Here is a 288,358-nt window from a genome sequence, read left to right as displayed (position 1 = left end):
GGTGACCCCATTTCCTCTTTCTAGTAAGTGGATTGGGAATGTGAGGGTGAACTGGGAGTAGCCAATGATACATAAGTGAAAGTCTACTAGGGGGTTTCTGGAAATAATTTTACTCCCTCTCCAAAAGGGGGGGGGGGGGAGGGTATAGCTCAGTGGTAGAGCACATGCTTAGCATGCACAGAGTCCTGGGTTCAATCCCCAGGACCACCATTAAAATAAATAAATAAATAAAATAAACCTAATTACCTCTTGTCAAATTAATTAATTAAGTAAGTAAATAAAATAAAATAAAATAAAATAGAGAGAGACACCAAGATTAAATAAAAAACATATGTGGAAAAAAAAACCATATGTGTGCACAGAGACTTGTACCTAGGTGTTCACAGGAACTTTATCCATAAAAGCCAAAAACTTGAAACAACCCAAATGTCAACCAGGAGGTGAATGGATAAACAGATTGTGGTATATTCAGACAATGGAATATTACTCATCAACAAAAAGGAGTGAACTACTGATACCTGCAACAACATGGATGAATCTCAAAATCCTTATACAGAACCAAGAATCCATACTGTGTATTTCATTTCCATGAAGATCTAGAAAAGATCATTCAATCTATAGTGATAGAAAGCAGAGAATAGATGCTGGGGGTTGGTGGGGGGATTGACTTGGAAGAGACTCAAAGGAACTTTTCAAGGTAATGAAAATGTTTTGTATCTTGATTGTGGTAATGGTTATACAGATGTACATATTGGTCAAAACTCATCTGACCCTACACTCAGAACAGGTGCAATTTATAGCATCAAATTATATCTCAATAAACTTAAAATTAAAAAAAAGAAGTGCTCACTTGGGCAGCACGTATACTAAAATTGGAGCAATGCAGAGAAGATTAACGTGGCCGCTGCCCAAGGATGACGTACAAATTCATTAAGTGTTTTACATTTTGATGCAACATCAAATTCTCTATATAGTTACGTTTAGAAATTTACTAAAACCTTTTAAAACCTGTTTTATTTCTCGATGTGTGACATAAATAAATTTAATTCAAATGTCTAAAAAAAAAAATGAAGTAATGAGAAAGCCTATACCTGTCTTCTTCCATGAACATTGTCATGTAGAAATGTATGCTTGGAGCTACAAAATGGCAACCGTCTTCCAATCACAGGACGCTAAACCCACAGTTCCCAAACTGTGTGCTGAGGCACCCTGGAGTGCTACAGTGAACTCACAGAGCACTCACTTGGGGTAAACTTCTTGAAACAGAAGCTTTCAAGGGAAACTTCTACAAACAATTCTACCCAACATCTATCTACTATTGTGGGAACAGCTAGAGCATGATAGTTCACGGTTTTAATATTAGATTACAATAGATTTTTTATGACATCATGTCTATGAAGCTAGGTTTTTGGCAGTTGCTATGACTTAAAAAAAAAAAACACTGTGTGAAAATCAATATGCAGTAGGGATTGAGGGTAATGGTAAAATCTGGGAGGTTTTCAGTGCCCATCAAGGGCACACACCCAATTAATAAGTAGTTGTAGCTATTTGCCAATGAAATCATTTTTTTTTCAATGTATTGTATTTTTTTTTCCAAATCACTACTAAGTTGTTAGGACATAAAGACTTTTTAAATTATTTGGGCTTAACTATCTAATAAACAGAAATCTGAGGTATTTCTTTTGGCCTAGTGGCATCGTGAAAAAAATTTTGAAACACTAAGGGTACCATGAACTGAGTAAGTTTGGAAACATCTGCAATAAACTTGAGAACAAAAAGCCAACAAGCTTAGGAATGCCTGAGCAGAGAGAGAGCGCGAGCTGATGCCCTTGGTGTTGTCACTGACCTGCTGCCCATATCGAGTCTGGAAAACCTACCTTCAGAATTTTTAAGCAGGTGAGATATATAAATGTCTTTATTGTCTCAGCCATTCTTGCAAGGAAAAATAAATCAAACAAAAAAGAGAAAGAATAATCTACATACTCCAGATGCTGACTCTCCTTAGAAGTAAGGCACTCTCCTTTATGTTCCGTTTTTCTGCATTTATATGCAAATAGTTGTAGGTGGTGTGAGTGTTTGTAATTTAAACGTACCAGTTTTATAACTTGATTTTTTTCCACTTATGCTCCCTTTGAGAACAAGGACTGACTGAAGGAAGCAGACAGGCCTACAAAAGGGCAGGTCAGCACACAGTAGCCACAATAAAAACATTTTCAAAATTTTTAAACAATTTTGCTCTCTTTTTCTGCTCTCATTTTTGCTCTCTTACGTCTTAGAGAATTTTGAAACTCTTGCTATATATTGCATTGTGTGACTATACTCTTCCACTATTGATGGATATTCAGAGGGTATCCAATTTTTAAGATAAGCATCACTTCAGTAAATACCCTCATAAATGTCTCTCGTACAACCTACCGGTATTTCTGTAGCATGGACTCCACAGAGTGATAATTCAAAAGATGTATTTGAAAACTACCAATAGGCTGTATCAATTCATTTTCCCACCGATGTGAAAATACTGGTTTCCCACACCCTCATTTGAGAGGACGACATGGTGGTTGACCTCTCAGGTGATAAGGATAAACCCTAGCGAGCCCCTTCCAGAAATGGGTTTAGGAATGGGCATGGGACCCAGTTCTGGACTAATAAAACCCAAAGAAGAATTTGCCTGAGGAAACTTCTGGAAAGATTTCTTCGATCCTAAAAAAGTCACAAGAAAATTTAGATTCCCTCTTCCTTTGGAACTTACCAGGACTGGACGTGGTACCTGGAATTGCCTCAACCTTTTTGCCACCATAGAAGAACAACCCTAGGAAAAGTTTGGCAGAACAAAAAGAAAGAACCTGGGTTCCTGGTGCAGTTACAAACCACTGAAGTTACCATACCTGGAGCTGGCTGTACTTCTGGAGTCTGGGCTATGTCAGATAACAAATTCACTAACACCTCAAAGCCGTCTGTTACGTTTTTGTGTTACTTGCAGCCAAAAGCTTTTATGTGCCATTCATTAGTCTATGTGAATGGTTTCCTTTTTAAAAAACTTTTGCCAATCTTATGGGTAAAAATTGACTTTGCATCTTATTTTAATTTGTATTCTCTTTTTATTGATAATGTTGAGTATTTTTCACATGCATAGTGACTTTTTATAGTTCTTCTATTGTGAATTGCGTATTCATATCCCTTCTCCATTTTTCTATTGCGTTTTCTGTTGATTTATGAGTTAAGTATTAGGTACATTAATCTTTTGTGTATTTATATCTTGCAAACATTTCCTTCCTTAGAGAAGCATTTTATTTTAATGCTTCGGATCCACCAGTGTTTTAATGCTTATTCCAATCCACCAGTGTTTTCTTTTCTGATTTGTTGGTCTGTGTATTTTATAGGTTGGCCTTCTCCATTTCAACATAACAAAGAAATTATTCTATATTTTCTTTCAGTATTTTATATTTAGATTTTATGATTGGCCTTTTAATACATCACTAATTTACTTCTGTGATGGTGTAAGACTGAAATCTAACTTTATTTTCCAAAAGGAACAGGTAATTTTCACAACACTTTTGAACATCATTTCCACCCCCACTAACTGAAATATTATCTTTATCATAAACTAAAGTCCCATAAATTGATTCATCTGTTCCCAGATCCCATATTCTGTATTACTAATGTATTTGTCAGTTTTTGCACCAAAATCACATTGTTTTAAATACTGAACATTGAGAGCATGTTTTCACATCTAGCAGGGCAACTTGTATCCTTTTCATTTTCTAATTGGATGTTATCGCTAGTACATAAAAACGCTATTAATTTGTGCAGGTTCATTCTGTATCTGGTCAAAATTGTATCTGTATTGTTACTGGCTTACCGACTTCCCATATGAGTTCAGTTGACTTCCCTGTGCTTCTTAGCTAGGTCGTATAAAATATTGCTCTCAATTCACTTTAATTCATTTGACCTTGAGTTTTTTCACCTGACACTAATGTTACCATACTTCCCTGTGAGTCAGCCTTTTCCTGGGAAATACTTTCGCATCCCTTTACTTTCATCCATAGTGTGTGTGGATTGCTGGTTCGATTTAGATCTAGTTTTTAAACAGGATTTTAAAAACAAATCTTAGAATAGGGATCCATTCATTCATTCAACAAATATTTATTGAGGGACTCAGCAGTGAACCAAACCAGCAATGAGCCCTGACCTCACAGTGTTCACGTTCCAGCCTTTAACCTTCTCACACACGCATTGTGGTTTCTCTTCTGTTTGGATTTAGTCCTGTCAGCCTGTTTTATGTGTTCTCTTTCCATGTGTCTTGTTAATTTTTCCCCCACACTTGCCTTTTATCAGATTGAGATTTTTTTTCTTTTTAGTGATCTAGAAATTACACATTTCTTTCTTTTTTTTTTTTCCTATGTCTGTGAATCTGTCTCTGTTTTGTAAAAGAAGGAAGGAAGGAAAAAAGAAGGAAGGAAAGAAAGAAAGAAAGAGAGAGAGAAAGAAAAGGGAGGGAAGGAAGGAAGTTGCTCTTACTGGGAGAAAGGAAAAGCAAGTAAGAAAGGTGAAACCATTCCTACCATTGTCCATAAGTAGATAAAGTTTCCTTTCTCTCTGGAAGCTTTTCAGATTTTCTTTTATCCTCGGAATCTGTTCATTTCGCCAGGATTTTCAGGTGTGTGTTCTTTTTTTTACGTTAGTTCTACTGGATTTCAGAGGTTCCTTTAAAAAAAGATGGGTTGTTTGTTTTCAGATAAAAAGCTCACTAGGACCTTGGCTGAAGTCATCCATCCCTATTTAAAGATGCAGGTGAAAAGTCATGAATGACACGTGTAATGACTTTCTATGTCCTTTTTTTTTTTTCAACCGGGTATGTCTGTGTGTTATTTATATTCTAATTTAAGAGATAGATATATTTTTTAATAAAAATAGATATTTATTGTTGGAGTTTGGGGAAATCTGAATAAGGAATAAAATGGAGTAAGATCACCCACAATTCTATTACTAGAGATTATTGCTTTTAATGTTTTGTGTGCAAAAAAAATAGATGATTCTTGTGTCTCTGTAGCCCAAAGAAACAGATCCTCCATCATTTCCTTCTTTCCTATGTCTCTGCTCTCTGACTCTAGAATTCCTGATCCAGTTGGTGTTTGGGGACTTCCTGGATGGATTCTTTTTGTTCCTTAACTTATCCCTGTATTTCCATCTCTGTGTGTCTTTGTTTGAAATTCTGATAGACTTCCTGAGCCTTATCTTCACTAATTTGGCCTGTTCTATTGCTCAGTCCCTTCACTAAATTTTCCATTTCACATTTAAAAAAATTTTTTTTATTGAGACATAGTTGATTTTCTATTTCACATTTTTAACTTGGTAGAATTATTTCTTGCTCTCCGGATCTGGTTTTCCAAAGCAGCCTATTTTTGCTAATGTTTTGAGTGCACTTCCCTCACAGTTTTTTTAAATGTCTCCTCTGTATTCTGAATTGTCCCTTTTGCCTCCAAGATCAGCAGCTCTTGTTAATCTTGGTACTTCTCTTTCACGCTGTTGGTTTTCCTCAAATACCTAATATGGGTCGGCTGCCCCATCACACTTTGATTGCGAGTAGCTGGCAAGTTTCTTCTATAACAGTGTTTGGTCTCCCCAAAACGTCTTTCCTCCAGAAGGGTTCTTTGTAAAGAGGACACCCCAAAGGAGACCCCAGCAAGGAAGCTTGGGTATGGGGCAGCAGGCAGGGTGGGGACCCCTCCCTGACTGCCAAAGGGAAGAGGACTTTACTCTCCCAATGAAGAACTTCAGTGTTTGCCTCCCGGGAAGTTTATCTTTCCTTCTTCTCTCTGCTTTGTATTTCATGGATTCTGGACCTCCCTTGAGATCACCTTGGCTGTTTCACTCCCAGAGCGTCCAATCACTTTCCTCCCCTGTGTTTTCTTTTTCTTTTCTTTTAAATGGCGGTACTGGGAATTGAACCCAGGACCTCCTGCATGCTAGGCACACACTCTACCACTGAGCTATACCCCCAGCCACCACTGCTCTCTTCCCCCGGGGTTTCTTAGTGAACCTTGCTGTTTGGCAAGAGATTAGTGAGAATTGTAACTAGCCCTTCTAGAGTGAAGGCAGTTCTCAATTCATTTTCTAACAGTAGCGCCAGGACCCTCTCCCTGCTCATTGTATTTGTTGAAGCTGAGCTCAGAATTTCCCACATTCTACTCTTATTCAACAGTCGTTTTCTACAAGGTGGGTTTGGACTGTGGTTTTGAGGAATTTCTCTCAATTTCTGGTGTTCATCTCCTTTCACTGCATTGAGGGAATTGGAGAGAAAGAAAAGTAGCCTCCTGTATTCTGACCCACACCTACATGCGTTCCAGAGGATTCATTGCATGATTCTTTTATGTCCTGAACTCCCCAAGGAGCTCTGAAAAGGAGCCAGTTTGCTAGAATTTGATTTGTATACACAGGAGATGTGAACAAAATTTTTTTATTGCTTTTAATATGTAGTGAATACCAAATGCTATACTAGTCACTTTAGATACATTTCCTCACTTAATATAATTCTTACTAAAAAAAATCTATGTGAGCCAGAGATGAAGGCTGAGGTGAGGACTATGAAAAAACCAATGATACACAGAGCAATTGTGTAACTTGGCCACAAGTTAGACAACTAGTAAGTCACAAAGACAAGCCCCAAACCCAGGTCTCCCCAATTCAAGACCCAAGAATACCAAACGCTATATGTACTATCTCCATGCAAATGGCCATACTATTATATGGTAATGTAGTTCCACCACCTGGACTGTTGAACTCAATGAATTACTCATTGAATTAAGTGTGCTAACATATATCTGCTACAGTATAATTTAATTTTTTGTGAGAGAGTTTAATAAAGTCTGCAAAAGAAGACCTTCCATTTCTCAATTATCTGACATGTAGGAAAAGCTGGAACATGCAGAGTATTGGGAACTGAAAGCAAATTAAGTTCTTTGCCTCCTCAAGGATTTCGCATCTTTGTGTGAGTGCTGTCCTCTCCCTGCTTAAAATATTTTTTAGTGCATCCTTCCCACATCTTTGTTCATGATTGGTTGCTTCCAGCTCCACTAAGAAGTCAAGTCAACTCCCAGGAGCAGTCCTCCTACAACTGCATCTGAGACACAACCCTTCCTCCCAGCCCTGCGTTTCTAACCCAGCACTCTCTTTCCTCTCTTACACAACTTGTAATTATTTTGTTTACTTGTTTTAGTTTTTTGTTTTTTATGTGTGTGTGGTTTTTTTCTTAATCTGTCTTTCCCATGAAATTGTAGGCTCTAGGAGAGAAACCTACATTTCTTACATCAGCCCCTAAGTGTTAAACTATTAGTTAAACCATGGTTGTTATTAAGAAGTGAAAGAATTCTTCCTGAGCCAAAAGGCAGTCCTATGGTTAAGGTTAGGAAAAGAAGGGAGATGTAAAAGCAAAGAACCTGGAAAATCGGAAAAATCATTTCATAAATGATCAAGAGTTAATGTCCTACCAGAGATGCCCATTTCTCTACCCTCTGGATATACTCTTCCAGAGACTTTGCCTCCCCAGCTCCCTCCAAGACCCCAGGCAAAGATGAGTAGTTGAAAAGTGGTCACCTGATCCAACCATACTGATTGGACTAATTGGGTCAAATGACCATCTTTAGGCCAAGCTATTGGTCAATTGCAGTAATTTATTTTGGGAATTTGGCACTGGGACCTTAGGATTCTTGTTAGATCAGGGAAGAGGCAGATATGCTTGGCATACATGTGAGCTAAGAAAACCAGTCAGCAGAGGAGAGAAAAGTGAATCAGGTGGACAAAGGGATGCAGAGAGGCCCCACAGGGTGGCTGACAGGGCTCCCGGTGACTTCAGTTCCTGGACTCAGCCCCCTTGGGAGCCCCACTGCTGTCTCTGCTCCGGGACTCAGTGAGACAAATTTTCCTTTTTGCCTAAGCCAGCTTGAGCAAATTGCCACCAAATGGTTCCTAATGAAGACAAATGTAAAGTCATTGTTATTCCTCACCTCCTTCATGTGTATATGTGTATGTGTGTGTGTGTGTGTGTGTGTGTGTGTATTGAGGGAAGAGCCATTTAACCTCATCCCAAAGGCCTCCCTTTTTGCCATATGGACATGATAAAATTCCTTCTTACAGTCAGGCTCTGTCTTCCACACAAGCAACATAAACTATAGGTAGGATTTCTGAGACACCTTGAAGGTCCTTTGCCCTCCCCCAGACTCTTTCCACTACTAAAACTGCACCATTGGGGTGGAAGGGAGTGTATAGCTCAGTGGTAGAGCACATGCTTAGCATACATGAGATCCTGGATTCAATCCCCAGTACCTCCACTTAAAAAATAATAAAAAATTAATTAATTAAACCTAATTACCTCCCCCCAAATGTTTTTTATTAAAAAAATGCATCGTTGCAGATAATTCTGAGACGTAAGCCTTGTCTCCCCGAAAAACTGCAGCGCATCCACAATACAGCGGATTCCTTATAAGTAGAGTCTGGCCCTGTTCTCATTTCCGTCTTCACTGTGTGTAGGATTACATGGGAGTAGCACCTGGCACGATTCCTGTGGGAATAAATGAATCCAGGGGGAAAACGTGGGCAGGAGGGGTAGCGCTCAGGGGTTTTCGGCTTCGGCACTTTGAGCTGGGTTACTTCCAATCATTGGTGAGCTGTCCAATGACAGTTACAAAGAATTGAAATATCCTGAACTACATGGCAGGGTCCACATCCATCTGTGCAGTTTCCATTACTTTTACAAGCATTAATGCCACCTAGCTAGATGCGTTTAAACAAAGAGGAGCAGAAAGGTTTACATGTTCCAGAGGGACTGACGGGCAGAGAGGGGGAATAAAGGAAAAAGAGAACTGCCGGGCAGAAAGGCGGAGCTGTCTGGATCTTCCCCTCCTGCATTCTCTCTTCCCACCCTTGTTCTATTTCGTAAGTTTTATTGCCACCCTGACATTATCTAAATTATGATTTGAAATGCACTCAAGCAGGCTAACTCATGGTTGCATTTGTAAAATCTGAAAAAGCAAATTTAATTTCTTCCTACAGAGAAAAACTGCAGTGTTATAAATACAACTAAGGGACTGTTCGTGCGCACCCAGTGACTGGAATGAGCAGATGCGTGGTTTTCATATCTATTTTCATAAGCCTGGAGGTTAGCCTCCCAACGGTACCCAGCAGGATTCCATCCCATCTTCTCAAAGCGCTTCCATAATGAGCTGCCATCATCCGTGCAAACAGCCCTGTGAGAAGGGGCAAGTCGTAGTGGTTCCGTTTACAAACGAGAAGAGTGAGGTCTGGGGTTTGCACAGCAAACCCATGGCAGGCAGGGCTCAGAGCTCTGAGGTCCCTACACTCCATCCCCAGAGCCAGGTTCCTACTTGAAAGGAAACTCCCTCAGGCAATTAATCTTTGATTCTAACAGGGCTGTGGGGTAGAACGGATGTAGAAATTCCAAAAAAGGAGATAGATTTAAAGCAGATGCTATACAACAAATGCACATACACAAGTTTAAAATTTCTTTTTGCATGGTTCCTGGACAAAGGTTTTAAGAAAAACCATGGCGGTCTCAGAAAGAGTGCTCTTGCTAATCAACATGGGTGGAGCACTATTCCACATGGATGAGAAGCCCAAGGAGTATTTCTGTATGCTATTCTTGGTGTAGCACAGGATATGAATCTAACTGGAACTGTTTTGATCCACATCTAGAAGTTTCCAATGAATAAGCCATTGCCTAATTGGCCCCCTGAGTTAGCAAATGGTTGCTATTTTGATGACTGAGTTTTCCTTTCGGTAACAAATTTTTACTCCATCCAGTTCAACATACATTTATGGGCAAAGAAGAGTGCTGGCTTTGGGTCAAGGCTCAGGAGGAGAGAGGGGTTTGAGGAAGAAAAATAAATAGTATGCAGTCTGTTGCCTCCAGGACCACAAAGCCCATTTGTATAAATAACTAACTTAATTATAAGGCAAATGGAATTAGAGGCTATAGAAGAAGTAAAGGTACCAGAAGGCAGAGGATGAAACAATGGCTGTTAGAACAGGAGGGTAAGGAGCAGGGGAGGCAGATTCTAAGGCATCATAAAGGCAGCATCTGAACTGAGGGGACAGAACAGCAAAGATGGAGATGGAAGCAGAAGGACAAAGAGTAGGTAAATCAGAAGGTGGGTTGGGATAAAGTTGTAAATGGCCTTGAATTTACTTCTGCAGGCAGTGGGAAGCCCCAGGCGTTTTTAAGTAAGGAGTCAAGAACTTCCCTGCCAGCCTTAAACAATTGGGTTACTTCTTTTTTTTTTTTACATAATCATATACATATATTTTATTTTAATAAAACTACCATCATATCATTATATCTATATTTTTAAAATTTTTCTAGCAGTTGCTTTTACTTTATTTTTTAACACTTTTATTGTGGTATGGATCCTCTATAATCAACTACACACATTTCAGATGCTACGATCTGATGAATTTTGATAGCTGTATACTGGGTTACTTCTAATGAAGAAAAAACTATCTTATTTGGGGGCCTCGTTGTTACAGCAGCTTAGCCTTCCTCTAACTAATAAAAATGCCCTCATTTTACAAATGAGGAAACTGGAGATTTGAGAAAACAAGCATCGTGTTACCAATCTGTGGCAGAACAAGGACTAGACCAGAAAATTTAAGCCAGAATATTTCACTGCTTCAAAACATGTGCTGATGATGATGGTGAACATAATTATTGTGATGGTGTCAGCGGTGATGATGGTGGTGTTGGTTGTGGTGATGGAGATTCTTTATTTTTGACAAGCTGGTCTTAAGAGGATTTGTTTTGTATCTTCTATTCTTTACATTTTTCTATTTTTTAATGCAAAGTCACACAACAGATGATCCACATAACCAGTTAATCAATTATCCATGGGTGATTACTTCCTCGAAACTAAATTAGCAAAGTTGTTTCTCAGACTAACACTATCTTACAGCATCATCTAAAAGTAACCTCAGGAAGACAGAACAATTTATTATAAATCACGAATGTCTGTGGGGTTTAAAGATGCAACCTGTTCATTTGGGGAATGGCTCTTGCTGTCTGAGTTTGTCATGCGCCATGTACGTGGCATGACTCAGGTTGCTGAAGCCCAAGTTTAATTAACATGCTTATTCCGTGGTGGAACTTCCATTCTAACAAATTAAATGTTTAAACAGCCAGTGCAAACATTTAGATCTGAGTCAAAATTGTTTGCAGTCTGCCAGTTTAGGCATTTAATTTATTATAATCCTTTTTATAATACATGCCTTGAAAGTCATTTTTTTGCACCGCAAAATATCATTAGAATTTCAACTGATGCTACTGAATCTCAGACTATCAGAATGTGATGTGAGAACTAATTGGGACTGTAATCAAGGGCAATCAATGAAATAATAAACGAAGCTTCATCTGTCCTGACTTCCCCAATTGACCATGTGATAAGGATGACAGATGCCAACTCCGGGCCAGACTTTTGCCCCATAAATCTCTGCTCCTGTAGAGAGAAGCAACAAGAGGCAGAGTCTCTTGCAAGATACCTTGTAAGTCTCTCAAATATTTCATTTTGAGAGCCTTTCCTAGAGCTTGACCTCTTCCTCCCCTGCAGATATTTTTTCAGAATATCAGATTTTGCTAGCTTTCAACAACTTCCCCTTTCCTGGAGCTAAAGAGAGTAAAAACGCACTGGAGAGAAAAATGCTAACAAAGCTCCACTGAAGCAATGCTGACTGCACTGATAAAGACCTCAAGCAAGGTACCAAAGCAGCAAGACAGACGGCTACTCCAGAGCAATGACCCTCTGTGGCTCCAGGTGACCACAAGGTGGCAGTGAAGGTCTTCTTCGCCGTGCCCATTGGCACCGCCCCCGCAACCCCTGACCCCCGATACCCTGCCTCCTCCCCATGGTCTCCCAGGGAAACAGATATGTGCATCCAACTCGAAAGCCCTGAAACTTTTACATTTGTAATAAAGATACTTTAATGGTTTTGTTGTAAATAACATGGAAACTGGAAAGTGGTTGGAAATTCCCTCAATAGCTTTTGTTTGAAGAAAATGGGAGTGTTGCGTTGGAACTAAGAGGAAAGTATCAAAGGGTAACAAAGGCTTGTCAGGCAAACTCATTAAATCCAAGCTTCTGCATCTACAAGGTGAGGGGGTTGCATCCTCTCGTGCCTGAAGTTTCTTCCAGTGATCCTTCCAGATCCTTCCAGGAGTGTAGAATGGGCCAAACTCATGGAGTGAGGGAGAGGATGGATGCCACGAGACAGCCAACAATCACTGCTGTGTGCTTATCAAGGTCACCAGAAACTGAAAACCTGAATTTGTTCCCTCTCTGGCTCCTTCAGCCCTCCATTTCTTGCTGGGAAATATTTCAAGTTCTTCCACAAAATGTCCCAGATTGTTTAGACCTGGAGACTGAATCATCTAGAATCAAGCTCAGATTTCATAATAAGGCTCTATCTCCCCCAAAATTGGCTCGTGAAAGAAGGGTGGAAACTGTTGAATTCAGCCCATTTGTTATTTCTAAAAACAATCAATTCAGATCAGTCCAGCTTTGTTTATTTTTCCCAATAGTTTGGGCTGTTTAGACACACGAGAGTGTTTTCTCTCAGAGAATCTCCAGGAATTACCCATCCAAAAGGCTCTATAAAATGAGGACAGACGTCTGCCCCTTTTCACAGGTTTACTGTTTAAACACTGGGAGGGTTAACTGAGAAATAAAAGACAAAAATCCTTTCTCATTAAACATTTATGCTGAGGCATTTCAATGTCTAAGGGTTATAATTAAATGAGGCATTAGCTTTTTAAAACCACTTTTAAAAAATTAATCATCATTATAATTAGCATTAAATAAGTCCTTACTATGTGCCAGGTACTGTGCTAATCACGTTATGTGCCTTGCCTCATCAATTCCCATTACAACCTTGCAAAGAAGAAACTGACACTTCCCCCCATATTATAGATGCAGAAACTGAGGTTTAGGAGATGACGTGACCTGCCCAAGGTCATGGATGTGTATCTGAGTGCAAAGTCCCAGCTGTCTGAGCAATTTATCCAGCCCCAATTCTGTTTTCAGTTTTCTCATAATCCTCAGGGGTCAGCCCTCTTTTCTCCTGGGGCCTGGGGAGTAAATGCATTAAATATTTATAAAACTTTGAAGTGGAAAGCCTGGACTTCCTGTGGTGGAAAGGATACAAAGAGTCACTTATGGTAGCTCTCGGCCTCAGTGCCATTACGTGAGGTGGCTGCTGGTTTTGCTTCAAATTTGCCACTGAAGAAAATTCCACACTCTTGGAGTTCAGGAATCTACCTAGTCTTAGTCCATCTGGGCTGTTATAACCAAGGTCTGTGCTTACTAACAACAAACATTTATTTCTCACAATTCTGGAAGCTGGGAAGTCCAAGATCATGGTGCCAGCAGATTTGGTGTCTGGTGAAGTCCCTTTTCCAGGTGTGACTGCTGACTTCTCACTGTGTCCTCCTCACGTGGCAGAAAGTGGGAGAGAGATCTCTGGGGTCTCTTTTATAAAAGGCACTAATCCCACTCGTGAGGGCTCCACCCTTATGACCTAATCATTTCCCAGGGGCCCCAACTCCAAGTACCATCACACTGGGCATTAGGATTTCAACATATGAATTTGGGGGGAGAAACAAACATTCGAACCCAAAGCACACCTCAGTGGCCTTCGCTGCCATTGAAGTTCCTTTCTTCTTGTCTTAATATTCAATGGACACAGAGAACCACCAATTCTCTCTGATAATGAGCTTGAGGACTACCAAGAAAACACACAATTCCTGAGCCAGATATGATGTCAAGAGATCTCCAGTTCTGTCTTCTGGTTCCAGATAGAGATTGTCTAACTGGAAACAAACTTAGAAATCACAACATACTGACAATAACTGCTAGCTTTTCTGAATGCCTACTAGGGGGCAAAGAACTTTACCTGTATTAACTCATTATACAGAGGAAGAAACTGAGGTGTAGAGAAGTGACTTTCCTAAAGCCACACAAACAGAGAGTGGTGAAGTTGGACTCTGAATCCACTGTGCTCTGGACTTAATTTGTTAAATCTGTGTCCCTTTTCCCTGGGCTGGGCTGATGCGAGGAAGACAGGAAGGCAGCTGCAAGAGTAGAATTGTAGACAAAACACTGAAATGAGAGAGGGCACAGGTCCTGGGAAAACTGGCTGTTTCCTTGTCTGGACCTCAATTTCCTCATCCTTACAATTCCCTAAGGACCCTTTGGGGGGGGTGATTAGGTTTTTTAATTAATTAATTAATTAATTTTTAATGGAAGTACTGGGGATTGAACCCAGGACCTTGTCCATGCTAAGCATGTGCTCCATCACTGAGCTACACCCTCCCCCACCAAGGACCCTTTCCTAACTCTGAAATTCCAGGATTTGGGTCTAAGGAGGATAGCTGAATTGAAAAATGAGACAGGAAAATAATAAGCTGGGACACCAAGGTAGCAGCTGGGGGCCATGGCTTTTCTATTCCTCCTGCAGGGACTCTGTACCAGCTGGGAACTTTTCCTTCCGTTCTCTATATTATGCATTCAACATTAGACCTCTGTTTTATCTTCAGCATGTTAGTATTACACATTTATATTTTGCCAGTTATCTCTTCTATTAACCTGGGCACTCTGCAAAATGACTTGTCATTAATAACGTGAACTTGTCTTTTCAGTTTAGACAGAAAGGAAGATATGGAATTGAAGGAACCGTGTTATCTAATGCATTTTCAAAGAGATTTGTTTGGAGAGAGCGCTTGTTAGAAATACCTAAGCAAAAAGCATCAAATATTTGACAAAGTATCTATTAGAAATATCGCTTAGAACACTTTTCGGGCTTAAAGTCCACCAGTGTGCAGTGCTTCAAATTTTCTGACAGAATTTTAGTAGCAGCCATATTAGAATCTTACAACCATAAATGCCAATGCCCAAATCACAAATGGCATCTCTATTGGATGTGGATTTGAGGGTATATTTGTTTAGGGAGGTAATTTTGGCCTTACTGTTTAGTTTGCTTGCTTACTTTTATGAAGTCAGGCGCAGAATTTTGGAACTGGGCAGGACCAGCTAGATTACCCTTGTCTGTAGAAAGGAATCCGGCCCCGGGTACAGGACTGTCCCCGGCCACACAACACAATGCAAAGCCAGGACTCAGAGCAGCTGCTTGACTCCTGGTCCCTCACTTTCTCCATCCTGCCAACTGTCATGTTGCACAAAAGGACAGAACCAGAAAAAAAGGAGCATCAGAGGCCAATGTCATTAGTTGTCATCTCTGAGCGAAGAGACAGAGGTTCTGAGGTTCTACCATGCTTGTCGGAGCCCCAGAAAAGGGTAAGTAGATTTGATATAGGGAAGCTCTGCAGACCAGGGGCTGCAGCTGGGGAGGGCTGAGCTGTACTTGACACCCCATGGGCAGAGACCAAGTCTGGTGACCCACTTGGGAACAGAGATTTATACGAAACACATGTCTTATTGCAAAGCTCTCAGGCCCTGGACTGGCAATGCCGTGGGACAAGAATGGGATGTGGGGTCCTGGGAGCCTCATGTGTGAACCCCAGCTCTGCCTCTCACTGCCTGTGACCGTGGGCCATCATTTCGTCTCTCCCAGCCTCAGTGCCCCCATCTGCTAAGTAAGCCATCTTTGTGTGCTGTACAAGCCTGTGAATGTGTACATTTTAGTACGTGGCTTACATTTGTATGTTTTTATCATGCAGTCAGCAACTGGCCAACCAACCGTGACTTGCCTTCTTTCCAAGGACACGAGCCACAAATTCTGACTCACAGAAAGAAGGCTGGCCTTGGATTCCTACAAGCAGAGGTGGCCACAAATTAGATAGTGTTGGCCTGGAACCCCAGCCTAAGCTTTCCATCTCACCAACCAGCTGCTCTGCCTATGTTTGTTCACGTTAATTCAAACACCTTCCAAGCCAGGGGGAAACACTGCTGCTACTGTAAGCAGAGCCCAAGACTGGCAGAAAGAACGCATTAAACAGCCCTGACTGGTGACTACGCTCTGCTCTGCGTGTGAGGGGTGAGTCTGCAGAACCAGCTCTCCCCCGCAGACTGAATGGAGCCATGCCGCTGGGCTTGGGGGCAGACAAAAGACGGCTGGCTGCTCTTCCTGAAAGTTTAGCCCTCCAAGACCCTGCTGAAAGGTCAGATTTCCAGAAAGAACCCAAAAGAGAGCCAAGACCTTTTGGGGGACACATCCTCTGTCACTGTGACTGTGTAATGTATCAACTACGGGAACCAAGAGACCTCAGCTGCAGAGCAATGAGGAAGAAAAAAAGGCCAAAGAGCACACAAAACCCAGAAGAAAAGCCCAGAAACTTCACAGACTAGGTAACCCCACGGTCGCTGTGTTCAAAGATAAACTGAGGCATATTAAAAATGTTAAGTTTACTTGAGCAAAAATCAGTTCCAATCGAATCCAATCCAATCCAATCTGGCAGATAGAAAGGGGATCCGAGGAGCTGTTCCAAACGAAACTTTTATAAGCAGACGTGAGCAGGACGAGGAAATTATACCAGCAAAAAGTGGGTTGCTTGTGGCAAGGTCACTTCCATTTCGGGGATGCCGGGGGTCTGTCAGGCAGATGACCTCACTAGGGGTGACCAAGTGACTCCTGATTGACTGGTTTAAGATTTCCTTTCTGGGAGAGGCTGAAATTGTAATCAAGCTAAGTCTGGGTTTTGCTATATGGAGCTTAGCATAAGTGACTTCATTTTGGGACGTGTTGTCTTGTTCTCAACAGCTGTCATGGGAGAATCATTTCTCCCACACAGAAAATCATTTCTCCTGCAGTCCAGTCACTAAACAAATCGGCCCGCGCGGTGGTGTACCTCCTATTGCCTGGGAGACGGCTTCTCAGATAGCGCTGAGGAAGTGCTCTGAGGAGGTAGGGGAGAGGTCAGTGTATGTACGATTTTGGTGAACGGGGGATACGTTTAATCAAGCACACATTTAGGCAGAAGGTTGCCGCTAGTCACAAGGAGCAAGTGTCTCTGCTAATAATTTTAGTGCTTTTCCAGATATGAGAAGATGCAAGAATTTGGGCTCATAGAATCTTCTCCTGAAAATATCTGACTCTCTGGAGGCCTGTTCTGCCAGTTTTCCCCAAGCACAGAGCGCCTCCTTCCTGATCTCTGTCCTGAGCTCCTTTCAGGGTGTGTTGATGGTCAGTGACCGCAGCGGCTCAAGACTCAACCCTTGTAGAGGCAGATGGCAATTTTTAGTTGGCACCTCAAAGAACTCGCATCGAAGGAGAGAGACAGACACATGAGCCACTCCCCGTGTTGTAAGGAGGAACAAAGTAGGTGAAAAACAAATGGAAGAGATGTGCTGTGAAGGCCAAGGGGGGAGGGGCAGTTTACACCAGAAGCTGGGCTTTAGGAAAAAACATAGAATAGATGAGCAGCGAGCCGTCCAGGCAGAGCTGTGAGTGCAAAGGCCAGAAACACAATGTGAAGCATGACTCAAGCGAGGACTGATGGGAGGACAAGAAGCTGGAGCTGGGAGGGGGCTGGGGGGAGAAAGCAGCCCCCACGGGCCATCTCCCTGCCCCACGTCATCCTGACACACAACACCTGCCCCTGTGCTGTGCACTAGCTTTCCTCTGACTTCTAAGAACTGCAGTATGTTCACAAGCACTGACAAAAGCCTCACACAGCCAAAGATATTAAGAAAACATTGTCCGCTAGATCTAGTGAGATTCATAGTGCACTTCAGTGTGTAAACTCTGTACCATCCTGCAGTCATGAGATCTGTTGAAGTCAGTGTTTCCTAAATGTAGTTGAATCTTTTCCTTTTCTTTTTTTATTGGACATATTAATATGCCCCCATCATACCTAGCAAGTTTTTTAGGGTAATGCCAGCTGCTATAACAAAGAAACCCTAAAATTTTCAGTGGCTTTCTCCATAAGTGTTTACTCGTGACCCACACGATGCTGTTAGTTCAATGCAGATGTTAATGGTCAGTAGGTGCCCTTCCACATGGTGATTCGGGGTCCAGGTTACTTCCATTTTATGACTTTTCTCTTGCCTAGGGTGAAGAAGCTAAGTCAGCAGAACAGAGAAGCAGCCTCAGCCCTTGAATGAGGTAACTGAGAACTAGTCACATGGTCCCACTTAGATGCAAAGGGGCTTGGGAAACATGGTCTCTGGCTGGGCAGCTGGTCTGTGGTATTAAAGGGACAGCACAAATTTTGATGGGCTGTTTCTACCACATTCAACAACTAAATATATTCCTTGAGCCATCACTTCTTATCATCATGCCTTCAATCCTGCCAGTCCTCCCACTTAGAAAGCCCCCTTCCCCTCCCACAAATCCTCTTTCTCCAGTTAGCAAGTTCCTACCCACCTCTGGAGCCAGTTGAAAGGTCAGTTGCTCCAGGGGCTCTTCCTTGATCTTGACCCCATTTCTCTTCTCTCTGTGCTTATAGGACTCTGGATAGTGACCTTCAAAACCTTGTGTCTATTTCCAACCAGAAGGGGAGCCCCACATGGGCAGGGTCTGTATCCCAGCCACCTTTATATTACATATTACGAGTGCCAAGAGCTGTGTTTGATAAACAGTGAACCATCAAGGAAGGAAGGAGGGAGGGAGGGAGGGAAGGACAGGAGGAGGGGAAGAGGGAAAGAAGGAAGGAACTGTGACATATAGAGGAGTACAGTGGGAGGAAGCAGCCCCCTCCCGTCTGATACTCTGTAATTAACAAGGGCAAAGGGTTTTTTAAACCAGAGTTTTGCTCCGCTTAGGAGCCCAGGAGTTAAGCATATGCCACTGTAGGCAATTTATGCTCTCATCTTTTTTTCTGAGAGTTTTTTATAGATGGCCTTTAACAGCATGCAAATTAATGCTTCTTCCTTCTTTCAATCTTGTGACTGATACTAATATAGTAAACAATGATTGAAGTTCCATATCTGGAAGATGCCTGGGTTATTGTTTTGGTCTGAATGCAGTTAGCCTGAACTTGATGGTGTACATAATTTGAAAGAACATAATTAAAATAGGCTTAAAAAAATCTGGACAAGATTTACTGCTACAAAAAGAAACTTTCAAAATGCAGGCTCACAGTCTGAAAAGGCTACAAACTATACAATTCAACCAAATGACATTCTGGAAAAGGCACAGCTACAGAAACAATAAAAAGATCATGGTTTCCAGGGGTTTGGGGAGAGGGAGGGAGGGAGGGATGAATAGATGGAGCACAAGGGAATTTTAGGGCAATGAAATTATCCTGTATGATACTATAGTGGTGGCTACATGTAATTATGCATTTGTCAAAGCCCATAGAATGTACAACATCAAAAGTGAACCCTAATGTAAGCTATGGAATTTGGTTGATAATAATGAGCCCATGTTGGTTCATCGATTGAACCAAATATGCCACGCTGATGCGGGATGCTGAGGGTAGGGGAGTATATGTGTATGGATGGGGAGGGCTGTGTGCAAACTCTGTATTTTCTGCTCGATTCTGCTGTAAATCTGAAACTGCTCTAAAAAAATAAACTCTATTTAAAAAAATAGAAAATGCAGGCTCACAATCTCTTTATTGATATTCTTGAGATAAAATATCATGCCCAGAGAGGGATGTCAGTCTTTCCCACAAACCCCAGAGGCACCTGACCCAGGGGCAGGCACTAAGAGAAGCCTCGCCTGTCTCTGCCCAGGGTGATATGGGAGTTGGCTGTTCCCACCCAACCCCATCCTCCAGAAGCCTTGTTCCTGATTCCAAGTGTGCACAGATCAAGCAGGATTCAAACCCTGAACCACAGAGTGAGCCCTTGTCAGGGCTTGTTTGGAGTCAAAAAACAAAACAAAACAAAACAAAACATGCAGGTCCTGGATCAGGTAGGCGGGCAGTGGGATCCCTGACGGGTTCCACTCAGATGGGGGAAGGGAGGGGTGGGGACAAATCAAGTCCTGATCTTGATCCTGACTTTTCCTGGTCTTATTTTCTTATCATCTTGAAAAAAAGAGCTAACTATATCATTCCTTCTAAATCAGGCTGTGTATTTACATTAAGCCAGGAGAGATGAGAGGGGATGAGAAGCGCCCAGATCTTCTTCCAAACAGGGGAGCTGCGCCACCCTCACTCATCCTAGGGTGTCCGTTCTGGCACCTCCATTACTCCCCTCCACACAAAAACGACCCATCGGAAGAGCTGACTTGAATAAGAGCCTGACTTGATTAATGTCCCCCAGACTTGACAGTGGATATGTGTCTGGCCAGGGTGTCATGCGGGGTATTGATGACAACCATGTCCCTCATTTCACATCTTGACCCAATTTTGAACAGAGTCATCCCCCTAAAAGCCAGTTCAGTCTGAGGTTGATGCCTTGTTTTCGGCAGTTTTTCTTCCCAAGATATGCTGGCTTCATTGATAAGTGTTGCTGGCTCTTTATCTACATCATTTTAGAATAGGTTGCCAAGGCAACAGGATTCAGAAATGATTCTCATTACTCCACATTCCCCGACAAATGAGGGTCTGCGTTTACATGGTCTCAGCCAGTGTTAGCTCTCCCCTCTCTGAGATAGAACGCCAGCACTTACAGTTTGCAGCACACAATTCAACGTGTAATTATATACTGTCCCCTAATAATTATGCATTGTCTTAGTGAACAATACAGCTGTGGGCACCCATACCAGCCCACATTAACACCTCCTACATTAACACCCTCCCTCACCGATGGGCTCATAATACATTTTTAGATGCCAGAAAGAAAATCGAGATATTTGCAAGGGTGTATTTATAGACCAAACCTACACTCTGATTCCTGAACACTGACTCAGTTTCCATGATATGAAACCCAGTGATCACTGGCCCTGGAATGGGCCAACCTGTTCTTGATTTGTTTTACCCATTGGTTTCCCCAAAAGGAAGCATCACTGCTCTTGGCATAGCCAGGGTTTGACAAAGACCTAGTGTGCCAATTCAAACTGGGACAGATTCTTACATATTTCGTAAAATTATGGGATGGAGTGAAACCACAACGTCAAAACAGTCTCCAACCCCAACACGGATGCCTCATTTGGGTCGTGTGCTTGCTCTGTACTCCGGACTATGAAATCCACACCAGCATCTCAAAAACATCACACTACTTTTCCTTCCTCTAGACTCTGAGGGAAATCCATGGCGACAGTAGAGCTGAAGGGGAGAAATAAAAAATAATTTAAAATCCCTCTGTAGATAGCTCTTCCCCCCTCCGCTGTCCCCCTTCCTCCCTTCAAAATCAAGCTGTGTAGGAGATAGCTGGACCGCAGAAGGTCTGGGGTGGTGAGCACTGAGATACATTTTAAAAGAATTAGTGGCTCCGGGTCATTTTAATCAAGTTGCATGTCAGCTTGCAAATTTTCCAAATTAGCCATAGCTCGAGGAGAGCAAGATGCTGTTCTTCTTTCCTAAAGAATAAAAACAGATTGTTGTGACATGTTCTCAGTCATAATGACAGATTGGAGCCGCTGTTTGTGGTACAAATCAGAAAACAAAGCATTTTTTTTTTCAAAATGGTAACACTTGATTGATTCCTGTTGAGATTTGGGTATCTCCCAGTTTGTCACTGATGGTGATGAAGTTCAAAAAAAAATCTTGAAAGCCAAATGCAGACACAAAGGCTGCTTTAAAATGAGGTTGATTATCACTGGGAAAGGAAGCCTCTTGGTCTTGAGGACAAGACTTAGGGATGCTTAGTTCAGATGCTGTTCAAATGTTGCTCTTTTGAAAAGAAAGGAGGGGAGGGAAGAGGGGGTAGTTAGTCCCCTGTCCCAGCCACCTCTCTGGTTCTGAAGCAGGACAACTCCTGACAAACAAGTGATTTCAGCCATACTGAAAAAGGCTGGCTCTGCACATCGAACCAATGGGTCACTGCCCAGCCAGGGGTCTGAGTATTCCCCAACCAGGCCATTCAAAGGCCAATCCTATATCACATCGAGTCAGCATGGCTGCGCCACAGACGACTGGTTTTCACACACCAGACGGAAAAGGTTTAGAACTGTCATTCATCACTAAGTCAACCAATAAACAACAGAGCTTAAGACTAGGGTTCCAGAAGCCAATAAAATGGAATGTTTAATTAATACTTGCATAATTTAAGACAAGAAACAGGAAACCAGGGAATGAATAATTGTGGGATACACTGGAGAAATCCCTTAAAATGCTAAGAAACCCAAAAGTAAAGCAGCTCTTCCCATATTATCAACTTCTCAGTTTCCCTTACCAACAAAGTCCCCCTAAGCCCACTCTTCGCCCTGGTCTAGCCCTCTTACACACATGCATGCCTTTCCTGGATGTAGTAAGCAAAGGCCAAATCTTATGGGGAATTCAAGGATTCTCCTCCTTACCTTTTTATGTACGTTCACAGTGAAGGATGAATCTGATGTTTTACCATTTGGCCAAATCGCCAACAAATCTTTATCGATATTGTACTGGGAGCAAGACTTTATGTTAGATGCTCTGGGGGTAAAAAGAATGCAAGACACAGTCCTTACTCTTAAGGACTCCCAGTCTTTGGGGAAAGTTATGGCTTCCACTGGCCAGACAGTTGTATATGACTAAGTTCATTAACAGAGTCTTGGAATGTGAGTGTTGGAGGCATTTGAGCATTGGTGAATTACCAAGGACTTAAAGAGACAGGACATGAGGAAGGTCTGATGGGTGAAGGTGAAAATGATCTATAGAACATGTAATCCATCTGGAGCAGAGTGAGTAGGTGAGAGATGGGAGACCAGTTGGAAAAAATAGGTTGGATTTAGACTATGGAAAACTTTCTCCTAGAAACAATGGTGACTATATGATGGGCACATAAAAGTGAGGCTTAAAGAGCATTACTCTTGCAATAATGTGCAGGCTGGATTGAGTGGAAGAGCCTAGAAATAAGGAGGCCAGTTCAAAGCCAAGTGCACATGCCAGCCTGGAGCACTGGGTGAAGGTGAAGGGAAATGTGAGATGGAGATACAAGATGGGAGGAAAGAGAACTGTGTCCAAGGGAACCCAAAAGTTTTCAGAATGAGGAGGGGAGGAAATAGCTCAGTGGTAGAGCCTGCGCTTAGCATGCATGAGGTCCTGGGTTCAATCCCCAGTACCTCCATTTCAATCAATCAATCAACCTAACTACCTCCTCCCCCTCAAAAAAAATAATAATAACAGAAGTTTTCAGAATATATGGTTAGTAACATTTACCAGGCACACTTCAAAGAACATTATGTGTATTTTTTTCAATTAATCTTCACACCAACCATATGGGGTCAGTTTTGTTATTATTCTCATTTTACAGTTAGGAACACTGAGGCAGAGAGAGGCTCAATCATCTGTCTTCTGTCACACAGCCAGTAGGGTGAGGGGAGGCAGAGATAGGCTTTGAATATAAACAGTCTGGCTTCAGTATTTGCACACTCAACCACTCATTATCCAGCCTCTATGTGGTAACTGTGCTTTGGATAAAGACACAGAACACAGCTCAGCTTTGCCCACCCAATCCTTGTGAGGTGTCGGAGGCCAGCCCAGCTGGAAAGACCCTGGGAGTTGTTTGGGATAGAAGTCCAGAACTTGGAAAAGAAGTCAAAACCAGAGATACAGCTTTGGGCCACCCTCCTACGGAGTTTGGAGACATGAGTTTTGAATGAGAGACAAAAGCAGTCAGAAGTGTGGAGAGAACTCAGAGTTGGGTGTCATGGTGGTCCATGGGGGAAAGAGTTCCTAGGAACGTGGGTTGTTCGAAGTGCTCACAGTTACAGAGCTCTCAGTGATGGCTGGGGGTCAGCTCGACCAGTGGAGGGACACCTCTGACCTTTGAGGGTGCCATTTGAGTAGACTCTAGGGGAGGTAGTCATTGAGAGTGAGAAAGCAGTGGGAACAGATGTGGATGACTGGTTAGGAAGGGACCAGCAGGGAAAAAGAGATAATTTAGGGGGAATGTATAGCTCAAAGTGGTAGAGCTCATGTTTAGCATGCATGAGGTCCTGAGTTCAATCCCCAGTACCTCCTCTAAAAAGTAAATAAATAAATAAACCTAATTACCTACCCCCCTCCCAAAAAAAACTTAAAAAAAAAAAAGAGACAGAGAGAGAGAGAGAGACAGTTCAGCCTACTGGAGAAAAACCCAGGGTCAGGCCAAAAGGATGGCATCAGAGACTGGCTCTGTGGAAGAGAAGGCTCACTCCCTCTTTTGAAACTAGAAACATGGAGAGGAGGTGACAAACCAGAGATACATTGGAGTGGGAGGGAGGTGACGAGAGATCACTCCAATGAGTCACAAGGCCAAGGCCATCTGCTGAGTTGGGACTGAGTGTGGAGTACCTAGAGAGAAGGGAGCATGTCTTCAAGCACCCTGGATGGAAGAGAACAGAAGGTGCCAGAAGAAAGCTTTAGCATCAGATGATGAGAATCGGATGAAGAATCAAAGTGAGCTGGGCAGGAGAAAAAATGCATTGAAAAATCAGCAGTGGAAAATACTCCCAGGGGCTCCTCCCTTCTCACACTGACCTCAAATGAGACCACCTTCCAATCCCGCCTCCTAATGCCCAATCAGATCAGTCATGCACCGGCTGCTCCTCGGGGCTCCCGTCCTGGACTCCAGCCTTAATGAGTCACCTGCCCGATATTTTCCACTTCAGGCCTTTGGCTTTCTGGGACCTCAGTCCACTCAGCTGCAAAATTGACTTCCGGGATCATGTCCATGAGGCTGCAGAGCAGAGCAGAAAGAGTCGGAGTTTTGTAGGTGAACGAACTGCCTGAAAGGAAATGAGCAATGATTTCCCAGGGAGCCTCTCCTGCCATGTTGTTCTAATGTCAGCTTCTGACAGCAGAACGATTTCAGTAGAGACGCTGGAGTACCCGTGCAAGTGCCTGAGCCCTATTAAAAGGATGTCGGTGCACGCTATGTTTCACGTCTCCCACATATCATCACCCTACAGCAGGAGGACTCAGCCGCGCCAGCAAACACTGTGATGCTCAGACCCTTGCGTGCATTTGACCTGCAGTGTTCCCCATGACCCCTACAGGGATTTCAGATGAAAGATGATTAGTCCTGCGTTCAGAGAGTCCGCCGGCCCAGACGGGGGCGCTCTCAGCTTTAGCGCCAAATGCCAGCGTTTGTGTATCTGTGAAGCTCTTCCATTTCCCGCATGTTCTTCCCAGACAATAGACCATGGAACTTGGTGCTTGGGGCCTGGTACTTTCAATTGAGGGCCTTCTCTGTGGTCTCTACTACCCGCTTTGCACACATTATCATGTGTTACCCTGGTGACCATCCCATAAGGTTGGTATTCTCATCCCCATTTTACAGATGGGAAAACTGAAGTTCAAGGAGACAGCTGGTTGTGAAGGTTTGAACCTATGTTTGTATGACTCCAAAGTGCCTACTCTTAAAATAAATACCATATGATATCACTTACATGTAGAAATCTTTTTTAAAAAATGGCTCAGGTGAATTTATTTGCAACAGAAACAGACTCACAGACATAGAAAACAAATTTATGGTTACCAGGGAGGACAGAGGTGGGGTGGAGAGATAAATTGGGAGTTCAAGATTTGTTGATATTAACTACTATATATAAAATAGATAAACAACAAGGTCTTACTGCATAGCACAGGGAACTGTATTCAATACCTTGTAATAGCTTATCATGAAAAAGAATATGAAAAGGAATATATATATATGTATATATATATATATATATACATATATATATATATATATATCTGAATCACTATGCTGTACACAAGAAATTAACACAACATTGTAAACCGACTGTCGGCACCTTTAGGGGGATCTCTGTCCCCCAACCCAGGCCCTGCTGGGCAAGGCTGGCACTCTGGTTACTCTGGAGAACTAACAGGTGCCCCTAAAAAGTCTGGACACCAAAACTATGGAATACTCTTTGGCCAGCATGAGGAGCAGAGGAGTTTGAGTAAGGGCTGAATCCCACTGACCCCTTCTCCCCTGGCAGAGGCACTAAGGATGGAAGTCCTGAGGGCCTTAGGTGCCCCTCACCTGTCCCCCAACAACCCAGAAAATTGGAAAATCTCAGGTACAGAAGGGAAACGGGCGTGTGGAGGAAACAGCCTCCGCTGTTCACTTTCATTTCTCCGTGGTCTTCTCTGCATCGCATCTCTTAGGCATTTAGGATGAGATTAAGATGCTGAAAGGTGTTCACATCCCAAAGTTCTCCGGTTGGTGGCCTCCTTTTCTTCTGGGAAAAACTCGTGACCACAAAAAGCTATTTCCTCCATCAGGAATTCCTTCTCCCGGGAGTTCTGGGGGGAATGCCACCTGGGCCACAGATAGAAAGGTGAGGAATGAACAGTTTCACTTACCTGACATAACTCAAAACTTTATTAGCATTATTCCTCTATTCATTAGGTTTAGGGTAAACCTTCAGATCAGCCTAAAATGCAAGATGTAAAAGTGTAAGTTTTTGATCTGAAACTTTCCTAAATTTTAATATACACTTCGTGGCCAAAAATGAAGCAGGCGGTGGGGTGGGTGCTGTTCTTCAGGAGGAAGGGGCATTTGTAGTTCTCTCCTTGTCTCCACCAGCAAGTGTACATGTTGAAACCTCTCTGCTTGGGGAGATCTTTGTGTTGGATAATTAGCATGGCCTGGGATCACTGACCACTTGGAATCCATGCTGGACCTGACAACGATATGGCCCAACCAAGACATTGTGACCAGCATTAGCCCTGGCTGAATCTTGTTCACACACGTACACACACAGACACACACATACACATACACACACACACAGCACTCACACCAGGAAGCTCTACCCTAGCTTGCTCATTGCAGAAGGACACAGCATTGAATACCACACGCATTTCTTCCAGTTTCATTGAATGGGGCCTAAGGAGTAGCTAAAATTAGTGGCTCAAATGAAGGTTCTTAAGCCTTCTGCCGCATCTTTTTAGACGCAACTCCCCTGACCTTTTCAGATTCTTGCTCAAATAATTTGCAATTACCAGAAATCAACTGGTTGTTGATAAAGGCTAAATGTAAAGTACCAACAGTGTCCAATTTCCAAGGGGGGCTTAAGATCGGAGTGGTTCCTAACGATAACTGCCGAGATCAAGGAGATAGAAGAAAAAGCCCTGAGTCTAATTATGTAGTAGATGGTGCTGGCACTGCTCTAAGACAATGCTCCAGCTCCCAGCAAGAGAATCCAGTACCACCTGCTCTCAGGATGGAAACTCAAACCCACAGGGATGGATACACAATACTAGTTCTCCTTTAGAGCTCTATTGGCAATTAGCTATTAGACTAGTTGGAAAGAACAGAAACTAGGTTCTAATCTGTAATCTCTTCCTTCCTCTCCTCCCCTCCCCCAACCTTCCTCCCCCTCCTTCTTCTTCTCTCTCCTTCTCAGTATTTTTCGCCCATGTTGACAACGGGCTGGGCACTGTACCTGACACTGGGGACGTAAATGGAGAAGGTTGTTCCTGCCCTTGAGGAACTTACAGCCACTGGGAAAAGAAGACACACAAGAAATTCAAATACAGTGATGGGAAGCACAGAGCACCCCAGAAAAATCCAAGAGAGATGCCCTAGTCAGACAATGAGGTGCAGCACGAGAGAAGGCCCCCAGGGAAGGTGCCAGCCTGAGAGGGCTCTGGAAGGACTAGCCTGCACTCAGTGCTCTGAGCACAGGGCTCCGAGGCTCCGAAGCAGAGGTGCAACCAGGAAGATGCTCGGTGCCCTCAGCCCAACCTCCAAGGTGAGACAGGAGCCAAGCTCAGTCAAAAGCAGCAGTGCCAGACGCCCTCATCAGCCTGGCTGAAAAGTTCTAGAAGCAAAGCTCCGAAGCATCTGAAATGGCAGCCTCACCCCGCAGGAAGGCAAGAGCAGGGGAGGCAGCAGAATCAACCTCCAGGCAACTCCTCTTCCACCTGGAAGGGGTACCTGAAATCTCACCACTGGAATTTCATTCTTGGGACTCTAGAATCCTTGCCTCCATGTTAAAGGGCAAAGTTGCCTGGAAAGCCCTGGCCTCACGTTAAGTAAGAGAAGGTGCAACCTGAAGAGGTGAGCAGCTGATAGCAGCTTCCTGTGAGGCCCCAGGAAGGTCAAAGATGCCTGGGAAGGTCCTTGGAGGAGAATAGGAAGCAGGGCAGAGTGGATGGAAGCAGGAGTATACCTTTGTGGGGGGGACAGGTAATAGTTCAGTGGGAGACTGTGTGCTTAGCATCACAAGGTCCTGGGTTCAATCTCCAGAACCTCCACTTTAAACAATAAAAAAGAAATATATCTTTGGAAGCTGAATGAAGCCAAGATGGAAAAGAGGCATTTTGTTTTTCTTCTATAATTTCAGGAGGTGTGGCTGGCATTTGTAGTTCTCTCCTTCTCTCCATCTGAAGTGAATGCAGACACTTAGGGCTCACTGCTTCGGCGCACTTCATCCTGCAGACTTTATGCAGTGCCCACAGTGTGCCGGGCTCTGAGCCAGGGGCTGGGGGCTGGGGCAGGAGTAGCGTGTCAGAAGGGCTCCTTCCTGCCCTCTTATCACTTGGTGGGGTTGAAGAGCCCTCACTGGGACCCGGATCAAAGGTCCACAGCCGTGGAGGATGCCCCGCAGACAGGGTCCCTCCAGATGACCTCTCCCCAGAGACTGTGCCGAGACTGCCCACCAGAGAGGGCTGGACAGCCAGGGGTCCGTCAGCACTCAGCACTTTGTCAAAAGCCTCACCTGAAGCCCAGTGCCTACCGGTTAGACAAATAAACCACAGATGAAATGAACATTATAGCAGCAACCTGCCGAGCCTCTTAATCCGTCACTTAAATGTAGAGCTTTCAGCTATAATTGAACATCCTACTGAGACTATTATGAAGAGGAGGAGGAGGAGGTGTCGAAGTTGTGGCTTAGGAGGGCGGAGGAAAATAAATTTCCCTTCAAAACTAGTCAATAACAATGCCTTTGTGTTAAAAGGATGGAGTGCTGGACCGGTCTCTGCCAAGGGAAACAATACATCCAGGGCACTTAGGAGGTAGCTGAGTCACTACCCCGGCTGCCGTTATGCTGTGCGAGTCCAGAGGAGAGCTGAGAGCCCCAGAGTCTGGAAAAGTACCACTGCATCTGGAAAAACTTGAAAAGAAGCTGCCTGGGAGATGTTTGTAAGCATATTACTACAAGAAAGAAAGGAAGAAAAAGAGGGAAGGGAGGAACAGAGGAAGGGAAGAAGGAAAGACGGAAGGAAGGATGCTCCACATCATAAGTCGTCAGGGAAATGCAAATTAAAACAACAGTGAGATATCACTACACACCTACCGGAATGGCAAAAATTCAGGTCACTGACAACACAAAAAACTGGTGAGGACATGGAGCAATGGGAACTCTCACTCATCACTGGTGGGAGTGCAAAATGGTGCAGCCATTCTGGAAGGCATCTTGGTGGTTTCTTACAAAACTGAACATATTCTTCCCATATAATCTGGCAATTGTGCTCCTTGGTGTTTACCCAGAGGAGATGAAAACTTATGTCTACACAGAACCTGCACATGGATCTTTATAGCAGCTTTATTCATGATTCCCAGAACTTGGAAGCAACAAGATGCCTTTCCATAGGTGAATGGACCATGTGGCCCATGCAGACAATGGAATATTATCCAGCACTAAACAGGAATGAGCTGTCAAGCCATGAAAAGGAACAATAAAGACATATGACTAAGTGAAAGAAGCCAATCTGAAAAGGCTACATACTGTATGATTCCAACTATATGACTTTCTGGAAAAGGCAAGCCTATGGAGACAGTAAAAAGAGTAGGAACTGGATGGGAGGGGAGCAATGAAGAGGTGGAACAGAGACGATTTTTAAGGCAGTGAAAATACTCTGCCTGGTACCGTAATGATGTCATTATAGATTTGTCCAAATCTCTAGAGTGTACAACACCAAGAGTGAGCCCTAGGGCAAACCAATGACGTTGGGGGATTATGACGTGTCAATCGAGATGTATCAGTGGTAACAGATGTCCCACCCCGACAGGGGATGTTGATAATGAGGGAGGCTATGCATGTGTGGAAGCAGGAGGGAGATGGAAATCTGTATACCTTCCTCTTAGTTTAGCTATGAACCTAAAACTGCTCTAAAAATAAAGCCTTTTTTGAAAAAAATGGAAGGAAGGGAGGAGAAGAGAGAAACTCTCAATAGAATGGAGCATCAAAAACTCCACTTACAAGCCCTGAGAAGATCACGGTGTAAGGGAATGATTTTGTGAAGATCAAATCCTTTTAGGTTAATCACACCCGGCCTCCGGGGAGTTCAGGGGGAGCAGGGATGCCTTGCCTTCTAGAATGAGAGAGGCTCGTCAAAGCAGCCCATCCCCCGGGAAAGGCAGTTCAACGTAAAGACAGGAGGCGGCTATGGTGCCTGGATTACTATTATCAGTGGACTGAATTGTCTTTGAGAGATTGTTCTCCTGACTAAGACAAATTACACTGAGAGAGTGAATTGTTTCTCCAAATTCCTTCTTTAGAGAAACGGGGCTCCTTAGATTTGAAGAGACCCAGTGAGGGGGTCTGGTAGATACCTCAGCAGGCAGGCTCACTGCATCCTAATCTTCACAGAGAACCAATGTGTGCATTAGACGTCTGACCTTGTGAGAAGTCTGACTTTGTGGGAAATTTGTGGTGACTGTCTTCAGAGAGGATCAAACAACATTGTACATTTCACATCAACTTTTCTCCTGGGAGCACCAGGCAAGGGCCACTTTTGTGCCCATCCAGAGTCACTACCTTTCAAGGGATGAGATCAGACCCTGAAACCCTTCAAGAATCATGGTCCAGGGGGTGGGAAGGGATAAATTGGGAGTTCGAGATTTGCAGATACTAACTCATGTGTGTAAAATAGGTAAACAACAAGTTCATACTGTATAGCACAGGGAACTATATTCAATATCTTGTAGTGACCTACAGTGAAAATGAATAGAAAAACAAATATATGTATGTTCCTGTATGACTGAAGCATTATATTGTACACCAGAAATTGACACAACATTGTAAACTGACTAGACTTCAATCAAAATATATATATTTTTTTAAAAAAAGGATCACGGTCCAACCCAAGTCAAGAGGAGTGGTGGCCACCTTCAACCCTCCTGCGAGGAAATGTGAGCGGCTCAGAACACTGCCTCCAGCCATCATGACAGAAATACAACTGTTTGTAGCTTGCACACAACTCAAGTCTTAATTCTCACTTACTATTAGACCTCATTGATCCCCTAAGTTGTCAGGGGATGAGGCGTTCCGGAGGCGTGAATGTGTCTTGTCATTTCAGTTTACCCCCCTTAAAGCACTGAATCATAAAAGATAAACAGGGAGACTGGCTGCCACGCATACTTTCCTGCTGAAATACACAGAGTCCACTTCATACTTGAAATTTTATGATTCAGGCCATCATCTTGAATGAGCATCACATTGTGTGGTTGTAATTCATACGTGGTAGCTAATAAAAAGTTAAAAGTGGTGGTGATGTTTGCCTGTCTGGCTGATGCTTTCATGTAAATAACTTGATTTCTGAGGCATTACGTGTGATTAAACTCTTTGCTGTCTGTCTGCTTCCAGTTTATCAGGGTTCATGAAGGAAGCGTTAAAAAGCCCTGGTTTACATAAGAAGCTCCATGACAGAGATTAGGGACAGTGTTGGTTACTAGTTTCCAGCATAGTTCTGACTAAGGAGACCTGAATAAATGCTCTTTTATATAGTGATGAAGGTGGCCATGGTAGGGAGGGACAGTAAGTATATATAGGTATATTTCAGTTAAGATTCTTTGATGTCAGCAACAGAAACCAACTCTGAGTAACTTAAGCCAGAAAAGGGATGTATGGAAAGAATTCCTAGTGGGTCCCAGTGTTGAAGTTGGTGCTGAAAAGCCCAGCCCATGAAGGACTGAACCAGGACTGGTCCAGCAAACTCTACATCACAGACATTCCCTGACTCCCTCTAGTCACCTCCAGTGCCTGTGTGTCACCACTCAGGAGCCAGTTCTTGGGAAGAGATGATCTAACTGGCCCATCTGAGGTCATGGATCTATCCCTGTGGCCAAGTGGGTAGAATCCTGTCATTGGCAGCTCCATAAAAACCACAGAGAACGAAGAAGGGGCATTTCCTCCAAAGAAAGGAATGTTGGGTGGACAAAAAGAGACATCCACTAGAGACAGCTTCACCAACCCGATCACAAAGTTGCACTGTCTAGTGTCTAGTTGCTCCTGGTTTCATATGAGTGTGGCTTCCTGTCCCAAGAGTTTGCCTCTGCCTGTTCTTCCCTGAGAGAGAATGCACCCACTCTGTGCCCTAATCTTGAGTCTGTGAATGGAAGATTTTGCAGATGTGATTAAGGTAACAAACTGTAAAAGGCAGAAATTAGCCCAGATTATCCAGGTGTGCTTAATGTAATCACATGAATCAGATGCAGCAGGAGAAGTTGGAGAAATTCTAAACATGACTGGGACTCTGTCCCCTGTGGTTGAAGGGGAGAACCACATGGAAAATGTGAGAAGGAATTTAAGCAGCCTCTAGCAAGTTTCTCTTGTAAAGAACAGCCTCTGGCTGACAGCTGGCAAGGACACAGGGACCTCAGTCCTACAACCACAAGGAACTTAACTTAGCCAACAATCTGAATGAGCCTAGAAGTGTGTTCATACCCAGAGCTTCCAAAAAAGGAGCTTGCTGATCCCATGTTTCATCACTATTGTACCCGAACTTCTGAGCTACAGAACTGCACAATAATAAATTTGTGTTGTTTTAAGCCACTAAATTTGTGGTAATTTATTCTGGCAGCAATTGAAAATCAATATAAAAGTCATGCAGATGTTTCACCTACTGCAGCATTCATACCTACAACGTATGACTTTTTTGCTGACTATCTGGGGGTTTAAGCTCTCTGGGTTTATAAAGCTGGCCGTAGTTTTCCGTGTTCAGCAATAACAACAGCAAAAAAGAAAAAAAAAAGCAAAGTATTTATTGAGTACCTATCATGTGTTAGGTAATTTATAGCCATTACAGCATTTAATCTGTGCTATATATATACACACACACATATACATATATATATACATACATACATATATATACACACATATATACATATACATACATACATATGTATATATACATTTGTTTACAGATTTAAAAAACTCTCCATATCATCGCATCCTAGAACATGGGAAGAGTAATAAGATGCCTACTTTACTGGAATTTTCTAAGGATTGAATAAGATACAATGAGGTTGTATAACTCACCCAAATTTACACAAATAGTAAGAGATAGAGCCCGTTCTGCCTGACCCAAACCCGTGCTCTTTCTACCTCAACAGCACCACTGTGAAACCACCCAAGACAACAGGTAGCTAAACTGACAGCCAGTATCACTTCATGGCCTCAAGATTCTCCAGTGTCTCAGATGCATGGGGCAGTGGGCTGAGAGCCAGACCAGGAGTCCCCTGGCCAGGTCTCCATCCATCTACTGATCTGTGTGGGGCTGAGGAACACATTGAAAGTTGCAGCCAGGTCTCAATTCTCTTTGGTTGTCAGTGTTCCCTCTTTTGGGTCTCCCCATGCACACGTAATTTCCAGGAACATGTGGAGAATTTCTCTCAGCCTCTCTGTAGCACTCTTTCTTTTCCTGGATATTCCCCCATTAAATTTCTAGCAGGCCCACCGCTCACTCCAACCAAAAATGAAATCTCAGGCTAGCAAAATTGATTTTCTTCTTTCGTTCCCAGTGGAGTCCTCCACTTTTGGCCAGCAAAAACACAGGTTCACACACACACACACCCGCCAAATGGAGTCTGTCCTTTCTGGAAGCAAAGTTGCACATTTTCATGGGCAGCCCTCCACTTTTACAAGGGCAGTTCTGGCCAGTCTAGCCGGCGGAAGGGCAAGGAAGCAGCTCCAGGCCAGGTGGCCACAGACTCCTGCTGTGCTTCCCCTAAACTCCAGCACTTTTTCAAGAATAAAAGCTTCTCAGTTTGTTGTCTGCCTTTGGTCAATTTACAGTGCTTCGAAATGGTTGTTCTGGACAATTTTTCCAGTTTTATGCTTGTTTAGTGGAGAGGAATCACCTGGCACCCGGGCTCCTATTGCCAAAAGTCCCTCCAGCAATCTTCTCTCAAGACGTTGCCATGGAGACCCCTGGGGAGAGCAGCGGTGGGGGCCCCGCCTCTATCGCTCCCCTTTTTGCTCCGACCCAGAGCAGCCCCAAAACTGCTCTGAAAAGGCAAAGGTCTCTGCCCTTCAGAACGACCTCCCAGAAACTCTCTTCCCACATTTCCCAGCTCCGCCCTGGGGTAGGCAAAACCGAGTCAGAATTTTACCTCTTGAATCTCTTTCTGTCATATGCATGTTTTCTAATCTCAGAAAACCTACGAGTCTGGCCGCTGAAGCTTCGGCTCTGACTGTCACTCCGTTTTTCATCGCAGTTAATGAACCATAGCTGCCCCCAAATACTTAGGCTTTCAGACTGTTCGGGCCAACGTTCCCACTTGGATATCAATTTACCATCGCATTTATATGAAAGAACAAGAAAGAGCTTTGTGTGGGCTTTTTTTTTTTCTTTTCTCTTTTTTTTTCTTATTCAAACCTCATTCCTTGTAGCTGAGAGCTTAGCTTTGGACCATTTGAGAGAGGGGACCAGGATGTTTTAGCCTGCTGCTTTTTATTTTTGTTATGTTATCCCTATATTACTATCTTCCTTTTGGAGCTCTCAGAAAATAAAGGAAAACAGCAGCCCCCCAACGCAAAGACTTGAAAGTCATCTAGTAAGGTGGTGGCGCTATTGCAAAGTGTACACGAATCTAAATGCGATCCAATCATTATTTGTGGGTGAATAAATAGTATAAGTCCAACCACTTTTCAAATGCATGAACACTTCCTTTGCAAAGTGCCAGTATGTTTACAGGAGCTACTAAGACTGTCTATTTTCTCTAACTTTGGATTATCTATGTATATATATATATATATATATATACATATAGTCTACAGCTTCTATGTCATACTGGAAGTAGGGGAGGTCTCTGAGATTTATTGATGTTAGAAAGTATTCCTTTCTCTCTCAAAAAGACTGGGAATCACTGCTCCAGAGAAACTGGATCTCAAGCAAAACAGCATCTCTTCCCCCTTTTGGCCTAAAGGGACAATACCAGGGGCCGGGCCATGGGTCCCTCCACCACCCCCACTGGCGGATCCTCATGACGTTGGCCCGCTGTTGGGTGTGGTGCCCTGGTGGAACAGGCAAGATGCTGTCAGTGTCTACTCTGAGGTCGGCCACTGACTGGCTAAAATATCTGGGGTCTTTCACTTCCTTTTCGTGGGTCTCCATCTCCTCATCTATAAAATGATTATCATAAAATACGGCAAAAACCTTTGCGAGCCCAGCCTTTATTTATTTATTTATTGTTGGCTTTTGGGGGGGGTAGTTGGGTTTGTTTGTTTATTTATTTATTTATTTTAATTTAACAGAGATACTGGGGATCGAACCCAGGCCCTCATGCATGTTAAGCATGTGCTCTACCTTCCCCCAACTTAGCCATTCTTTGACTTAATACATCATAATTCTAGGCACCTTGCACATGTCCTCCTGCTCACAAACCCCAACACGGCCTTTTACAGATAATTGTATTTCCCAGCTATGTGCCAACAACCTCTTCAGTTGGCTACTGATCATTAAAAATTAAAAAAGGGTGCAAGTGGCTGACAGCATCAGGCTTAGGTTAAGGAACACACATGGATACTTACCTGTCCCAATAACAGCCACCATTTACCAAGCGCTTGCTATGTGTCAGACACACTGATAAGCACATCCTGTGCATTAAATTATTAGATCCACACAACAACCCTCTGATGTATCCTGTTACTTATCTCCCTTTACAGGTTAAAAAAAAAAAAACCCAGACCCTTCTCTGGTCTGATTCTGCATCATCTTTGTATCTTTTAGATCATCTTCCCCTTGCAGAGAAATAAGAGTGTATTTGTTTTTAGAATATAATTCATAACACATAAGCCATTACCATGTGGGTCTCCATCATGAAGCCCAGCAAGATTCAGGGGAGAAAATGAAAGGCTCATTTAGCTAGTACCATTTAATATTTCCTTCTCTGAGACAAACATTAAATGTCTGTGTAATTATCCTTAACTCTCACTGGGAGCAGGGAAGAATTCAGTGATTCAAAGTTTGCCACCCCTTTTCATTATTTTCTGAAAAGGAGAACACATGAAACAGTGGGGAAGGCTTAAACTGGACAAAGTCTTGGCAGCTAGAGGCCTTCAATGATAAGAGACATTGTGACTCTGCTTCTGAGTCAATCAACCCCATCTGTAACCCTTTTGTTAACTGTCTCACCAGTTCTCAAGCCAAAGAAAACTGGGCTCACCCTATGTACCCTAAATTAGAGCAAATATAAGCAAACAATGATAATGCACAGGGTGGGTGACATCGCCATGAAAAGCCATCCTCTATATAGAAGTCTTGTATATATAATATTTGTATGACTATAGATTGGTGCAACTTTTGGAAAGCAACATGACGAATCTAAACATCAGTTCTCAGCAAAGCCGCTCCTAAATGTCTAACCCTAGAAAATACATCAATTAAAACAGGAAGAGTCATACAGGCAAACGTCCATTGCAGCATTATCTACAATAGGAAAATGCTTGAACCAGCGTAAGTGTACACACACACAAATAGTTTTTCCAATATTCATTGAACACTTCTTGTGTGCCAGGCACTATGCTAGACTTCAAGGTGAATATGAGTCTCCTAGAGGATTGTGCCAAACGTAAGGGTATTTTGTTTTGTTTTGGTTTGGTTTGGTCTGTTTATTTTGAACAATGTATACATCTCTTTCTGTTTCTCCTGTATATCATGGTGTTGGAAGTTTGGGCACTCCATGGCATCCAGGATCCTGGATGTGATTTGCATTCTGCCAACAAGGAGTGTGTGCATGAGATTTGGGAGGCAGAAGGGAGGCAAAAGAGGACCTCTTATTCTTCCTCCAGCACCAGTAGTGGACACAATGGGCTTTGTCAGATGTAAGTATTTGCAGAAATCAGTTAAACTCTTACTGCTGTGGGAGAATAGGTTCTTGCCTCGCGCAGGAAAGAATTCAAGAGCAAGGCATGGTAAAGTGAAAGCAAGGATATTTAGGGAGATGCACACTCTAGAGATAGAGTGCGGGCCATCTCAGAAGGTGAGAGAGAGAGAGTCTTCAAGGTGCAGAGTTGTTAGGTTATGTGCTTGGTAATTTCATATGTTAATGAGTAGGATTATTCCAACTACTCTGGAAAAGGGGCAGGGATTTCCAGGAATCAAACCCTGTTCACTTTTTGGCCTTTTATGGTCAGCCTAGGTACTGTCATGGCAACTGTGGGTGTGCTGTGAAGCTCAAGGTCTACTGGAAGTCAAATCTTCTGCCATCTTGGTTCTAATCAGTTTGTTCTGTCCTCAATTACTGTGTCATTCCTTCAGTTGTTGTGCCCTGCCCCCTTTCTTCCTATTTCATCACCAATCATCTAGCTAGGTGTTGTGGAGCAGCTGGAACTGAAAGGGAGCAGGACCCTGTACCCCCTCCCCTGCCTCGTTTATAGAAAAGCTGAAGTCTCCCAGGCCTCCATGAGTCACAGAAGAGCAGTTGATAAAGACAAGCCTGTAGCCATTGGGGGATGGCAACGACTCTGACCAGCAACCTCAACAGTTAACTGAGATTACTCCCCCATTTCCCTTTAAAACTTTCATGGCTGAGCAGAATCTTTAGAGATGGTTTTTTGAGGGGGATGCTGGGTCCACCAGATTGCAGGCATTCTGGTTAAAAGCAGCTTTCCTTTTTGTTACCAAGGCTGTTGCCCCCAGGATCATACCCCTGCCCCTCCCTCAAATAGAAACCAATTACTCTTATCCAAGTCTGAGGAGGCAACTGCAGAGAAGAAACCAGAACTGGTTAAAACCTACCCAGTCCAAGATGGTGGAGGGTTTGACTTTTAGTGGACTTGAGCCTCATTATATGCTCACTGTAATACATTAACATGCTAAATGACACACTACCAGCACCATGACAGTTGCCAGTTGCCATGACAACCACCGGAAAAGCCCACACCAGGACTGAAAAACTTGAACAAGGACTGACCAGCTCCACCACACCCTGAATGAGGACATGATGGTGGAAGCCTCTCATAAAAGTCTACGTGGCCTGACCTGGGCCGGAGCTGTCCCTACCACCCATCCTGGCTGACGGCTCCCCACTAGACGCACCTCTTCCTCACTCTAGTGCTTTTCTTCCCTTCTCCCTTCTTGAGCACTTCCCTTCCATTTCCCCTTCTGAGCAATAAAGCAGCCATTCACTTTGCCCCTCTACCTCTGCTGTGTGAATTCTTTCACAGCTGGCGGCAAGAACCCACACTTTGGTGGGCTTCCTAATTCAGGGGTCCCTCCATCTGCTAACCATTAGGACCATTAGCAGCATTTTCTTGCATTTTTCTGACCTCTGCCCTGAGCAGTTCTTCCTGATTCTCTGAAAGCCAGCAGTGAATCTGAAAGTCAAGAAAACCCATCCCCCATACCCGCACCCCTGCTGGTTATTAGCTCCTCCAGACTTGGCTTTGTAAGCCTCTAATCCCCTGTGTTTAAATCCCTTTCTGATTAAAATACCTAGAGTAATATATATTTTCCTTGATCCTTAACTTATTGCAGGGAAACTACACTCTAGAACGGCACGCCCCAGTAGAAAAACAGTATTACATGCGAGACACGCGTAATTTGAATTTTTCTAGTAACCATATTTTTTAAAAAGCAAAAATAAACAGGTAAAATTCATTTCATAATATATTTTATTTAACCCAATATATCCAAAATATTATCATCTCAATGTGCAATCGATATAAAATATGAATTAGATCATCTACTTTTTGCATGAAGCCTTCAAGATACAGTGTGTTTTTTATATGGAAAGCACTTCTCAGTCGAGACTAGCCACATTTCAAGCATTTAATAGCTACAAGTGTCCCCTATTTATAACATAGGTCAATGTAAGATACTAGGACCCAAATGAGAGCAGATTATTGTGCTGCTGTTTGAATGAAGCTTGGGGCTTGACAGAGGACTGTGTTTCTGCTACCAGGACTGGCTCATCTCCCCACCTGGTCCATCAGGTGTCTGTCAAATGAGATTGGGTTCTCACCCAGGTTGAATCCAAGGCAGCCTTTTGGATGAGGAAGAAGGGGAGCTCTGTAAGTGCATCCAAAACAACACAGGAAATTTCACCAGGAAATGAGGGGCCAGGACCAGGGTGCTGGGAGGGCTCTGCCTTGGGCTGGGGGAGGCTGTTCTTGAGCTCTCTGCTGAGACAGCAGACACGCTGGCGTGAGCACCTCCAACCTGCCCACTGGGAACGGGTGACATGACAGAGAGAGTCAGCAAGACTTGTTTGAAGAGATGCTGAGCTGGCCATATAAGCCCAGAACAAGAACCTTATTTATAGGCACGTCCAACAGCATGAGCAATAGAAGCTCAGCTGTGGAGGCCGGATCTTGCCAACAGTGAATCTGAATCAGGGAGGGAAAAAAAAAAAAAAAAGATGTCAGGATGGATTCTGGAAAGAGCCACAGTTACCAACGTCAGGCTAAGCCACCATAGATGCATGTAAACTGTGGACCACAAGAACAGATGGAGAGCAACGGATGACCCAGCCCCCAGAAACAGGTTAGAAACCAGGGCGAGTGTGGACGGAGCTGGGTGTGCGTGCCTACCCTAAGGTTGGGTCGGGCTGTGCCCTGTGGCTGCAGAGATCTCTTTCTGCCAGTTGCCTTTGTACTGTTTCATCCCAAGAGACCCATGCACAACTTCTGACACATCACAATAATAACTAATAGCTTACTTGTGAGTTCTTACTAAGTGCCAGGCACTGTGCGAAGAACTTTGCACACAAGGTCCCGATTTATCCTCCCTAAAGCCCTATGAGGAAAGTACTGTTATTATCCGATTTTACAGATAAGAAGACTGAGGGTCTCAGACCTTTACCTGAGGACATATACTTGTTGAATGCTGACGCTGCAATTCAAGCTTTAAAATATGAACACGGAGCCTTGAGCCAAATCGCTACACTCTGGCGCTTTAGTCGGAGTTTGCTGACTTGACTTTAACTGGAAAAGGAAAGATGTGAAGATGGGGTACGGGGTGGTGGTAAACAGCCAAAGCCCAACTTTGCCCAACTCACAAATACTGTGTTCGGGTTGGACCTGGGCAGGGGACAACGAGACGCAGCAAGAGTGACACTGACAACGGGAACTGTGGCAGGCCACCCACGGCAGCACGTTCCAGAAATGACCGTCCGTGCCCACAGCGACCTGGGCTGGGGGGCAGGGCTGGCAGGCGCCGCGCCACTTGGGAGGAAAAGGAGCCCTTCTCAGGTAAGAGAAGGGGCTGTTGCCATGGCGACCACGAAACCTTGGCCCAATCCCCAGGCAGTAGCTGGCGTTTTCAGAAAAAGAAAATAAAAAAGAACCAGAGTCTCTCTGGGCCACTGCAGCCGTCCACAAAGGGACAGTGTCTCTGTCGGACTCGAAGTCTCAACAGATGAACCGCAAAGGCCCGGAGGCTGAGGGGGCGCCCGGGCGGAGGAGAAGCGTCCTTTCATACCTGACAGGACCGAGGCCTCGGCTCAGCACGGATTTGCCAGGGAGCCGCCAGAATAAACACAGCACGCCTCTCCCGGGGTCCGCATTCCAGTCGTGGGCCTCCCGCAGCCGCAGTCAGCCTGCACAATGCTGGCTTTTTCCCTACCAGTCAACCCTCGTTTCCCCAACCAAGTGCAGCCCTGGCCTCTTCTCTACACAGCCCCGCTCAGTTCTGCCTGCAGCTCAGAATATCCCTAAAAGCCTCCAGTTGAAACGGAAGCCAGTTGTAATTCCTCCCCAGTGATGCTTCCCACTTTCTATAAGAATTCCAGCCAGCATGGGGAGTCAGGATGCTACCACCCTGTTCCCCAGTGGTACCTGTCACCCCCACCACACAGGCATATACGTGCACTGTAGACACACGGAGAAGGGTATTCTCAAGTCCTACCCACCACGGCCACCATGCTATTCCAGGACACGGCCACCACCCAGCTAGTGTATAAACCAGGCCCTGTGGTGAGGGGCCTGCAAAAGTACTTAATGCCCAGAATGGAAAACAAAACAAAACAAAAATAAACCAAAAGAAAAAACCAAAACCCAATTAAAAATCCTACCCAAATCCTAAATCTTCCTGTACCTAAGAAGGGGTCTAAAAGCGTTCACTAGTCATCTAGTTAGAACATGTTGACAGTAGGTTTCATAATCCTTTATTTTTACATTTATATTTTAAGTTCATGCAGACATTATTGAAGCATTAAACAGAATTTTAAATAGATGATTTATCTCATTTTTGGATCCCAGTGGGGTAAACTGTTTTCATTTGTCTGCACTCAACTGCTGTTGCCTTTTAATCTTTCCAGAGAACACTGACTATGGTATCTCACCTGAAGTTTAATTAAGCACACAAGAAGAGGAGGCATTCTTAGCCCCGTTCCATAAAAGAAGCCCAGATGACATCACCAAGGTCAGGAGCTCAGCTGTTCTCTCAAGGTCAAGACCTGAGCACAATCTTAGCAAGTCTAGGGCTCTGTCCAACTTTCCAGAGTATCGTTTGTATCAGCAGGGCTCCTGTCCTGGACTGAACCGAGGCCTGAATGGATTAGAAAGATAGGTTTCCTTTCATAACCAGTAACAGTGATTGCCTCGAGGAAGGGGAACTTGGTGGCTGGAGCCTGAGGTAAGAGAGACTTCATTTTCACTGCCTTTGATTTGTGTACCATATGCATGAACCAACTCTTCAGAAAATAACTAACATTTAACTTGAAATGTTAGCTTAAATGTAATTTAAATTTTAAATGTAATTTTAAACTTCCTTTTATAAATCGATTTTATCCTGTCCCCAAATTAATGGAATTGAAACATATGTTGTGAATATTGTGATCCTTAAGTCTGGTTAGAGCCGTGCCTGGAAGGACCCACAGCCAAGCTCAAACAGAAGAGACTGGAACAAGAGAAACTGGACTCATAGTGACCCTTCTACACCTGTTAATGAGTCCAAACTCACTCTGTTCGGCCACAGGCCAACAAATTGGGAGACGAGGTGTTGGGGCAAGGCATAATGACTTTATTCGGAAAGCCAGCAGAGCGAGATGATGGGGCACTAATGCCCTAGAAAACTATTTTTTCCAAGTCAAAATTTAGGTTCCTTTTATACTAAAAATGGGAGGGGGTGTGGTTGTTTGTTGTAAACTTCTTGGGGTCAGAATCTTTTGTTCTTGCAGCTGTCCATGTGGGTCAGGTCATGGTGTCCCTGTAAACCTTCAACAAGACAAATGTTATTTTCTATTCTGCAACACTTATCTCTATATGAATGGGAAAATGTTATATACCCTTAAAGGTCAGAGCCTTGAGAATGGTCTATATTGTATATTTCAGGCTATAGGCAACGTTCTTTTACAAAAGGTGCAGGACAGGAGTGGCTAAGCACAGACAACAGAGCACAGGGTTAGATCAGAGAAACAGATGTAATATGGAGCTAGATTTGTTCTTCCCTATTACATACCTAAAGGGTGCATAGTTCAGTGGAAATTAAATAGCCAGCTCCTGATTATCTGTGTTAGTGAAGGAAAGAAAGTCCTCGGGTAGGTAGTTTAAATGTAAGTGCAGATTAAAAGTTATTTTTAATTTATATTCAGCACTGGAATGTGTTTGTACAGTTTGGAATAGGAATCTGTTTCATTCCATGAGTCCACAACACTGCAAAGTAAAAAACCCCAAAACTCTGAAATATTGGCTCACTGTCCATATTGCCCCCTCCATATCCATCAGAATGCGTTTGGCTGCAGGAAACAGAAGTCTTGACTGAAGCTGACTAAAACAATGAGGAAATTTACTGTCTCACAAAACAGAGACCACAGGTCAGAGTCTCATGGTTTGCTGATCTAGAAGCCCCGCAAGGTCATCAAGGTCCCGCCCCTCTGCTCTGCTTTTCTCCGTCCCATCTTCCTCCTCAGGCTCATAGCAATATGGTGGCAGGACTTCCAGCCATCTTCTCCAGACACGACAAGGTCAAGGGGAGAAAGTGGAACCAGCTTTCCATAGAACAAGGAAACCTCTCCTTGAATATTCTCACCCCAGACATCACCGCAGGCCTCACTTCATCACATGCCATTCCAGAACCAATCACTAGCAGGGGAATAGGATCAATGTAATGGGCTTAGACTAATCAGGGGGAGGAGTGGATGCCGGCCTGTCAAACACAGCATCCAGTGCATATACCATCATTCTCCTGAGAAAACCCTTCCTGCAGCCACTTTGTGAGAGGCATGATAAGGGAATGGACTGGGGTTTTGACTCACATTGAGTATCAGTTTACATAGAGACCCCTCCCTCCCACCTCCTTCCTTTTGGATTGGATTTACTCCTGCTGAGGAATAGTGAGGAGCTAGCTGCGTATTTTAGTTTCAAGGTCTTACCACCTGTGTGCTATATGTGATAGCAGTAAGTATAAACAAAGATAATGCTCACATCACTAAAAGACAACTTAAACTGAGTAAGTGGGAGTTCAGTAAGCCATTGAAAACAAGATTCACCACGAGGAAACACAAGAAGCAGCCAGCTCATGTTCAAGGTGAATGTGTCTCTTAAGATGGATATCGTGTTCATTACTGTCATTTCCAGAAATCTACCTGAGCCAAACGTATTTTTCAAGGCTAATGAAATGTGTCAGGTGAAGTGTGTAGGATACAGGTGTTAGGGAAGAGTTTCACTGACTCAAAAGTTCCTTGTGCAGAGGTCTCACCCTTGGCTACTGCCCTCTCCCCAGCAGCTCAGAAGTGGACACTCAGGGAGCGTTCTCATTAAAGGCATACAATCCCACGGGAGAGGGATGGATTGATGTCACTAACTTGCTGTGATAATAACCACCTCTGTTGCACAAAGCCCCAGTTGGAGGTTGAGAAGAGAATTGCCAACAAGCAATTTATACGGAGCAGCTAAGAAGTAAAATACAGTGTCAGATGGGCCTCTGAAAACCAGTGTGGGATCTGTTTCTTTCTTTTTTTTTTTTTTTCTGGAAAGAAACAGAAGGTACAGCCACTGGCTACATTTATTTTTGGAGCAGGGAGAAGGGGAAAGAAGAAGAATATATAGAGAAAGATGTAGACATATGGATTGATCTGATTCAACCCTGAAGAAAAACATGCATCTCAGCGTGTCAGGGTTAAGAAGGGCCACATACTTGTGACCTTACCATCGGTACCATATGGTTTAGTCTCGGTTTTTCATAGCAGAAAGAGCAAGAATGCTGGGATGGGATCATTCTGGAATCAAAAACTGAACAATATAAATACCTGATTTCGTCTTACACAGCTGCACTGCATTCTAGAGCAGCACTTCTCAAGATTTACTGTTGTATGAATCCCCTGGGGACCCCAAATGCAGATCCTGACTCAGAAGATCTAGAATGAGGCCAGAGATTCTGCATTTTTAACAAGTTCCCAGGTGATGCTGATGCTGCCAGCCTGGGACCCCGTTTTGAGCAGCCAGTTTCTAAGGTATCGATGATAGGACGTCAGGTTTATTGAGTTAACAGTAGGTGTGGTTTTGATGTGGTTTTAAGACATATAAATGTTAAGACAGGAAGGAACCTTTAAAAAAGTCAGAGAAGACTTATTAATATCCAGAGTATATAAATAACTCCTGCAACTCAACAACAACAAATTTTAAAATGGGCAAAACTTGAACAGACATTTCTCTGAAAATGACATATAGATGGCCAATAAGCCATGAAAATATATTGAACATGACTAATCATTCAGAAAATGCAAATCAAAACCACAACGAGACACCACTTCACATGTATTAGGATGTGTGTTATCAAAAAAGGAGAAAATATCAAATATCAGCAAGGATGTGGGGAATTGGAACTCTCGAGCTTTGCTCTCAGGAATGTAAAATGGTGCAGCCTCTGTGGAAAACATATGGCAGTTCCTCAAAAAATGAAACACAGAGAGAGGATGCTAGGAAAATGGCGAGGTAAGAGTCACCAGGAATTTGTCTCTTCACCTGGACAGCAACTGCACTGGCAGTATCTACCTGATATAACTGTTTTGGAACTCTGGCATCTATTGAAGGCTTGCAGCTTCCAAGGGCGGACTTGGATGGTAAATCGCAGTTCATTTCAGTCCATTTCAGCTTTTAACATAGTAGCAGCTACCTATCCTTCAACCTCCTGCTGCAGACAGCTGTGCTTGTGTTTCTGGAGCAGCCTGGGCACAGCTTGCTGGTGTCAGAGTGCACAAATAGGACCCTGTCCTCCAAATATCAGAGATCTGTGCTCTGCTCACTGCTGCTTCTGATCACAGAGGTGCAGATAAAGAGACAGGCAGCCTTTGTTGTTGCACCTCCTTCCACTGTTGTAAGCCCCTCCCCATCCAACGAAAGAGAACAGGGAATTTAAAGGGCCAACACTCTACCCCCACCTCCCTCATTTCTCTCTTTTTCCCTTTTGGGAGCAGGTCATTGAACACTAGATTGTTCAAAAACAACTCACATATGGGGAAAATTAGAAAGTAACTACAGAGAACAGTCAGAAAAGACCTGAAAAGGCCTTTACTTTACACTTCAGGCTGATTCTTCACACAGAGACAGCCTGCAATAACACAAAAAAACAGTAACAAAGAACAACAAACTCCGGGGAAAGGGGAGAATTTGATTTCTAGAATTACCACATTATTAGGGTCAAATGTCCAGTTTTCAGAAAAAAAAATCACAATAAGTGCAAAGAAACACAAATATATGGCTCATTGAGAGAGAAAAAAATCAACAGAAATTTTCCTGAAACAGACTTGATGACAGATCTGCTAAACAAAGATGTTAAATGTTGCCTTTAAAATGCTCAAAAAACTAATGGCAGATTGTGAAGAAAGTAAAAAAAAAAAAATAAAAATAAAAAAAGATGTATGAATAAACTAGAAATATCAGAAAATAAATAAAAACCTAAAAAGAAACCAAAAAGAAATTCTGAAGCTGAACAACTCAATAATTAAAGTGAAAAATTAACTAGAGCTATTCAAAGGCAGATCTAAGGGGGCAGAAAAACTAGCAAACTTAAGGTTGGACACGAGGCTGAGGAACATAAAGAAAAAAGATTGAAGAAAAGTGAACAGAGCCTAAGGGACCAGTTGAATATCAGCAAGCAGATATACACAGTTTGTACAATATACACATTGTAGAAGTTCCAGACAGAGAAAAGAGAAAGGGGCAGAGAAAATAAGTGAAGAAATAACAACAGAAAATTTCCTAAATTTGATGAAAGACTTGAATATAAACCAACAAGCTCAATGAACTCCCAGTAAGATGAACTCAAAGGAACCCACATTGAAACACAAAATCAAACTTTCAAAAACAATGAGAGAATCTTGAAAGCAGCAAGTGAAAAGCAAATCATTACAAACAAAGGCTCCTCTGTAGAATTATCAGCAGATTTCTTATCAGAAACTTTGCAACTGAGAAGACTGTAGGCTGATATAGTCAAAGTGCAAAAAGAAATTTTAAAATTGTCAATCAAGAATCCTGTATCAAGCAAAACTGTTCTTCAAAAGTGAAGGAGAAATTAAGACATTCTCAGATAAACAAAAGCTGAGAGAGTGCATTTACCACTAAAACTATCCTGCAAGAAATGTTCAAGGGAGTCTTGCAAGGTGAAATGAAAGGACACTAGAGAGTAATTCAAACTCTGTAAGAAAGGTTTGTAACTACACTTTTTGTTTTCTACATAATTTAATAGGCTGATACATTTAAAGAAATGTATCAACCAATGACTAATAATTACTTTAACTAACAATTGTTTTAACATTTTTGTTTAGTAGATCTGTCATCAAGTCAGTTTCAGGAACAATTTCTGTTGATTTTTTTCCCTCTGAATGAGCCATATATATATGATTTTTTTTGTTGAAAACTAGACATTGGGGGTCCATTTGGAGAGTCAACTGTATCCCATGGGTTCACTGAAAAAGTCTAGCAAATATTTAAACAAGAATAAACATGAATTCTTCTCAAATTTTTCCCCAAATAATTGAAGAAAGGAATATACTTCTTAACTCGTTCTATGAGGCCAGCATTAACCTGATACCAAAAAGCAAAGACCCTACAGAAAAAAATAGAAAACTATAGGCCAATATCCCTTGTGAACATTGATGCAATAATCCTCACAAAATACAGGCAAATCAAATTCAGCAGCGTATTATTCAGCCTCAAAAAGGAAGGAAAGCCTGCAATATGCTATGACATGGGTGAACCTTGAGGACATTATGCTAAGTGAAATAAACCAGTCACAAAAAAAACAAAAAAAAAAGTATGATTCCACTTATATGAGGTACACAGAGTAGTCAAATGCATAGAGACAAAAAAGTAAGATGGTAGTTTCCAAGGGCTAGAGACATGGGGGAGTGTGGAGTTAGTATTTCATGGGTACAGAGTTTCAGATTGGAAAGATGGAAAACTTGTGGAAATGGATGATGATGACAGTTACACACCAATGTGAATGTACTTAGTGCCACTGAACTGTACAACTAAAAGTGGTTAAAATAGTAAATTTTATGTTATATGTATTTTTACCACAGGGGGAAAAAAGTCAGCCAGCTTAACTCCCTGGTTTCATATATGAAGAAAGTAAGACGAAAGATTACTGTAAATGATGAAGCAGAGAGACGCAGCTTGCTGGTGATGGAACCAGATGGAATCCTGCGACCTAACTCCCAACTCCACGGTCTTAACCTCAGAGCTCTGGTGCTGTGCCATTGGGGAATGATGCACAGATGCAAAATTGGGTAGTGAAGAGAGAAGAGGAAACCTAGATTCTACACATAATTCTGCCATTGCTGGCTGTGATGCTTGAGACGAATCCTTGTCTTTCCTGGGATTAGTCCTCTTATCGGTAAAATGTAGAGGTTGAAGACATTCTCATCAGTAAAATGCAGAGATGGTCTTCCAAAATATTTTGCTTGAAATACTGGTCTCAAGAGATATCTGTAGGGGGAAAATATGGTTTTGTAGTCAAATATTTGGGAAATGCTGCAGACTGAATCTTCCTCTTGGAGAGTCACAAAAAAAAATTAGCATGTTAAAGGCTCTGGAAAGTACTGTAGTAAAGAAATCTGTTCATTTTTCCTTTACCCAGCTATTTTACTTTGGGCTACTTTGGGCTCCCGAAGCAGATGCTGAGATAAGGATTTGAGTGCAAGTAGTTGGTTTGGGAAGTGAAGGGAAACAAACTAAGGAAATTGAGAAGTAAGACAGGGAAGGGATGGCAGGCTTGAAGGATGCATTATTAAGCTAGCTGCTACTGGGGGCAACTGGACCTCAGTCCCGCTGGGGAAATTGCAAGAGCCAATGTAGAGCACACGTTGTAATAGGGAAGAACAAATCTGGCTCCATATGACATCTGTTCCTTTAGCTCTCACCCTGTGCTGTTTCCTGTGCTTAGTCATGCTGGTTCTACGTCTTCTGTAAAAGAATGGTGCTTATAGCCTGAAATATACAGGCTAGACCATTCTCAAGTCTCTGACCTTGAAAGGTATAATACTTTCCCATTCATATAAAGATAAAAAGTTGCAGAACAGAGAATAACATTTGTCTTGTTGGAGATTTACCTGAACATTGTGATCTGACCTATGTGAACAGCTGCAAGAACAAAGGATTCTGATCCCAAGATGTTTGCAACAACCAACCACACCCTCTCCCCTTTATAGTGTAAAAGAAGTCTGAATTCTGACTTGGGGAAGATGGTTCTCCAGGACATTAGTCCCCCATCTTCTCGGTCTGCCAGCTTTCCGAATAAAGTCATTATTCCTTACCCCAACACCTCGTCTCCTAATTTATTGGCCTGTCGTGCTACAAGCAGAATCAGCTTGGACTTTATGTAACGTCTCAGTTACCCTACCTGAGGGGCGAGATTGCTGAGATGTTTATACACCAACTCTCACCAGTTACAGTTTCAGGACTGCTGGGGGTCGTTGTCAAGCCCCTGGCACCCTAGACCTCCGTGTAAGGACAAATTAGCCCTCCACGGCTTCTGGAAGGACCTTATACATCAAGATAACAGACACGGACTGCTGGGAGTCAGTCTGTTGTGCTGAAACCAGCCGGGCACCAGCAGACTCTGTGACATCCAGCATTTCCCAAATTTACTTTGCCTAGTACACCTCCTTGCTTATTTCTGAGCACCTAAAATTATCCTACAGAACTTTGGGCAACTGGACAACTTCTCTGATCCCATCTGATTCTAATGTTCTAATGTATTCTGATTTTTAAGTTACTTAAAAATAACTTATGATGCCTGTTCAGAGCTGAGTTATCATCTGGTCCTAAGAGTTGACCCTCTTCTCACATGCTAGGCAAGCCTGGCCTCCTGCGAGGGCCAGTGGAGAGACGGACTCCGTCCAGGCTGAACAGCTGGGAAATCTCAGAGATGGGCTCTGCGCTCCTGGTCCCCATTGTCCCTCCGATGCATGGATGTCTGTTTCTCAGGCTTTCCTCCCAAAGGTGCCTGGAGAAAGCAAGCAATCTCATCCTTTGAAACAGAGTTCTCACCTAGGTTCCCAAGTTTGCATTATTTGATTTTTTTTTCCAGTAGCAACCTGTCCACCTGAACTATTTACTTGTGTTCAAAAAAAGAATTCTTATCTGAGACTGTGGAAAATCTGAGGTCAGAGATCAGTCCCTCAGGTCTAATATCATAACTGTTTGTATCAAAGAAAAGAAAGAAGAAGGACAGATTCTTAACCAAGAAACTTGGCCAATCCCTCCAGACAAATGGGCTGTCTTTAAAGAAACACACTTATAAACAGTCAGCCCATCCAACACCACTGTCAACGTTCAACTTCACAGTCAGGCAGCCTGAAGGCTTGCTCTGGGTGGAAAAAATTACACTGGCCTTGGTTCAAGCCTCCTCACTCTCTTTAGCTGACAAGTCTTAAAAAGAAATCAAGAACCAGAAAGAACTAGAGGTTTGCCTATTTTTTCTTCACATTCAGAGGCTTTACTGCTTCTAGGATTCATCCTAAGTTCTGTTTCCTCCCTGCACAGATATATCAATAATTGTCCGATTATACACACACCTGAACTGTATTTACAGAATGTGAGTGTAAATTACCTGGCAAGTCAATTCACTCAGTTCATCCAAGAGCCTGGGGTCAAGCTGAGGGGTGAGGAAAGAACAGAGCAGAAGCTGCGGATCTGCTGTTTCTGTGGGCAAAAAAGGTCAGATGTCGGTTATTTAATGTGTTTCAACCTCATACAAAAATGAATGACACAATGATACAAATGAACTTATTTACAGACCCGAAAAAGACTTTCAGACAGAAAAAAAACAAACTATAGTTACCAAAGGGAAAAGGGTTGGGTAGGGATAAATTAGGAGTTTGGGATTAACATACACATACTATTATATATAAAATGGGTAAACAACAAGGACCTACTGTATAGCACAGGGAGCTATATTCAATGTCTTGTAATAACCTACAATGGAAAATAATCTGAAAAAGAATATATATATATATATATATGTATATATATAAATATATGTGTGTGTGTGTGTGTGTGTAGGCATATTACAGGATCACCTAAACTAACACAACATTGTAAATCAACTATACTTCAATAAAAATCTTTTTTAAAAATCTAAAAAACAATGGCACAAATGCTGGATTCAAGGAGTTGATGGTTCAGGAGGAAAGATCAATATGTTAAACAACCAAAATGTAAACAACAGCTTAAAAAGGTACAAGCAGTGTGCTGAGGGACTGGGGGGCTGATGGGAGTAACTGGGGAGATGCCCTAAGGGAGCAGAGTTTTTGCCTTTTATTAAAAAAAAATTAAACATTACAGAAATATTGAAAAACCATAATGTTCCCCATTAGTCCTCCCCTCCAAAGGTAATTCATGTTACCAATAGTTTCGTGCACTTTAAGCTTTGCTTTTATTTGTTTTTATCCTTTAAGAAAATTTGTTGTTATAACCCATATTGATTTACAACGTGTTTTTCTTTTGCATAACCATACATGGTAAACACCTTCCTGTTCTATTTCAATCCCGTTCTTTTTCAAACTGTGCCCGATACTTCATTGTGAGGAGGTATCACAATTTAGTTCAGTCTCCCCTGTGAATGAACATTTAGGTTGTTCTCACTTGTGTTGGTGTTGAGAGAGAAGGGAACGTCCTCACATGCAGAGAATTTCAGAGGCGAAGTGTACGGAGAGCACCAATCCTTACTGTAGAACCCGAGCCCTGGATGTGCAAAGGCTTCTTCGTGGTATGTGGGCGCAGGTGGCTCAAAGGGAATTAAGTTTTCCGTGTCCTCCATTTCCATGCAAACTCTTTCCTAGAATTAATCCTGGCAGTTTTCCTTCCCTACCTCCCCTTTCACAAGCACCTATCTCCCATTTTTGGCTATTACCTTCTTCTTCTTCTTGTTACCCATTCCCTAAGTGCGTATATTTTCCATGCTGGGGCATGGTTTTGCCCAGAGGGGTTTCTTGCCAGACTGCCGTAGTGAGAGCGAGAAAAGGATAGGCTTGTAAATGTCGAGACACCAGGAGAAGCTTTCTGACATCTGGGTGTGGTGGAAAATAGCCAGATGAGGCTTTTATTCCACTCCATCTGATTGGTGTATCAGAAGGGATCCCAACACACCGTGCGCTATATTCTGTGATCCATGGGAGGTTATCAAAAATGATTTTTTTTAATGAATTGTTTAGGCTACATTGTGCCTTGAGAAAAATGGCTCCGTATTCAAAAAAATGTTTTTCTCATTTTTTAAAAAAGGCAATTTCAGTAGCTAAATATTTGAATGTAGTTAAATATTTATAGATTCACAGCGTTAAATATTCAGGTTACCTCTAGTAGGCAGATGTCTCCCATCCTCCAACATAGCCTCAGAGATTCATGTATCTCTCATTACCTGCTTCTTTAGTTATTCTTCTTAGCCCTTTCAAGCCATCAAATTGCTCCAGCAACCAGGACATTTTTATCAACTCCTGTTAATTAAAAGGCTTGGCTTCCAGTGCTCCGTGCCTAGGTCCAGAATTAGTCTAGAACTATAACCTTCCCTTTAGCTTAGTCCTTCCCCCACCCCATCCCTGCTTCCACCCTCACCAGCAGCACCAGCCAGCCCTAGCTCCCGCCCTCTGCTACCTTTTCCTTCTGAAACTCTCCTCTCCTCTCCATCTGGAAAAGGCAGAGGCAGCTGCCCTTGTGAGTCTGCTTTGTTCACAGAAACCAGAAGACAGAATGAGGGACTCTCTGAGGGCTGTCCTATAAACCTTGTGGTTTGGGTCCAAAGTAATAGGATTGAGATTTGGCATCTGCTTAATTACTTTGTATGATCATGTGTGACCCAGATCAGGCCCCTCCCACTCCTTCATCCTTCCTGTTACTCATCTCTCATCCTTTTTTAAAGTTGTCTCTCAGAGAGAAACAAGATGCCATGCCACAATGTGCTGCCCAACACCCAGAGCTGTTGACTCCAAGCCCTGAGGTCCCGGAAACTACCCTGGTTCCTTCCAAATCTCTTCAATTCTGCAAACCTGTGTCCTTCCTATAAGTCCCTTTTTAAAAACTAAGCTGATTTGAGCTCAATTTCGATTCACACACGGCATGCTGTGATTATCATGAACATGGGTACAAACAGAAACTTCTATTTCTTTATCATCACACTGCTAGGTGATCTCAGGAATCTCAGTTTTAGCTTCCCACAAAATAAGGCTCCTCCAAGATGCACTACATGCCAGGAATGCACAAATGGGCCAGGTGCTCACCCACCAGAATCCATGGACATTTTCTGAGTGCCTGATGGAACTCGCCGCCCTCAGGAGCTTGCTCTCCAAAGAGGGCACCCACCACTGGCTCTGGCATCTGTCATAAGAGAGGAACAGGAGACTTGCCATGCTGGTTCAAAATGGGAGCAATGAAAGGCTTTTGTGACGGGGCAGGAAAGGCTTTGTGACGGAGGAGCCATTGTAGCCGGGTCCTGACGGATGGCTAGAAGTTTCCAGCAGGTGAAGACCATGAGAAAAGCGTTCCAGCCAGAGGACTTCAGAAGCAACCAAGGCCAGGGCAAGCTTCCAGAACAGTGAGTACCCCATCTGGCTGAAATACTGGGCGTGTGAGAGTGAACTGAGAAAGAAAAGGCAGGAGGGGAAGGTGGGGCTGCACGATGTCTGAGGTCTGCCCCGCAGAAAGCCAAGGCTGTCCCCTGAATTTAATAGACAATGGGAAGACATCACAAAATGTTTCTGAGCCAGGGAATGACGTGGTCTGAGCACCCTTTCAGAAGATTAATCTGGTAGCATTACGTGGGGTGATTTCAGAGGCAGAGAGAACGGGGGCAGAGAAACTAGAAACTAGTAAGAAGGCAGATGCAATCACCTCAGGCAGGAGGTAAAGGGGAACTGAACGAGGACGTGGAGACGAGAAGGGAGGAACTGATGGATGGGCGAGACACTGCAGAGGTAGAAAGCTGACAGGACTTGACAACTCAGAGTTTGAAATCCTTCACAAGTGTGTGTATCGTTTTTATCTGGTGTTGCTCAAGGTCGTCAAGATTTGCGGGCCATCTGTCATTGATGCTGAAAGAAAGTCGGATTTTCTCCCCATGAGAAGGAGGTTGTTGGAATCCGGAGACCCCAAGCTCACAGAACTGTGTAGCAGGGGAACGTGACAGGCGGGCGTTACCAGGACCAGTCGCCTACTTAGTACAAGGTATGGACCACATCGGGCTCCTGTACCCCCAGCTCCTCCCTAAATGGAGTACCTGACTAGGTACCAGAGTGATCAAGACGTTCCTGAGTCGTCCGGGGGTCCAGTGGGGCTGCCTTGAACCCGGAGACAAACCTGCTTCAGAGCTCCATCTGAACCAGGCTCAGGGCTCAGGGCAGAGACAGAGCATGAGCCCTAGGGAACAGGAAGGAGGTCTGTCTGTTTGTCACCCTCATCCCCAGCACCCAGACCCAGCACAGAGGATGGTAGGTGGTAGAAGCAGAGTAAATAGATGGAGTGATTAATAACTGAATGAATTAAGCTACACAAACAATAGAAAGATCATAGCTTCCAGGGGTTTGGGGAGACAGAGGGAGGGAGGAATGAATAGATGGAGCACAAGGGACTTTTAGGGCAATGAAATTATTCTGTAGGATACTGTAGTGGTGGCTACATGTCATTATGCATTTGTCAAAGCCCATAGAATGTACAACACCAATAGTGAACCCTAATGTAAACTATGCACTTTGGCTGATAATAATGAGCTCATGTTAGTTCATCAATTGTACCAAATACGCCACACTGATGAGGGATGTTGAGAGTAGGGGAGTATATGTGTGTGGGTGGGGAAGGCTACGTGTGGACTCTCTATTTTCTGCTCAATTCTGTTGTGAACCTGGAACTGCTCTAAGAGAATAAAGTCTATTTAAAAAATAAATAAAAATTAAAATAAAACAAATTAAGGATTTCTAGAATGTCCACGCATTCTCCAGAGGCCCCAGCAGCTGCCACTCCTCTCCGCCCACCAGCATTGTAGCAGCCCCCTGCTCCTCTCTGAAGCGCCCCAGAAGAACTGAGCTCCCCCTGCTCTGGCCGCAGACTGAGAAGTGGCACCATGTGACCCCAGGTCCAGGGGATAGGAGAGGCAGGTGGCAGGTGATGGGGAGGGAGACGGGGACCCAACAGACACACACATCCAACACTCCACCAACCAGGAAGGTTGTTAACAGTGGTTCTCTCGAGAGTAGACAGAGGAACAGAATACATTAAATAATCATTTTTTAATTTAAGTCGGTAAAGCATTTGGGAATATCAACAGCGTGAACCACTCTCGCAGCCAAATAACATCCGAGGCGCCCACCCCAGTGACTGCCTGTGTCTCAACACTTGTTTCCTTCCTTACCGTCTCTCTGTTGCTTCAAGCCATGATTTGATGAATCTCTGCGCCGAAAAAAAAAAACTTATTAAAATGATGCTGTCAAACTGTTGTAATTTTACTTCGTCTTGCTTTCAGCTATTTTTTTTTTAAAAAGTTCCCTCCCCAACCCCAGAGCTTTAAGCTCAGAAACAATGTCTGGCGTGGGTCCTTCTGCTTCTTTCTTGCACAAACAAGTGTCTCCTAAATATTGGGGTCTATAAAGGTCCAGAGGGCAAAATTTCTTGTTGTGCCCTGGTCCTCTGACTATGTGAGGGTGATCACTAGCCGTTTTGAGATTGAGAAATTACAGCGATAAGAATTCTGCCACAAACACCTCAGGTCTATACATGATTTTATATATTTTTCTATTGTTTTTCTAAATATATATTTTAATATATATTAAATATATTTATATATTTAATATATATTATTATAATATATACTATATATTTATACACATATTTAAGCAAAAGGCCTTGACCTCTATTGGGTTGTGGTCATGCCAATGACCTTGGTCCAGCCGATGAGCTGAATAGAAGAAATTCAGGATCCTACTCGATCCTGGACAGTGGAAGGAATAGGGCCTGCCAATCCCTTGCAGGTAGGAGGGGGCCATTATCAAGGGGTGGTGATGTCCTCCCTGGAGAGTACGTGGTCCTTGGTGAGCCTCAGCCCTTGTCACTGATGAAACTAAAACTACCCAAAGGTGAGACCAGCCTCAAAAATGAGCTGGTGAAAGCCCCTCTGGGAAATCATGCCAGTGGGTGCTGGGGTAAGAAACAAAAGTTTTGGGAGCCCGGCAAGCAGTCCCGGCCAAACTAATTGGTGGCAGAGTTTAGTGGAATTAAGATAAGGAATCCACAGTCTGCAGTCACATCCATCTCCTCAAGTCTTGTGTTTCTGTGTTGTTTAGTTGGGATTTATTTCTCCATGCATTTCCTAATACGATTCCTTGGGGTGAAGTCCAACCTCACTTCAACTGAATGAAGGGAGGAAAGGATGCAGACAAAGCTGGACCAAGTCACCAACAGGGATCAGGCCACTCCCTAGCGACCCAGAGGATGGCGACCATGAAAGCAGCTCAGATGGAAGCAGGGTGGGGAGAAAAGTGAACCATAAAAGCTGGAGGTTAGAGCCCTGTGCCCCTGCTCTCTCTCACCCAGTCAGTTCCTTGAGTCTCTAGCCTTCATTACCTGCACTGAAGATTACATGAGCTGGGGACTGGGGAGGGAGGAGTGTTCTGAGCAGGATTTTGCATCCAGACAGATTGAGCTCAAGGACTCAGCTCTGCCATACTTGGCTGAGTGACCTTGGACATGACAGTGAATTTCTCCAAGCTTCAATTCTTTTCATTTGATAAAAATGAATAACAGTAGTTGCTGGAATTGAATGAGACAATATATGTAAAAGCTGAATGGGATTTTATTGCTCAGTCAACCCGTCACCCCACCTCCTCTGGGAAGAGTACCCGTTCTCTTTCAGGGAACTACCTTCCCCATACACCTTCCCCATGGCATCCACATGGGGGCTGCTATCTTTTTACATGACCTTGTCATCAGTGACTGACCAAGAGGTAATCACTCCTCCCAAGTTATGCCAGGCACAGTAGACACCCTGTAACTACAGTCATTGGTCCAGGGATGGGCATGTGTCCTAAGCAAGTCATTGGGATGCTCTCAAAGGAACAGGGGGTGCAGATGTTCGAGTCCCTGGCTCCAGTCACCCTGCCCTTCTGTGGTCTGGCTATATGCTAATTTGAATTGTGCTTGTGTCATGTGCAACCAAAAGAATCCCGTATAAGTCAGAAGTGGGGTGTTTAAAGTGACAGACTCTAAAATGTGGACCGGGTTAAGGTCAGCACGGTAGTTTTAACACACGTCTGCACATTCTCAACTGTCTTCCATCAAGAGATGAAATCTGTTGCCTCCCCTTGACACCAGGCCGGCCTTGATGACTGCCTCAATGAAGAGAATGTGGTGGAAAGAACCACAGAGCTTCTGCCAGTTTCTCTTGGGACACCGGCCCTGGGAGTCTTTCGCTGCCATGTGAGAGGTTCAGACCCCAAGGCTGCCATATGTAAGACCGCGAGGAGATTTGTCCGCGGAGCCCTACAGGTTCCAGCCCCTGCGGCGGGAGCCATCCCAGCCCAGGAAACCACTGGTGGGATGGCGATGCCTTTGAGGGGATCCCAGCCCCAGCCACTGTCTGAGACCATGGGTCAGGATCGCCTCACTGAGCCCAGTCAGCCCCAGATTCGTGAGTTAAATAAGTGGTTGTTATTGTTTTAACCACTGTTTGGGGGTGGTTTGTTGCCTGGCAACAGATAACGAGAACAGCAAATGGAAGGCGGGCAGGATCCTCTCGTTTTGTCGCTGGTGGGAAGCAGTGCAGCTGTTTGTTCATCGATTACCTGCCGTGTCTAGGGATTCGGCCCACTGAGACTGCAGCCCTGGGGACTTGGGTAAGCTGAGAAAGAGTAAATGTTCATATTCCCTGTAAATTACAGGATTATACGAAGCTACATCTGGAACTGATGAAAAGGAGTAGACATCACCAAAGATGTGCAATTGTGGAAGGGTGTATAGTAGTTGGACATGACATTGGAAACTTTCAAACAGCTGAGGAAATAAGCATGTTTGCAGTTTTGCACAAGGTAATTGCATTATATTGTACAAAGCATTTTTGGAAACGTCTCAGAAGGAGTGTGTGTGTGTGCATGCACACGTGCACGTGTGTACACACACACCCAGGTACTGAACTGCCGGAGCTGTGGACTGTAATGGATCTGTTTTTCTCTTTACCTAGCACTCCTCCTTTCTTCTGAGAACACCCCCCTCTCCCTCCTCCCTTAGAAGGATCAACCCTCCCCCTCCTCCTTCACTGTAGGATCTGAAGCTGCATCACCATCTTCTTAGAATACCCACCTCACTATCATGATTGATCACGAGGTAAAAACTTGGCCCAAGCCGTTCACCCCCAGACCTTTCCCAGCATTGTTCATCCTTGAGCCAGGATGGAAATAGTAGGGTTGAGGGAGAGACCCCTCCTTTCTAGACTTGAATCTGTAAAGGTGTAAGACCAAACCCAACAATGGAAATGATTCTAGCCTCATGGCGAATTATGTCAACACAGAGAAAAGAATTAACGACAGACTGGGGAGCCCTGTAGGGTGCTGGAATCCTTGCCTTTTCCATCATTTATTTGTATCAGCCAAAAAGTCACAGCAAGGCTGTTTGATTCAGTCATCTGCGACCAACAGATCTTCAGTGCCGTTCCAGGAATGTAGAAAGCAGTCAATAAATGCTTTTCACACTTAGCTATTTCCCACTGCTGTGCTTCTAGCAAGAAGGAGAGAAGTCAACTGTGCATGAGAAAATTGTTCAAGGCCACGCTCCACTGGGGCTCAGTGAGCCACCAAGTCGGCTCACCTCATCACCCTCCTGGGAGCCCTTAAAAGGTAGGAAGGCCCAGATCCCACCCCAGGGCCCTGCATGAGCATCTTTAGAGATGAGGCCTCAATGCCTGGACATTGTTAAAATTCCATGGGTAGATTTCTGATCACATTAAACACAGGTGTTTGTCTCCGCATCCTCCTAAAATCTGATGAAATGACAGCAAAAGAATTAAAGAGCTAAAAATATACAAAAGACAAAAACAAAACAAAAGAAGAGCCAACAGCAGATGAGAACTGTCAGTGACATTCTGCAACATGGAAACTACATGGAGAGTCAAAAACAAAAGCTGAGTCTAAGTGCCGGCTGGGGAAGGCAACCAGAGGCAAGCCTGTTGGACCCCGGGACCTCAGAAAGGCTCAGGAGTTAATAATACTAGGTAGCCCTGAAGGCAGAGGCGCAAAGTAGGGCTGCAAAGAGGAGGATGACGGGTTGGGAAGTCCATGTAAGAAGCAGTTTGTGCCCCAGGTGCCTGCCGGGTCCATGCACCCAAGTAACGGCTCTTTCCCCTGCCAGGCAGAAGATGAGGTTCGCTCTGGGAGGATTAACAAGCCAGAGGTAGGAGTCTGGGGCTTAGGCACAGGTAAGGACAAGGTAAGGTGCACCTAAGAAAAGGAGAACTTTTAAAGGATACTGCAGGCTTCAGGGACAGAACTTCCTGCCCCCTTCCCTTCTTGCTCCCCGAATGCTGGAACTAAATTTAAACTCTCAAAACAAGAGTATAGAGAGGATATAGAGAGGATTCCTCCCCAAGAAAACTGATGGACCCAAAGGAAAGAGCCCCAGATAAAAACATTTGAGCATCCCCAACAAAAAGCCAAGTCCCCATCCATTGATGGCAGCAGCTCATAGCCCTGCCCACGTGCATGGAACTTTTATTTATCTTCTCAGGGCCTCACACTTAAGTCTCAGTGACAGCCAAGGATCCCAGACAAGTGGGGAAAAACAGGAAAAGAGACACCAAAACCAACATATGGGACAAAAGAACTTGGAAGAAATTAAGATGATGCAAGGAACAGAAGATGACTTCTTTAAAAACTGTAATTCATATCTTCACAGATGTAAGAGAAGGTGTGACATCAGTGAAACTAGAATACAATGCTAGTTTTAAGCATCATTTGAGAACAAGAATAAAAGAAGTGGAAGATATACTTGTGAAAATTTCACAGAAATTGGAATTTTTTAATGGGAAATAAAAAAAAGACGAATGATCATTCAAAGGATATTCTGAAAAGTGAAAACATAGGGAAAGAAACTGACCCCAAAAAAGTAAAAGAAAAGTTCTTAGAACTAAAGTGTACACATATCGCTTTTATGATGCTGTACAAGGTGGAAAACTCAATCTCAAAACCCAAAAAATCACTGGGTGACTGCTCATCTTATCTTGTAAGATTGTAAGTATCTACAATACTTACATTCACAGGAAGTGCATGCGAATAATGAAACAGCAGTACTTACTGAGGGCTTGTGTATGCCAGGCACTTGCTGTGTTTTCTGTATCTCATTTAATTTTCATGGCAACCCTATGAAGTAAACAGTATTCTTTTTTCCACTTGCAGACGAAAAAACCGACTCAAATAAGTTAAGAGACTTTGAAAGCTATGATTCAACCCAAGACTGCCTGTCCTTCCGAACATTATGTTCTTCTGCCTCTTGTCTGTTAATGCCAGTTGTGTATATGTGCACATGCACATGCACACGCGCACACACAGACACACACAGATCTTTACCTATACCATCTCTTGCTCTCATTACTTGGGTAGCTGCTAACAAGTCTTATTATTTGCTTTGAGGGGGTTGTTATCTTACTTTTCAAAAAGACTCAGTCTTTTGTGCCAATGTGCATTCTCAATTTTTAACTGAAAATTGGCCACGTTCTGTGTTTCATTGGGGAGAAATGTGAAAAATAGAGCAGTCCTTGGGTTTGGCATATCAGTTCAGATGGCCTTTTAACCTCCCAGTCATTCTTCGGAAGTCAAAATCCTCTAGAAAGGAAACATCTTTTTTGCCCTGTTTGCTGAGGAAGGACTTTGCAGGGACGGAGGAGATTGCCAGTGCTGGTGCCTCGCATTCCCTGTGAAATGCAAAGGCCAGCTTGGGAGCCAATAATGATAGATCTTGGCTTAGGCATAAGACCGCCTTTACCAGGGAAATGTTTTATTTGAAATTGCAAAGATAATGGCAACAGGGTCTGTCTTTGGATTTTTTTTCTAAAGAAAGAATATATATTCAGCTGGGCTGAGCCAACCCTCTCCGAATACAGGCAATGACAAACTTTCAAGATGTGTTGGCTCTTATGTGAACACTATCCTACATTGGCACTGAAAAGCATGGAAAAGCTCATAAAACGCCTCAAAGACTACATGCTTGCACAGCAAGAAGAGGACGTTCTTCAAAAGATGCACTTTTATGCAATTTCATATGTTGCATCTGTCCATTAAGGTGTGCCTGTTTCCTCCTGCTCTGCAAAGATTCTGCACAACCAATGTCAGCTTCTAGCAGAGATCACCTCTTCTGATTCTTTATATATATATATATATACACACACACACATACATACATATACATATATATGTGCGTGTATATATATATATACTTTTTAAAAAATGGAAGTAATGGAGATTGAACCCAAGACCTCATGCATGCCAAGCACGTGCTCTACCACTGAGCTACACTCAACCCCCATCTCTTCTGAGTCTTAAAGGATGAAAAGAGCAGTGAGGAAATTAGGGTTGGCTCTGGGCCAATATGTGCCTGCTGTATACTGCTGAAGCAGACAATTAGATTAGAAAACAGGGAACAGAACTACCAAAAGGAGAAAAGGTGGATACAATGGATGGGCCAACTTTCAAGAGTGGGTTGTCCTGTGAAGTACAGAAAACAACTCCTTGGTAACACAAGAACTTTACTTTCTTAAGCCACCAAATTATGATTATGCTATTGACTACTTAAGGGATTATTAGAATCTTGGAAGTCACCCATAGGTCAAATTAAACAAATGGCAACATTCAACAAGGAATAGAAATCATTCAATCACTCCTCAGTAGACAACATCCAAGGCATTTCACTCAGATATCTTTAAATTAAGTTTTCTAAGTTGCTAAACCAGTATTTTGCCACTTACCCAGGTTTTTCACATTATTTCATTTTGAACTTTAAGATAACTTTATGGAGTGGGTAGGCCTGAAATTACTCTCCCCATTTACAAAGAAGGAAACTAAGGCTCGGGAAAGCTAAGAGATTTGCCCAAGTTTCCACCATTAGCAAGAGTAATAGCTAAAGTAGTACAATCCTTTACAAGACCCCCAAACATTTGCAAATACATCATATTCCGTGGAATCCTCTTAACACTCCTGTGAGAATAATGTTACCAGTAGGCTCATTTCTCAGAGGTAAACTGAGGCTCTAAGGGGTGAGAAGGTTTTCACAGTTGCTCACATTGGTCCATATAAGACCCACATCTCAAATTCCAAATCTCATCCTCTTTCCACTTGAGTTCAAACCCAGTTCTATTGACTACAAATCCACTGCACTTTCTGTTAAGCCATATGCCCTTGAAGAAGATGAAGAAATAAATCCACTTTCTCCTTGACTAGCAATTGTGGATCCAGGTATTTTGAGAGCCTTAGCATCCTTGGGCTCTATGTTGACTCTTGCAGCTCAGGGCATATTGGAGCAATAGTCTACTCAGCTGTCAATTTAAACTGATTTACAAATGGAAGATGCCTAGGATTGTAGAAGTCTTAATACGCCTTCGTATAACACAGTATTTGGCATTTTAGATTCAGCTAAGGAAGTCCATGGCTGTAGAATAGCTAAGTGTGTCTTGGGACGCCATCACTAAGCCCTGGACCAGACCAATGTACTTGAAATGAAAAGGGGTAAGTAACGTAATTTCAAAAACATCATACTCCGGTGGTCATCTACAAAATACTCAGTTGTCCTGTGTACCCTAGACACCTCTTCTTCAGACTAATCTAAATCGGGGTCCAGTATGGGAAACAAGAGTGCATCTATGAACAAAGCCCAAAGGTTATTAGTCTTAACTTGGCATTCTGTCACTTCCCTTAGTTTCTCATTCAGAGTTAACTTTATTTTAGCATCAATTTGGGTGTCTTATCTAATTTCATTTTTCAAGCAAAATTTAAAGACTGCCATTCCCACACACTTGCACCCCAGGAGAAACAGCTTTGGTGACAACATTTTTCATTAAAGTTCCTCATGACCGAACAATAGCACTTCATTCATCTGAATTGCAAGACAAGGTTGTCAGAAAATCTGTAAGCCGTCTCCACCCAAATCCCCCAAGTGCTGTGAATAGCGCCTCTGTCCTACTTCTTTGCACAAAACTGGGCTCAGTGGGTTTCATAAAACCAATCCTGAGATGCCATAAATGCCCAGTGGGTTTTGTGTTGACTCGGAAAATACCATATGCCATATTTAATCTTTTCGTGCAATGTGGTCCTTTGTTCTATTTTCACTTTCCTGAAATATTAGAAGTTTCTTGTGTGCTCAGGGTCCATGTTGAGGAATCAAATTGACTGACTGCTTTTATAAGTTTTATACAAAATAATAAGTACTACTTTCCTTTCAACATTTTTACTTTCCTAAACAAAGTGAAGGCAAGGTGGGAAAAGAAAAACTTAATATCGGGTTGCAAAGTCCCCAGTTTTTCTGTTTTAACTTATCGAGGACTTGTGTAACTATGAAAAGAGTCTTTGAATTAAAGCTGAATCTCGGTGTCAATGGAAATCTTGGTCCCAAGAGAACTGCTAGGGATTCAACACAGAAAGTAGTTCACATGACATAGGTAGTTGGCACAAGTCTGAGAAGCCTTAGTGACTAGGAAAGCTCCTCTTTGAACTGCAGCGTGAAAGGCTGATCCAGGCTGCAGACAGGATCTTGACTTAAGAAAGGTAGGGCAGGCACCCACAGCGAGTCTCAGATTATGCATTTGATTTTTCTGCAATTGAGAAAAAAGTTTGGAGCCTCTTGACTACGCACATTTGATTTTTGGTACAGGTGCTTCCAGGAGAGGCCGGATTGTCGCCATCTGTAAATTGGCAGCAACTCCCAGCTTTGTGTTGTAGTCTGTGTTAGTAGCAGTTTTCTGTTGCTCATGCACTTGGTATGGTCCTTTAAATCCGTACTGAAAATTCACTTCTCCTGTGCTTCCGGGTGCGTAAGCCCACCAGCTTGCTACTGTGTCTCTGTCGTGTGTCTGCATTTAATTAAGCACCTACTACATGCCTGCTCCCCTCCGTGTGCACAGCCACCTTCAGGGATAGTTTTTGTGTGTGTGTGTGTTTTTTAATGCTTATTTTTTATTGAAGTGGGATCAATTTACTTTGTTAGTTTCAAGTGTACAGCAAAGCGATTCAGTTAAACATATACGTATGTACATATATATTCAGATTCTTTTCCATTACAGCTCATTGTAATGGAATGAGCTCATTGTAATGGAACTGTATTCAATTACAAGAAATTGAATATAGATCCCCGTGCTAGACAGTAGGTCTCTGTTGTTTATCTATTATACATATAGTAATGTGTATCTATTAATCTCAAGCTCCTCAGGGATAGGTTCTGATGTCCCAGTTTTACAATGAGCAAAGAGAGGTTCAGACAGATCAGAAGGAACTCAGACACAGTCACAAAGCTTGTCAGTGGGAGAACGGGGATTTGCCCCCAGGGCTCCCTGACTGCCGAGCCTGGTCTGTCCATTCCAGTGCACTGTTTCCTTAAGGATGTGACAGGTCTGCTTGGAGCAACTGCAGGCCTGTGAACAACCGAGGGCCTCGGCCACGTGCGTATAAAGATCACACGGATGATGAGTGAGGCTCTTGGCTTCAGCAAGTCTTCGAGATCATCTAGTTCAAACTTCCACCCCAATCAGCAATTCCCTGTAGAGCAGTCCAGGTAAACGGTTCCCCAGCTTGTACTTGAGTTGTTTTCAAATGGGGAAGAAAAAAAAGGTGGTAAATGGCTGTGGTTACGATCACATTGACGTATATAAATATTCACCCAGTGTCTGAGTTTCTGCAGCAACGTTCTATTTGGGAACAATTGTGCAAACAGTCGTGCTCAGGTGGGATCAGCGTATTCCCACCAGCAGAGCCAGGCCCCCGGGAGAGACCCAGCAGTGAGGTGTAACCAGGAACTGCTGTCTTGTTGCTGTTTATGTGCCTGCCTGGGACGGACGATCTTGAGAAAGTGGTCCCCCAAAGGGCAGAACAGCATCCTTTTGAAACTGCACAAACAACATGAAAAACAAGACAAGTTCAAAGAGCAGAGGAATCCCACACAATCCCACCGGCAGAATTAATCACCTGTTTTCATTCTCCTGGTTTTCTGCTAGTCTTTGCCACATGTTAGCATGATTTTTAGAGTCATAATGAGGTATACGTGCAATTTGCTATTCCACTTTGTCTGCTTCACATTATATCATGAGCATTTTCTGTTGCTACACAGCCTGCCTGAGTATAATTTTTAGTGACTGCATGGTAGTCCATCAAACTGACACACATAATCCACTTAACTACTCACTCTTCAATTGTTTCTAGTTTTTCTTTATCTAAATTACTCCACAATGATCATCTTCACTTTTACTGACTTTTCCTCCTTCTTTTGGATTCTCTCCTTAGAGTCAAAATTGATATGCTCGACTCACAGATATAGTGGTGACAAGGTTGGGGGGTGTGAGGCTGTAAAGGGGTGAAGGAGAGGGAGGTACAAACTGCTGGGGGTAAGACAGGCTCAGGGATGTATTGTACAACACGGGGAATATTGCCAATATTTTTTAATAACTGTAAATGGAAAGTAACCTTTAAAATTATATAAGAATTAAAAAATGTAATGAGAACAAATTGATCTGCTGTTTAAAAAATAAAGTCAGTGCAAAGGGATTCTGTGTTGAATTTTGTGACATACAACAGATCCCAGTCCTTAGCGGAATTTACATCAGGTGTGGTTCTTTTTCCACACAGTATTTAGGTGTCTAATCACTTTGTATTGTAGACAGATAAAATGCTGCTCTCATTGAGTTTACTTTTCTAAAAGAAAGTAAAAGGGTTTTTTTTTGAAAAAAAGAGTAAAACAATTTTTAACTCTTCCCCCTAAAGAAGGGTTTTTTAAAAAATCTTTTTTTATCTTTCTTTTTTAAGTCTGCTTTATGACGTTCTCCACAATGTGGTACTCAGGAAAGGGCTCTGGGCTAGCGAGTCAGAGGACAGAGTCCTGGTCATTGCTGGGTGGTCATGGGGAGTCACTTGATCCAGCCAAGCCTCAGTTTATCTGCCTGCAAAATGGGGGTGATGATGGCTGTCCTGCCTGTTCCTTCAAGAGTCACTAATTCTGTCATGGGGGGTCCCACTCTTCTGATCTCATCCAGACCTAATTACTTCCCAAAGATCCTACTTCTAAATACCATTATATGGGGGTGCTGAGCTTCAACATAGGAACCTGGTGGCAGGGAGGGGCACACAATATTCAATTCATAGCAGAGCATGGGAGAACAGAGCACTAAGAGAAATGGACCCAAATGGGAGGCTGATGGGACGCGGAGCACCAAGAACAAGGAGATGCCTGTAGACGGTGAGTGAGACTGGGGATCCTGGCTCTGCCACTTTCTCGAGCTGAACAGCTTGGACAGATCACTGACTTTGCTCCACCACAATTGCCTCCTCTAAAATGAAGACTCATCCGTTCATTCGCCAGATATTTTACTGTGTAGTTACCATGTGCAGGTGTTGGGGATAAAAAGGTGGACAAGACAGGCCCAGTCCCTGCCCTTGGGAAGCGTACATGTCCTCGGGAAGCACACCTCCCCATGGGAGGGTGACTGTCCCATGGGGTCGCTCTGAGTAGTGCATGGTGTAACCTACATGGCCTGGTGCTCTAGAACTGTTAGCAGCTGTCATCATCTGTCCCATCACTTTTCCCTGGGTTGGTCCTGTTAAGATGCTGTACGAATAGAACAAATGAATAGAAATTGGGGGCGTTAACCCAGAGGTCCATTCATCCGTCGCCTCTGTTTGTATTTGCTGCTGTGGATAGAACTTCCAGGGTCACCACCGCACTGTTCATGTCACTAGGTAGCCAATACCTGAGCCGCTTAACCATCCTCTGGGCTCCCTTCTCCAGTGAGTCCAGAAGGGCATTGCTTATTTAGGAAATGACATGTTCCGGGTTATTAATACATTCTAAATATTAAAATTTCAGTTGCAGCACTGGGAAAATCATGGCAGGATTATCATTTAGGGAGGCCAGGTGGCTAATGAATGCTCGGTGCCCGGGAGTATCTTGATTCCTCTGCCCCTCTCTCCCAATTAACAAAAGTGCTGATGATCTCGGGGCCGTTTCTGGCCAGCTGGGATAAATCAGCCCGCTGGCAGCTGCCCAAATGATGTATTTTAAGGGCACAGGCCATGTGGCTCTCTATTGCAAAGAAATTGGGGTCACTGTGTTTGCATATGGATTAACTTGCTGTGCAGGGAGCCTACCCACTTACAGTACCCGCTGTGGGTTGACACGCAGTCGCTCCTCGGCAATGACAAAGAAGGAGGCAGACCGAAAGACCCTTCAGGATGCCCCACCTTCATTTCTCTCCATCCCTGTGTTCATTCCTTTCAGCAAAGAGAATTCCATTGGCTTCGCCCATCTAGTTTCACAGCCCCTGTTCTTAGAAGGGATTTCCCACCATTGATGGAAAAATATCTCTGGATGAGAATGGATGGAGGACCGTAAAGAACCATATGGATGGGACCTGAAACTTATCAGCTCGGCTCATTTTCCTTAGTGATTCCAAGGCAAGGTACGTTAAAGTTATAGTCATTTTAAATAAACTGTTAATTGGATGAGCTGTTCCCCGGGGGAAAACCCAGGGCAAATCACAGTGAATGGGCTCAGGTGGTAATTGCTCTGTTGTAAGCAGGGTCTAAAAGCTCCTGAATATTCTGTCTCCGTTCCCCTGAGCAATTATATGCGACACAGAGGAGAGGACTAACTTACTCCCTATTCAACTGCTCAATAAACATTGTTACCAGTGACCTACCATGTTCGACACACAACGCTAAGCATTGGAAGGGTCCAAAGATGTACAGATAATTTCCGGCAGGCCAGGAGCTTGCTACCTTATAAGAAGGATGAGGAATTCACAAAATAACTGCAACCCAAGGTCGTATAGTTTAGATGCCAATTGCTCTGTGGTCCTTGTGATCTGTGATCATAGGTCCTGGATTTCCTGGGCTAGTCACACTTCATTTTCTACGTCAGTATCCTCATAAATCACTGAAGTACTCCAGTAGTCAGCATCCAAACCACATTTCTCAGACTATCTTTCTTATCTGGGAGCAAGGCAAAAATTATCTGTCAAGCCACAAGTTCTAGTTTTTCGCTAAAAATGATGGTCCCCGAACACAGGAGTAGCTCCTACCATAAGGTGAGTGACCAACCATTCATACTCCTGCAAAGGCAATTAACAAGGAGCAGGAGGCTTTCCAGCAAGGGTTTCTGAACTATGACTTGGCAAATGTTTTCCATGGTCTTCACACAGCTTCTCTTCTCATTAATTAATTAACTATGCATCTAGACAATGGATAGACAGGGAATAAGACCCAGTCCTGATCCTCCAGAAGCTTACACAACATTCTCTGTGTGTGTGCATGCGTGGTTTGGGAACAGACAGATAACTCAGCAAAGAGGCAACTGGAGAGATGGCCAGAGCCTCATTTGTGCTTTACAGGAGGTTGGAATGAGAGCTGTTGCTGGGTCCTAAGCAGAGGCGTGAGGGGATGTGGGTTGCACTTTAGAGAAGTTGATCTCACTGGGCATGTAAAGAGGTTGAAGGGGGCACGGTTGGAGGGAGGCAGGCAGACAGACACTGAGGGCCTTCTGACATCATCATCCCAGGGATTCCTGCCACATAAATCTCCGTCAAGGGGGAGTTTCAGTTTCAGAGAGTGGAAAGGTGAGACGGAGCCAACAAGCCAAGAAATAGCCACCTAGAGGGGTGCAGCAGCGGGCTTCAGCTCCAGTTACTCATACACGGTTCCATATCTGTACACTCTGAATGCTTTCTGTACACTCTGGCCTCCAGATGAGGAGAAGGAGGCAGCTTAGGGATGAGTAGTTAAAGGCAACTTGAAAATGAACCTATGTGCACCGAAAAAAATTAAATAGTCTCAGAACTGGTTAAACTAAAGGGAAGAAATTCTGCTTTGATAATCCCAAAAGGCAGATAATAAATTAACCTCTGGTAGTAAGCATTGGAATGCAACTTTCTTTTTATTCTTCGAGCATACCTGCCATCCATGCAATGTTTTTTTTTCAGTAGACTTTATTTTTCTAGAGCAGTTTCAGGTTTGCAGCAGAATTGAGCAGGAAATACATGCCATGTTTTTTTATTTTGCCAATATACAAAAATTCCCTGCACGAACTCCAAACTGGCTGGACAGCAGAAAGTAGGAAAGAAAAAGCAAACAGAACCCATGAGGCAGGTCACTAGCATGAGGGTAGAGGGACTCTGGAATAAGGCACAGAGAGTTAACTGCCTGTGACAGCCGTGCAAAGATGCCCCCTCTGCCCCCCTAATTGTGAACATCAGTGTCGCCATTAGAAAGTTCTAGAGAGGTGCCAGCTGCCTGAGGCAACTGTGTGTTAGTGACACCATGGAATCCCCTCTTTTTTCCCTCCATTTTCATTGGGAAATAATTAACATACATCAGTGTATAAGTTTACGGCAAATAGTCTACGGCCATACCACTCTGAAAGCGCCCGACCTTGTCTGATCTCGGAAGCTAAGCAGGGTCGGGCCTGGTTAGTTCTTGGATGGGAGTTTATGGTGAATAATACGATGGTTTGATTTACATGTATTGTGAAATGATTACCACCATAGGTTGAACCAACATCCATCTTCTGATACAGATGCAATATAAAAAAAACAGAAGAAAAGGAAAAGAGGAAAAAACCATTCCTCCTTGTGAAGAGAATTCTTAGGATTTACTCTCTTAGCTTTTCTATATACCATATACCAGTGTTAGCCATAGTCATCACATCACACCCCTGGTATTTATTTATCATGTCAGTGGAAGTTTGTACATTTTGACCACTTTCCTCCAATTCTCCCTCCTTCATCCTCTGCCTCTAGTAACCACGAATCTGATCTCTTTTTCTATTTTCGTTTTTTTTTGTTTTGTTTTCTTTTAGATTCTGCATATGACAGCATACAGTATTTGTCTTTCTCTGATGACTTATTTCACTTAGCATAATGCCTTCAAGGTTGATTCACATGGTCAGAAATGGTAGAATTTCCCCTTTTATGGCTGAATAATATTCCATTGTATATACATACCACATTTTCTTTATCCATTCATCCATTGATGAAACTTAGGTTGCTTCCATATCATGCCTATTGTAAATAAAGCTGCAATGAACATGGTGATGTAGATATTTTTTGAGTCAGTATTTTTGTTTCCTTTTAGAATCTCCTCTTTTATCTTTAACCACTTGCCCCTAAGCTGCCACCTTTTCCTCACCTAAATGCCAAAGTGTACAGAAAGTGGTAGTGATAGAAAACTTGTATAAAAGTCGCTACAACAATAGTGCTAATCTGGGATCTCTGCATAACTCCTCCATCCCTCTCCTGGAAGAGGGAGGCTCTGCATGCATTCCCTGGAGACAAGAAGCTGTTTCTGGTTCTCCACCATCCATGCCAGGACTTGGTCTCACCACCCTCTTGGAACAAAGTCTTTGCTTCTGATGTTTGTGCATCCATTCACACCATTTTTACTCCCTCACCCCTGGCTAGGGAGTTCCATGCAGAACATTCTCCCACTTTCCTTAACAATTTCTGCAACTCCCTCCTAGTTTTTCTTTCCATCACATCTCTACCATGCCTACTACAACTTTAAAATCACTCCAACCTCAGTATCCTTAACTGCTAGAACTGTCATCATCTCCAACCCTCTATGTTACGAACTCCACACTTTAGACCACATTTCTATGCAGAACCAATCCACCTCTAAGATCTCATCTTCTGTGTTCTCCCTCTCTGATTATCACCTCCATAGCTCTTCCCTCTCCTGCCCCATCCTTCTCTAATCTCCAAGTTCATCAGCCCCTCCCCCACTTCAAGGACCTCCCTTTCCAGCCCACACCCTAGAATCACTTAGCCCCTGACCACCTGCCTTTCCCAAGACCATCTTCAATACCCAATTATGATGGTTAATTTTCTTCAGTTTTATTGAAGTGTAATTGACATGTAAAATTGTAAGATATTTAAAGTGTACATTGTGGTGATTCAGTATATGTATACATTGGGAAAGGATTTCCCCCATCTAGTTGATTAACACCTTGAAATGGTTAATTTTATGCATCACCTGGACTGAGCTAAAGGATGCCCAGATGGCTAGTAAAACATTTCTAGGTAACTGGGAGCGTTTTAGGGGGAAGAGATTAGCATTTGACTTGGTAGACTAGGTCAAGAAGCTCTGCCCTTAACAATGTGGGTGGGCACTTTTCAGTCTATTGAGGATTTGAATAGAACAAAAAGGTGGAGGGAGGGTGAATTCACTCTCTCCACTTGAGCTGGGACACCCATCTTCTCCTGCCCTCAAATATCTGCACTCCTGATTCTCTGGTCTTCAGGACTTACATCACCTGCTCTCCTGAACTTCCAATTTTTGGATGGAAGATTGTGGGACTTCCCAGACTCCATAATCATGTGAATCAATCCTCTGTAATAAACCTCTTTCTCTATATCTACATATATCCTATTGGTTCTGTGTCTCAGGAGAACCCAGACTAATACACCCAGTCACTCCCAGCATCATCCAGTGCCCTCTATCCTGCTCTGAGCTTGTTCCCAGCTGATGATGGCGTCTTGCCATCTTCACATTCTCCAACTCCAAATGGTCACGACTTCTGGAAAGCCCATATTGTATTTCTCATACAACTGCTATCAACTTCTCCCACACACAGAAGCCCAGTTTGGCTTCATGCTTTTAAATGCCTTCTAAGATCCATCTGTGAAGATGTACTATAAATTCTCTGCTGTGGACACTAAAGATGTTTCTAGTCCTTTGTTCTAACAAACACGCTGCAATGAATATCCTTGCATATATAGGACTTTTTCAGCCTTGTGAGTGCATCTGTGGGATAAATCCACAGAAATGAAATTATGCTTTGCATTTTGGAATTAAATGGCCCTTCATAAAAGTTGTACTCATTCACCCACCCACAGCGATGTAGGGGAGGGCCTCGTTTGCCCTCACTCTCTCCAACAGATTGTTTGAATACGTGTTTTTATTTTTGCCAGACTGACAGGTGAAAAAGAATACTTTTAATCTGCACTTCTTTTTATGAATGTGGTCGAGCACTTTTCTGATGTTGAAGAGCCATATGAACTTCTCCTGTGGATTCTCTGTTCCTGTCCTTTGCCCATTTTTCTCTCTCTCAAAACTCTTCCTCCCAACTGCCTTGTCTCCCGGGGGCCCCTCCCACCCACCTCCAGCCCTCCTAGGTCTGAAACCTCAGTCTCCCTAGCCCAGCACCTGCCAGGTCCTACAGATTCTTCTGCACAAGTCTCTGTTAATCTTCCGCTCCTTCCCAGCCCCACTGTCATCATATTTGTCACCAAGTGCTCCTTCTCGTCAGCAACCCCTCCTAACCGAACACTTCCTTCTGCCGCAGCCCCACCCAGCCATCCAACCTCTGCTCAGGAGACCTCAGCCCTCCCCTGCGCCCCAGCCCTTACTCCTCAGCGGGGGACTCTGCACAAATCTAGAACCCAATATCAATTAATAAAGTCTGAATCCAAATGAGATACCATGCTGTCCGAGTGCTGGCTGATGACATTTCCAAAAGTAAAACAAAAACAAAAACAAAAACAAAACACAACTCTCTTTTATTCTGCTTTGCAAATATATATATATATATATAGTTTAATATATATATTAAACTATTCCTTTGGACATATCAGTGGCTTTGATGTATGTGTGTCAGTCAGCCAGAACGTACTCTTATTCTGGTCTCCCCAACTCCTCCTCTCCAGCCCCTCTGCTTAGCTTTCAGTTTTCCTGCAGCTCTACCTTTCTCCCAAGGCTTCTACTGTAACAGATGACAAGGGCCCATCTCTAAGACTCTTCCCATGCTCTCGTCCCGGGGCCATCCAGCAGTGCTGGACCGGTGTAAACCCTGGCAAATTTTGGCCAGTGTCCCCGTGTCCACCTGCACAAGCCTGCTCTCCTGTGTCTTGTTCTACCAGCCCCTAAAACACACATACAAGGACATTGCAGGAAATGAGCCTCCAGCCGGGCGTTGCAGCAGAGCCCTCTGACATCGTAAGAGATCCCTGGATGGTGGAAAGAGTCTGGCAATTTAGCATTTCTCAGGGTCGTAGGAGTCAGCATTCCTGTTCTACCCACCCTCTCCCACCCCCATCCCCACCATGACACACTCAGGTTTACCAGGATATTTGGGGGGGGGGACCAGTAGGCAGGAGAGAGCGAGAAGAGGGGGCATTCGGAATGCAGGGAGAGCTCACTGCGGCTCCAGGCAAGGAGAGGGAAGCGAGGAGAGAGGTGAGGCGCTGGAAGGGGTGGGGACCGCTGGGCTGGCCCTGGCGGGACGGGGCACGGTGTGAGTGTGCGCGCGCGTGTGCACCGCGTTGAAATGCCCAGCACGTCGGGGCAGCAGGACAGAGCCCAGGGCGTGCGCGGAGCCTCCCAGTGTCCCGCTCCTGCGGCTGCAGCCATGACAGAGAACTCGGACAAAGTGCCCATCGCCCTGGTGGGGCCCGACGACGTCGAGTTTTGCAGCCCCCCGGTGAGTGCCGCCCGGGAGCCCCAGACACGCGGGGCCTGGGCTTCCCGTGGGGGTCCGGATCCCCTGGGCCGTGTCCACAGTTTGTGCCACCGAACTTGGGAGCTGGGAGCAAATTTGGGCGCCCAAATGTGGTTGTGGGGTGGCGCCCCACTCGTGCGCGTGTGCAAGGGTGCGGCATCACCAGACAAGTGTGAACGAGGGGATGGAAAGGTAGTGCGGAGGGGACGTCGGGTGGCCGGCGGAGGAAAAAGATCCGCGGGGCGATGGTTCTGCACCGCGAAAAGTTTGCTCAGCGCACATCCAAGCCTGAGGCGGGAGAGCTGCGAGAAGGGGCGCCGGGAGTAGGTGGGCTAGCTCTACCTTCCCCCACCCCCACCCCCGATACCCCGGGGCGCTGCGCGCGGACGTGACCGTCCCTCTCCGGCCCGCCCGCAGGCGTACGCTACTGTGTCCGTGAAGCCCTCCAGCCCCGCGCGGCTGCTCAAGGTAGGAGCTGTGGTCCTCATTTCGGGGGCGGTGCTGCTGCTCTTCGGAGCCATCGGGGCCTTCTACTTCTGGAAGGGGAGCGACAATCACGTAAGTCCAGGGGGCGGCGTGCGGGGTGCGGGCCTGAGTCGGGGTGCGCAGGACAGGGAGGGGCGCGGGGCCTGGGGGCGCGCGGGGTGGCGGGGTCCTCGTGGTCACTCGCGTGTTCCTCCCTAGGTGGCGCCAGAGAGGCCCTCTCGCCCCAGTTAATTGCTTTCCCCTGGAGCCTCCCTGGGCACCTTCTCCCTTCTTCCAATCCAACTCCACGACGCCGCTTTCCACTCACAGGCAACTTTGTCAGAGCTTCGAGGGAGGATGTTAAAACAGAGTAGCGGGGAAATGCAGTGGACGGTTCCAGGAAGGCCCTTTTTGGCCCACTTCAGCCTGGTATCTCCACTAATCAGTTGTGTGTCCCTGGGTAAAGCGCGTCCCCTCTGGCCTCGCTTGACTTATCCCTAGGGAAGAAATGAAACTGCTGAGAAAGGCTGTGAATTTAAGAACCTGGGACCAAGATAGTGGAGGAATATTCAAATCTCGTAGTTGGGGGACGAATTTGATCTCTCGGGACTTTTTTCTCTCTCTCTTCCTCTCTCTTTCCTCACCCTTTAATGCACCCTTCTCTCTTGCTTTAAGGAGAGAAGAAGGTCTAATTAGTCTAACTTACTTAAAGATGGCAGATCTCTTTAAAAATCAGTTCTGGCCCGGTCACATGTGATTTAATGGTATATTTTTCACTAATGCTGTCCCATTTTCTTTGTATGCAGCTGTTTAGTTTAAAGCTAGGTTGGCTCTCAAGGAGTATAAAAAGTGCTGCAAACCTGACTGGGCAGAATTCCAGGGTGTTCACTAAATACTTTGAATTTTGTTCACCTCGGCAAAGGGGGCATTTTATCTTGATGCCCGTTGCCAGGCCTGGTATAAGCTTATTTCAACTAATGGCAAAGAATTCCATCTCTAGGGTGCACACAAAGGGCTGTTTCTTAATCACTACCCTGGGAAGATCTATGACTGCTGCCCCCGTCCCCCGCTCCCCACCTCCCCCAGGAAATTCAAAGCCTGAGCGAATTCCAGTACTTAGAGAAAATGGTGCTGAAAGCAATTCAGCCATTTTACACATCACATCTTCTGCAGTCACTGCATAATTTGTATTTTTAACTCAAATGCCTGATGTAGATAAGCGTGCCATTTAGCTCTGAGTCTGTTTCAGAGACTATATCAAATTTACAAAGATCAGAATTTTGTGTATATTTGAAAAGTGCCTTAATGTATTTGTATTTTAAATATAGAAGCTGCCAGATGCTCCTATTTGAATGCAGCATATCTGAACATGAGAAGGATTTCAATATCTCCATCTCCATTAATAGCAGGGTTTAGATTGTCATCCCTCGGGAAATTGTATGGTATTCGAATGTAAATGCTATCTTTTAGAGGACAAAACTTCAATGGTATGGGTCCTTTGGGGATAAAAATAGATTTTCTTTTTTTTTTTTTTTGATGGAGATTTTGGTCATGATATATATTAGAATGAATACGATTTGGCATTTAATTATTCAGGGCCAACACAGCTAACTGACAAGCTTCTAGAACAAGAGATTGAAAGATCATCCTGAATGAGCAGGGCCTCCTTTTCCCATAGCTTTTACTTTACTGCAAGATGGTTAGTTGTCTGGTTCAAGAGAGCAGTATTAAATTCTAAGAGTACAGAGGAATAGTGAATCACATTTTACTGCCAACAATGGAAGTTATCGCTATTTCCTATACAGACAGGAGAATGAAGAAAATCGTGTTTTTTTTTTAACTCCCCAAATATCCCATGCTGATTCATATTACTTGAGTCTGAAAAACAAATCACAAAATACTAAATATAGTAAATTTGGCACCAGCAATGCATAGCACATACACAGTCCTGCTCTCCCTGAATACAAATCTAAATAGTCCAAACAAAACATAATCAAGAAAGGTAAGTCTCTGTCAAACAGAAAGACATCCCCAACCAAATGGACTAACCAGTCTTTGGGGATTACCTCTGCCTCTGCTCCTCTATGTTGGTTTATGGAGGAGAACCAGCAGTAATTTACCTCCTGTTCCTTTCATATGGACAAATCCCCTTAGGACAGGTTTACTCAAAATCAGCTCAGGGACTGTGAGGCACTGGAGTGCTAATAATCAGGGGACAAGTGACTGGGCTCAAATATTGAGGCCATGTTTCATCCACATTATTGTAAATGGAACAAGGCATTGAAATATGGGAAATTCTCACCAACGTGAGGTAACTGACAAGCCTACCCTGTGGGATGAGGGGATGAGATCATTGCTTGGGGCCTTTATTCTCAGCTTGAGTTTTCTAGACGTTGTCCCAAACATGATGTAATTATCTTATGAACCTAGGCTTTATTAGAAACTCATTAGCAAGTATCCTTGGCTGTAAAAGGCACCATATTGAGCAGAATTTTGGCACATAATAAACTTTTTTGTGCTAGGATAGAAATAGCCTTAGGTGCTAACAGCTCCATCAGTTTAGAGCAGATAATGTGATTACTGCTCCACCAACCCAGCCTCCTTCTGAGCTCAGGGCCCAGTACTTTGGAAATAACTTCTGACTTTATACCACCACCACCACCATCACTACCACCACCATCACTACCACCACCACCCAGTCACTTCAGGAGGGCACAAACCTCTCACTGCTGCCCCATGCAGACTGGGTACCATTTATAAGAGACAGACGGAAGCTACATTACAAAGGATGCAATACCCATGCCTAGTTAGGGAGCTTTTGTTGGGAGGAAGGTGGCAGGGGGAGGGGACGGAGCGGAGGGAAGGAGAATGTGGAGCAAAGTGAAATTAAGATCACAAGCCATAATTCTAGTGTTACAGTCTTGTCTCCTTAAGATCTGCGAAGAGGGAGGGGAGCTCAGTGGTAGAGCGCATGCATGCTTAGCATGCATGAAGTCCTGGGTTCAGTCCCCAGTACCAACGTTAAAAAAAAAAACCTGCTAAGAATTTGGAAACAGTTAATTTCTTAAATTTGGGATTATTTTAGTATGTGCAATGCTTTAAAAAGCTTATGTGCAATGCTTTAAAAAAAAAAAGAGAGAGAGAGAGAGAGCGCCTCTTGTCTCATGAGTGAAGGAAGGACACTTGTGCCAGCAGAAACTCACACGGGCGCTGTCCGCTGTGCTCCCGCTGGCAGCCAGAATTAACTCAGGTGAATAGTGGCTGCTCAGAGAGCGCAGGGACAGACGGAACAGAGCACGCTTTCTAAGCCTGACCCGCAGAAAGAGCGGGCGCAGCCAAAAAAAACAGGTTTCCCCAGACTGGCTGATGGTTAGGACCCCCTGAGGTGCAAAGTGAAAGCAGATTGGCGGGGCTCTGCTCCTACTCCCCTAAATCAGGACCCCTAGCACCGGTTCTTGTGATCAGGTGAGCTGGGGAGACAGCACTGCAGGGATCGAAGTTCATCAGGAGGAGGGAGGGCTGGGCGCTGAGAGGTGGCTGCGCTGCACGCTGGGATTTTCTCTTCCGCTGAACGAAGGCTGTTGCCTGAAAGGGTCCTGGCTAGTAACCCCGTTTCTCCATCTCTGCTGCTAAAGTAAAGTAGTGCTCTGTGGGTCTTGTAATAATGAGTTTTCTGCAAGTAATGATCCAGTAAAAGCAGATACTTTCCCCAGTGTTTGTCTGTGCAGCAGTCAGCCATTCTTTATAATGAGGGGGAAAATCACACTGGAATTGAATCTAAGTTCTTTGCAGTTCTGACCTGCTGACCTGACACCAAGTAGCAAGGGTTTTTCATCAGTTCCCATTCCTTCCCTTTTAAAGATTGTATGTCTTATATATCACATTAGAGATATATATCATATATAAGATATCCACATACATATGCCGCTAAGTCAGAGAAAGAAAGGAGAAGAAAAGGGACCCGCTCACTACCCCACAACGCAGAGGAGGTTCCAGCAGAGAAGCAGCGCACTGAACAAGAGCAGTGTGTGAATTATTCTTTAAACTGATGTCCTAACAAGATGTCTAAACCAAGAGAGCCCCTGATCATGAAATTTAGCAGTAAACTTTAAAAAAACTTTTCTCATGGTGGAATTTTAAAAGAGACTTTTACTCAGAAATCCAACACATAAGTCAGGTAAGAAGCAGAGCTGCTCTGGTTAAATGGCAGGTGGGGGGGGGGCCGAGATGGGGAGAGGGGTGTGTAAAGGAGCCTTACTGTCCCCCACTGCTCTGCTCGCCTCACCTCTGGGCCACCTCTGTGAAGCCCCAGAGCTCTAAGGACAAATGAAAACCACCACTAAAGGTCCCACTTCATCATTTTACACTCAAGGCAGCTCCCAAGACCCAGGGGTGAGTGGTGTGGCCACTTGTTTTTCTGACTCCTTGACCAATGCTCTTGTAGGATGCCAAGCCTCCCTCCCTTCTCTGCACACGTCTGATAACAAAATGCCTTAAGATGCCATATGCCTGTCCCATAGGGTCGTTAAAATGAGTACCTCTTATTTTGAGCTGAAACAGATGTGTGCATTGACCGTGCTCTCTATAAATGCCATCGGGCATACCTTGGTCCCGTCTGCAGTCCTGAGTGTACACCACACTCCATGTTGAATCTTGACCAAAAGATTAAAAAAAAAAAAAAGCCTTCAGACTTGCTCAGTGAACAGCACGATTAACTGCCTCCTCAATTTCCATTTATCCATTAGTGGGTCTCAACTCGGGCTGCACCGCAGAATCAACCTTTAGAAAAAAGAAAGATCTACGCCCAGGCACCATCCCCACAGGTTCTGGCTGGATGGGTCCAGTCGGGGAAGCCCAGGTGTAGTAACTGGCGATTCTTCTCAGCCGCCTCTATACACAGCCGGGATTGCGAATCACTGAGCTATTTGAATTAGTTCAGAGACTATCAAAGCTTTTACTTCTAAGATATTTTTAAAGACATCACTGTGTTAAGTGATTGATGTATGAATGAAGTCCTTACAGATAAATGCCTCACTATTAAGGGTGATTCAGTGTATCTCTGATAAATATGAAAGCTCCCTTATATCCTGCAGGTCTAAAGATAAACCCTGAATTGCTCTAAAAGGGAAGCGCCGCTAACTCTTCTGTTCACTTCCAGATTTACAATGTCCATTACACCGTGAGTATCAATGGGAAATTACAAGATGGGTCAATGGAAATAGATGCGGGGAACAACTTGGAGACCTTTACAATGGGAAGCGGAGCTGAAGAAGCAGTTGAAGTTAATGATTTCCAGAACGTAAGTATATTTCATGCATTTAGGGAGTTTAACCAGGCAAGCCTGGGGGACTTCTAATCTGGGCAGAAGGAACACCTCTCACACACATCCGAATGGTAACTGTTCTTTGTGGTCTTTAAGGCGCTCAGAGTGCCCCCGAGCCCCATGCACCGTGCAGCATGTTCTCTCTGAGAAAGGACCACTCATTATCCCTTTACATTTGCAAACTGCAAAAACACCACCTTCGCACTGAACAGAACACGTACTTGGAACACGATCTTGGAACTCTGCAAAGTCTTGGCAGAAAGACTTGCAAGAGCTGTTTCTTCCCAAGCAGCTTTCTTAACACAGTGAATAAAACGCTCAAGCTACCCGAGAGTGTTGCAGGGTCTGAAATCGGCACTTGTCAGAGAGGAGGGAAACTTTGCTGCCCTAATGATCTCATCAACAACGGGTGGGATCTGCTTACACACTTTCCTCAATTCTTCTGATTTCCCATTTAGTCCAGAAAACGAGCATGGAGAAATTCCCCCACTGTATCGTATGCTTTCTAACCACGGTCTATTTACAGATGAAACATTCACGTCTCCTTTGAAAAGGGCAAACATGTTTGTTTTCAAAAATTCAATTTACAGGCAACTGGAGACATTAAGTCATGCATTCGTGCTTCAGTGTACATCTGCAAACCAAAGTGTCACTCCAGGCCTCCTTTCCTGATAGCCAACATAAAATATCTTCTTCTCTTTCGTGTTCTAGGATGAGACAGCAGCATCAGTATTTGTGTTCTCCGGTTAAATCTGTAGATGGAGTAGGTGAGACTTCATAATGAAAAAAGGCTCTTGAAAATCATGTCTCTTCTGATAGTTTATTGGCCTACAAACATCTCATCGACCCGTCTTCCTCTGATTGATGAGAAAAACTAGAGATGCTTTTCACTGGAATGAAAGAACTCCCCTTGTTGATACCCAAACACACTTCATAAGCCCTTCTGAATACCAAACAGATGCTAACCTTAGAGCCGAGCTGATGTTAGACATTATTTGATGATGCCGAGGACTGGCTGTGTTCAGCGTGGGCTCTGCCCTGGGGCCAGACTCGGCAGCCCTGTGTGTGCCCAGCTGCATTCTGCTTAGTCATAGCTTTGCAAATGATTCTGGTCAAGGCACAAGGATAATTTCTCTGGACCTATTAAAGGCTTTTACTGCAAGACCCGGGACAAGGTAAAAAGCATTTTTACTTTGCACTGCTCAATATAAAATGATAAAATATGACTCCCACACGCGCATCATTCAATCCAGAACAAAACTGAATACCTAAAAGTGCCACAGTATCAAGACATGCAAAGGCAGCTTCACGGATAAATTAGGAAAGTTCCGTCTCTCTCAAGATGTGCGTGTATCAGGCATCTCCTTCGAAAATATTTTAATCCCAAACCTATATTTCTGTTTTATAATCCTGTGGTTCTAATAAGGGTATTGATTGTGTTTTGTTCTCAGAGGCCAACGGGGCCGCAAATATTTTATAAACTGATCAATTCTCTTTGATAGCGTCCACATTTCTCTGAGTCAGAACTGGTGAGTAGAACATTTTTGTGATGGATAGAACCTGTTACGGGTTTAAATAAGCCTGGACTCTTGAAAACACATGAATCAGCCATTAGGGTACCTGCACTGCTTTCTCCTGTGTTGTAAACCGTCAGTCAAATTCAGGAAGCGTTTATTGGGGCAGGCTGTGTCCGAGGGAAGGTGCTAAGCTTGGAGGATGCGAAGATGACTGACACCTGCTCCCTCCTTCAGGGACCTTACAGTCCGGTCCAGGAGGCAGGCACCCGCACAGAAGTGCCTTCAGGCCAGGCTGGGAAATGCACTGCCACGGAGCTATGAATAGAGCCATGGAGCCATCGTGGAGGAGGCCGCTGCTGCCGATCAGAGGGTAGAACAGGTTTTACAGAGGTGGTGACAGCTGAATCAAGTGGAGAGTGATTAGGATTTTGACTGGCAGAGAAGCAGGGCCAGGGCTTTCCGGGCCCAGGGAAGACCTGTGCACAGGTGTGGCGGAAGTTCTAAATGGCCCTGAAGGTGGGGAGGGGAAGGGGAGAAGATGGGATGCAGGTAGGGCCAGAGCAGGAAAGGTTCTGAATTGTAAAGGAACGGCCTTCCCTGCCAGCCCCACCAAGACTGTGGTAGAGCTGATAGAAAAAGAAACTCCTGAGATGGAACTAGCACTGAACCAAGAGTCTACACAGTTAAAGGAAGAATGATTCAAGGGGGCAAGGCAGACTTTATTCAGGGGAGGCTTCCGCTGTGGGGTTTTGTATTAGGGGAGAGACACTGGGCTCAACTCTGAAGACACCAAGGGAAAGCGGGGACTTCTAGCCAAGGAGCAGAGTAGGGGTGTTGGTGGATGGAAAATGACTGAGAGGTACAGTAGCTCTTTGCTAAACTGACCCAACAGGATGTTCACAGGCAGGTAAGGTGGATCAGATATGGAGGATGGGCAGACCAAGACTGCCTCTTGCTCAAGCTGGAATAAACGGGCCCAGACAGAGCCCAAAGTTGGAGCCTAGTAAAAGGAAGACTTGGAAAAGCCTGACTAGAGTTAGGTCCAGGAGAGTCTTCATGCCCTGAGAAGTACAGAAACCAGGCCTGTTCATAACGTATGAGTTACATTCTAGAAAGCTGTATCCTCAGTAGCACCAGTGCTGTTGGTTTAAGCCAACCCTCTCAGGCCTAATGACCCATTTCTATAACCAAAATCTTGGCTAGAAATTAAGATGGAATAAACTGGTGGGTAGATGCCGATTTTCACTCTACAATTCTTTTGACTTTGGGTATATTTGAAGCATTTTAATTTAAAAAGTTGGAAGGGAAAAAACAAAAAGAACAGCACAGTGTACCTGGTAGGTAAGTAGTTTATTGATTTCAAGAATCAATATGGTCACCAAACTGTAACAAAGGAAAAATAAAGTGGAAGTACTTTATATAGTAAATTTGGACTTGGGCCTGATGCATGTGAAAATGTCACAAAGTCATATGTTTGCTCTGATAGTTGACTCACTGCCTGTGTCACTGGCTAAAATGCAGACTGACCTAAGTGCGTGTTGATAAATATCAGGTAATTTTCTCAAAGAGAGAACAAAAGTACCATTTCCTCTCCATTTTCACAGTAATTCCATTCCCTGGAAATGTGCTGTACATTAAGACTATGCTGAAACTCCCTTTGTGTTTATATGTGAAGCAGTGTGAGGTTCTAGGCATAGATGCTTCCGATCAGGTTTTCCACCCAGGACCCTTGGGTGGGTTCATTCCTCAGGGCTTCCCCACCGAGAGTGGGGACCCAGCATCCCTGGGCCGGGCCCAACAGAGGCCTGGAGAGCCCCCAATCTTTGTGATAATAAAAAAAACTCCCTCAAAGGTTCCTAAAGCGCCTCCCCTAGGGGAAGGACCCTTTGCCCTCCTTGGGAAGTTCTGGCTTAAGTCACAGAAATATATGAGATCCCCTAGAAGAAAAAAGAAATGTGCGGCTCAAATGAAATTATCTGACTCAATAATAGAATGTTAATCATTGGACTCCTCACCCATTACCTTTGTGAGCAAATTTCTTCATTATCACCAGCTGCTAAGCCTTCTTTGTTTGCAAAAACAGGAAGTTTGCTTAGCTTTCTTGAGCTTTTTCCTTCCCTTTGTTTAATCTCGTAATGTATCTGGCTGCTTGATAAGGGTTTGTAGCTAGACTTCGTGGTTAATACGTGTGAATTCCTTCCCGCAGGACCCATCCCTACCGGGTTTCAGTTCTCTTTGCATCAGAACTAACTCAGTACTAGACTCCCGTTCAGGGCTGTGAATCCTTCAATAACATCAACTCTCTCTCTGGGGGTATGGTAATGGCTGTATGGTGTTTCCTCCTGGCAGCTCACCTTCAGAGGATGTGAGGGCTTGAAGTTGAGAGCATATCACATGGAGGGGCAGTCATCCTCCCCTGCCTTTTGTTTTTCAAACCATGTGCCCTAGATTTACAAGTAAAAGAAGAATGGCAGACCTTTGGCAGATAACATGGTAGACAGCAGTGGTTCTCAAAGTGTGCTCCCTAGGCCACCAGCAGTAGCGTCACCTGTGGACTTGTTAGAGATGCACAGGATAGTCTCCACTCCAGACCTACTGAACCAGCAACTCTGTGGGGAGGGGCCCAGCACTGTTTTATTTAACAGTCCTCCAGGTGATTGTGATGCAAGGGAAAGTGTGTGAGCCACTGGTACCGAAGAAACTTGGGTCCAGAGGCTGTGTCTTAATCCCTTGGGGCTGCTGTAACAAATTACCATGGACTGGGTGACTGAGAAACCACAGAAATTTGTTTCTCATGGTTATGGAGGCTGGAAGATCCAAGACTAAGGTGCCAGCAAGTTGGGTGTCTAGTGAGGGCACTGCTTTCTGGCTCACAGACAGCTGCCTTCTCACTGTGTCCCCATGTGGCAGAAGAAGGAGGGAGTCTCTGGGGTCTCTTTTATAAGGGCACGAATCCTGCTGATGGGGGCTGCATCCTCCTGACCTCATCACTTCCCAAAGGCCCACCTCCAGGTACCATCACATGGGGGTTAGGTTTCAACCTATGAATCTTGGGGTGACACAAACATTTGGTCTATAGCAGGCTGTTTCAGCCATTTAAAACCTTTGTTAACCCTGAAGAAGTTTCTTTCTTGCTAAACTGGTGGCCTTCAACCCTGGCTTTAAACACATGAGGAGCTTTTAAGCATACCAGTGCCTTGGCACTGCCCCAGGCCAGTGAAATGGGAATCTCTGAGGAGAGGCCCAGGCAGCTGTGTTTTTAAAAATCTCTCCAGGTGAATGCGGTGCAGAGTCGAGACCCTCTGCAGTAAGCCTGGCGTTCTTCCTCTGTAAAGCAGGATCACACCCCAGCCTGTCTCCCAGCCTGTCTCCAGGTGAGAGGTGATGCTGGGAGAGAGAATTAAATGTGTTACATGCGTATGTGGCCAATCACACTGCACGGCAAGTAACGAGGAGCTTTAAGAAGGATCCTTTCCTTCTCTGATCTCCCGTCAGTCACCCACCCGCTTTCATAGGGCTCCTGGGCTCTGAGAGTATGTATGGTGTAACTTTCCATGAATGTCCTCAAGCGTGACTTATATTTAACTTCGTTCTTCATTTAGGAGGGTTGAATCCTCAGCCAGGGCCCCTAGATTTTTTTTGTAATTTAATTTTATTGGGGGGGGGGAGATAATTAGGTTTCTTTTCTTTAATGGAGGTACTAGGGATTGAACCCAGGACCTTATGCTTGCTAAGCATGCTCTCTACCACTGAGCTATACCCTCCTCCTTGAGATTGCTAAATGCTTTTCTTCCTCCCAGTCCTTGGTGTTGATGCTGGAACAAGTTCTATATCTTCCTGACATTTGTCTCAACTCAACAGACGATTGGTGAGTAGAGATGTTCAGATCTGTGCTGGTGTCTACATCATTATGGTATAAAATCTGTAGACCTTTAATAATTTTTTTGGCTACTCACTAGTCACGAAATTAACCAGCAGAGTGAAAGTAAACACGCCTGGGTCAGAATGTACTGTTAATGTCTGATGCGCTCGGCGGGCAGAATCAGTGCCGAGCTGTCAGCCAAAACTGGAGCCTGGTGGCTGAGACATCCCTTGAGGCTGGTCCCTAGGCAGATGAGGAGACACTGTTTATATCTCACAGGGGACAAAAACAAAACATCCAAGTCCCTGGATAAGCTCTAGGAGCAAAATTCAGCTCCCAGGGTTGTTGAAAGCTACAGTTTACTCTGGGCTTAGCAACTTAAGAAAAATATGAACTCAGGCAATTAATTAATTAGACCTGCATCTTTTGAGAACCTCTGTGAGATTGCCAAAGAAAAACAAAAAACAAAAGAGAAAAAATTCAGACCAATCTCAAGCTTATAATTGAGTAGAGAGGTGACATTCACAAGGAGCTACCATTCCGGCACTGAGAACTAAGTACCAAGTGAGGGGTGAAGTCAGGAGAGCTTTCAGGAAGTCAGAGAAAGGGGAGCCCACTTAGCCTGGGGTGGTCAGAGAAAGCTGCGTAGAAAAGATAGCATTTCATCTGAGCTTGTAGGATAGATGGAGCAGGTAACATAATTTGTCTCAGCTCAGTGCCAGCCCCTGGCAGAGACCTCCCCAGTCACACTGTCTAAATACCATCCCCTGTCATTCCTATCTCATACTCTGCTTTATTTTTCTCCATAGCACTCAACACCACCTGACTTTATCTCTGTTTTTTATTTTTGGTAAATAACGCTAAAAGGTAAGCAACGTGAGGGCAGAAACCCCGTCCGTTTTGTTCATCCCTGTGCTCAGTACCTGGAACAGTGCCTAACTCCCAGTAGATACTCAATACACCAACTCAGTGAATGGATGGATAGATGAATGGATAAACTTTTATTTCCTAGGGCATCACAGGAATCCGTTTTGCTGGAGGGGAGAAGTGCTACATCAAAGCGCAGGTGAAGGCTCGTGTTCCTGAGGTGGGCACCGTGGCCAAGCAGAGCATCTCCTCTGAGCTGGTGGGTACCGGCCTGCTCCCAACAGCAGGCATTGGGCAGACGTTGTGTGACGTCTCTGGCTCCTGGATAGGTTCATGACCAGAACCTAAGCTCTCTTTCTCCTTTGACAAAGGAACTCAACTATTTTGGTCCTGCTCGTTGGTTCCAGGTGATCATGCATACATGATGTAATTAGAGGTTTTGGAAAACCATGTCTTAAAGTGCATAGTGGGGCTTGGTTTTCACATGGCCCTTATTTGCCTGATGTTAGGGAACTCTTTGATCAATAATTAAGACAACCTAAAGAACTTCACATGTTAGAATCTTCATTAAAGGGGCTAGCCTCAGGACCATTCAGACTGGGAATTCCTCCTGAAAATTCCCAACGGCTGATCCCTCAGCCTCTGCAGCAACAGGCTTTCCTGTGTGTCCCACAACTTCGTGGGAGGGACTTCTAACTGTTTTGCCCTACATTGGGGTGAGGTGGCTCTGCCTACAATTTCTTCCTCTTGGTTCAAGTTCAGCCCAAAGAGGCTATTCAACATATACTGAATTCTTTTTCTGTGTGTCAGACTTGTGAGATTCCTTAAACATAACTCATTCATTTTTTAAATTGAAGTATAGTCAGTTTACAACATGTCAGTTTATGGTGTACAGCATGTTTCAGTCATACACATACATACATATATTCATTTTCATATTCTTTTCCATTATAAGTTACTATAAGATACTGAATATAGTTCCCTGTGCTATATAGAAGAAACTTGTTTATTGTTTATATATATATATATACATATGTGTATATATATATGTAGTTAATATTTGCAAATCTCAAACTCTCAATTTATCCCTTCCCATCCCCTTTCTGGCTGGTAACATAAGTTTATTTATTATGTCTGTGGGTCTGTTTGTTTTGTAGATAAGTTCATTAGTGTCTTCTTTTTTTCCTTTTTTAGAATCCATATTTGATATCAAATGGTATTTTTCTTTCTCTTTCTGGCTTAATTTACTTACAATAATAATCACTAGGTTCATCCATGTTGCTGCAAATGGCACTGTGTTATTATTTTTTATGGCTGAGTAGTATTCCATTGTATAAATATACCACAGCTTCTTTATCCAGTCATCTGTCAATGGACATTTAGGTTGCTTCCATGTCTTGGCTATTGTACATAGTGCTGCTATGAACATTGGGGTCCATGGATCTTTTCCTATGAAATCTCTGCCTCTGCCCTTGGTCCCAGCACATACGAGATACTGTGTGTACTTCCCAAGAAAGGGAAGTCTGCTCCTGCAATTAAGCCTCACTGGCCTTCAAAACCAGATGTCCTGTGGTCTCCTCCTCCCAATGCCACAACCGGGGGCTGGGGAGACTGATGTGGGGCTCAGAACTCTCATTCCTATGGGAGGGGCTCTACAATTCAATTATTTTCCAGCTTACGGGTCGCCCAACTAGGAATATGGGGCCCAATTACATCATGACCACGCCCCTCCTACTGTTCTGCTGTGGTTTTCTCTTCATGTTTTCATTTGAAGATGATCTTTCTTGGTAGGTTCCAGTCTTTTTTTTTTTTTTCCAGCGTTTGTTTAGCAGTCAGTTGTGCTTTTGTTGTAGTCGTGAGAGGAGGTGAACTCGTGGTCCTGCTACTCTGCCATTATTGACCAGAAATCCCTTTAAAAAAATTTTTTTTTAACAATGTTTTTCCCCCTGATTTGTAACAACAGTTTGGCATTGTAGAAAATTTGGGAATAGGGAAGGAAATCACCCACAATTGCATAATCCATGGAAAGCTAATTTTATTGTTTTGGTAAACTGTCTTCATGTTCAAGTGTGTGTGATTTTTTTTCATAATGGAACTTATACTGCTGCACATTCTTATTATTTTCATTTACCATTAGGTCTCCCAAAATGTAGATTATAATGGATGTGTTGTATGTTGCCATATGATTATGATTTTAAATTTATATGAATGAAAATTTTTAATTATAATCACCATGTGATTATAATTTTACAAGTCTTTTGTTCTTGAATGCAGGTATGTTCCATCAAAATAATTTTTTCTTGAATACAGAAGTAATTCACTGGGATGAATAGTTTTGTGTTTAAATCTTGGTCTGCCTCTGATTCTTTTCTTAGGCCATGGAGGTGAATTATTTTTCCTGTGTTTTAGTTGTTTATAGGAAGTTTGGTGGACAAAACCAAATTCAGACCATATGTGTGAATTAGGAATGTGTTTGGTTGTCAGTAGCAGAAAATTCCACTGAGAGTGACTAAAACAAATAAGGATTTGTTCTCCTCCCTGACACGGAATATGGGAGTAGGCAGCCACAGGTATTGGGTCAGTGGCCAGCATCTTTCATTTTTTTGGCCTCTCCTTCCAGCTCTAAACATCAACCATGCATTCAGGTAAGGAAGGCAGGAAGACGCTGAGCAGTGTCAGCTGTGGTTTACCTTTAGTGGGGAAAAGCAGAGGCTTCTCAGCCCCTCAGCACACCTCAGCGTGGACGGTGTTGTCTAGAACTGGTCACAGGGGCGCCCCCTAGCGGCCGGGGAGTCTGCGAAAGCTGGTGTCTCTTGGGGCTGGCACACTGCTGTCACAAACAAAAGCAGGATTGTGTTGCAAGGAAAGGAGGGGATGAAAGGGATGGGGTGGGCAGCCAAAAGTGTGTTCCTCATACTTTTTATTTAACACTCGTAGCTTGTAGGACACACGTATATGTATTCTGCCTCTCGCCCCACTCTGTCCCCGCACACTTCAGATTATGATGGGATAGATTTATGCACCACTAGGTTTCATACATTTTTCATCAGTTTTGTATAACTTTGAAAAGCTACTATACCCAGAGAGCATTCACTTCCTGGATGGAGCCATTTAATGTAAGGTAAATAACTGGGTTACGTCAACGTGAGCTGCCTCCAGTAACTTTAAGTTGTTTTAATGCAGCCAGAAGCCTGAGGGAGAAGGCATAAATGAAATGCTGCTTTTACCTAAAAATAAGGAGAAAACATTTTAATTTCTCCAGCCGATTGCAAACTAATAAATACATGAAAGGAACAAGCCGGCAAAATAAATTTGTCTCCTGGGTTATCAGACCATTCTCAGCATCTCGCCATAGAAGAGAATTCACGGTTTACCTTTGAAATCTCAGTGGCGTGCTTGATGCGAAGAACATCTGAAATGTGTTTTGTTATAGCTGGGAAATGTAGAAATGGTTTATGTTAAATAATGCTTTGAACTGAAGACATTAAAGAACCAATTGCTTTTTCCATTGTTGTTCAGAAGTGGCAGAACAAGCGCCCAGAGGACTTTTCCCTGCAGATGAAGGGTTCCTTGTCTAGCCTTTATCGGATTCCAGAGTCCATTCAATTGCTTTTCCTCAAAACCATCTTTGATCAAAGACATCAGATTAACCTAAATCTCAGAGTTGATATCAAGTAATTTTCACTTCCACTCAGGACACTCATATCCACACATCTGAGTTTTCCAAAGGTGGGGTGACGGGAGGGGTGTGGAATACTGTGAAGGGAGCTGCAAAGAAAAGAGATTAGAAGCTTAGAGTGTGTGTGTATGTGTGTGTGTGTGTGTGTGCTCGCACGCATGTGTGTGCATGCATGTGTGCGTACACATCCAGAATTCTCAGTAAGTCTTTCCCTCTAGTATCTGTTATTATCTTAAAAAAAGACAGCTGTATTGTAGTATAATTTCTGTACAGTAAACTACACATATTTCAGAGGTACAATTTGATGAATTTTGATGGATGAATATCATTAAGTTTTCATAGGGCAAAATAATGTTTTACCAACACATGAGTCTCAATATGCAGCCTGTTCCACTGTCCTCTTCGCTCACTGTGTTTCATTTTCACTTACTTACAGGAAGGCAAGATCATGCCAGTCAAATACGAAGAAAATTCTCTTATCTGGGTGGCTGTAGACCAGCCTGTGAAGGACAACAGCTTCTTGAGTTCTAAAGTCTTAGAACTCTGCGGTCACCTTCCTATTTTCTGGCTTAAACCAACCTATCCAAAAGGTAACATTTTCAATTCTCTTAGCACTGCTTGGAATTCTCCCTGGGGTTCCCGGGAGCCCCTGTGCAGGTCTGAGTACGTGACAAGGAGGAGAAATCCGGGTGCATGTCGCAGTGTCTCAGGAATTGGCCTGAGAGAGCAAAGAGAAGGAAGAATGTCACAGGGCAGGGCCTGAGCATCGGGGTGACAGGAAGCAGGTGGGGAGGCAGCTCACCTGGGCATCACCTGCGGGTTTTATTTATGACACGCCCACTTCTTTCCGCTCTGCCCCAATCTCAGTTGTTTGCACTTGGCAATTTTACAATTTTTTTTCATCCTAAGACAGAGAATCAAGGGACCAAGAAGCTGTCATACTGCCAAATCTTGATTCTGTTCAAACCTCGAATTATGTGACAGCCAGAGGCAGCTGTGGGCATAGACTGGGATTCCTCAAGGTCAAGGCTCAGTATCAGCTTGCATGTCTGGGGAAAGTCAATGAAAGACCTCTGGGGGTCAGAGCTAGGTCGGAGCCCACCTGTGAGCTGCTTCCAGGTGGGGAAGGGCAGGGGCCCTCTGCATGCCAGGCTCTTTCCCTGGATTTCGGATTCCGGCTGTCCCCAGGGCTACCCTCTTGATTTCCACCACAGTCACCCCACTGGCCTCCCAGAGGCCTACTTCGTTTCTCTGGCTCAAGCGCTAGTGGGTGGTAGGGAGGCCTCTCTCCTGGCACAGCTGAGACAGGCTATGGTTTCTGAAAGATTCTGTTGAACACCGAGCGAGAGCAGCAGGGAAATAAAGAAAATCCAGGGATTAACACCGCCAGACTCAGGAGCGGGGAACGGGCAGGTATTGTTTAAGGGCTGCAGAGTTTCAGTTTTGCAAGATGAAAAGCTGGAGACAGATGATGGTGATGGTTGCACAGTAATGTGAATGTACTTAATGCCGCTTAACTGTATGCTTAAAAAATGATTAAAATGGTAAGTTGCAGATATGTTTTCACCACAATTTGAAGAGGAAAAACAAAAACAAAAACACCAGGCTTAGAAAGTCCAGGCTTCTGATTCAACTGTGGCTAACTTATTCCTACAGTTCATAAGTTTTATTCAGCTCCAAAGCTTGAATAAGATGGATAAGGAGGGTATTTTTCAGCCCAGGGCCAAGTAAATATGATGCAGTTGATAAGCCTCTGGCAGTGGCTGCCTGGAAGAGTGGGTTGAGAGAATTCTGAGGTCACATGCAGGCTCAGTAAGAAAGAATCCTCTGTGCGGTGACTGTCATGACTCCAGGGGGTTAGAGCTGGGGCTGCCAAATGGACCATCACTTTTGCCATCCGGGGACTTGCCCGGTGGTTGGTCACAACTCAGTTCTCTGGCCATTTACCAAGTTCTGGCTTTCAGTTCTCCCCTCGCCCCCACATGGAATGGACCTGGCTTTCCACCACCAGGGACATCTTCTCCAATGCCTTGTCACCTTTCCCAGTCAAGGATAAAAGCCTCCAGGTGGATGGATCTAGCTGAGTGGGAAAGCGTGTGCTTAGCATGCATGAGGTCTTGGGTTCCATCCCCAATACTTCCATTAAAAAATTAAATAAAAATAAAAGCAGTTAATTTTTTTCTTAAAGGGTCAAAATCTTCCACTCTGTTAACAGGCAGAGCTCTCCCTAATCACTTTCTGTTTGAGGACAAGCCTCTTACCCAGAGTTTGTGTGTTCATACATTCATTCAGCAAACATTTATTGACACATTATTACCTGTCATTGACTTGTTCTAGGTGCCTGGAAGGCACTGATGAACAGAAGAGATGAGAATCCATGCCCCCAGGGAGCTTTACAGTGGAGCTGGAGAGATAGTACATATACACTCAACTAAAATAAGAAATTGTGTGGTGTGATCCAGGGTGCTATGGAAGAAGAGCAGAGCAGGGCAAGGGGCTTGGGGTGGGTTTGGGAAGACAGGGCTATTGGCCGTGCTAGGATGACTGAAAAAGTGAGTCCCTTCACCCTCTGGGAAAGAGCTTGTCTCCTACGTCTAAAATGTGGCTTGGTCCCTCACAGCCCAACAGCGTGACCACATCATAAGTATTCAGTGATGCATCATTAAGTATTAATTAGGGCATCTGAAGTATTCAGTCATCACACCATCCATCCACGAGTTACACATATTACATACAACATCAGAAAGGGGAAACCAGCTAAATGTCCCCAGATTAGAAAAGGCTTAAATAAATGTTGGCATAGTCATAGGATAGAATATCATAGACATTAAAAGTGAGGAACTTCTTTCCAATCTCTCATAAATGCAGTCACATTTTACAATAAAGTCAGCAAAATAAAACCTCTCTGAGGATGCCTGGCTCCCTGCCACCTAATTCTAATAAAAGCCTCCCAGCTCCAGGGTCCAGCAGCCCTTGGATTTTACAGTGGCAGGTGATCAGTGTCGCACAGCTGTATATTAGAGATGCTGGGAATGACAAGGTCAGAGGAAAGGGGGGCAGGGCGGGGGCAGCGGGAGCTCGTGTCTGCTGAGCTCAGGCTGCGTGCCAGGCACCACACTGTATTAGAGCTTTACATTTTGTCCTCGTTTAATCTTCACCAACAACCATCCAGGGAACTAGTAATATTCCCCTTTTATAGATGAGGAAACCAAGGTTCGCAGAGATTGAATCACTCTCCCAGGGTCATTGTTAGTGAAAAGGAGTGGAGTTGAGATTTGAATCCAGGGCTCCCTGATGCCTTTCCAGCCCCGCCTCAGAAACCAAGAAGCTCTCTGGGGAAGCAACCCATGGCTGGAAGGCACATCTCTGTTCTCACAGACGATATAGCATCGTCATCACCTAATTTGAGAGCCTGTTATATGCCAAACACTATCCTAAAACCCTAAGACTCAAATTCTTACTAACTCTGTCTCTACCCTGTGAATTAGAAACTATTAGCCCCATTTTACAGAAGAAGAAACTGAGACTCAGAGAGATGCTAAAGCCCACATGTGTGGTACTCTCTCCGCTCTTGTCACTGGGCAGCCCTAGGTCTCGCTGCAGGACCCATGAGGCAGCATGGTGACCTCGGGCACTGGGTGGGAAGCCAGGGATTCACATTCAGCCCTCATTTCGACCCCCATTCTGGGATCTTGGCCGAGTCCCTTGGTCTTCCTGAGCCTTGTGGCCCTTATGTACAAAAGTATCTGCTTATTCTATTGCATAGAAGTTTTAAAAGAATCAATCAAGATAATAATAAATCCTTTGAAAGCTGCAGGCTTTATATATGTAGAGTAAATCCATTAGGAATGCATAGGGCTCCAAGGAGCAGAATAGCTGATCAGCTGTGGTTTCCGCAACTACAGGTTGACTTTTTTCGTATAGAGAGAAATCTGGAGGTAGGTTTCCGGCACCATCAACTACTCGATGACATCATCAAGTCTCTTTCTAGCTTACCATTTGCTACCCGCGGCACGCTGGCTTGTCAACCTTGTGCCTTTCACTCCTGGTCACGTAAGCCAGAGATCACATCTACATTTCAGAAGGACAGAGCAGGCAGAGGAAGGTGTATCTGTCCCCTTTTACCAAGAAAGCAAAAGCTTTCCCAGAAACCTCACTGGCAAATCCTGTTTATGTCTCATCTGGCCACTCCTAATTGCAAGGGAGGCTAGGGAAATATGTGCTATTCTCCTTTCTCAGCCCCTAAGTAAAGGCAGGCAAAGGAAAAGGGAATTGAGAATGGACTTTGTCTGCCTCAAATCTTACAATGTCTGCCTCAGTTAGTGTTATAAACCAAATTCTTCTTATCTGTATGTTTAACTACTAACCCAAGACTCTGAAACGTGCTTTAATTTTACAAAACCTGTCAGTACGAATTTAAATAGGATCTAGTCATAGGTGTGTTTTAAAGCCTTTTCTTCTGTTTTTCACCCCGATAAACACAATTTCCTTGACTATTCAAAGAAAGGAGTTAATTTACAGCAATTTTTGGGGGGGTAGGAGGGACAGAAATCCAGAGAGGAAAAAGAGAATTGGAAAGAAAAATTGTTACGACGACCACAAGAAGACTGCGCAGTGGACCACGGGGCAACCCAGGCGCTGGAAGACCGAATAACGAAACCAGACCCGGAGTTCAGGAGGATTCAGGCCCCTTCAATCCGGACAACCCTTACCACGTGGGTACCGCGCTCTCATGACTGGCTCAGATGAGTGCATTAAACTCAGCCCTAAAGTGCTGGCGTTTCTGCTTGAGGTGTCAAACAGGCATGTAGTATTTAACTGAGACTTTTTACTCAATTATTTTAAAAAATACTTCTTAATTTATTGGTTGCAGGGTTTGTAACTGAGGGTCAGGACACTTAAGCATTGCTTCTGTAGTGTAAAATCCTGATTGGCTGTTTTCCCTACTTGAAGTTGTTTTCCGGGCTCTCCTTTATTTTAGAGTCCCAGGCAGATCCACACAGACACATTCCTATCAGGAATTTGATTATGTAAAAATGTTTCCAAGAGTGTGCCCTGCGGGCAAACACACAGAATGAAAGTACTGTCTTTCCCCGTTATATCCACTTTATTCATCCGTCCAACAGACGTTTTTGCTGAGGACCTGCCCTTTCCCAGGCCCTGTGCACACAGACAGACCGGAGGGGCCTCTGCCCTCGGGGTCACTCCGTCCAGTCGGGGACAGACTCATGCGCAGTCGAACACTTTAGATGGAAACCCTGAGAACTGGTGTTTGTAGGGATGACGCTAACATGCTAAAAGCTTCTCAAATCTTCAGCAACAGTTTACCGTTACTCTACTTTGCAGGGAGTGAGAATAGAAAAATAAGTATTTATGTGTAACTAGTGTTTTAGTTGAAAAAAATGACACAGGCATGTATTTTTCAAAAAACAATATAAAAGGGTATACAATGAAAAGTGAGGTTCCCTCCTACACAGACACCCTTCCCTGAGCAGCCTGGTAACAATGGCTGTTTGCCCAGTTTCTTTGCCCAAGTGTACACACACACACACACACAGATTTTTAACAGAAAAGAGCAGACGTAACTTCTATACTTTGCTTTCTTTCCAGTTACATTTTGGAAAATTTTCTGACTCTACATGGATCCACCTCATTCATTTTAATGGTGACACTGTATTCCATTGTGTGGATAAATGTACAGAAATTTAACCAGTTCTGCTTTGGTGGCCATGTAAATTATTTTCGTATCTTTGGCTGTTACAAATACCATTTATAGGCTACGCCTTGTACATGCCTAGGGTATGGGAAGGAGTAAAAGAGGTAATGCAGGTGAAGCTCGGAGCACAGTGCTCGGCACACAGCAGGCATCAGCTTACTCCAGTTGGCTGTCAGTCTGACCTGCACCTCCCTCCTGCACCCTGCGGGGCTTTAGTTCATCCTGACGCCCAGGTCTGCTGGGCTGAAGTAGATGAGAATTTTACGTCTCAGTGGAGGCCACCAAATTGTCTCCAAGGAATTACACCAGCTACATGTCTTCAAGTGGTAATGAAAGGCCTAATTTACTCTCAAACTTCTAAAAAGTCTTGGGTATAAAACTACCTCCTGGCTGTTTTATCTTGCAATCTTTAACTACATGTAACGTTCAGCATCTTTTCACACACAGAGAAGTCATCTGTACCTTTTCTTTCCTAGGTAGCCTATTCAGTCCTATATTGTTTCATGTATTGCACATAGATTTCCTAGTTTATCATTTGAAACTAGTATATTTTAGAAAGATTCAGAGAAAAAAGTATTTTTTTAAGTAACCCAAGGTTTATCAGGAAATTCAGGACACCACAGTACTTCATTCCCAAAAGCTCCAAGAGTGAGAAAGAAAATCTGAATAGGCAGACAGAAAATTTAATACCCTTTATTCCCCAGGTAGCTGGGTATCTGTGTCTGTTTCCAGGGACGAGGGCATCAGCCCCTTTACAGAAGGGCAGATGTGACTTTGCCCTGCTTCCGGACTTGAGTGGTCCATATTCTGGAAAAAATGCCACTTATGCCAGTTTTTTCCTTTGCTACGTGTTGATGTTTAAGCAAGAACACCTCCCTGTGATCTCAGACCTTCACACATCCCTTTAAGGAAATATCTCAGGGCGAGAACCTGAGATTTCTCCCGACTTCTTTATCCTAACAAACTTCTCTTGAACCCTCGAGGAAATGCCTCAGCCAACAGGCTTTTTGACTTTTCCTTCCTGGAGGAGCCAGCTCCAATTAATGAGGCGGTTTTTATTTTTACTGTCCCAGACACAGACACACCTACTTCGAGAGATAAGTGAAAAATGGAAAGTCTGAGGGTTTTTTTTTTTCTCTAATGGTGTAAGAGAGTAAGGCAAATATTTTGACAACAAAATCTGAACACAGGCTGTATCTGGAATTGTAGTTCTGTTGGGTGTGATAATGGCAGTGTGGTGTGGGAACATATCTTATCCTGGAGATATATTCTAATGTTTTTAATGGGTGAAATGTCACCATGCCTTCAAGTTTCTTTAAATTTACTTCAGAATTTAAAATACTTAAGCAAAAAAAAATCAAATTTGACACATTGTCAATTCCAGATGTTCAGTACACAATTTTCTCCACTTTTCAGTATGTTTGAAATTTTTCATAATAGAAGGCACCCCCCACCCCCAAAAAAAGTCGAATACTTTTTTTTATACACCAGAAAAGGTAGTGGGGTTGCTTAAGTTCACTTTGCTCAAGCCTAGCCTGTTTGGTACCACATCTCCCCAGGTTCAGTTCCTCCAGGAAAGAGGCTTAAATTGAATACAGAATTTACATGAATGATAAGGGCTGTTTGCCCATGTGATTCAATGCCATATTAAAGAGGATACAGAATCTATACCCCTAGCAATCCACGAAAAGGCAGAAATTATGTAAATTTGGCAGGGGTAACTGGAACTTTCTTCCAGTTCCGTGATCTCTCCAGCAGTGGAAACGGAGTTCTGCAGGTGACTTTTACTTCAATATAGTTTTGTACTTATGTAACTGTAATTATGACACACAGAAACTAGAAGGTCAAGTTGAAGGTCGTGAGTTTTTACACGTTATTTGGTGCCTTTTCCTGAGTGTTACAGACCCTTATGTTGAAATAAGGGCAGAAGGTAAATGACTTGACAATGTTCTCAGCCAGTGCAAGTGGAATAGCAGGCTGTCATTAGCCTGGACCGATGAGTTCCAAACTATGCTCCCCAGAGCCCTGGAAGCCATTACTACACGAAGGCACCAGGGTGCCTCGGCAGTGGCAAAAATGCTACTTTTGAATCATGCTTCCTTTTTGTTTTCCTATTGAAAACAAGCTGAGTCACTATTGAGTGGTAACCATGGCTCATTAAAGGTATGAAGAAACTTCACATTAGAAAAACAAACAACAAAAAACTCTTCTTGCCAGTGACAGCTTAGGTAGGTGGAAGTTCCTTGATACTCGGAGGATTTCTGAATTATAAGGTTTTAAGACTGAAAACTCCTTAAAGAAAATTATGCTGATTTCTTATAGCAGTGAAACATTTGGGATCCTATTTAAAAATAATGTGTATGCTATAAACCTCTCATTATGAAGGAGACACATGTAATTCTCTTTCATTTCACAGCAGCAGGAAGGGGAAAGCATGACATTCGACCCTAGGCTGGATCATGAAGGAATCTGCTGTATAGAATGTAGGCGGAGCTACACCCACTGCCAGAAGATCTGTGAGCCCCTGGGCGGTTACTATCCGTGGCCTTACAATTATCAAGGTTGCCGTTCCGCCTGCAGAGTTGTCATGCCTTGTAGCTGGTGGGTGGCCCGCATCTTGGGCATGGTGTGAAATCACTTCGTATACCAAGGGCTGTAAAGTAAGAATTAACTCCAGAGACAACCAAAGTTTGAGGCTTCTTGTTGCTGAAGGGACCACAAAGTATTTTTTACTCCATCTGAGGAATGTTATTCGAGACACTTAGAATATTTTTCAACGGCTTTACAGAACTTTATCCAGAACTGCAAATGGATTGAAAGGGTAGTTTAAGTCTAAAATATCATAATTCTTATTACTTGCTATTTTTTTATCTGCTTTTCTTTGCCAGTAAGTCCTGCTTATAAGACTTATTTACCAAGCTATTTTGAAATAACCATGAAAAATTACAATTTGTCAAAGGTCTCGGCTGTACACTTGAGTTCCTTTTAATCAAGTCACTGACTAAAACAATTAAGTTGTTTTCTGTTGTTCTTTGTACAGAATTCCTCAGTTGTTCTGAACCTTTATTGTTCTTTCCCTTTCTTGCAAATGTGCTCCCAGTTTCCAGATTAAAAACACAGACAAAAAAGGAAAACAAGACATATAATGGAATCTACCTGGGAGTAAACATTATAAACCTCAGTGTGGGAGCGCATGGGAAATTCATTACGTATAGGATGTGCCAGCATGTGATTAACAGGTGGCTGCCATGTTAAGAGTCACCCACAACCAAGAAAAAGAGCATTAGGATATATGAAGGAAAATGTAGTCGAAGATGAAATCAGACCTGTGGGGAAGGACTTGCACTGATACGCTGAAAACCAGGTCTTCACACCCTTTCAGTCTGGTCTTGGTAAGTGGTCACTGTCACTGGGCATGAAGCACATCATGATTTCTCCCTTTGTAGTACAAGTCAGGCTGTTGATGTGTGTCCAATTACCACTAGGTTACCTACCTAGTAATAGGGCTGACAGTGCTGCTTGACAGATGCAGCTGAGGAGGAATGGCTTATTTACTTATAATGACATAAAGTGTCTCAGGAACAAGGACTGTCTTTAGAAACTGAAATTTTAGATCAGGAAGATGAGCAGTATTTCATATTTTTGACATTCTAGTTTTGAATCTCATAGTTTAAGAGATTAAGAACTTTCCTCAGGAAAATAAGTTTCCCAAACAATACAAAGATTTGGAGACTAAAGGTCTTGATACCATGATACTCCCAGTCTAAATATATCTTACTACTGTGTATCTAGTGTTGCCAATTTTAAGTCTGTCAAGTCATACAGAATTTTAAAAATCTGGTTATTAGGCAAATACGCTTATGCCTGCATTTAATGGAATATACAACAATCTAGGTCTTTGGAGAAAAAAAGGGATAAAGGAAAGACACATTGAATTATATGTCATAGTCACACTGTTCTCAGGCAGCAGCAACAGTTACAAATGTTACATGTTTAGTCTTTAAAATGGTTGTCACTATAAGTAAGTGTCAATGGTTCTGCACACCATCTCCCCCTCATCGTCCAGGAACCTGTACTTGGTTCTGGAAAGAAATACAAAGCAAAAAAAAAAAAAAATTGAGTCAGTGATCCCACTGCAGAAGAGCTTGTGGTCTCATGAACAGACGGCAAATCAGGATTCAGTACACCAAAGGCCTTGACAAAGGAGCACTGGGCTTCTTGGAGAAAGAGAATGCCTTCAATGGGTCTTCCAAGGATAAGCAGGAGTTGGCCAGCTGGTGACAGAGGAAAGGCATTCCAGGCAGAGGGAACAGTTCACGTAGAGGTGTGAAGTTGTGTGGTACAAGCAGGCAAACAGAGCATTCAGGCTGAAGTAGGCAGTATCAAGATGGAGATGTAGGCAGAAGCTGTATCTTACTTATACTGCTTGTTAACTTTGAATTTATTTGGTGGATAAGGAATAGGAAACCAGTGAAAGGATTCAGGTAAGGATGGGGCAGGTTAATTTTCTATTTTAGATGGATTACCTGGGTGGTTTCCATGTGAGAACTGGGGAGGTGCCAGACTTAGCAAGGAGGTGGGGGTGTCGAAGGAAGGCTGCCTCTCAAAAAGGTACTCCCTTTTCAAAGCACCATAGCGCAATGAAATCTAGGAGATGGATAATTTATTTCATAATAGATAATGGAATTATGCTGTTATGAAAAGTCACTCAAACTAATCAATGAAAGTAAAAAAAAAAAAAGTCACTCAATACCCAAAAAAGTCAACTAACCAGGGGAAAAAAACTGATGTTTTAGGGGTAGAGGGGAAACAAGTTTGGATTAAATATAGAAATGAAAGAGAGGCTCAAACTGTGTTCAAGGATGAAAACTAAAGGTCTACTTTGAAAGAGAAGAATCAAGAGTACAAAGAACATTTGGTAAATGAAGAGAGGAGAAGGCAGAATACAAACTTTTCACAAACTAGCACTAATCCCTAGGGGACCGTTAACCAGGCCAGTCTGAAAGCTGCAAATGCTGCTGTTTGCTGTGCTGAATCGTGACTTGCCCTTTAATTCCTGGTGGTGTTACAAACCAGTCCTTCACAGGTTCGTTTTCACGGTTCTAGGGTCCCAGTGTGACTGAGCAGACTCAGATGTCAGCACACAGAGAAAATGAGGAAGTGATATTGCTGGGTTTTCATTTGTGTTAAGTGGTCTACGTTACACTAACATATCTCATTGAAATACGCCAACGAACTTCCATTGCAATTTTAAGCTTGTTTAACCTCATCCTTATACCTCCTTCCCACCATCACGTCAAATAACTGTTGACACTAAAAAAGTAAAGTTATTCAGAATAATCACTTAATCCACTCAATAGTTATTCTTACACCAGATTTTATTATACTTCGAAATACAAGCTACATTTTTACAAAATAGAAATTCCTCCTGTGAGTGGAATAATTTAATTTTTATTTCTGTATAAGCTGAATATGCTGACTTGTTTTATGAACATTTATTTTATAGAAATGGTCACAATTTTTTTTTAAGTTAGCTGATTTATTGAGGGGGAAGGAGGGAGCTGACGAAAATCTCCATGCATGATAGTCCTAGTAGCTATGCAAACAAGGGTGAAGGTGAGGGTCAATGATGCGAACTTGAGCAAAGGCATTTTACAGGAGGAGTGGGTTTTGGTGTTTATAAAAGAAAGCTGAACTCCCTTTGAAGGGCTTCTGTACATATATATGCATGCTCATATTTCATATGCATATAGAGGCTTCACTCTGAAAAAGCCCAATATATTAAAATCAAATTTACAAAACAGATTAAGTTAGTGTCGACTGACATTTAACAATAAAGGGACTCACCACAGGTTTTATTTAAACTGCTTACATTCAAAAGTAATCAACTTACATACAATGTGTAGGTACTTACTGCGTAAAGGCAAGCACACCTGGACACACACACACGCACGTACAACACAACCTGACAAACAGCTGATGCTGCTGTCCATGGTGTTTGGTTTACTGACCCTTTACCACATCTTAATAGTTTTAAAATCAAATATACAGGAGTCAGTCTTTATCAGGGTATATGTTGTTATCACAGAGTGATAAAAATCAGTTATGGGACTAGAAACAGTGTACCCACAAAGCTATAAAGAAGTCCTCGGGTTAAAACACCAAATTATTTTAAAACCACTTTTTTAAGAGGTATTCCCCACTAAGTTCTTTCTATGAGTTTACTAATAACCTTACAGATGGCGTAAGTCATATTCCTGTTCTCCAGCTCCTTTACAAAAATTCTCTTCACATCAAATATCTATAATTGAATCCTCATTTTTCTCACAATATGGCTAAAAAAATTTTAATAGCAATGAGATAATTTGGAAGAAATAACTTCTATACGCTTTTTCTTAAAACTAGCATTATATTTGCAATTTTAATTGCGATGACTTAAAAAAGACCTGGAATAAACTTATCAAGCATAAAATTCTCTCTATAATGCTTTTAAAGGCAAGTGGTTTCTTTTCAATTAAAACTATACTCCTGCCTATTAATTACTAAGGTAACTGTACAACTATGTAATGAAAAAGATCTCCACTCCATAAAGATCTCCCTAACACACACACATTCTACTCGACCTAATCAACCAGCACCGTAATTTTTAATATGCACTTAGCACCGATGGGTAGTCAGGCCAACACTGGAGAATATTCCAGCTGCTAAAGAAGAAAAGGGGGCCTCATTATAACCCAGTGCTACGACAGTCCATGTACTCTCCGTGAATGCTGAGTATCCTAGTATTCTCTGCTCAATTCTAGTCGCATCTCAGCAATGATAGACTAGTGGGTTGTCCAAATATTCTCAATTTGTTTCACTTTGAACGACCTTCTGTCATCATGTGCAGTACCATGTGGTCATATGGATTCAATGACTTGTATCATAATGACCCTAAGGTTCTGATGACAGAGGAAAAATCATCACTAAGTATCTCTCCTCTGCCCTTACATCTAGGTAAGAGGGAAACAAATTCTTCAAAAGAGCGAGACCCCAAGTAGTTTTTCACTTTTTTCTAAATTCTGGAAGTCAGACCTCAGAGATGCTTAGTGACCAAAATCTCACTTTTTAATTCTCGCTCTCCTGTACTCCTTGAAACCAATGTTTTTTTTAAGGGCAAGGCCCAGGTCTTTATGAACACAGATTTACTGGGTCCTATCCCAGACCTACTGATTCCACATCTCAGGAGGGAACCAGAGAAAGCCTACATTTAAAAAAACAAGCTTCCTGGGTGAGGGCCATTCACCATCAAGTTTGAGAATCACTATCTTACACAGTATTACGGAGTTTCTTCCTAATGCTGTCATTTTCAGTCATCTGATATTTGGGACAACTATCAGAAGATCAATACAACATTAGGTTAAGGTGAGTTAAATTCTCATTCTTTTATCAACTATCTATGTGAGTTATATTAAAGAGCTCTTATGAAGAAAAAGTATGAGTGCTCTGGAAAAACTGCACTTGTAAAACCAAAGGATTAGACTAGACAGTATTCAAGATTCATTCTAGTTCTAAAATTCTGATTTTATTCTTCTTTGTTTCATCTCATGTTGACAGGAGATGGAATGCAAATATATGTTCAAGGCAGTAGCAGGTACCAAGGCTACTTCTAGTCTTGGCAGACGGCCCACAAAGACATGCCTGCTGATCTGACTTAACAATTCTATTCTATGTGAAATCCTATTCCACACTTACTCTTAAGTCCCTGTTCACAACCAGTCATTCTAATTAATCCAATTTTGTCTCAGTATCTAGTCTGCTGTAACTGTACTTATATTCCAGAACAGGAAATAGCTTTGCTAAACAAAGATTACACTAAATTGTTAAATATTACCTGTAATTTAATGTGTAAAGAGGAAAGAATAAAAATGAAGTATACATTTAAATAAAATATTGAAACTAAGGGCTCTGCATATACCCACTAACTCATACACTGTAACACGAATTCACTTACGTCAGTAGTATCAGGTGTGCAGAGTCAAACTCCACTGCAACCTCTGCTAGATTTGTAAAGTAAAATTCAACTGCATGCACATTTGATAACATCTCGACAACACTGAAGACAACAGGATTTTATATTAAACTGGGGCAAGCCCTGGCCTCGGGTGCCATCATCTCCCCCCATTACCTGCAAGGCCCTAAAGATCTAGGTCCCTATTACCTCCACTCAGCCAGTCTGAACCCTTGGCTCGCTCTGCCCCAGGCCCCAGCCTTCCCAGCATCCTGCAAACACTCAGGCCCACTCCTGCACTGAGGCCTTCACATTGCTGTTCCTTCTGCCTGCGGTGCTCTTGCTCAGGTCTCTCCATGACTCCCTCCTTAGCTTCCTTCAAGTCTATACTCATGCTCACTGGGCTCTCAATTGATCTAGCTCAAATTTCAACCCACCTGCTGTCCCCCTTTGAACATTTAGTTTTCTTCCTTGGCACTTAACATCATCTAATACACGTTCTGCTTATTTCCCCCATAAACTAGGCTGCATAAATGCAGGCAGTCTGTTTACCAGTGTATCCCTAGTGCCTACAACAGTGTCTGGCAAACACCTGGCACTCAATGGTGATGAATGAATGGGTGTTTCATGAACTGTGTATTTTTCACTTATCTACATTATTCTGTCTATTATTCTATTACCTATACTAAAGTGAAAACCCATTCCCAGAAAAAAAAAAAAAGTGTATGGCTTTTGACAGAAAGACCTCAAGAGTATTAATATTGTTAAAAAATAAATAAATAAAAGTATGCAGCCATCACCAAAGAGGTTCATATAATATTCGATGTCTCAACATTGCTTTGGGGGTTTTCCAGAAAAAAAATGTACTAATAAGCAGTTCAAATTTTTGCCTCCAGAAGTTGGTATGCTTATAAATGAAACTGCGTGACTCACTCTTGGTTTGCAGAACTGTCCATTTGCACAAAACAATTCCTGGCTTTGTAAAACTTGCCTCCTTTATGCTACACCCAAGTTTCCTGGGCTCAAAATTTCTTCTCAAAGGATGACAAACCTAATTAGAAAATAAAATTTAGTCCCTTTTTTAAGGAAACACATACATTTTGATTTTAAAACAAGGAGAGGTGGGGAATCCGAAAATTAAACAGCAAAACAAAAAATACTTGATCACATGGGTTTTGATTAATTATATAATTGCCATTCCCTCTAGTAATGTAAATAACAAAGAACAAATCAGATTTAGCTCTCATGACCAGGGGCTAAAAATCTACTTAAAAATTACTATTCTATCTATACTGATGAATAAATGATCACTTTCCAAGGGCATGATATTAGAAACAAAGTACAGTTTTAGAAACTATTTAGTTTGATGTAAAATAAGTTCCAACACTTGAGTATCTACTATGTGAAAGGCACTGTGCTCTGCATCAAAGATGCAAAATGAAGTAAATAACGTAACAAAACAAAGTAGGACCCAGAGAGTAAAACAGAGACCATGCAACTAACCTTAAACCAGTGAAAGAGGCTCTGAGAGGGGCCTTAACAGAGGCATCAAGGAGGCACCTCCACACCACAGCTGGGGTGGCAGTGCATTCCTGTGGAGGGTATGGAATGGGGGATTTCACAAGAGTACTCTAGTTGGGGACACAAAGGATGAAGAGAGGAAAATAAGGACATTCTTCTCTAAGACCATCTACCAAATTCTGAGGGCTTATTCTCTGTGCACCAGGCACTACAGATACAAAATCGGAAGCCAGCCACTGCCACCCTCCCTAAAGAAACTCAGTCAAATGAGGGAAGAAATGAGTCAACTGCACAGACTCGATCAAGACTAAATCAAACCCTCAAACGTGCTCATGAGACACTGGTTTTAGTTGGTCTCTGTCAAAGCGATCTAATGAGTACCTCAACTATAAGCAAATAACCCAATCCAATTGCTTCAAAGTAAGCCATTGACAGAATAGCACAAGATTAAACAGCTTTCCTGGAGGTGGCATACAAGCTCAGTTTTAATACATCAGTAGGACACTGAAGCTTTCCAGGTGAGGTGGAAGAAGGAAAAATAAAATATGGGATATTCAGGCAGAGCAGAGGTCTGCAAACTAAAACCAAGAACATGCAATAGAGTCCTTATGTGGCACAGAAAGCCTGAAATATTCACTATATCGCCCACTACAGAAAAAGTATGCGAACCCCTAGCGAGATTATTCTTGTGTGGTTGGAGCTTAGGTACGCAGTGAAGCAGTGACAGACGAGGCTAAAAAAAAAATTGGTTGAGGCTGAATTATGAAAGCCCTTGAATAGCAGCCAGAAGTCAGATCTGTTACCCTCCTTTTAGGAATTCCACTACTCAGCAGCATTGAGAAAAAAAATTAAGGACTTCATACTAAGTGACATTTATGGTCACATACTTTGAGCCAGGACTTGGTTAGACCCTCACAGTCCTGACAGGTGGTTATCACCCAGTGTTAGAGATGAGAAAAAAGTTCAGAAGGGTTAAGTCATGTGCCCTCAAAACACGCCATTATTCAAAACTGGGATTCTAAGATTCCAGATTCACCTGTTAGTATTTTTTCTGCTATAAAACAGTTGCCTCTGTGGTACAGCCAAAAGAAATCTATCATTTTGCAACCAACAAACAGCAAAATAGTTAAGTAGTAATGCCAAGCGTTCAATTGCTTCGCATATTTCATGGCCACTAAGTTAAGCTAGCTAATTTATGTAAGTGTTCATTTGCTGTCAGTTAGGTCACAGAAAGGTCGATGCTAGAGCAGAAATGACTGACAAAAAGTGGTAGCTGGTGGAGAACCCCGAACTTGAGTCCACAGTATTAGTGTATACATGCAAAGGCCTGCACATACTTTTTGCTGCCTACTGTTTGGGGTGGGGGGCGAGGAACAGACTGATGAACTAATTCTTACAAAGAACTATCAGCTTCTCTACACTGTTGAAGTAACAGGACAGAATTTGTGGTGTATAAGCGCACCTTGTTTTTATAAACCCTAATAGTTCTACTCTGTTTTGAGACTTACATTAAAGTGGAATTAAAATCAAATTACTTCTGAAGGGGAGTCCCTTAACAATTCTACACGTTTGTATGTTGTCACCACTATACTTTATGGTTCTTTTTAAAGTACTGCTGACAAACTCACATATTTGAGTATGTTTAAAGTAAATTAAAATAACTACTCATTCAAAATAAAAACTTTCCTGTGAACTCATGCCCACTATAAATTTTAAAAATTATGCTAAAAAATATTTAACTAGTTGATATACTTTCTTCAGACAGAACCTTGAATCTTAAAAGGACTGAACATCGAACAAAAGGCTGACTATAGGATTTAAACCTCTCAGACTAAATGCACATAAACCTGATGCTATCAGTAACATTAAGCACTGTTCTTAGCACTTTACATTTACATATACAGGTACATATAACTCAAAAACCTTGGAGCCAGATGTGTTTCTAAATTCAGAATTTTAAATTTTACAATGCAATATAGACATACTATCTATTTTGTAACAGCCACAGCAGGATCTGTCATAGCATTCTGTTATTAAACAAATTAACATTTCTGCAACAAAATATATGACCTATTTGTACTACATGTTTAGGACAGTTTTGTTTTTCTTTTTTGTACCACTGAGTCATACACAAATTTAGTTTTTAGAGCCTTCCGGATTAGGCTTAATAATGGTAGAACTATATTAACTCATTCAACTCATAAAAGCCCATGAGATAAATAATATCATCCCAATTTCATAGACAGGAATACTGAGGCACAGGGACATTAAGTACCCGCCCACTGTCACAAAGCTAGTAAGCAGTGTAGCCAGGATTTGATCCCAAGCAGGTGATCTTCAGAGTCCGTGCACTTAACCACTATGTAATACTGCCTTTTAATGCACTTAGACATCCAGCAAATGGTATGTATAAGAGTTTACTATTATTTAGAGCTTTTGTAGTTGCCCTGAAGGCACTGAAGATTATTTTCCTAACTTGTTTTCGATAAACTAAAAATTGCTTGGGGCCAACAGTAGTTTTTGAAACATATTTTGTATAACTGAATCCTATAAACATAAGCAAAAATAGAATCAATGAGATATGTATGAGACGTCTCAATGCAAAATAAGAATTAAAAATTCAAATGTGAAGGCACAGCAATGGTAACATTTAGAAGACTCCAAACAAGCCAAAATTTAGAATATACATAAAATGCTAACATGATTGGAACAAAGGAACTAACCTGAATCACTCCAATCTCATTGAAGAAATCAGTGATACACTGATCCTGGTATCTAGGTAGGAAAAAATCTTGAGAAAATCTTAGCATTTGAACAATGAAAACTAGTTGAGAGCTTGCAAGTTTAAAGAACAAGAATTTGATCGGCATGATGTGCCAATCTTCTTCCACCTGTAACAATGTATCTTGTTCCTCCGCAATTATTTGGATTTGAGAAAAATAGAACCTTCAACACAAGTCAATACTACCTGCTTATATTACCTTCTGTAAGAGGCAAGAGATTTGGATTTTTAATAAGTTTTCCTACTTAAGAAACTAATAATAATATTCTGATCCTTAGAAATAGACTTCCCAGCTCACGTACAAGAAGAATTAAAAAATTCAACTTGCTCATTCTTTGCTTCATTGTCACAGGTGATTTATTAATAAAAAATCATTCAATGTCCACCCAATTCATTCACAGTTGTTAAAAGCATGGGAACTAAAGTCTGACAGACCTCAGTTCAAATCCCAGCTCCATCACTTTTCAGTGGAATGAATGGGGCAAAGAACTTAACCTGGGCCTCATTTTTCTGGTATGTAATGAATGACACAATACTATCACTACTTCACAAGGCTGTCATAAATGAGGAAGTCCATAGAAAGCACTAGTACAGAACAGCTACCACTGTTGTTGCCCATGTGGGTTAGCAATGCATATGATTTTAGCTGATTTGAGGGGTACATGTACTGAGGTAGGAAGAGAGACCAAGAGTTAAATTAATTTCAGAAGCAAATCACAGGAGTGGCTCTAAAAATAACACTTTTGAATAAATCAGTATCTCTAATTTACCCACAAGTGCCCAAACGTTTCCAAAATAAAAACTCTTGGTGTGTGTAAAATGATCTTACAATAGAATGTGCATAGCTGGAGACAGAGGAAACCAGAGCAATGTGGATGATCCCTCTTATTTAAAATTATGTATGACTCTCTTCCTGGCACAGAAACCATTATTTTGTCCTTTTAGCTTTTATTATTTCCTCTTCTTGGTTCTTCCAAGGCAGAGATAACCGATATCCATGTTCTTATGGGCTAAGATAGCAGGTAAGAGTGTAAAGGTAAACTGCTTTACAGCTAGCAGGTTAGAAAGAAAAGTAGTAGCTCTAAGAAAAAACAGTCGCAACACCCAGAAATATTCTACCTATTTTTTTGGAAATGTCAGTGATAGCGGCAAATCAAAGAGATGCACACAAATCTGGACAAGGAAGACTCAAAGTGCACCACGCAGATCAGATGTCAACTAACAGGCAGTAATACTGCTTTGGGTCAGTGACATCTCTCTCAAATCAGTGATCTAATCTGATATGTAGATAATTGGGGAAGGAGAAAAGGAAAGTAAAACAGGAAAAAATTGCCAAAAAATTTTAAGTATTGCACTAAATTAAAATTTCTATCAAAATTATTCATGATAGCATAGTGACATACTTTCACTTTAAATGTTTATTTGAAATTTATCCAGAAAATTTATCTAGGACAGATCAATTATTTTCTCCCCTGTCCTACATAGTTAGCCTGCTAAGAAAATACAAGTTTTTCCAGACTCAGGGAGACAACAGCAATGCTGATTCAATGTTATGTAGTTAGTGAACATCACAAACCAAAGGAATGAAATATTGGTGGGGAAAAGAAAAAAAAACTGCAGTTATAAGTGCAAACCATCCTTTCTCTTCCCTCCATATAAAGATAAAGAAAACAGATTTTTTTTTACAGTGGCCAGTAACTGCCTGTATGTTGAAGACTGAACTTGCTAGTTAGTAAGCAACTCTAAATGGGTTAGGACACATGACAGAAAATTATCAAAATTAACCCTGATGTTTCAAACCTGTGATAGAGCCATCTAAAGATATCACTTTACTTTATAGAATTCAAAGAAGATTATCCCATTCAAGATTCTTTGAAGACAGTAGAATTCTGGGAAGTTATCAAGGTGTAAATAATTATAGAAATCAGGAGAAAAGATAAAGAATCTAAGATTAAGAAAAAATGATATATAAAAATAGATTTTAAAAAAGTTTCTTCTGTATAGCACAGGAAACTGTTCAATATCTTGTAATAACCTTTAGTGAAAAAAATATGAAAACGAATATATATGTATGTATATGCATGAATGGGAAATTATGCTGTATACCAGAAATTGACCCATTGTAACTGACTGTACTTCATTAAAAAGGAAAAGAAAAATGAATTCAAAGACTAAACCTCAAAAAGGAAAATAAATACTAAGAGAAAAAAATGTACATTCTGAAAAACACAGAAAGGTATCTAGAGCACTAAGAAAACTGAAATTTGAAAAGTGAAAATGGGAGTTTAGAAAGAAAATGAAACAAATTAATAGCTATTATTAATTGAACTAGCAGAGAACAAGGATAAATTTAAGAGGCTTAAAATGAAGTTTTTTAACTTTCTGGAGGCTTATAAATTTTCATTACCTAGGGTGGTGAAGTGGTACTTGAGGGCAAGCAGCCTAACCTACTTCTCTAAAGAAGTTCCCTTCTTTACCCATAAATCTATTGCATTTAGACCAGGTAACGTTATATAACAGTCATGAATGTTAAGAACACCACTGACCCAGCAAAATCCTGAATCCCACATTCTTTATGCAAATCTAGCCAACTGGATAAACACACTTTAGATAATGTATCCTTTGATACAAAAACTAATACCAGAACTTTTTTAAAACTTCAGCTTCTATTATAGTAGTATCATTCTTAAAGGAAGAAAAAAGTTGCTTTTAAGTGGCAAAAATGTTTCCTTATTTAGAATCATGGACTTAAAGCTTTAAGACCCTATAGATTATTTATAGATAAAGGAACTAAGACCTAAGAAGGCTGTAAGCCTGTTGAAGATTATAAAGCTCATGGGTGGCAGAGAGAGAGACCTGACGGAGCCAGCAGTCTTGTCTGCTGTGGTGCCGTATGCCCACTGCATCATCTCTGTAGCAAGAGGCTCCTACCCCTAAGGATTCAATAGTACTGAGAAAATTTAACGTACAGAATCACTATCTTGATTCCTAAGGAGAAAATTTTAGAGATTCATACATGCAAGAACTTAATTTTGCCTTTTCCTTTCAGTGTCCAAGAACAAAAAGCAGCCTGTAGCGTAGCAGGCAGAAGGCCAAGTGAAAACGCCCACACGCCAGCAGCTCTGGCGTCACCCCACCTCTTTCTCCTTATGAACCCCCTTGATTTCACGTCAGATGACTAGAAGGAGCTGAATTCTCACTCTTTTTTTGGAGGCTGGTTTGCCTCCCATTTACCCTATCCTCAGGTAAATCTCTACATGAGGGTACAAAGTACTGCCTTGCCACAAAATGTTAGCGAGACCAATCTCTGGGGCATTATGGTTCAGAAATTATGATGAGAAAATGAAACAGACCCACAGGCCATCCATGGCCTATGCTTTGTAACAGCTTAGACTGCCAAGAATTTTAATCATAGAACACTTTTTTTTCCCCTACCTCAAAACTGTATTTATAATAAGTTCACCATTCAACCATTCCATAATTCCTTCATGAATGTTAATTTTCTCTCTCTGCTAGATAATAAACTCTCTGAAGTTAATGATCATATCTTTTAGTTTTTGTATTCCCATGGTATCTATTTATTCCAGAAAGAGAATAGATACTAAATATATACATATTAATTTAATTCCTCAGCAGCTGCCCTAAACCACTGAAACCAAAGTAATCATGTGGATGTGAGAAGAGAGGTTTTCTAATAAAGAAAAAAATAATACACAAAAACCAAAGCAAACCGCTAGTGCTGTCATTTCAGGAATCCTGCTGCGGCAAAAGCAGCAAGAAGTGGAGTCGGGCTTTCCTAAATTACCGTTTGCCCCAGCTTCACAAAATAGCCTTCAGTGTAAATCTGCAGCATGATGAACTCGGGTGTCAATGTTTTATACAGGAATTTGAAAGATAAGGACCAAAATTCTCAGTGCAATTACAAATACTTCCCATAAAAAGAATCAAATGGGAATTTCCTGTGATAAATAATTTTCAAAGAGTTCATTAAAAACTTAAGAAAAAGGTAAATAAACCAAACTTCTTATAGAAAAATTGTATTTACAACTCCATTCAAAAGCAGTTTTTAAAAGCAAACAATATAACACTGAAATTGAAAAATCTATGCTCACTCAAAGTTGCCAAGTCTAATAAATTATTAACAGAATACTGCATCAAAAATAAGGCAATAACCCAAGATATCCCATTAACAATTTCTCCACTCCCACAACTAGGTAGAATTAATCTATCTAGTAGCAAATGATACTTCATTCTATTTCAGCATGTCTGAAATCCTTAAGGACAGAAGTGATAAAATATGATCTTCATTCTTCATTAGACTCTTAGAACACTTGAAGGAAAATAATTTCTAAAGCACAAAGAGGTAAAGAGGTATAATCTCTCAAAAAGATGTCAGTGTTCAAAATTCAAGAATGCAATATTAATACACAATGGGCATTAGGTGAATATATGCAATATGTGATAGCAAATTAATTTATTTAGTACTTTTTCCATTCCATATCATCAGGAGGATTGATTTCAACTTTCCTTTTACCTACATCAGACCAGTTGGTACTCAAAACTGTACCACCAGACTCCATCTGCAATAAGAAAGAAAAATAGATTAATTCTTGGACCATAAAATTAAAACAATATTTTTCTTAAAATGTTCTAAGCATAGAGTCCCAAATATAAGCTCTGTTTGGCTCAATATACACAAGACAATATTCTGATTTAATCTTAGGCTTTCCAGATAAGTTACTATGTTTTGTAAAATCTGAAAAGGAAACTCTAGTTAGGTAGGGGCATCACGTCCCCATACACTGTCATATAAAGCACCATGTCTCCCTCTGCTAATCAGCATAAAGGTATACGTAGATGAAAATGAAACTGTCTCCCAAAGAAAATGGTAACGTAATCTCTTTTGCTGAGGATTGTAAAGACTAGGCAAAGAAACTTTCTAGTTGAACAGAACTTTTAAGAGCTCCTCTCCGTGTCAAATGCATGCAAGTGTATGGTGGAATTATTTTTAAATCAAGGTACACACACACAGATACACATAGTCAGTGTCTCAGTAAAGAACTGGTTATTTACTACCTACTGAATATAACACCTACCAACAGCCCTAGATGTTCATAAATACAGTAAAAAAATAAAGTTTGGGGTATTTATTATCTTAATGCAATAAATATTCACTGATTTGGATCACAGCAAAGATGATTAAAATCTAAGTATTTAAAAATAACCAGCTGTGTCATTGGCAAAATATACACCGGCACCTCAAAGTATCCCTGTTGCCCCACACTCTCTGCCAAGCGCCCTTTGCATGGGGTGCTCTTCTCCATCACCGTTCTTTTTATGTCTTTAGTTATCCTCCAAACATGACATGCCACCATCTCTCTGTGGCCTTCTTTGACCCTAGTCAGCAACCTATCTACTCTTGTAGGATTTGTCATCTGTGTGAGTGTTAATATAACATGTATCACAGTGCACTGTTAGAATTTTTAGGATCTGCCTCCTTATCCCTGCTTCCCACTCTTGGCTCCAAACTAAAGCTAGGAGCTCCTAAAACGCAAGGAGCGTATTTTACAAATACTTATATCCTAGATCTAAGTGCAGCAGCGTGGCACACAGTAGGCATCAAATAAAAAACTGAATACAATGAGACAAGTCTATATAATAAACTACTCCTAAGAGAACTGAAGGAAACAGATTTCATTTGTAATTTGATCATATTTGCTAATGACATTTATACTCTTGTCTCTTCTTACTGACTACAGTGCAACGGAGCATTTCCCTCTGATTATTTTGTACATGTTGGCTTTTGGTCTCAATAAGACTGAGAGATCACAGATGAGATAAGAGTCTTTTTTTTTTGTACAGGCATACCTTGTTTTATTGTGCTTCATTTTATTTCACTTTGCAGATACTGCGTATTTTACAAATTGAAGGTTTGTGGCAACCCTGCATCGAATGACAATACTGATGTCATTTTTCTAACATCATTTGCTCACTTTGTGTCTCTGTGTTGCATTTTGATAATTCTCACACTACTTCAAACTTTTTCATTGTTATTATACTTGTTATAGGGATCTGTGATCAGTGATTTTTGATATTACTACTGCAAAAAGACTACAACTTGTTAAAAACTCAGGTGATTAAGTTAGTATATTTTAGCAATGAAGGATTTTTAAATTAAGGTACAATCATTTTTTCTTAAGACAAAGTCACTGCAACGTAACAGACTAAAGTACAGTGTAAACGTAACTTTTATACGCACAGGGAAACTAGAAAAGTATGACTCAAGCGATACTGCAGTGTTCGCTTTATGATGGCGCTCTAGCGCCGAACCCGCAGCTCCCTGAAGTATGCCTGTATTTCCAGGAGGATAGCAGCCAGCCCTTGTTATGTTCTAGGTCGATGTTGCCAAACAGATGGCTTATTTTATGGGTGTACGTGGTTCAATTATAATTAGAAAAGTTTCTATATGAAAATGGATACAGACTCTATAATCTGTCTTTGAAATTTCATACACTATTTTGTTCAGCAAGCTCTTTAAGGTCAATACTGAAAGTGACTCCTCCTGCTGGAGGCATTAAGTAAATGCACTTCTTCCTATTATTCCCACTAAGTAAAACTAAAAATCTAAATGTTGTATAAATAACAAACATAAGGAGACTCTAAAAGGTGAAGAGAGGAAGACAAATCAGTGAGGGACCTTGGGACTCAAGGAACAACACTGGTGAATTTTTCAGGTTTTCTTTTTGCTTCATTTTTCCTTGAGTTGGAACTGAAGAAGCTGAAAATGCCAAAGGCAACAAAAAGAAAAAAACCAACAAAGGCCTGACTTCTCTATCCAAAGGACAAAGACAGACAGGAAGAGAGAAAACTTTCTGATAATAATCACTGTAGCTAAATACCACAGGAAAAACTGTGGCCCCATCCGCACCCAGGCCAGCGAAGGCTGAGTGAAGAGCCTAGACTTCCGCCCGTGCTAGGTTATCACAAGTCAGCCTCCTCTGTTGCCTGTGGCGTCAGTGGAAACCACACAGGGAACTGGAACTCCTCCCCGTTCCCAGCAGTTAATGAGAAGATATCCTGGCGTGTCTATGGAGGTGGAGTGGGGTACCTAGATTCCCACCTCCACCTGGCAATAATGAGGCAGTGACTGCTTCCTCTGCCGAAGTGATTGTCAGAGAAAGTGACCTAAGATGGAGAGTTTAAATAATATCTACAGTCTCACAGCATAACATGAAATTGTACAGGTTTCAACTCAATATCATTTGGCACTGATGAAAAACACAAAGATTATATTTTTAAAAAGAGAAGACAAACAACAGATGCTAATATAGAGAAGAGAGAGAAGCTAAAATTATATGACAAATTTTTAAAGCAGTCATGGTAAAAATGCTTTCATAAGAACCATGAACTATCTTGAAACAAATGAAAAATAGAAAACCTCAGCAAAGAAAGAGAAGACATAAACAAGAGTCAAAGAAAGTTTTATAACTGAAAAATACAACTGAAATAAAAAGGTGTCAGTGAATGGGCTCAAGAGCAAAAGACAGAACAGAGAAAAGAATCAGTGAATTGGGAAACAGAACAAGGCAAATCACCTACTCTGAATGATAGACAGAAAATAGAGATAAAATGAAGAGAGTCTCAGGGATGTGTCATGCTATAACAAAATACCTAACATTTGTGTCATCAGGTTCCAGGAAGAAGAAAACAAAGAAGGCAGGTCTGAAAAAAGCACTCAATGACATAATGAATGAAAATATCCCAAATTTGGCAAGAGACATAAACCTACAGATTCAAGAAACTGAGCAAATCCCAATCACTATAAACCCAAAAAGACCCCTGCCAAGACAGAATCTGTCATAGATCCACCCTGAAAGAATGCCCAAAGAAAGTTCTCTAAACAGAAAACAACAAAAAATGAAACCCTGAAAGTCAGAAAGAAAGGAAGGTAACAATATGGGTAAATACAATAGAGTCTGCTTTTCCCCTTAAGTTTTCTAAATTATGTTTGATGGTTGAGTGAAAATTATCACACTATGTTGTGTGATTTCTAAATGTATGTAGAGGAAATGTTTAAGAAAATTATATTATAAATGAGAAAGGGTAATGAGACATAAAGGGAGATAAGGTTTCCATACAGCACTCAAACTGTGAAAAAAAAAAATGACACCAGTAAGACCATCATAAACTATGTGTAATATAGCTAGTATAAAGTCTACAGCAACCACTAAAAATGCTATGCAGAGAAGATATACTAAAAAATACTATAGATAAATCAAGATGAAATTCTAAAAAATGTTCAAGGACCCATAGGAAGGCAGGAAAAACAAAAAGAGAAACAAAACACAGAACAAATAGCAAACAAAAAATTAAGTGATGGATTTAAGTCCTAACATACCAAAAATTACATTAAATTTAAGTAGTCCAAATACATCAATTAAAAGACAGAGACATGCAGAGCAGATTAAAAAAACACGACCCAACAACGTGCTGTCTTAAAGAAAGCCACTTTAAATACGACTTAGGCAGGTTGAAAGTAAACGGATGGAACATAATACATCATGCAAAAATTAACCAAAAGACACAGAATCATCTATATTAATATCAAAGCAAAGAAAATTACCAGAGCTAGACAATGACATTATATAGTGATACAAAGGCCAATCCACCATGAAAACATAGCAATCCTAAATGCATATGCACCAAACAACAAAGCAGTAAAATATGTGAAGCAAAAATTGACAGAACTTAAAGAAGAAATTGATAAACCCACAAATATAGCTGGAGACCTTCTCTCAAAAATCAATAGAACAGTATGGCAGAAAATCAGCATGAATATAAAAATTCAACTGAAATCAAAAAGATATACTGAACTGAATAAAAATGAAAATATAACATCAAAGTTTATGGCAGATAGCTAAAATTCTTCTGAGAGGATTTATAGCATAAGTGCATTTAACAGTAAAGAGAAAAAGGGTCAACAATAATCTAAGCTCACAACTGAAGAACATATTAAAAAAAGAATAGCAAAATTAACCAAAGCAAGCATAAGGAAGAAAATAATTAAAAGCAGAAATAAAGGAAATTTAGAACAAAAAATAGAAAAAAAGATTTTTAAAGATCAACAAAAGCTAACTCTTTGGGAAATAAAAAACTCAATAAAATTGACAAACTTCTAGCAAGACAGACAAAAAAGGAGAGAAGATACAAATTACCATATAGGAATGAAATGGGTTATAACCACAGACCTTGCAGACATCAAAGGGGCAGTTAAGAGAATCCTACCAACACAAAAACTTACACAAAATGGACCAATTCCTCAAAAACAAACCACCACAAGTCATTTACTATGAAACACATAATCTGAATAGTCCTATAAGCTATTAGGATAAAGAAATTCATAATTTAAAATCTCCCAAAAGAGAAATATCCAGGTCCATATGGCTTCAGTGGTTTAAAGAATCTTTAAAGACAAATTAACACCAATTCTACACAATCCCTTTCCCCACAAAAAAAAGAAGATGGAGCACTTTCCCAATTCATTCTACGAAGTATTACCTTGAAACCAAAACCAAAGACAGTATCAAAAAAGAATACTACAGACCCCTCATTAATAGAGACACAAAAATGCTTTTTAAAGTATCTGAAAATAGAATTGAGCAATATATAAAAAGAATTATACACTACAACCAGGTGGAGTTTATCCCAGGGATGCAAGGCTGGTTCAATAGTAGAAATCAATCATATTAATCACATAAAATCACCACTTTAATGGGTTAAAGGAAAAAAAAATCACCTAGTCATATTAATCAATGCAGAAAAAGCATTTGACAAGTTGAGTCATTCATCATAAAAATCTCAGAAAAACAAAAATTAGAGCAAAACTTTAACCCGATAAAGCATCTACAAAAAACTTACAGCTAACATTAAGACTAAATGGCTTTTCCCTTAAGAGGGGAACAAGGCATGGATGTTCACTCTCACTAATCTTACTCAACATAGAGCTGGAAGTTCTAGCCAAGGCAATATACCAAGAAAAGGAGATAAAAGGCATGCATAATGGAAAGGAAGAAATTAAATTGTCCCTATTTGAAGATATGATTGTCTACATAGAAAATCACAGGGAATCTACCAAAACATTTCCTGTAACTAGTAAGTGAGTTCAACAAGGTCACAGAATATAAAATAAACATTAAAAAAAAAATTGTATTTCTAGATACTAGCAACAAGTACATGGATACCAAAATTAAATACATAATACCATTTACAATCACTCAAAAAAAAGCACTAAATACTTATGTATATCTAGTAAAATATGTGCTAGATTTATATGTTGAAAACTACACAACACTGATGAAAGAAATCAAAGATCTAAGTAAGTGGAGCTGGAAGATACAACACAGTAAAGAGGTTTAATCTCTCCAAACTGATAACACAGTTTAATGCAATTCCTAACAGGATGTTTTCCCACGTTAGACAAAATACTCCAAAATTTATATGGAAAGGCAAAGAAACCAGAATATCTAAAACAACTTTGAAAATGAAGAATAAGCAGTTCCTCAAAGCTATCTGGAAGGCTGTCTCCCAAGCGACAGTCCTCAGTAAGGTCTTCAAATAAAACTTAACTCAGACACAGACACACACACAGAAAATGAAGAATAAAGGAGGAACGAATCTGCCCAACCTCAAGACTTAAAGAGCTACAGTCATTGAGAGAGGAATCAACATGCAGAACAATGGAAAAGGAAACCTAGAAATACACTGACACAAATATGCTCAACTGAATTTTTAGAAAGATGAAAGGCAATTCAATGGAGGAAAGATAGCCTCTCAACTGAACATACTTTGGCCAAAAAAAAGAACCTCAACCTACATCTCACCTTTTATATAAAAACTGACTCAAAATGGATCATACGTATTTAAATGTAATAAGTAAAACTATACAACTTTTATTAAAAGGAAAAACACAGATGAAAATCTGTGAGATCTAGGACTAGGCAAAGAGTTCTGAGACTTGACACCAAAAGCATAATCCATAAAAGGAAAAATTAATAAACTGGATTCCACCAGAATTAAATGCTTTGGCTTTGCAAGATTGTTAAGAAAAGGAAAAGAAAAGCTACGGACTGGGAGAAAATATTTGCAGACTACAAATCTGATAGGCTTGCCAGATTAGTGGTTGCCAGGCACTAAGGAAGGGCAGGAATGAAGGGTGTGGGTATGGCTATAAAATAACAACAATGAGGGAGTGTTGTAGGAACAGAAATGTTTCGTATCTTAACTGTCAATATCATTGTTGCGATATTGTACTATAATTCTGCAAGATCTTTCCACTGGGGAAAACTATACAGGATATAAGGGATCTCTCTGTATTACTTCTTCCAACTGCATGTTGAGTCTCCAATTATCTCAAAATACGAAGTTTAATTAAAAAAAATTTTAAGGCAACAGTAATAAGCAGTCATGATCAGTTACCACATGGTAACTTATGCAAACTATCTAAGCCTCAAACACACTCATTACCTATTTATTTATTTTAATTATTAAATATTAACTTGGCTTCTCTACTGTAAATGTAAATGCTTTAAAAGAAGACAGTGATGTTTCCAGGGCTACTGACAAAAATGGTTACATCTTCAAGCAAAATCTACATAGTTCTACAGTGCTGACTTGTCTTAAAATCTCAAAACTTAAGAATTCAGGTGGTATTCATGCCCTGGCAAAAAGCCTGAATTTTCTTAACCAACAGAGAAATTACTAACAAACCAATGAATAATTAATGTGCACCTTCGACTTGCCACACACTGCTCTGGAAGGTTCCCTTCCATATTCTTCATCTCTGACACTGAGATTGCACACGACTCTAGAAAGTATGCATTGGAAGCTCACCCAGCTACTGTGACAAGTCCAACTGGAATAATTCCGTGTCACCCACTGTGACCTTGGTTAAGTCTCCTAAGTTCTAACTCACTGATACAAAAATTTATTTGGAATATATTACTTGTTTCTCACCACAAGTTTCCAACTTCCTCAATAATCACTCTAAGTTTAGAGCAAGAAGAAATGTTCAGACAAGCCTATTCAAAAGGGTTTTCCAACTACAGCATTTGATCTCCAATTACATACTCATCACTCTTTCTTTTTCTAATTTCTGAAATTCACTATTACAGCAGATTTTCTTAAAGTTTATGTTCTTACAAATGATTTGTTCATGGCACGTTTCACTTCATCAGAACCATCTGAATAGATCTGCTGAAATAATTTGTTTAAAGCTGCATCTCCCTCCAACTTCTCATTCTTTTCTTCTTCTTTGATCTCACCAACCAGTTTATCCCAATTTCTTGTATAATGAGATGATGATGGATATAGATTCTTTACATCTATGGAGTAAAAAAAGACAGAAATGATTAATCAAGCATTGATTATGTCAAGAACATGGTAAACACTGTGACCATGAGTATACAACATCTTAGCAAATAGTTTTAAGTCAATGAATTTCATGTTTGTAATAAATGTCTTTCTGATTTATACATTGATAATTAAGAAAACTGAATCATTATGAAATTAGCATAATGTAAAATCTGGAAATTTGTAAATCTGTAAAATTTGAGCAAAATAACTCAAAGTGTAAACTTCTGGTACATTATGTAAAATTAGATTAAAAACCAGATCCTTCATGTTAATAGTGAAAGAAACTGAGTGAGAAGAATACAGGAACTTTTATGCTTACAGAAAAGTTGCAAAGATAGTACTAAAAATTCTAAAAATAGTAGCTTTTTAAAAAAAGATGCTTCATTCAGAAATTTCTCTAAACAATTTTTTTCTGGTCAGGATGACAGAATAGTAGCACCACGAGCTCACCTCCTCTCATGAACACATCAAAACCACAACTGACTGCTGAACAACCATCGACAAAAAAGATTGGAATCTGCCAAAAAAGATCTTCCAAACAAATTTTTAATAAATGCTAAATATCTGGCTTCTTCTGAGGTGCTTGTATTTTTCAGAGTAGAAATAAACTAAAAATAATGGCATGCCATTTGACAGTAAGTTAAGACTTCATCCTCTCCCCAAGATGAAAATACTAGATTACTTCAATAGGAGGTAACAATAAAGAATTCTTGAATGTTGAAAAATACTACTTGAGATGATCTAGAGTTCAATGTCCACGTCACGCCAATGTCCACATCACGCACACACAGAAAATAGTAACATTTGTAGGGCACACTAGGATAAATACAGGCTGCTTGCAGCCAGGAAGGCAACCAGCCCAGGGACTCAGGGCACTGCCAAAGCTGCCCCAAAGACCAAAGGAATCAAGATCTTGGCACACAAATAATTAAAAATTACTCAGGTTACCTGAGAACTAAGAGCAGTTTTGCTCACTATTTAATGGAAATATAATGTAAGCCACAAACGTGAGTTACATATATAATTTAAAATTTTCTAGTAGCCATATTACTAAAAGAATCAGGTGAAATGCATCCTAATATTTTATTTAGCCTAATATATCCAAAATAGTATTTCAACATGAAATCAAAATAATATTAAGATATTGTATATTCTTTTTTTATCCTAAATCTTCAAAATCTGGTGTGTATTTTACGTTTCGAGCACATCTCAATCCAGACTAGTTATATTCCACGTGGTCAGCAGGTATACGTGGCTAGCAGCTACTACACTGGACAGTAACAGCTATAGAGCTTTTTAAAAAAAAGATTCAAAATGTCCTTACAAATATATTAGGACACATTAATGCTAGTCTCAATGCTCCTCTTTCACCACTGCCTCTCCATATATCCCTTTTCTCAAAATAGTTGAGAAAGTACTGATTGCTCATTCTGTTCTTCCATCCTTTCTTCTCACCTGTAAACCAACTCTCTCCCTGCCCATCCCCCCTCCCCAACAAAACAAAACCACAACACACCACAGTTTTATTCAGGACAAGAATATTGTTTTCCAGATTTTATCTACCCTTCCTCTACCAGTAATCTCCTCTATCTTCTATACACTTTCACTAGTAGTCAAGAAAACAAAAAAACGCATGCTATGGTAAATTAAGAACCTAGAAAACGTAGGTTTAATTAATCCTAGTGCTGATCCCCAGATGAGAGCACGGTTTTAATCTCCATTTTACAGATAAGAGAGCTGGCCCACACAGGTTAAGCAACCTGCCCTTATCTGCAGTCTCCAGCTTGCAGTACACAAAAATCTGACAGGCACATTAACTCCTTACAAAAAACGTTACAGGTCAGAAGGAACAGCATCTTGAATACCCAAGGTACTGAGTTTAGGAAAAAAACTGTAACTATAACACTAAAAAATCTTTATATTTAATCTCAGAAAAACATTAACACCTGCAGACAGCAGATGAACTACTGAGGAATGAGTAACCTAACTTTCTTGCTCATTCACTGCAATACTGAGAAACTGCAAAGATACTCATGTTGGCAGAAACTTTCCACTGTTAGAAAATGCAGCAACAAGCAGTATCACACAGAAGGACCAGACCCGGACTCTGAAGACCTAGGTTTAGTCCTAGACAATGAAAACCGCTAGGTAAGCTTAAGTATGTTGCTTAACCTTTCTGTGCCTGTAATACAGGAAGAATAATACTACTATATAGGGCTGTACTCAGAATTAGGTGAGATATTACATTTAAAGTATTTGTTTCAAAAAACATTTTGAGCTATACAGTTTATATATATACATATATATACATACATACATATATATACACACACACGTATATATACATACATATATACATAAAATCTCTGGGAGTCAGCCGCAAGAGGAGCACATAACATCTTTACCCTATCTTTCACAAGTGGGAAGCATAAACTGAATAAGCTTATATACCAGCTTGAAATATTTCCATTCTTAAATATTATCTGCAGGTGTCAATTCCCTGGTCTTGCTAATTACACTGTATGTTAGTTACCATATTATCATGCAGGAAAGCTGGGTGAAGGGCACATGGGAAGTCTATTATTTCTGCAACCTCTGTGAGAATCTAAAATTATTTAAAAATAAAATTTAAAAATGAATGATCTGTTGGCTAACTTAGTGTTTTCAAAAAGGTGCCACAGGAAAATGTAGTTTTCTGTTATAGAAGAAAGTAGTGAAAAATCTGAAAGTAGCTGAAATGCAAATTTACCTCGTTTCAGTCATCAAATCAGAGCATTATCTCTAATCAAAAGGAATCTTCTCTCCATTCATTAATGAGACCACTGTTGTAAAATACAGTCTTAGATTATAGTTCTAAGATCATTCTACAGACTAATCATTCCGTTAGAAAAACACCTATCTGCCTATTGCCTATGCTTAGAACTGACCCCAACATAAAGCAGTCGGTCCCTTAAAGGGTTAAGCAGCCATCCTAGCTTTCTACTCTACTTCTAGGCTTGCCTTAGGCTTTCAATGAGCTGTCTGCCTCCACCTCTTAGTAATACAGTGAAATGGGCCAGATACTTTTCTCTGTGAAACCCCGAAATTCCAGGAAGTTAGAGGTGACAATACTAGAAGAAACAAAAAGGAATAAATAAAAGGGAAGAAGGGAAGAGGAGGAAAGTATCAGCAGAGTAAACTACTAATTCACTTAAAATACAAAAAGCAGCAATAGGAAAGGCCAACACACAAAAACAAACAATCCCAACTAATGTCATAAACTGACACAGTAAACAATACACCCCAATCCCCTCTGGGCTTGTGCTGCCATTCATTTGTATGCTTACAAGTTAGAACCTTCATAAGAAAGGCTACTTGGTATTCATTACAGAGAAACAGCATTACACCCAATGTATCTTATCTTGGGAACATAAATAATGAAAGTAGAAAGAATGCTCATGACTATTTAATTTCAACTATATAACACAGTATGAATGTAAAGCTCATCAAGGCCAGAAAACAAACCTGCTGTGAACTGTTTTGGGTGAGGCACATCTCCTTGCCCCTCTAGCTTTTCCCATCTCACAGCCTCTGGCTTTTTCATTTTAATTTCAATCTGGAAGAAACACCAAATAAAATCCATATTCAATGTAAAATACACAAAACAGTGGAAAAATGCAATTTCCTTAAGTCATCAACATTTTATAAGAATTAGTAGTGTCCTTGAGACAGTTTCCTCAAATTATCCAAAGTTTAATTTGAAGAACTTTGAAACATTCTGTTTCTACTTAAAAGCCACCCTTCAAAACAACATACAGGGAACTGTATTTAATATCTTACAGTAAACTATTATGAAAAAGAATATGAAATGGAATATATGTATATACATGTATGACTGAAACATTATGCAGTGCACCAGAAATTAACATAGCATTGTAAACTGACTCTATACTTCAATAAAAAAATATATATATACATACACACTATAAACTACAATCATGAGTAGTCTTGAAATCCATATGCTTTTTTCCGCCTAAAGCAGTGTTCTCAACCAGGGGTGATTCTGTCCTCCCTGGGGACATTTGGTAATGACTTGAGATACTGCTGGGTCATCACAACTGAGAGGTGAGGAGAGGCTTAGGGGTGCTGTTAGATATCCTACAACATGCAAGGTAACTTCCCCATGACAAAGAATTATCCAGCCCAAAATATTAACAGTACCCACTACTGAGAAACCCTGTTCTGAAGGAAATACTGTATTTGCATGTACACTGACCTGTTTTAGAGTAGAGAAATTCATTCCATTGTATAAAAATAATAAAGTGAAACTGAAGGCAGTCAACAGTTAGATCCCTTAAACTATAACTTGCTTAATAAATAGTATCCTGTCACCTGCTTTCACTGACTAAGCTTGCTTTAATTGTTCTTGCAAACTGCATACCTCCAAGTTTCACATAGCTTGGACAATATATCACAAGACTCCTCTAACTACTCCCTAGACATGAAACGTCTCTGACATGTGGGTCGTCATAGTGATGGTAACTGCTTTTCAGGAATATGGAGCTAGTTTTGCCAAGCTCAAACTGGTTAAGACCACTGACAACTCAACTGGGCCTCCTCGAGGGTCTCATGGATGACTTTTTGACATAAGAGGCCCCAAAACTCCACCCTTAGATCATGCTAATGTCGCCATTTTCTGAACATGCGAACCATGAAAAAGCTTGTAACTCAGATATGCCTGCGCAGAGCCCCAATTACTTCACTTTTCCTGCCTCCTACCATCATTCCCCACACCTCAGACCACCTTGCTTCCTCATCCCATAAATAACCCAAGCCCCTGGCCTCTGCAGAGGCAGATCTGAGATCTGTTGTCCTGCCTCCTCATTTGGTTGCCTCATGAATAAACCCTTTCTCTTTTGCAAACCTTGGTGCCTCATTGTTTGGCTTGCTGTGTGCTGGGTAAACGAACCTGGTTTGATAACAAAAGTAATGTTAACATTTTTACAATCATTCATTCTATAATTATTAAACACCTACTGTGCACAAGGTGTAGTCTTCAGGAATGCGAGGGATTTTTAAAATATTAAGTGTCCTTGACCATTCAGTAGTATGTGAGATACCTGGAGAAAGTTATTCAACAGGCAAAAAGCTCAGGAGAGATCTCACCTGGCTGTGAGCAGGAAAGGTTTCAGGCACCCTGAAGGGCAATAACTGGAAACCTTTCTACTACCTGCATTTAGGGAAAGAATCCTTAAAAATCTGCATTTAAAAATACTTAAGTGAAACACTAACAGAATCTGCCAATATTTTCAGTCAGATATGAAGTGACAGCATGGAAGGGTTGTGGTCTGAGTACTTCCTTCAGGTGCATAAAAATGTAACAAAAAAAGTCTTTATGAAAGCAAAACATGAAACAAATCTCACTGGAAAAGCGGCAAAAGATTAGTATTTTTAATATAATTTACATGCTTAAATTCTACATAAATAAAAACAGGATCTCCAGAATTCCCTAAAATGAACTATGATAAATTTTTATAAAGTAGAATACTACCAATATTTTCTCATACACAGTATTAACTGAGAGTACTCTGGTAATTTTAAGTTGTCACTGCCAGGATATTTATCAAAAAGAGACAGAAATGTAATAGCTGGCAATGACACAGCAACAGTTACTGAAAAGGACTATTAACTTCATGCTGAATTTAAAACTCCATCTTGCTCCTTTAACTTTCACCTCATCTAGAATGCAGACCTCACAAACAGTGTGTACATCAACACCATCCTTAACTAACCTCAGCCACAGGGCACCCTACTTCATACCTCACATCCCTGTGCTAAGCACCGCCTAAAAAAGTGCCTTGTTTCACCTGAAGAGCAGCACGCACTAGCTCTCACATCTACTGAAAACCACTATAACCTATGAACAAATAGATCTTTATAAAGCCAAAATCAAAGCTCTAAGTTAACAACCTGTTTCAACTGAGACACGCTGAAAATGATTGAAAAATGATTGAAAACTTGAAAATGATTCTGACAGATTCTTCTCGAATTATACCAGTCCAACTTCAGATATTTTTATTATGACCATTAATCAGCTATTCTATTTTCATTTTATTCAAAAATAACTTAAAATTTCACTTTGAATGCTTCTCTCATATGCACAGGGAAGGCTTTCAATGTGCCGTAATATTCCAAAGCAGTATTCACAGACTACTACTAAGAATCCCGGCTGTGCTGGATTGTCAGTTCTCAACATTATGTGTGCTACCATCCACTTCCAAGGTCTCCTGCGCACAGCAGGGAGTTTAACTTCTTCCAACGGAAGGAACTTCGGATTTAAAGAGAAGCCATTACTCCTACAGGGTCATGGCCCCCATATATCACCTTCTTAAAAGAGGTAAGCAAGTGCCCACTTACTATGACAGATCCATGGGGAAGGAATCTTTCCCAGAGACTAGAGAGCTATGCAGTTTACCAGTAAACATTTTTTCCTGGAAAACGTGAGACCCAACTGTTTCAAGGCTACAGTCATTAAATAAGTGTCCCCTCAGCTTTGGAATGTAGCTTTCCCAACATTCTCCCACTCAGCTCTCTGCACATCTAACTGCTGCATTGAAACCCTTTGTCCAATATTAGAATAGCTCATTCAGTCTTCTTGAGGCCAGATTGAACATCTATTATCTTTATTTTTTACAGTCAAATCGTTTCATAGTTTTTTAAATGCAGAAGATGGTCATAAATGAAGAGGAACTGTATAATCTTCTCCAAAGTTCTAATAGCTCAGTACAAGCATTTACTGAGTGCCTACTCTGAGCCAGGCACTGTGCCTGTGCATAAGGTCACCACCTCTATTCTTCTTGAAGAAATCAATCAGAAGAGACAGTCCCATAAACAAAAAAATTCCAGTATACATCATCTGTAGTGACAGACCTAAGTTTTGGGAAATCTAATTATCTGGAAGGAAGTATGCCAAAATGTCATTGGTAATGAGACTGAGTGATTACTTTCTCAGCTCCCTTATATGTTTCCAAATTTTCTATGATATACATTTATTACTTTCATAACCTGAATAAAAATCTAAATAATCAGGATTAAGAAATAACAGAGAGAAGCAAGATGGAGGAGTAGAAGGACGCCTGTAGTTCACCCTCTCCCACAAATACATCAAAACTCACATCTATGGACCTACTCAGCCAACCAGAGCACCTGCCGAACTCCGACAGAACATTGCCCTCTTCGAAAGACAAAGACGCCAAAAATCTGGTAGGAGTAAAGGAAAAATGAAAGAAGAAAAAGCAAAACAGTGAGGGACCAGTCCCGCGGGGAGGGAGCAGCAAAGGAGGACCGGCGCTCATTCGCTGGGTCTCCCCTCTCCAACGGAGAGGCCAGCAGAACGGAGAGGGAGCCTCCGAGGCTCAGATCTGCCCTGAGCACCCCTTGACCAACAGAACTGAATTAAAAGGGCACAAAGGGTCTCCGCGACACCCAGCCCAACATGCGAGCCAGCAGCTGGGGCCACCTGAGCCAGGCGGAGGACTGGGATGGCTGCACTGAGGCAGCCCCGGGGGACTGCAGGGTGCTGCGTGCCATGACTGGGAGGGGATACGGAGCAGAACCACCTCAGCCCCCCATAAATTGCGAAAAAAGCAAAGCAACATGGCTGGGTGTGCCCTGGGGGGAGGGGCGCCATAGCCTTTGTCTCCTCAGACCCACACCACCATTACTGGTGCTCTTCACGAGAAGAGAGACGGGGCACAGCCACAGCCACCACCTCCCCCTGTGTGCAGCGCCCAGGTGGGGGCGGGACTGAGACATGAATCCACACCCCAGGGCTCCGCAACCTCCTAGGCAGGACTGAGACTTGTTTACAGCTCCAGGCAGATAGGATCTTTCTGCCCTGGCACCTCAGAGAACTCATGCCGCCAAGACAAACAAGGAGCTGAGATTTGGCACGGAGTAGGGGCGGGGCTGTTCCACAGCATTCCCCAAGACCACCTTCGGAGCATCAACCCGAGGCAGAGTGAGCAGCGGCAGAGAGCAGCTGAGCAACCAGCGCTGCAAGAGGGCGGGTGGCCAACTGCCTTCCTGACAGGAAGGCAGCACCTGACCACAATGCTGGGAGAGGGCACAATCCGCCCACCTGCCTCACCAGAGCGCAGCATCTGACTGCAGCATTGGGAGGGGGAGTGATCCACCTGCCCACCGGGTGAGAGCTCAGCACCTGACCCAGTGTTGGGAGGGGGCGCGAATCTGCTAGCTGACAACCACTGGGAGCAACACAGACGAGGGCACCAACACGGGGCCTCTGGAAACAGCAAGCTGAGTTCCCGGAACAGGGCGAAGACAAAAAGAACTCTCGATAAAATCATTAAGCGCACACCGTCTCCAGGAGAACTAGATAACTGATACTCCTTAAGCAACAGTGCCAGAGAGATATGAGAAACATGAAGAAGCAGAGGAACCACTCCCAATTAAAAGATCAAGAGAAATCCCCTGAAAGCACAATCAAGGAAATAGACATTGATGGCCTACTAGATCAAGATTTCAAAAAAGGAGTGATCAAAGCACTGAAGGAACTAAAAGAAATAGTGTTTAGAGACATAAAATATGTCAAAAACGAAATAGAAGCTATAAAGAAGAACCAAGTAGAATTAGTAAACTCATTTGCTGAGATGAGATCTGACCTAAAGGCTGTACAAAGCAGGCTAGATAATGCAGAGGAACGAATAAGTGACCTAGAAGACAGGACAACAGAAAGCACCCAATCAGAACAGCTGAGAGAAAAACAAGTGAAAACAATGAAAACAATATAAGGGACCTATGGGATAATATAAAGAATGCCAATCTTCGCATAATAGGGGTTCCAGAAGGGGAAGAAAGAACAAAGGGGATTAAAAAGGTATTGGAAGAAATCATGACTGAAAACTTCCCAAACCTAAAGGAAATAGATATCCAAGTACAGGAAGCTCAGAGGGTCCCAAATAGGAAGAACCCAAACAGACCCACACCAAGACATATCATAATCAAGATGGCCAGAGTCAAGGATAAATAATCCTAAAGGCAACAAGAGAACAACAAAGAGTAAGTTACAAGGGAACCCCCATAAAGGCTCTCAGCTGATTTCTCTACACAAACACTACAGGCCAGAAGGGAGAAGTAAGATATATTCAAAGTCCTGAATGAAAAAAAGATGCAGCCTAGGATACTCTATCTAGCAAGGCTATCCTTTAGAATAGAAGGAGAGATAAAGATCTTCACAGACAAGCAAAAACTAAAAGAGTTTAGCAACACTAAACCCATGCTAAAAGAAATATTGACAGGTCTACTCTAAATTGAAAAGAAGCAGGATGCTACAAAAATGAGAAACTCGTAACTGGAAAGGAGATAACTGCCATGAATTACAAAAAGAATAAATACAAAATTGTAAAAGGAGACATCTAAATCATTAAGAGTGGGAGAGGGAAGCAAGGAAAGCCACTGTGGAAAACAGTATGGAGATTCATCAAAAGACTAGGAATAGACTTACCATATGACCCAGGAATCCAGCTCCTGGGCATAAATCCAGAAGGAACCCTACTTCAAAATGACACCTGCATCCCAATGTTCATAGCAGCACTATTTACAATAGCCAAGAGATGGAAACAGCCTAAATGTCCATCAACAAATGACTGAATAAAGAAGATGTGATATATTTATACAATGGAATACTATTCAGCCACAAAAACTGACAACATAATGTCATTTGCAGCAACATGGATGTTCCTGGAGAATGTCATTCTAAGTGAAGTAAGCCAGAAAGAGAAAGAAAAATACCATGAGATCGCTCATATGAGGAATCTAAAAAAACAAAACAGAAATACAAAACAGAAATACAAAACAGAAACAGACTCATAGACGTAGAATACAAACTTGTGGTTGCCAAGGGGGCGAAGGGTGGGAAGGGACAAACTGGGATTTTAAAATTGTAGAATAGATAAACAAGATTATACTGCATAGCACGGGGAAATATATACAAGATCTTGTGGTAGCTCATAATGAAAAAAAATGTGACAATGAATATATATATGTTCATGTATAACTGAAAAATTGTGCTCTACACTAGAATTTGACACAACATTGTAAAATGACTATTACTCGATAAAAAATGTAAAAAAAAAGAAATAGAAATGAAATGTATTGAGTACTTATTACATACCCTATGTACTAAGTGCTTCATATATATCCTCTCACTTAACAGAAAAACCCTTTAAGAGAAGAAAAGCATCCATATTTTAGAGATGACAGAACCAAGAAAGAATAACTTGCTGGAAGGGTCTTTTACTGCTAGAAGTTTTACTCATTTTATAACCTCAGAAATAAGTAGAGGCTGAGAACAAGTCAAAAACAATCAGTTGTGTAATTTCAGAAAGAAAAGAGTCACAAACGGGTGTCACTTGTTGGATGTATGACTAATCTCACTGAGCTTCAGTTTCTCCTGTGAAATGGGATTAAGAGGGAAGGGCTACCTCTCTTAGGGTTATGAGGATAAAATGAAACCATGCATGAAAAAAATACAGTATCTTCATCATTATTACAATTAGCTAAAAAATCTGAGCAAATTATTTCACATCTATGGGTTCAGTTTCCATATCTGTAAAAAGGTAATAACAATACCTACACCATGCTATAAACGTGAGGATTACATGGGATAACACACAGCAATCAAAACAGTTACTACAACTTTCCAAAGGTCAAACAATACGGCACTGGCTAAACAAGCTACAGTAAATGTATGTGATGAGATATTTGCTATAAAACATTTAAGGGCATGAAAAAATATCCATAATGCATGGCTAAGTCTAACAAGACAGGTACAGATAGCATGGACAGTAAAATCCTTTTCTTTCGAAAAATATGAATATACGTAACAGAAAAGGAGGCAAGAATACACTCCAAGACTTACAATCTGTGAATATCAGCAACTAGTCAGTTATTTAAAAAAAAACAAAAAACTATTACCACCACCCCATATCAAAAAAAATAACAAACCAATAATCCAAACCCCTCCCCAACATCTGTGTGTTTACAAAAGTCGAAGCATCCTGCCCAGACACCTCCAACCCCATTATGTTATAACTAGGATTCTTCTATGAATATTAAGAAAAGAAATTCTCTCTGAAATTCTTGAATTTTAGTGGGTTAAGAAGGGAGAAGGGAGCTATTTGTCTCTAAGACACATATTTTTATTTCCCACAATTCCAGTTAAAAGTCTTCACATTTTATATTGATGTAATACAGAAAAATTACTTCAACTTAAAACAGGAACATAGTATTTCCATAAGGGTAAATTTACTCCAAAGGATTTTGAGAATTCTAATTTTTTTCTTAGAGGGAGTGAATATTAATCTTTAAAATGAATATTCAACAACATAATTGTTACTGAAGTTATAATTCTGTGACTGTGATGAGAAAATATTGTCATGAAATTAACAACATGTAACAAAAGAAACATTACAGTTTCTTAATAAAGAAAATGGATTAATATGCAGATACGAAAGTTAGTATTCAGTAGAAGATAGAAGTATCACAGTTACTGGAAAAACATGAATTCTGACCAGTATAACTGAAAAAATTGCGCTCTACGCTGGAAATTGACACAACATTGTAAACCGACTATAACCCAATTAAAACAACAACAACAACAACAACAACATGAATTCTGACCAGGAAAAACAGGTATTACATTGTGAAATATTTAGTTAAGAAATGCTGTTTCTATAATTTAAGGGTCTTATCTCTATTTTCATTGGAAACTATATTTCACTTGAATTAGTAACATTTAACCAATGGTTATATGTAAATATGCAACATTCGTTCAACCTTGAAGGTGGGGAAGAAAACAGGATTCTCAAAAAGCAAAGAAACAGCCCTTTTAAACCACAGATTTTATAGACTCTCACATTTCAAGTAGATTTTCTAGCAAAAGGCACTCTTTTTTCAATCCACATAAATGATTCAAGACACCTGCATACATATGAAAAGCAAATTACTATTTCTCCCTTTTAGCGGCATTACTAAATAAGCCTCAGTGACTCAGAGAAAGATTTTATTTTCAGTATTCTAACACTGTCTCCCTCTGCTGTACCAAAAAAGGATTCAAAACTTTCACATTTCCCTTAAGATATAATTAAGTACAATTCTTTCCATTTGTTTCCTGTAAAACACAGCTTAAAAACTGGTAGTTTAACAAAGTAATATGTATTACTTTGGGTTAGGACAAGAAAAATAATCATTCTCCAGGAATACATCCTTCGAATCTAAATTCTTTAATCCAGAACTTAGAAAAACCCACACAAAGAATATTTAAGTAAAGTTCTGCTTTATGGAAGTAAATGTATTCCTTTTGGGCCAGGCTGAACAATTTAGTAACTTGTGAACTTGGGGAAACCACTTAAAAGTCCATAAGCCTCAGCTTCTTTTTACTTGTAAAACTAAGAATGAAAATATTAACACTCTACCAGCTTCAGAAGGCTGGTATCAGAATTCAATTTAAATCCATTCTCTGAACAATCACTCAGCACCAATTCACTACACACAGTGCACAGTGCTAGGGTTGACAAATTGAACAAATGGAAACTATTCATACTTGAAAATTATTCACCGCTTTTAAAGTTAACTGGGCATCCTGTACTTTATCCAGCAACCCTGCCTGGAGCACATAGAGAGACACAAATATGACATGCTTCCTATCCTCAAAAGACTTACTAAAAGCGAGGGAAATAAAACATATATAAACAAACTACTATACAGGGAAGGAAAGTGGTTATGTAGCATTTAAAAAAGGAGAAAGGGGCAAAAAAGGCAAATTGGGAATACAGTAAGAAGGGCTGGGGAATGGTCAGAATCAACAAGCACTCACAAAATTCAAAGGAGGATGAAGAGCAAGGTATGACAATGCTTAGTTTCATCCTCGATTCTAGCCACACAGAACTGTGTGTTCACCAAACACACTCTTCTTCCATTATACGAGGTGGCTCAGTAACACTGGTTTTAAAGTTATTCGCCACCTATTCACGCAAATCAGTTTACATTTAAATTACTTCCAAAAGACAGGCATTAACTAGAAAGATGCCAAACTCATAATTTTCTGACTTGATTCCCTCTAAAATCTGGCTATAGTTTTGTTCTTGATTACTTTACCCAGTATTATTTTATTAAACAAACTACACTGTGTGGATGGGGCCAGTAAGACTAAAATATTCCTAAAAATTATCCTTTTTCTCAATTCCTATTGTCCAAGCAACTGTTTCCTATCTCTGCCTCCTAAGTAAATAGTTTTGTACTCTGTACTCTTCAAATAGATAAATGGATGGACCATTTTTAGCTCGATGCAGAAGCTACTGCTTCTTTCCTTTGTACTTCCTGCTCTCCCCTCTGCAGATGTCCCCTTCTACCTGCGGGTCCAGCTACCACACTTCAGGACACAAGCCAACCCTGATTCTATGATAGGAAAATTCACACAATTAGACTCTATAGTTAAATAACATACTATGTCGTAGGGAATGCGTATAAAAAAGGTGTAGTATTGACACAACATTGTAAAATGATTATAAATCAATAAAAAATGTTAAAAAAAAAGGTGTAGTAATGGGGAAAAAAATCTATTTATATCATTCTTTTTTAAGATAACTCATTGTATTCATCATACATTCTTACAGATGAAAGGACTTCAGAGCTCACAGTCCATTTCATTTTTGACAATTTTGTCCTATAAATCATGTGTGACTAGTCTAAATTCACAGGGCAAGCAAAGAACCAGTCAGATTTTTCTGATTTTCAGTTCAGCATTTTTCCTACCAAATTACACTTCTACCTACTCCTACTACATCTTTTGATTGGTAGGTGATATATTCCCTGATTTTTAATTCTATTGCATGTTTTACTTCTTTTTGAAAATATAAAATCTAAAAGTTATAGTTACTCAAACTGTAATTTACATTATTCATTAACCCTCCCATAACAAAGTAATCTAAAATTCAGCTTAACTAAAAAACAGAAGAACAGATTCAGCAGTTCGTATTTTTACTGCATAAGGAAGTATAAGAGGAGTATTTGTACATCAACACAGGTCAAACTGACAAGTTCAAGTCATGAGACGCTGTCATCAAACGTTAAAAAAGACGCTGATCATTACATCTTCTGTGAAAATCTCTTTACTGAGAAGTATTACACCTATCTTAATAAGCATACAAACTCTGCTGAGGTTAAGCAGATTCTTATACTCCTTTGTCCTAGAATTTGAAGAGGTGGAAAAACTATTATCCAAAAATCACTGCTCTTATTTAAAGATATGTGGCTGAAAGGATCTATTAAGCTTATAATCACAGGGATAATTAGTTGACCAAGCTTTCTATATTTTGAAAAGATTACTACTGACAGTCCTTTTCCATTGTTTTACCTTTGTTGAAAGCACTTTAAATGTGCTCTGTTCCGGTATCACAGGATGAAGAAGTGTCAGCTTCAGATTGTAATCCTCTCCAGAAGGAAGTTTCACCACAGCAGACAACTAATGAACACAAAATTAGCAGCACTTCTTAAAAATTTATTTAACGAAGGGTAGAACACTTGAACTGAATCTTATTACAGAACTTCAATCTGCTGATTATTTTTAAAACATAACATGGAATATCAGACTTAAGAATCTCAAAATGATCCTTTTAAAAAAATTTGGTATCCTTCACATGAATTCTCATATACATAATTAAATAGCAGAACGGTGTATTTTTCATAACACATATTTAAGATTTAAATCTTAAGGAAACTCAAAAAAGTACAACAGCAAAATGATACAGTATGTAAAAAAAGAATTCATGTGTAAAGCATCTGGTTTTACCACAAACTCGCTTAAACATCTATCACCAGGCTTCCTACTACGTGCTAAGAAATCAAGTTACTAAAAGTCATACTCTTCTTATTTCACTGATTTCTGTTCTTACTTTTATAATTTCCTATCATATGTCTACTTTTGGTTTAAATCGCTATTCTTTCTTCTATCTTCCTCATATAAAGTACTAAAAAATTTGACTCCAAGCTTTCTTGAATGGTCATATATACGTTAAAATCTTAAAATTTCCTTCTAAACAACTGTATCAATCAAATTTTACTGAGCTGTATCATCATCATTATACTTTTAAAAATATTTCCCATTTCCATTTTTTCTTTGATGTTTGAGTTGAATGGTACTAATTAATTTACAGCCATATGACGTTCTTTTTATTTAAAGTTCTGTAGCTTATTTTTATCTTACATCTACTGATTTTTCATCTTTTAAATGTATCATCAGCAGTAAACTGAACAATAAACCAAATTTAAAGTCTAATGCCAGCATTTGTGATAGAATTTCAATATTTTTCTCCTCAAAGTGAAATTCACATGAATAAAATGTACTAAAGCCCTTAATCCAAAAAAAAAACATACTTATTTAATATGGTTAGCAAATTCTAAGATGTGTAAGTTACAACATGTAAGTAGACTTTTTTCATGAGGTTACCACACAAATGTAACCAAATCACATATCTTACTAATTATCTTTTATATCTATCAACCAAGTTCTGCTTTGAATTCCAAATTAAAAAAAAAAAGGACACAATGCATATTTAGCTATAGCCTGCAGGATACATATCCTTGTCTCAAAACTTAAAATGATTCAAATTAAAAAGCAATGCTTTAGATTTTCATCAGCATTTTCCACATTTTCTCAGGAAAACATGATATATAACTGATAGGCTGCTATAGATTATCTGCAACATATATTTATATTTACAAATAAAAGTATTTAATCTTAACAAAAAATAATTCAAAACTGTAATGACCTCTTTTTCTGAAAATTCCACATTTACATCATTCTTCTGAACATTCTTGATCATAAGTGTAATGATTACTTGAGATTCTGTTTGATACCAGTCATACCTATTAAAGAAAAAGAAAACTTAGAACTAATTTTCTTCAAGTTGTTGCTTCTTTGTTTTGTCAAGATAAAAACAATAATCTGATGAACAACAAGAGCTCCACCTTGAGGAACAAAATAGTAGAGCAGCTGCTGATTCTCAGAAACAATCTGATGTAACTAATTTCACGATCCGTACTAATGGAAGACAAAAGGCAAATGCCCCAAATCCCTCCAGTGGATTTAAATACTTACATGATTTTCTAGGTTCTGACATATCTCTAACACTGCTGTGCTTAAGCTGACATTAAAGATAAAATTTGAGGGAGGATATATATAGCTCAGTGGTAGAGTGTATGCTTAACATGCATGCTTAAGGTCCTAGTTTCAATTCCCAGCACCACCATTAGAAAAAAAAACCCCAACCAATCAATCAATAAACCTAGTTAACCCCCCCAAAAAAGATTTAAAAAAAAGAAAAAAATTTTTTAAAAGGTAAAATTTATTCTCAACAGGTTAACAGCTCCAATACACCATCAGTAGCTTTACACTCTCATTTCAACCTAATGCTGAGAAGTAAAACTTCTATCCCTATTTTACAAATGAAAACAGTGTAAGCTTAGAAGGGCGAAGCAATCGGCAAGTCAGGAGCAGGTGTTGTTACACTTCTCTGACCCCACACTCCAGGATCTCTTTACTGAAACTGGGGGGTAAACAGCCCTGCGCACAGGGAGCAGAAGTAAGTGAGCAAAAATTAAAATAACTGAACTCATTCTGCCAGACACAACATTGAATAGCGTCTTCTTTCAGTCTCAAAGTATGTGGAAAGATTAGTGTGGCTAGATATTCTAATTATGTGTATCTTTCCCTCTAAAAGCTCTAAAAATGTAGGAATCCTCACTTTCAAATTAGACCAGATTATAAACTCCATGACAGCAGATCTATGTATCTATACTGCAACTATTACATTGCCAGGACTAAGCACAGTGCCTGATACAGGGAATGCTTATTAAATCAATGTTGGATTATTTTATGCTCCAACACCCTAATTATTATTTAAGTTTATGTGTTCTATCCCTGCCACCAAACTAAAGTAGCTAGTTACTTGGAGAGTTATCCTGTATCTCCCCAGGAAGAACATGAATAAATTGTTTTAACATTTCCAAGCCACTTTAGGTAATTATGTCAAAAGCATCTCATCTTTAAGAGTCTCACAGTTTCCCTTTGAAATTCAGTGAGGATGCAAAGTTCAAGATCAATGCTTTTTCTTTCTGTTATAGTCCCAGGAATACAATGGCTAATGTACAACTATAAATAAAATCAAATACTTGCTAAATATTTATTCATGATTGTAAATGCTGCCCTCAGCAAGTGACTTTCAACTCATGCAGAATTATTCTATGAAAAATTTACTCCAACTATAAAAGGCAGGTAGACTTACAATTCTATCAAGTTTACTACTAATTTATTTACCTATGTACTAACAACAACTTAAATGGAAAAGGCTTTCCTTAATACATGGAAAGGTGACACAATATGGAAAAAGGTGAAACAAGTTTTAGATGGCAAGTGATTTATTTTAACCTTAATATGATCTCTAATCTAAATCAGTAAATGGCCTTATAATTAGTTTTTCAAGGCTATAACATTTTTTTAAAAGCTAAGAAATACTTAAATCACAAGTAAGGACCTGCTTACTATTAAATGACAAAGTTTTTTCCCTTGAGGCGTATTTACTAGGCATAATGAAAAAGAAACACTTACTTGACTTTTGACTGATGCGTCCTCTGGGAAGAAGACTGATTTTGACAAGTTGAAATAGAAAGATTTTTACAAGTTAGTTTAGTAACTATATGTTAAAAATGCATGCAGTATTAATTTACCCAGTGCTATGGTTACTTTGATATGAAATAACTACATGAAAACTTTCTACAAAGCATGTCATCCATAATTATTAAATAATACATATCTTCACAAAAATTAGAATAGTCAGCATTTAAAAATGTTTGAGTTTCAATTTCAAAAAGGTTTTTCTTTTAAAACAAAAGCATAAAAACACAGAAAATTTCCTGAAGATATGACTGGAAAAGGTTACACATAAAATGTTCTGTTTCAAGATTCTGTAACTCTCTAAACCGAAAATAACTAACATTTAAAAAACCATTTTTAAGAATGCAGTATAGCCGTTAACAATGGCATCAGACTGCTCTCGAACAACATACGAGGGAATATTTCCATGGTGTCTTCCTGATACAACTCTCTTACTCTGCTTATGGCCTTTCTGCAACAAACATTGCCCACTGCCCGATGAGAAAACGAAGTGACTCTCAACCAATCTATGCTTCTCTAAACTATAGGTGTGCCAGTTAAGACTATAAATCTAAAGAATTTGCCCTGGGTCACTGGTGGCCTCTAAGATACCCCTAAATGAAAGGAAAGAGATGGCATTTCGAGGAAAAATAGAAGTAAAACTGCCCTAGAGAGATAACGAACTGAGAAAAGGCTCATTCTGAGTCCTGTCTCAAATATATTCAGTAATAATATAATTAAGTTAAAACAAAGGATAAAAACTTCGGACTTACCACCTCGGACTGTGATCCTATTAAAAACATAAAAAGGAAACATTTTCAGATAACAGTATATGTACAGGCAAAGCTATATACATGACTTCTATGGCACAAACATACTGATTAAACAAACCAATTCTCCATATACACCTATTAAAAGAAAGTAGTTTAACTCTGCATCCTGGAGTCACTTTAGACACCTTAGTAATTTCTTACCGGTAATACCATTGTAAAACAAATCCACCCAAAACTCCCTTTCAACATACCAACTAGGCAAAAATCAAAACACCTTTGGAAATCTCAATCTAAGGGAACATGCATTACTTAAATTATAAGGTATAAAGTTCAAAACAAATTAGTTTAAATCAAAAAAAGTCAAATACTACTTCTTTTTAAATGGAAAGACCATGGGAAACTTGCATACTTACCATCCTGAGCTTCTTGACACCTTTTTATCCAGACAACGAAATCAGCATCTGCACCTAGAAAGAACAGACTGTAACGTCCCTCAACCGCACAACCCAACATATTCACTCAACAAATAATTACTGAATACCTACTATGTTCCAAACATTGTTTTAGGCACTGGGAATTCAGCAGTGAACTAGACAGACAAAAATACCTGTCCTAACAGATCTTATAGCAATCCTACTGTTACAGCTATTAATAATATTAGGTTTACTACTTAATCGTTCATCATGAAGCATTCTGATTTTTTAAAAATCAGTTTTAACCACAGTCAATCTTACTGGTTCCCAGATACAGACAGTCTACATTTTCCCTCACTCCTCTACTTTTAAAAGGGCTTCCTCTTGCACAACAAAATCAGACCTGAATCAGACTCCCAGTACACCATCAGCTAGGGTGGGGTCGAGGCCTGGTAATCAGCAACTGGGTTGAGGCCCAGAAGCTACCTGCCTGCTCTCCAATGAGCAACCCATCCTGCCTACTATTTTCCCAGCGGCTTTACTTGTTACCATGCCTTTCAATACCAATATCAAGAAGCATCTTTACACTTTGCAGAATTTTGTCGTATCTCCAAGTTTGACACTACAGATGGTGAACTATGTATTTACAGATAGCAATGTAAACATGTACATAAGCAAATTACTCATTTCTGAAGACTCAAAACATTGACAATTACCTACACAGTCGAAAGGTCTAATACAACGCTAAGAAAAATGATTAAAAGTGATCTAAATAAAAGTTTACTAATTCAAGCTAACTTCAGGTAACATTATTTTTTTAAAGATGTATAGAAATTTAGACTTTCTTAAAATGAAATTTTCTAATTCATTAATTTACAAACAAAACTCAACTATATAGGCCTTGATACACACATTCATTCTAATGGAGAACAATTATATCAAAATCTTAAACCAAGCTTCCTATTATACAAAGGGAAAAAAAAAAGTAATATTCTGAATTATAAATTTTTAACCCTGTCAAAATGGAAGCTGAAGAGTTTAATGTAAGTTTCTCTTGGAATTAAAAAACAAATCTGACTTTAAATTAAATATCCTCATCAGCAATTTTACCAAAGAGCAGACACCCCTCTTCTGAGGTTACCTCTGAAACAATTCTAGGATAAAAGTCAATGGCATTATAATAAAATATTACTCAAAGAAGGAATTTAGGCAGGGAACTTTCTGTTGCTCTAAAAAGATAGGAAAAAGGGCTCAGAAATCTAAGATAAAATGACTCATGTCTCATCAGGGTTTTTAAATATGTATCAAGGCTCTCGATAACTGGACTCTTCAGAATTTGCATGAAGTATAGACATGCTGGCTTAGAAACTGAATAGCCACATAACTTACATACCACACTTGGGATAACCAAGTCTGAGAATAACTCCTATGGCCTAGGTCTCTTCTTTCCTAATTTGCAGGTTCCATTTGCAAAGCTGGGTTTGTCACCCTTTCTCAAGTAAGCACACAGCAGAAAAGCAAATATTCAAAGCAGTATATATTTTAAAATACAGTCATACAATACTTTTGGTATGAGGGCTTCTCAACCTCAGCACTACTGACATTTTGGACCAGACACTTCCTTGTTGTAGGGGACGGTCCTGTGCACTGCAAGCATCCCTGGCCTCTACTCACTAGATGTCAGTAGTACATCCCCCCTCTCCCCACCAATCATGATCATCCAAAATCTCTGCAGACACTGCGAAATGTCCCCCATGGAGCAAAAGCATTCCCACTGCTTTAGGGAACTGTGGTAACATTCTATCATAAGATGAAGATAAAATGATTATATAGTCTATAATTACCAGAGATTACTTACAACCTTTTAGTATTTTGCAGATTTTTTGATACTCAGCTCTTACAATTTCTATATACTGCACAGAGACATCCATACTGCTGTGATAATTTTCATGTTTCTCTCAAAAAGATACTAGAAACTCACAATACTCTCAAAGCTCCATGTTTCTTCTATACCCTATCATACTTTACCCAGACTTACACTTCATGTCCCAATAAAAATCTGTGTTGTAAGCAATCTGAGTAATAACTTAAACAGACTTCTGAATGTAAGAGCAAGTTAAACTCTCACTTGTCCATTAGAAAAAAATAAAGCCACCCTAAGTACTTGGAGCACACTAAGTATTACACAGTTTTTTGCTTCTAATGATAAAGTTTAAATGCTAAGGAAAGGCCAATTTAATCAATTTTTAAGTAAACTCAAATTGTGCAATCAATACAAAATGTTATTAAGAGGAGGAAAAAAAGGTGTTGAGATTCTGTAATTAACTTGAGATTATGCTAACAAAATTCAGCTATGATACTTAAGACATACAAATATAACAGATTAGTTTACTAACAGATAACTCCAGTACTTACCATCTAATTTCTGTCCTTCTGTAAAAGTTTCTAGAGCAGCAGCATAGTTTTTTTCATGGTATTCACATATCCTGCATGAGCATATTAAAAACAAATACCACACACACATGAGATCATGAAAAACAACCTTCTTTCTAAATAAAAAAAAAAATCTAGTACTCTCTACTGTTACAAAAAAGAATTTAAGTATATGTTAATAAGCCAAGAGAGTCTCTACAGATGTTAAACTGTAACATCTAGTATAATTTCCATTAAAATCCCACTTTGGAACTCATTTCAGAAGGAATTTCTTGATTTTAATTGTATATATTTGCTTTTTTCAAAATAGTTATACTATGGAATTAAATTTCTGACTTAAAGGATAAACTCACACTTATCAACAGAAACAAGCTGGGATATAAAATACACAGATACAGAGTCTTCATGGCATTAAATGTAGCCTGCCCAGCTTGGCTGAGGAATACATGTTCTCTAGTCAGTTCAATACAGTAAATTCCAAACGATGAAACAAAAAAGGGACCTGAAATGCATCAGTTTCATCTATACCTTGCAGTCACTTTAATCATCACTGCTTTAAACATACTAAGTATATACCTCCTATCACACACTGTAGTTACTACAGAAGTATAAAATATATTAAAATGGAATTCTATCTCAGCTACAAAATGTACCAAAATAGAATTATTATTTATATAAAGCTGACAATTAATTCACTCAACAAACTAAACACCTACTATCCACAGTCCAGACCCCACAAGAGCAGTTACTGCATACCCCTTTCTCAGCATAGCAGTGGAACTATTTGGATTAAGCTCAAGAGATTTCTTTGCATCAGCAACAGCATCTGTATATGAAAAAAAAAAAGTGTTTTTTAGTCAGTTACTTATGGATTCCAACAAGTATTACACGCAAAATTTGAGTCAATCTTAGATTAAGCTTCCAAGCTGGTGAAATGGACAAATGATTTTAAATTAAGAAAATCTATACAACTGAAGTAAACATTACCTTCATACCTTCCTAATGACATAGTATTTAGCTTCCTTCTTAGAGCTCTTCAGACAACAAATAAAGCTCTGCATCATAAAGTTCATCTTTTCTCATTAACATCATTTATGTAATTTGACTCAAGGTATTTAATTTTTCCCTGTTCAGATTACCTATCCAGAATAATTTAAATTACAGAAGTAATATAGAAATACATTCTTTTTGTAAAAAAAAAAATACAAACAAGGGAATTTTCAATACTCTCTAAAACAGTAAATGTGATGCTATTCTTTGTCAACATATCCAACAACCATGAACTAAATCTGTATAAATTCTACACCCACTAAAAAAAGGACACCCATAAAATTTAAATGGGTGATGCTCAACATGATGTTTGTCACATTTCAGCTACTTTCCCTTGTATGAAAGACCAAGTTAAAAATCCTGGAAGATGATCTTTATTTTATTCAATTCATTGTATCTTGAGCAAAATTTGTAAATAACTTAGAAAGTAGGGACAATATACTTTGTAAGAAAAGTTACCAGGGTAATTCCCAAGAAGAATGTGACAATAAGCTCTTTGACAGTAATACTGTGCATCATCTGGTTTCTGTTCCAAAGCCTTAGTCAGCTCCTACAAATACAAACATGCCGAGTATCAATAAACACTACTCAAAAGCCATTGAATTCTAATTAAACATGATTTTAAATCAAATAACCTAGTATCATAAGCTATTTGGAAGATCTAACAGGGAAACAAGCTTGGAGCTTTTCTTTCCAAGATGATCAATATCCCCCCCTTCTCCTCCCTTTTCCCCTCAAAAGCCCACAATCTAATGTAATATTTATGTAAAGTACTTAGCAGTTCCTGGCCTACAGCAGGAACTCAATAAATGGTAATCATCATCACCTCATTTATTCTGAAGTTTAGTTGAAATATTATACACTAACCATCACTGATTTTTCTCCTTCTAATTTGGAGAAGGTTCAAAGATCATGCAGAATTTGAGGTGCCTAGAAAATGTGAAGCTGTCCAATTAAAAAGAAAAAACAACTGGAAGTTAAATTTAGAGCTCAGGGAGGTTAATGGAACCAATAAGTACATAATCAAGCTTACATGGCCCTCTCCTCTCCTTCGTCAATGGCCTAAGAAACTACAACATTCTGTCAAAAGCCAGATACAATACCTCAGAGTTAACAAGTGTCAACTGATCAAGAGTTAACAGAGAGATCAAAACTTCTGCCACTCTAGGCAGTCACAGTATGTAAGTGGTAGCTAGAAAAATAATGATGCAAGAAGAGAGAGCACGATTAGTGAGGCTAAGGACAAATGCAGGCAAGCAGGAAGGCTTTGATTCCCACCCACTGCCCACACACGCTAAGGATTTGGTAGTTTTCTTAACAGGTAAAATTACTTCAATAGTCACATGTGTGTCATTGACTTCACTTGAATCTCATAGTGTGGTTCTCACAAAGCAATACTATACACTTAGTAATCATATGCCTAAAATCCATTATACTTAAAATCCAAACCACTTTTTACCATCTTCTGCCCTGTCACCAAGATCTAATGAAAATCAGATGCCAGAGATGGATTCAAGTACAGGTCTGTCAGACTCCAAATCGAATTTTAACTGCTACACTGCCTCGTTGTAAAATTTCTTTACTCCAAGTTTCTTTCACACACCACCTAATATTTGTATTAATACAATGGTATCTAATATTTTGAAATTCCCAAGCTAAAAAAACCATCTTGCACTAAACTTTCAATTTTGAAAACATCTGATAGCTTCTTACGTATATTCACATATATCTTAAAACCAAATTTCCAGTATCTCCTCAGTAAAAACAGGTATATTATGGGTTTAAAAGGCTGTTATAGATTATAATACTATCTTGATCATCAATTCAAAAAGTATTTTTAAAAGCATATTATGGAACAAACATAGGCCAGACACTGGCGGTTCAAAGATGAATAAAATATTCCTTAAAGACTCAGGAATAAACTTCGGAATTTCAAACAACCAACTTGCAAATAACCTTTGAAAACACAAACCAACTGCTGATTAAGGAGAACCAGTTATGGTGATTCAGTTAAATAAACTAAGCAACTGACTTATTAGGCTGCTAATAAAAAGTTACCCAAAAACCACTCAAAACAAACTGACACATCAACGTGTAAGTCATGAATAGAACAAAATAATGAATTTATTTTGAATGAAGAATATACAACATAATAAAAAAAAAAGGGAAGTTAATTATTTGTGGCTGTCTTGACTACATCTGATTTGTGGTATGTTTTCAGCATTCTACTGTTTCTGGGACAACAGATGCTGGCTGCTAGAGGACAAAGGGACTAAAGGGAGGTATCTCAAAAGGCAAGGACTTCAGTGCCAACATTTGAATCATAGCAGCAAAAAAGCTATTTACTGCAAACTTACACAGAACATATCCAAAGATATAGTACTTCTCACATAAAATGAGTTGTGTTAGAGTCAAGCAATTTATAGTTCTCAGAAGTCAAGAAACCTGATGAACTGTAAAATATAATTGCACTGAAATCTTTACCAAGATAATGGTAAAGGAAGTACTCTGATAACAGAACAAAAGGGGGGAGACTCCTTTTTAAGGCATTAAAATCATCTAAGACTTGGATTTTAGAAAATTAATTTCCAAATTTTTTTAAGTTCTAGGCTCTTTTAAAATGCTTCCTAAAAATGGTAACTTGTTAAGATTAAAAGCAAAAGCAGACCGCTCAGGCTGACCTAATGTCTGAAGGCCTTTAGATCTGGGTATCTCAACCTGACTCCACTTTCCATTTTCCTCTAGCCACAGCTAATCCCCAGTCATGGGTAAGTAAGAATATCAAGCCATCTCCCTTCCTGAACTACCAAGCACTGCCAGAGAAAAACCACATAACCATGCAGAACTGGTACGTTTTATGCTAACCAGCTCCACTCTCAAGAAAGCTATCCATGGCCAACTACTTCAAAGTCAGCTCCCAAACCTTTAATTATATCCTACACTCCCAATCCTCCTCCAGAAGATGACTTTGATGCCTTGGACCCAGAGATTTGTCACTTCTAAACTCTAAACCTTGAGTAAGTTAATCTCTTTAGCTTCAGCCTCCCTGTTAGTAAAATACACCTCAGTTGTTCCAAGAATTATCGTAGGAGTGATTTAACACATCTGAGTGCCTGCCACATCCCAGGGACTACACTGAGAACACAGTGATAAACAGATACACAAAACCCCTGCTCTCTTGAAGCTTACACTGGGGCCCAATTCAGACAGGGTAGTCAGAGAAGACAGCTTCCTTGAAAAGGTGACAATTCAGATGAAATCTAAAATGATGAACACTTCCAAGCAAAACAAGAGATAGGTCAACAGAGAGTACATTTTAGGCAAAAGTCCAAAGGCCCTGCACCAGGATTGAGCTCGACATGTCTCAGTAACAGAAAGAGAGCCAGTATGGCTAGAATCTAGAAAGCAAAGAATCTACAAGATGCCTACCTCAGGGGCCTCACCTTTGTACCTTACATTACTTATCTGCATAATGACCCTTCAAGTGATCCTAGTTAGTCCCATTTTTCAGACAGGAAACCTGATCCAGAAGAATGATACTAGAAACTCTTACACAACTGTCCTGAAACCAGGACATGGACCCAAGCAGTCTGATTTCAGCGCCCATGCTCTTAACCACCACTCATACTGGGCCTCAAAAGACTCTCATAATCCACATGTATGTTTTCTCTGTCTACTACATTAAGACTTCCTCTCTAAAGTTTTTATGACTTCCCCCATTAGTCTCTACTCTGCTGTGTTCTTTAGTGTACTTTATACACCATTCCACTACAGTATTTGTATTTTAATGATCTGTTGACTTGTCTGTCTCTTCTCTAGACTGCAAACTCCCTCACTGCAATGTTTTACCTCTGGATCACTAGCTCCCAGTACAGATTTGCCATTAATGTACATTGTTTACTGAATGAAAGATGTAATCAACTTGATATCAACATTTTCTCTTTATTCCTAGATGGAATATAGAGACTTATATAAAAGACATATAAAAATGTGACATTTTAACTGATGTAATACCAAGTGACCTCAATTTCAAAACAGCTACTATAAAACCAGACCCTGGGAAAACCTAGGGAGAAACAGACACTTCTCAAGATTCTGCACTACTCATTATTACCAATTATTTAGTAATTAACATTTACCTGTTTACCTCTGTGAGAAAGTCATCTCAAATTTTAAAAAGAACATTTCCTCTTAATACAGGCTGGTCCTTATCATGATCATTCTCCTCACTCCCAGTCTTTGATTCAGGTCTACAGCAGGTCCCAAGAATCTGCATTTCTAACAAATTTCCAGGTGCTGCTGCTACAGCTGGTCTGGGCATCACACTTCTGAAAACCACTGTCCTAAAGCACTAGACTAAGAGTCAGGAAACACATGTCCTGAGGCCCCTATTCTGCCTCTAACAGCTGTATACATCTCTATGACAAATCATTTGGATTTCTTTGGGTCTGTTTTTCTATTCTGTAAAATAGAAGGGTAAAAGTACTGGTCTGGTGGGGAAGGGTATAGCTCAAGTGGTAGAGTGCATGCTTGGCATGCACGAGGTCCTGGGTTCAATCACCAGTACCTCCTCTAAAAATAAATAATAAACCTAATCACCCCACTCTCCCTCCTCCGCCAAAAGAAGTACTGGTCTACAGGAGTCATATGTACTATTAGAAAATCCAGGGTGGGGCCTAAGAACTCACATTTTTAATGAGTTCTGAAGTGATGCTGATGCTGCTGGTCCAAGAGCCACACTTAAAGGACGAGTATACTAAAACTAACCACACGCCTACACTGTGCAATTCCACACCTAGAAAGAAAAACAAATGCACTCCCAAAGGAAAGAAAATGCACATGTTCACCAATATACATATACGAGAAAATTCACAGTGATTTTATTGATACTAGCTAACAGTTGGAAATATCCCAAATGTCCACTGTTAGAACAGATACATTGTGCTATATTTACACAGTGGAATACTACACAGCAATGAAAAAGAATTATCACTTCACACAATTTATGGATGTATCTCACATAATGTTTAAAGCACGACAGTCTATGTGAGTACCTAGTGTATGATACTGTTTATATAAAGTCCAAGAACAAACAAAACTAACTGATGTACTGATGGAGTTCAGAACAGGATTATCTGGTGGGTAAGGGGAATACTGACTAGGAAGAAGCCTGAGAAAGCCTTGAGGATGGAAGTATTCCATATTTTAATGGGTGTTATATATACATGTAAAGCTTAAAGTTCATCAGCTGCGGAATTGTGTTACATATCACACTTCAATAAATAATTATAAAAGTAAAATGAGATGTAAAGTGAAAACAAATGCATTACATTAACATCCTTTAAAAGCAATTATTATGTAAACTGGATTTCCAAAGGAGGCATAGGGCTTAAGAGAACCATGACTAACATACATTCTGAAAATTAACAGCTATCTAGCTGACACAAGGAATTGTGGAGAAAAATTCTCAGCGCATCCTGTAACATTATTCTAATACTGATTCCCAAAAGCATCACTAGGAGACACTACAGCACAACTGAGTAATCAACCACTTAATCTGAAGGCCTTCATATCCAGACCCAAAAAACATACTCCATCCTGAAAGGCCCTAAGGGACCTAGGCCCTGGTCTCCCCCCATCTCATCTTTTACTCTTTTACCCTACTCTAGCCAAATGGGCTTTCTTGCTGCTCCTCGTGTAGGTCGACTTCATTTCTACCTCAGATCTTGATCCTAGCTCCTCTTCCTGCATGAAATCAACTTTCCTCAGAGCTTCCGAGCTCATTCCCTCATGCCTCTGCTCAAATGTCACCTCCTCCAAGAGACTCTACTGACCATGTGGCAGATTTCTTTCAGAAGTCACAGCTAGGAAAAAGGTTCTCTTGCTCCGAGTTGCTAACCTTACCTGTGTTAGATTATAACAATGAAACAAGGTTCCTCTTTTTTATGCTTCAAAGCAAGAAACCCCTGGCTAAATTTTTTGATCCGCTGCATCATGGATTCTTAGTTTGGGCTCTTTTTATTACTTAATTATTTTTGCTTTCCTTTATAGCTTTACAGCCTTTCCTTGCACACAAAGTAACTTGTAAGTAAGGTGAATAGAAAAATAAGACTTTAAACCATAGCAATCAATGCCTTGCACACAGCAACTCCCAGGAAATTGTTTTGAGCCATAAACAAATGAATAATGAATGGTGACAGGACATCTGGAAATTTTCAGGCATACACGGGAAAAGGTTTTTGTCCCAATAGTGTGAGTTCACACTGGCACTCAGCACAGAGCCTGGCACATAAAAATGGCAAGGATGACTGTCAAAAGAAAAACCAAATTAACAAACATCAAGCCTAGATTTCACTTTTTGTTCTAGCCACAAATGCCATTTAAAACAAACAAAACCAACCAACCCTTTCAGGCCAACTATGAATGTCATCTATATCCTCGAGAGAGGTTTTACTACGGAGTTGCAAAGATGCAGGAACGGTCTAAGAGTGGGAGGGGGCAAGAACAGGGGTCTGGCCTAACGGGGCCGCCGTGGGACAGAGCAAAGGAGAGGCGGAAGCTGTCAATATTAGGGCTGAGACACAGGAAAAGCAGCAGCCCGGGTCCTAAGACAGCCTAGGAAGAGGCGGGGTCGGCCTGAAGCCGCGGCGGCCGCGTTCCCCAAAGGAGAGTGAAGGAGGCTGGACGGGCTTGCTCACCTCTAACGCCGCCTGGGGGTCCTCGTCGATCAGAGCATCTGAGAAGCTCCAGAAAAACCTGCCGGGGAAACAACGACTTCAGCAGAGCTCACTAACCCAGGAAAGTGGGGGGCGGGGGCAGATACAAATAAATACCAAAGAGAAAGGGAAAACACGCACCTCTGGGCTGTCGCAGGCCCCGCTGCAGCCGCCGCCATCCCTAATAGTCACTGCTACCGCTGCTGGAGCTGCTCCTTCCGAGGTTACCAGCTCTGCCGCCGCCCAAGAGGGAAACTTCTGGAGAAACACCAACCGAGCTTTCGTCCTAAGTAGCCAACGAGCAGCTACGCAGCGTGCAGCGGGGGGAGGGGAAGCGAAGCGCGGGCGCGGGGCGGGCTGGGACCGTGGAGGACACAGTCTCCCGGCCCGCCCCCTGGCCCTTGACCGGCGCTCGCAGGCCCCGCCCCCCGCAGCCATGGTTACGGAGGCCGCGGTGGTTCATGCTCGCCCTCCCCCTGTGCGCGCCCGCGCTTCAGGAGTGATAGCTCGAAAGGACCTTGGTACCGTCCTGTTACCCTCAGGAACGTGTGGCGTTTGGGGACATTTGTATGTCTGTTAATGACACAAGGCACATCGAGCTCCAGTTTCCCTACGGCTGTCATCATGGCTCCCGGAGGCAGCCAAGCCTTTCGTGGCCCGTGCCGTCATTCGCGGCTACATGTTCTTTTCCGGAAGCCATTTCCGGATGGCGCGTCGATGCCGGGATCTTGGTGCTGGGAAACCTAAGGGTCTCAGACTCACCGGAAGTCGTTCTGTCTTTGCAGAGACTACACTGGAGGAACACTTTTGGTTCCGGTGCGGCTATTCTGTTCCGTTCCCCAGAACTCCCCAGGCCCAGGCTTTCTTCCTAGTTGGCTTCACAGACTGAGAGGAAAGACGTGCTCCATCAGACGGCACTGAAGGGTGGAAGGTGGCCTGAAGCTGTCTGAGTGCTGCTTTACTTTACCTGGGCGGTGGAAAGTAAAGCACCCTTTGATCTGTGCAATTCAGATAGCAGAAGCTTCCAGCAAGTTCCACGGGATGGAGAGTGGGGGAAACAGGAAGGACAGGGAGTGAGCAGCTGTCAGTAGAGATAAACAAGTAACAGAACTTGAGTGTCTGCTACATCCAAAATCTAAACTTGAGTCCTGGGATTCAGTGGTGTTAATGCCCTCCAGAAATTCAAGCCAATTTTGTTGAAAGTGCTAAAATGAAAATAGGACTAGTCAAGAAGGGACACTTAGCTGAATGTAGGTTACAGGGATGGAATTCTCAAATGTGTTGTACCTGCTTCTCAGTCTCGAAGATGGATTAGAACCAGTGAAGGAAATGGAAAAGACAATTCAGGCATAAAATAGGACTAATGTTAGTGATAATGTGAACTCTAGAATTGGTAGAGCCAAAATTCAAGCTAGAAGCAGACTGAGTGGAGAGATAGATAAATACCAGGTCATAAAGGGCTAGGTGAGGTCAGCTGAGAAGTTTGGATGTGATACTCTAAATGATGCTAACCCGTTAATAGGATTTTTACTCAAAAAAAGGCAATAACGGTCAAATTTATAATTTTAAATGTTACTCTCTCTGTGCTATGGAAGAATGATTAAAGGGAAAAGAACAGTTTTTAGGAGACAACTGCTGTATTACAGGCCAAAGTGACTCTTAAATAGGTCAGTGATTGTAGCGATGGAGAGGGAGGTAAGAATTACAGAAATAATAGAGATAAAACTGAGTTTGCTGATCTTTTATGATCAGTGATTTTGTATCATAAATAAGACTTTGCCTACTCCAAAGCCGTGGAGATAGTCCCCTGTGTTTTCTTCTAGATGCTTTACTATTTTACCTTTCACATTCAGGCCTATGAGTTATCTCAAATTAATTTTTATGAAATGTATGAAATTGGGATCAAGGTTCATTCCACCCTCCCCATATTAATATCCAATTGACCCAGCCCTACTTACTGAAAAGACTCATTAGCCATTTCTCTCACTAAATTCTTATGGCACCTTTGATGTACCCACATATATGAGTGTGGTCTTTCCAGGTTTTCCATTGGTCTGTCTAATCTTGTAGCACACTATCTTAATTAATGTAGCCTTATAATGAGTCTTTTTTTTAAATTGAAGTATAGTTGATTTACAATGTTATGTTAGTTTCAGGTGTACAGCAAAGTGATTCAGATATATATCTATATCTATATTACATATACACACACACACATTTACATGTATATTCTTTTTCAGATTTTTGTCCTTTATAGGTTACTACAAGATATTGAATGTAGTTCCCTGTTCTATACAGTAGCTCCTTATTGTTTATCTATTTTATGTAAAGTAGTTTGTATCTGTTAATCCCAAATCCTAATTTATCCCTCCCCTGCTTTCCACTTTGGTAACCATTAGTTTGTTTTTAGTGTCTGTGGGTCTATTTCTGTTTGTAAATAAATTCATTTGTATCATTTTAGATTTCACATGTAAGTGATATCATATGCTATTTGACTTAACTTCACTTAGTATGATAATTTCTGGGTCCATCCATGTTTCTGCAAATGGCATCATTTCATTTTTTTGTGGCTGAGTAGTAGTATTCCATTGTGTGTATATATGTGTGTGTATGTATGTATATTTAATATATATCACATAATCTTTATCCATTCATCTGTCAGTGGTCATTTAGGTTGCTTCACTTCCATGTCCTGGCTATTGTAAATAGTGGTGCTATGAACATTGGGGTGTATGTATCTTTTCAACAGAGTTTTCATTTTTTCCATGTTTATGCCCTGGAGTGGGATTGCTGGGTCATATAGTAAGTCTATTTTTAGATTTTTAAGGAATCTCCGTACTGTTCTCCATAGTGGCTGCACTTACAGTCCCACCAATAATGTAGGAGGGTTTCTTTTTCTCCACACCCTCTCCAGCATTTATTATTTGTAGACTTTTTGTTGAAGGCCATTCTGATTGCTGTGAGATGATACCTCACTGTAGTTTTGATTTGCATTTCTCTAATAATTAGCAATGTTGAACATCTTTTCATGTACTTGTTAGCCATCTGTATGTCTTCTTTGAAGGAATGTGTGTTTAGGTCTTCTGCCCATTTTTTGATTGAGTTTTCTTATTTTTGATATTGAGCTATGTGAGCTGTTTGTGTATTTTGGAAGTTAAGCCCTTGTTAAGCTGTCAAAAGACCGTAAGCTGTCTTTTTGTTTTGTTTATGATTTCCTTTGCTGTGCAAAACCTTGTAGATTTAATTAGGTTCCAGTTTTTAATTTTTGCCTCTATTTCCATTACTCAAGAAGATAAATCCAAAAAAAAATTCTGTGATTTATGTCAAAGAGTATTCTGCCTATGTTTCCCTATAGGAATTTTAGTGTCCGGTCTTACATTTAGGGCTTTAGTCCATTTTCAGTTTATTTTTGCAAATGATATTAGAGAATGTTCTAATTTCATTGTTTTACATGTAGCTGTCTGGTTTTCCCAGCACCACTTATTGACAAGATTAGCTTTTCTCCATCATCTGTTCTTACCTCTTTTGTCGTAGAGTAATTGATCATATGTGCATGTGCATAGGTTTGTTTCTGGGCTTTCTGTACTGTTGCACTGATCTGTGTGTCTGTTTTTGTGCCAGTACCTATAATAAGTCTTGAAATCTATAGCTTTTTCTTTAAGATTGCCTTGGCTAGTAAAAGTCCTTTGTATTTGCTTTACTTTGTAAAATTTATTTCCATTTATTTATAAATTTTAGAATGAGCATGTCAATTTCAAAACAAAACAAAACAAAACACCCTGCAGGGATTTTCACTAGGCTTACATTGGATCCATTATAGGTCAATCTGTTTGGAGAAAACTGACACAGTAATAGTGATTCCTCCAATCCATGAATATAATACACTGCTCCATTTACTTAAGTGGTCTTTAATTTCTCTCAGCCATGTTTTGTAGGTTACAGTGTAGAGGTCTTACATATCTTTCATTAGATTTATTCTTGAGTATTTTTTATGCTATTTTGTATCATTGAAAAGTTGTAATATTCTACTTAGCTGTTGCTAGTATATCGAAACCCTACTGATTTTTACATGCTGACCTTTTATCTAATCATCTTGCTAAGTTCCCTTATTATTTCTAATACTTGGTAAATTCTTTTAGAATTTCTATGATCACAGTCTTGGCATCTGTTAATAAAGATGGTTTAATGTCTTCCTATGCAATCATTATACCTTTTGTTTTTCTTACTGTTGTCACTGGCTAGGATGTCTACTGTAGTGTTGAATAGAAGTAGTGATGTCTTGGTTTTAACATCAACAGTAAAGCATTCAATATTAAATGCTTTCCTGCCTTTATTGAAATGTCCATTTGTTTTTTTCTCTACTATGTTAATGTGAATTACATTGATTGATTTTCAGATGTTCTCTGAAAGGGCAGTATGCATATGAAAAAAGCTCTACATCAATAGCTCTATTGAGGACCATAAAATGTACTTTGGTACTAAGCACTCCCACCAAAATAGTTAAAATTAAAAGGACTTCCAGTGCCAAGCATTGGCAAGGATATGGAGCACCAGTGATTGCTAGTGAGAATATAAACTGTTATAGCTACCAGTATAGCTCATTTATCTTCTTGAGTAATAGAAAAATTTAATACTATCTACTAAAGCTAGTCATACATGTACTCTGTTGACTAGCAATTCTACCACTGGGCATATGCCCAAGAGAAAAGAATACTTATGTTCGTGTACAAGAATATTGATTATTCATAGTAGCAAAAACTGGAAATAACCTAAATGTCCTTTCATAGGAGAAAAAAATTACAGAGTAATGATTAAGAATGAACTACTAGTACATACAACAATATGGATGAATCTTGCATATATAATGTTGAGTTAGAGAAGCCAGACAGAGTACATCTTGATTGATTCCATTTATATGAAGATAAAATCTATTGTGAGGGACGTCAGAGGGTAATCTGGCTGGGAAGAGCAGTGAGGAAACCTTCTTGATGTGGGAAATATTATATATCTTAATTTGGATGATAATTTCACATGTAAAATTTTTTCAAGTTATCCACTCAAGATTTGTGCAGTTTATGCTTCAATAAAATAGAGGAACAAGATTTCAAATAAGCAATGGAACATCAGAATTTGAAATTTCCAAAAAAAAGTAAGTTACAATAGCATCCAAAATATTAAATACTGAAAAATAAATCTAGGATGTGCGAAAACATGTATGTTGAGAATTACAAAACATTGCTGAGAGAAATTAAAGAACACTTAAACAAGTGGAGAGACCTTCTCTGTTCATGAATCAGACTCAAGATGTCAGTTTTTCGCAGATTGATCTACTGATTCAATCTGATCTCAATCAAAATCCCAAAGGCTTTTTCCATTTTGCAAAGTTGACAAACTGATTCTGAAATTCAATGGAAATGCAAAAGACTTAGAATAGCCGAATGAACTTTGAAAAATAAAGTTGAAGAACTAAAACTACCTAATTTCAACACATCAACCTTGTGTATTCACACAAAGATAGACAAATCAATAGCACAGAAGAGAGTCCATAAATAGACTCGTGTATATGAACAACTGATTTTCAGCAAAGGTCCAGAGGTAAGTCAGAGCAGAAAGGAGACTTGAAAAAGACAGGCTTCTCAGACGTTTTAATTGAAAAAGCGTAGTCTTTTCAAGAAACTGGATATACAAAAGCAAAAAAGTGAACTTCAATACCTACCTTGCACCATCTACAAAAATTCACTCAAAATGGAGCATGGACCCAAATGTAAAACTTAAAACTGTGAAACTTCTATAAGAAAGATCTTTGTGACCTTGGGTTAGACAAAGATTTCTCAGATAGGACACCAAAAGTGTGATACATTAAAAGAAGTTTTAGACTTTACCAAAATTGAAGTTTCTGCACTTTGAAGATACTTGCAAATCATATTCAGAATAAAGGTGAAGAGCTTGTATTCAGAATAGATGAAGAGTTCTCAAAAATCGGTAATAAAATATCAGGATTTATAAATGGGCAAAAAAGTTGAATGATCATTTCATCAAAGATACATGGGTTATAGTCATTTTACAATGTTGTGTCAAATTCCAGTAAAAAGAAAGATACATGGGTATCAAATAAGCTCATGAAAATTGCTCTAAATCATATAATGCAGTGGTGGAATCACAGATACTAGCAGTCAATTATTATGTCATCTCTGCCCAAATGAGAGAAATTAAAGGGCTCTCTAAGAGCGGTGGGGAAATTACAAGAACGCAGAGAAAGCCCTGAGGAAGTTATGCCTAAGATGAGGCCTGGCAAACAGGTAAGAGTTGGTCAAATAGAATGAGATAGACTGTGCCAAGCAGAGTGACAGCAAACGCAGAGGTATGGGAAGTAGAGGGAGAATGAAAAGTTGGGAAGTATAACTTTAGGGCTGTTCATTTGCATAAGCCTCTTCAAACCTTCTAATTTGGTATTCTAATTTTGTTTTTCCTAAATTAGTCCCCCTCATCCTCCCAACCACCAAACTGTGTAAGTTTAAGCCCCACAAAATCTGGATTTGCCCTAATAGAAGACATTGGTCATTCTTTTGGCAGCTCAGAATCTAAGCCCCCTTCTCATGTTTGGGGGATTCCCTGAGTCCCAGTTCCCACTGATGCAACCTCTCCAGAAACTGAAAATACTAAACTAGTTGAGAAGCTGAAAATTGCTTTCTCAACTTCACCTTTGAACTAAAGGCCTGGACTTGACCTAGGCTCTGCCAATCACGTAAATTGGTAGCTTGTTAACACAAGGAATCAAGGAAGGACGTTGGTTAATTCTCTTTGGATGCAGCAGTGCCTGTTTCAAGGTCAAATTTCGGAAGCAGAGACAGTGGTACAGAGCTCAGTGTTTAGTGCTTGGCAACAGTGGCTAAAGTGGACAAGTTGTGCAGTATAATTTTGTGATTTGTTTCTAGCTGTGTGACCCAGATTGACCCTGATTCTCTAGTCCTTTTGTCTATTCTGTGAACTGCACAATATTCTAATACAATTCCTTTTATGCTGAAAACCAGAATCCATCTCTGCTGCTAATGACCAAGAACCCAAACTGACAATTTGATATTTGGAAGTGAAATGCTACAAAACAGACCCTAGTATGTAAAACTACTAGGGTCAGATGGAAGAAGCAGGATGGAAGGCACTGAAGACAATTCCAGGCTGGGGAAATGGTGACCCTGAGATGGGACATCAAACTTACACCCTCAGGAAATGCATTCTAAAGCTGAGAAGCCTTGGGAAGAGATTTCTTCCCAGTCTCATGCTAGGTGTGACTGTGGAGGACAAGAAACCAGGGAGTCATAGCTGATCTGAAAAAGAGGACAGCACATCACCTCAAAGATCCTAGTCATGAAACCGGAACAAGTAATTGGATGAGACTTTGGCTGATCTCATCAACTAAAATGTGTATAGATGATAGTAGGCTGTTATCACTCCTTCCTGTTTCTTGGTATGGAGCCCAATTTTGCCTGACTGTCCATCTCCCCAACACATGACTAATTACCTGCGGTAATCCTGCCTCCTTGGCCAGCACTTGGTTTAGGAAGGGGCATGTTATCATTCAGGTCAATGAGCTCTGAAAAAGTCTCTGGAGCAACCCAAGAGGAACACTACGAAATTCTTATAAAGGCAGAAGTAGGTCAGGAAAGAGTAGAGGCATTAAGAGTTTAAACAAAGAGTAAGTTATAAAAGGTTATCACATACTGGAGTGGTCAAGAAAGAGATGGAAGGAATCTGGCAATATGGAAATTACTATTTACTGACCTTTGCAACAGGAATTCCAGGGTAATAATGAGGGCAAATGCAATACTATAGATGGTTAAAGAATGAATGGGAAGTGAGGAAAGCAGCAGGTTTTTAAGTTAAGGACAGTGACAGTAGCATCACAGGTCCTTCCTTTATACATGTTGACTCAGTGATTTGATGATGTACAAAGGCCACGTACTGGGTGAGAGCTATGCCCCTGTTCGGGAGTTCAGTATGATGAGATCATATCACAGGAGACATGGCTAGAGAGTTCTAGGGGAGGAAAACTTTTCCTTGATCTTAGGGTTCCTGGCTGGCTTAAAAATCAAACTGACAAAGACAGATTAAAGGAGGAAAGCATACAGATTTACTTACCGTAAGTTTTCCATGACACGGGAACCTTTATAAGAAAATAAAGACTCAAATAAATGGTTAAGCCTGAGCATTTTTATACTAGGTTTGAAGAAGAGCAGAAAGTCACAGAAAAATGAAAGAGAAGGGTATGAGCCAAGGGTAGTAAACTGGAGAAAACTTACGTGGCCTGTTACTTCAGAGGATGAGGAAACGAGTAAGTGGAAGTTACTACTGGGTATAGGGGTATTGGATTAAGATTTTAATTTTCTTATATTTTTCCATTTCTATGTTTTCCAGGCTTAACAATTTTAACTGATCTAATTCCAAATTAGAAAACTCTTTTTTTAATGTGTTTAATATTATTGCTGGGAATGTTTTATTGTTTTCTAACTTTTGGAGCTTGGTAATCCATTGTGTGATATCTAGAAACTGCCATCTGGCACAGTAGAAAGGAAAAATGAGAGGATGAGATTTTGCAATTCTAATCTAATGGATGCTGTTATATAAACTTTTAAGAACACTGTAATACTAGCAACATCTTCTGTATACTTGTTCTTAAGAAACATTTGCTGGGCAACAAAAACACTTGAGAATTTTTACATGATTTATTTAATAATAAACCAATTAAAGATACAAAAACGTTTAGAGGATTCCAAAATTTCAATTTTTGTTTAAATACAAATTCACTTTGTAATATGAAAACATATAACATTAGACCTCTAAACATAATGATTTTTTTCATCTACAAAAATTTTGCTATACTAGAAAATTTGCAGAAAACAATTTTTCTTGTGAAATTAAATGTACATTATTTACAGCTGAAAAGGTAATCTAAAAACTATTTCATTTCAGAAACTTGGATATATATGTATATTATCTTTGTATGCAATTCCCCCTCCCCCCACTCCCAATAAAAAAAATGATCCAAAATATAAAGCAATTACGCTTTTATAGCAACTGACTAGGTCAGGTTAGCCCAAGGCTTGGTTGCTTTCTGGGACCTTAAAGAGCCCTGACTCTTTCAGAATAGCAGTTTATCATTTAGCACTCAGCAGCATAAGACTACTAGGGGACCACAATGCACAGTGGCCTAGAAAGTTAATGAACAAAGTATTTAGGAAGAATTCAGTTCATAGCAGATCTTACAAATAACAGATAAATGAATTTTGTAGGGCCATTAATTTTTCTGCAATATTTTAGCTATATTTACATTAGGAGATAAGCTGATAATGTTTTAATTGATATAACTTTAAAACTTAGGGGTTAGAATCATAAAATTTAGAACTAGATAGGAAATGAGAGATCATCTAGTCTAATCCAATACATCCCTCCTCTGATGAGAACCGAGGCCCAGAAAGACCAAGTGGCTTGCCCACGGTTACACACTAAGGGGAGAGCCACTCGTAGGCTGATGCTTTTACACTATCCTGCTTTGGAAACAGGTTCAGCCATATCGTGGGCACATTTCAATTTTTAATGTTATATTTTACATAGTCATAGTTCAATATACAGTGCAACAAACTAAAGTCAATCCAAGTGAAATCATAATTTTAAGAAAGCATAAAATAGGTGTCTTGCATTTGAAACAGTCAAGACTTAACCTATACAAGTGGAATGAAAATAGCTCATCTATAAATTTCCTGATGCCTTATATTTAAGTACTGTATTTACAAAAGAATCAGAAAAGCTAATATGGTATAAAATTTTAAAAGAAACTTTAAAAATGTTTATGATATAGCCGTTGGAAAAAAAAATCTCTAAAGAATGTCTTCATAGTATAAAATGCCTGTTCCTTCACAAATGAATTCTGAAACATCTGGAGAACAAAGAGAAACACTTGGGTTTTCCTCTCTCATCTAACAAAGTCAAAATTAGCTCTAAGTTACTGTTTTTAACAAGTAACTACAAAATTAGGAACATTTGTAGAATTTGTCTTAGAAATCAATCAGTTTACGTACAATTGAAAATGCTCAGTTAAAAAACAACCACCCATAATTCCTTTGGTGTGTTAATCAGAAAGCGCTGGGTTCCAGTAGTTCACTTTTCACAGCTACGGGAGAGGTAAATCCATTGGAACTGGACACCACCATCACATAAGGCTGCGGCTGTGGCTCAGTTTCTTCAGTGCCTTCTTTCAAGTTATCTTCGACCTCTTTTTTCTCTACTTCCTGCACAGGAGTTTTTGTTTCTTGAGCTTTGATAACTGAAGTGATCACAGTGCCAGGTGGGTGAGCCACCAGCTGTGAGCTGCGAGGAGAAAAGGTCACCACGGGTGTGGTAGCACTGAAGGATGGAGATGAAGCCACGCTGACGGTTCCGTTGCAAACGGACTGAACGCTGCTGGTGAGGACCTGCTGTACGTGGGCAGGACTCAGGACGATGGAAGGGGGCGAGCCCTGCTTCTGCGACTGCAGCACGACGTTCTCCTTCAGTACTGTCATGGGCTGCGATGATGGAATGGCTTGTAAGATAAACTTCTGAGACCCCGCACCTGATGAGGGGTCTGTGCTGGCTATCACTGTCGTGATTGGCACTGTCTGGAGTGTTACTGTGTGCAAATGCTGGTTCCCAGGAGATACAACCACTGGAACCTGGGCTGGAGCCGGTATGGTCCTGTGGAGATTATGAAATAAAAGGGAGGAAATTAGCATAATCTACATCGTTGAAAACTTTAACGTGTGACAAGTCATTGTGACAAAACATGAGTTACTCACTTCAAATGAGACTTCCCATATTTTCAAAACAACATAAACACTGTGCCTGACCCTGTATTAAACGCTGTACATACAGTGACGCCCAACACAAAACTCTCAGTCCATTAACTATGATACCATCTGGTGAAAAAAAAAAGTCTGTACAATGTGCTTTATTGACACAAATGGGGAAGCAATTATGTTGGAGGAGGAAGACATCAAAATGTTTCACCAAGACTTTATGTAGAAGATGCCTGAAAGAAAATTAGGAATTTTAAAACAAATGTATTGGATTCACTATCATCATTTTAATACCTGATGGATAATATCATTAATATGCTCAGTCAAATGACCAAACATCACATGATTATAATTGTTTCCAACTTGTTTTCCTATCGAGAGGGAAAACACTCAATTAACTAAAATAAAAAACACTTCAATCTGAAATGTGTATGTGACAGAATTATTAGAAGAATTTTAATAGTTCATGATTCATATCATATTACATAAGACAAGTCATGATATAATTAACTCATGAGGTTTCTTCAGGCTGGCAGAGAGAGCAAAAAATAAGGCCAAGCCGTGGCAAAAATAAATAGAGGCATGTTTTAGCAGTTTTCTCAGCTCAAATAATTTTCACAAAGTTTAGTCATAAAGCTACAATTTAACAGAAAACCCTTTAACATAAAATCCAGTTTGTATAAGGTTGTTAATCCCATTTATTGAAGAAAAGAGATACATAAATGGTTATGAGTCGATTTAATTTTAAAAGTCCGGAGCTGTGAAATTTATAGTAATGGCCATTGTTACTATAAAACAAATGCAGTTGAAAAAATTCAGCACCTGGATCTCAACTGTGTTTCCCCCGAATTCTGTAAAGCTATTTTACAAAAGAGGGATAACTGCTACTCCAAATGGCTAAGAGCTGGATTAGTCCCCATAAACCAAATGTTAATTATTGCCAGGAAATCACTGCAGGTAAATTTTAGTCAGTTGTAGTTATGCGGCCTGTCATATGTGAGAAATGAAATTCTGGAGGAGAAAATAGATGGGCTAGGTGAGATGAAGACTCAGCACGACTCATGAGAAGCTCAACGAAGCAGACACAACGCAGGACAACTAGGGCCCACCCATTCGTGTAGGGTACCGACTCCCAAGTTCCGTTTGTCACCACGGTCACCACTGTGAGGGTCAGCCTACTGCAGGATATCGGCAGCTCTTTGGAAGGACACTGCTAGAAGAGAATATGAGTCAGGTGATGAAGATTTAATAGGTTGGCAGGGTATGACTAGGAATAAAGGCCAGATGTACTAACATTATTGAGTGAGCAGGAAGGATACAGAATAACTTTGGGAATTAGGACATCCTTCCAAAATACACTGTGCCTCCCTTCTTCTCCCCTGCCTGCCTGAATCAGGATATCCTGGGTGGAATCTAAACCTGAGCGTGGGTACCTGACCCTACAGACAGATACCATTTTTTAAATAAAAAGGACCCAAGGGCTTCCCATGCAAGAGTTCATGCACACGTAGTGTACATACAGATCAACGGTACTTGACTTACCGTAAGCATACAGATTGTCTCTATAAACATGGATAGCCTTGCCCCTCTATCAGTACTATGATCCCCATTTTACATGTGACAGGAAACTGCACAAAGAAGTTGAACAGCTTGCCTAAGGTGACCAGTTAGATAGGAAGTCATCCAACTGCAGAGCCTCTGTGCTTAACCATGACAACATCCTGCCACTTCTTGAGTCCTAAATAACTTCAGCTAAAGGTGAACATTTACTTTCACATCTTTAAACTGTGGGGAGTTACAACTCTTTAATACACACCTTCCCTCTCTCAGGTGTGGCATGAGCAATAATGTACTTGGAAAATTTCCATACTGCTTATCAGGGCTACCACTAGATGGTCAATGTTTTTTTCAAACAGAAAAAGGATAACCCTTTCTTGAAACACCTGACTGCCATCTGCCAGAAAATATATACTGATGTACAAAATCTACAACATAAATATATTGGCTTATTTGAACAAATTCCAAAACAATTTAATTTTCACAAAAAATTCAGAGATTAAAGAATAAAGTATTACACAGCCTTTTCTCAACCACAGGAAATTTAAATTATCTTTTTCTGTTAATGCATGAACTGTCAGTTGTGCCTGGTTACATTATATGGTATAACAAAGGTCATATTACAGTTTACTACTTAAAAAAATTCTCCTAAGCTGCTTGTAAACAACTAGTACAATACTGGTAATTTAAAATTCCTCAAACTTTCTGAAGCTAAGAAAGCTATACAATATAACATTTAGCTTTTGTTGAATACTTACTTAGCTGTCAGGAAGTGTCTTTTAATTGTTATAACTACCTGTAAGGTTAAGTAATACTAATCTTTATTTTATAGTTAGAATAGTTAATTTGATCCAATGTCACATCTAATCATTGGCTGGAAGGCTGGAAGGCTAGAAGGTTATGCCCACATTCTTCCTACTCCATCACATTACTTTTAAGGTAACCTACACATTATATATTTTCAGAGGCTAATTTATTAAAAAAGGCCTAAGACAAACTATCAGTGCTTGAATAACACTATAGAGAAATAAATTATACCAGGTAGGTATATGGACTTCCAAGTTTACCAAGAGACAATTTGAGGAAAATATTTTACCAGAGGTTTATTTTTGTGAAGTCAGAGTCAAAATTAAGATTTGTAAAACTGAGTACAAATACCATAAATCAATTAAGAAGAATTTAATCAATGTCAATATAGATATAGCTGGCCCTCCATATCCATCGATGGTCTCCATGTCTGCAAATTCAACCAACTGCCAATGGAAAATATCTGCCTCCCCCCAAAAAATTCCAGAAAGTTTCAAGATGCAAAGCTTGAATTTGCCACATGCTAGCAACTATTTACACAGCATTTACACTGTGTTACGTATTATAAGTTATCTAGAGATGACTTAAAGTATATGGGAGGATGTATGTAGGTTATATGAAAATACTATGTATGCCATTTTACATAAGGGGCTTGAGCATCCTCGTATTTTGTTATCTGAAGGGGGTTCTGGAACCAATCACTTGAGGACACTGAGGGACAACTGTATGTGCCATTATGTGAGACAAAAATAAATGAGCAAAGAAAAAAATTGAGAAAAAACATGTTGCTACCTCATTGTAAGTAAGTGATAATTCATGTGATTACATGAATCAACTGGCAGGACAGCAAATCATTAAGCTACTGCTTTAGGGGTATTTGAAATACTCAGGGGTGAAAAGTCATGGTGATGTCAGCTGACTTGACAAATAGTGAAACAAATAAGGGTATAAATAAAAACAGAAGAGGAATAAGGCAAAATGCTATAAATTCTGAATTTCGATGGATAGTAAGTAGGTGTTCAATGTACTATTTCAACCTTTCCATTTTTTGAAATTTCTTGTAACAAAAAGTTGGCATAATTACAGTGAAAATAAGTAGGATTTTGGGGGGGGGAATAAAATGTAACCAAATGAGAGAAGAATTTTTTTTAGGTCAAAGGAATTTAGAATGTGTGTGGATACATACATACATATAAATATAGAATAATTTCTACAAGAATAAATTGTTTTAAAGTTTGAAAAGTTTAACTTTGTATCTTCATTTTATAGGTAGTTTACATAGAGAACTCATTACTCTAAGAAGAGATAAAGAATGATAATTTACACTACTTCAAATAAATTCTATAAATATGAAGGGGTGTTATATATCAGACTATGTTAGGTGCTGGGAACAGGACGATGAATAAAATCTAGCTCCCAAAGATTTAAATACATAGCAGGAGACAGGTGTTAAGTCAACTAAAACACCTGGCTCAGGTACAGAATGTGGTTCAGGCAAGTAAGGAGCTTCAGCTGGAGAACAAGGAAGGCACCATGAACAGACTGAGCGCTGGCGTGGGGGCTGTGGAAACTGGCCTGCACTCTGTGGGCAACATAGATCTAACAAAAGCTGCAATATCACAAATGCTGACTTTTGACCCACTTAACAAGGAATGGCTCTGGTCAGAAACATGACATAATGAAATGCATCAGTAACATTTAGATTACCAGAGGCAGGAAGCAGGCAGAATCTAGAGAACTCTCAGAGAATTTGGAAATGAAGATTTTGAAAAATATATAGCAAAGACAGCTTGAAAATCACAGGCAGGGAGTATTATTAGAATGTTTTAATATCTGGCACTGAGTTTTTTCCTGAAATTGACATTCACAGTAATAAAGTACCCAATACAATATCATAATTTAATATCTTTCATTGCTAGAGGTGTGTGTTTTTGTTGTTGTTTTTCTTCTGGTTTATTTTTATTCTTAAGGCCTAAAAAAGAAAATTTTGATTAGACGTGCTTAAAAAAACAACTGAATCAACCCAAGAAGGGAGTCCCAGTGATCAGCTGTGGCCATTGTATGCTTCTTATCAACACAAATACACACGATGATAACACGGCAGAGCTCAGAAACCAATGGGAGGAACCACATGTTTCCTATTAACCAGTAGTCATAAGTAACCAACAGAACTTAGAGGAAAACAAAACCTTATAAGGAAAATAAAGTTCAATAGGTACTTTTTTAATTAAAATGGAAAAAATGTGGTCTTTATACTCACAAGTCAACAATTTAACAGAACTCCATCTGAGAAAATTGCATCTTCCCAAGAAATAATGTGTATTTCCTTTAACTCAGTGCAATTCCAAAAGGTCATGATATGTCCATTTACGGAAAATTTTTATAGCTTCTAACTTTGAAAAATAGTATCACAGTTTAAAAATAAAGAACCACCGATACAATCTGAGGACTGATGTACTGCTGCTGAAACAATCTGCTGACCAAGAGCTCTAGCTTGAAATCTATATAATTTTTATTCTCACTTTTGAATCCCAGCACATTTAACAAAAGATGACTCTGGTCAGAAACCTGGCACGATGATGTGCATCGGTAACTTTAATTTTCTCACCTAATACTCTGAACGGAGGAATTTAATGCTTCATCCTGCACGCTGCTGGTTGTCTCTCCCTCCGGAACAGCCTGTACCGGCTGCACCACGTGAATAGTCCGGAAGAGCTGCGTAGGGTACGGCGTCTGCGTGGGCGGCACTGTCCTCAGAACCTCTGACGGCTGTGCCACTTCCACGGGCTCTTTGGGTTTTGCGGCTTTAGAATTCCCTGCTTTCAGCACTGTAGTGGCTCCTCCTTTTATCCCTGGACTGCAAGATGAAGATACTCTCGACCGGCTTGCTTGGTTCCTGCTCGAGGTGGTGGTTGAAGACAGTGATGGGTCTGAAGAGTCCATGCTGGAACTTGGATCCTCATCATCTATATAAATCAGATCTTTTGGCATATCCTTAAACTGATACACCAAACGCTGACCTTCTACTTTTGCCAGAATACCCCTTTGGTAATAGTACCTAGTCAAAGCAGACAATATTATCAATATTTTGTTCAGTTAAACAAACTAAAATAATATTCAACACAATAAAAATTTCTGAATCATATACAGAAGTTAAAAGTTGGAGACCAACAAAGGAGAAAAGAATTTCTAAATGAGGGGTGGCTATTTTATTTCCCTTCCATAGCTTACTGTAATGTCCCTATTGGTTTAAATTTGATTCAGTAAATGTGATACAGTTTTCTGTGTAAAACTTAATGATGTACAAATAGAAGTGATTCAGATTTGGGCAGTGATTTTAGTTAAATCAAGAACCTAAAAACTGTAAGTTTAAAAATAAAACACAAACTGTAACTAAATAATTCTGGTTTAAGAAGGTTATCAAATTATCAGATCACTGCTATTTCTAATCTTTCTCAAATATACACAGATCTTGCAGACTAAATGACATGATCACAGAATAACAAACTAAAAGAGGGTTTAAGGGTAAATAGGTACCTTCGTTCAACATTTTTACGATGTCTAATACTATTCTCGAAGCATTAATTTATTCCAAAATAACATACTACATACACATCATATCTGAGATTCACATTTTAAAATGGACCCTCTTATTAAGTACATGCATTACCACTGTTTGTTACTTTGTGCTGAATTTAAGTGTAATGGCTCAGAACATATGAGCCTTGTGGTCGATTTACAATCCCCGATGACAGCTTAACATTTTCTGATCCCTTTATAAATAAAATATCTGTTGTTTGCATGAAGACTTTGGGGGAAAAGAGAACATCTTCCCCGACTGGAATAAGATTTCAATTTAAATACATACTCATTTCTATAAGTAGCGTGGGCTCAGTACTTCAGTAGTAACACTCACCATTTCTTTAATCCTCTGACTTTTGAGTATTTAGGAAACGATACGCTTAACACAATGAACTACAGAAACTTCACGCACCTGAGAGCTCTTCCCATGGTCTCATAATTCATGTCAGGTTTGTTTTTGTGCTTCCCCCACAACCTGGATACTGCTTTAGAATCTACCAATTTAAAAATGCCTTTTTCTCGCTGGGTCCATTTGATATATTTAGGACAAGTAGCTTTGTCCTGGAGCAATGCCAGTAAAAACTCCCAAAGATAAATTGTGTTTCCTGAAACAAAAGCAATTTCTTTTTAACTGACCAAAAACTCATTTGAAAGAGCACAAAATAAAACACAACTGAAAGTCTTATTAAGTTCCATCTATAATTATACAAACTTATTACACAATTCAGTTAGTACTGGTGATACAATGCTCATAATTTTTAGGGTCTAATACACATCTTTTTATTAGTCCCATAAAAGACACCTGAACAGAGCAATCCTGCCAATTAGATTTGTGATGACTTAGGGAGAAAGCACTTCAAGACAATTTTTTCCAGCCTTTTTAAGAACCATTATTACATAGAAGAAACTGAATAGGAGTTGTACAAAAACTTTCAATAGTTGTTCTTTTTATATTAAGAGCCAGCAGATTAGTCTCAACAATCTTCTTCAACTTGGGCAGCAGTTATGAAAATACTAGAACTCCAAGACAATGTAATATGTAACTGAACTGAATGTAAATGAACTGAAAACCGAATGTGGCTAAATTCTTCCAAGAGACTTAGCATTAAACGAAAGGATAGATGATTTTGACAGGTACGTGAAAACCTCCTGAACAGATTTCTTGGCTTGCATTATTACCAGTCCCCTCACAAAAAGTGGCGACCGTATCTTATAAGCATTTCAGTAGAAGCTTGTGGTTTCTACTTACAACATGCAGACATTTTAAAGCAATCCGAATGTTACCTGACCTGTAAGTATTATAGGGAAATTACAGTAGTACTTACCCTTCCCATCTTTATTTTTCTTCTTCACAGATATGTTGGGTGTAGTGGTGGGGGAATCTGGTCGTGGTGGTTTCGTTTTTCTCCCTGAAATCAGAACAGCTCTTATGTAAGTATGTGCCTCCCAAAGTGAGAGAGAATGGACAGTTTAGCTGTTTATAAATGCTATTTTGTCATTTATCCTAAATTTCAAGTACCAAACATTTTGCCCTTTATATATTGAACACATATACTGGCTTCCTAAATGCTATTTATTAAAAGGAAAGTAACTTCAGTAAAAATTTAACATTAATACAGGTTAGATCACAAACACTTTTATGCAGAAAACAATACTTTGGCTCATTTGCAAACATGAGGTTAAGTTTAAACTTTACATTTTGTCTCTGAGGTGATGATAGTGACAGTGCTTTCTTAAAATCTGGGGGAATATTCTTGATGCTGATAAAACCTGAGCTCAAAAAATAAGCCAGATATGTTTGTCTGCCTCTTGATTACATAAGTTTTTTTAAGGCAGGAGAAGTGGGTTTTTAGCTTCTCTCTCTTCTAAATATATCTGTCTATAGTTAGTTCTCAAATATTGAAAACTGCCCAAAACTTCTAGATACAAAAAATAAGTGAGGCAAAATTTTGGTAAACCACAAGGTCAATTTTTATTTTCTTGTGTATTTTTAAACATCTCATTGTTCTATATTTCTTTCAATTTACAGCAAGCAAACTTTACAGTTATCCATCATCCAGTCTCTAGACAAGTTCATTGCAACAGCGTTAACTGTATTTTGTGCAGCCTTAGTCTGGGTCAATCAACTATTCCAAAGCCGTGTTTGTGCTCTTCTTGTGCCACTTATCTAGAACCACAACTTGGCAGCAGTGTTGCCTAAGATTTACATTGAGGTGAGAACGCTGTCTGAACAGATTATCGCTCTGTATATGAGACAATGAAGATTAAGCATAAAATGGACACCTTAGTTAGTATCTCTTACCCCAACATCCTTGAGGCTGACTCTCACTGGTCTAGATCACAGGGGTGAAAGCTGGGGTAATATAATATAGGGTAGTAACTTAGAAAAGCAGAATTTGAGAACTAAAGTCACAAGGTTAGTAACAAAACATCTGCAGACAAACTGAATAGGAAAACACCTCTGAAGTGAAGGTGAGTAAGCATCAAGGAGAAGAGGTTCAAAAAAGTCACTCTGCAGGCCAGGTCCCTCCTAAGACTACCAGATGTATAAATGTGGAACCTGGTGGTATCCATCACTGTTCATGAGACAGATACTTGTAGCTAACTGTGCTAACAAAAATAACACTAGAAGCCACACTTCAGTTAGCTCCTGTCCCTCCTACCAACTTATTTTCTGCTTTCTATTTACCAGCTTTCTCTGACAGATAATGTTTTCGCTACCCCACTGTATTCCTCCACTAGTTTACCCATTCACCTATGGATGGAGACTTAGAGCTGTTTCCAAATCTTGGCTACTGTGAATAATGCTGCAGTGAATACAGCAGTGCAGGTATCTCTTTGACAACTTGCTTTCAGTTCCTTTGGCTACACACCTAGAAGTAGGATTGCTGGATCATACAGAATTTGTAGCTTTAGGTTTTTGAGGAACCTCCATACTGTTTAGTGTAGTGGCTGTATCAATTTAAATTTCCACCAACAGTGTAGAAAGATTCTCTTTTCTCCACATCCTTGGCAACATTTTCTCGTCTTTTTCTATGGCTACCTCTAGCCATTCTAACAGGCGTGAGGTGATATCTTACTGTGGTTTTCATTTGCACTTTCCTGATGATTAGTGATATTGAGCATCTTTGCATATACCTGTTGGCCATTTGTATGTCTTCTTTAGGAAAATGTCTACTCAGGTCGTCTGCCTATTCTTTAATTGGATTGTTTGGGGTTTCTTTGCTCTTGAGTTATGAGTTCCTTACATGGTTTGGAACATTAACCCCTTGTCAGATAAATGGTTTGCATATATATTTCTCCCATTCTGTAGTTGCCTTTTCATCTTATTGATTATTTCTTTTGCTGTGCAGAAGCCTTTTAGTTTAATGTAGTCTCACTTATTGACTTTTGCTTCTGTTGCTTGTACTTTTGGTGTCATATCCAAAAAATCTTTGCGAAGTCAGGTTCTGTTACTCCACCTTGATTCGAAGAGGGAGTTTCGCCTGGTATTTTTTTAGCAGTCGCATTCTTTGATGATGTGTTTTATTCTTTTGCTTTAATAATTACAATCATATTCATTGAAAGTTTCTATTTGACAATTCTGTTGTCTGAGGTTCTCAGAGATCTAACCCTAGGACTTTCGGCGCCTGCTACTTCTCATTCAGGAAGTAATCTTCCTTAAGTTATTTTGTGATAATGAAATGTGAGTTCACCTTCAGCAGGGTTTTATTTGTAGAAACTCTGTGCAGCCTAGATCAAGTATATGACTTGCGAAAGCAAATTTTACAAGAGTTTTCCCTGGTACCCAAAGTTATTGCCTGCTGGGAGGCCATTCTTATGTTAATTACTTGGCTGGAAAATTCTGACATCAGTGGTAGTTGGAAATCTAATCATACACCTAGGTTAACGCCAACCTAGGACTATGAATTCTCAAAGGAAAAATTTCTCCACCCAGCTGAGAAGTATAAGCTTCCTTAATATGTCTGTGCCAATGCGTGGACTGTTTTTCCCCTTAGGGTATGGTCTTTCAAAGGATCTCAATCACATGCTGAGGTCTCTGTCTAATACCCCTATTTGCATTGGACCAAGACTGAAGCATCTGCCTCTACTTGGGTAATAAAACCGAAGCCCCTCAGACATCCAGACTGATGTGTCCTCCTCAGCCCTGCAGAGGTCCTGCAGTGTCAGCTCATTCTTACTATTGTTATTTTTCTCTTCATTTTTGGCCCCTGAAATTTCCCTTACTTTCATGTGCAGTTAGGTTACGCGGTGGCTGCTGCTGATGCCATTAACTAAGATATCAAACTCAAAAACACTGAACAAGCTGGAGTAGAATCAAAAGGCAATGAAACGGAAATAGTGTTGGACTTCAGAATGTAAGTATGGTCCTAAGCTGTGAAAAGTTAAAAATTCCCTTTAACACATTCTAACATGTTCCTGTTCAGTTACTTACCTGCTGAATTCTAACCTGTATTTTTCTCATTGAAACCTTATATTGGAACCTATACCTGTGGTTTTCAAACTATGTTCTGCAGGAGGAAACTGACTTGCCCTTACCCCTGAGCTCTTTCTGAACTTAGATAAAAGGGTTTAGAAAAAAGAGTCAGGCTTTAAAAAGTTGGAAAATCCCTTTTCTATGAGATAGACCAAATATTTTAAAAGTATAAAATGATTTTTCTAAAAAATGAATCTAATACAAAGAAATACCTCTTACTTTATGTTTTTGTACCTTCAATTTTATTCTTATATAAGTTTTTACTGGTGTAGAAATACCCTTGAATAAAAATTGTATTTAGCTTCCAATCAAGAGTTGACTGCCCTAAACAAATTAACCACTCACCTTTCTTTCTCTTAGGTTGTTCTGGTGATGAGGGTCCTGGTGAGTGTGCGTATGTCTCTTGAACCGGCTGAGTTTCCATCACTTCGGGAATCCCATCTAATGTGACGGATACATGGGTGATTGGGGCAACAACAATGTCATCTTCAGATGAACTAAACATATTATTATCTAATGGAAATAAAATCAACTAATTATAATCAACTTTGTATTATAAATCAAAATCATTTCAGAAAATATTTCCTGTTTCTTTGAAGATTAAAGTAGAAATAAAATCCTGAAATCAACTCCTTGCTTTTTATTTCCTCTGTATTAAGTCAAGTACCCTGAATCAATCAGGCTTGATTGGACTATTTCAGTGTCTTCCTTACTTGACTTCCTGTCCCCAGTCTATCTTGTCTCTCTGCTCCATTCTTCACATTGCTAAGGTTTTTCTCTGAAATCCGAGCCTGATCTGATCACACTCTTCTTCGCTATAAAAACTTTACACCATGGAAATTAGAAAGAAAAATAAAATTGACATATCTTCCCATAGTTTACAGGAGAAAAAAGGTAAGAACAACCCAAACTCCATAATATGTCATTTGAAGCTTCCAGAGTCTACCAGCCACCATGAAGCTTACACTTCACATTTTTATCGCAAACATTTCTTTTTTCTTTTTTAAACAGGTATGTGTCTTTGGTTCAGTCCATTCATTCCCTCTATCTTGAATGTCCTTTCCTGTATTCTCTACCCATGAAAAGCTTATTTGCCATTTACAGCCCAGGTCAACACACTCCGTGTATAGAGCCTGTCCCTGACGTTCTCAGCCAGAGTACTCTCTCCTTCCAGAACACTTTGCTATCCCTCTCATGGCCTTTATTTTTGGCTTTTACAGTTGTTTACATAAACATTTGTCCTCAAAATCAAACTGTAAGCTTGAAGAAAGAAACAATATCTGTTCATTTCCATATCATGTCATCGTCTAATGCATTGCTGAGCATATAGAAAATATTCTATAAACATCTTGAATTGATTTAATAATAATTAATTATATGGGTTTGACTACTTTCTTGTCAGAAAATCCCAAAGGAGAACATGGATTTAAAAGCAGATCAATAAATGTGGCAGTCAATTTTATGCCATGAAGCTTTAGAAAACTTTTCAATGGATTTTTGCCTATTCGCTGATGAGTATCTATGGAGATCACTACATTTTAATAGTTTGGGTCCCTAAACATCCTAACAGTTCACCAATGAGGTTAAAGCAATTCTGCATTATCTGCTATTTGACAACTACATTACTTTTTATCCCTAAAGTTCTCACTCTTCAAATTAAAAAAAAAGTCTTGTTTAACTGAACACTTTAGCAAAGGTGCCTCGACTAGTACTATACCTGAAAATGCACTTGAGATCCCCAAAATACAAAACACGTACTCTGGTCTCTTGATATTCACCATCTAATACAGAGAAGTGGCAAGAGCTTTTCAAAGGATACAGACATGCAGTCATTAACACACAACCACTCACTGATGCGTTTTTCATCCAGCATGGGGCCAGGAGAGTCCATGTTAAGGAGTGCCTCAGCAGCCTCGATAGTTTCAATCGTTTCATCCCCATTGTGACAGGAAGCTTCGACTACGAGACGTGTAAAGAGAGAGAATTAGCTACAAGACATCTGTTGTTCTAAAATGCATAAATTCCTATCTCTTGAACCAGGATACATCACTTAATACTTTGGTTTACACCCTTACTTTGTATCAACATATAAAATCTATACTGAAAATGACCAGGGCAGGGAGTGTATAGCGCAAGTGGTAGAGCACGTGCTTAGCATGCACGAGGTCCTGGGTTCAATCCCCAGTACCTCCATTAAAAAAAAAATAACAACAAATAAAAAAATAGACCTAATGACCTCCCCACCTAAATAAATAAATAAAAATAAATAAAAATAAAAATAAATAAAATGACTACATTTCTCACTGAATTCTGCAAGATGTGGGGTTTTCGTCAAAAACAACAACAACAAAAAACCTCTGCAAGATGCTGGGAGGTAAAAGAGTAAGCAAAATAGAACTCATACTCTAAAAGCCCTATCATTTCTCTGATAATCCTTGTATTTTCAAGATAAACTAAGATGTCACTGGGCAGGTCATGCTGTTGACTCCACAGTATAAAATGACTGGGTTGATAAGACTAGGTCCCCTTCAGCTCTAATGCTGATTCCAATACTCTTAGTTCACTCATAGGAATGGACACAGGTCTCTGTTAACTTCTGACTCCTCTTCTGCTCCTCTATAATTAGTAAATTGCCACCATTTCCAAAAGTTTTACTTGTAGTCACATTATTAGCATCTAAACACTTCTTGATAATTACTGTATTCTGGTACCTTTCTTCTCCAGTGTGGACAACAGAACACCAATTCCCCTACTCTGAACTGTGCCTAGTCCAACTTCTTTTAATGTTCTTTAAAAATACTGAAATATAAATGAAGTACATGCTAGACACTCAACACTTCCCAGCATTTCAGACAGATGTCCAAAATATCTGTACAGTGAATTCCTTGGATGGCTTTTAGCCCTTCACCTCTACGATCAGCACCAAGAAACCAAATAAAGAGCTACCAACACTCTCTCTTCATGGATAAGTTTGAGTTTCCTGAATGTGGTATTTATCATCCATAATCCTTATACTAACTTTCTGTATCTTCCTCTCAGTATTTGTGACAAAATTAAACATGTTTATTTTAAAAGTTTGAATATATATATATATATAAACATGATTTTCAGATTCAGGGTTGGACTGACAACGAACAAAACTGACTGTTAGTCAATGAATGTAAGCCTTTTAATTTTATACAGGGTTAAAAAGTAAACATAAACATAGTACTTGAAGCAAAAGTTCTTTCTTCTCAATCAAGTGGATGAAAGTTATCATTTACACATTGTCCTCTCCCTATTTCTAGTCAATCCAGAGAAGGAACAAAATCATTTTCCTTCACATTTTTAGGACTATAACCAGATTTCTAAGAAATTATAGCTCTTTGAAATTTACCTTAACTTTCCATTAGAATATTATAACATTTATTTTCCTAAATATTTCCTAAACAATTCACACTCTCTTTAGACTGAAGATTTCCAAGAACCTAAAAACTCTTCCACTGACTCCGAATTTCTAATCAGCAAAAATACTGAACATCCCTCCTAAATAAGTGTACGAGGAAATATGGAAGATACAATAGCGTAAGACACGACCTTTCTCCTTATTTATTGGTAACCGATACTCAGATACTGTCTAAGAAATAACAAAGTGATCTGTTTTATGGTCCAGAAGAGACTGACTACAGGTACTGTATATCACTGTAAGTTAAGAAGGCTTTCTGAAGAGATGGGCTAAGGCTAAATCATTTCAAACAGCTAGGATTTAAATACTTTAAGAGGAAGAGAGAAAAATTAAAGCAAGAATAATAGGAGAAGCAAGGGCATGAGAGTAAGCATTATGCATTTAAAGAAAATGAGATAATCAGTCTATGCAGTTAGAAAACAAAAATGTGTAACTGCTAAAGATTATTATAATAATAGCAGATTAGTTAATTCACTTTATAAATTGATTAATTTGGCTGACTGCCTTCCCAAGGGAGGAATCCCACAATGGGAATGGAAGGAAGGCATGGACTACCGAAGGAGCAGAGAGCTGGGACAACTCCTGAATGATGCATACAAAGAAGTCGGGGACCTCAGGTCATACGCTAGTCAGCTCCTCTCAATTAAGAACGAAGAACACTTTCTCCCATAGAACAGTGGTCACCACTGGGAGTCCCCACAACCTGCCCAGCCAGAAGAGAAGCTCCTTCTTTCAGATACGAAAGATGTATCTGCAGAATTCCAAACTTCTGGGCTCAATTCTCTCAGCAAGCATCTTTGAACCCAAACATCTACAGGTCACAGGGAGGTCAAGGAACAGGAAGACAGTCAATATGAAGAGGCAAGGATTTTGATCTAGCTGGGCTTCTTCTAGATCAAACAAGGGTTGAACAGCAATTCAACACTTATGAAGTCTTCCTTTTTCAAAGACTTTAAACTTTTCCTCTTAAAGCCAGCACTCATATTTCTGGGTTACTATAAAAGGTACTTTAGAGAGCTTGAATAGATTTTTGACTAGTGCCTCACTTCTAAAAATATGTGTCCTTTTCATTTCCATATCAAGATGCACAAAACCTCACTAGAAGACTTTTAATAGTCTTCCTAATAAGGAAACTGTTTCCCTTAATTATAATGAAAATAAGTCAATTACATTTTAATTATATATTCTATTAAAAACAAATGCTTAAAAGTCCAATTCCTCCACAGTAGTTAAAACCAGAAAGGATAAATACCTCAAAAAGTCTAGCAAAATGATTAAAACAGGGCATGGCATTGTAACACTTCCTATTAAAAACTTAAGCTTCCTATTGAAAATCTTGTAGATTTAAGGCAAAGTTAAAAAAAAAAAAAAAGCATATTGCTCCTGTGTCAAGGCTTTCAAATTCTAAGAATTGAAGAAAATATCCTTCTTAAATTTAATTTAAAAAAAATAAGGCAAACATGGCACAGATAACTAAATAATTTCTATAATTCCAGATATTCATTTACATGAATAAGTTTTATAAAATATTTTAAAGTCTTCTGGATAGATGAAAATGATAAAATTAGTATGTGTAATAATTTAGCTGCCTATCAATTTAGCAAAAACAAGGAGAATTTCAAATCACTTCTTTGTTGAGCTTTTTATAATGAAAATTTCAAACATGTATAGAAGTAGAGAAAGTAATATAATGAACTGAATGTACCCAAGGGCCCAGCTTCTATACTTAAAAACAGCCACTCTTCCTTAATCTATACTCCCCAGCCCAACATACGCAGGGTTATTTTACATTGAATCCCAGACAGCCTATCATTCAATTTTAAAAGTTCATTAGTCTTTAAATCAGATATCCATTTAATACTGAAACTTCTCTGTCTCAGGTGTTTTAAAAATTTCGTTTGTTCAAATCAGATTTCAAAGTTCATGCATTATGTTTGGTGGTATGTACCTTTCTTCCTATGTTTTTTTTCTTTTTGTTGTTTATCTTGGGAGAAGTACGGTCATCTCTGTAGTTTCCCACATTTTAGACTTTGCTGATTACATCTCTGTGGTGTCACTTACCATATGCCTCCCCCTCATGTATTTCCTGTAAACCCGTAGTTGTATCTAGAAGATTGATTTGATTCACATTCAATTTTTTGGCACGAATACTTCAAAGGTAATGTTATGTAACTCTGTATTCTCTGCGTACTATACTGGAGACCCTATGTGATCCTATGTATTCTGTGTATTCTTGTGTATTCTTTTCTCTCGAAGGTAACTGGTCTTCTTTTAGTACTGTCAGGACTGAGAACCACATATGATGTGTGATTAGTTTAAGTTGTTGATCTGTTAAGTTTATACACATTTTATCAAGCCTGCATTTTTACTCCCCATTGAGATAAGTCAATGAAAAAAATAAAAGTGTTTTGATGAACACGAAAATTTGAAATCAGGGTTACAGATGACAGCTGCCATCTAATAGAAGCCTCAATTCCAGAAAAATAGTTCAATCTTTTCATTATTGAAAATTTCAAACAGAATCAAAATTATGGGAAACAGTGTAATGAATTCTCACATATCCATTTTCATCATCACTCTTTATCAACATATGATCAATCTTCTTTCATTCATACTCCACTTACTGCCCAAGGCCCCCCTCACACATGCCTTGTCGCCCAGGATTATTTTGAATGAATCCATGACATCATATTTTATCTGTAAATATTTGAGCATAGGCATCTAAAAGATAAGAATCTAACATAATGCTATTATCATGTCTAAACATATTAACAATATTCCTTAACATCATCTGAAGTCTTACCTATGTCTCATAATTACAGTTTATAAACTGTTCTATCCCCATCACCATCTTCCTTGTAGTTTCTCAAAAATGCAGTACTCTCCCCTCCCCTCCTCTGGACTAAGGAAGGCTACAAGGTCCTTTCATTTCTCAAGATGTGACTCAAACAAGTATGGAAGAGTTAAACAACAGCTCGAATTGCAAGAGAGAAGAAACATGCAAATAGTAAATCTGACTTTCAACATACGGCTTATTTTCTGGACCCATTCCATATCAGTTCTCTTTTCCAGGAAGGAAGGAGCTTGTCTGTATCTTGTCATCGGCTACCTTTAAGTCTAAGCCCAAGAGAGTGCAGTACTGAAAGGAAGAAGTAATTTCTTCTACTAAAGATCCAGGATCTGCTTTCCTAGTCACTATTTCTTCTCTGAGAACCAGTATCTTCCTTGATTACTAAAACAGGAATAAACACCCCTTCAGGGAGACCCTGGTTCCCAACCCACAGAGAGTGTAGCCTTACCCTAAGGCATCAAGAAGGTAGATCAGAATACACTGCAAAAACCCCATTAGGAACACAACACTTATGTGCATAGTGGTGGTCATTCTGTTATACAAAACACAAAGATCACAGTCAGCAATGAGTAGAAACTTCTAATCTGATTAATCTAATTCCCTTACTGATAAAGGAGACACAAGTCTAGATTTATCAAAAACTTTCACTGGGTTGTTCTGACCAAATAATGTCAATATATAAGAACACGCTTTGTAAAAAATAAGAGGACAATACAAAAACTAAGTGTTCTTGGTCAATGTTATTGATGGGGGCTCAGTCAGTTGGTGTGTGACCTTAGGCAAGTCATTTAATTTAACTTCTCTAATTTCAGTCTTCTTTTTCTGAGAATTAAATGAGATAATGTACTTTAAAAAATCAACTATGCTAATATGACATCAGGAAGGAGACAATGCCATTCTGGTGTTATTTTTGCTCAAATGCATTATCTCATTCCAATCATGAGAAAACATCACAGAAATAAAATTGAGGGTAAGCCAGAAAGAGAAAGAAAAATACCATATGAGATCGCTCATATGTGGAATCTGAAAAAAAAAAAAAAGAACATAAAGACAAAACAGAAACAGATTCATAGACACAGAATACAAACTTGTGGTTGCCAAGGGAGCAGGGGGTGGAAAGGGACAGACTGGGATTTCAAAATTTGTAGATACTGACAGGTATATGCAGAATAGATAAACAAGATTATACTGTATAGCACAAGGAAATATATACAAGATCTTGTGGTAGCTCAGAGCAAAAAAGAAATGTGACAATGAATATATGTATGTTCATGTATAAGTGAAAAGTTGTGCTCTACACTGGAATTTGACATAACATTGTAAAATGACTATAACTCAATAAAAAAGTTACAAAATAACAAAACTTGAAAAAAATAAAATTAAATAAAAAAATAAAAGTTCCTTGTACAAAATAATGTTCATTGTATATTGTGGGAAAAAAAGGAAATAAAATTGAGGGACATTCTATAATATCTGGCTGGTACTCCTCAAAAATGTTAACGTTATGAGAGATAAGGGAAGACAGAGGAACTGTCACAAACTGGAAGAGACTAGGAAAAAAAACCAACTCACTGCAATGTGAGAGTCTGAATAGGATCCTGGAGCAGAAGACGGATATTAGTGTAAAAATGGGTGGAACACAAATAAAGTCTAGGCTTAGTTGATGGTAATGTGACTAATGTTAATTTCCGGTTTTTAGCGTAAGAATAAATATTCAAATAACCTTTGCTTCCCAAATAATTTTCTCAAGTACCTCCAACATCTCTGGCCAAGATATATGGATGTAAATGTATAAAAATAAAAATAAATGCATGTACCAGGTTCTAAAACGAATGAAAAAGTACTACTGCTGCCTCAACACTTACATAGAGAAATCTTCAGTATGAGATATTCTCCTAGTTCCAACTGAACAAATCTCGAACTCCAGCACCTTACCCTACATTTGGAGCCCAGCCTCCTATTTTGCTCCCTGCAGTAGCAGTAACAAAAGAACATTCCTACCATCTGCCCTACGAACAACTTCTCATTGTTATCACGAATTCAGAGCTGGGCCTACAAACAGTGCTCAGTGAAGACTCGATGAGTTGAGTTGGTTTGGTTCCTCTTACTCGCCTCCTAGTCTGTCACACTCACCTCCACATGTTCAGGGGAGAAGAAGGGGGAGGCGAGAGCACTCAGAAGCACAGGCAGATGAGAAGGACAATGTCATTTCCTTCCCCCTGCAGGACTCCAGCCCCTGCTGGTGATGGAGTTACTCAAGACCACATCAGGGACTTTGTACACCCCCCAAATCACAGCGCCACGCCTATGCTGAAGGAAGGTGCTGCTGGAGGCACACACACCTGTGAGGGTGATGTCATCGTCATCTTCATCTATGATTTCCTCTTCGGCGACATCCAGGGAGCTCTCGGTAATCATGTCATTGGGCTCCTCCACACAGGCGAGACCCGCATAGCTATTGAGAATATCAGCACCAGGAACGTGTTCCACAATTACGGCAGGAAACACAGCTGGGTCACCAAGCTGGAAGGTGGGAAGAGGGGAAAGATTAACAACGTTTTGCTTTTGTGAAATACAACCCAAATTATTTTATACTGGGCATCAATTCAGTTTTCACATCATCAGCTACTTGCACCTTGACAATCCTTCTAGGCTACAGAGAATATAAACCTACTAAAACCAAATAAACTCTCATTATCAACTTGGGTCTCAACAACTAAGTTTTTACTGGGAAGTTCTACAAAAGTAGATTTTTAAAGCACATTAAGCTTAAAAAAACTAATATAATCAATGCATAAGAAGCGGCATACAAGTGAAACACACAATTAAATAAAACTTCAACAAAAGTTTCTTTGACAGAAAAAAAATCTGTGAGCTTTATAAATACTTCTGTCACTTGGCACACAGGCCGTGTGAAAATCAACTTTCATTTTCTATCTAGTTATAAGATCATGGACCTTTACTACTAGAAAGACCCTTAAAACTTAATCTAGTCCAGCCATCTCATTTTACACATGAGGAAACTGACCCAGAAAGGGTTTTTAACAGCCTATTCAAAAATCAGCTGATTAGTCATGAAAAAATTCAATGTTAAAAGTGAAAAACAAAAAGTTCTTTGAATGTGTCTGATATAAGAATACATGAATTGTAATACTATGTAATAATAAGGGCTATTTATAAAATACTTTTCAAATATAGTAAAAATGCTATTACTTACCAACTTGGTTTATATTGCTTTACTTGTATTATAAAGGTATTATTCATTTGCTACACTTTCTTATTAACATTTCTCTGCAAATCATCCCCTAAACCACTGATATGCACTAAACAGTCCATTGATGCAAAAAAAAAAATCCACTAGTGACAGATGTCATTAAGTTACTATCGCTTTTACTTTAAAATTTTAAAAAGTCTTATTTGAAGAAGTTGGAAAAGTAGTACAAAGAATTCTCCTACAACCTTTATCCATATTCCCCAAATTTGGACACTTAATCATGTCTATCATCCTCTTTCTATATTATTATTTCTATATCTAGTTTTTCTGACTTATTTGAAAGTGGCAGACACACTGCTCCTTTAATCCTAAATACTTAAGTCTTTGCTTTCTAAATATATGAATATTATCTTACATAAAGATAGTACAATTATCAAAACCAGTAAAGTAACATTGCTATAGTACTATTATTTAACCTAGACTTTATTCAAATTTCTCCAACTGTCTCATTAATGTCTTTTTTTTTAATGAAAAAAAATATTTTTTGAGGTCCAGATCCAACCTAGGACCATAAGTTTCACTTAATAAATATCATGTTTCTTCATGACAATTCTTTTAATTTGTAATAACTTCTTCTCCTTTAATCTGGACTTTTTCAGTTTTTGTTTATCTTTCATGATCTTGGCACTTTTGCACAGTACAGGCCATTTGTTTTAAAATGTCCCCCAATTTTGGTTTGTGTGTTACTAACTTGTGATTGGATTCAGTCTGCATTTTTGGCAAGAATACAAAAAAAGTAATGTTATGTCCTTTCAAATACATCTTATCAGGAGGTCCAAAATACCAACTTGTCCCATTACTAGTGGCATTAACTCTGATCACTTAGGGTGGTGTCTACCAGGTTTCTCCACTAAGAAGTTACTATTTTTCCTTTTGTAATTAATAAGTATCTTGTGGGAAGACAGCTCATGTAAAGATTCTGTTTCTTAAAATACATATATTGAAAACATTATTTATGATTTCATTATAATTAAGTGACCTCAATCTTTTAAAATTAATGTTTGTAGCAGTATACACTGAGGTTAACTACTACTTCTATTACAAGAATTAATTTATCTAAATTGAATATATGATATCATAGTTACTAAACAGATACTACCTGTGCCTTCAAGAATGCTATATTCTGAATTTATAAGTAATAATATTAAAACATATTCGGATTGTTTTATTTCAAAATGTTTCTCCCTATTTAAGAAAAGAGGAAGTCAGAAGTAACTGGCCCTCCAAATTTTAAGACAGAAAGTAAGAGGCTCAAACATTACACAGTAAAACATGTACACACACAGAGGCAATAAAGAAAGTATCATATAAAGCGTCCAAAGTATAGTCGTTAGCCATGCCTTTCTCTTTTTTGAATGAATGCTGGCCAAGCGACCCAACCCAGCGTGAACATGTGCTTGTTAAAGTATGTCTCCTTCCCCTCTCTCTCAAGAGCTAAAGTTAAGCTCCTGTCTTCTAGGACAAGGCCGAGCCCAGACTGAGTTAATTCTCACCATCTCCTTTTTTGCCTGGTCCGCCCTATGTACCAGGTAAGAACAGGGCTTATCATCTCCATTGGCAGATGAAGAATTAGGTTAAGAAATTTATCTGAATTTATATAGTCCCCAAGCTTCCGAGAATGACACATACTTTTTGCTACTTTCTCCCTTATCCTCTTCTCTTACCCTCTAAGTGGACTGGACATGATAACTCTATTCTCCAGATGTACAGGTCTTAGGAACACCTTGTCATATACCACTATTATCAATGCTGCTTCTGCCTCAGTGCCCCTCTCCAGAAGCAACCATTGCCGCCAATTTCTTTGTTCCCTAGCAGAGACAGTCTATGTATAAACAAGCATATTCTAATTTGCTTTAAACAATCGTTTTTGATTTCGTTCACATTTTTAAATAATGTAAAAACTATTAAGAAAAATTTCAAACACAAAAGTAGAGAGAAAAAAATAGTTTCCACTGAAGCAAAAGTTTACTTCAGAATGAAAAGGGACACGTGGTTCTGTGATTTAGAGGCAACGTGTTGTAAAAACGAAAACCGAGAACCGAGGTCTTCCCCAATCCTACTGTCGTGATCTTATTTTCCTCACTTTAAATGAAAGAACACCAGCTGATCCTAAGGGCACTTCCAGATATTTTGTTTTGTTATGATATATTTTAAAGTCACAGATTTAAAAACTGCCATTTATAACATTACAGAAGAGATTATTCATTCTTACGGACTAAACGGGGGGTGGGGAGTCACATGCACTGTGCTCATGTACCTGCTGGCTTTGCTACTGTTATTAGCTAGTGTTTATTAGCACTTAATACACACCAGGCATTCTGCTCATTGTTTTACATGGGTTTCCACCTTATTTAATCATTACAACGTCCAATATGAGAGAAACATTAGATTACCTATTTTACACATGGGAAAATGGAGTCTCAAGGGGAAGGAAGAAAATTTACTCTAAGTGGTAGAATCTTAACTTAAACTGACTCCAGAGTCCATGTTCCTCACGCGCCCACTTACAGTCAGCCTTAAACACGGAAAGCCTTAAACATTTTGTTTTGTTTGCATATTTACTTAGCTCTGTTTAGAAAAACAACAGAGGGGGAGCTGTGTTCGCTGTATGACTTTCAATATTATTTATTGCAGGGCTTCTTCAATCCGAATCTATTATAAACTATCTTGTGGGCACAGTCAGTTCCTCTTGGTCCCCAAGGACTTCCCAAGATCACACCCAATTTAGTCATATTATCTTCTCCTTCTAAGATACTTGCTTCTCTTATGAAACACATGGGCCATTCTTTTCAAGTCCATTGAGACGTATAATCAAAATTGTTCATCTCTAATTTCTCCAGGGTGCTATTTCATATATAATAAACAGACCAACTTTGAATCTTAGGTAACAAGCCTAAATCTATATATACAAAATACATCTAGGAAACCCCTCTCAGGAGACTAGAAAGATTCCCCCACTATTACCATTAACAGAAGGAAAATACATACTTCAGAAACTCTAGTTGCTGATAGAGGTGTATGATAAACTCCAGCTGTATAAATTGATGGACTAGCAACTAAGTCATCAAGAACCTAAAAACCTCATAACCACTTATCCTAAAATTCCTTATAGAGAAAATGGTTCCCAGTCTCTTAACTGAAGAAATGACAAAATTTCAAATGCTGAACTTCCCTCGGTTTAAAATTTTTAAATAAATAAACTATTGGGACTTGTTTGCTAGGATTGCTATAGTACAGTGCCACAGGCTAGTGGCTCAAACAACAGAAATGTATTGTGTCTCCATTCTAGAGGCTATGTATCTGAATTAAGGTGTTGGCAGGGCTGGTGCCTTCTGGAGGCTGTAAGGGAAAGACCTGTTTCAGGCTTCTCTCCCTGGCTTGTGGATGGCCGTCTTCATGCTCACATGCTGTTCTCTCTGTATGTGTCTGTGTCCAAGTTTTCTCTTCTTAAAAGGACACTAATCGTATTGGATCAGGGGCCTACTCTATTCCAGTACAACCTCACATTAACTAATTATATCTACAACGACCCTATTTCCAAGTAAGGTCACATTCTGAGATACCAGGGGTTGGGACTTTAACATACAAATTTGGGGAGGTGAAGAAGCAATTCAGTCTTTAATAGGACTCAATTTAATTTAGCTTTAAGAGTCTCATTTGACAACTAGGTCCTTCTACTTTAAATAACTTCCACAACTTTTGGCTATATATATATATATATATATATATATATATATATATATATATATTCTTGTTACTATTCCTCAATTAAGATTAGATATCATTCCTCAAGTCTCTTTGCTGAAGACCATCAAACTTTTTTTTAAACATTTTTTTATTGATTTATAATCATTATTTGACACAACATTGTAAAATGATTATAAGACCATCAAACTTTATCCATCAAAGTTTTTTTTTTAAACATCATTTCAACCAGACTTCTCCCCAAGATTAATTTAAAACAAGAGCTTCAGGAAGGTCAGAGGTTTTCATAAAATGACCATATTTCTAATAGCAATAAGATCTGTTACCTTCTTTTAAGAAATAAAGAAGTCAATACTTTGTTGATGGCCTAACAAAAATACTACATTTCATTTGACTAAATTTCCATATCATTTTTCTAAAATGAAATCTCTCCTCATTTAATTTATTTATTTGTTTGTTTGGATGGTTTTATTTTTTAACTTTCTAAAAATCAAAGTATAGTTGATTTACAACATTGTGTTAGTTTCTGGTGTACAGCAAAGTGATTCAGTTACATGTATATATTCTTATGAAACACATGGGCCATTTTTCATATTCTTTTCCACTATAGGTTATTATTGACACCTACAATTAATCTTCAACAAAGGAAGCAAGAATATACAATGGAGAAGACAGTCTCTTTGCAAGTGGTGTTGGGAAAACTGGGCAGCCACATGTCAATCAAACAAGTTAGAACACTCTCTCACACCATACACAAAAATAAACTCAGAATGGCTTAAAGACTTAAATGACAGGACACCACAAAACTCCTAGAAGGGAACATAGGCAAAACATTCTCTTACGTAAATCATAGCAACATTCTTAGGTCAGTTTCCCAAAGAAATAGAAATAAAAGCAAAAATAAACAAATGGGACCTAATGAAACTTAAAAGCTTTTGCACAGCAAAGGAAAACCATAAACAAATAAAAAAGACAATCTACTAAATGGGAGAAAATATTTGCAAACTATACAATGAACAAGGGCTTAATTTCAAAAAAAACTTCTCATTTAAATAATTTAACATCTTCTCTTCAGTACCTTTTACTTCAATTAGGGAATCTCAGTAAACTCTACCAGTGGTTATCAACCTTGATTATACAGTGGGAAGCATCTAAAAATATTAGTATCTGGTCCTACATGGGATCAAATAAACCAGAATATCTAAGGATGTGACCAGCACATATTACTAAAGCTCCTCAGGGGATTCCAATGAGTACATAAGGTTCAGAACCACTGCTCTAAAGAATTACAAGATTCTAAACTGCATTCCCTAAATTGAATCCACTCTATTTATGCCAATTTCCCAGATACCAGTTAGTAATCCAAAGAGACAAACAGTTACATTATCATATTATGAGATCTTTTGCTGTTTGGCACTTGCAGATTATTTTACCATTTGCTTTTGGAATAGAACCAAAATAAATCACAAATTATGGGTGGGGAGAGAGAGGGAGGGCTTCTTAGAATTAAATGTTAAAGATCAGTGTTATTGAAGCCTCTACTTCTATAAGCAAATTAAATGCAGTGATAACCTGATGTTTGACTGTTCTGCAATGTTACTGAAAGTATTAACAGCTCCAGAGAGAAAAATACATATACAAGTTTCCCTTTCTATTAATTGCAGGTAAATTTTTGATGTGTTGAAAGCAAATTTTTAACAATTTTTTTAGTAGGAATAATAAAATTCAAACCAAATGTTAGCAGGAAAAAGAGACAATTCCCCAAATTTCAACACTGTCCCCTATATAGTTGCCATTCGTTGTGGTTAATGATATATGTGGCAATGCCACCAAGTTAAAAAGAGAAGGAAAGTGACCAATCTGTAAACAGTACAATATGTTACAACCCTGACTGAGGCTTGCTTGTTTCCTCAATATACCATAATCCAAGGCCCTGGGCAAATATTTAAGAAACTACGGATCATTATCCCAACTACGTTAACCAAGTTTAGTCAATAAGATTTTGTATATAAAAAAGCAAAAGAACTTTCAAATAACTTGTTTGCCAAGCTTCTCTAACAGCAGAGCTCAATCTGGTATGTGGCTGTTGTGAAACATCCTGCCAAGATCCCCTACGAAATAGCGTAAAATGAAATATGTACCCAATGTTTTCCTAAACGAAAAGCTGGTTAAAAACAGTCTTTAAAAATTTCCCCAATGTAGATATTCCTTTTTAAAGATAAGATGCTAAATGAGCACACTTTTAAGTAGTTAATACCATCTCTTTGCCAAGAGTCAAGGTGATACCGAGAGCCGGTAAGGGCCCTACTCCTCCCATAATCTTCAATAGCTCCTCCTACTCCAAGGCCATTCCAAAAAACATACAAATTAAACACGGTGCACTTGCCTTGAAAATATATCTTTAAGACAAATTCCTGTGCTCTCCCTTCCAATCAGAATGCTGCCTCGGAGCCTCATCCTATGAAGGCGCTGCTTTGAAATGACTTCCTTTATCTTAGATTTAAAAAACAAAAACCCAATCCCTTACTCTATCAGGACACAATCTGACAATATTTACCAAGCTGCAAGTGCACTAGAAATACACATGGTGAAAACAGGATGTAACAGTAAGTGCTCAGGCTCTAGAATCAGAATGACCCATTTAAGGCCAGATTGCACACCATGCTTGGGTGCCTGAACTCAGGCAAATCACTCAGTTTCTTGAGGTTTTATTTTCTGTGTCCATCTAAAACAAGAATAGTATCTTCTAGAGGTGTTGTAAAAATTCAGTAACAGGAAATATATCACATATACTGCATGGCATACAGTAAGCATTCAATAGCATCAACTTTTTTGATGATCAAAATCCCTCAATATTTGCTTTAGATAGAAATAAACACTCTTAAAACTCAGCTTACTACTTACATACATATATCAAATCATCACACTGCACCCCTTAAACAATGTTATATATAAATTATATCTCAATAAAGCTGTGGGGAGGGGGACTTGGCTTACTACAATCTTATACTGACGGGGATGGTTTTTGGAGTTGTTTTTTAAGTAAGAATAGTCCTTTCAGAAAACTGGTGAACAAAACTTATCCATATTTTCCCAGCAACAACCATTTAGCTTCAACTGAAAAGTAAAAGCTGGATACGTATGTATATTCACTGTGAAAATTTATCAAACTGCACACTTAACAATCTGTGCATCTTTTTGTGTTTATGCCATACTTCTTAGTTGAAAGCTTCAAAAGCAAAGGTCCATACGATGGGAGAAACAGAACTTGAAAATATTTTCAACTCACTGTTCTTGAGTTCTCTCAGCTCTGAGCAGAGGTAAATGCAGAGCAGTTAGGAGGACGTAACTGGGACCAGATCAAATACTATAATGGTCTTCCTTCATTCTCTCATATAAATCATAATAAAATTAAAGAAAATCTCTAGACATAGCACATCTAGGTGGAAATACACACACAAAATTAGGATGACTGGTGAACAAAAGGAATAAAAGTTAAAATCCTTTACTTATTTTTTTAACGGGGGTACTGGGGATTGAACCCAGGACCTTGTGCATGCTAAGCATGTGCTCTACCACTGAGCCATATATACCCCACTCCCCTAAAATCCTTTAAACAAGTTCCCATGGTATATTTTTAAAAATTATTTTTGGGAATACATTAATATATGAACATATTTGTATCCTAAGAGTATAAAACATTATCATCTCCTTTCCTTATCGTTTTCCTCCCCAATAACTACCACTGTTATCAATTTCCAAAGTGCACTTTAAAAGATTTCAGGAATCGATGTGTTACATAAAACAAGCCAGGACTGTGCAATAGGTCTCTGAGACTCAGCACTAAGCTTTTTCACAGCTGGATTCTCGGCATAGTTTGAAAATCTGTCATTAAAACAGCTTCATTTGCTGCAAATGAGGATACTTACGTTGACTGACTCAAGCTCTCTTTACAGGAGTTCATCCCTGCTTTATTTTAAAAGAAAATGAAAAGTAGTTTTAGCAGTCAGGTAGAAAAGTCTTTAGTAGCTGCAGTGCACACTGCCCAACACATTGGTCTAACTTATAGTTCTCCTGACTGAAAGTGTAGTACATGAATCTAGATTTTTAAACATTGTAATACATAAATGTATTGGGGAGAAAGTAAAAATCCTACTTATTACAATTATAATTACTGTTAAATGCTATTATTTATTCTTCCAGATTCTCTTTTTCCTTCAAGGTTCCTCTTTTCTCTGATATCTTTCCTAGCATAATGATTAAGATTTTGGACTTTCTCAAGTCAAAGACTCAATTTCAGCGTAGGTGCTGTCACTTTACAGTTGTGTTTCTGGGCAATATTCACTCCTTCTTTCAACCTCTCTTGAGTTCCTCTTTACAAAGACTTTCCTTATTTGTAAAAACAGAGTACCAGTTGCCGTATTGTACAAGCTTATCCTGAGGCTCAAAAGAGAAAATGCAAGTCACCTACAGGACCCCACAAAGCTAAGAGACAATAAATATTACCTCTTGTAGCTAAACAAAATACCTATCCTGAAATTAGCCTACTGTTCAACGTGTGCACCCACACATTTTGCCAGGTTTCGGTATCAGTGTTATACTGGCTCCGTCAAAATGAATTAGGGAACTTCTCTCTCTGAACTGGAACTGTTTAAATGATTCACTAAATTTTAAAATACTTCACCCATGAAACTCTTTGGATCTACCAGTTTTATGCATGCGGAGGTTGCTCCTTGGCAATTTCCTCAGGTTTTGTTGTTGCTGTTGTTACTAGTTCATTTTCATTTTAAACAAAATGTCAAATATTGATTCCAGTCATTCCAAAAACTTAAAAACACTTCAGTGCACTAGCTTAAGTGATACATCAAATCCCTACACAGTTCTACATTATCTCCTAATAGGAAGGTAACAAACAAATCAAGTACTATCAAGAAAATTAATGAGAAAATAAATGAACAGCTAATAAGGCAAACTCTCCACTAACAGATATTCTAAAAGAATGCTATTAAATCAGAACTGGAATCCAGGTATCTTTAGTAAATAAACTAGATTATTCTCACCAATACTCTCAGTGCCTCTGTAACCCTGCCCTAAAAATCTCTTATAGGATTCTACTATAGTTCTCCCAGTTATCCAGTAATAAATTCAAGATAATAGTCTACTACAGAAAGCAGGAAGAATACCATCTCTAGCACAGGGTGATTTGTGAGAACTAAAGCGTATGTGGAGAAGGGCTCTACAAAATTGCCTAACAGGCAGTGCTATTTTTCACACTTTATTCAAGACTAGAGCAGGTAATGTTTTCTTGGCACAGAGATTAACTTCCAAAGCAGCATCAGGGCACAAAATGTACATACGTTCTTCTATCAGTCCCCTCATTTCTCGACAGCTCTCTGTCTCCAATATCCTAGGTTTTCATGGATTATGTACCTTCTATAAATATCATGATACAAACACACATCACAGCTAGTGGCTTTGTATAAGGGAAAAATGATTCAAATTTCTGGTAATTAACATAGTCAAAGTACTTCCTTAATCTGATTAAAAAGAAACTCACTACAGTGCTGGATAACGCGTCCTCCAGTCTTTGAGAGTTCTTCAATAAACAATAAAATGGTATTCCTAATGTGGTGGAGGTGATGATGGTGATGATGATGATGAAACTAGTTACTATGTTTAAGTACTTCACGTGGCTTATCCCAGTTGACACAACACAGCGCTGTTTTGTTGACACTGGCCAGCCAGCTAGGAAGAGGCAGAGTTGAAATCTGAACCCAGGCAATCTGACTCCAGCGTCCACAAGCTCAACCATTTAAAGGATCCTACAGATAAATTATAGTCATAATACAAGTTTTATCTCAGTTAAATCTTGGGTTTAAAATATATATACGTGTTTTTTCTTAATGTACACTGTTAGAGCTACAGCTGAAAGTTTTATTTCTGTTGGTTCCAGTAGAAATGAGTGTTTTTGAAGGCGCCCGGCTTTTCTCCTGCACAGCACCCTGAAAAATAGAAAGGTCTCACTAAAATGGTCCTTTCTCTGGTCTTCTCCAAGATAATGTCTGAAATTTCTATTGTAAATTCCTGCGGAGCTGATTTAGCTAAATCTAATCACATTCTAGGTCTTCCGTGACAACTGGCCTTCTTTAGTCTTTGCTCAGATTTTTCTTTTTTCAATCAGGATAAATTACAACTTGGCCATGCATCTCAAAAAAGTAAAATAATCACTGAAAACAATCTTAGTTTTTTTTTTTTTAGAGTGCCCACTTGAAAAGCTTAATATATTGGGGGGGGGGTGTGTTGCTAGCTAAGTGTGAATAGAATCAATTATGAGATTTAAAAAAAAAGGTAGATTTTGGGACGTGTAGTAAATCAGACTGACAAATGTTTTAGACATGCAGATCTTCTATAACTCAAAAAATTTAAGTAAAATCATAATTAAAAAGGTAACTCCTGCTTCTAAAAGATGAACTTTGGCAAGAATCTTATACAAGTACAAATCATAGAATTAGTTTAGCTACAACAAAAGCCTTTTCCAAAATGAAAAAGTCACACTAGCTGATCACAGGAAATGACAGAAATTAGAGTGGCTTCAAAAAAAACTGAACAACTCCAGATCAAACTGTCAAAACAAACTTAACATATTATATTAAAGGTGAAACAATCTCCCAAATTTTTAAAATACTGAATGACAAGTTTATTGGCTTATTTTAGAACCAAGTCAGCCATTCTCAAGTATCGAAGAAAAACTAAGAAAATATAGTTTTTTAAAGCTGAATGAATTTGACTAACTGGTATCCAAGTCATAAGAACTACCTTAATTACCTCACTTATTCAAAACAACTGAGTAACACAGAGTACACAGTGCAACACAACAAACTTTAACTTTTTCTTGATTTAACCTCAGGTCATTAATACAGCAACTAGCACCTTTATTGCCCACTTCCTTTGTGCTAGGCTCTTACTAAATGCTTTATATAAACATTTAATGCTCATAAACCTTGGGAGGGAATTCTTTCACTTTTGGTGGAGGAAATCAAAGCTCAGTGAAATTTAAAATTTGGTCTGAAGTCACACAGCTAGTAAGCGGCTGGGCTAGTTCCCAAGCTCATACTCTGCTTTGATGGCCACATCACACAGGCTCTTCATTGACAAGTGGCAGGAAAAGATGAAACAGATAAGCTCACAAATGTATCACCAGTCTTTACCTTGTAACGTAACTCTTCTTTCCAAAAAAAGAATTACCCTAATATTGAGAATTTTGATTACTGTGTTAAAAAAAATCCTGCCTATATTCTAACATATTTAATATGAGTTATATTAGATTTATGAACATTATGGGCATCACTCTGCTATATTCACACTCTAACCATTAGCAGTTTTCTTTTTACTCCACTAATTCAAAGGCCATTATCTTCATCAATATTCCCTAAATGGTGTTGAAGGTGACCCTGGCTTTAAAAAAAGGGAAAGGCCAGTAACACAGTAACACGATGTTTATATAATGGCTTATCCTTTCTGTGTTGTGTGTTAAGTGAAATGGAAAGGAGGTAAAAAATTTTAAGACACTATGTTTATATAACGGCTTATCCTTTCTGTGTTGCGTGTTAAGTGAAATGGAAAGGAGGTAAAAAATTTCAAGATCACATAGCTAAACTGAGATACATCAAAGAGGTACTGATTTCCTTATTTATCCAGTAAGACTGCTCTAGGTGACTCAGTACTTTCTGGGAAAATAGAGATTGCTTAATTCTATCCTCAACAAAAATTGACTAACACAAACCTTATTGGAAAAAAAAACAGTATTCTTTTGAAAGGTACACAGAATGGATAAATACAATGTGGTATTATCTATATAATGGAATATTTTTCAGTAGCAAGAAGAATGAGGTATTGATTCATGCTACAACAGGGATGAACCTTGGAAACACCATGCTAAGTGAAAGCAGTCAGTCATAAGAGATCACATATTGTATGCCACTTATACAAAATATCCAGAGTAGTCAAATCCACACAGAGAGAGTAGATTAGTGGTTACCAGGAACTGGGAGTTGGGGAGGAACAGGACCTTACTGCTAATGGGTACAGGTTTTTTTGGGGGATGATAAAAATGTTCCAAAGCTGATTATGGTGATGGATGTACAATTCTGTTTATATCCTAAAAACCACTGACTCATATGCTTTAAACAAGCGAATTATATGATATGTAAAATGTATCTCAATAAAACTGTTTTAAAAAAAGAAATATACAGGTATATCAGTGACAAAGACTGTCAACTTGTAACTACACTAACAAATTAACTACAATGAACATTTTCTTTTTGCTAAAGTCATAAATGTAAAGCATAATAATTCTTCTACCGTTTAAATTACTTTTTTTACCACTGACATGTATCAGTGGCTGGCATTATCCAAATACAGTGGTTGAAGGCACGAGCTGGGTTGCAATCCCCAGCTTTAGCATTTATAGGCAAGTTGCCCCCTTCTCTGAGCTCACTTTATTCTTCTATAGAGTGAGAATTAGAATATCTCCTTTGTAAGTTTGCTGTAACAATTAACGAGGATAATCCCTGTAAAGCACAGAGCATAATACACAGGACAAAACGCTAAGTAAATATTAGTTACTAAAATTCACCACTGAATGTTTCTGGAGCCCAACTAGTCCCTGTCCTACACTATGCGATGATCTCATCCATATTCATTTTTAAGACGTTGTCACGGGGCCTCTGTGTGATAGTTGGGGGACACTTAGAAAAAGACTCTGCAACAGGGAGTAACAGTTAAATTCTACTCCCCCACCAAAACTCCTGCCTCATAACAACCGTCAGCTTCCTCGCTGCTAATAGTTGGCAGGAAGATAAGCCAGGCCAACCTGGAGGCCACAGGCAGGGTTGTCCCTTCACATAACCTGGAGAGCGCCTCAGGCCTTATGCAAAGTCAGACTTTCCCCCAAGATAATAAGGCTTGTACTGCGGGCATCACGGCTTAATGCCTTTGATGAAGGCCTTTCTAAATGTACAGAAAAGAAACAAGAGTTCTCTGTATGTGAGTTTTACAGATGGCCAAACTTTTAATGGATCTGATAAGTCTGCTCTGCCAAGGTTAAGAATGAGGATAACAGAAACAGAGAGATCAGTCAACAGAACCTGGAACTGTATGTAAATAACCAGATCCCTTGTGTCCATGCACAGGTTAGATCATTCCAGCTTCCTGTCCTCCACAAAACTGGTCCTGAACAAGTTACACACAGCACACTATCAGCACAGTCCTTGTACCTCTAACTTTAAGGTACACTTAACCCCTGGCCTAACAGAATTTTACCATTCCAGCTAAAAAAATGGCAGGTTGGTGTGATCTGTATTTATCTCGGTCTACAAAATACAATCTCATTCTCAAGATAACAACCGCGTCAAAAACTCCCTCTGCAACTTGAACGAGCCTCCCAAGAAATAGGAAAACTTTAAATTAATACTTATAATTTATAATTTCAATAACAATTTTTAAAAGGTATTTGAGGTGGTTTTCACTAAACACATACAACATAATAGTTCTAAATAAATCAGAAAAAAAGACTCCATGAGTATTTGTTTCTGGTCTTGGAATTGTGGCGACATGCCACATTGCCCATGCACTAAGGGAGAATGAGGACAAACAGGTCTCAGAAAAAAAAAACCAAAAACACCATAATAAAGAGCTGTGGGGCAGGATATCACCTTTCATTCAAAGGCCTTCCGATGTAATGAGGATCATAACTGAGCACATATATATCCCACATCATTTTACCAACAGGATTAAGAGAAGGAAGAAAAGTCTTTAAGAGCACTCAACCAATAAATGTATTATACATTATATTAAAAATGCATGGGGAATACAAAGACGGAAGGAAGAAATCCCTTTCATTTCAAGTAGTTTAGCACTTATCTGGAAAATTAATCATGCATACGTAAGAATTCAACATGGCAAATGTGTGACACTGGCAATAAGTCATTTAGGAAAAACAGGATAAAGCTGTTAATTCCTAGAAGGATGATTTTAGGATAAGTTCCTAGAATAAGTAGGCTATATCCTAAGATCTTGAAAGATGATTAGAATTTAAACAGGTAACAGGTATGAATGTGGGAAATCAAACAGCGAGGAAGCAAGAAAGCCTTTGGGAAAATCATACAGTTGGCTGACAAAATTAATGTAGTACAAGAAAGAAAGCGCATGAAACAGTCACACTATGAAGAGCTTCTAATGATAAGTCAAGGTGCTTAGATCAATTATTCAGTTCAGAGAAATTCATCAGAAGTTTTGGTATGTTCTGTTGTTCTGAAACACTTCCTCTTCTTCATCTGTCAGATAAACTGGATCTTCCTTCAAGATCCAGTTCAAATGTAACTCCCATGTGACGTTGGGTGACACTCTCTCAAAGTCACAGTGCAGTCAAAGGCTCCTTTCTCTGAATACGCAGCACTCTGTGCAGACCTCTGTTACACTGAGTGGTGATTTCCCAGACACCGCACGAGAATTTCGAAAAGACAGCAAGGCACTGTTTACCCTTTAGCCTCTCAGAATCTGCAGTGTGAGTGAGCCAATTTACACCCTAGGAAGGAAAGTCATAAGACCACCTTTTTATACTGGGAAGGGATTTATAAAAATACTGTTTCACTCTCCCTAGCATGTCACCAAGCTTCTCCCTCGTGAGCTAAGTTTGTTAAGCATAAGTAACTATGATTTGTAAGTAAAAGTTAAGTTCTACTTTTAGAACCAACAACTGAAAAAACACACAGTGTAATAATATACCAAAATTATTAAAAGCATTAAGCTACCAGCTGTTTTTCACTAAATTAACTTCTGGAGTATTTGAGCATATAGTTAAATTTCCTTCTCTAGCTTTCTTCTTATTCTCATACATTCACCAGGCAAACACACTTGTTTAATAAGGTCAACCAAGGCACTTTCAAACAAAGTATACTGTAATTCAATACTCCCACAGAAGTACCTTGTTCTCAGCTACAAATAGTCCCACTTTGGAACTAACAGCAAGAAGAGACTACTAGATGGTTTGTTAGCATATATATATATATGTATGTATACACACACACACACACACACACACACACACACACGTATGAGCATCAACCTGCAGCCGCTCCTTTTAGGAACAGCCCCAGGACTGGCTGTGTTCTTCTTTTTTATCCCCCTAAATGCAAGTACTAGGGATTAACCCAGGAATGTGCTCTATCACTGAACTATACCCACCCTCAGCACCAACAATATTCATATTTCCTTTCCAATACCCCCTTCCTCATCCCTGCCTGAAGGAGTTCTATGCAATTCTGAAAAGAGGACTAATTGATATAAGGGAAAATGATCAAGGTGGTGGCAACCACACATTAATGGTGTCAGTTTCCTTCAATGACTACATTAATAACCACAGACCATAACTGAAAACAGGAAATACATTCTAATCTGGTGCCTTCAAACAGTGATTTTATAAAGAACCAATCAATTAAACCAATACAGGATCATAAAGCAGTGCAAATTATTTTAAAGACACAAATACTTTGAAAAGTCAAAATCCCAGTAACATGCCAATTCTAAAATTCATTCAAAATTCTACCACAGTTTTTGGGGGGGAAGAATGTCTTTTCAGATATCAAATCTATGAAGTGACACCCATGAAAGCAATGTGATAGTGACACAATATGAAACAGGAAAATGTAATAAAATACGCCAGCAAGTTCAAAACTTTAGTCTGTACGTACAGTAATTTAGAATATAACAAAAACAGCAGTCAGTATGGAAATCATAAAACATTCAATAAATGGTGAAAGGCCAATATCCATTTGTGGGAAAGTCATGAGATTCCCATACCTCTATCCCACAAAAATAGATTTCATATGGACTGAGGAGTTAAACTTATAAAACATACTAGAAGAAAATATAAAGAGAATGTTTAAGGGTAAGAAAAGCTTTCCTAAAGAAAAATCACAAAAAAATGGTCAATTTTATGATATAAATATTTAAATTTCAATAGGTCACAAGATATGTAGTTAAAAGACAGTACCAGATTGAGACAAAATATCTGCATCACATGTTACAAAAAGAGAGTTAACCACTAACTGTACAATGAATTAATTAGAAGGTAACGATACCGTTTTAATACCCATAATATATAAAGAACTCCTGCTAGGCAAAAGGATATTTGTAAGTAGTTTAAAGGAAATTCAAATGAATAAATAAAGTTAATGGAACAATCACGCAGCCTCATTACTAGTAGTCAAAAAAACGCAAAATTAAATAGTAAAAAAAGTAATTTTCACCCAGAAGACTGACCAAAAGGATTTCTGTTAGTGATGGTTTGGGAAATAGACTGCTAGTGGTAGTAGAAACTGACACAGTTTTTTGAAGAATGATTTGGTAGTATGTTCTGTTTATGCTTTTAGTAAACTCAGTAATTCTACTTTAAAAAATATACTACAGAAATAATCATACAAGTATAAAAAGATACACACACACAGATGTAATAATGAAATGACAATGCTCAGTTAATATTAGTCTGTGCCAGGTATAGTTTGAAGAACTTTATATACATCAACTCATTTAATTTTTACAACAACTTTACTTATAATATCAAGTCTATTATTATCACCCTCATTTTGCAGGTAAGGAAACTAAGGCACAGAGAGGTTAAGGAACTTGCCCAAGGTCACAGAGGTAATAAGCAGTGGAGCAAGGATTCAAATCCAGGTGCTCTGACTCCATTATCTGAGCTCTCAGCCACTAAAGGTCTATTGCCTCCCACATGAGGATATTCATTTATAATAGCAAAATACTGAGAATAGCCAGGTGTCCATGATCAAAATAAATTATGATCCATCCATCATGTGGAAAAATAAATGATGTAGAGCCAGCAGACATACATTCAAATATTTAAAATACATTAAGTAAAAATAAGTCATGAAGTAGGTTTAACATTCTTTCACTTGTATCTTAAAAACAACCTCTGTACATAGGTTTGTAGATATTTATACTGTTCTTCTGTTTAGGCCTTTACCCAAAAAATTATACGTCAAATAGTCAATACTTGTATCTTCTGGGGAGAACAGGATTAGGCAGAGTAGGTGAAAAGAGACCTTCACTGTTTACTGTATGTATTTTTCTATTAGGTGACTTCTTTTATAATTGGCATGCTATTACATTTATATTTAAAACAAATTTAACAAGCAGGTAACAAACAGGAGAATAGACCCACATCTACTCAATACGTAAGATAAGATGTTAGTAAGACTGACATTACTAGATCTAACCCCGTGTAAATCAGTTTAGTTTGCTATGCTCCTGGCCACAGATTGAAAAACCCTAAACCTGGCCAGCTGACTATTATACAGTACGATCAGCATACATCCCTGCAAGAGCTACATCATTAGTGAGAGTCAAACTGATCAGGTTCAGCTGCAGCTCCACTATTTACTAGCTGTAGGACTTCTGGTAAGTCACGTAACCTATCTATTCTCTCTCAGTTTCCTCACAGTAAAATGGAGATGATGGTATTTGCCCCTTATGTTTAACATGTGTAAAGTCCTTATGATAATATCTGCACAAAACTAGTATTCATTCATTTAGTTAGATAAAAATAAATAGGAAAATACGTACACATGCATTCTGATGTTAAGCAATGAGTAAATCTCCCTATACAAAGACATTCTGCGAGTTAAACTAAGTGCATCATACATAGTAAGGGTAGGCACTGTCTTGTGAAACTTTTTCTAAGGCTATACAGACACATGTCTGAATACTGCACCAAAACGTAAAATATATTTCTCATGGTCAAAGAGGGTCAAAGCCAGTGCACTGGAGCACACAGGTGAGCGGCTTAGAGCTCCGTCCTCTGCGGCCACAGGCCGAGAACAAACCTCACCACATCAAGTCTGGGATCTTTCATCTCCCAGGGCTGAAGAGTAAACACACTGTTCTCAATTCTTAACATTCCCAGAAACATCCTATTTTAAAATGATTCAAAACACTTTCTCCTAAAATTTTTATCTTTTCTATTCTCCCTAGATTAAATCTATAAGCTATTAATACATTTTTAATTGGGAACATGCAATCCTCTCCCTGATACTTTTTTCCTCCCTAGCCAAAGCTCATCTTGATTTTAAGGCACCTTATTCCAAATTCTCATCTTTTGTAGGTTTATTTGTAAAAATTTGATTCTGTCACTTTACTCAACAATACAAAGAGCTAAGAAATGACAATGCCCTGCCAAAAAGTAAGAATCACCTAGAATAAAAGCATGATACATTCTAATTGGCCTATTAAAAGTTAGGCATTTGAAATTAGGCTTATTTCAATATATAAATCAGCTTTATTAGACATATTTTAAATCTTTTAAACCAGACTTCAAAATATTTTTCCCAGTACACTGAATCTAACACACGATTTCTCTCACATCGTGTCTTGTATTTCCAAATAACCCGCTTAAAATGAAGCAAATATAAAGTCCCAGGAATGCCTAGGGAGGAGGGGGGAAGACCAGAATTAACTCAGTTCTTTTCTCAGTATCTCTTGGATCTTTTTTACATTCTAGAAACAGTAATTTGCATATCTTGTATAAATTCAATAAAAGAAAGCCAATTTACAAATTCTGCAGTTCAAGTCCCTCATTCAACAGATGATGAAATCGAGATCTAGAGAAGTTAAGTAACTTCCTCAGAGTCACATGCTTTGGGCTGAAATGTTGTATGATTATGGGACTGCTAAGATCTTTCCATTCTCATGAAGAAACAGCCCAGGATTATGAACTTTAATTAACCACATCCATTAAAACTGTGTAATTGCAAGCAACTATTAAAATCAGCAGTCCTACACTATATATAAAAAAAGTACGTCATGTTATTATGTCATCTAGAACTTTTCAAAGTACCCTGAAATAATTACTTAAGGTATTTACTGCTAAGTCTCATTTTACAGAAAAACAAGCTAACTCCAAAAGTATTACATCCTTGTTAACCACATCAAAGCTCAGGATAAGATTCTCTCTTAATGAATTAACTAGCACTTAACATGTAAAATCTCATTACCTCCATATTTTAAATATTTAAATGTTTACATTAATGAAGTTTGTTCTACTCCCTTTTAAAGGAAATAATTTTCTGACACAAAGGGAAATATCATCATCGTAAATCTGTTAGAATCTAATTCTCTCTGGGTCTCAGTCATACCTGTTGTTCATCCTCCATGACGTTACTAGCAAATTCAAACACCAGGTCGTTCTGTTGGACAACAGCAGCCATAATAAAGCATTCCCCTTAGATCCACATGAGAAAAATCCCAAGCAGGTTCAAGTATCAGGCAGCAGAATCCAGTGACTAATTCGGGTAAAAAAAACCAAGCTAAGTCTGTGAAGTTACTGTATACCCAGGTTTTCTTTAGAGAAGGTGCTTCAAAATTTTCTTGGTTCACTGAGATTTTACTAAAATAGAGGCAATTTTTCTGCAATTTTTCTTCTCTAGAACTTCTTGGCCTGAAAAATATAAAGCTTAAGTTAGTTTTGAGAAAGCAATTCATGCCACTTAGAATGTAACATTCACACAGATGGCAGTATCTCCAAAGTACTTTTTCGTTAATGTTTTTAAATAAAAATCGACATGACTAGTGAATAGAGAAGTTTTTTTTAATTTAGATATGTATTTTCTTTTAAGATTTCAGTCTTGCTAAGTACATCTCTCATTACTGAAAACGAAGCCATTCTCCCCTTCCCCCGAGGTAAGTTACAAAGTACTGTTTACTAAAAAAAAAAAAAAAAAAAAAAAAAAAATCCACCCAACCATAACTAGCTTTTATAATTACAATAAAGGACATATAAACAATCCCCTTCTTTCTACTAACCCAGCAAGCCATACACATAGGAATTGTTACTCCGTGAGTAATTTCATAATGTATATTTTTGCCTTAATAGAAACATTCAGACACTACTCCTGTTAGGCCTAGTATATATAAAGATTTAAAACCTAATACTTTTAAAGTTTAATAAGTACTATTTTAAGAGCTCTTAAAAATAAGCAGAAACTAAAGCCCCCTCGTTCTGTTCTTTAAAAAGTTTTCTGATAAGTAGAACGCTTTACCATGCTTAAGCCTGTCTTCGGTGGCTTCTTTTTTAATGCACTGAAATGTATCCTTATCTCTAGCACAGGCTTGCAAGCAACAGGAAGGAAACAGCACTTGACCACGTCATGGCAAATTAGAACATGCAAAGAACTGCACTTTACAATAGAAAAACAGAAACGCAACTTAAGAGTAAAAACAATTTCCCAGTGGAGGGAGAAAAGCTTTAAAATGTGCCTGCCAAAGACGTTTGCCTATTTAATTTAAAAGAAAAAAAAAAGTTACTACTATGATAAAAGTAAAAGGAAATTTTAATTCAAAAGTTTATCACAATTTTATTAATTTTTTTCATCATACAGTTACAGCCATAAAGATGACATGAAAAGACAAAGATACAAAAATAATCACATTAAATAATATTTAGCTCTTTGAAACAGCATGTATAAATTTAAAGAGACAAGTTCAGGAATGAAGCTCAACTGATGAATCAGTTTCCCTGAAAACTTCAATCCAGCCAGTAGGTGCTTGCTAAATCACACACTCATTTTCCTACTTTCGGTAAAGCCAGTTCCCTGTATTTTCCAGACACTAGGGGTCATCGTGGATGACTGATTTCCTTAACTGGAAATCAAAATAATAATAATAGTTAAGAATTCAACTCAGGCGATACTGCTACTCACTAAACTAAATTCTAACCCAGTAGTTTCCCACAGCCACCCACTCTACCTCTTTTAATAATGAGTCCAACTCCAACATTGGTAAAGTATTTTTAGCACTACTATTCAGGTAGTTTTTTTTAACAATGCAACATATCTAGAATGGGGGAAAGGTACTTTGACCTAAATTGATCACAGGCAGACATATAAACATCAGACATCAGGCATACATACAATATCTTCCTTTACACTCACCCAATTCTTCTATAACAAGGCCGCCTTCTTGGTCCTCCACATATTCTACATTCATTCTTGCCTCCCTTCTCAACTTCTAATATTCCCCATTCCCTGCACACCTCTCCCACTTCTCAGCAGCCATTCACATCTTTTCCATCATCAAGGCTCAAGTCCCATTTCTTTCACAGAGCCACCCAACCTCTATGCTTCGACCTACATGGACCTTCAAAATACAGCACATACTGCCTTTACCCCTAAATTAGCACTAACTGTACACTGTCTCACATTTGAAAATTATGCCCCCCTAGTTCAAATGAATACATGTTTCAGTGACTATTTGCAAAGCAGTGTGCCAAGCACCACAATAATTAGAGCAAAACTTCTCCTGATAAGTAACTGTTGTCTAAAATTTCTTCTCTACCTATCATACCAGTACACCAATAATAATAATAAAAAGAATCATATTAATGACAGACATTGTTTTGAAAATGTGTCATTAGATATTTAAGCTCTTCTTATATATATTCTTTATAAAAAATGGCTAATACTTTTAATGACGAGGAAACCATTATTCTAAACTTGAAGAACCACAGTAAGTTAACAGGAATCAAGGGATGTTTCCTGTTACAAAAGTTTCTCTGTAAAAGGTTAGATTCCAAGAGTCTATTCCAAATCCCTTTATTCATAAATACAAAGGTGACACGGTACAAATGACCTACGTGAACATATCAATGTAAAGTTTCACTTTCTTTTCCATTGCAATCACATGCTTTTTCTTAGTAACACTTCCACAGTGCTATTGTTTTTTAATAGATGTTTTTAACACAAAAACTCTAATTTTAAAAGATACATGAACTCCAATGTTCACAGCAGCATTATTCACAATTGCCAAGCTATAGGAGTAACCTAAGTGTCCATCAACAGATGAATGGGTACAGGTATGATACACACACACACACACACACACACACACACACACACACACACACAGGAATATTACTCAGCCACAAAAAAGAATGTTGCAATGCCATTTGCAGCAACATAGATGGACTTCGACAGCATTATGCTAAGTGAAATGAGTCAGAGAAAAACAAATACTGTATCATATCACTTATATGTAGAATCTAAAAAATACAACAAACTAGTGAATATAACAAAAAAGAAACAGACTCACAGATAAAGAGAACAAACCAGTGGTGGGGGGCAGGGGAGGGACAACATAGGGGTGGGAGAGTGGGAGGTACAAATATTGGGTGTAAGATAGGCTATTGGGATGTATTATACAATTCAGCAAATACAGCCAACATTTTGTAATAACTGTAAATGGAATGTAACCTTTAAAAACTGTATAAAAATAAAAAATAAGTATTTTTTAAACCTCCAAAATAAAGACAAGCAATCAACATACCCAAATGTTACAGTACACACTAACCACAGTAATTAATCAATACTGAAATGACAGCCCATGATCACTAAGCCACTTGCTAGGACAGAAAAAGACCCCTTTACTCTGGTGGGTAGCTTTTGTTCATTTCCATACAGAAGTTCATAAACTGAAAACGTATAAGTAAAGGAAAGCTCCAGCATTATTTTATTGGCTTAATTAGGCCTCTGACCCTCTGCCTTCTTTCACTCTGTCCCACTGCTCTTCCTCTTCTCTGAATAGGTACATAGCCTATGGTGCCAAGGTGGTTCTTAGGAAGAACTTTTCTAATTCCTGATCCAGAGGTACCACCCATGCATATTACAGGTACTTAAATAACAAAGCCTCAGAGTATTAAATTTTTTTCAGTAAAAGATGACACTGAACACTTAGATCAATGATTCAATTTTTCATGAGTAAACTGAGCCCCTGTGTCCTAAGTCTCACAGTCTGAAAATATAACAATTACAATTAGAATCCTCATCTACTAAATCAGGACTCTGTCTATGACTACAATACACATATAGCCTCTAAATCTACCCAAACTCTTTATGCTGTAATAGTTCAGAACACAGGTTTCTAAGTAAATAAATGTCAAATGGAGAAAAACAATTTTCCATCTCTAATTCAGCCCCTGATGTCCAAATCTGCTCACTAAACTGTCTGCTAGGTAAGTCCATGTCTGTGCCCCTCAGAGTCAGTGTGTCTAAAACATGTCCAAAACAGAACTTATTTTATCCCTCAAATTTGCTCTACTATGGGAAAAAAATGGGTACTCAGGGTAAAGCAGAGGTCTTTTTTTTTTCTAACAAAATTACACGTTCTTCAGTAAATTTAAAACTTGTTTGAATTTACTAACCATATATATGCATTACATTCAGGAACATTCTGCTGCATTAATAGTTCCCAAACATCTTTCATTTTCCAAGTGTCATTTAGTCTTTATAAAATAATGAGAAAAAAGTGAAAACTGTTCATTCAAAACAAAGACACAAATAGTTAACTTATTTGCCCAGTTTTGAGAGGTCAGTTAGTTGAGAATCCACCAAATAATAAAAACTCCAAGCTGGCTCTCCTATCTTTCAACTGGGTAAGGACCATATTCTTATTCTTCAGGGAGCCTTGTCAGAGGAATGTCTCATCCATAAGGTTCCTAACCTCTCGTCATCAAACTAAGCTTCAGATTTAGGGTAAAACAGCAGCACAGGCAAAACAGTTAAGACCACAGGCACTGCAGTCAGACCTCTTGGGTTTGAATCTTCTGCACTGTGACTCTGGACAAGTTACTTACTTGGTGTCAATCTCTTCCTTCTGCAAAGTAGGTATAAGTTACAGTTTCCTCATTCTGTAAAATGGGTATAAAAAATAACACCAAACTCTAGAGTTTTTGTGAAGATGAGATGCATATGGTATGTGCAGAATGCCTGGCATATAAATTTTATTCAGTAAACATTATCTTCATTATAGTCTAAGTATAGTGCAAGAGATACATAACAGGTGCATGCCAGGCAACTAATTATTCCTGAAGTCTCATTTCCATATTCCCTGGGAATCTTCTTCACCACAGCTGTTTGCTAGACTCCAACAAAGAACACTGTAGCCCCATTAACAGCAAAAGTATAATTCTATTTCAGTGCTCCCAAATTTGGCACCTATTTGGTAAGTCCAGTTGCTTTAAGGTTAGGACCACACCCTGTCTGGCAAGCTTCCCTTAACACAGAGTTCTATTATAACCCTGTTCCAAACAAAATGAATTTACTGATTGTAAACACAAAACCTACAGCTTCATTACTGGCTACTACAACCAACTCAAACTGTTAATTTTTGTTTAATTTATTATAAAAGACTTCAGGTATTATAAACATATGATAGTCAAAATCAGCTTTTAATACTTTTCACTCTTGCTTTCTTAATCCTTATTGAATGCAAATTTAAATCTCCCTCAAAGGGGCTTTAAACACACAGGTCTATAAACCCATTAATTCATAATGACACTAAAAAAATCTTGCTACCCTTTGGAAGTTACTAGGCCACCAACTCATTATACTCAATATGAAAGTTGATAAAGAGAACCAATCAAAAAAAAGCAAAAAGCTTTTAGATTGGACAGTTCTGGACCAAAGAAGGTAAAATACACCAGCCTAGAGCAATGAGTGGTTGAATGACTACCTTTAATTTGAATAACTATAATAAAGGATTCAGGCTGTGTGTGTGTTTTTATTAGTAAGGTTGGGAGTATCTAAAGAACAGAATTCTGAGTAACCCCAGATGCCAAGGACCTGAATGCAATGTATTTTTATGTGAAGTGGTAACCAAATAAATAGCCCTTTTCAACTTCTAGACATACCCATCATAACAATACCAAGTATATCTGGAAGAACATGATGCTAGAAGAAATGTAACAGTAATTAAATAAAATAAAATAAGAAAAATGAAAGAGAAGCTATTCAAATTAGAAATGAGAAGCAAGCAATAATCCTACAGACTATAATGACTGGAATTCTTAGGTAATAGACCATAGTTAGGCCTTTTCATTTGTTTTCTAGTATGGCAGAATGTGTTATATTAGCATTCTTATATTAAGATAAACTCTATACAATCTTCCAAGGATCTGCCCATTCTCAATCTAAAAAGTGTGGAATCACACAATTTTAAAATTTTTTTAAAAATTAAAAAAAAAAATCGAAGGATTACTATGCATTCACTGAAGAGCTAGAGAATTTGGGCCTAGAGCAGTCTGACTTGTCCAAGTTCACACTTGGCAAAAAAAGCAACAATTCTGTGCCTTTCCCCAATTCCCAGCCCAATTTTCTATTCATGCCCCAACATCTACATTAACAGAACTTTCTTAGTATTTTTCATTAGCAGAATATCTGGACAAATAAGAAATCCCTTATATAGTATCTGTAGCAAAGGTTTCTACACTACTCCATGCAACTTCTGATACCTGGTAAATCATTTTTAATAACATTTTATGTGAAACAACTGAAGCAGAGGAAATTCTAGATTTTTCTATAACCTGCTTTAAATCTCAAAGTTTAACTATTGTTGTTCTTTCTTAAACTCTGTTATACTATCCTACTTTACCTTCACTCAGCCTAAAAAGGGAAAAGGAAAGATTAAGCCTTTCTATATAGCTTCTACAACTTAGTGACTCTTTAAAATACTTTAAAATAAATAAATTTTTACTGACATTTTTCTTGCTAGTTCTTTGCACACAGTGTTACTATCACTTACATTTAAAAATTGTGGATATGATAAAAATAAACACATCAAATGAAGTTATAGTTAAGCAACCAGATTTAAGCCTCCCCAAACAAAGGCTGTCTCCCAGTTTGTACTGAATAAGGAAACAAACAAAAAAAGACACCAATTCAAAAATAAATCTCACCGCATAGCTCTCCCTAAATCATGTACTCTATACACAAAATTGAAGGGGAAAAATATACAGGTTAATGCCACAAGAGGAACAAACCATTCCCCACTGCATTTAAGGTTTTCACAACTTAATTCAAAAAGAGAATGATGCTATACTCCAACCTTTATATTATTTCAAATACTCAAGGAATTTATGAAAATGTAGGAAAAGTATAAAAATATGTCCTTGAATCATACAAGTACTATATACATTACATCACCCGTATCTTTTAAGTAGCTACAGTGCTTTAGGCGTCTTTCACTGCAATTGAGGGGTAGGCAGGGGAGGGGAAATACCTAGATCTTTTTCAAAAGTACAGTTTTACTTCCATGTGAATGAAGCACAAATTGATTTTTTTGTATTCTGTTGATAATAGGGCAAAGCTGAAGCAGGCCTTGGAAACCTGAATAAGCTCACCTTAGCTTCAACCATGTTAAAGTTAAAAAAAAAAAAAAAAAAAAAAAAAAAAAAACCACAGAGCTGATATGAGCAAGGGAACAGACTGACTTCTCAGTGCTCCGCCTCTTTGCTGACACCCCGTGAACAGTTCTAGGACTTGGAGGGCAGGCTGCAATTACTCACTACCCAGACCTGAAAGGCCGGTTCTTTCACATTGCTCTCCAATTTCCATCATTGGCCACTTGGGTCTACCCAGTGTCAGATTACACGCAGGCAGCATTTGTAGCACCTTGCAAAACAGCCAACCAGATCACATACCTATCCTGTCCATAACTGTGGTCTCAAGATTAACCCTTTTTCTGAGCATGTTCTGAAAACAAGAGAATATAAAATCAAAGAGAAATAGTCAAAAGTAATCAGATACTGTTTTACCTCTGGTCATGAAAAAAGTTTTACTTCTTTCCTTTCTCAAAAAGGCTGAAAGTGACAACTGTCAAAATGTGTTGATTGGTGCTTTTAATTATGCAAATAAACTGTCTGAAGGCACTTTCTTCCCTCCAGCACCCAAAATCTGAACTCTGAAAAAAACACACCTATCCAGGGAACACAAACACTTAAGTGTGCTTATCAGCAAGACCTGTTTGGGCAGTTAAAATTTTTCTTTCTATAGCAAACAAGAATCAGCTTGCAAGGAAACTGTTTCATTTCTGAGGTTGTTTATTCCCGTTTCATATTTTCATCTTCTTAGAAAAGGTATGCTCCAGTGCAAAGTTTTCCCCGTCTGAGAATATAGCAGATTCCCATCCTGGTCCAAAGGAAAGGAAAAAAGCCAAGAATGTTGTTGAAAAATCCCACAGGAGATTTTACTACAGGACACACCTCCCCTCACCTCCAGCTCCCACAACGCATAATTTTCTTCTAGAAGAGACTGCTGTTCTCTTAAGACCATAAGACGTTCCACTCACATAAAGAGACATGCCATCAACTGAAAGCAAAATTTAAAGGTCATATAAACAGCTTAATGGCCACAGACTGCATTATTAGGTGATAGCTGCTCCATGTGCTCAACGGATGGGTCCTGACTACCTTTCCTCCAGCTCCCTTGTGGTTTCTCAGCCTGCAGTAGGAGTAATTTACCAAAAATGAAAATAGGTTCAAACTTACTCCTCTATTTAAAACTAACCAGTGGCTTCCACTGCCTATAAAAAAAACTTCAAATCCACTGGCAGGGCTGTGGCTCTTCATGATGCCACAAGAGGTATGTGAAAAATTGAGCCAGATTTCTAAAACTGGGTATCTGAACACCTGGACTGGAAGAGTGAATGGGAATAGTACACGGACCCAGCTTAAAAGGACGTCTCTGTCACAACTCTAGTACTCTTCACTCTCATCTCAAAAACAGGTATTCCAGCATTTCTGCATTTTATAGATCCCCATGGCCCACCCTGTATTAAAGAAGCCAAAGCGGGCCCTGCCCCCATTTCCTTGTAGGTACTACCCTTCCCCCGGCTTTATCTGAGCTTGCTGATATGCTCAGTCCAGATCTCTCCATATACTCCTGGGTGAGCACAACCTTTTATACCTGTGGCATTTTAGGGGCCTCTTCCAAGTCACAGTGGGACCAGACTTAAGGATATAAACTCTAGAGAAGCAGAACATTTTCACCTTTTCCCAAATCACCAACAAGTCTGATGGGCTCTAAGATCCCTGTGCACAAAACTTCCTGCTCCCCACGTGTGAGAAGACCCTCAATTTCACAGCATACCCCTCTCTTTGTCTTTAAATAATCAAACTCTGTTTTAAATATGTTTGGACGTAAACAGTTCCGGCGCTCCATGTCAAGACCCTTAAAATGGGGTTCTTCCTACAGTCATCCTCAGAACTGTCTGGCACTTACCTAAGATGCTAAATTCAATGACACCAAAAAAAAACCTAGAAGCAGCAAAACTACAAGATGGAAGATGAAAAGTGAAAGGGCATCGGCTTAGCATAAATTGCACATGTAACTTTATACTTTCCTACTGTACAAGTCTTAGATAGAAGCAAATCTTAAATACCATTTGTAAGTAATCTAAAAGTTCACAATACAGAATAGTCAAAATTTTAGGCCGTTCATCTTTTATAATTTCTCGATTTTTAAATCATTTGCCTCTATTTCAGTCACGGTTAACTAAAGTGCACCAAGGGCCCCTGCGTTAGGTTTTCTCCTATTGAAAACAGCTTTGTTATGCTTATTTGACGAATATCCAGAGCTAATCAAAAGATCCCACGACATCCATTTTCAGAAGAAACTCTGCTGCTACAGACTGACTTGGTGGCAAAAAGTTGATGAATATTTACTGAACTTCCCTTATGCTCAGCACTGTGAAAAATAGAGGTAATACATAGCCTTGTTTCTATGAAGCTTACAATCTAGTTCAGGAACTAAGAGCAAGACAGATTACAACTGAACACCAAAAGTTAGTATTTAATTAAATGCTAATAAAGTTGGTCAATACTGCAGCATTTTAGAAGAGGGGATGGTCAAACGGGTCAAGGAAACACTCAGACAACGGAGGACCTAAACTCAACCTTAAAGTAAGGCAGGACGAAGAGAGACCAAAGGGAAAGGAAAAGATAGTATAGGGTGTATGTGTCTGTGTTTGCTCATCTGTGCAAACGTGTGTACGTTTGAGAGAGAGAGAGAGAGAGAAGACTGAGGCACAGAAGAATGAAGAGAATCAAAACTGACCAAAGTAAGTATGGAGATAGATAATAGCTTGACAAAAGCTAAGAGTTGACAATGGGAAACAGAAAATGTGGTTTAAAATAAGCGAAGCAAAACCAAGTTGTGGAGAGTCTTGAAAGTCAGGCAGTAGAATTTAGGCTTGATTTGGAAAGAAGAAGTGGAAAGTTCCTGAAGGTTTTCAAATCCGGTTGCAACAAGAGAGTGTGGTCCCCATGATTACAAAGGCCAATGCAAGTCACACAAGTGGGATCTGGTAACTACCATTCAAAAATGATGAGGACAGCTTAAACAAACATTCCATAGCTTCACTGCTACACTGATAACTTGTAGCCACTGATGTGCATACTGTCCTCCTTAAATTCTTCATTAACTACTTATAATAGAGATTCTCAACAATGGTTTTTAAACCACCCAGAGTGTGGGAAAATTATGTAAAACAAACAAAAATTACTTAACTGGTTTACTTCAAGTTTTTGTTCTTTGCCTAAGGATTGGAAGACAGGAGAAATAAGAAAATAAGATTTTCGAAAAGATATGCCTCATTACCATATAACATTTCTTACAAGTTATTCAACTGAACATCAAAACTGTCCTACATCCATTTGGATACCAGTGAAATTTTGAAATATATGAAGTAGCTGTATCCATGGATGATTGTATCCTGTCATTTAGTATTAGGTATTTTGAATAGAGGATGCTGATTTAGTTATTCAGTGAAGAAAGATGTGATATCCATGACAGATGCAAGTTTCTTGGTCAACAGAGACTTTTATCACCAACTCTCAAGGAATCTTTACTTTCTTCCAGGATGATGCTTAGAAGACAGACACTCCTGTGAAAATGTCCAGTTGTCTATGTGAGGCTGCATTAAACCTGGCTCTTTATTAGACGTATTTTCTGCTTTACAGCTTTGCCTTACTTTTTGAAAGTTCAAGAATTCCAAGTTGCCTTACTAGAAGTAATAGGCAGTTTTTAGATTTTTGAAAATACTTTAGCATGAAGACACATCCAGAAATTGTACAGCAGTACAATAAGGCCTGTTTACGTTATCATTTGTTGGTAATATCTAATATCTAATAAGGGCTTTACAACTTATAAAGTAAAACATACATACTACTTTACTTAATTCTTAAGCATCTCTAACGACCACTGATGTTTTTGCATAGATACACAAAACCAAGACACTTATCCTCAGGGAATTTAAGAAAGAGATGATAATAACAAATCAGAAAAATAAGTAGAAAAAAATAATAGGTACTATTTATGTGTGCCAGGCCCTCTGCTAGAGCACTTTGCTGTGTCTGTCATTTAATCTTCATATCAGTAAATCCATGGATGGAGAGAGCCAACAAATAAGGGCAAGAACTTTGTCAAGGTCACCACCATACTCCACTCCCACAGCTTACACAGATGGTCCATGAAAAATATTTGTCAAAGGAATACTCAAGATGCTCAGAGAAAGCTTGAGTGCATGTCTGATTTCAGCTCACGCTCATTCTTCTAGTCAACAAATAGTCACTGAGTAGCTACAATATACCAGACACTGTTCTAGGTGGCAGAAGCACAGCAGTGAGCAAAAGAGACCAAAATTTTTGCCTTTGTGGAGCTTCTAATCTAGTGATCTTTACGTTCCCTCTCAAAATATTCTGCTTTAAGAATGTGGGTCTGTCAGGCAATATAGGTTACCTTACAACCATGAATAGGAACTCCGCCTCTCTCCTTCCATGTCTCCCAATTCCTGACAACTGGATACAGAAAATGTGACTTCTCCAACTCATAAGGAAAGGGGATGGGAAAATTTGAGGAGGAAATAGATAACAGCTGTATCCAATGGTAGGCTTCTTCCAAGCAAACCTCAGGGCCTCTACTTCAGTTTCTTTCTTTCTTTCCTTTTTTTTTTTTTTAATTTTCTTCCTTTTTTCTTTTTTTGGTCGGGGGGAGGTAATTAGGTTTATTTGTTTATTTTAGAGGAGATACTGCGGATTTAACCCAGGACCTCATGCATGCTAAGCATGAGTTCTACCACTGAGCTTATAGGGAATACCCTCCCCCCTCACTTTCATTTTTAATTTGACTTTGAATGAAATAAATTTAACAACAACTAAAAAGTGTATTGTTATTTTTTAAAGCATCTCCTTCACAAATATAAATACTTAGAGGAAGAAGAGAAAATTCTCCCTGTATTGTCTTTTTCCTGTATACTGGGTGGCCTACAGAAATCATTATCAATACTATCTCTAGTCTTTATTTATCTAACAAGCACTCACTAGAGATCCATCTGCCAGACACTGGTGGGTAACGGAGAAGGACAGGAAAGAGACAAGCTACTAAGACACAGTCTTCCCCATGGGCAATCAGTCTATCAACAAAGACCAAACATGTAGCAGAAGTGGATACAAAGCTTATTCCCCTTGTCATTCAGTAATTATTTGCCAGGGGCTACTCCAGGTAGGAGCAAAAGTAAGCCTAAAAGCTTACATCACTGCATAATAGGTGAAACAATAATTTAATGAAAACAAACTTTTCCCTAAAAGGACCAAGGATCTAGCATCAGAAGACCCTCATTCAAGTCCTAGTTCAGCCATTTACTAACTGTATTTTCCTGGATAAGTCAACCTTTAAGATCTTCCTTTCATTATCTTAGAGCTATAACTAAAAGATCTTTGTAAACCACTAAATGCTCTAAAAGTTTTAAAGAATATTGATTACACCAAAATACAAAAATAAATTAATGCTTACCAAAAGTTTGAGACCAATATATTAGCTTATCATTTCATATTGAATGTATATCATATATTCAAATCTGAACACCAATCATTAATAATATAAAAATGTTTCACAAAAATAAACAGATTTTACATTTTCTCTATCAAACATCTAATTGTAACCCATGCAATAACCCATGCAATTCATATAATATAAAACAAGCCTACAATATACCTAGAATCAACAAGTGACAAAAGTTCAATGAAAGAAGCTTCATACTTAACTGGTCTCCCGAATGGGAAATTAAAGCAGCAATTGTACATCTGTGTCTCTGTTCCTCTCATCGTGGTTTAACTGACAGGAAGCAGAGAACAAGATATGGCATACAAACATCAAGCATTTCCTGCCTTCTCTGCTACATCTTTATGTCTTGTTTTATAAATAGTCCAAAAGTTTACGTGAAAATGTATCAAAGCCTGGTGTCGGAAACATAACATACAAGTGGTAAAGAGTGTTTATGAAAACAGAACAAATAAAAAGGTATTTTGAGGTTGGGATCTCAATTCATTAAGATTCATTATTAATAGTTTTCTTAAGTATTCTTAGGAGTAAACACCCTACAAATTAAGACTTGAAAACCACAATGACTAAGTAAAAAAAATCAAATGTCTGAACAATAAAACAAGCCCTCAAACTGTTTTACCCAACTGGTTAGATTAGTAACACAATCACCTAGACAGAAGACTCCCTCCCCACCTTGCCTTTACCTCTCCAAAAAGGAAATTACCACCAAAACCAAACCAAAACAAAACAAAAAACCAAAAACAAAAAAAAAAAAAAACGTTGAGCAACTGACTGAAACCAAAGCAGGACAGATACTCTGCCTCTGATCTTTGGTCATTTTTACCACAGATTGTTAGCACTTCACCTAGATTAACATTTGTGTTCTTCCCCCGGAATAAAACTCTTGACTCCCTTGCTTTCTTCCCTATAGATCGAAAACTTGGCTCACATTATTTACTCATGTGTGTTCAACAATCAGCTGTACACAAACCAAATAGGACTCTATTCCCAATAAGCGAATCTTACTGTCTTAATTCATTTTAAGCAAGTTTCCAATTAATTACAACTAAAACAGAGATGCTCATTTTCTATTATGCCTAGCTGCCTCCCAAACTAATAATTCCTAAGAATCACCTCAATTCATCACTCACATGCCTCATATTCTATAAAAACATGGATACAGTGCAGCCATCTTCTCCATTCATATTGGTCAATGCCTACCTAAGCCATAAACTACCATTTCACTAGGCCATAGTGCTATTCGTCTTGAGGTCAATATCCAAAATGATTCAATGTTTTACCGCAAGTAAGGCCATCTCGTGGCCTTTCTTTCCTAAGGAGAACTTATATACATCTAATAGTTTAAGCATAGCACCATGCTTCTAAAGCAGGTAACATTTCTTAAATAATTCTAACGTCTTGGAACACAATTTCATTTTTTTCCCAGTATTTTTCAATGAAAGGATCTATTCTTTTCAACAGTGTAAGAGCTATTAGTGCCTTCCTAGCATAGCTTTAGTTTTAGTGCATTTCTGCTCATACTCGTAAATGTTATTACACTCAATTGTCCTCAATATCTAGGGAATAAATGCTCCCTGAATTCTTAGGAAAGTGTCCCATTTTCTTACACATTAGCTCCCCTTCACACAGCCTCTGGCTCTGATGCTTGATCCAACCACACTAAACGGTAGAAAAAGTCTCAGAACATCTGCAGAGAACCTAGTGTCTACCACCTTCTCAACAATCAAATATGCTAACAATGGTGGGCAAATGTTCCATCCTACCAAGCGCAGGTGTACAGTACACCTTCCTTTTGATTTATTCCCAAGACTAACAGGTTGTAAATAATCCTGTAACAACCAGCAGGTTTGTCTCTAATTCATAGACCTAAGGGTCAAATATAATGCCCAGCTTAAGAGTCCATATCATAAAACACTTTGAATAAACAAATGATTTACACAACAAATCTGTTTCTAAATATGGATGGTCTTACACTATCTCTCAAACTAAAACATTAATTCTACTTACTCTATTTTAATTCAAAATCTTCACGTTTTTCTTTATGCTTTAATACGTAAGTATGTATGTTTTGTGTGGTATACATTAAACCTTATATCAATAGTGTAACACTGTATATATTCTTCCAGCAAACTTTAACAACTTTCCTTAGGACATAAAATTCTGAATAACAAAGGTTATTTGGAAAGGAATTTTTAACATTAAACATTTGCTAGAACTTGGTGCTTAGAAAAACATGACTATCAAAGACAAGCCATAATTATTAGGCTACCATTGTAACAAAGAAATCTCTAGGATGCACAAAGCAGACCATCTTCAATGATGTCTCTCACAGAAAGTGTTCTGACCTTCTGCAGAACAAAGACAGCCCACCTTAGGAATGCCATGGGTAGAGATCTTAACAAGAAGTTTGGGGTCTAACCCCAATAGTCTCTTTCTAACTCACCTAAAAGGTGCTGGCTACACACCACCACCAACACAGCGATTGTTCTATCAGCATGGATATGTTCTAAACTGCCATAAGAAAATCTCTAGCTATGTTTGTTTTAGAAACTCACTTCTTTAACTCATTCTGAGGCTAAGTAATATATAGCAACTCAAAAGTTCTCCCAGTCAAGAACAACACAGCAGGAAAATGTAAATCAGAACATGCCTAACGAGGAGTTGAATCTACAGGAAGAAGTTAATTTGAAGGCATATTTCACCTGCTACCACAAAGCATGTAGATACCACTGTGAAAATTAAACTCAAAGTTACTACACAGAAACCCCTTAGACTAGAAGAGGAGCCAGCAACTGCCTTCTTATGTCTTTTAATTTCCCTCTTCTTAATCACAAAGTCACCAACTAAACAGAAATACTGAGGCTCAGAATCAATACTCACTTTCTTGGAGAAATGTTGATTTCCTCAGTAGAGGGGCACCAAATAAGCTTATATTTAACATAAACCTTAATACAATTATCTCTCTACCACTACATAGTGGTGTAGAGTACCATCATTTATTTAACTAATCTGTATTTTTGGATATCTGGATTATTTCCAATGTTACACTGTAACAGTAATTCTCAAAGTGTAATCCTCAGACCCACAGAGGATCCAGAAACCCCTTCAGGGAGTTCATGAGGTCAAGATTATTTCCATAGTAATACTAAGGTATTATTTGTCCTTTTTCACTGTGCTGACTTTGCACTGATGGTGCGAAGGTAGCAACACTGCTGGTGCCTTAAGTGTAAATCAAGGCTGTGCCACCACTCTGTACTAGTCATTGTGTTCTTTACCACTAGGTACCCACACACAGAAAAGGAATTTCCCTTAAGAATGTCCTTGACAAAGAGTAAAAACTATTTTTTTCTCTTACATTCCACTATTAAATACATGTCTTTTAAATAGTCTAAATGACAAAACAGGAATTATGCATAAAGTACTTCCGTCTCATTCTAAAATAGGATGGCTGTCTTGAGGAAAAGCACTAATGCTATTACTGTTTGAGTTGTGAACTAAACTAGCCGCTTCTTTCATGGAACACCATTTTTACTTCAAAGAACTATTTATTAAATGGAATTGGATATTTGGCAGACCTTTCCCCAAAAATGAACAAAGTGAGCCCATCACTTCAAGGAATAGCACTGGTGACAATAGCATTTGTCACCAATGATAAAAGACAAGCTTTCAACTGAAAAAAAAAATAAGAATTTTGGAAAACTTGGTAAATTTTTTTACTTATGTAGAGCCATTCACCACTTTAAATCTAAACTTCTACTCCTCATCAAATTAAACATTATTTCTCAGTTATTTATAAATGTGGGGCAAAAAAATGTACCCCTTACATAGCACAATTTATTATGAAATAGTTCAAAGAAAGAAAGAATACACTGACAAACCTATCACCCAGCTTTACATGAACATTTCTTTAATATTTTGTTTCATATTCATAAGAATAAAAAAGTCAAATATAGTTAAAGCCTCTTCTATATCCCTCTCCAATCTCCTCTGACTTTTTGAAAATTGATGTTGCCCCTAAGTGTCCATACTTTTATACCTTTACTACATATGTACCATAACGGTTTTGTTTTTATGTACATAATTGGGACTATAATGTATCTATTCTATTAAAATTTGTTACTTATTCAATAGTATGTTTGAAATAAACTCTAGTTAATAAATGACAGGCATGCTGAACTGCTTAGTGTTTAGTGGCCAAATATGTAACGTCTGCAACTTACACTAAGGGCATCAATTACCCATTTATTTAGGGTCCTGGAGGATTTTAGCCCCCAGGGTACAACACCATAGTAAGATGCTGAACAGGTAAGAAAGCATCAAATGGCAGGTATCCGTTCCTAGGAAAGATACTGAAAAAACTCAAAATTTTCTGAAACTATTCATTCTCTCCATACTCTGCAAACTCTTTCCATGCCTCAATGTGAACAGAGAAGAGAACTCTTACAGGTATGTTCCAAGAACCATGTGTAAGAGTGTTCCCAAACTGGAAATAATCTACTGCCATCAACAAGAGAGCATAAATACATTCTGGTATAGACAATGCAATACTATACAGCAATTAAAGTTAACTAAGGTAAATCTCATAGATGGAAGGAGCAAGTCACTACAGAATATATGTGGTGTGCTCCATTTAAATAAAGTTCAAAGGGGTAAAACTATAAAGAAAAGATTACCACAAAAATCAAGATAATAGTTATTTTTAAGGGGAAACAAACATGGGCAGAGTAGGGGATTTCTATCTTAATAAACATACTCTATTTCTTAACCTCAGCTGTAACATGGGTAAACACTTTGTAATTTAAACTGTATGTTTTATATATTCTCCTACATGCATATTTCATGGCTTCAAAGACAAATGGACAATGAATTGCCCCATTATAATACTCAGCTTCCATGTAGTATTTTGATATAAAAAATAAGATGCACCTAAACCAACAATTATTAAATCAACACTTCATTTTTATAGTTTTACTGTAAAATTTTCTAGTTTCACTGTTTATAGGACTGGTTTCTAAAACACTGGTTTCTAAAATAATCAATTTTCTTTAAATTTTTAAAATTATACCATACAATTCTGCACAAATTCAATGATCACCATATAACTGAGCATCCATCATGCAGATAATGAACTTCACATGACTTTTACATTATGTAAAGTCATACTTGTTCCTGCTACTTTGAAGAACTTCTCATATATATGATAGAAGCCAAGACAAGGATAGATTCAAGAAAATACAAATTTGAAAAATCAAGAAACAAGAAACTTTTATACGTGGTTGCCTTTAAGCAATGGGACTGATAGTGGGAAAGGGGAGAGGAGGCAGACTGCATTTCATTAAAGGCTTTTTTCTATTAGATTTTCAACAATGTGCATCACTTTGATAGCATTTTTTTTTAAATTGATGTGTAGTCAATTTAATGTTGTGTCAATTTCTGGTGTAAAGCACAACGCTTCAGTCATACATGAACATCCATATATTCATTTTCATACTCTTTTTCACCATAAGTTACTACAAGTTATTGAATACAGTTCCCTGTGCTATACAGTATAAACTTGTTTATCTGTTTTATATATATTAGTTAGTATCTGCAAATCTCAAACTCCCAATTTAACCCTTCCCATCCCCTTCCCCACCTGGTAACCTTAAGTTTGTTTTCTATGTCTGTGAGTCTGCTTTTATTTTGTAAATAAGTCTTTTTTTTTTTTAGATTCCACATATAAGTGATATCATATGGTATATTTCTTTCTCTTTCTGGCTTACTTCATTTAGAAAGATAATCTCCAGGTCCATCTATTTGCTGCAAATGACATTATTTGATTTTTTATGGCTGAGTAGTATTCCATTGCTTAAATATACCACAGCTTCTTTATCCAGTCATCTGTTGATGGACATTTAGGTTGCTTCCATGTCTTGGCTATTACAAATAGTGCTTCTATGAACATTGAGGTGCATGTATCTTTTTGAATTAAGGTTCCCTTTGGATATACGTCCAAGAGTGGGGTTGCTGGATCATATGGTAAGTCTATCACTTTGATAGCTTTTTAATATCAAAATTATTAAATCAATCTTCATAAAAATTCTAGAAGGTATTCATAGGTTCCCGTTTTTTTTTTTTAATACTAGCAATGAATCTCAGGCTACAAAATATGGAGATAAAAAAGAGCTGATACCTTACTACTCAGCATTAAAGGGCAAATGAAAGAAAAGCTCTGAATTCGCATAGGGGGAAGAGAATGAAAGTGAAAAGAGAAGTTTAGGAAGAGTTTTCTGATGATGAGGACAGTGTTAATTCAGATACTTATTACTGTAAAAGAAGGAATCAAATTTGTACAACCAAAGCTCAGCTGGATAATTTATCCCCACTACCAACAAAGCAAATAGCACAGGAGTTATTTTTTCATAAAGGGGTAGGGTGCCTAGACATTTGTTATATAGATCAACAGCTCCTTACTTTAGTATAGAGACCATTTGACAAAACACAAAGATAGAAGTGACAAATAACTTTCTTCTTAGTAGTTCCTCCAGGGTAATGGGAAAAAGATTGCTCAGATAGTTCAAACTGCCCCAATCACTCAAGATGACTCAAGGATGTTACTAATTTAATTTCTACCATTTATATGAAGTAGCTCCTAAGCAAAGGAAATATTCTGGCCAACTGATGGAAACAATAATTATATTCACACCATTCAACCGATGGGACTCTTCTTTCCATTCCTATAAGAGTCTGTGAACATCTATGTCCCATTAGATGAGATTTAATGTAAGGCAAAGCCTACAAATATGCAGTCAGTTATGCAATTAAATGTCCAAAGAAATCTCAAAAATCATATTGAAGCATCACACAGTTAAAAAAAAATTACTCCCTCCAGACTCAATCAATGACAAATAATAACAGTGTATTTTCTGGGAGAGAAGGGTTTTCAAAGACTATAAATGCTACCCTAAATCATGAAGGGACTATTTTTGCTAGAACCCCAAGAAAAAGGGAATGGAGAGATACCATGAAGCACCAAAGGGAACTAAAACAAAACAAAATGAGAAAGAAACATTGGGAGAGTGATGGTTCACTGAGAGATAAAGAATAGGTTAATTACATCTGAAAAACAAAAATAATTACTTTAATTATACACTGTGGTCAAGATGGCAGTGGGGAGCGAGAAGGGGGAAAGCAGAAACAGAGAAAAAGAAAGAGGGAGAGGCACAAAGTTGAAAGACACAGCACAGCCAAAAACTGGATTAGAGAAAGGGCTAACTGGGAGAGGGAGACGAGCTAAGTTCTAACGCTGATAATAAACCACTCCATTCACTTTCCTTACCTGAGGCTGTGGGCTTCAAAATACTATTGTTATTTTAAAATTCAGATATTAAAATACTGAGTAACTGATTAATCACTCTTCACTCTTTCCAAGAAAGTGTGGCAGCACCTGCACTTATTAAAATAGCAGACTGATAAACCAAACCCTAGGCCTAATGAGCCAGAATCTCCAAGTCGAAGCCAGGTGATTCTGTTATACCAAAGGTTTGAAAATTTCTGCCTTAAAGGTAGTATACTACCAGGTAGGTGTTAATTTTCTCTTTGGTTACAGTGTGTGGGCACCAGAGATTAAGCTGAGGGTCACATGCCCTTTCAAGATTTGCCAGCACTAAGTTGGGCAGGACGTGCCCAACTGAGTGGCCAAAGGTTTAATGCATCAAATAATAACAGCCTATACACATGTGCTTGATACTGTCAAAGCTGAAAAAGAGAAATAGAATAAAACACCTCTGATCTCTAAGAGCTTATATTCTTACTCTTTTTGAAGACATTCTTCTTAACCTATGCAAATGCTATTCATTCTTCAGTGCTTCCTGACTATTTGAAGTCTTAGTCATCTTTCATCTCTAGGTAAACAGTCTGAACCCAAAGTTAAAAAGTTAACAGCTCAACAGTTTGGTCCCATTCTTCACTTATTTTACCTATGTCACCACACCCTGTTTTCCCAGGAAGAATCTAAGTTTGTGAGACTAGGACCGAGGTTTTCCAGCACTCTGTGCGCCGTTTGTTGCTTAGGACAATGATGACCACATTGTTGAGGATCTGATACTGAGTTAGGTTAGGAGACTTGGACATTTAGGAGTCAACAGTCATTTACAAAGTAATTTAAAAAATTCAAATTTCAGACCTAAAGAAAGGGAGATCTGAAGTAAATTTCAACCACCACAATAAAATACATCAAAAAATTAACAGACAAAGACTTTGTATTCCCCAAAAGATTCTAAAAGTGGCTGGTATGTATAATAAACTCCCAAAAAAGAAGATACAACAAATAGAATCAGATTATTAATTATGGGAAGGTTAAATTCAAGACTGTGACGATGTCAGAGTTTAGAAACCTCTAGATATTGTAAACATATGCAGAAGTTTTACACACACACTTCAATGGAACAAGGCATCATATGAAATAGTATTTCCCTCCCAAAAGAATATGAAGTAAAATTAAAGCAGAAATAAATCTGTCTTTGTATCTAGAAGTTCAAAGTAAATTCCCAAGTCCTCATATTTCCATTTCCCCAGGCCCATCTTAAACAAGCAACGTCACTATGCTTCAACTATGAAAAATTCTAATAGTAAAAAAAGCTGTTGTAGAAATTAAAGCTTCATCCTTCCTCTGTCATATGAAAAAGGGAACTAGTTTGAACACATTTTCAAAATCATGAGTTAGTTCATTTGGTCATACCTTATCACCAAAATGATCACCAAGCAACTTAATTAAGGTTTTATTTACTCCTGAGGAAATACAGACCATTTCAAACAAAGCATCACTTGTTGGTGTGTGTGGGCTAGTGCGAGCAGCTCCAGGCTGAAAGGCCTGCCATCAAGCACAGCACAACCTTGAGTAAGTCACAGGACCTCTATGGGCCACTGTTTCTTCATCTATAAAAGTGAGGCAGCTGGACGATCTTCAGTCTTTTTTAATGCTAAGTTCTTCAAATTGATAATTCTAAGCTTAATTCTAATGACTCACTTTAAACTCATATTCAACCTTATGAAAGGAAAGCAGTGGGAAGAAGACTACCTAATAAGTCTTACTGGCCTTCCCTTGCTCCCATGCTTTTTTTTTTTCCCCTCCCTCCACTTTGAAGCCCCACCTCAGTCTTTTCTACATAATAGGAAACTGAAACATATGACCAGTATCTATGCTATTAAATTGTGCCTTAATTTTAAGTGTCTTAATTTTAAGAAACTAAATTCTTCTACTTCTCCTTAATCAATAAAATCTTATTTGCTTATTTGTGTGTCCCTTGATTTTTCTCCGTGGGTCACTGGCCTTTAAAACTCAAAAAAAAAAAAAAAAAGGCAAAAAAGTTTCATTTGATTTTTCACACAGAACAGACCAGAAGTAAATACAGCCCCTCTCTGCTTACTCAAAAGCTGACTAAACCAGCAATATGCAAACAAAGGTGACAGCAAATGGTTCAGAGCTGAACTGGTAAAATTTCTGTGTCTTTCTGATAACACCACAAAACTGATATCTGATCATATGAACAATCCTTTCAAAGAGTAAGAAATAATAACTGACTGCTTTTCTATCTTCCCCCTCATCCGACAGGCCTTCAAGCACTCAGAAAGTTATTAACAGCAAGTTCCCAAAGAACTAGCTAAATATCATTACAGTTAATAATAAATGACCTGGCAAATTTTATTTCCAAAAACTTTATTTGGAATCACTGCATATTCAAATTTTACTTTCACTCAAATTTTAGTTTCATAAATAACTTATCATAAATAATAAATAAACTACTGCATCCAGCCTCTTAAAGTGCCTAGAATTTCAAGGCGCACCAGAACTTGCCAAAATCTCCTAATTTCAATGATGAGAAAGGTTTCAGGAAAAAAACTGAGTAATTTTTTCTTTCACAAAAGATACTATTTTTTTTTTACTCAGAACAAGCGAATTTTAAGAACAGCTGTACAGACAGGACAATACTCTTTACTTATTCTTTTTACAGAAATCAAAATACTACATATGTCCTCAGAAGCAAGTTATGCTTCTGAAGTTGTTACACAGAACAAGTTTCCAGTGTGAATTATACAATTTCTTTTCTAACAGTAAATGAATCATTCTAGCCTTTCTTCCTCTTTATTTAATAATCACCTTTACTTATTATCTAAATGATCCATTCATTTTACTTAAACTTCTCTTTCATTTTCAAAATTAAATGTTTAGTATAATTTCATTTATTTTAAGGAAAGAAAAAAAGGGCAGAACAGTGAATGAGCAACACCTATGACTGAGCTGTCCCAAAACTTCGCCTTAACTAAAATACCAAAACAAAACCATTGCTCCTGAATTTCTTTCTTAACATCCATATCATATATGAATAATACAGTTTACTTAATTGTAACTTACAGGCTACCCTCACAAATACAATTAACTTTTTTTAAAACTAAAATTTGTCCTAGTTTGCTTTGTGGTATAAGAAAGAAAGAAAGAAAGAAAAATCTCCTTTATTCTCAAGTCATACGGGGGCGGGAAGGAATCACACAAATAAAAAAAACACTTTAACAAGAAAATCTAAAACTTTCCAGAATTTGAATGCTTTGTTTCCCCTAGAAGTTAAGTGCAATCAGGCATGTGACTGACTACACACGTTTTTTTTCAGAGTTAAGGAACACATTCAGCCATGTTCTTCAACAGGTAAGAACCACCCTCCGTTTATCAGCTCAGGGAACAGCCAGAAGCAAACACACAAAATCTTAATGAGTTACCTTCAAATATTCGAGTTCTCTTTAGAGGCTGTCCTCTGGGCTTGAAAATAAAAAGCAATCCGGCAAGTTTTATGCTGTTAAAATGGCTCCTGTAGATTGGGGAAGTGGTGTCTGTGCTTCAGCTTATGAGTCATACATGAAACTGAGTGTTTCTAAGGGAGGCACGCCCATGTTGCCGTGGACCCAATTACTCTGCTAGGTCAAACATGCAAATCCACAGGTAAAAACGGGGGAGAGGTACAGAAAAAGGAGAGAGGTAGAGCCACGGAGCAAGATCTACTGTGATTAAACCATTACTTAGCTCAGGCTAATTACTATAATTTAAAATTAACAATAAAACAGAATCAGAATCTACAAGGAAGCAAAATGAAAAATCTGTATGTTGTTTTAAAAAATAAAATCTCAATTTTTAAAGTTATTTTAATATAGCAAGTAAATAAAATTATGAAAGAAAAAAAATGGGAGGGAATGGAAGGGAGACAGCCAACTTTCTGGCTTTTAATGTAACAATGGCCTGGTGAGTCTAACCTGGCTATTCATTAACCCTTATATAAAAGGGGTATATTGCTATGTAATCTGGAAAAGCTAGCAAACTGCAATACCAGATGCAGATTTATAAGTTCATTAAACAGATAAAATCCACTAGAAAATTCAAAGTTCAGGGGAAAAATAAGTGTGAATTGTTAATCTGGCTTACAGAACAAAAAAGCAAACTTGAGATTGGAAAAGAATTAAAGTCCAAGATAGCAAAATGATTTCGAATAGAATTGCCAGCTTGACAAAACCTCTCTCAAAAAGTTCTGCTCTCAAAATCACCGAGTATCAGACAAGGTGCCAGGCAGCTGAAATGGTAGTTACTATAGCTGCTTACCCTGTCCCCTGGGTGAGTATTTATTCTAAGAGCTTAAATTGATCAAAATGGCTTGAAAGCATTAAGCACTTCCAAAAGTACTTTAAATGAAGAAGCATAACTCACTAGCTAGCTTTCATCCTAATATTTTACAAAAAGTAAATAGGATTTAGCAAGGTTTTCCTCCTTTAGTTAATTACTTGGAAGTAATTACTCTGCCTTACTAGAGGCACAGCTGAGAGGACGTGCTGTCAGACTTAGACAGGAACTTCACAAACTGCTACAAAACATAATGATGGTGAACCAACTTTCTGCCCATTAAGTGCCTATTTATTCCATGCTACTGAACACTGCTTGACCAATCTTTTTACTAAAATAATCTTCATGATTTAACAAGTTATTAATAAAAATTATGCTTAAAAATACATCACTCTTTCTGCTGCCAAATATCATATTTAACTTGCTTTAGAGCTCATTTATCCAGAATGATTATTTGGAACCCACAAACCAAGAAAAAAAGCCCTTTGAGCAGTCACAGGAGATGGTCACTGGAAAACCCCCAAATCGTTTCCCAGAGCTGGTATTTATCTTAGACAATATCCACGTAAGCCTAATAATCCGATTATCTTTCAGCGAATCAGAATTAGAAGTTATAAGGGGTAAAAGAGGAACTAGTGAAAGGATGATGTCAGAACAAACAAGAGACAGCGTAGATAGTGAGAGATTTTTTAAAAACCTCTAACACTACAAATACCAGTTTCAAAATACTGGGATCTCAAGTCACTCTAAAAGGTCAGTAAATTCTACATACTCTCCGAGGATATCACCATATAGTAAGTGCCTAGAAGTCAGCATTATTATGATAAAGGTTTTTAAAACACAAAATGACTAACATCAAATTGTAAAAATTTTTATGAAGTATGGATATATAAAAGGATAAGCTTCTGCTAAAGAGAAAATCCATTGATATAAAGTACCTCATTATTTGATAATGGCATATATTTGGAATGTAATTTAAAAGAAGTACTTTTGGCCACCAGTATGCAGAAGTGAAGAGTGAGCCATAAAGTGACAAGAATAACCCCTCTTCAACAGAAACAAACAACTGTTCCCAAAGAGGTGATCCAGAGTTGCTATTATAATATATTGCCCCCATGGTCAAGGGTGTCCCTATAAGCATTATTTTACCACCTATAGGAACTGGATCTTGTTTCTAGTCACAGGCCTGAAAAATCACACACACACACACACAAAGGCAAACAGTTCAGCACAGGTTCTAGAGTCAATCTGCTTGGCTCAAAATCCCAGCTCTGGAACGTATTACCTATATAATCCTGGGCAATTACTGAACAATCCTGTACCTTAACTTCTTTATCCGTAATTTAAGCTAACAGCACTTCATGTACTATTTGGAATATATAAAGAACTCTTGCAATTCAAAAACAAGAAAACAAACCAGTTTTTTAAAAGATCAAACTATTTGAACAGGTAACTTCACCAAAGAAGAGCTACAGATGGCAATTAAGCACAGAAAGCATCTCAACATCATTACTCAATGGAGAAATGCAAATTAGAGTCACAATACCACTACCCGCCACTAGAGTGAATTTAAAAACAAAAAACCAAAACCACTAACAATACCAAGGGCTGGTAAGGATATGGAGCAACTACAACTCACACATTGTTGGTGGGAATGCAAATGGTACAGCCTATTTGAGAAACAGTTCAGCAATTTCTTGTAAAGTTAAACATACACTTATACAATCCCATTCCTAGTTATTTATCCAAAAGAAATGAAGATATGTATCTATTTTTCTAAAAAACTTCTACATAAATATTTATAGCAGTTTCATTCACTATCGCCAAATACGGGAAACCCAAATGGCCATCAACTGGTGAATCGATAAACACATTGTGGCATATCCATACAATGGAATGCTATCAGCAATAAAAAGGTATGAACTTCTGCACTTCTGACAGAGGATACAACATGGATGAATCTAAAAGCATTTGGATAAGTGAAACAAGCCAAGCTCAAAATATATACTGTGCGATTCCACTTATATGACATTCTGCAAAAGACAAAACAAAAAGGACAGAAATCAAATCAGTAATTGCAAGGGACTGACAATGAGAGGAGGGGGCTGGCTACAAAGAACATGGGACCTGTTTGGGGTGATGGAAATAACCTGTATGGTGACTGTGGTAGAGGTTACATGACCTGCACATGTTGTCAAAAGTCACAGAACTGTGTAACTAAATAGGGCAAATTGCCCTGTATATAAACTGTGTCTCAATAAACCTGACTTCAAAAAGAAATCCAGCTCATGTGTAATACAGTGATTAATACAGTACTAGGAATTTAGTAAACACTTCATAAACATTAACTGTTATTATTATGCTTCATAGTAGAAGCAACCAGTATCAAATACTTCAGGATGACAAACTTTTTATGTAAGTTATGTTATGGAAATACAGTATACCAGTACATACTGTAAGTGTGTTTGTTTCTCAAATTAGATATGCTTCCAAGTCAATATATACCTTAATATAAAGCTGTCATGGCTGTCTGGGGGAATTTCCAACATTTATATTTGAACAATTAGCTGAGAAAGATTTCAGTTGAATGAATTTATTAAATGCCAACTAAAGTTAAGACTCTTTCTTTAGAACTAATGGAAAGAATTTACTGCACTCTCTTTTTCCCTTTTATTTTTACATCATCTCCTTGAACTCAAATTCAAGACATCTAGCACGTGAAAACACAGAACAGCCTTAACTTTCATACCTAGGAAACCTAGGCTAAAAAAGGCATGGTTTGGATCTTCCTTTGGATCAAGAGCTAACATGCTTCCATCCAGAGGTGGAAGAAGAAAAGATCAAACCATCAACATGATAAATGACCAAATCACTCTTCTCTACTATTTAAATATACAAATAAAATTTTTAAGACTGAGAATCAGTATTATAAATCGTTTGGTGGGACAGAATTTTGTTGATGTTAACATCTCACAAAGCGTAATCCCAGGTTCTGAGCAATGCGTAGCATTTCCAAATGTGAGCTCACATGTAAAACACAGTTAATTCTCTATTATCTACCACTAGCTTTGTTAAACTAAGGCCTCCTTCCCACTTCTGCAGATTACTAGGACTCATCCATAAGAACTGTCCTCCTGGACAAGTGTCTGTGTGTTTTAAGAGGCATACCAAAGGCAAAAAGGGGCCATGGCTTTGTCTGGTTTTGCTCACTACTCTATTCCTCCCACCAAGATAGGGCCCAACACATAGCAGAAACTCAAAGACATGAATGAGTAACTTTTCTAAAACAGTTCTTTGAGGAGAAACTGTAGCACATCAGGATTTTATTACAAATTGAATTTTTTTCATTTTTCAGTTTTACTAGGTCGAATTGTTACAATTTGCACATATAAAATAAACTGCATGTAAATGCATATATACAATATACTGCACATATTTTTAAAATTTACCTATATGTACTGTTCATTGTTTCTAAGAATGTTTAGAGCTTTAGCTTTTTAAACTTACATAGTTATCAAAGGAATAAAGCCAACTACAAAATAAGAATTGATTCAAAAAGATATATACACCATGCTATTAACAGCAACATTATTTACAATTGCCAAGATACAGAAGCATCCTAAGTGCACATCAGTAGATGAATGGATAAAGAAGATGCAGCATATGTATGTAATGGAATACAACTCACCCATAAGAAAGGATATTTTGCTATTTGCGGCCCTTCATTCACTTTTTTTATTCATTTCAAAAACCAGAATTTTGTAACTGGCATAAATATTTGTTGCATCAAAAACAACAAAATACCTAGAAATAAACTTAACCAAGGAGGTTACCTATACTCTGAAAACTGTAAAACACTGATGAAGGAAGTTGAAGATGATACAAAGAAATGGAAAGATACCTTGTGCTCTTGGATTGGAAGAATCAACATTATCAAAATGGCCATAATACCCAAAGCAATCTACCGATCCAATGCAACCTCTGTCAAAATACTCACAACATTCTTCACAGAACTAGAACAGACAATTTCAAAATTTATATGGAACCATAAAAGACCCTAAACTGCCAAAGCAATCTTTTGTAGATCTTTTTCCCCCTCCTTTCTTCTTTTTATTCTCTTTTCTTATGGTCTGATGACTAAAGACGTTCCTTTAACGTTTGTTGTAAAGCTATTTTGGTGGTGCTGAATTCTTTTAGCTTTTGTTTACCTGTGAAGCACAATTTCTCCATCAAATCTGAACGCGAGCCTTGCTGAATAGGGTATTCTTGGTTGTAAGTTTTCCCCTTTCATCACTTTAAATATATCATGCCACTCTTTTCTGGCCTGTAGAGTTTCTGCTGAAAAATCAGCTGATAACCTTATGGGAGTTCCCTTGAATGTTATTTGTTGCTTTTCTCTTGCTATTTTCTCCTCATCCTTAATTTTTGTCAACTTGATGACTATGTGCCTTGGTGTGTTCCTCTTTGGGTTGATCCTATGTCAAACTCTCTGCAGTTCCTGGACTTGGGTGACTGTTTCCTTTCCCAAGTTGGGGAGGCTTTTGATTATTATCTCTCCAAAAATTTTCTCAGACCCTTTCTCTCTCTCTTCTCTTTCTGGGACTCCTATAATGTGAATATTAATGCACTTCATGTTGTCCCAGAGTTCTCTTAAACTATTCTCATTTCTTTTCATTCTTCTTTCTGTTCTGCAGTAGTGATTTCCACTAATGTGTCTTCTAGCTCATTGATCCATTCTTCTGCCTCATTTAGTCTATTCTTGGTTCCTTGTAGTGTGTTATACATTTTAGTGATTTTATTCTTCAACTCTGTTTGGGTATTCTTTATATCTTCCAACTGTTTGCTAAAAACTTCACTCTGTGCATCTCTACTTCTCTTGAGTTCTCTGAACATCTTCACCATCATTACTTTAAGCTCTTTATCAGGTAAATTACCTATCTCCTCATCACTAATTTCTTCTTCTAGGATTTTATCTTGTGCCTTGGCCTGGGAGATATTCTTCTGCCACCTCAATATTGCCTATCTTTCTATTTGTATTTTTAGGTAGGTTAGTTATGTTTCTCTACCTTGGAGAGGTGGCCCCCTGTGGGAAACATCCCATGCATCCCAGCAGTACACTCCTCTCTCGTCACCCAAGGGCCAGGGTCCAGCCCGTCCCAGTGTAGAGTCTGGCCTGTGTTTATGTATTCCTTCCACAGGCTTTGGATTGTTATTTTCTTATTTCTGGTATCTGCCCCCTGGTGGATGAGGTCGAGGTCGGACTAGAGGCTTATGCAGGTTTCCTGGCAGAAGCAGCTGGTGCCTGCCCCTGCCCACTGCTGGGTGAAGCTTGGTCCTGGAACTCTGGTGGGGAGGGCTGTGTCTAGAGACAGATATCTGTGGCTTAGGAAGTCTGACGATGGGTGGGGCTGTGTTTCCACCCTGTACATTGTTTGGCCTGAGGCTTCCCTAGAGGCTGTTGGGTGGGGCTAGGTCTTGGTGCTAATGATCAAATCAAGATGTCAGCCTCCAAGAAAGCTCATGTAGATGAACATTCCCAGAATGTCCGCCACCAGCTTTTATGAACCCTGGGTGAGCCAGAGCCATCCCCTATGTCCCCAGGAGACCTTCCAAAACCAGCAGGCAGGTCTGGCCCAGTTCCTATGAAATCACTGCCTCTGCCCTTGGACCTGTCACATGTGAGAGTCTATGTATATTTTCCAAGCGAATGAAGTCTGTTTCCCCCAGTCCTGTGAGGCTCTTGGTACTAAGCTCCACTGGCCTTCAAAACCAGATGTCTTTGGGTCTCCTCCTCTTCCTCCCAATGCCGGAACCCTGGGCTGGGGAGCCAGATGTGGGGCTCAGAGCTCTCACTCCTCTGGAGGGCCTCTGAGACTTAATTATCCTTCAGCTTGTGGATTGCCCACCTGGCGGGTATGGGCCCAATTATATCGCGAGCACACCCCTTCTACTATCCCGCTCTGGTTCCCTCTTTATGTTTCCAGTTGAAGAAGATCTTTTTTGCTAGGCTCCAGTCTTTTTTTCAATGGTTGTTTAGCTGTCAGTTGTGGTTTTGTTGTCCACATTGAATTTTTTTTTAACAGACAAGATTTCACCTGTGATTTCTTTTTAAACTGAGGTATAACTGACCAATAATTTTATTATGCAATACAGCAGTAGTAATTATATCATGCCATATATCACATCCCCACCACTTAATTATTTTGTAACTGGAAGTGTATACTTTTTTAAATGGAGATATTGGAATTGAACCCAGGACCTTGTGCATGCTAATCATGTGCTCTACCCACTAAGCTAAACTTACCCCCTGAAAGTTTGTACTTCTTGACCTCCTTCACCCATTTCATCCCAACCCCCTTCCCCTCTAGCAACCACCCATCTGTTCTCTGTATCTGTAACTCTGGTTTTGCTTTGTTTACTCATTTGTTTTGTTTTTTACATTCCACATACAAGTGAAATCATATAGTATTTGTCTTTCTGTCTGACTTATTTCACTTGGCATAATACCCTAAATGTCCACCCATGTTGTCAAAAATGGTATTATTTCTTTTTTATGATTGAGTTATATTCCACTGTATATATACACCACATCTTCTTTATCCCTTCATCCATTGATGGACACTTAGGTTGTTTGATTTGGCCCAAGATCGGATATAGCTGAATTCGTGTAAATAACTTGTTACAAAATTCTATTGCTGGTTGTTATTTTAGGTGTTAGACTTTCCCTTCATGTCAAAAATAACCAAGAATTGATTGTACAATTATATTCTTTATGATGCTCCCAGGTAACAAGGCAACTGACATTAAAGATTCATACAGTCATGGAATTCTCTCTCTTACAATTCAGAATTCAATATTAAAGACAGTATTATCTTTTACTTCAGTAGATTGTAACCAGGGATGCACCTCTGAATTACCTAGAGAAGCTTATTGAAGACACATGCCTACTCCCAGAAACAAGCTCAGTAGTAATGGGTAGACCTCGATTCACCTGTTTCCAGCCCTATCTTCCCACTCTCTAACTATCCCCACTGTCTGTTTCTCTCTCTCTCTTGTACATACACACCCTCCAGCCATACTGAAAACTTCTGGATTGCTCCATTCCTTCCCTGGGCTTGGAAAGCACTTACCTTATTTCCTACCCTTTCCCTTATCTCTACCCACTCATTCATCCTTCATAGTCTCAGTTCAAATGCCTTCTCTGCATGAGGGCTCCCCCTAAAAACCCCACTTACAATTACTATAACAAGAACTGGCCATACGGCCAAAAGGGAACTTAGAGATCCTCTATTCAGTCCAGTGGTTTTTAAACTTTTCTGTTAAGCAGTTGAAGTCTTATAAAAAATCCTCAAGGAATCTTGATACCATATACATTTAAGTCTTCAGTGTTATAAGAAAAACTAAGAAATCAATGCAATCAAATCTCATTTTAAAAATAGGGAAAGGAGGTCTATAGAGAGAAGTGACTTGACTGATGTCAAGTTTTTAACAGATCTGAGGGACTCCTAGGCACTCACTTATTTGGCAAATATTCACTGAGCACCAACTATGTGCTAGGCACTGTTCTAGACTCTTATTACAAGTAAATAAGAAAATACATTCAGTAAATAAGAAAGATACATTGCTCATAAATGATCCCTACTCTCATGGTGCTTACATTCTAGCTAGAAAGAGAGAAATGTTATGAACTAAATATATATATATATGTTGATTATAAATAAAAGATATAAATAAAATATATGGTATGTTAGTGATAAGGACAAAGAAGAAAATATAAAATAGCACTGAGAAGAATGTGACAATTTAGACAGACTAGCTGGGGAAGATTTCCTCTTGCCAGGTCACTTTTGAATAAAGACCTCTAGCCATGAAGACACATCTAAGGAAAAACATTCCAGGTAGGAAAAGCCTTGCAAAGACTCTAACAGGGAGCTTGCCTGATATGTCCTAGGAAAGCAAGGAGGCCAGCGTGGTTCAAGTGGAGAAAACAAGGAGGAGAGTAACAGGAGGAGGAAAAGTACTAGAAACAATGGAGAGTCCCACCATTTAGAGATTTTAGCTGGGGAGTGCTGAGTAGCTGGGTCCTAAGATTTGACTGCTGTGTTGAAAAATGCCTACAGAAGGGTAGGGATGGAAGCAAGAAGAAGCTTATGCAATAACTCAGAAAAGATGATAACGGCTTAGACAAAGGAGGCAGCAGAAGAGGAAGATATGATTAAATTATGAGTATGTTTTTGAAGAATATCCAACGAGATCTTTTTGAATGGATAGCAAATGGGTTGTGGGGGAGAAGAAGGCTTCAAAACTCCATTTTTGATGACTAGAAAACTGCAGTTGCCAAAACTGCAAGAGAAAAGACTGCAGATAATAATGGTTTGGGGTAGGGGGAGTTATTGAACACACTGAGTTTGAGATGTTTGTTTGCTATCCAAATAAAGATGTCAAACTGAGTATATTGTCCTGGAGTTGAATACACAGTCCTTAAGTCCCATCTGGGTTAGATATATAAATTTGGGAGTCATTAACATACATATGATATTAAAGCTACTGACATAAAAGGTAACAATGATAGACTCTTGGGATACTCCAATATTTAGAAGCATGCAGGATGAGGCAGAAGGCTGAAAAGGAGTACCCAAAAATGCAGCAGGAAAATAAAGCAAATGTGGTACCATCCTGAAATTTGAGTAAAGGTATTTGCAGGAGGAAGGAATGTGCCAAATGCTGGTGACAGGTCAACAAAATGAGGTCTGAGAGGAAAATGACAGTTAACTTAGCAACATAGACATCACTGTTGATTTTGAAAAAGAGTTTTCATGGTGTGGTAGGGGCAGAAAAAAAAAACAAGCTAAACATCTGATGCGAGAGAATTTATGGGAGAATGAGATGTGAGAAACTAAAGATAAAAAATAATTTTGTTGCTAAGGGATCAAGAAAAGATGAGCGGGGGGTACTACTGTTTAAAAAAAAGCAGTGCCTTTTGTATTACCCAGAATATCCCATTTTGTATTAAACTTAATTTTGCACAAGTCTGTGTCTGCACTGATAAACCAGTTACCCACTTGAGGGCAAGAACTGTATCATGCAGCTTCTACAACCAACTGTGACTGTGAACAAGTGACTTCATACTATTAAGGGATTTCAGTTTCCTTTTTTTTTTTTTTTTGTACAATACTGGGAGAGTCTAGAGATCTGGTAATTTTGAACATTCATTTTAGTTCTAACACTTTATTATTCTGTAGCCTCCCCAAGGCCTCTGAATAGTGTTTTAGGAACTGAGAGCAAAAATCACATTAAGGCTACATTTAAAAAAGAAGTCTCATCAAATTTTTATATAGTTTATTGAAAGCAATATGTAAAAATTTCAGATATTCATAACAACTTGGAAATTTTATAAAGTCTTCCAAAAATTCAATTATACTTCTTATACTTTACTAATTAAAGGTTTTAAAAAAGAGAAAACCTATATTAATATTCTGGAAACATTTCTTTATCTTATAGCAGTAGGCTATTTAAGCAAATGGACTTTTAGCCCAAGTCCAAAAAAGTTAACCTTAAAATACACCAAAACTCCATGCTCTGAAAAAAAGACAAGCCTCTTATTTTAAACTAGCCTGATTTAGACTATCTATTTTATTTGATATTTATTATTTATCTATAAAACAAATTAAAGGCCCTATTTAAAAGCAGATTAATAAAGAGATTATTAGTATTATGGTTTTTTCATAAATAAATGCACTCAATGGAAATTCATCATTGCCTGTAGATTGATGAATTATTACTTGGCTTGACTTTTTGCTGTGGGCCTGAACCACAGAATGCTTAGCCCCAAAGATTAAAACCCAGCAAAAAGGAAAACGAAAACTACTTAGCTATTATTCTTGTGCTTTAATAAAAGGAAGAACCACGTATAAAGAGAAAAGTAGAGGAATTTCAGGATATGTTCCAGAAATAAGAACTTCAATTTCTCTTAATTACATTGCTGGTCAAAATAGAGAAATGAAAAAACTATCATTAGCAACTAGCTATGTAAATCCACAAAAACTGACCTAAATTGCTTATTATAGTGCCAGGACACATAATGTATTCTCAAACACCTATCAAAAAAGGAGAGGATAAACAAACATACTAATAGTACTATCTATCCTTGGCAATAAAATGAAATTACCGATGAACACAACTTGGATGACTCTTAAAAAGCATTATGTTGAGTGAAAGAAGCTATTGTCAATGGCTGTATGATCCCATTTATATGACATGTCGAAGAGACAAGACTGTAATGATGGAGAACAGGTCAGTGCTTGTAGGGGTATGGGTTGGGGGAGGGTGTGATCAACTGTAGAGACAGCATGAGGAAGTTCTGAGGGGTGATGGAATTGTTCTATATTCTGGTTATGGTGATGGCTACACAAATTTGCACATCTGATTTCCCAACTCAAGAATGCAATCTTTTTTAAAGGAATTTCTCATAAATTCTACCTCTATTCCTATTAGGAAAAAAACTTCAATGGCCTACCAGCACCCACAGAACAAATTCCAATACAAGATATTTTTGCAACTTGACTTTGGTCTACCTTATTACAGCCTCACCTGTGACCATTCCAAACCTTCCAACATCCACTCCACAATCTAGCTTTGCTCAATTTATTAATCTGGAGTATGCCATGCTTTCTCACACCACATTTGCTGGCCTTCCCCATCTGGTGAATCTCCTGCAAAGCCCTCCTCTCCTCCACCATTGAAAAGAACTGGTCACATCCTCCTTTGTGCTCCCACAGTATTTTGTGAGTGATCTAACAGATAAATGAACCACATTGTTTACCCATTCATACATATATTTATGCAGTCCTACAATATGCAACGTGCTCTAGGTTTGGGAGACCCAAAAGTGAACTGATTTCCTTCATAATTCCTCCTGCCATCTCTGCTGGAATATCTGGTGAAGACAGTCTTTTTATGTTTTGTGGTTTTATCTTTTTTTTTTTTACCATTTATTTACATGTCTCATTGGTCATTTATTGCTGCCAGATAGCGTTCCTGGCCCACAATAGTTGTTTAATAAATATTTGCTGAATGAAAACATTTGGAAGTTCAACTAAATATTGACTCAATGATAAATCTGCTTTTTTTCTCTTCCACGCAATCCAAGCCATTCTCAGGTCATTTCTGTAAGGCTAAGTTACACAAAATGCAAGGCCCCTTTCTCACTTTCCTGAACAGTCCAATTCCTATGAATAGGCTGGTCAGGCTGGGTCTGGCAGCCCTGTTTAAGGATCAAGCCCAGAGCATTTGTTAACAGAGAACAGCTTCTGGATTAGTCCCAGTGCTTACACCTGAACATCTCATTGTGTTAACAGATCATAAATAAAACTAGAGACAGAGAGAGGAAAGAACAAAGAAGAAAAGTCCCACTAGATTAGGACCGATTATCCAGTTGTGGCCCTTTCAACATATGGTCTCTGTCCCTTTCAGGCTTTTACTTACAAGGCTTCTTGTCTATAAACTTCTCCAATTAGAAGCAAGCCCGTAAACAGTTCAATAAAAAGGAATGTTCAAATAAGATATTTAGACTATAGGCTTTACTTATTCATGTTTCATAACACCATACAGATGAACAATCAATGACTTCTTTGAACTCCTAATTTATTATCAACACAGAGGACACATTTCAGCTACAGCCAAACTGTTCTGCTGCTCTTCTTCCTTCTTGAAATCGTATCACTGGTACAAGTGAAACTTTCAAATTTAAAAGTATTTTAGATCTACCATCATTTCAGAAACTATTTCTTGGACCTATATGATGCTCTAAATATTTTAACATTCTCAAATTTCTATCTCCTAGTCTCACTTCTGTACCACAGATTCTTCTTTCCAATTTGACAACTCCATTCCAATGTCTGATCATTTTCTCAGACTTAACATATCCAAACCTGAATTCCTGATCTTCCCTCCAAAACCTACTCTACCCAGTCATCTTGGTGGCTATTCAATACTTCCAGGTGCTCAGACCAAAAAACTTCGGCTCTTGTCTGACATATACATACCCAATCTGTCAGGAAACCCTGTTGGTTTGATCTTCTAAGCATATATAGACCCCTATCACCACTCAACTTCATTGTTCCCATCATGTTTCAAGCCACTGTCATCTTTTACCTGCATCATTGCAGTCATCTAAGTAGCCTTCCTGTTTCCATTCTTCTCTATCTACAGTCTACTCTCAAAGCAGCAATCAGAAGTAATCCATTTAAAAAGGGAAGTCAGACCATATCGCACTCCTGCTTCAAAATCCTCCTATGGCTCCTCTTTTCACACACACAAAAAATGTCTTTGAAACTGCTTATAAGGACTGCAAGACCTTACCCCGCCCCAGCGTCTTCCTACTTCCTGCTTGCTCTCCATCTTCTAGGCACACTGACCTCTCCTTGCTATCCCAAGAACACATCAAGCATTCTTCCCTCCAGGTCTCTGCACAGCCTGTTCTCACTGCTTAGGAAGCTTTCCTGCTAGATACCCAGGTAGCTAACGCTTTACCTCCTGTGGTAAACTGCTGCAGTAACAGCTATTAATTTGTTCATACTCCTCTGTGTGACACACGGCTGACTGCCTCTTCTCCCATTAGAAGGCGGAGTCTCCTTTTCCATCGCTTAAAAGAAGAATTGGGCAAGTGATTTGCTGTGGCCAATGGATTAATAACAAATAAAACACTAGCAGAGGCCTGAAAAGTTTAGGCACACAGGGGCTTACCCTCTCTTGCTGCTGGGATCCCTTCTGCCATGGCAAGAGTATGAGACCCACACAAAGAGGCCCCAATTGTGTGAGTGAAGCCACCCTACGATATGTATCCAGCCCCCGCTGAGTCAGCTCTAAAGAATCACCCAGTCAACCCACAGAACCATAAAAATAATAATATATCATAATATAAGCAATATATATTATAATGTAAGTGACACATACAGTTGCTCAAAAATTATAACTTGCTTATTTAAAGCAGTGATTTGAAACCATTCTCCTTCTAGAATCCTACACCCTTTCTATAACATCTCAAACTTTTAAAACCTCATTAATACTTTGAACTTTAGAATTCTGTTTTAAGTTAAAATAAAATGTTTAAAGTAAAAAAGATTCATGAATTTAATTTGACGTAAGTTTTACCTCAAAAGAAAAAAAAGTAAACAAATACTGAAACATGCTAAAGAATTTAGATGGAAATGTACTAACGCCTGCAATTTACTTGGCTGCAATTTACTCTTCCCTGGAAGGACAAATGTGTGGTAAAGCAAATATTGTAAAATGTTCATGGTAAAGTCTAGATGGCTGGTTTATGAGTGTTCATTGTAAAATTTCAGCTTTGCTGTATGCTTAAAAACTTTCATAATAAAATGTGGGAGGAAAGAGAAAAACTATTATTACTGGAACCAAACACAGAAATAGAAAAATGGGCACTGGGCATGAATAGGCACTTTACAAAACATGGCCAAACATGAGAGAAGATAGGATGTTCAAACATGTTCATTCTCACAGCCTCTGAGCAGAAAAACAATACCGCTTTTTACCTATTAAGACAGCAAAGAGTAAAATGATTAGAGAAGGTAAAGGGGAAATAAATGGTCTCGCACTCTATTCACAAGCATAAAAGAATATTCCAGAAGGCAATTTCACAACCAAAAGGCCTTTATATATCTTTTCAGTCCTCGTAATTTATTCTAACAGAACAAATATACATGCAAAGAAAAATTCAGTACCACTGTTCAAAACAGTAAAAAGCTGAAAACAAACTATTATTTAAATCAGATGTTACAGAAACCGTATCTCATAATAGCCATATTATTCTGCTGTTAAGAACGATTATCTATACAAAACGGTAAAGCTATGGAAAAATCTCCAGAATATATCGAACTGCAGTATGCAAGGTAGAAAACAGTATGTATCACTGCACAATTGACATCTGTATATGCATATGTGGTCCACATTTCAATATCTGAGGTAATGATCAACTGAAAGTTTATAGTCCTTAGTGCTGGTTAGTAAAATTGTTATGATATGTATTATTCGCCTGTGTTATTCGGTATTTAAGTAGCTTCTATGTGCCTGGCACTGTAGACTCAGGATCTCAGCTAAACAATTCAGACACAGTCCTTGATCACCTATGAAGGAAATCAACAAAGAGACAGAAAGGGTGACCACGAAAACCTAGTTTAGGTAGGGAAGGCCTCCCTGAAAATGTGACAGCTGCTTTGAGACCTGAATGATAAAGGTGGCAGGCAGTTGTGAAAAAGAATACTATCAGCAGAGGAAGTTGTAGGAGCAAACAAAGGCAAGGCGGCAGGAGGAAGCGCCAGGGCTCTCTTCGTTCAGGGAGGGATGAAGTAGGAAAAGGGGCTTGAGAAGTTCTTATACTGAACATGTGTCAGTTTTACAACTAGGAGAAAAGATCAAACTGGTTTCATCCTAAAAAGCAAAAAACCTTTACCACTACCCCAATCATACAAAACTTTGAAAATCTTTCCTTGCTAAGTGCTTGGCATACATATCTCACTTAATCCTCATGACAGAGCTATTAAAAAGCCCTCAGAAGACTTCACAAAGTGGAACATTCTTGGGACAATGATTCTCCAAAACCAGTCCGTACAACAGATGCATGAGAATCATCTGGACATACACACACAGTGCACGCGTGCGCGCACGCGCGCACACACACACACACACAACCTGAGTCCTATACCAAGGATTCAAGTTAGTAGGTCTTAAGTGGACCCAAGATTCCCTATTTTTTACTGCTCAGGTGACCAGAAATTAGCATAGCGACAATCAGACCTTTGTACCTCAACAGGCCTGACTGCACCTGTGTGTACACAGTCCCAGAATACCATATCTAGATTAAGTCAGTGGGGTCATATTTGTATTCAGTAGATCCTACTTAGGGAATCAGCAAGGTGTGTAATATAGTTTTCATATATTTCATACATTTAAAGAAGACATTTTTCAAATTCAAGCTTTTCCTTAAAAAAAAAAAAAAAAACTCCACGATTCAATACCCGATTGTCACACCCTCCCCACTGGATCTACCATCCTTTCTCATGCCCTTCACAGCCAACCTTCCTCAAAGATTTGTCTATGCTCCAATTCCTCATTTCCCACTCCTTCTTGGACTCATTCTAATCTAGTCTAATCTAATCCTGCCTCTACTATGCCATTAAATCCGTTCTCACTAAAGTCAACTACCACGCAAGGCTAAACCAATGAACACTTTCAGAATTTATTTTGTTAGACCTAATAAATGCTCTTTCCTGGTTTTCCCCCAATTCCACACTACTTTTCTGCAGTCTTCTCTGCCCCACCTCCTCTACCTCACCACTGAACGCCAGGCATCCTAAAGGCTCTGTTGAAAAGCCTCTTCTCATTCGACTCTCCCTGGGCAAACTCATCCACTTCTAGGGTTTCAACTGCCAACTCAGAGTATAAAGATGAAAATCACCTCTGCTCAATTACCCTTGATAATTCCCTTAAACTTACCTTTTAAGTACATTTTACCATATTAACAGACCACATTGGCAATTGATACATCATCTGAATAAATATAATTGAACCATTTTTCTCTCTGACTTTCAAGCACCAGATTCAGTAGGTAATTTGTATTTAAAGGCCACACTGAACAAAAAGATATGTATTTTTTCAACTTACTTCCACTCCATTCCATCTCCATACTCCCCAGCTGAAAACGTGTGCTCATCCTGTTTAAGATAAAATTCAAAATCCTTAACATGACCTACAATGCCTTATATGATCTGATACTTGCCATCCTCACCTCCCATCACATTTCACTACATTACAGCCCTCAGGGCCTTCTTCCATTTCCCACAGTGTAGCTTTTCTTTCCTTCTTTGGAGTATTTTCAAAATGCTACTCCCTCAGCCTCCCATCACTTCACATTTTCCCCTTTTTCCTAGCCAATGCTTCCTCATCCTTACAAATCCTATTTAAATGTCACTACCTTGGGGAAACCTTTCCAATATGGCCCTTTCTACCTACTCTGCTAGGGGTCTCCCTGTTCCACATGTAACACTCAAATGCACTTTTTATTTGTTCAATCAACATCTGTCTCTCCCACTAAGACATAAGCTTCCCAAGGACCTTACCTCCTTTTCTCATTGTTACATCCTGAGCACCTAGCACCTGAATACTGACTGAATTAGTAACTTCAGTCTCATCACAGATTCTTTTTACTCCCTTACAATCTGCATATCCACATATAAATTCAAGTTTGTCTTTGTAAAAAAAAGTCTAGTAAAATATGTTAAGTTTTACCACCTTAACCACTTAAAGTGGATAGTCTAGTGGTAGTAAGTACAGTCATACTGCTGTGCAACCAATCTCCAGAACCTGTTTCCCCTTGCAAAACTGAAACACTAAACCCATTAAACAACTCCCCATTCCCTCCCCTCCAGCCCCCAGCAGTCACCATTCCACTTCTGTCTCTATGACTGACCATCCTAGGAAGCAAATGTTAAGTAGAACCATGCAGTATTTGTCTTTTTGTGACTGGTTTATTTCACTTAGTATGGTGCCCTCCAGGTTCATTCATATTGTACCAAGTGTCAAAATTTCTCTCTTTTTTAAGGCTGAAAAATATTCCACTCTATTTTGTTTCTTCATTTATCCATTGATGGACACTTGGGTTACTTTCACCTTTTCACTACTGTGAATAATGCTGCTATGAACATGGATATACAATCTCTTTGAGACTCTGCTATTAATTCTTTGAGGTATATAGCTAGAAATGCAATTGCTAGATCATATGGTAATGATTTCTAATTTTTTGAGGAACTGCCATACTGTTTTCCATAGTGGCTGTACCATTTTACATTCCCATGAATAGTACACAAGGGCTCCCCTGTCTCCACATTCTCATCAACACCGATTTTTGTTTTGTTTTGTTGATAGCAGCCATTCTAATGAGTGTGAGGTGGCAGATTTGCTTTTGTTTGTAAGTGCTTTCTTTTTCCTACAAACATGTGGTAAAAAGTCGTCTTAAAATATGTTCCATGAACTAGCAAAAGATAATTCTAGAAGGTACTGAAAATGGCAAAGAAGAAACAGTCTTTCAAAGCAGGACTTTAAGAGACAATAAAATTGTGGTTCATCTGAAATGACAAAAAAACCCAAAACCAAAACAAAACAAAACAAAAAAACAACCCTAGAGAGAACAAATAAAGGAAAGACATTCCTACTCATATCTGAAATTTCCTGATGCCATCTGCCTGCTTAAAGTTTTGAATTCCTTAAGCCTACCTTCTGCCTTACAATCTGGATACTTCCCTTCTCCCCTACCTGCCATCATGTGCTAGGACGGACGATTCTTTCCTTTCTACTTCAGCTCTGCAACTGGGTCAGTGCCTGCCCTGCTCAGTGGGTGACTGAATGGCAGGGCCCCATCCTTCCCAGTTAACAGGGTCATCTGGGTCCCTTGGCATAACAGGGTATCAGTGATACACACAGACATTAGGAAAGCAAATCCCATTACAACCTTAAAAGCTTGAATTAAATGTTTAATGAAATCTGGAAACAGATAAAAAGTTTCACAAAAAGCAATATAACACATCCTTAATCAGAAATGCACCGTTGTCTTGGGATTTTGAATCCAAAAGAAACTTTAACTAAATTAAAAGATTAAGTTACAAAGAAAGATTTAAGACTATCTAAAGACTATTTCTGGATCTAGAAGTCACTAGCTAAGTACATTCCCAGAGACTGAAAATAAAAGCAAAAAAGAAGTTTCAAATGAAAAGTATCTATTTAACAGTGAATAGTTTGCATTCAAAAATTAAAAGATCTTTTAAAATTTGTACATACACACCCAACACACACACACGACTTAGGAACCAGTGGTCATAGCTTTATCAAAATTCAAGTCATCTATGCTGGAATTATTTTTCAAAGAACAAAATGTTTTATATTTACAGTTGATAAAGTGAACCCATGTGTAAAAAGTAAAACAGAATGCTATCATTAACCCTAAAGCAATCACCATTCTAGAATTAAAAGGCAGATACTGTGTGATTGTTTCTTAAGTGTAGGCTAAATATTAAGCTAAAAGTTTCTTTATATAAAGTCAATGTCATTTGTAGTTTTAAAACGATATGATAATGAAATCATCAAAGAAGGTTAGAAAACACAAATGTATCTCCATCTTTATTGGCTCTTTATCTCAATACTTAAGAAAGGAGCAAATAGACCATGAAGTACTTTGAAAGTGACTTTCCTTAAATAATACTGTTTTTTATATGGCAATGTACCTAGTGTACCTAGATGAATATTTGCATTTTCACCATTCATAGTCCACTTCACTTAAAATTACACAGTATACATCAACTGTAGAATATAAGGTATACATGTAGCAAAAAAAAAATAGTTTAGAAAAGTCAACCACAATCCCATCTATTTACCATGAAAATGTTAAATAAAACCAAACACTAGAAGTATATCATCATGTTTGTCATGCTACAGTTTTGAGAAAAACTAACTCAGAGAAATATCTGAATACTTAAAATCATGAACATCATATTTGAAAATCTCTCCATTATCAAAGTGTAAGGTCCCTGAAGTATCAGGTAACGTGAGGGGGAAGGGGTTCAGCTGATGTGTCATCTATTCTCTTCCTCAGCCTGGATATCACATTCAGACAGAACACGTGACTGCAACCTCAGAATGAGGCTTCAGCCCACTTCTGCTTTACTGCTAACACAAATTTTAAGCTACCCCACCCCTCCAGACACTTTAGGGAAAACAAGCATGTAAGTCATTTACAACATCAGGCTCATCTGCTGGGAAAGTTTTATTTTGCAGAGTTCTAGGCAGAACCATTTCCTGAGTTGCAGAGAGCAAACAATTCTTTCATAACCACCATTTCATTTTTATTCCAGCTCGTTTACCAGCTGAATTAGTGAGCAGACTGCCCTTCTAAATAAATAACAATAAAATCCAAATTATTTACATAAATACAATTAAGGCAGTTCACCAAAGCATGGAGAATTTCTAACAATAAAAATCCAGCTTTACCAAAAATGGGAAGGAAAGGCCATTTTCACTTAAGGGGAAAAAAGTGAAGAAAGAATTGTTAAGAAATACAACTCTCAAGGACAATATCATACATACTATAAAACAGGATTAAAAGAAGAAGAAGAAAAAATACCATTTTACCACAGGCATACGTGCCACAATGCTTTTAAAAACACCCTCTTTAATATGCAATTTCTAGAGAAAGAAGCATGCCATCTGAAAAGCATTCATGAGTTTCTTCGCAATATTTTGAAGCATTAATTGTATTTTAGATTCCATTTATTTAAAAGCCTGAGATACAGTTCAGGAAACAAACTAATTTCAATTTTCTATTTAATGAGCATAATCACATATACCAACGTGGAAGAATCACAATCACTTCCATAATAGTAGGTTTCAAATGAATGAAGTTTTATTATAATTCTTGAGAACTTTAGTACTGTTATATTGCCCACAGGGTGGCAGTCTCATAGTCTTCACTCAGAATTCAGTGAACAATTTCAGTGTTCGAAAAGACACACAAACATAAAAGAATAAAAAGAAAAGAACAAATTAAACATGCACATACACTCACAAGTGGGTGATAATAATTTACTGTCTGATCAACCCTAGGAGGAAAATTGTCCTCTCCAAAAAAAAAAAAAATTAAAATTAAAATTAAATAAATAAATAAATCTATGCTTCAAAACTTCCCTAGTTCTTTGAGGGGTACTTACTTCATAACATCTTGAACTTTTCCTTCAAGGTACCTCTTCTATCCAATCCTTTCTATTCTGCTGCTACCACCCTATTTAGGGAGCTACTAGAGGCAAGGAGAGCTGTTAGATTATTACTGTACTGCAAGAACCCCCAACCCTGGTCAAGGTGGACCCTACAAACACAGTCCTTCCATCCCCCAGTTCATCCTACACACTACTGACAAATTAATTTCATTAAAACACTTACCCTATTACCAGAAATTCTTCTCCTAGCTCAGTAAACTCCTTATCCCCAAATTTAAGGATCTACACAATCAGGACCTTCCAAAGTCTCCTATCTTAATGCTCTGCAGGAATCAAGGGGCTTTGCAAAATCATCTTCACTCTGAATATACCTTACAACTTCCTGTTTATCATTTATTCATTCATTCAAATATTTTTTGAATGCTCACTGTGTGCCAAGCACTGCTCCAAGTGCTGACGATACAGTGCGGGGTAAGTCGCAGTTTCTGCTCCGAAGATATCCCCCTGACTGGACAGTCTTGGGTTAAGAGCTGCTGTGGGAAGGGGGATAAGCCCCCAGGTACTTCCAGGTCTCTGCAGGGAGGGATACAGCTCCTCCCAAGTGGGAGCCATCAGAAGCATGCTAGGGGTTGGGGGTGGGGGGGTGATAAGACACCAGAGGACATCTGCCAGCACCGACACTGTCTGCTACAGACTAACCTATTTTTGCAGCCTTCTACTATACTAGTACTAGTACAATCACTACTGGCCCATCTCTAAGCTACCGGTAATCTCAGTTCAGCCAAAATGTGCCAGTAACCGTTAACGGTCCTCTGCTTCTACCTGCTTCCTTCTTACCGCCTTGCCTCCCACAACAGCATCCTCACCAGCAAAAGCCTAACCAGCCTTCCAAGTACATCTCAAATGTTGCCTCCCAAAGGCCTTTCCCCATTACTTTCACACAAATTGAGATGTGATATCTTAGAGACCTTCAAACCCATGTAACCCTTGGCTTAGTCTCCTCCGAGCATTTATCACACTATGCACCGTATCCTAATTATCTGTATACTTTAACCTCCTTCATCAGTTATTTACTGAGTTCCTGCTACCTTCCCGGACTATCTAGGAGCCAGAGCTGCAGTGTTACATCATTCCTTTATTATTTTATATATTTAACATACAAATGACAAATGTAAAATTTAGACAAAACATTCTATACACTTTTAATTGCTTCGATCTTTTTTAAACAGGTTTTCTAAGATATAGATTACATACCACAAAGTTCACCCATACAAAAATCAGAATTTAGTGGGTTTTTTTTTTCATATTTACAGAGTTGTGCAACCATCATCATAATCTAATTTTAGGGCATTTTAATCACCTTAAAAAGAAACTTTTGCACTTACATTAGTAGTCACTTCCCAACCCCTTGTGCTCCACTTCCCCCCCAATCCTAGGCAACCATATTGATCCTCTTTCTCTATAGATGTGCATTCTGGGCATTTCATATAAATGGAATCATACAAAATGTGGTCTTTTGAGCCTGGTTTCTTTCACTTAGCAGAATGCTGTTGAGATTCACCCATGTTGCGGTATATATCAGTACTTCGTTTCTTTTTACTGCCAAATAATATTTGATTGTATGGATACACCACATTCTATTCATTTATGCATCAGCTGATAAACATTTGGGTTGTTTCCACTTTCTGCTTATAAATAATGCTCCTATAAACATTTACGTACAAGTTTTTGTGTGAACATATGTTTTGATTTCTCTTGGGTGTATATCTAGGAGTGAAACTTCTGGGTCATAGGTAAACTCAACATTTAACATTTTCAAGGAACTGCCAAACTGTTTTCCAAAGTGACTGCATCAGTTTACATTTCCACCAGCAATGTATGAGGAGTCCAACTTTTCCACTATTGTTTGAATCTTACAGAACAAGAATGACCTCACCATACAATACCCTTACCCTCACAGAATTTACATTCTAGTGGAACAAGACAAGAAATAAACAGGAACAAATATACATGTTAATTTCAGATACTAAGAAAAAGGATAAAATAAAACAGCATTAAGATGCCCAGAAAGTAATCGGAAGAAAAGGGAGTCTCTAGTTAGAGTAGTCAGAAAAGGCTCTCTGGGAAGGTAACATTGACCTGAGTGAGATGTGCCGAGCTAGAGGGGGAATACTCTAGGTGGTGGAAACAGCAAGATGTAAAACTGAGAAAAGAACAAGTTTGGCATGTTCAAGAAACAAAAAGGAAGAAGTCAGTGTGGCTAAAGCACGATGAAGAGGCAGAGGAGACAGGAGATGACACTTAGGATGTAAGCCAGTCTGGGGAGGCCAGACAATGTTGGGCCTTACAGACCATGGTAAGGTCTCTGGATTTTTAAATGGCATCATTTTTTAATCCTTACATTTCTTGAAATACAAATGTTCATCCATGTAAACATTTACTGAACTGTCGTGTATCTTCTGATTGCATCTAACAGCAGCAAATATTAAAGAGACTATCTGACAGGTCCTCCTGCACCTTCACAACGCTGCTGGGCAGGACCAGTGGGACAGGGCTCAATATTGGAAGAAAAGCCGCAGTATTTAGTGGTGGAATTTGCCACCTAGAGACTGTCTGGTCCATGCATGGGTGGGCCATAAGTGGTCTCACAGACATGAAGGCTTTCAACCTCTTTTAAAAGGAAAAAAGAAAAAGATTCCAAACGTCATTCCGGAAAAGAGAAGTTTTTTAGAGCACTGAAAATACTTTGTATGACATCATGACGATGGTTATCTGTGACATTATACTTTTGTCCAAACTAAGGTGAACTGTGGACTTTGGTGACTATGATGTGTCAAAGTACGTTCATCCTTAGTTTAGAAAAAAAAAAAAGTACCATTCTGGTAAATAAAAATTAAAAGACAGCATATATGCTTATATGTGGAGAGAGGGTATACGGGAAATTTCTGTACCTTCTATCAATTTTGTTGTAAACCTAAAACTGCTCCCCCAAAAAATCTTAAAAATAAGAAAACTCAGAGTAAACATTTTGGGTAAAACTTTGGTTTCAGTTATATACATATATATGTGTGTGTTTGTTGGATTGTGATGTAAAATGTATTTTTTAGTTCAAAAAAGTTTGCAAGCCACTGTAGTTAAGTTACGCTGGCAAATAAAAGTAAAAATTAACCTCAAAAAAAAAAAAACAACTATTTGAGGGAAGTGGGTCTAGCTCAGTGGTAGAGCACATGCTTAGCATACATAAACCTCCATCAAAATAAGAGTGAGAGCATTTGGGAAAATTCACACCATTTGATTTTTTTGTGGCCCAAGAGAGAACACGTAAAACATGAAAACCAATGGTGTTTTGGTAACAAGGCATAAGTATATGAATGAATCCTTACAAATTTATCACCTAGTCTTAACCAATTTAAAGTGTATGCCTCACTGACAGTAAGTAGCAGCTCTGTTTTAGAATATTAAGGTCATTTTCAGTAAGTATAGTTGCAGGTCATTCTCATAACTTAAATCTAGATTTCATTCTTTTACATTTACTTCTAATTGATTTTCTCCATTCTATTAATTAAAAATTAATACCCAACTGCTAAACATAAAACTTACCAGGTATAAAAAATATTCTACATGTTTCTGTACTGTTTGACTCAAAAACAAGAAAGTTTTCATATATTATATTGTATTTTGTTTTTTTTCCCAAAAAGTATTTTTAAAACTCTAGTGACATAAAACTCCCTTGAGAAAACAACTTGTCACCTAGTCAAAATTTATCAAGTTGAAATTCCCTTCTACGGTCCCAACTTGATCCCCACGGTCTCCTTCCAGGCAGGGTGCTCCTGCTGAACCAGACTACTTGCCAGCCTCATACTCATTCCCCCCACCTCAGCTTTATGATACACATTCTCCACTAGGAGAAATCCAACCTGATCGTCAAGGACCAGGGCAAATACTTCCCTCCTAGTTCTCTTTCCTGAGTAGAACTGATTTCTCACCTCTGTGCTCCTGCAGTAATTCTGCAATTCAGATACTGCCCTATCCAATTCCTATATAAGTCTGCGTTGTGGACAGAGATATTGTCACCAACTAGTTCTCTCAGTATATCCTCAAGGATATATAAAGCTATTTGCAATTATACCAGGTGTCAGCGGAAAATTACATCCATTTGAGCACATTTGGTACAGTATACCAAGTCAATACAAAAAGCAAGGTCAGGAGAGAAGCTCTCTCTGGAAACAAAGCAGAGGGGTCTTTCCTTCCTTCCAAATTGGGGCCTAATTCTTTAGTAAATGGTTTTTGAACATGAAACATGACACAATCCCATTCTTCATTTAAATGAAACTTTTCCACTTTTATTACCTATACAAGAATTGCTCAACAATTCTTGCAACTCTTAAGTCTGTGAGTGATATGAATTATCAAGAATTTATGGCTCTAAACCCAGAGCACAGAGGTGAAAGATCTACACAAGCTCATACAGCTAATCACACGGGCCAAAATATGGTTCCACTCAATATTCTATCCCCAACCTCCTAACCCGAAGAACATGAACATCAGTTAACTTTCAAAAGCATCTGATGGGGCTTGGACGAGCAGAAACATTCAAATATTTGACTTAATGAAGATGACTTGACATATTTTTAGTTGTGGAAATTTATTTACAATATGAAAGGAATTCATCCTTAATCATGGAGACCACATTAACAGATTATTTCAAAACTCACTGCGCAGTTAAAACTATCACGTACAGTTTGGGAACGCACCGACTAACTACATCTCCTGCTCTTAGTAATGGTACTGACCAGAAACCCATTCACAAGAGCCACTTTTTCCTTCCTCATTTGTTCCCAAAGGCCCAACAGACTAAACATTACAGCCCACCCTGTTATCTAATTTCAGTTCGCATTTAAGATAACGCTTTTGTCTCATTTACAGCTCACATGCTGCTGACACAGCTGCCCCTTCTTTGTAATAAACACAGGGCTTCTATATTTAAAAATACAGTGAAACTTTGTTATAACATCCCCTCCCCAGTCTGGCCAGTTTTCTCGATTCCAAGCCCCACCTCCACCCCAGGATTTTCTAACAGCGACGCTCAAAACGTTTGTTAGACCCTTAGTCAAATTTTTTCTTTAAAGACGTCTCATCACAGTGGTATTTTTCTTCTCCACAGAGTGTGTGCATGTTTGCGTGCGTGCGTGCGTGCGTGCGTGCGTGCGTGTGTGTGTGTGTGTGTGTGTGTTGGTGGGGTGGGGGGAGAACGGGACGGATGCCCTTCCCCAGAGGCCTTCCCAAGCAAAAGCCCTCAAATCTGTGGCTCTCTTTCAGTGAGTCTGGGGTACTTTTTGTGAACCATGGCCAGCGCCGCCAATGTCAAGTTGGGAAGACCTCGCGGGCCGACCTCGGGGCGGGGCGAGGGAGCCCTGGACGGACACGCGGCCGGTCGGGCGGCCAGGAAAGCGCGCCCGCGGGCAGCGGGGATCTCGGGCCCGCCCTCGGAGGCCCCCCCCCCAACGCCCGGCGGGCTGCTTTGTGTCCGGCGGGGTGGGGGGGTTTCTCGTAAACGCCCGGCCGAGAGATAACGAGGGCTGCGAGCCGGGCGCCGGCTCCCGGGCGCCCAGGATAGGGGGGCAATCACGCCCCGCGTCGCTTGGGACAGTCAGAGGGGGGTGGCCGAGGAGGAGGGTGTGGGCTCGAGGGGGGCGCTGGGGGCAGATAAGGCGAGGCCGGAGTTAATCATCACCTCCCGAGCGTTTGGAAAGGGACGGCCCGGGGCCCAAGGGACGGGAGGGAGGCCCAGGGGAAAGCGAAACTCCTTCTCCGCGGCTCAGCCCCGCCAGCCTCTGGCGGGAGCAGAGGGATCCTGAGCGCCCCCGCCCCTCCAGCCCGCCCCGCGCAGCACTCGTGGCTCCCAGAGCCGCAGGCCAAGTCACGGCATCACTAACAACTACATTAGGGCTTGTTTTCCACGAACTCACCCGGCGAAAGGGGCAGGAAAAGAGTCAGAGCCTTTGCAAATAAAATAAGTCAGTTCCCCGTGTGGATTTCGGAAAACAAACGAACGTTCCCATACCGGGAGTCGAACCCGGGCCGCCTGGGTGAAAACCAGGAATCCTAACCGCTAGACCATATGGGAAGTGCTGCTTAAGCTGCCGCGGTGACTCACCTGACAAGCGCAAACGCCGCCGCTGCCGCCGCTCCAACACTCGCTTGCCGCCGCTGCCGCCGCTCCAACACTCGCTTGCCGCCGCTGCCGCTTCTGCACCACCCGAGCCGCCGCCGCCGCTGCCCACGCGCTCGTGAGCGAGGGAACACGCCCGGCCCGAGCGCGCGGGCGTCCCGGGGGCGGGGCGGGGTCGCTCCACCGCCTCAGAAAAGTTCTGAAGCAAACCCAGCGACTCGCGGCCCCAAAACCAACAGTTTCACCTCTCTCTTTTTTTTTTTTAACTCCGCCAACGGCCCCCAGCCTACAGGTCCGGGCTGCTCCGCTGGTCAAAGTGCGTGCGGACTAGTTGGCAAAGTTGAGGGCGGCGACGTCTCTGGGAACAGCTGTTTGCGTTCGGGGCGGAGGCGGCGCGCGAGCTCCTTGGCCACGAGCCAGCAAGCCTAGAAGAAGGGTGGAGGTTCTGGGTCTCAGGGAGAGAGACAGAGAGGAGAGAGAAAGCCGGATGACGCGGGAACGTGAGGCCTGAGCTTCCCGTCTTTCAGCTCAAGTCCCGTCGCGCTTTCGCCCCTTCTCGGTGACCTCAACCCCTTTATAGAGACCCCACCTCTCCGGAGCCGGGAGTACCGCCCCTGGAAGGGGAGGGGAAGGGGAGGAGATTGCGAACGCGGATTGGGTCGTCTGGGCACCCGTAGTTGGGAACCGTGGAACACTGGTCCTCGGGAAGGAGGGAGGCGTCCAGGCTCCGAGGCTCTGGTGGGCCTCGCTGCAGGCCAGGCCCTGACTCGCCTCGCGTGGGGAAGGCGCGCCTAAGCCGGACGCAGTGGTGACCGGCGGAGCGGCTGGCCCAGTCATGTGAGTCGGGTCTCGGCCTCTAAACAACGAGGTGTTGTTTCGCCGGGCGGCCGTTTCCCTGCCGGGTTTCTCCCTCCGCCGCCGCCCCTCTCCCCCAGCCCTCGGCCAGGGGCGTGTCGGACGCTCCCTTAACTCGCTCGGGACCGGCAGCCGACCGGCGGGGCTGGTTCTCTGTACGGGATGGAACTGCTACCCCGCAGAGCGCCCCGGGGGCTTGGAGCACGGGCTCCGGGAGGAAGGGAGGCTGGCGGCCCTTGGAGGTTGGACGGCCGCCCGCGAAGTGCTCCTTCACCTACACGGTCGGGGGCCACGAGCGCCCTTTTCGTTTTTGTAGCGCTGGAACCCTGTGGTGTTGTGAAATTTCAGGGTTGGACGGCGGCCACCGCTACCTCCTCCCCCTATTAGAAGCGGCCAGCCCTGGTTAGCATATGACTTCTCTCTCTCTTTTTTTTTTCTTCTTTTTGGCCTTGCCTGCTGAGAGGTCCTTTGACTTTTCCAACTCTTTCTTGCCGTGAAGCTCAGAACAAATTGTATTGACTGATAGTCTGGGCCAGAGGCGTCTTGTGCTTTGTTCTTTTGGTGGAAATGGATTTAAAGCAAACTTTATGAGTCTCTTCATGCTTCTATTGCAGTAACCTCTTAAAATGCCAGAAAGGAATGGAAAGGATAATCTTCTCCAAGATGTTCCTTATTTCTTCACGCGGATGACAGTAACAAATGAGAATTTTTTTAAGCTTATTTTATTTGAGGGAGTTTTAAGCCCGGTGCAGACTTTTACTGTTCTACCGGCAATAATTTTCAGTTGCTTGCTTTTAATCAGCTAAATAATAAAGCAGGGAGCTGTGTATAACAACAAAAGATTCGGTAGCAGAGGCTTATATTTCAGGCTCTTTAGGGTGTAAATCAGGCAATAATTTACGTTTTTGAATTCTAAAGCTTAAATTTGTTTTTCCCTTTTCCAGGGCAGACTACTGGAAGTCACAACCAAAGAAATTCTGTGATTACTGCAAGTGCTGGATAGCGGACAATAGGCCTGTATGATAATTCCTCTGTTAGAGATTCTAATAATACTGTGTTCATGTGAAGTATTCCTTTTTGATCTAAACTCAGAGCTTACGAAGCACTCCCATATACACTGCTCTTGATTTTTCAAAACATGAAACAGTTTCTATTGTCTTTTCATGCCTAGTAAGAAAGCTGTGAGCCTTCTTCCTTTTCATCATCCCAAGTTTGATTATATACTAAGCCAAATTATTTCTCTATGGCCCTTCAGTCACATTCAGTGGATTGAGTGGATAACTGCTTCATGTTTATGAAATACTTGCATTATGATGGTGCTGTTTGTAATATTGTTATATACAAAGAAAAGTCAAGTCAGAAAGCCCTTAATGTGTTAAAAAATTATTACAGTTTTTCTCTTATGTTTTCTGTTCTAAAGATAAATATATTTGATACAGAGCTTTATATCTGTAAATGCTTAAATTTGAAATAATATCATTACCTTTGTCGTGGGATATGAAAATAGCAACTTTTAAGCACATTATTACCGTATCTTTTATCCAAATTCAGCTTTAAAGACATAAAAAGCACCCTTGCTTTCCCCCTCTCTCATGCATGTCATACTACTATGTATATAGTATGTTTTATATTCATGTCATTGTTATTTGGTAGAGTTGGATGTACAAAAGAATAGTAGCCCCAACTTTAATAATGTACTTCATTGGTGGACATTTACTGACTATTGTCTGCAAGGAGTTTGAGGATATTTTTGTTTTCGGTTTTGTTTGTTATTTTGGCCTTGTGGAGTAGTTGCTAAAGTTCTTGGCTACCTTGTTTGGCTTAAGCCACACTTATAAATAAATGCCACAAATTTGAAAACCTACACAAATCACTGATAATCCCTCTGCCTTGAAGTGTCCAAGCAGTTCAGTGAAGTTTTTGAGTTATCTAGAGTGAGTAATTCCTTCTAGAATAGTCTTTCTTCCTCTCCTTGAATTGCTATTATACATTGATTTAACCTTTAACTGGAAACAAAATTAATTTATTTTCGAATGAACATTTAATATTCTTTGTGTAGTATAACCAACGTTAGGAAACCAGTATGTAAAAAATAGAGGATGAATATTTGCATGATGAAGTCACACTTTAAAAAGGAATTCATAGTAGTATCTCAGAATAGCTCAGCTGTTGTGTTAGATAAGAATTGATTGACAAAACTTATTTTGCAAAGTTTACCAGAAATTTCTTACTGCAAACAACACCACATTTGTAATTTAGGGAGCATTTCTGGCTGTTTTAAATAGGTAATAACATTCACTCACCCACCTCTGCCCCAACCAGTTACCATCATTCCTCATAGGTTACCACTTTTTTTATTTTCTTGTCTATCCTTCCATTATTTCTATATGCGTTTAGATATAGATTCTTATTCCAGCATACATAAAAGGTAAGCATACTGTTTACACTCTCCGGCACTGTAGTTGTTTTTGTTCTTAATTGAACAGCGTACCCTGGAACTCTCTCATTGTCAGTATGTAAGGGGCTTGTTTGTTCTCTATTACAGCAGCCTAATTCTGATAGTGGGAGATTGCCCTGCATAGGAGTTTTACATTTTGTACCATTACCACATTGTATAAAAGCATTAGTTTACAATTTAGGAGGAATTTTTTAATGTCTACTTTTCTCTCAGTTCTGAGGAGTAAGGTTCTAAGGATCATTGTTTATTCTCCATGTCTCTTAACCTAATGTGGCAAATGGAGGAATATAAATTCTAGAGACTCACTCATTTTGATATTTTATGCTGAGAGGTGTTTCTTGAAGTTAAGATTTTTTTTCCCACTCTTCTTTTGGTTCCATGTCTTGTTTGAGTCCTCATTACAGTCATACTCACGGGTACCTTGTATTTTTCTCCATTAATAGGGTCATCATAGTTTATTTTAAGCACCAAAGGAAACTTAGTAAGAGGGCACAATAATAAATAATGTGGTTCAGTACTTAGCATCATTTGATAAAAAGGCCAATTTGCATTAAAATTATTTTTATCTTTTCTGCCAATCGTTGTCGTTTCTATTTTGTTATGTTCCATTCCTATATTTACTGTTACTTTGCTGTGAACATTATGATGTGTAGTTTTCCTTTGAATATTCTTTTTTTTTTTTCATTTTCAAGAGTGTTGAATTTCATGAAAGAGGAAAGAATCATAAGGAAAATGTGGCAAAGAGAATCAGTGAGGTAATCAGTTTGTTTCTTTCTTTGCCAGTTTTTCTGTGTAAGTATCGTCTTTTATCTAGCTCTCATTTTTATATGTGTCTTACATAGATTAAACAGAAAAGCCTGGATAAGGCAAAGGAAGAAGAAAAGGCATCAAAGGAGTTTGCTGCTATGGAGGCAGCTGCCCTGAAAGCATACCAAGAGGATTTGAAAAGGCTTGGCTTGGAGTCAGGTAAGGACGCAGCCAGCATGTTTTAAAAGTAACATCAGAGGTCATGCTCAGTGAGCTTTCATTGTTTCCATCAAAAGGTTATACACTTCATATACTCTTGTGCTTTTCCTGTGCATCACAGCCCTTTTTAGACCATGGCGCTTTGCTCATGCACTTTTGTTTTACTTTTGAATCTTCATCTTTCCATACCCCCGTTCACAGCAGCCATACTACCTTGTGGTTACCTAGTCCTAGCTCTGTCTTAGGTCAGTGGTTCATTTCAGAGACAGGTGAGTTCTTCAGTATCCTAATTATTTGGCTAAATGGATCTATTCATTAAAAAAATAGGCCTTGCATTATAACCACAGTTCACTTTATCCATATGGGCAAAACTATGAATCACATTTATATGGTCGAATTGTAGTGAATTAGTCTTTTGTGAACAAATTAACTGACTTCACTACTAGATGGATACCACTAGGTAGGTAAATTTTTAAATTTTTAATTGAATATATTGGATATGTACTATTGTATAAATTTAAGGTATACAGTGTGTTACCTTGATATACTTGTTACATTTATATATTTGTCAATGATTGCCATTGTAGCAATATTTATCAATACCATAATTACAGTACAATATCATTGTCTATATTCATTATACTCTGCTTTAGATCTCTGGCTTATTTACTTCTCATTGTATGTTTGTACCCTTAACATCAGTCTTATCCCTCCATCCCCCATCCCCTGTTAATCACCATTTTGCTTGGTTTTTCAGAGTTTGACTTTTAGATACCACATATAAGTGATATCATACAGTATTTGACTTTCTTTGCCTGGCTTATTTCACTTAGCATAATGTGCTCAAGGTTCATCCATGTTGTCGCAAATGGCAGGATATCCTCCTTTCTCGTGGCTGAATAATAGTCACATACATATATCAGGGAAGCTGTATGTAAATAAAAATATATATGCCATGTCTTTTTTATCCATTAGACTGTTGATGGGGATTTGACTATTTCTTTATCTTAACTGTGATAACTTACTTGTGAGTAATACTGCAATAAGCATAAATCTCTTCAAAATCCAGTTTCATTTCCTTTAGGTGTATACCCAGAAGTAAAATTGCTGGTGGTATGGTAGACCTATTTTTTAAATTTTTGAAGAACCTCTAAATTGTTTTCCATTGTGGTTGATCCACTTTACATTCCCACCAGCAGTGTATAAGGGCTCCCCTTCCACCACATCCTCGCCAGCAAGAAGGTAGATAATTTGAGGGTGTGAGGAATACTCAGTTCCAGATAAAAGGCGTTATTTAAGAGGAGTGTATCTATCCTGTCATTGAATTTAGGTAACTTCCTATAAGCATTTCTTCAGGGACAAGTCATTGTCCTTAAACCAGGCCTATAACAGCTCAGTTGTTGATCTTTTGTAGTGATTGGGGTAGTCAACATGGAATGGTATTTCTCTCTAACAAATACTGCTTTCAATTAACTTTTTAAGCAGAATAATAGTTAAGTTAATTGGCATTGTCCTCATCAAGTAAGAACAGTGGTGACCAGACTTTAAAAATATATCCTGATGTTGTTAAAGGAAGGAGGGGGGAGAGTATTTCCACAAAGATAAAACTTAATGTTTGTTTTAAGAAGAGAAAGGATGTAGGCATTCCTGCAGAATTAGAGACGTATTTGAAAATTCATCTCAGTTATGTAGATTGGAAGTTTCCATTATGCTGCCCTATTAGCAAATAAATCAGTATTTTATATTTAATTGGATTTTTCCTGTCAAATGTTTTTAATGCCCTTGTTTTCTAAATAGAATATATATTCCATTAAAAGTACAATGTATACAAAGAAGAGTTTTCAAAATTAATTCTTTTTAAGATTTCTCCAGTCATCTTTAGAATTTTTTTAATAAAGTTATACATTTTTCAGCATATTTATTTACTTTTATTGTGGTATAGTTGGCTTACAATGTGTTAATTTCTGGTGTACAGCATAGTAATTCAGTTATACATATATATATTCCTTTTCATATTCTTTTTCATTATAGGCTGTTACAAGGTAATGAATTTCCCTGTGCTATACAGTAGGATCTTGTTTATCTGTTTTATATATAGTAGTTAGTATCTGCAAATCCTAAACTCCCAATTTATCCCTCTACCCTGCCCCTTTCCCCCACTGGTTAATCGTAAGTTTGTTTTCTGTGTCTGTGAGTCTGTTTATATTTTGTAAATAATTTCATTTGTGTCGTCTTTTTATTTTTTTATTTTTTAATACCTTTACTGTGGTATGGTTCCTGTACGGTAAACTACACATATTTCAAGTGTACAATTTGGTGAAGTTTGATAGATGTATACACCAAGGAAACGACTACCACAATCAAGAGAGCCGACAGTTCCATCACTCCCCAAGAGACGCAGTTTTCTAATTCCCAGTTTATCCCTTCCCAGCCCTTTACCTGCACCTGGTAGCTATAAGTTTGTTCTCTGTCTGTGAGTCTGTTTCTGTTTTGTAGATAAGTTCATTTGTGTCTTTTTTTAGATCCCACATATAAGCGATATCATACGGCATTTTTCTTTCTCTTTCTGGCTTACTTCACTTGAAATGACAGTCTCCAGGTCGATCCATGTTGCCTCAAATGGCATTGTTTTATTCTTATTTATGACTAAGTAGTATTCCATTGTGTGTGTGTGTGTGTGTGTGTGTGTATCTCACAATTTCTTTATCCAATTACCTGTCGATGGACATTTAGGTTGCCTTCATGTCTTGGCTATTGTAAATAGTACTGCTATGAACATTGGGGTACGTGTATCTTTTTTAATTAGAGTTTTCTCCAGATATATTCCCAGGAGTGGGATTGCTGGGTCCTATGGTAAGTCTGTTTTTAGTTTTTTAAGGAATCTCCATACTGTTTTCCATAATGGCTAAACTACATCCCACCCTCCACAGTGTAGGAGGGTTCCCTTTTCTCTACACCCTCTCCAGCATTTATCGTTCAGATTTTATTATTATCATTTCAATTTTGAATGATGGCAATTCTGATTGGTGTGAGTTGATACCTCATTGTAGTTTCAGTTTGCATTTCTGTGATAATTAGTGATACTGAGCATTTTTCACGTGCTTGCTGGCCATTTGTATGTCTTCATTGGAGAATTGCTTTTTTGGGTCTTCTGCCCATTTTTGGCTTGGGACTTTTTTTGTTACAGAGTGGTATGAGCTGTTTGTACATTCTGGAAATTAAGCCCTTGTCTGTCACATCCTTTGCAAGTATTTTCTCCTATTCCTTAGGTTGTCTTCTCATTTTGTTTATAGTTTGCTTCGCAAAACATTTTATTCTATTGTCCCTTTGGAGGTTGTTTTATTTTTCCATCAATGATATGTCAAATACATCTCTCATTTTGAATAATTAAGGATACACATCATTTTTAGTGACTACATAGTAGTTAGGGACACAGGCTTTGGAGTCAACCAGAATTGCCTCTTGCTAGTGGTACGACCTTTGATTTTTACTAAAATTAAGTAACATAACGGTATAAATTGCTTATTACAATGAGCACTAAACAAGTGTTCAATAAAGGGTATGACACGCCATAATAGAATGCCATTAAAATGCCATATTTTATGTAACTAATCTCTTATTGGTTAACATTTAGGTTTCTTAAGAGTTTTTCACTGTTAGAATGAGTCAGTGAGTGTCCTGATGCATGCATGTTTTCACATTTATCTCTAGGTTCAATTTCTAGAAGTGAGATTGCGGGTTCAAAGTGTAAATATATACTACATATTGACTGATAAAACCAAACTGTCTCCAGAAATCTTGGGCGGATTTATACTTTTTCTAGTAATAAAGTTGATTTATTAACTAATGTTGGAAATAACTAGCCATTCCTTTGGAAAAAAAGCAAAGCCATAAAAACTACTTATTTCTGTTAGAATGTTGGATTTGTCAGGAACATAAACTCTATGTCATATTTGTTGTAATGATTCATCATGTCTCTCTTGTATATATGTTTGTTTTTATTTTGCTCTATGGAATATTTCAATTTTTATGTAGTCAAATTTAACATTATTTTACTTTGTATTCTTTTTCTAAGTATTTTTGATCTGGAATTTATTTTGGTGTAAAAACACGAGAGGGACCAGGGAGTGGGGAATAGCTTTACTTTTGTCCAAATAATTAACCAGTTAGTCCAACATCATTTATGGAATTATCTCTTTTTTCCTCTAATAAGAAACACTGAAAATCTGCAGTTGTATCTGTTTCTATACTGTTATGTTTCAGTCATATGTTTGCCTACTCCTGCATCAGTTTTACACTACTGGGTTTTTAATCATAACTTTAGGATGTTGTAGTATCTTCCCCTTATCATTTCTTTCTTGTAATTCTCCTGGATATTCTAAAATTCTTGCATGTTTAGTTTTCCAAACAGGCTTTATTATAATGTGTCAAGTTCCCAAAAGAATCTTGTCAAGCTTTTGATTGGAATAACATTATTGTTTTATACCAGCAAAAAAATTAAATTTACATCAGCTACTTCACCCTTCTCTCATCTTTCTCTAGAAATTCCAGAGCCAAACATATCACCAGTAACCAGCACTGGCCCACCCACCTCTACATCAAATCGGCAGAAAGAAAAGAAGAAAAAGAAAAAAGACCCTTCAAAGGGCAGATGGGTAGAAGGCATAACCTCTGAGGGTTACCACTACTATTATGATCTTATCACAGGAGGTAAGTTATTTAGGCATAGAACTAGTAGAGAATGATAACTTACAGTTTATTTTAGATTAGAACTTTTAGTTAATATTGGAACATTTGAACAATGAAAGACTAACTTTACATTTTTGCCACAATGGTAAAAAAAAAATTACGTGCCCTTTAAAAAGGTACCGTTCTCATAGTGACTCAGTGTCATAATTAAAGACTTAATAGTGAGTTCCTTAGAAATGAACTATAACTTTGTTTTCTCAGTAAGACCTTCTAAATATGTTAACTTTTAGGAGTTGTAAGAGCTCACAAGGGGAAAGAAGAGAACAAGAAGTAGAAAGTGTGGGTGGTACTGTTCTTAAAGGAATGGATAGAAGGAGAGCCAGAAAAAAAGTGAAGAATGGTTGGGAAGGTAGGAAATGAGATCAGAGAGTTAAGTGTGAAGAAAATCTTGGGCTACCAGTATCAGGATAATTCTTACGATCTTTAGAATCACAATCAATTTTGGACAGCATAGATAAAGGAGTAATCTCTCAGGGTACGCTGAGCGTTAAGTGCATGTTACAGTTCAGCAGTGAACCATAAATGATTGTATGCTAGGGATTGTAAGTCTTCCTCAAATTCACATAGAAAATTATTCATTAATTACATTGTTTCTTCTTTCTTGTGCCTATTACTTGCTTCCTTGGTTCACCATCCTACTTCGTATACTCTTACTCTAGCAATACATGTTTTTAATTCCTACATACTTCATCTTATTCCTCTTCTTCTAAGTCATTCATTCCACCTCTTTCTCTCCCCTGCCCCAAGATATCAGAAGGCCTTCTCATGCCTTCAAAACTTACCAACCTTAAATTCCATGAAGTGTTGAAGAGAAGCCCCACCTGGCTCTAATAATTCATGTGGAAATACCAGTAACTCTTACCCTTCCTTGGTTACATAGCATTCACTTGTATTCTTTTACACACTGCTACTGGGATTTAGGTTGTTCTTTTTTATTTTTCAATTATGTTTTAAACTATAGGCCTATAGTGTTTTGTACATGTTGAGTATTTTGTAAATTTGTGCCGTATTAAATTTTTTGGAAAGCTTTTTTTTTCTTTTGAAGCAAAAAGATTTTACAAATGCAATATATTTTGCTTTAAGCATCTCAGTGGGAGAAGCCTGAAGGATTTCAAGGAAACTTAAAAAAGGTAACTGAAGCACATTAATAGTGTCTTTTCTTTATTCCTTAACGTGATCGGCTTCTGGGATTTTTGTAGAGTTTTGTTAAGCAGATTTACTTCCAGACAAGCCTCCCAATCTCCCCCTGCCCCACTTTGTTCCTCTCTTGTATCCTTTTGTTAGAAGGCTGGATGGACGTGAAAAAGAAAAGTTGTATCTACCCAAAAACTCCATGTAGGGCGAATATTATTAGTTGATTTGCAGTCAGTTGCCATTCACATTTCCCTGTCCATCTGCAAAGAACTCTTCCTGGCTTTCAGAGGTGAGACATTCCCTCACTGAAAGGTGGCTCATGATTTAACACAAACCAAGCTTCCTGGCCATGATGAGTACTACCACCCCGAATTCCCAGGTGTCAAGAGGAAAGGAAAGGTTGGCTGACTGTGCCTTAGTTATCTAATACATTACCATGTCTTTATCTTCAATTTATGTTGGTTTTTTCCTTCCCATTAGACAGCAGTGAAGACTGTTTGGGTAGAAGGTTTAAGTGAAGATGGTTATACCTATTATTATAATACAGAAACAGGAGGTAAGTATTACCTTACCTTTGATTATCTTTTTAACTATCTACTGTACCTGGAACTACTTTTTAACCTGCTGATGAATTGTCTGAACTTGAGAATTTTAGTATAGTAATAAACATATTTCTATAACAATATATAGTATTTTTTTATCATTTACAAACATTAATACAATGGAGAAGCAAAAAAAATTTTCTGTGTCATTGTTATTCTCTGTTGATACTGCATTCACAAATATTTTTACTTTGAAAATCATTTTTACTTTCTCTACCATTATTGACTTTTATCATGGTCATTTTAGAAATATAATCATTATCTTGGAAAGTACCTTTGAGATCACCTTGTTCAACTTGCCTTTTCCTTTTTTAAAAACAAAACTGAAGCTGTTTTAGCAGTGGCTAATACTGTTTATAATTTTAACTTTTACTAATTTAATAATGTTTCAGTTATATAAATATTTACAAATCTTGCATAATTATTGTTACCTATTACCTATGCTTTTCAAGATAAGATTTTATCTAAATTAATTTCTAATAAATTAATAAACTAGTCTTTCTAGTCACTGACTGTACTTGGTTTATTCTGCAGTAAAATTTACAAAATAGCTATAGTACTGGTGTAACTTTGAGAGGTTTTTGGGGGCTTTTTTTTAATTCCTACAATCCAAAGATTTCAACATAGCATTACATCTTTTAGGAAGAAATGGCCCTTTTAATCTCCAGGTAGGTACCCAGCCTGCCCAGTGGTGACAGTGGTTCTATCTCAATAAACTTGATGTACTGAATATTTAGAGACAAAATAACATATAATATAGCTTGAGAGTTAGATCTAAATGAGCTCAATGCACAGCTTCTTCTGTTAACAGCTGTGTGATTGTGAACAAGTCACTGGGCCTATAATTGCTCTTAAGTAGAGTAGAGATGATCCTGTACTCCATGGTGTAATGATGGTCATGTGTCTATAAAGTTCCCAAAACAGTACCTGGTACGTGTTAGATGCTTAACAAATTATTTCTTGAAAGTTCTTTTGTTACTTTGGTGAAATAGAGACAAGGAAAAGAAATGTTTCTCTTTAGAGCTGGAAAGTACCCTGTAATTAATAAGGGACTGACCATACATATTGATTTGCCCTCAAAAATTTTGATTTAGGTCTGGACTAATTAGTAATTACTAATAATTACTAATAGAACCCCTTTCACACTTAAAACTTTCCCAGTTGAGTAATAAATTTTAGAATCCTTTTCTGTTTTATTAAACTAAAAATAGAGAAAAACTGCAGGATAATCAGAACTGCTGTCATTTCTAAAAGCCCAGTAAACCACTAGATGGCAGTAGAATTCAATTTAGCTTTTTTTTTTCTTACTATACAAGGACAAATTATATTCTTTCCCATCCTCACCATGTTATTTCACTTTGTGAAGATTCCAGGAAATCTCATGTATGCTCATTATCACATTTCCTGAAATTGGTATCAGTTAAAATTGAGTCCTCAGAAAGTATCACACTGTTCTTAGGTCTCTTTCCACTGGGGCTATAGTTCATACATTTAATGAATCTAGATTGTTTGAAATTAGTTTCTGAAAGATAACAGCAAGAACTTTGGGAAGTCTTATTTATTATCTGATTGATCAGGTGATGGTGTGAAACAGATGCAGTGTTGTCACTTAATAATATACTGTAAGTGACAGGAAACATTATATTGGGAATTATTCCTAAGTAGAATTGGTAACTAAATAACATGACTATTAAAATGTGTTGAATAGAATCCAGATGGGAAAAACCTGATGATTTTATTCCACACTCTGGCGATCTGCTTTCTAGTAAAGTCAATGAGAAGTCACTTGGCACCCTAGAGGAGTCCAAATCATCAGATTCACATAGTGATTCTGATGGGGAACAGGAAGCAGTAAAAAAGGAGGTCCCTACAGAAACGCAAAAACTGAAAATAAAGTTTAAGGTAGGTTCTTGATTTACTCTTTACAACAGTTTATTAATTTATTATAAAATCTATAGACTTTCTTCAGTTTTCTGGTAGAAGACAGAAATAAAACCAAGACATGAATTTTGGCAGCTGGACAAATGGTTGCGTCATTTATTGATATCTATTTGGTACCAAGACAACAAATTCATTTTTAGACCTCTTAAGTTTGAGATGCCCCTGTAACATTCAGAGAGCTATCTGAACATTCAAGTATGAATGTCTAGACTAGAAATGTTAGTTTGAGTACCATCGACACATTGGTAGTAATTTAAGTTTCAGAATAGATGAGGTAACCTAGGAAAATGACCTTGGGGAACATTAAACATTTAAAGCATAGGGGAGAAGGAAAAGCCTGTAAGTATGCAGAACGGTTAGAAAGGTATGTAGAGAAGCAGAAGAGTTCAGTATCCCAGAAGCCAAAGGAATAGAGAGCATCAAGAATTAAAGAGGCCTGCAGAAAGAAAAAATGTCTGTTGAATTTTGCATTAAGGAAGTCCCTGATACCCTGGTAGTAGTTATACCAAAGTTTTAGATGGGAAAACTCAGACTACAGGCGGATGAAAAGCGGTTCACAGTATATATGTGGTTTGGATATGAAATAAAAAGTAGAAATTAGATGATAAGATAATGACTGCATATTGACTTTTAATCATGAGAGATTTGTGGTGGTGATGTTTTCTTTGAGAGGGCTTCCAAAGGAAGCAGAAAAGGAATACCAACAAGGGTAGGTGGATAGGTTGGTCTTGAACAGGTAATAAACTCATTTTCTTTAAGATCAGGTTTTCATTATCTGTGAGAAGGTATGCCTATGAATGAGTTGGTGTCAGGGAAGCAATTGAAAAGAGTCACGCCTTTTAGCCTCAGTTTACTCATATATTAAGAAATCAAGATGGCTTGCTGAGAGTGAGGAGCTCTGGGGAGCTTGGCAACATTAATGGATTAAAATAGTCACTGAGCCAGAGTGGGAGAGGAAATAACCAAGTAAGAGTATTGACACGTGGGGCTGAGTGCCCAGCCATGGCGGGAAACTAGAACAGACATTTTAATAGTATTAATAGTATTCCTAGTCCTCTTACTTTTGTGATCTTTCCAGGAACACTGAGTGCTACATATGAGGAAAGTATCTTACGACGTTAGGTGGCTGAAATATAGTGAAGGCCAAAGTCACTGGCTTTGTGGCTCACAAAACGAGGCTAGAGAATTTTTCAGCTCTAGGATGACAGCAAGGATTCGAATAGCAAGAATGTGGTGCCAGATTTGCCAGAACCATCACTTAAATGGAATGGTAGCCAGAGGTCACTAGATCATGTGAGGAAAAATGGAACAGACTTGTATAGAAGGTGGCATGAGCCTCAGAGGAGGAGGTGTTTATTGTATGAGGATCAAAGTATAAAGTATAATGACTTCAGAAAAAATGTTTTATTAAAAGTCATTATCTGAAAGTAGTCAGGATTACTAAGAGAAAACTGATGCTACTGTGCTGTTGGCAGCATAAGGGAATGAGTTAACATCCATTCAAAGAAGTACAGAAAAACTGTCCCAGGACTGCCACCCGTGGTTGTGCAGTTTCTGAAGAGGCTGAAATCTAGTACATGGTCCACTTGCTAGACCGGGTCACAGGGCTTTTGTTATCCCAGATGAAGGGGTGCCACAAAAGCACCAGCCCTCTCCAGGAGCTCCTGCGGGAGCTGCTTCTAAGAGGTGTGTCTTTTTCTAATTTCATGTAGTTACCAGTTATAGAGACCAGTGAGTTTCTGGTAGTGTCCTCAACATGAAGGTGGATTTCAGTTAAGACTAAAAGGTTGAGGGAGTTCTTTAAGTAGATAATGGTGTAGAAGGGTCTAGTGATAGGTCATTAAATTGAAAAGAAGCACAGAATAGAGAGAGGTCACTGCTGGATATGTAAGTAAGGAGAAAAAGCAGTAAAGTGGACAAGAGAGGATAAGAAAGTCCATTGTATGTTTTTACTGGTAAAACATTAATAGGGTCATGTTATATTATTTTAAAAAGGAGCCTTGGCCATGTGGTGTGTTAGCATTTTAGACTTAATGAAAAACCTAATCAAGCATTAAAATTCTTTTATGTACGTGTGCTGTGTTATATGCAAATTTAAACAATTAAGTGAGTTAATGTGTTGTTATTTTATAAATCAATAACAAGACTATGTTAAAGAAGTTTTTTTTTATCCTGGCAGTTTTGCTTGAAGTGTGTTATTTCTTGACTTTGACGTTTCAGGAAAAAAATAAAAATAGTGATAAAAGAACTGAACCAGAAACACAGAAAGAAAAAAATGCCCAAGGGCAGAATTCGTCAGGTCCAAATGAAGAAAAATCCAAAGCTCATAAAAAGTCAAACCCATATGGAGAATGGCAAGAAATTAAACAAGAAGTTGAGTCCCAGTAAGTTCCTGAAGCTTAATCTCTCTCTTATTACAAAATTTTACATCCCAGTACTTCTATAAATTGAAGTACTTAATTTCAAGAATAAGGTGCTCATTAAACATATAGCTCACTTATTTCTAGAGTGGTTTTATTTTTTCTAATTAAATGCTTTTAAATATTTTAAAATGTAAGCTAATGTTTCTTTTTTAAATGTAAGCTAATATTTATTTTTAAAAGTAAGCTAATGATGGCTTTAATTTCCACCAAGACATGATCTTTTTATTGACCACACATTGCCACACCAACTCACACCATGTACACATGAGCATTCTCACACTCACCATTAATACTCCATCAGAGAAACAAGTATCTGCATAGCCAATAAATGCTCCATGGGATGTATCTAAAGGCAAGAAAGAACTCTTGTTTTTTACTGTATTGAAAATGGCCTATGACACTTAACATATTTTTATTTCAAAAACCAGAACAGTTCTAGCAACTAAACAAAATCATGGTAGAGATGTTATCTGGTTTACATTAAAGTGTTATTAAATGTTAAGGTTGTATTTATGTTACTTAAGGAAATATCAGGAAATATGAGTTTAATATTACATAGTGCCAGGCACCGTAAGTATGCTGACCGGATATGTTGAAGTTGCAGAAATAAAAGGCTGCATTACTTCTGCCCTTAAGTGATTTACAGTAGGAAGATGGTCCTCCTGTACCAACATCTCCTATACTTCAAAGTTGAGATTTCTTAATATTTTGACTATTTTGTTTTCCATTTGCTAAGTATTCTGTAAAGCCATTCTTGCTAAATTTTGACCTGGTCAGCCAGTTTAATATGTGATGGATTATGTCTGACTTCCTAAGTAGATTTACTGGTGAGGTTGAAATAATTTTTTTCATATATTTATCAGTGTTTTATATTTCCTCTTCTATGAATTGTCCGTTCATAGTCATCGCAAATTTTTCTACTGAGGTATCTTTCCTTACTTGTGTAAGCTCCTAATGTAGTACAGAAGCTAACCATTCATTAGCAGTAGTTGTGGTGGATTTTCCCCCATTTGTAGTTTGACTTTTAATTGTGCTTATAATGATTTTAGATGTGTAGAATTTTATAATCTTGAGTCCTCTCTTTTTTTTCCCTTTGTAATCTGTTTTATTGATATTACCCTTTTTCATGCAAAAATCAAATATATACTTGTATTTCCTTCTGGTTTGTGTGGTCTTACTTCTTTTTTATGTCTTTACTTAATCCATGTTTGACACTTTGTATGAGATGAAATTAAAAATGATTTTTTATCTTATCTGGCAAACAAATTTTTCCAGTACTATTCTTCCCCATTTTAAAATACCATTCTTCTCCATTATTAATTGACACTTTTAAAAACTCTTGTGTTCAGTTCTCGAATTTACCAACTTATTTCTGGCCACCTGTTCCATTAGTCCATCTATCTTTGTGACAGAATCATAAAGGCTTAATTGTTATGATTTAACTATATCCTTTTATATGGTATGTGCTGATACCTGCTGGTATATCTCTCTTTTTTTGTTGTTCCAAAATTTTCTTCAGTAGTTTCTTCCTTTCATTTCCAGGTTAGTTAAATCATTTGCAAGTGTTCAACAAGTATAAAATTTATTTAAAATTACAGATAAGTTATATTATACTTGTTGAATTTGGCAAAAAAAGGATATTTTCAATATTTTGTATTTTTATCCAAAAATTTTGTATGTGCCTCTTTTTACTCAAGTCATTTTTTATGATTCTCTATATAGCTTTTGTTGCTGCTCTATATAAGCTTCATAATTGCTTTTTTTTTTTTGAGGCAAAATTTTTGTCTTTTTAGTTTGATTTTCTTTTTGAAAATTTTTGGTTGAAATATAGTAGACTTACAGTGTTGTGTTAGTTTCTGGTATACAGCAAAGCGATTCTGTTATACATACATATATTCTTAAAAACATGGAACGCTTCACAAATTTGTGTGTGATCCTTGCACAGGGGCCATGCTAATCTGCTTTGTATTCCAATTTTAATATATGTGCTGGTGAAGCAAGCACCATGTTTGCATTTCTTGAATGTAAGCTAGGTAGCCACTTAGTCTACTTGATTCACTTCTGTAACCCCAGGACTTTATAGTGACTAGCACAGGTGGCAATAGGTGCTTAGTAAGTGTTTATTAAGTACATGAATAGTTTTACATATATTGCTTCTTTTTAATTGCAGATTTAATCCATTTTTTTCTATTTTGAATAATAATTATGATTGTAATTGAATAATAATTATGGTATGAAAAAGCCTATGTGTCCAGTTATGTTGCTGATTTATTATTAGCAAGACTTATTTTTCTGAGTCTTGGGTGTTCCATGTAGAAACTTGTCTGCAAGTATTTTGTGGTTTTTTTCCTGTTGATTTTACTTCCTACTTATTTCATGTCCTATTTATTTTAGTTACACTTTCAAACTCAGTGTTATATAATGAGAGTGGACATTTCTGTTTTGTTGCTGATTTCAGTAGAAATGTTTCTAAAATTTATATTGAGGATTATGTTGACTTTTGGCTTAAGGTAGATAATCTTCATTATGTTAAGGAAGTGTGCTTTATATCTAGATTTTTTTAAGGATTATTGTCAGAAATAGATTTTAGTGAATTTCAATACTCATATCTCTGATGTGGAAAACAGATTGGAAATGGTGGTCTGTAGTTTAGTTTTGTTTTTGTCTGTTAAATGTTTATCGGTATGAGATTTTTGTATCTTACTTATGCTAAATAAAATAGATTAATGTTCTAGAATAGTTAATAGTTACCCTAGGATTAAAAAGATTTTTTTAAAAAATCACTAATGAAATCTTCTGGTCCTGGAGTTCTACAGGGAGGTAATTTTTGACAGCTTTTTCAGTCTCTTGGTTACTATCTGTATGATATACAAGTTGCCTGATCTTCCTGAGCTTCAATTTCTTCATCTGTAAAATGGCATAATAATAGTTTCCACCTAATTGTTAATTTATTGTGAAGAATAAATTAGAAAAAAACAAGTTAACACAACTAGCACTATATTCATACTTGGTACATAAGCATTTGGTACACCTAAGCACTCAGTAACTGTTACGTGCTGTAACTGGTGTTGCATTGCAGGGGAGGTGGGGACAGAGTAGCTTCAGCTAGTCAGTTTCAATAATTCACATTTTTCCCTAAAATCTTGTATTTCATCAAGGTCTTAAAATTTAAAACATATGATAACACATTAAACTTTCTGTATATTTAAATTTTCCAGATGTTTTAAATCCTCATTTTAAGTTTTAGAATTTTTTATTCTTTTGCAATATTTGCTAAAGAATTTTTTCTCCAGCTGTGTTTACATACTATAATTGATGTACAACATTGTGTAAGTTTAAAGTGTGCAATGTGTTGATTTGGTACAGTTACATGGTGCATAATGATTACCACAATAGTGCTAGCTAACACCTCCATTATGTCACACATAATTACCATGTTTTTTTGTTTGTTTCTTTGGTTTGTTTTTTGTGTGTGTGTGGTGAGAACGATTAAGATCTAGTCTCTGAACAACTTTAAGATATATAATACAGTATTGTTACTATAATCCCCATGCTGTAAGTTAGAGCCCTCAAATTGTTAATCTTATAACTGGAAGTGTGTACCCTTTGCCCAATCTCTCCCATTTTCTCCACCTCACAAACGCTAGTAACCACCTTTGTACTTGGTTTCTCTGAGTTTAGATTTCTTAGATTTCACATGTAAGTGATATTATACAGTATTTGTCTTTCTCCATCTAATTTATTTCACTTAGCACAGTGCCCTGAAGGTCCATTCATGTTGTTGCAGATGGCAGATTTCCTTCTTTCTCGTGGCTAGATAATAATTCCGTTGTGCATATATACCACATCTTTATCCATTCATCTGTTGATAGACAGTTGAGTTGTTCCGTATCTTGGCTATTGTGAATAATGCTATAGTAGATGTGGGAGTACAGGTGTATCTTCAAGATCCTGTTTGCATATTTTTTGGTTATATATGCAGAGGTGGGAATCTTGAATCATATGGTAGTCCTGTTTTTAGTATTTCAGGAACCTCCATACTGTTTTCTGTAGTGGATGTACCAATTTAAAATTCCTACCAACAGTGCTGAAGGTATCTCTTTTCTCCACATCATTACCAACATTTGTTATCTCTTGTTTTTTTAATACTAGCCGTCCTAACAGGTATGAGATGATACCTCATTGCGGTTTTCACTCACTTTTCCCTGTTGATTAGTGATGTCAATTACCTTTTCCTGTACCTTCTGGCCACTTGTATGTCTTCATTAGAAAATATCTATTCAGTTTCTCTGCCCATTTTTTAATTGGATTTTTTGTGGGGTTTTTTAATTGGGTTATATGAGTTCTTTATTTTGGATATTAACCCTTTATTAGATACATGATTTGCATATATTTCTTCCATTCTGTATGTTTCCTTTTCATTTTGCCTTTTTTTTTTTTTTGCTGTCCAGAGCTTTTAGTTTGATGTAGTCCCACTTGATTTTTGCTTTTGTTCACCATGCTTTTGATCTCATTTCCAAAAAATTATTGCCAAGACCAATGTCTAGGGGAGCTTTTTCCTTAAGTTTTCTTCTAGCAGTTTTACAGTTTCATTTCTTACATTCAACTTTTAAAATTTAATTAATTTTTTAAGATTTTAATACATTTTTAGTTAATTTTTGTGAGTGATACAAGATAGGGGTCCAGTTTTATTCTTCTGCATGTTACTCACTCTTTCTGACACCAATTATTGAAGCGACTATACCTTCCCTGTTGAATATTCTTGGCTCCCTTGTCAACTATTAGTTGACCCTGTATGTGAGGGTTTATTTCCAGGCTCTCAGTTCTTTTCCATTGGTCTATGTTTCTGTTTTTATGAGAGTATCATACTGTTTTGATTATTGTAGTTTTGTGGTCTAGATTGAAATCAGGAAGTGTGATGCCTCTGGCTTTGGTCTTCTTTCTCATTCTCAGGATTACTTTGATTGTTTGGGGTAATTTGTGGTACCGTACAAATTATAGGATTCTTTTTTCTATTTCTGTCAAAAATGCCATTGGAATTTTTATTGGGATTACATTGACTCTATAGATGGCTTTGAGTAGTATGGACATTAAAAAATATTAATTCATCTGATCCATAAACACGAGATACCTTTCCATTTGTTTGTGTGTTCAGTTTCCTTTAATTTCTTACAGTTTTCATTATATAGACCTTTCACTGCCTCAGTTAAATTTATCACTAAGTATTTTATTGTTTATAATGCATTGTGAATGCAGTTGGTGTTTTCTTTATTTTTCAAATATTTTGTTGTTAGTGTAAGCAAATGCAACTGCTTTCTGTATTTTAAATCCTGCAGCAGTACTGAATTCATTGATTACTTCTAACAGAGTTTGTTTGTTTGTTTTTGGTGGGAGGGGGTCCTTTAGAGTTTTCTGTGTATGAGATCATCTTGTCTACAAACAGATAATTTTACTTCTTCCCTTCTAATTTGGATGCCTTTTTTTTTCTTGCCTGAGTGCTCCAGCTAGGACTTTCAATACTGTGTTGAATAGGAGTGTTCAGAGTGGGCACCCTTGTTCCTGATCTTAGAGGAAAAACTTTCAGTCTTTCACCATTGAGTATGATTTTGGCTGTAAGTTTGTCATATATGAACTTTGTGATGTTGAGATATGTTCCTTCTAATCCCAACTTGCTGAGCATTTTTATCATGAACGGAAGGCTTTTTCTGAATCTGTTGAGACGATCATACGATTTTATCTTTCATTCTATTAATGTGGTGTATCACAGTTGATTTGCAAATGCTAGCCATCCTTACATCTCAGGTAAATCCCACGTGATCGTGATGTATGATCCTTTTAACGTGCTGTTGAATTCAGTTTACTAATGTTTTGTTGAGAATTTTTGCATCTGTGTTCATTAGGGATACTGGTCTGTAGTTTATAAGACTTGTAGTGTTCTTTTCTGGCTTGGTTATCAGGGTAATGCTGGCCTCCTGTAATGAGTTTGAGAGTTTTCCCTTTTTGATTTTTTGCAAGAGTTTGAGGAGGACTGACATTAATTCTTATTTAAATGTTTTATAGAATTCACCAGTGAAGCCATCTGGTCCTGGCCTTTTTTTGTGTTGGGAGGTTTTTAATTATTGGCTCAATATCCTTGTTTTACTAGTCTGTTCAGATTTTCTTTTTATCATGATTCATTTTTAGTAAGTTGTATGTTTCTAGGAATGTATGTATTTCTTCTAGGTTATCCAAGTTTGTTGGCCTATAATTGTTCATAGTAGTCTCTCACAATCCTTTTTATTTCTGTGGTAGCACTTTATGTCACCTCTTTTATTTCTGATTTTATTTGAGTCTTCTCTTTTTTTCTTATTCTGGGTAAAAGTTTGTTAAATTTGTTTTACTTTTCAATAAACCAGCTTTTAGGTTTCTCTTTTTTTTAAATGTATTTTTATTGAAGTACAGTTAGTTTACAATATTGTATCAGGTTCTGGTGTACAGCACAGTACTTCAGTCTCAGGAACATACATGCATTTGTTCTCATTTTCTTCTTCACCGATAGATTACAAGATAATGAATATGGTTCCCTGTGCTGTACAGTATAAACTTGTTTAGCTTTCTTAATCGTCCCCTCCTCTTCTGATCACTTTCATTTATTTCTTCTCTGGTCTTTGGTTATTTCCCTCCTTCTGCTGCCTTGGGCTTAGTTTGTTCTTTTTCTAGTTCCTTGAAGTATAAAATTAGGTTCTTTATTTGAGATCTTTCTTTTTCCTAATGTAAGTGTTTATCACTATAAACTTTCCTCTTATAACCACTTTTGCAGTGTCTTACAGGTTTTGATGTATTGTTTCCACTTTCATTTGTTTGAAGATATTTTTTGAGTTCCCTTTGATTTCATTTTTTATCCATTAAACTGTTTCAGAGTGTGTTAACTTTCATATATTTGTGAATTTTACATCTTTCCTCCTATTACTGATTTCTATTTTTTTACCATTTGATCAGAGAAGATACCTGGTATGATTTCAGTCTTCTTAAATTTGTCAAGATCTGTTTTGTTACCTATGCTGGAGAATGTTCTGTGCTCTTGAGAAGAGTGTGTATTCAAGTCCGGTATTTCCTTGTTGATTTTCTCTCTGGATGATCTATCCATTGTTGAAAGTGGTTTACTTAAGACTCCTACTATTATTGTATTGTTGTCTGTTTCTCCTTTCATACCTGTTAATATTTGCATAATATATTGAGGTGCTCCAGTGTCTTTTCCCATTCCTTAACTTTCAGCCTATGTGTGCTCTTAAATCTGAAGTGAGTTTTTGGTAGGCAGCATATAGTTGGTTCCTGTGTTTTTGTCTGTCCCACCACTCTGTATCTTTTGATTGGAGAATTAAGTCTATTTACATTTAGATTAATATACATAAGGACTTACTAATGCCATCTTATTGTTTTGGGGGCAGTTTCATAGTTCCTTTTTTCCTTTTTTTCCTCTCTTGCTGCCTTGTTTTGTGGATTGATGATTTTCCATAGTGATACAGTTTTGTTTCCTTTTCTTTATTTTTTGTGGATCTGTTTTAGACTTTTGCTTTGTAGTTACCATGCTGTTTGTGTAAAAAATATATATATATGATCTCTTTCATAGTCTGTTTTACACTGGTAACGACTTTGGTTGCATACAAAAGTACCCTTCTACTTGCCCCGTTTGTTGACTTACAGTATTATTTTGATGTTACAATTTACATCTTTATATACTGTGTGTACATTAACAAATTGTTTTAGCTGAAGCTATTTTTAATACCTCTGTTTTTTAACCTTTATACTAAAGTTAAGTAGCTCACACACCACCATATTACAATATTAGACTCTGTGCTACCTTTACCATTGTTTTGTATATTTTCATGTTGGTAATTAGCAGCCTTTCATTTCAGCTTGAAAAACTCCTTTCAGCATTTCTTATAAGGCAGTTTTATTGATGATGAATACTCTGGGCTTTTTGTTCGTGGTTTTTTTTTAATTAGGGAAAGAATCTCACCTTCATTTCTGAAGGACAGTTTAGTTTGGTAAAGTATTCTTAGTTAGCAGAGTTTTTTGTTTTGTTTTGTTTCAGTATTTTAGCTATATAATCCCATTCTCTCCTGATTTGCAAGGTCTTTTTTGAGGTATTTGCTGACAACATTATGAAATTCCCTTCTATGAGAGAAATTCTCTTTTCTTGCTGCTTTTAAAATTTTGTCTTTGATTTTAGACAGTTTTATTGAAATGTATCTTGGGAAATTATGGATCAAAATTTTGAGGTAACCTACCAGCTTCAACTTGGTCCCACAGATCTCTTCCCACATTTGGCAAGTTTTCAACCATTATTTTTCTTAAGTAGCTTTCTTCCCCCTTTTACCTTCTCTTCCTCTTCTGAGACTCCAGGGGTGCATACGTTATTTCTCTTGATGGTGTCCCAAAAGTCCTATAGGCTTTCTTCATGCTTTTCACTCTTTTTTCTCCTCTGATTGAATAATTTCAAATGATCTGTATTCAAACTCACCAGTTCTTTCTTCTGCTTGGTCTAGTCTGCTGCTGAAGCTCTCTATTGAATGCTTCAGTTCAGTCGTACTCTTCAGTTCCAAAATTTCTGCCTGGTTCTTTTTTATGTTTTTTGTCTCTTTGTTGATTTCTAATTTTTTTCTTTTGTTTTCCTGATATCATTGTTTATCTATATTCTCTTGTAGCTCTCTGTGGGTCTGAAGAACAATTATTTTGAAGTCTTTGTCAAGTAGTTCCTGAATCTCGATTTCTTTGGGCCAGTTACTGGAGGTTTACTTTATTCCTTTGGTAGACATTTTCCCCTGATTCTTGGTGATCCTAGCAGCTTTGTGTAGATGTTTACACACTTGAGAAAGGAACCACTTGTTGTAGACTATATGGACTGACTTTAGTAAGAGAAGACTTTCACCTGTGGGTGGGGGCACACTGGAGCATACTGTGACTCAAGGGCTAGTGGTACAGGGCACCAAAGTGTAGGGGCATGTGGCAGCACAGGGTCTGGGGAAGGTATTATCTCTTTAGCTCAGGCCACTAGGGTCCAACAACTGTGTGATCCTTGGCAAGCACTACAGGAGTTCCATGGTGGCTGGAAGGGCTGTTGGGATTCTCAGCAGCACTTTCAGCTTCAGTAGCTAGAGACCAGGGCAGGCTGTGGTGGTGGTGGTGTATGTCCTCTGGTGGCTGGGGCCAGCTACAGATGCCTGTGTAGTGGCAGGGGCCAGTTGCAGACACACACAGTGGTGGGGGTCAGGCAGACAGCAAGGGACCCTGGCTTTCAGTGTGCTTTCCTGTTGCTGTATAGTCTCCCCCTTAGGGTAGTCACCGCAGTGTCAGGAGTCAGGCTAGGGGCATGCAGGTGTGCAGCTGAAGGGGCCAGCTACAGATAAGTGTGGTTGTACAGGCCAGTGAGAGAACGTTGGGCCTGATTCCGGCCCACAAGCAGCTGCAGGGGCCTGGTTGTTGGCATCATCTCCTATGCTGCATTATCTCACTCTGGTCATGCACAGTGCAGTAGAGGCTGGTGGTGGGTATCAGGGCAGTGCATGCAAGTGCACAGCTGGAGGGTCTGGCCTCAAGTGCACAGGTGGCAGTGAGGGTCAGCCATGGGTGTCTAGGCTGGCATCTTGCACAGAGGCCTTTGCTGACTGTGGTGTGGTTCCCAGGCTCTGGCAGGGGTGAGGGCAGAGGGACTCAGGCAGTTGGCATTAATGAAAGGTAAGTAGTGGTGTGGCAACATACCAGGTGAAATCTGTAGGGCATCTGCAGCAGCTGTCATGTCTGTTCTTTCTTCAGTGGCAAAAGCTGCTGAAGTTGTCTGTAGAGCAGGTCCCTGTGAACTGCAGTCACTCTCAGTCCCTGACTTTTTCCCTTGTCCCCAGCCATCTCTTTATATACATAGCTCTAAACTTCACCAGTCTGGGTGGGATGAAGCCTAAGCAGGACCTTCATGCAGTGGTCCACAAGGCTGCATAAGCGGGTCACTCACCCCACTCTCCTCTTCCTGGTGAGGGAGACTTTTTCCAGCTGGTGAGTTTGCTCTTGTCTCTGAGCAGTGTCAGCTTGGGGGATAGGATGATGCAGGCAAAATAAAGTTGTCTTCCTTCTCTTTTTTTGAAATTACTCTCAGGGTTTTTTGTTCCACTGTGTTGCTCAGATTTCTTAAATGGACTCCAGAGCTCTCCTAGAGCTGTTTTTGTTCATGAATAGCTGTCTAATGATGATCATTTTGTGGGGATGGAGGCTGGAGTCTCCACTGAAGATTTTTTTGTTTTGTTTTGCTCTGTTTTTTCTTAATGAATCAGTTCTTATTTTTAATTGTCTTCTATTACATATCCATTTATTAATGGATTTTCTGTTTCTTCATTTCTACTTCTATAATTTTCTTCCCCTGACTTTTCTTTTTTTATTTTTTTGCTGCAGTATAGTTCATTTACAGTGTTTCAGATGTATAGCAAAGTGATTTATATATATATATATATATATATATATATATAAATATATATATATATATATATAAATTCCATATGGAATATATATATATAAAACTCTGTTCTTTCAGGTTCTTTTTCATTATTGGTTATTACAAGATATTGAATATAGTTTCCTTTCCCATACAGTAGGTCCTTGTTGGTTGGTTATCTATTTTATATATGTTAATCCCAAGCTCCTAATTTACCACCCCCTTTCCCTTTGGTAACCATAAGTTTGTTTTCTATGTTTGTGAGACTATTTCTGTTTTGTAAATGTTCATTTGTATCATTTTTTTTAAGATTCCACATATAAGTGATACATATTTGTCTTTCTCTGTCTGACTTCACTTAGTATGGTCATCTCTAGGTCCATCCATATTGCAGCAGATGACATTATTTCATTCTTTTTTATGGCTAAGTAATATTCCATTGTATGTATAGATAACACATTTCTTTTATCCATTCATCCATCAATGGACATTTAGGCCTGTGTTTTCTATTGATTTCCTATCTAGATGATTTGCGCATTGATGTAAGTGGGGTATTAAAGTCCCCCATTATTATTGTATTACTGTCAGCTTCTCCCTTTATGTTGTTAACGTTTGCCTTATATATTGAGGTGCTCCTATGTTGGATGCATGTATATTTACAATTGTTATGTCTTCTTGAATTAATCCCTTGATCATTCTGTAGTATCCTTCTTTGTCTCTTGTAGCAGTTATTTTAAAGTCTATTTTGTCTGATATAAGTATTGCTACTCCAGCCTTCTTTTGATTTCTATTTGCATGGAATACCTTTTTCCAACCCCTCACTTTCAGTCTGTATGTGTCTCTAGATCTGAAGTGGGTCTCCTGTAGACAGCATGTATATGTGGGTCTTATTTTTGTACCCATTCAACCAGTCTCTGTCTTTTGGTTGGGGCTCTTAATCTGTTTACATTTAAGGTAGTTATCGACACATATTTTTTATAGCTGTTTTGTTCATTATTTTGGATTTATTTTTGTGGGTCTGTTTTTATTCTCCTTCTTTCTTTCTCCTGTGATTTGGTGACTATCTTTAGTGTTATGTTTGGTTTCCTTTTTCTTTTTTGTGTGTATATCCATTATGGATTTTGGTTTATTGTTACCATGAGGTTTTTGCTATAGCAGTCTATATATATATATATATATACATGGCTTTTTTAAGTTGCTAATCTCTTAATTTCATTTTAGGTACCCTGCATTTGTACTCTCCTCCCTTCACAATTACTCATTTTGGTATCATATTTTACAGCTGATTGTTTTGTGTATCCCTTAACTGCTTGTTGTGAATACAGATGATTTTACTACCTTTGTTTTTTAATCTTCCTCCAAGTTTGTGTGTGGATGATTTCCTACCTTTACTGCATGTTTGCCTTTACAAGTGAGTTTTTCCATTTTATAGTTTTCCTGTTTTTAGTTGTAGTCTTGTCTTTTCCAGCTAGAGAAATTCCTTTGTCATTTGTTGTAAAGCTGGATTGGTGGTACTGAATTGTCTTACCTTTGCTTGTCTGTAAAGCTTTTGATTTCTCCATCAGATTTGAACAAGAGCCTTGCTGTGTAGAGTATTCTTAGTTGTAGGTTTTTTGCTTTCATCACTTTAAATATATCATGCCACTTCTGGTCTGCAGAGTTCTTACTGAAAAAGCAGCTGATAATATGGCCATTTGTTGCTTTTTCCTTGTTGCTTTTAGTATTCTCTCTTTATCTTTATTTTTGTCTTTTTAATTATAATGTCTAGATGTGTTCCTTAGGATTAATCCTGTATGGGACTCTACTTCTTAGACTTGGGTGACTGTGTTCTTTCCCACGTTAGGGAAGTTTTCACCTATTATCTCTTCAAATATTTTTTCAGGCCCTTTCTCTTTCTCTTCTCCTTCTGGGATGCCTATAATATGAATATTAGTGTGCTTCATATTGTCCCAGAGGTCTCTTAAACTGTCCTTTCTTTTCATTCTTTTTTCTGTTTTATGGTAGTGATTTCTACTACTCTGTCTTATAGCTTACTGATCCATTCTCCTGCCTCATTTAGTCTACTGCTGGTTCCTTTCTAGTGTATTTTTCATTTCAGTTATTATTTTCTTCAACTCTGGTTATTCTTTATATTTTCTAACTATGTTAAAAAAATTCTAACTTCTCATTCTGTGCATCCATTCTCCTCCTGGTCTCTGATCATCTTCACGATCATTACTGAATTCTTCCTCTGGTAGAGTGCCTATCTCTTTGTCACTTACTTCTTTTGGGATTTTATCTTGTTTCTTCTCCTAGAACATATTCCTCTGCTGCCTCATTTTGTCTAAGTGTCTATTCGTATTTTTATGTTTGTGGTAGGTTAATTACATTTCTTGACCTTGGAGAAGTGGCCCTCTGTAGAAGACACCCTGCATGTCCCGGCGGTGCACTCCCCTCACCCAGTGGCCGGGGCCAGCTGGTCCCAGGGTAGAATCTGTCCCCCATTTGTGACTCATTCCACAGGCTATGGAATCATTGTTCTCTTGTTTCTGGTGGGTGAGTCTGGGTCCTGACCCTCTGGTGGGCAGCGTTCTGTCTAGGGCATGTCTAGAGGCAGCCGTGAGCTCAGGAAATCTTTAGACAGCCTGTCTGCTGATGGGTGGGTCTGTCTTCCCACCCAGTTAGTTGTTGGGCCTGAGGCGTCCCAGCATTGGAGCCTACAGGCTGTTGGGTGGGGCCAGCTCTTGGCCAAGCAAGATGTTAGCCTCCAGGAGAGTTGATGCAGTGGAATACTCCCTGAATGTCCACCCCCAAGCCTTTAGGTCCCCAGTGTGAGCCACAGCCACCCCTCAACCCCCCTCCCCCACCAGGAGACCCTCCAAGACCAGCAGGCAGGTCTACCAAGGCCCCTCTGAAATCACTACTTCTGCCCTTGGTCCCGGTGCACATGAGATCTGTGTGTGCTCTTTAGGAGAGAAATCTCTGTTCCCCTCCGTCCTGTGGAGCTCCTTCAGTTAAGCCCTGTTGGCCTCCAAAGCCAAATGCTCTGGGGGCTCCTCATCCCAGTGCCAGACTCCCAGGCTGGGGAGCCTGATGGGCTCAGAACGCTCGCTCCTGTGGGTGAACCCCTGCAGTATAACTATTCTCCAGCTCGCAGGGCCCATCCGAGGGGCATGGGACCTGATTATATCACAAGTGTGCCCCTCCTGCCGTCCTGCTGATTCCCTCCTTGTGTATCTACACTTGCAGAAGATCTTTTTTGTAGGTTCCAGTCTTTTTTATCGATGGCTGTTCAGCAGTCAGGTGCGGTTTTGCTGTGTTCATGAGAGGAGGTAAGCTTAAGGTCCTCCTACTCTGCCGTCTTGACAAGATCTGGCACTTCTCCTGACTTTTCTTAAGTTTCTTTGTTTTTGTTCTTTTTTCAGATGAACACTTAGACTATTGACAGGAGGTGAGGAAGGGATCTGTTCTTATTTCTTAATGAAAATAGTTAAGGCTGCATTCTCTCTGAATATAATTCTGCCCATATATCATATAAACTTTGAGTGATGCTTCCTTGATTTCCTTGTTTATGAAACAGTTTCATATTGTGTTTTTTGCTTACTCTTCTGACTTGGTGGTTTTCCAGAAGGACTTATTTTTCAGTCTCCACACCAGTGGGAGTTTTTTTTTTTTCCCCACCTTTCTTACATTGTGTTCAGACATTATAACCTTTACAATTTTTGCATTTTGAATTTTGGAAATTATTATGGTTTTGAGGAAGAGCTTATGTAATTTTTTTTGTAACTGATCTGAAATTATCTGAAAAGAAGGTATATTCTCTGTAATATATTTTATTTTCAGACTCTTAACCTTTTCTTTCAAATACAAACTTCTTTTCCTCTGATTATGTCAAAGAGTAGATCATACTTCACTGCCACTTCTGTTAGCCTCCACTTAAGAACTTCCTAGGACCATGATTTCATAAATGGAATCTTTCTCTATTTTATCTTTCCTGTAATCTCACTTAAGAAGAAATAAGATAACTTGATCGCTTTTTCAAAATACAACACAAAACACCAAGATTCAGTGAAATAAATGAGTCTCACATAGATTTTTCTTGGACAGAGATTCGTTTATCTAGTGACCAAACCCTAGTGCTCTTCATTACTCAGATCTTTCTCTACTTGGCTAATGGAATTTCTTCGTCTCACCTGGAAACAGTGGTCTAGGGGAAAGAACATAAGTTCCAGGTCTGCACAGGCCTGGGTTTTAATCCAAGCGATACTACAACCTTAACACTTTGGTTTACCAAGTTTTTTAAACCTCTCTCTAACCCTCAGTTTCCTCTCCTGTAAAAATAAAGTAAAAGGCCAAGAATTAATATCCACTGTAGGGGCTACTACCCTTCTTGGAAAGCACCATTGTTGGCAGTCCAAGGGAAAATAAGGAAGTGGAAAAAGCAAACAAAAATGGCATTTAATATATATTTTTAATACGATAAAGTTTGGAAGGTATCTGTTTTCAGAACAAATCAGATTTAATACCTGTTCCAGTGAGAATTCCTATTTCCTGCCTCCCTTCATTAGATTTTGAGGAAATGTTGTATGACATGATGATCTACTAAGGGAGCTTCCGCCTCAGGTTTTATATAGAATAGTTCTGTGTTTTTCATTTTTCTGGTGTTGAACTAGCCATTACTGGTTTGAAATTTTCTTTGTTCTTACATTCTTTGTAATTATATTCTCCTTTATTTTGTTTTTTTTTATAATCCTAGCAAATTTCTCAACTATAGTTACATTTTAAAAAATTATTACAACGATTAGAGACCTCTTTTAAACCTGTGTTTTTATCCATGTATATCTAGCATGGAACATAAAAAGATCTCTCAATACTTTCGCCAAAGACCTTTCTACATAGTCTGTGTGAGAGGGAGGCAAATTTAGTATCTTGTCCTTTTAAGATAATTGAACTGAACAGCTTATGTTAAATTTTAATTCTAAGCAAACACATAAAAATTAAATTATTTTTAAACTTAAGTTATCAAGAACCATAGTTGATGAGAAATCACTATTCTTGTCTCTCTGGGTTTTTGTGAGAAGCATGTATCATCCACTCCAGTGCTTCTTTCATTTGCAAATGACAAATCCTGGAGTGTTTGGGGTGCAGAGGCCTCAAGCATGGCTGGATCTAGGGACTTGAATACAGTCATCAGAACACTGGACGTCTTTGACTTCTGTCTCTGCATTTCTCCAACTGAGCTCCCTTTCTCAGGCAGGCTCTCCCCACTTGGTAGCAAAGCTTTAGGCTTATATCATATGTACAGTTAGAGGTCCTAGCAGAAAGAAGTGCTGGTTTACCAGCTCTAAAACGGGTCCTGCTTAGCTTTCATCACATACCCAGTTCCCGTTCCAGAGCTAACCACTGTGAACTGACTGGACATGAACTGAATTAAAATTCATAGAGAAGGGAGAAGAGGTGGTTCCTAAAAGGGAAAATAAATGAAAATAAAAGGAGTTCTAGTGCTAAAAAAGACCCTCAAAGGGCCAAAATAAAAAATATTTTTACCTCACGTGCCCAGTGCATTGTCGGGCCTGTAGCGACATTCAGTACAGCTGCTGTCATTGTAACTACTACTACTCTAGACCTGCTGTAGCCTTTCAGACCTCTCCTGGCCTCCGGGAAAGGTTTTCCTCTCTGTTTCCCTGAATCAAGATGAATGACTACATTACCTGGGTTCTTCTGAGATTGAGGAGTGTAGATCTGTACCAGCCTTCACTCTTCTCAGATAGGGTTTCTTAACTCTCACTGTCTGAGGCTTCTAACATTTAAGCCATCCGTTTACTTTTTCTTCCCTTTTCTCTCCTATCATCACTCTTCCTTTCATGCTGACCAGGTAATCTTTTGGTTTCTAGTGATAGAAACTTGAGTTACCTTAGATTTTGTTTTTTTGTTTTTGTTAAAGGGTTATTAGTTCAGAGATTCACAGGAAGGTTCTACCTACAAGCTACAAGAGGGGCAGGGAACTTAGGCTGAGCCTCAGGGGTGACTGGAACTGGGTCTGAAACAGTGCCAGGATACTCCATCTCCCATCCTCCTTTTCTTTGCCAGCTGTATTCTCTTATCTCTGCAGAACTCCTTTCTCTAAATAGGAGGATATGTGGTTCCCAACAGGTTTTACATTCTTAGCCACTAGAGAGTTAAACATAATGATCTTTCTGGTCTATGTTCAAAAAGCCCGTGGTTGGGACTGATGAGTGTGATATGACTTAACCTGCTCCTTCACAGGCCAGTTGACTACGTAGAGGGTTGGGTACTGTGATAAGCTCGTATTCATCAGTTACTGGTCTCTGGGCTAATCAACTGATCATTTGTCCTAACCATGTGGATAGTTGAAGGGTTAATTCCTAGAAAAGGGGTGCTAGGCAAACAGTTGCATGGAGAGGGTAGAGGATATAGCTCAAGTGGGAGAGCACACGGTGCCTCCATTATACACACACACACACACACACACACGCGCCAGCCAGCCAGCGAGTCTTAATTACCTCCTCCCCACAAATAATAATAATAATAATAATAATAATAATAATAATAATAATAATAATAGTTAAAAAAAAAAACAGTTGCATGGAGTCTACTAGTCCAGGACATTGAGATTCCGTGGTCTTCATCTTGTGCTGTGTAAGCTCCCAGAGTCCTTGCCAGTCCATGGCAAAGTCAGTTTCCCTAAGTACCTTTCACTTACCCTCTATGGAACTTATACTGCTAATCATATAGAAGCAGGGCCATTTCCTTTGACGACATACCCAACAGTAACAAACCCAACAGTAACAAAAGAATAGATGGGGCTTTTCCTCATATGTCCACCTAAACAAGTTCTCAGTATCTTAAATAACAGAAAATCAGTATTTGAGGGGAGGGAGGGTATAGCTCAGTGGTAGAGCACATGCTTAGTATGCACGAGGTCTTGGGTTCCATCCCCAGTACCTCCATTAATAAATAAATAAACAAACCTAATTACCTCCTCCCCCTCCCCCAAAAATTTAGTATTTGAAAATAGTTTCCTACTCCAAAGTGACCAGCTCCTAACTTCTATTAGTGTCATTAGAAAGATAAGCATGAAGCTTTGGTGTACTCACACATTATATGAAAGTTTGTCTTACTCTGTCAAATAATGGTTTTATTTTCCCTTTCTGTTCCAGTGAGGAGGTCGATTTGGAACTTCCAAGCACTGAAAATGAGTATGTATCAACTTCAGAAGCTGATGTTGGTGGGGAACCCAAAGTGGTTTTTAAAGAAAAAACAGTCACTTCTCTTGGAGTTGTGGCAGACGGAGTGGCCCCGGTCTTCAAAAAGAGAAGAATTGAAAACGGAAAATCTAGAAATTTAAGGCAACGAGGTGATGATCAATGATTGTAAAAAAGTCTTTTATATGTGCTTTTTGGAGAGAATGGAGACTATACATCTTAAAAGCTCCTCTGTATTTGTTTTTAAGTACTTAAATGCTAAGAATTCTAAATATATTTTATGTGAATTTAAAATAAATATTTTTTCATGTAAAATTGATTTTTGTTCCTAAAATGGAAGCCTACCACATTGCATTGTAATACAGTGTATTATTATGTTCAGTGTCTAAACATTGCTAATTATGTCATAATATAAGATGCTATGTATCTGTTATTTAAAACCTGGAAAAGTAAGGTCTTTATTCTATCCTTACTCATATGAACGTACTTGTACTGCACTGAAAATGAATTACTTTTGTACACTGATGTTAATAGTTATCCAAGAAAGAAGAATTAGCCCACATAGGGGCAGACTTACAGCACATGATGATTCATTTCTGAGGATCCTGTCAGAAGGCTAATGTAGAAGATGATGCACATTGGCTTAACTTCACGCAGTGTGAGGTCCAGGGCCAAGAGCCGGGCCTGCAGCTCAGGTAGTGCTTAATACAGAGCGAAAATTGGACCAAAGGTAGAGAGCTGTACTTACCTAATTCATTGCAAAGCAACAGCCATTACTTAAGCAATTTTACTTTGAGTCAGGCATCATGCTAGGAACGAGGGATGTAAAGATGAACAAGACATATCCCCGTTCTTCATGACTTCTCATTCTGATGGAGTCCTTTTTCCCCTAGTCATGCACTGTGTATAGTGGCCTTATATGTGCTGGAGAATATTTTTTAGGGTTTATTTAAAACTGTGTAGGTGAAGGCGTGAACAAAAACAGTAAGGTCTCTGGCTTCTAACAGGTTTTAGTGTTCCCCTAGACAACTGGAAATGTCTCATTTCCTGGTTAAATTAAATAAAGTGGAATTTTCCTATTTAATTCATCTCAAGTAGGTACCTTCCCATTATTATTCCAAATTCTTAAAATTCTATTTTTTATAAATTGTACAGTAGTTAACATTTGGTAGTAAATACTTGTCTTTTTAAGGTTACTAGTGTACATGTAAGAAAATGATAGCTTATTAAAAACTTTATGAAAGAGTAAATTAAATACTGGGTTTTTTTTTTTCCCTTCTAATACTGATCAGAGTCAGCTTAGCATTGGTGAGACAGTATTTGGAGACTGTATTTGTTCAGTTTAGTTATTTGGGTGTTTTGTGAATGTGTAGCGTTGTGGAGAAGCATTTTACATTCTCGAAGCCCATTTGTCATCTCGCTAAGCAGTGCATTTTGGTGCTTGACTCTCCTCAGTTGGAAAAGATAATAAGACTGTAAATGGAATGCTGCTATATTTCACCCACGTGTTTATCTTATACAAAATACGCAATTGAAGACATTTTTAAAACCACACCTCATTATATAAAATGTTTCTCTTTGATATATTCTCTAAACTGTCTCCATTACCTCTGTAAGAAGACACTATTCTCAGAAGTTTAAGATAAATCTTAAACTGAAACTGGTTTTAAAGATCGCTCAGAAGACTCTTCACAAACACAAAAATTTTAGTAAATCAAATTGTGAAAAATAATACTTTTCTATTTGCTTTGAAACAGTAAGTAGAGAATATACCAGCTTTAACTTACCTGGATTTTTGCAGAAATTAAATATTTGATATCATTTCTATTACCTAGTATATTATTTTGTATATTTTTATATATGTATAGGTGGGAGATTATAAAATTAATATAAAAATCCAAATAATAGAGAAATAAGTATTTTCTAAAAGTCCCAATAGTCTCTGACCCCCCCCCATGACCACTGTAGGCTTTTTTCCCTTATGCATGTTAACACTGGGTGTATGTGGATAACCCTTATGACACCTAGATTCATCAAGTCCACTCTCTGGATGAAATCATATTCAAAAAAGCAAACAGTCAAAAGTAGTTTTGTTTTTTAATGTGGTTTTTATAAATTATGAAAACTGGGGCAAACAGATTTTTAAGTATTGAAAAATATCAATAATAATCAAAATAGTATGGTACTTGCTCACACATAGGCACGTCATATATAAAGTAGAGTTTGTTTCTGGTTGTCTGTTGTTGTACCAGTACCACACTGTTTCAATATTGTGTTTCATAGTGTGCTTTAACATCTGGTAAAGCGGATATCCCCATACTACCTTTCTGTTTCAGAATACTCATATCCATTCATTATTTCAAGTAACATTTTGTCAAGTTGATACCTCTGCCTTCACCCCAAAAAAAAACTCTGTTAATCTGTACCACACCTCCAGAGTTGGTAATAATTGCCATAATTGTCTTTGACATTGATTCTTTTCATCTATCAACATTGTCATTTCATGTAGTCAGTTCTTTTATGTCTCTCTAAAGTTGTATAGTTGTCTCCTAATGGGCTCTATACATTTCTTGGAATGTAAGTTTCCTGAGGGCAAGGGCTTTGTTTTGTTCACACGTCAAAATACATGGCATACTTCCCAAAGCAATTGACAGATTTAGTGCAATCCCTATCAGATTACCCAGAACATTGTTCACAGAGCTAGGACAAATAATCCTAAAATGTATATGGAATCACAAAAGACCCAGAATTGCGAAAGCAATACTGAAGGAAAAGAATGAAGTTGGAGGAAAAACCCTCCCAGATTTCAGACAGTACTACAGAGCTACAGTAATGAAAACTGCATGGTATTGGTACAAAAACAGACATACGGATCAATGAAACAGAATAGAGAGCCCAGAAATAAACCCAGACTTTTGGTCAATTAATCTTTGACAAAGGAGGCAAGAATATACAATGGAGTTAAGACAATCTCTAAAGCAAATGGTGTTGGGAAAACTGGACAGCTGCATGTAAATCAATGAAATTAGAACCCACCCTCACACACAAAAATTAACTCAAAATGGCTTAAAGACTTACAAGACAAGGCAGTATAAACCTTTTAGAAGGAAACAGGCAAAACATTCTCTGACATAAATCTTAGCAGTGTTCTCTGGCAGTGTACACAAGCAGTAGAAATAAAACCAAAAATTAACAACCTAATTAAACAAGGTTTTGCACAGCAAAGGAAACCATAAACAAAACAAAAAGACAACCTATGAAATGGGAGAAAATGTTTGCAAATGATGAGACTGACAGGGGCTTAATTTCCAGAATATATAAACAGATCATATAACTTAAAAAAAAAAAAAAACCCAATCCAAAAATGGGCAGAAGACCTAAACAAGAAATTCTCCAATGAAGACATAAAAATGGCTGATAGACACACAAAAAAAATGCAAATCAAAACTACAAAGAGGTATCACCTCACACTGGTCAGAATGGCCATCATTAAAAAGTCCACAAACGATAAATGCTGGAGAAGCTGTGGAGAAAAGGGAACCCTCCTACACTATTGGTGGGAATGTAAATTGGTGCAGCCATCATGGAAAACAGTATGGAGATTCCCTCAAAAAATTAAAATTAACTTACCTTATGATCCAACAATCCCATTCCTGGGCATATACCCAAAGGGGAATTTAATTCAAAAAGATACATGCACCCAAATGTTCATAGCAGCACTATATACAATAGCGAAGACAACCATTTAGGAAACAACCTAAATGTCATTGTCAGATGACTGGATAAAGAAGTTATGGTGTATTTATACAATGGAATACTACTCAGCCCTAAAAAAGAATAAAATAATGCCATTTGCAGCAACATGGATGGACCTGGAGATTGTCATTCTAAGTGAATAAGCCAGAAAGAGAAAAATACCATATGATACCACTTATATGTGGAATCTAAAGGAAAAAAAAGACACAAACTAACTTATTTACAAAACAGAAACAGACTCACAGACACAGAAAACAAACTTATGATACCAGGAGGGGAAGGAGGTGGGAAGGGATAAATTAGGAGTTTGAGATTTGCAGATACTAACTACTATATATAAAATAAACAAGTTTATACTGTATAGCACAGACCAGTATATTCAATATCTTGTAGTAACCTACTATGAAAAAGAATATGAAAACAAAAATATATATGTATATATATGACTGAACTATTATGCTGCACACCAGAAACTGACACAACATGGGGAGGGTATAGCTCACTGGTAGAGTGAGTGCCTAACAGGTGCAAGGTCTTGAGTTCAATCCCCAGTACCTCCATTAAATAAATAAATATATACAACCTAATTATCTCTCCCACCAAAAATAGTATACAGTGCTATATGTCAGTTATATCTCAATAAAATGAAAAAATTTTTTAAAGAAATTGACACAACATTGTAAACTATACTTCAATCAAAAAACAAAAAAAGAAATACATGGCATATTGTAAGCACTTAGTATTTTTTAGTGCATCAATGAGAAAAACAGAAGAAAAAGTAAAAAAAGGAAATACAGATAAAACTAATGATACCATTGTTCACCAAATTATCACTCATCAAACAATTTGTTAATGTTGGTGAAGCTGTGGGAAAATAAGTGATCTTATACACTGTTAGTTAAACTGTATGCTTTTTTAAAATTTTTTCTATATTTTATGATGGTTTTAACATCCTAAAAAGTTTGCAGGCCAGCCAGAGAGACTGCCCCTCCCTGGGGTAGCCCTTAGTACAGAGGGCTTGCCCAGAAACACGTCTTTCACGTACAAACCAGCCAAGCCAAAGTCTGTGACCCCAGCCACCTTCTTATCTAACTCTCACAGTCCAATCCATATTTCCTCTGCCCTAAATCATCCCAGGGCCAGATGCCAGGCAACTAGAGACTACTTCTATAATCCAGAACTGACCAGAATTATTCAGACTAGCCGGTCCTAAACTGTTTACTCTGCCCTACCTTGCCTTTCCCAAAGAAACTCCAGTAAAGGCCGTGGCCTAGACTTCCCCTGGCTCCTTGCTCCTGTCTTCTGCCAAAATCTGGTGCTTCCCCTGGAGCCCTGAGTGGCAGGTGGTCACCTCCTCTCTGAGATCTATGACTATAATAAACTCCCTCCTCCCAAGTCTCATTCTCAAATCTCTTACATTTACTATACCATATCCAACATGGGTATTTGTAGAACAGTACAAGTTGATACAACCTCTCATAGAGCAAGTTTTCAAAATATCAAAATTTAAAAGCACGTATCTATTAACTGGGTAGTTCAATTTCCAGAAATGTATTATCCCATAGATACTCTCACACATGTGAGCAGTGACAGGTACAAGACTAATCTAACATTTCTAAATCAGATTGGAAACAACCTTAGTGTCTATCAATATAAAACTGGTTAAACTAAAAAGAACGCTCTGCAATACTGAAGAAAAAGAATGAAGCTGGAAGGATGATCCTCCCAGACTTCACACAATACTACAGAGCTACAGTAATGAAAACAGCATGGTATTGGCACAAAAACAGATACACGTATCAGCGGAACAGAATAGAGAGCCCAGAAATAAACCCACAGACTTTTGGTCAATTAATCTTTGGCAAAGGAGATAAGAACATAGAATGGAGTAAAGACAGCCTCTTCAGCAAATAGTGTTGGGAAAACTGGACAGCAGCATGTAAATCAATGAAGTTAGAACATACCCTTACACCATACATGAAAATAAGCTCAAAATGGCTTAAAGACTTGAACACAAGACAGAAGAGAACATAGGCAAAACATTCTCTGACCTAAACCTTAGCAATGTTCTCCTCTGGCAGTGTACACAGGCAATAGAAATAGAACCAAAAATAAACAAATGGGACCCGCAAGCTTTTGCATAGCAAAGGAAACCATAAAACAAAAACACAAACCTATGTAATGGGAGAAAATATTTGCAAATGATGAGATTGACAAGGGCTTAATTTCCAGAATGTACAAATAGCTCATACAACTTAATAACAAGAACAATAACAAAAAACCCCAGCCCACTCCAAAAATGGGCAGAAGACCTAAACAAGCAATTCTCCAGTGAAGACATATAAATGGCCAATAGCCAAACGAAAAAATGCTCAATATTGCTAATTATCAGACATGCAAATCGAAACTACAATGAGGTGTCACCTCACACCAGTTAGAATGGCCATCATTAAAAAGTCCACAAATGATAAATGTTGGAGAGGGTGCAGAGAAAAGGGAACCCTTTTACACTGTTGGTGGGAATGTAGTTTGGTGCAGCCATTATGGAAAACAGTATGGCAATTACCTAAACTAAAAATAGATTTACCATACGATCTAGCAATCTCACTCCTGGGCATATATCCAGAGGAAACTAATTTGAAAAGATACATGCACCCCAGTGTTCATAGCAGCACTATTTACAATAGCCAAGACATGGAAACAATCTAAATGTCCATTGACAGATAACTGGGTAAAGATGTGGTTATGTATATACAATGGAATTCTACTCAGCCCTAAAAAAGAATAAAATAATGCCATTTGCAGCAACAAGGATAGATCTGGTGATCATCAATCTAAGTGAAGTAAGCCAGAACAAGAAAGAAAAATACCATATGATATCTCTTATATGTAGAATCTTAAAAAAAAGACACAAATGAACTTATTTAGAGAACAGAAACAAACTCACAGACATAGAAAACAAACTTATGGTTACCAGGGTGGAAAGAGTGGGAAGGGATAAATTGGGAGTTTGAGATTTGCAGATACTGACTACTATATATAAAATAAACAGTTTATACTGTATAGCACAGGGCACTGTATTCAATATCTTGTTGTAACTCACAATGAAGAAGAACATGAAAATGAATATATGTATGTATATGTATGACTGAACTATTATGCTGTACAACAGAAATTGACACAACATTGCAAACTGATTATACTTCAACTAATATGTTTTTAAAATGTAAAATAAATAAATAAAAGAGCACTCTCCGTGCTTTTTGGATTAATCTGCAAGATACACTACTAGGTAAAAGCCGCAAAACTCAGAAAAGGAAGAAAAGCGCATAAAGACAAAAATTCTATTGCCAGACAGACTCATTGCCAATCCCTATTTTGTGTCTAGTAGACCTTGGTAAGACCTAGGCAAATTATTT

General features: G+C 39.0%; 4 protein-coding genes, 1 long non-coding RNA gene and 3 other non-coding genes across 14 annotated transcripts; 4 read left to right on the top strand and 4 right to left on the bottom strand.

The window, feature by feature from the left end:
• Positions 1–842: 842 nt before the first annotated feature.
• Positions 843–949, top strand: LOC116283397 (U6 spliceosomal RNA). The gene has a single exon (XR_004192997.1). It is a non-coding gene; the product is annotated as a U6 spliceosomal RNA (small nuclear RNA).
• Positions 950–73,074: 72,125 nt separating this feature from the next.
• Positions 73,075–97,635, top strand: CNMD (chondromodulin). The gene is made up of 7 exons (XM_031684508.2): positions 73,075–73,278; positions 73,714–73,854; positions 78,920–79,060; positions 85,476–85,589; positions 89,446–89,599; positions 93,549–93,724; positions 97,142–97,635. The coding sequence occupies exons 1-7, from the start codon at positions 73,126–73,128 to the stop codon at positions 97,355–97,357; spliced, it is 1,095 nt and encodes a 364-aa protein (XP_031540368.2). The 5' UTR covers positions 73,075–73,125; the 3' UTR covers positions 97,358–97,635.
• Positions 97,636–111,475: 13,840 nt separating this feature from the next.
• SUGT1 (SGT1 homolog, MIS12 kinetochore complex assembly cochaperone) lies at positions 111,476–148,914 on the bottom strand. The gene is made up of 13 exons (XM_006215567.4): positions 148,669–148,914; positions 148,510–148,567; positions 142,271–142,361; positions 141,518–141,587; positions 140,744–140,814; positions 138,329–138,382; positions 137,916–137,932; positions 137,098–137,132; positions 135,260–135,356; positions 133,846–133,953; positions 122,934–123,024; positions 119,217–119,398; positions 111,476–111,598 (listed from the first exon to the last, which is right to left on the bottom strand). Exons 1-13 carry the CDS (start codon positions 148,704–148,706, stop codon positions 111,497–111,499), a joined length of 1,014 nt encoding a protein of 337 aa, XP_006215629.2. The 5' UTR covers positions 148,707–148,914; the 3' UTR covers positions 111,476–111,496.
• Positions 148,915–154,725: 5,811 nt separating this feature from the next.
• LOC140701140 (uncharacterized) lies at positions 154,726–170,409 on the top strand. 4 transcript variants are annotated; one of them, XR_012080039.1, is made up of 5 exons: positions 154,726–154,826; positions 156,746–156,856; positions 166,658–166,733; positions 169,542–169,660; positions 170,140–170,409. It is a non-coding gene; the product is annotated as an uncharacterized lncRNA (long non-coding RNA). The 4 variants fall into 4 exon arrangements; XR_012080040.1 differs by lacking the exons at positions 154,726–154,826; positions 156,746–156,856 and adding exons at positions 160,330–160,590; positions 160,981–161,114; XR_012080041.1 differs by lacking the exon at positions 156,746–156,856 and having other exon boundaries at positions 154,765–154,826.
• ELF1 (E74 like ETS transcription factor 1) lies at positions 157,229–248,603 on the bottom strand. Of its 4 annotated transcripts, none has more exons than XM_072976333.1 (9): positions 248,374–248,603; positions 198,264–198,565; positions 178,418–178,598; positions 171,631–171,738; positions 170,125–170,292; positions 166,628–166,711; positions 165,715–165,907; positions 164,329–164,778; positions 157,229–159,255 (listed from the first exon to the last, which is right to left on the bottom strand). In XM_072976333.1, the coding sequence occupies exons 2-9, from the start codon at positions 198,333–198,335 to the stop codon at positions 158,655–158,657; spliced, it is 1,857 nt and encodes a 618-aa protein (XP_072832434.1). In that variant the 5' UTR covers positions 198,336–198,565; positions 248,374–248,603; the 3' UTR covers positions 157,229–158,654. The 4 variants fall into 4 exon arrangements, with proteins under 4 accessions (XP_072832434.1, XP_015104449.2, XP_072832435.1 ...); XM_015248963.3 differs by lacking the exon at positions 248,374–248,603 and adding an exon at positions 221,550–221,685; XM_072976334.1 differs by lacking the exon at positions 248,374–248,603 and adding an exon at positions 221,550–221,685 and having other exon boundaries at positions 170,125–170,220.
• TRNAE-UUC (transfer RNA glutamic acid (anticodon UUC)) lies at positions 248,272–248,343 on the bottom strand. The gene has a single exon. It is a non-coding gene; the product is annotated as a tRNA-Glu (tRNA).
• Positions 248,604–248,967: 364 nt separating the features above from the next.
• Positions 248,968–281,535, top strand: WBP4 (WW domain binding protein 4). The gene is made up of 10 exons (XM_015248964.3): positions 248,968–249,225; positions 250,188–250,260; positions 252,394–252,456; positions 252,544–252,667; positions 257,210–257,377; positions 258,500–258,546; positions 259,031–259,106; positions 260,861–261,054; positions 263,314–263,477; positions 281,139–281,535. Coding segments are annotated over exons 1-10 (1,122 nt in total). The 5' UTR covers positions 248,968–249,223; the 3' UTR covers positions 281,350–281,535.
• On the bottom strand, positions 265,417–265,520 carry LOC116283395 (U6 spliceosomal RNA). Its single transcript, XR_004192996.1, has one exon. It is a non-coding gene; the product is annotated as a U6 spliceosomal RNA (small nuclear RNA).
• Positions 281,536–288,358: the final 6,823 nt, after the last annotated feature.

Source organism: Vicugna pacos, chromosome 14 (assembly GCF_048564905.1).
Source record: "Vicugna pacos chromosome 14, VicPac4, whole genome shotgun sequence".
Classification (NCBI taxonomy): Eukaryota; Metazoa; Chordata; class Mammalia; order Artiodactyla; family Camelidae; genus Vicugna; species Vicugna pacos.
The sequence above is the reverse complement of the archived record's forward strand: the minus strand, read 5'-3'. Positions and strand labels throughout refer to the sequence as shown.

Excerpts from the sequence above, each read along its gene's own strand:
- CNMD (XM_031684508.2), top strand. The coding sequence starts at position 73,126 with ATGCCCAGCACGTCGGGGCAGCAGGACAGAGCCCAGGGCGTGCGCGGA. Across the intron at positions 89,600-93,548 it reads TAAACCAACCTATCCAAAAG|GAGGGACAGAAATCCAGAGA; the intron begins GTAACATTTTCA and ends TTGGGGGGGTAG. Across the intron at positions 93,725-97,141 it reads ATCCGGACAACCCTTACCAC|CAGCAGGAAGGGGAAAGCAT; the intron begins GTGGGTACCGCG and ends TTCATTTCACAG.
- SUGT1 (XM_006215567.4), bottom strand. The coding sequence starts at position 148,706 with ATGGCGGCGGCTGCAGCGGGGCCTGCGACAGCCCAGAG. Across the intron at positions 138,383-140,743 it reads AGAAGGACAGAAATTAGATG|GTGCAGATGCTGATTTCGTT; the intron begins GTAAGTACTGGA and ends TGTTCTTTCTAG. Across the intron at positions 123,025-133,845 it reads TTAAAGTGCTTTCAACAAAG|ATTGAAATTAAAATGAAAAA; the intron begins GTAAAACAATGG and ends TGTTTCTTCCAG.
- ELF1 (XM_072976333.1), bottom strand. The coding sequence starts at position 198,335 with ATGGCTGCTGTTGTCCAACAGAACGACCTGGTGTTTGAATTTGCTAGT. Across the intron at positions 170,293-171,630 it reads GCTGGATGAAAAACGCATCA|ATAATAATATGTTTAGTTCA; the intron begins GTGAGTGGTTGT and ends TATTTCCATTAG. Across the intron at positions 165,908-166,627 it reads GAAAAATAAAGATGGGAAGG|GAAACACAATTTATCTTTGG; the intron begins GTAAGTACTACT and ends CTTTTGTTTCAG.
- WBP4 (XM_015248964.3), top strand. Across the intron at positions 252,457-252,543 it reads TGGCAAAGAGAATCAGTGAG|ATTAAACAGAAAAGCCTGGA; the intron begins GTAATCAGTTTG and ends TGTCTTACATAG. Across the intron at positions 259,107-260,860 it reads TTATAATACAGAAACAGGAG|AATCCAGATGGGAAAAACCT; the intron begins GTAAGTATTACC and ends TGTGTTGAATAG.